This window comes from Struthio camelus, chromosome 5 (genome assembly GCF_040807025.1).
Source record: "Struthio camelus isolate bStrCam1 chromosome 5, bStrCam1.hap1, whole genome shotgun sequence".
Lineage (NCBI taxonomy): Eukaryota > Metazoa > Chordata > Aves > Struthioniformes > Struthionidae > Struthio > Struthio camelus.
Window position 1 is genome coordinate 23,379,125 of NC_090946.1, and position 213,612 is coordinate 23,592,736.

General features: G+C 39.0%; 5 protein-coding genes, 2 long non-coding RNA genes and 1 other non-coding gene across 22 annotated transcripts; 5 read left to right on the plus strand and 3 right to left on the minus strand.

Annotated features, from left to right (window-relative positions):
• Window positions 1-476: 476 nt before the first annotated feature.
• DENND5A (DENN domain containing 5A) lies at window positions 477-70,094 on the minus strand. 5 transcript variants are annotated; one of them, XM_068945035.1, is made up of 24 exons: window positions 69,831-70,007; window positions 49,383-49,454; window positions 48,661-48,770; window positions 47,289-47,949; window positions 39,629-39,816; window positions 30,907-31,224; window positions 28,396-28,611; window positions 27,499-27,733; window positions 26,870-27,020; window positions 26,177-26,270; window positions 22,694-22,825; window positions 21,355-21,507; window positions 20,461-20,565; window positions 18,091-18,175; window positions 16,547-16,631; window positions 15,441-15,569; window positions 10,890-11,011; window positions 8,550-8,695; window positions 7,845-7,963; window positions 6,494-6,675; window positions 5,569-5,651; window positions 4,218-4,341; window positions 3,079-3,247; window positions 477-2,364 (listed from the first exon to the last, which is right to left on the minus strand). In XM_068945035.1, exons 1-24 carry the CDS (start codon window positions 69,940-69,942, stop codon window positions 2,181-2,183), a joined length of 3,975 nt encoding a protein of 1,324 aa, XP_068801136.1. In that variant the 5' UTR covers window positions 69,943-70,007; the 3' UTR covers window positions 477-2,180. The 5 variants fall into 5 exon arrangements, with proteins under 5 accessions (XP_068801136.1, XP_068801140.1, XP_068801138.1 ...); XM_068945039.1 differs by lacking the exon at window positions 69,831-70,007 and adding an exon at window positions 50,544-50,607; XM_068945037.1 differs by lacking the exon at window positions 20,461-20,565 and having other exon boundaries at window positions 69,831-70,094.
• A 9,195-nt stretch (window positions 70,095-79,289) lies between these two features.
• On the minus strand, window positions 79,290-111,364 carry TMEM41B (transmembrane protein 41B). 2 transcript variants are annotated; one of them, XM_009680238.2, is made up of 8 exons: window positions 111,042-111,364; window positions 101,159-101,316; window positions 90,054-90,171; window positions 88,737-88,865; window positions 86,605-86,698; window positions 85,639-85,743; window positions 83,051-83,189; window positions 79,290-82,180 (listed from the first exon to the last, which is right to left on the minus strand). In XM_009680238.2, the coding sequence occupies exons 3-8, from the start codon at window positions 90,137-90,139 to the stop codon at window positions 82,011-82,013; spliced, it is 723 nt and encodes a 240-aa protein (XP_009678533.1). In that variant the 5' UTR covers window positions 90,140-90,171; window positions 101,159-101,316; window positions 111,042-111,364; the 3' UTR covers window positions 79,290-82,010. The 2 variants fall into 2 exon arrangements, with proteins under 2 accessions (XP_009678533.1, XP_068801142.1); XM_068945041.1 differs by lacking the exons at window positions 101,159-101,316; window positions 111,042-111,364 and adding an exon at window positions 91,578-91,775.
• On the plus strand, window positions 91,793-104,620 carry LOC104147521 (uncharacterized). Of its 8 annotated transcripts, none has more exons than XR_011141369.1 (5): window positions 91,793-92,122; window positions 92,302-92,746; window positions 98,057-98,180; window positions 98,272-98,484; window positions 101,239-104,620. It is a non-coding gene; the product is annotated as an uncharacterized lncRNA (long non-coding RNA). The 8 variants fall into 8 exon arrangements; XR_011141372.1 differs by having other exon boundaries at window positions 91,873-92,128; XR_011141373.1 differs by having other exon boundaries at window positions 91,993-92,128; window positions 97,931-98,180.
• Window positions 111,365-111,560: 196 nt separating the features above from the next.
• On the plus strand, window positions 111,561-148,840 carry IPO7 (importin 7). Its single transcript, XM_068945043.1, has 25 exons — window positions 111,561-111,818; window positions 121,037-121,118; window positions 123,124-123,277; window positions 123,657-123,815; window positions 126,641-126,797; window positions 127,407-127,496; window positions 127,924-128,018; window positions 128,111-128,195; window positions 132,636-132,770; window positions 133,614-133,713; window positions 134,793-134,869; window positions 135,247-135,363; window positions 136,152-136,241; window positions 136,775-136,940; window positions 137,547-137,707; window positions 138,621-138,749; window positions 140,280-140,346; window positions 140,424-140,549; window positions 140,851-140,948; window positions 142,432-142,527; window positions 143,562-143,782; window positions 143,880-144,085; window positions 145,252-145,458; window positions 145,833-145,949; window positions 147,930-148,840. The coding sequence occupies exons 1-25, from the start codon at window positions 111,735-111,737 to the stop codon at window positions 148,025-148,027; spliced, it is 3,117 nt and encodes a 1,038-aa protein (XP_068801144.1). The 5' UTR covers window positions 111,561-111,734; the 3' UTR covers window positions 148,028-148,840.
• LOC138067577 (small nucleolar RNA SNORA23) lies at window positions 136,441-136,622 on the plus strand. The gene has a single exon (XR_011141760.1). It is a non-coding gene; the product is annotated as a small nucleolar RNA SNORA23 (small nucleolar RNA).
• A 4,701-nt stretch (window positions 148,841-153,541) lies between the features above and the next one.
• Window positions 153,542-192,999, plus strand: ZNF143 (zinc finger protein 143). Of its 3 annotated transcripts, none has more exons than XM_068945047.1 (17): window positions 153,589-153,679; window positions 159,015-159,192; window positions 167,101-167,219; window positions 168,036-168,128; window positions 168,645-168,728; window positions 168,936-169,016; window positions 170,140-170,336; window positions 174,220-174,294; window positions 178,599-178,718; window positions 179,902-179,977; window positions 181,935-182,060; window positions 185,160-185,339; window positions 186,549-186,776; window positions 188,052-188,200; window positions 189,939-190,100; window positions 190,885-191,031; window positions 192,251-192,999. In XM_068945047.1, the coding sequence occupies exons 3-17, from the start codon at window positions 167,108-167,110 to the stop codon at window positions 192,332-192,334; spliced, it is 1,914 nt and encodes a 637-aa protein (XP_068801148.1). In that variant the 5' UTR covers window positions 153,589-153,679; window positions 159,015-159,192; window positions 167,101-167,107; the 3' UTR covers window positions 192,335-192,999. The 3 variants fall into 3 exon arrangements, with proteins under 3 accessions (XP_068801145.1, XP_068801148.1, XP_068801147.1); XM_068945046.1 differs by lacking the exon at window positions 159,015-159,192 and adding an exon at window positions 162,271-162,334 and having other exon boundaries at window positions 153,604-153,679; XM_068945044.1 differs by lacking the exon at window positions 159,015-159,192 and having other exon boundaries at window positions 153,542-153,679.
• Window positions 193,000-197,008: 4,009 nt separating this feature from the next.
• On the minus strand, window positions 197,009-201,622 carry LOC138067439 (uncharacterized). The gene is made up of 3 exons (XR_011141374.1): window positions 201,414-201,622; window positions 200,189-200,286; window positions 197,009-197,693 (listed from the first exon to the last, which is right to left on the minus strand). It is a non-coding gene; the product is annotated as an uncharacterized lncRNA (long non-coding RNA).
• Window positions 201,623-202,893: 1,271 nt separating this feature from the next.
• Window positions 202,894-213,318, plus strand: WEE1 (WEE1 G2 checkpoint kinase). Its single transcript, XM_068945048.1, has 11 exons — window positions 202,894-203,565; window positions 205,433-205,641; window positions 206,126-206,192; window positions 206,276-206,448; window positions 207,438-207,559; window positions 208,775-208,921; window positions 209,338-209,433; window positions 209,517-209,602; window positions 209,862-210,032; window positions 210,122-210,267; window positions 211,944-213,318. The coding sequence occupies exons 1-11, from the start codon at window positions 203,011-203,013 to the stop codon at window positions 212,092-212,094; spliced, it is 1,923 nt and encodes a 640-aa protein (XP_068801149.1). The 5' UTR covers window positions 202,894-203,010; the 3' UTR covers window positions 212,095-213,318.
• The last annotated feature ends 294 nt before the right edge of the window (window positions 213,319-213,612 follow it).

Consider the following 213,612-nt stretch of genomic DNA (forward strand, 5'->3'; position numbering starts at 1 on the left):
AGGCCAAAAAGATCCATATCAAAGTCATCAAACTAGCGTTATCTTGCCATATTAAGTGAACCTTTTAGAAAAGGTACTGAGCTTTTAAAAAGTTCAGGGTGAGCTACCTCATCCAAAATGAAACTAAAAGATATTTAATAGTAGGAGAGAGATGGTTTTAATAGGATCAACTAATCTGGTGAGGTCAAAAGGGTTAAATCTGACCCTCTTTCTAACACAGACATCCGCTGTGAAACATACAGGCCTAATAAAATGGTCTTAAATATAACAGAGAGCTGTAAGTTCCTTTTACTATTATTATACAGATGAACAATTTGGAGCCAGCATAGTAAGATTGTCTCCATGCAGTAAGTTGAATACATGAAATTTTCAGAACAAAGTACATCTGCTTTATTCTTCCCCTTCCAAGATTAGAAAAAACACACACACGCAGACACACACTCCAGACTGAAAGAACTCACACCCACTCAGCATGAGTCGCTTGGGCATTGCCCTTGCATTTTTCTAATGCTACCATGAGATTGAAACAGAATTTTGTTCTGGTAAGAAGTAGTGACAAAAGAACTTCTCAATTTAATAATGAAATAAATAGGACAAAAGTAAAAATAGTCAAAAATTTAATACATGTGCTATACTTATAAATTATGGAAATAAAACTATCACAAGATGTCACTAGGTTGTAGGTAATAAACAAAAGGTGCTACAACATTGTACGAACTGAAAAAACTTTGACTCAGCTTCTCACAAGAAGAGAGACAATACTGAGATAAGTTTATACAGTGGAGACCTCTTAAATACATAGCCCTGAATTTCTGTACGGTAATTTGTGACATTTGAAAATTGGCCTGTTCTTAAGTCACATATGCACTTCAAAGTGATTTTATCAGAGGTTTCAAATCAACAGAGATGCCTCCAGGTATTTGCCAATTTCCAGCTCTGCAATAAGTTAAACTTTCAAAATGCTTGTGTTTTATTGTACAAGTGGACTAAAGCTTTCTATGGAAAAACAGAAGCATCCCAAATGAAGCTGATTGCAATAACAGGACCCAAGGCATATCAGTTCAAAAGCAAAGGAAAAAATTACTATTTTCTGTCTTTTTAGAAAAGTTAACAAATCTGAAATCCTGATATTTGTTAGTAAGGCTTGCCATTATTCCATGGTGGAACTGTTGTCTTTATTTAATCATCTGGCATTTGGGGAATCCATGTCCCTCTTTACTGGCAGTTAAGAGAATTACCAGCAGCAACCATGTAACAAACTTTGAAAGGCTGGTTCAAGTGCAAATATTTTTTCCATTATAAACACTTATTCCAGGTTTTTCATTTAAGTGGGCTGCACTGTAAGTTCTGAATTGCAACACATCATAGCCAGTTATATCATATAAGATTTTTTTTAAAGATAAACTTACAAAACACAGCGATAGGTTAAATAAATAAAAACCATCAGTTAAAAAACGCACTTAATTTCTTCTGTGCAATTACGTACCAATATGAAAAATATTACTTTGATCTCTGCACATTTCACGGTTCAGTCTCCTGGAATTCACTAAAAATAATACTGACAACAAAAATAAAGAAAAAAGCGAATTGTTGACAAATCAGTGCTTTAGAGCTATTAGAAAAAGCACACATCAGAATTTGTAGTTCCCTTGCAGCAGAACAGTGACCCAACATGTTAAAAATTAAACATTGGTAATAATGTTAATATATAAAATATTAGTTTAAAAACTATAGAATGACCTTCTCAGCAGAAATGGAGTGTATACATTGGGGTCTATGACATACAGCATATCTGAAAGCAAGTTCACAGAATGCTGAAAGGCTCACTGCACATTTTCTATGGCAAGGAAATATTGCAGCTTTAAAATAAGCTGCACAATACTCATCTCTATCTCTTTCACATGAAAGTGTGTAAAAAGCAAATCAGCAAATAAACTCTAAAATAGATTTATACCAAAATCCTCTTTTTTACATTGAGTTTACAGCTTCTATCCTTTTGCCTGTACTATTATTGGAGTTTCCTTCAAGAAAAGTCAAAGTTGCATTTTGGGGCCATGAACAAGTTCACGATACAATGTACTGGCAGACAGAACTTTTGCATACTAATGAGATTCACTCTTTGTTGCCTCCCCCCCCTTATATTTTTTTAATTTTGAGATATTCATCTGTGGGAAAAGAGGTCAAATATCAATTCCTTTCACAAGAGACGCCTCCAACGTAATGTTGAACTCCTGCAAGGTCTGCAGCACTCGAATCAAAGAGTTCACAAGCGTATGGTCCTTAATCAGTGCTACGTCTTCATACATCTGTGCTGTGATCGGGCAGTCTGCAAGCAGGGCGATCCAGTGATGCAGAAGGTGGTCTCTGACAAAGTTACATTTTTACAATTTGGAAAGAAAAATAAAGCCAAGTTAATTTCTCATTTTCATCAAAATGATTTTCATTCTTTGCCTTCTAAATAGGCCTATCATCTTCTCCATAAACTTCAATAAGAGGAGGAAGCAGAAGCAGTTGCATGTGGCACTTGCTTCTCTCACAGGAGGATGCTCCGTCCTTAAACGTTTCTAGGCCTTCCCCCCTTCACATCAAAAAGTAAAGTGCCCAGGAGGCCTGGAAGCCCTACAGAGGCCCAAATTTACTTGCCTGCTCCACTCCTATCGTGTCCAAGGCTTCCTATGTGGTTGCAATTTCTCTCCTACCCTTCTACAATTAAGAGGGAGAAGGCAGGGAATTCACAAAGGCAGAAACAGGAGAGGCCTCTCTGACTGCTGGTTTTCTGTTCTTTCTCCTGACCTTGCTAGATGAACAGGAGAGGGAAGCTATTCACATCAATCTCCTACTCTTGTCTCATGATTCAACTGCTCAGTGCTCTGGGTTGCCTCAGTTTTTCATAGTTCAGGTTTCCCACCCTTCATGTGTGTAAGAGCTCAAATAATGAGGACACAGTTCACTTGATCCTTCTTTGGTAAGGTCAAAGAACTTTAAAAACAGCAGTCAAACTTCAGAACCCAGCAGTTGAGTGGCTTCATTTTACTAATATGCAACATCCTTTGCATTTTATAAATAAAAAAATAATACCTGGCTCCAAGACACACCAGCATCTGAAACTTGCCATCCTTCCCAATGTTTCTAGGAGTGCTGTTGATAGCAGTGATAAAGCGACAGAAATTCCTGGCCCTTGTCTGCCAGTTTTCTTCAGGGACCATTTCATTCTGCTCAAGAGTTTCATAATATGTTTGTGCTTTTTCTTAAAAGAATGAAAAGATGATCATCAGTGCTAAAAATCTGTGCAATATCATTCTCCAGTGCTTGGTATAAAATAATTAGGGACTATGACCTTCAAATACAGATAATTAAATTTTAAAATGTCTCAGTACAATGCTTTCCCCATAAGCTTGCTTTCAAATCCATAAAGCTATCTGAAGCCCACATCTGACAGCTGACAAATCAGCAGGAACATCTGCGTCGCAGATAGGACAATTATAATTGAAAGATCTAGATTCAAAGCTTGTCTATGAGTTTCCCAAGTAATTACGCCTAGGGTGGTTTTTTTTTCCCCCCCTGTTTTAATATGTCCTCCTGTGTACCCCACTTGTAAAATGGGAATTCCACTTCCTACTGCATTTTGACATGATACAGTAATACGATGATATGAGAATAAGAGCAATGTCCAAATACTTGCTCGTAACACAGAAACGCTATTAAAGGTAACTCCTTTTCTAAGAGATGAGTTTGTATACTCAGGTGAGTTATTCAGCTCTCTAAATTAAAGAAACTGGACTGCTGTGTTAAAAATGTATATTTATAACTCCCTTATTATAACATCCAGTAGGTACCAAGAACACTAGATCCATGATTTCTTGTGCTTTATGAGGCAACTCAACTTGTAATTGTTTTACTGCTTTCACAATGCTCAATTAAAAACAAGGTTGTCATATGACAATTTATCACCTAATTTAAGTAATTCTTCCTCACTAGGGAAGCTTGTTTTACACTACTTTTGCTAGAAGGACATAGTGTCAACTTTGGCAGAAGACAGATGCTCTCTTTCTTTAACAGTACCAGGAGGTAAGAGCTCTTACATTAATTCAGCTGCTGAGATGCCTCCAGCAAGCATGCTATTCACACCAATTGACACAGTAGCAATGATAAAAAGGAACACAGATGGATATGTTTCAAAGACTCAAACAGGCTCAGTATGTTTTCCTCACACTTACCTAAAAAGTCCCAAATAAAGACGTTTTTGAAGAGCCTGGGTGATTTAAATCCATGCTGAAACACTTGCTCAAGAGCTGAAACAAGTCCACTTTCTCCACACAGCAAGAGTGTCAGACTGCCTCTCTGACAAACACACAGAAAGCACACACATTCAGCTCAGTTTGGCAGCCCAAAAGTGTCATGTGTGTTTATTACTGAAATCAGTTTTTAGATAAACAGATGCCCAAATATACAGCCCAGCACTGAACAATGGCCCCAGACAGGATGGCCCAGTTCTCAACAGTCCTGAGCACACAGAAATTTGTTAACCTCCCAAAGAATGAGGCTGAAGAAAGCAGTCTCAGGACCTCCAGTAGTTCGTCTTGAAAAGAAGCCACAAAAGGATCAAGATAAAGATCACGAGCAAGCTTTACCTCATAGTAATGACCACCATACAGGAAATTTTAAGAAAATATTTTCCTCTGAGCAATAAAGGTCACAGGTCCATTGTAGGATGTGCCTCAAACCGCTTGCTTGTCATCAAAAACAACATTTAATCCAATTTTTAAACACTGGGAAAACAACAAATTCTCCTATAGAACACAGTAAATTCTATTTTGCAAAAACATTTTCAGAGTATCATGTCTTAGGATCATTCTTTAAATACGCACAGCAACGGAAATCAGATTGTACATGAATTTGCCCTATTACTGTGAACTTGGGAAAGGTAGATGCAGCAGGAATGGCAGGACCTACATGTAAAAATTAATGACTTTCATTGAATCTCCACTACCGCTCACAAGGGCTGAAATTTGATGTTGTGACCAAGGCACGCCTCAATTTTTTTCATGAAATAACTGCTATGACAGTTAAGATGATCTTTACATTACAACAAGCATAACTTCAAAGTGTACCAGGAGTTTCTGAGAGTGCTTTGACTTTATGTGGCTGATGGGTTTCCATGTTATAAGTAGCCAAGGTAATGCAAAACAGGCATAAAAATTTCTCCGTACTCAATGTTGATGGCAAAATGTCAGCTTATTCAGAATACACTAAGTAGGAAGCAACACTCTAGACAGCTGTACAACTAAAATCCTAAGCAGAATTTGACTCTTAACACAATTTCAAATACTAAGATACTGAATTTAAATTAACACAATGTTCCAGTTAGCAGCAAAAATTGGGTACTTGAAGATATCCTATTACATCAATGTAGTCTCAACATCTCATTTTTGCTCCACTTCAGGAATTCTGAAGCACAGATAGATGACTGTTCATTCCCTTTAGTGGTTTTTAGTATATATTCTCCAATGCTTACTAATATGATTTGTAAGACTGGAGTGCCGTTACACAGACAAAACACCACCTTACCTCTTTCTCTGGCTTGTGGAAATGCTTGACAATGCCGTTGACAGCCTCACCAATCGCTTCTTGTATCTGACCAGTATTTAATTCTGCAACATACAAAATACTTCCATTCACTTTATAACAGCTTTAGAGACAGTACCTGTGCATGAGGGATAAGGCCCATTGCAAGGAAGAAGAGGAGCATGCACTAGTATAATCTATGCTGTTGGCAAGAAAGTGCTGGACTGCTGGCGGTAGAAAACCCATTCTATTTTCGTTTACTATGCAGGAGGTGAAAGTGGAAATAGTTTGTTTATATATCAGAGTTGAAATGTCACAGTTTTAATACGACAACAGGAAGAAAGATTTGATTATGTGAATTTTCGAACTAGGGCCCAAAGTTAAGATAGAGATGCGCTTTGATTAGGACCATCAAATCTGGGAATCTTGGAAATGTCTTCTGTGATAGTTTCACTGTAAATCCAAGCATGCTTGGGAGCAAAGTAACCAGCTGATTTATAAAGAATAAGATAGCCCCAGAACAGTGGTCTCAACAGAAAACTAACGTCCATTAGTAGGCTTTTTTAAACCATGAAAGATAGATATGAGACAGGATGACAAATTTCTATCTTTCTCTACAGTTTTCATCCCAGAGGTGAAGGACAAGAACGCAGAAACCACCACTAGCACAGCTAAGCGGTGGAGCAGGAGTTCAGAGGCTCCTTCTTTTCATCTTTGCCGGCTTTCAAAACTTGACTGGACATAGTCTTGAGCAACCCGTTCTAACTTTGATGATAGCTGGACTCTGAGCAGGAAGGTTGGGCTAAGCGAGCTTCACAGGTCCTCTCCAACCTACTGCTCTAAAATAGAAAAATCTCACAATTCTGTTTGCAAGCAGCTTTCCGCAACAAACGAGGCAAAACAGTACAAAACATCTCCCACCACTCACTTGGCTTATTGTTTGGCGATATAGCGACCAGTCTTCTGATCATGCTTGGTGACTGCTGCAATGGAGGAGTTCGGCACTGCCGCTCATCAACCTCAGTGTGGGAAGTCAGCAACTCTCCCACTAGGATCCTCTCTAAGCTGCCATCATCCATTCCCTTTCCAAGCCACCTTCCACAGGGAAACCTGAGAACATAAAGCAGATGTTTGGATCAAATCCTTCAACCCCAGATTCAATTTCGTGCCAAATACTTTCAACTGTAGTTGCTAACATCCAAATTCTACTAGCATAGTTATAAAAAATTCTTGCCTCTTGTCTAGCAGCTAATAAATTTGTGGCTTTTGCTTCTGCCAGCAGAGGGAGCACAAATAAAACAGGTTTTCTGTTCAGTTTTGTGCTAAATGCTGCACTTGTTGATGTGCAAAGCAAACAGTGGCAGATTTTGTCTTGTGTCCCATACCTAACACTTCACTTGACTGCTAGAGGGAGAAGAGCTAGAAGGGGAAGGCCTACTATACACTACAGGTGGATGGTGCAATACAGCTATGCTTTTATTGAATACTTTATGTAGCAGACCCAGCCATAAAAGAAACAACATATACTTAAACTCCAAAACACAAACACATCTATTGAAATCAGGATACTCAGTCAGACACTATGAAGCACACATGCTCATTCGCTCATTATCACTTTCTCTGAACCAGTGTTGATGTCAGCTTAACTAGCTCAGTCAGAAAACGGAATGGCATCCAAAAACAGAATCGCCTCATTTAATTACAACTAAGCTGGCACAGAGAACTGAGTGGACATGAGCGTGACAGATTCTCTAGACAATGGAAAGGGCGCCAAATCATGCTGTACTTAACACGAATCAATTAATTCTTACTAAAAGCCTTGTTCCTCTTAGTATTTTCACTCCACAAATACAGAGTTCTAATGCTCATAAGCCCTTTTATTCCAGCTTGTATCCAAAGTTTTCTCTATAGCACTACAGCACTCAACCTATCCGTAATATAAAATACCACCCATATTTGGTAAGCAGCAAGTTCTAAATTATCATTTCTTCCTTGGTCTCAAAACAGATTCTTTTTAAGATGCTTAACTGTCAACTTATCTTCTCCATCAACATTTGGAGATCCGACATGAGCACCTGCAAATTGAAAACTCTGCTCACTTTTGTGAGAATCATGACCTGTTTAATGCCAGAAGCCAAATGACCTTTCTATGCTTTCAGGTAATATCTGTAGTCACAGAGTCCCAGGAGATAAGACCTTTATGAGCAAACAAGCCCTACTGTGCCAGCTCCCTGCAGAAGTTCTACTTACCCAACATGAAATGTCAGGATGATACTTACTTGTAAGTATGCCCTGTTATTTCATTTCTGACCATAACATATTCCACTAGCCACTTGGCATACAGCCCTGAATTATCATGTCCTATTTGCACTGTGGTCAGTTTTCCCAGGTTTTGGCACTGCAAATTAAACAGAGTTTGTCAGAGCAAACTGAAAGAAAGAGTGGTACACTGAAGGAGTAAGCTATTGGAGAATATACTGACATTGGAAATAAGAAATGTGAAGCTCTCATCTCCTGCTCTGATTGCATGACTGATTCTGGGCTTTTAAAATTAGGGGGCTGGGAGTTCTTTGTTTTTTTTTTGGGGGGGGGGGGTCTTTTGTTTCAATATTGTTTCAATCAGCAAACAGAGCATCACTTAGAATAGATTTTTAATCCTAATTTTACCCAAAAACAGAGCATAACTACTTCTGTCTTTGTAGCCATAAGAAGAGAGTATGACACCTCCCACCAGAACAGCACAGAAGTTGTGATACAAAGACAGAAGTCTTCTCCTACCTTGCCCAAAGAATGTGTCAGTTATTCTGCTCCGCATGTTACTAAATACAGATTAACATTGCTATGGACAAGCATAGTCAGTATTTGAGACTAACCACACAGAATACAGATGTGAAATGTAACACAAGATGCTACAGCCGGGGGAGAATATAAAATCGAACAAGTTGAACATACAACACAGTGCTCTTGTATCAAGCAATACAAACCTCAAATGTCATTTCTAATATATTCCTGGGAATCTGCAGGACTCCTGTTTCACCCAGTTCTCCTGAGATACAGATCCAAGGATTGGCTGTAAACATTGAGCCACCAAGTTTCTTGCTAGGAACAATCAATATATGGTATGGTATCACTGCAAACACAAGAAGAAATAAAACTTCAAGAATGAAAAAGGATAATTATGTAACCTCCTCTACGATGAGAGAAAAAGATGAGTCATAATATAGCACACTATCACGAAATATAAAAAAAGCGCTACTATTTAATCATGCTAACACTTCTGTACTACACACTGATTGACAATTGGGAATGCACAAACGTGCTAGTGTACACACAGTGGTCATTAACTTGTAGAATTAATAGCAAAACAATGTCAAACGAACAAAGAAATATGCATGGAGTAATGTCTTTAAATAGGTGTAATTTTTTTTTGCCTGCCAGTCTCAAAACGTGTCATGAAGATGGTTACCTGTACCTAGCTTACAGACAAGGAAATAGAGAGGTTCATTTACATCTCTACCAGCATGCTGCAGCTCAGCTTGCAACTCAAAGTTCAACTCCTAACCAGCGCTTACAGGTGTGTACACACCCACACCCACCCCTCCCTAACACTAATTGCCATTCGATTACAAACTGAAGCCTTTAGCTGCAGGGCTTGCTTGTGGCAACATTCACTACTGTGACTGAACAATTTCAGAGAAAATACATTATAGTGCTCCAAGTTTCTCTGTACCATGCTGCTCTTAATTATGTTAACTGTATACCTTCTTGATTTGAAAGAAAAAATGCACTTTTTCCCCCCCTCTCTAACTGGCACCACAGACAGTGTTTGAGCACCAAATACCTTCTGGTCCCCCAGTTTATCAGTAACTAATTTAGCATAGTCTCACCTGAGTTACGGCCTCTCCTCTGACTCAGGAGGCAGAAGGAAATACATGTGCTCTTCGATTGCCTAGCATCTCATGCATGGCTTCCTATTAACCAACCTTTTACAACAAAATCCAATTATCTGAATGGTTACTGTGCTTCCTGGCAACTTGCCCTTTTTTTTTAAGAGGGTATAAAGAGTTTATAGTTAAGGTTTTTCAGCTGAGGCCTTTAATACATTTCTTCCTAAACGTCTCCTCAGCTGACAGTGGCCCCAGGAAAGCATCTGGTGGTTGGATTTTCTTAAAAGCTTGATGCCCACGGCCTTTAAAAGTGAATTAAAACATTTCCCTTTTTATTTTCTGTGCTGATAGTCTTAAAGTAAGTGACAATTTAACAGCATCCAGCAGATCAGACCTTAGCACTGTCCATAACTTACCCTCAACAAGAGGTGTTACACAGAGTCATTTCTTGTCATCTCTGTCTATACTTTTGGCTGAGGAATGACTACATGGATATAGACAGTCATTCCTCAACCAAGGATTTGGTTAGAATTAAATTATTCTGCAATTCATTTATAGAGCAAACATATGCACTTTAGGTTACAAAGTAGCAATTAAGAAAAAATATTTTGCTTAGACCTCTGCTTCCTTTCTCTTTCATACACACAATTATGGATCATAACATACCATCAAGGGTAGCCCTTATCTTGGGGCCAGAGGGGACCACCTGCACATCCCCCCGCCCCCTAAATTTTATAAACTTTACTACAGTCTTTCCTCATCATTCTGCCTTACTAGTGCAGTACTGTGGCAGCAGGCACACAAATGCTTGAAAACACCATAGCATATTTAAGTGTTAGAGGGGGAAGCACCTTACAGAAACTTCTTACATGGTGTTTTTTTTTTTTTTTTTTTGGTAAACCAGCACTTAAATGTGTTATAGTTCTGGTGCGGTCTTCAGTGGTATTTCATTGGCTAACCCAAACTCAGAGATGGATGTGTGGCAAATTGCGCTAAGCATGAAAAGAAGAAAGGAGGAGGTCATAAGTTACAAAGTAACAGCCTTTTTAAATTCCTAATATGTACTAAGTTAATATTCTTATCTTGTTGTTGTTATTTTGATAACGAATAACCTATACTGTTCCTGTTTAGCATGAAACACAGAAGCACAAAACAAAATTTTCTTTTGAGTACCCTCCACTGAGCTAAAAGAACCAAAGCTGCCACTAATGCTCGTGTTTTACCAAGTTAGAAATAAAAGCCTTTAGTCACACATAAGAGACACACTACTTGGCTCCAGAAAGGATACTAGAAATAGTGATATAACATACACAGATGGATAGCAGGATGAAAACAGAACCAAAACACGAAGGAACATTGCTCAAAACTGTTTAGAAATCTGTATAAAGGACTCAACCGTCTCCAGTAAGCAGAGTTGCAGGGAAAGCAAGTACTTACAGATTGTTGTGAAAACATTGGTAAAGCAAAAGTAATCAACTGCATTGAATGACAGGAGATGATATAAGAATTGTTCTTTCTCATCATCACAGCGCAGGAATGCATAACGCTTGTAGAGTTTTCTGACAAAGCAAAACAAATGATCTGTCATAGTAACACGATGCTTTCAGTGAAATGTTTTCTATTATGCATATTTATTATGTAAACTGTGAAGAACGTGCAAGTAATTACAAGTGACAAGTGATACCTATAGAGCCGGTAGTGTTTAATTTGCCAAGATATATAGATACTCTGCAAGCCTGAAGCCTCTTGAGTGCACCAGCTCTATAATTTAGACTGTTTTCCACCACTTGAAAGCAAGGTTTGGGTTGGTCTAAGGGTTTCCCTCCACCCCAAAGAAACCAAAGAGGAAGAAAGGACTTTTATACCTTCTAGGATAAGATTCTCCAACCTCTTCCTGACATGTAAAGTATTTGAATTAAAAGAGCTCTCACAAGCTGCTTCTGAACAGCTGGGGGCAAGCGCAGCACATATGACATAGGACAGTTAAAAGGCTAATTTTAAAGGATAACATGACAAACTCTGGGGCTATCTACTTGTATTAGTTTATAGGTGATATCCCAGGGCCTACAGCAAACCATGTATTAAGGTAGGGTATAGCTTTGACATAGACACTAGGCAGTTCCTGAAATAATCAAAATCACAAGCAGGCAAAGGTGGCCTAAAGTCCTCCTGTTCCCTTTCTCCTAGGTTGCAAACTCTTTACTAGAGCTGTAACACCACACAGAACCCCAAATATTCTTACATGGAGTTATCAAAAGATGCAGCTCAGTGGCCTCTCACAGGAACAGAGTCACTAGCCAATATAGAAGAATGAGCAGTAAATATTCTTTTATACTTATCGATATCGTTCAAACACATTAGAGAGCTTAACACTGCAAGACTTGCAACAGAGAAACCTTTACAAGAGCTTACAACCTAAGCCTTTTCAAATGAAAATTCTGATTGAAGGATACTCTCAGAGTTACTCACTCGCATGTGGCAGCGACCACTATTTTTTGTTAATTATTGCAATCCAATGATACCAGTATTGGTAAATAATCACAGAAGAAGAGCACGCCAAGATGCGTCAAAATCCAACCAAGGCCAGAGGAATCCAAGTCATCATTGTAAGAATTAGCTGTTAGTAATGCTGATGCAGCCATGGAAGGATTGTTCCTGTCAGGAGGACATCCTGACAATTCCCCTCATTTTCAGATATCAAATATGAGAAGGCCAGCAAGTGGCTCACAAGCCAGAAATCAAAACAAATCAATAATTAACACACACAAACATAACGCCAGAGATTAACAGGACATGTTTAATGAACAGGAAGTCTTAAATCAACATAACCTGCCTGTAGCCACACAAGCAGCAAACCCACGAGGGTCCCATGGGTCACTGAGTCTATGTTTCATTTGAACAATCCGAACCACGTGCTTTGGACAGCCTGCTCACAAGACTATACGCTCTCCCATCTTTTCAAAACGGCAGATTTTTCAGCTGACCCGTGCACATTCTTGTGGCCCTTCTGCATGCACAGTGTTTCCTAATTCTTCACAGGAACCTAGCAGCACCAAGTCTTTTTGGCTGTCAGAATCCATATGTTACCCACTTCAATCCATGTGTGTTACCAACTACAGTCCATATACATTACCAACTTCAGTTACCTGTATATTATGACAATGACTAGGATTTTGCAAGATCATCAGTACTCAAGATTTCAGACCAAGGATCCAGTTTTACATGCATGTGGACACACTTATCTTTTCTATCACCTAAACAGTGTAACATGAACACGGACAGGCAAGTGAATAAACTCCACTTAAGCTGAGGTACTCTGAGTTCTCAATAATTTCAGAATCCGTCGGTCCGCTTTGTGGCTGGCGTGCTACCACTGCATTTCCTGGGCTCTGTAGAGATTATTAGAATGACCCACGCTATGATGGTCATAAAGTGTCTTCCATACTTAAAAAAGCATCCTCAGGAGCTTCTTGCATGAACTCCATAGCAGCAAAGAAGCAAGATCAGCATAATAGTAAAGTAATAAGGACCGTTTCCTTCTTCTAGACCTCATTTACTAGTGGAACAAACAAGTAGAAGATAACTAAGCACAGAGATGCACACTTAGACATCGGGGAGTGAAACTAGGCGATTTCCTTCTGTTCTCCAATGCCAGTCCCTTTGCAGACTAGAAAGAAACCAAACTTATTTCAGTTCTCTTCTCTTTTTAGCAAAAGCCAAGTGAAGGGAATGGATTAGCTACAATATCTAATAGTTGCTTCAAGAAAAAGCAATCAAGTTAACTGTAAAATGACAAACATTATTCTTAGTACTTCACTGAACTTAGCACTACTTCCTCTAAAGAAACCCACTAATTGAATGCATTTTTAATTCATGCTGCCTAGAATGCCATAATCTTTAACTAGACTATCTAAATATGCAGTACAACACACTCAGAATTACATAGAATCAATGTCATTTCTGTGCAAGTTGCCCCTTTCCTTGTCATTTTCATTTAAAATATATATATTTACTGCTGTCTCACGCTGAAATATTTAAGTCTATTCTAGAAAACCAGAATCTGTTTGATTGACGAACAGTGCATTGGCAAGTGTTGAGAACTCTTTTCTCCCCCCCTCCCCCCTTTTGGGAATGTCCTCTCACATCACTTGTTCTGCGTGGGCAAGCACTACCAAATTTAACCTGATCTAGATGGTTGACTTCACTGGAGAGGCCCAACTTCAACTCAGAGAGGTAGGTTTATTAGCTGTCCTCACTCTGTCCCTCAGCTTTTCCTTGCTCGCTGTTGGAAAGAAAACAGGAAGGCCACAGCGTCATCAGCAACTTCAGCATAACAAGGCAAACCTCAAATAAGTAGCAATCAGGGGGTGGGAGGACAAGGTAAAGCCATTTGTTGGAAGGTGGTGCAAGTGGGACGAGAGGAAAGGAAGAGCAGACAGCATAGGTGAAGCTGTCTCCAGAAAGAAGTCTTTTACTCAAGCTACTGACAATTACCAGGGCCCAAACAAAAAAAAAAATCTTAATTCTCACACGGTAAATAGTATACCTAACCTACTCAGCCAGACTTTTTTTTTCCTAAGCATGGTTATTTCCCTAACCATTACTAAAGAAACCTCAGATCGCTATTCATAAAATACTATGATTAGTACTAAATATGGCCTGTAATCCGATTTGTGCAACTATTTACAATACATTTACAAAGATAATATAATGAGCATGTTCTCTGGACATCATCATAGTAAATATGTCCTTGTGCCAAATGCTTCCTTTTGCCTTTCAAAGAGACATACCTACAAGCAACACTAGGCCCAGAACTTGGGATAAAATTTAAGCCAGCAGAATTTGGGAATCCTCCAGGTTCAAGCCTTCAGTTTTAAACCTCCTCCTCCCAAGCAATCCTCTCTTCATCATATAGGCCTCCCATTTTCTGTCTACAGCAATTACTCTAAATCATTTTAAAATAATTTTGTGCCTCAATGTTTGGGTCTTTTCACAACATATATTTGACTTCATACATGAGGAACTGGCAAGTCTTATGTTGAAATGTCTAGAAGTAATAAAAACAAGAACAGGATCATAGTCAAATATCTGACTACTACGAAATCAGTTCAATCATATGTTCTTATGCAGGCTATAAATGCAAAACCTTGACGGTGGAGGAGAGGGCAAACAAAGCTGAGATACCGTCAGTTTTATCTAGGGACAATGACAGTCATGCTCTGGCATGTTTAGATGGAAAATTTTAAGATGTGACCAGACCTCATCTTGAGCTTACTGCCCCAAGATGAGATAGAAGAAGTGGTCATCACAGCATTCCTGGCCCCCTTCAACGTATTACATGTACAACATTTATCTGCTCTCTTAAAAGAGGCTTCTGCTGTGGCTTATCTACAATATTTCACATTGCACTGAGAGGGGCTAGGAGTATGTAATCAGCAAACATGTCTCAGCTGTGGAGGCAGAAGTCAAGCAAAGGAACAGCCACTTTTAAAGTCACACTAACGAGAACCACAGAAGCACATCTGGATGTGCCTTCGTACTCTTTGTATTGTGACAGAACTGCAACCAGGATCTATGCTGAACTTTGCCATGTATTGTGAAAACACAGACAACCCGAGGGATATAAAACAGTACATCCCAATGTTACAGAAAGGGGACCAAGATAAAAAGTTTGAGCCAGCAAAGTAGTCAAGTTTGGAGTTAAGCCCCACTGGATTTGATCCTTGGCAATTTTTGAAGATCTCAACTCGAAGTTGCAAAAAGTCTCCTGCTGACATAGAACTGATTCTGTATCTCAAGAACTCCAGCACTGGATCAGAATCACCAAATCGCTCATGCACAGGTACAGAGACACACCTGGAAGGCTAGTGTGTTCTATTCCTTTTGTACACTGCTAAGCAGATGAAATAAGTGGTTCTGTGTTTTTAAAAGTTTAACAACTAAATAGGTTTAACTAGTAAAAGCCTTGCTCAAGATAAATCATCTTACTTTGTGAGTTCATGATCTGAAAGCAGCTGCTTTAGATGCCTAGAGAGCAACTTCTTTTCCATAGACAGCCGAACCCAGGCTCTGGCCTTGCCAACATCCGTTTTGATCTCACTGATGTTCTGGATGTGCCTGAAAGAAAGATAAAAAAGACACTGCCCAGTATTTTCAAAATGTGACAACTCTTTTAAATCACGCTAGGCTGCGGAATGAATTTTGCCAAGAACGCAAAACAAGGCAAACTACTGGAAAAAAAGATAGGAGTCACCTAAGTATTCATCAGTACCTAAATTCCTTGCATATCTAGCTGAAAAATAACAAGAGACTGAAAAGGAAACATCTGCAATGCAGTGTCCTATTAACAAAGTTCTAAACCAGTCTCATTACCTACATGATTTAAGAATCATTCTGGAACTTATCACTGCAATATTTATGGTTCAGTGCTTTGGAAAATTAAATACAGTCTTTGCATGCTCAGTAGCAGCTTTTCTAACACACAAGTCATAAATAGTATATTTTGAAAGGACAAGTATGTCCCTTGAAAATCTTCAATTCACTTCTCCCTACCTAAAAAATTCAATGTTAGTAAGAAAAAGGAAGGAGAAGAAAAAAAAAAATCAAGTGTTTTTTTTTCTGATGTACTGAAAAAAAGCACACCTAACAAAAGTTAGTTACACATACTTATTCACACTGTAATACTCCATGTCAGACAAACCAATGCTTTAAAACAAGAACTTCTTTAAACAGCCTCCCTCACTGAGGAGCAAGAATGAGCTCAGAGCTATGCAACCAGCTTGGCAATGACTGGGAAAACACAAAAGCTACTCCCACATCTCTCTGGAAATAAGGCAATACAGAGTACTTACAAAAAGATGAAAAATGTGTCAGGCTACTTCTATATGCTAATAGCAGTGACAATTTAAAATCTATTCAGTATGAAACATGTTATTCTAAAGGTCAGCAAAAAAAGTCGCACTATACACCTTAAGATGATTTCCCACCTCTCATATGAAACATGCAGCTTTTTCTGTAGGGTATCCACATTATGCATAGAAATAAATGTGCAAGTCTCATAGGATTTTGTTTTGTTTTTAATAATTCCAACTAACCTCATATCCTGGATGAGAGAGATTCTAAGAGGTGACATGGCTGGGCTGGCATCTGACTTTCTCCTTTCTGAATCAAGAAGTATTCCTAAATTCAGAAGAGACTTTCTTGTTAACAGGAATCCATCTAAAGGTTTTTAAATCAATATTAAAAAGAAGTCAGTTATCACAAAATTGCATGTAGAAAGGGGTGGATTTATTAGACCCACACAAGTAACAGTCCCTGCCGCACTCTTCTGTTACTAGTGACTGAGAGCTTTGTGAAGATACTGTGGCATATTTCCATTTCAATCACATAACAATCTGATATGCTGCTACACAGATGGTGATGCAGATCAGCACACCATGAGCACCAACACATTAATGAGATTAGATTCAGCTGGAATTGGTATGATATCAAATGGCTTAAGAGATATACTAATCAACTCTTATTTTTTGAAGATGACCTTATTTCTACCCAGGTGATAAAACTGACTGGCACTACTAGAATACTGTGTTCCACAAGATACTTACTCAGTACACTGCACATCATATTCTTAACTAATCTATCATTCTCCACACTTTTCTAGAAAGCTACTATTATCTAAATGAGCACATTTTGTATTTTAACCAACATCACTTATCTTTCAAATCTCACTCCAGAATCAAGTTGTACAGTAAACAGTTTACCCTCATTCTCAAGCTAGCAAGCACAAGACTGTGATCCTCAACTTCAGTCTGATACACAAAACCAGTGTGGATAGGACATCAAGTGGCATTCAGGAGACCTTAACGCTTTCTAAATCATAGCTTTTGAATTCTTACAGGACTTTGCGCAGATTAGTAAGACTCAGCTGTCTGCCCACAACAACAACAACAAAATCCCCATCCCTTCCTCAAAACCATCTGACATATAAAAAAAAAAGTGTGTGGGGGGGGGGAGGAGAACAGTAGTGTTTTAAAATTACTTAACTACTTTAGAAATGAATGACCAATGGATTTTAGGTGCAATAATCTTTACTGCGATACTTGATATATCAAACATTCAAATATGATCCTTAAGTGCTTTTTTAAACACCTTTTCTACTACAGTAGGTCTACTGCACAGCTGGCTTTTAAGATGGAATGAGTAACTTCAGGATATATAAGACAATTTCGTATGCTTAAGTGTATTACCCCACCCACCCACCCCCAGCAATGATATGGGATGCTTTGTCATAGTTGACTGGAGAATCTTAGCCAGTCATGCAGTGACTACATGTCACATGGAGGATGACAAATCAGAGCAGATCGATTTTAAGGCCTATCTTTGAAACATCAGATATTAACCATTGCAGTAGTCTGATAAAAGTTCAAACTAGTGGGCTCAATCCAAACAGGTTCATTTTGCACAAAGTATCTTGAGACAATACACCAGGTCCACGTTAATTCTGAAGGAAACAGACTACTTTATCCAGTTATGTGGAGGAAGGACATTTCCAGTGAAACAGCTACTGCATGGTCCAAATTTGCAGATAGATCTCACTCGCAGTTTTTAATCAACTTCTTCCAGTAGAAGCCAATCTTACCTGAGGAACTGAAGCTGCCCGATGTAGTTTTTTTCTGTCTGTTTTCTAGGTAATGTAACAGATGAGACCACAAAGCAGATTTTCCCTAAAATTAAAAAAAATTAGTTGCTATTAAACACAAGATTCCACTTCAAAAGAAATCTATTAGCTGCTTTAAAAAAAAGTATATATTATCTCTGAAAGTGTCAGCCATAATAAAAGCTTGCTTTAATGCATGTTTTTCCCTATTAAAGTTAATGGCAAAAACAAAAACGAGAAACAAAAGTTGCAGGTGCTCAGGAGCTGGAAAGAGGATGAAATTGTAGAAAGAAAAGCAGTCAGATCTATTGGGATCTAATGATTCTGGTAACAGGACAAAGTCAGCTGAGCTTCTTTTCTCATAATTTATTAAGATGACAACAAAACACTTAAAGCCTTGTAAAACAGCATGTGTGAGTACAGCTCTCAATCCGATACTGTAACCTGAACTATATGTTCGTCCCTCCCTGCATCTCCAGCAGTGAACTGGCAAGAGATACAGAACCAGTCTGAGCAAACTATCTTATACTCAAACCAAAGTCTTGCACACCTATTCCCTTCAAGGTGATACAGGACTACAGAGGCATGCTGTCAATTTTCAGAACCTCAAAAGATCTCCCACAAGATCCTCAGGCAAAGGGCTTGCATGATTATAAACACAATGAGAAAAGAAAACCCAAAACACAGGCAGGACAATAAAAGCTTATCGGTAAGAATATTCTAACTCCGCACAGTATAAAAAAAAACAACTTACAAGTTAAAATTTGGAATGCAGTGTTTAGGCCATGATAAATCTGTAAAATGAGGTTAAAAGGTACACCTCACTCATTATGTTGCTTGCTTAAACCTCTGGTGGCTTAAACAGAAATTAAAAAAAAATTTTTCCCTGGTACGCTAAAAAGATTCTTGGATTCACTCTAAAATATTCTGCGTGATAAATCAAATGTCTGTAAAGCCACAGAAGGCATTAGTACTTGCACAGGGGCTCTCCAGCACGTTAACTGTAATGATTTACACAGGAAATTCATCAGTATTAGTTATCTTCCTCAGCTATTCTATTAACTGGAAATCCCAATAAAGCTTTAGTAATTCTGCTTTTCAGAAGAGCAGTCATGTTAAGAGGCCATATTTGTATTTTTAACTTTGCGCAAAAAGAAATCAAGACAGTAAAGCAAGAGCTGTCAATTCAGCACTCTCAATGTCATTTAAAAAACATTATCAGAACCTTATACTGGAAGTGCAGTAATTACAGTTCAACTCTGAAAATTAAAAAACAAAAACCCCAACAACAACAAACTTTCAAAGTCTAATGAGTTCTATCCTACAGTTCACTGAAGTTAACATAAAGAACTAATGGCCTTGGGGGACTTCTCCAAGACATTATATCTACCCAAATGAAGTGGCATGTCTCCAGAATACAAAGCCGAAAGCATCTGTTACATCTGCGCTGCAAGAAATTTATCTAAAATATGCATTTAGTGGCAAAGTTATAAAAAAATCCAGAGAAGCACTATGTCTTATGTGTGTATCTGACAGATCCAACATAGGAAGCCAAAGCGCGAGTCTTACAAAAACATAAAAAGAAAGCATGAATATATCAACCAGGGTACGGTTACAACAAAAACGTCATTTTGGGGAAGAAGCAGACAAACATGCACACGCACGCTCTAACGTTCAGCAGCTTGCTGCTGTGGCAAGCTGAACTGCAACAGGTCACAAAGCAGCAAAGGATCCTGCAGCAAACAGATGTCAACAATCATGATGAACGTAAGAACTCATGCAGCATATATCTGCCCGTTTCCTTTACCATCATGTTACTCTCCTTTAACTTCACGAAATAGCAATGATGATGCAAAGTGTATCTAAAAGGGAAAGGAAGACAGCCTAAGGAAAGCAGTGGGACAGAACAGGCAAGGGAACAACCAAGGCCTTCTGAAAGTTCAGACTACTTTGATCCTCAGACCCTATGTTCTACAACTGTACTGCAGCGGTCTGGGCAAAGAAAGGGCGCCAATTCATGTAGCTAATGTAGGCGGTAACAGGGTTCATCAGCAGGGAAGAGGTAAAAGCACGGATTGGTGGAAGGGAAGTCATCTTCATTACTATGGTCAATTGAGAAAGAAGAGTCTTCCTTGGCTCATTATTGAAAAATAAAATAAAATCAATGTATAAGGCAGCAGGCATTTGCATATTTAATAAAGGCCAGAGTACACAGAGAATTAGTAGTGCATTTTTACTGTGGATCATAGTATTAGATGCACTGCACTTCCTCCATCAGGCCTCTCTTTATTCTACCACAACAGACCATTCAGCACTGTTTGCCAACATCTGCAATCAATTCAAAGCATTAACCTTATGTAGGGTTGGCCGTCTGGTGGTCTGAAAGGCCCAAATCTGAGTTGAACCAGAGTATACTGATGCTCTGTCTTCTAAGATGAAAGCAGTACAGCTTCTATCCTAAGTGATATACAAGAGGGAAGGGAGAGAGTCATGATAAATCTTCACACAGAGAAACTACTACTACATAATTTGAAGGAGAACAGATTTAAAAAATGGGTGCTTGGGTGCTGGGGGACAGAGATACTGAACTACAGTTGCCTAGATTATGTACATTTATGCCTTGTTATTCCTTTGTACAAATAAGTAGGAAAGGATAAAAGCCTTCCACGCTCCATCTAATCCCACAAGCAACTCCAAAGAGAAGAGCAAAGGAAACAATCATTCCTTTCATATGAAAAGCAATTCCTCTAACTAGCAACCTTGTAAACATCACATAACTATCCCTACATCATTCAGAAAGAACTAAAGCAGCAAAGGTTTTACCTGTAGAAATAAAGTTATCCTTCCTGAGAAGGAATTTCCCACACCACATCCCATCAACTGCACCTTTACCGCAAACTGTCTTAAAGTCTATGTACCTACAATAACAAAAGTATTGAGAATACAGAAATAGGTTTATCATCTTTTTAAGAAAAAATAGGTTAAATGGAAGAAAATCTTCCAAACAGTTACCCGTTGGACACATCTGCATGTAAATTTGCACATACCCCTGAGCAAAAGGTGGAGATGGACAAGGAGGCAGTAACTGACATACAAATGGCTGGGGATGTACAAATATTTAACACATGCCTACACACACACACACACACACACACACTAGGTAACTTCTGGAAGCAGAGACAGGAAGGGCATAACATGACTTTTTAAAAGTACATTCTGCAACACACAGGCATATTTATTCCTCACCTGTTTGACCTGCAGACCGTGGCTCCATATCCTTTCTAAGAGATCACACAGACTGGCTATCAGGGTATTCTCTTCCACACCTGTGATATTCACCTCACCGTGACCTAGTTCCACTGCTTCTCGTCCCATTTTTTCAACCAGCATTCTCTTGGTCTCAAAAGGAACATGGCAAAAGAGTTATTCTTCATGCAGGAATGGCCAAGATCATTCATATTTTTTTAAATAACAAACAAGGAAGCAACAATAGTAACAATTTGGCAGAACAACTGAGCTTTATGTACACTGCATCCCCAAAGCTAGTGCAGGACTGCATTTCTTCTATCACTCTTCTTTTAAAGCCATGGCATCACCAGCATTGGTCACTCTACAGCCTCTTCCATCATTCTACCACGGGGCTTGCAAATGGGCACAGCCTGGAGAGAGAGCAATCCACATATATGGAAGAGCAGGGCACTATTTGACAAGCCAGAGGACTAAGCAGCAAGGCCCTGCATCAAAGGCCTTGGTTGTTTTTGAAGCCTCATGAGTGCCAGGTCAGGACAGTACACAATGGCCACCTTCTCCTAGAGGAGGTGAACATGCAGAATTGCTTCTGAGCAGCAGTAATACAAGGATACAGGGAGATCATGTCATGCCTGTGAGCTCCTGTTCTGTCAGAAGGCTATTTGCTTTTAAACTAAAACCACTCTGGAGTGAATATCAGGAGTTCTCCGATAAACCTGTCACAGAATTCATGTACTCTTTCATATTGGTCAAAAAAATCTCTCACTAACTCTTAAACTACAGTCTCCCAGTCACAATATATTCATCATACAGCTACCTGGAGGGGAAAAAATGACTAAGGGATCACTTCTCATCTCTCACTGTCCACCATCCTTCATCTTCGATGCTATCTAAAGTACGTCTCAAAGGATTAATATTCCCTTAACACACTTCCTTTAATTATGAGAAAAGCTCCTAGGTTTTCACCATTACCTCCTTTTTTGGAATACGCGCTCTTGTTGAAATGGTATAGTCTCATTAGGGGCAACTGAAACATACTAACAACATACATGGGCAGGAGGATGATAAAGACACACTAGAACATTCAGTCTTTTGTTTCTATCATTTTATATTCTCTGTCTTAAACCTGTTTGATAAAATTCCCATTCCTTGCAGGTTTTTTTTAAAATACGCATCTCTTCACTAATTCGTCACTATCATGGAAATAAATTGGATGTATGCATAAAGCAGAAATGGGGCGGGGGGGGGGGGGGATATTCAACTATGTTAGCCACAAAATAGTCCAAAAAGACTGGATATGAGGTGCAAGAGAGCAGAAACATTCTCCGTATATTACCTTATTTCGGCATTCCTTCAATAAGCCTTCTACAAACTTGCAGTTTGTTTGTGCAATTACTGAGGGAGAGAGGTTAGATAGTTTGGGTTGCCGAATAGTGCTGCCCAGATTCCTGGCTTCTTGGATATATTTCTGCATTGGAACAGAAAAAATTATAAATTCAGATAAAAGAGCAAGTGAAAAACCTTTGTACGTTACCAAATTGCAAACCCTACCTTTCCGACCCTCCCCAGTGCAATCATGAGGAATTAATCACATTATCTTTTAGAAGAGCCCCTCTTTTAAACCCAGGACAATATTGGGCCAAGACATTTTCACTGGAGTTCAAATTCCATTTACATTGTCTGACTAGCATTAGAGCACAGGTTCCTGAACATCACAAACACAATACAAATTGCCAAGGATATTTAGATGCATAGGGATTTAATTACTCCCTCCACCACTGAGAATATTCTTCCTATTTTTTCATATAAAATGCAAGCTTGTAATAATTACCTAGACCAAGACTATTCAAATGTCTGACTCTGGTCTGCATGTGGACTGCAAGAAAATACTTTGCCTGGAGCTTGACAAAATCCAAGACCTGTGCTATGCCCTGCATTTCTGAAGATCTGCTGTTTCTTACCATCTTCCCAGGCTTTCAGGAAGCAGTTGCAAAATGCTACTATAGCAGCTCTCGGCTGTGGACCATCTGCATTTTAGAGCAACATGATTTCCTGAACTCATGACATTTGGAAGAGCTGTACTGCTCCTCTTACTCCCACCGAAGAATTGCCATTGTTTTCACCTCAGGGACAAGAATTTGAAAAATGTTTTGAAAATCCAAGTGCCAACAGATTGGGGTTGGGGCATCGCTAGCCTTGAATAAGAGATAAAGGGAAAGGCCTGTACAGGCTCTGACAAAATACTCAAGATCAGTACATACTTCAGATTAGTAGGTAACCTCCCTAGCTGATACCGAAATAAGGATCAACTAAAAAGTCGGTGATTAGGATTTCATTTATCAAACAGAGTATGATCTTTGCAAAGAGGGAAAACCATACTTTCTCCATGAGTATGGCACTAAATAGCTATTATGTTATTTATGCTATTAACATCTACGCTATTAACATCTATGCTATGCATCTTTATCCAGAACTATGATTATAGTCATATTGTGCATTTGACATACCAGATAATGCTCTGACATAGATTTTATAGAGGGCCTGAAAGGCCAGTCATGCTGGTCCCAGTCTAAATACAATTGCAACTGAAGCTCTGACATGGAAATGTCCAGGTGCTGGCAGGACAAGTTGGTAGCAAAAAGCCAAACAGACCAGGTTAAGTGAAAGTGGTAAGCACGTATGAAGTGATAAAAGCAGGCATGCAAAACAGAAAAGGAGAAGAGTGAAGATATAATACAATGCAGAACTCCCAAACGTTCGACATAAAAATTCATAAAGAACGAAGCTGAAAGGGAACAAACAAATATGATGTTTAATCATTGAACTGGTGGGAACTCTGCCCTTCACTGGGCGCAAAGTTCGCAATTTAAAAGTCACTAAGCCTTAATGCCACAGATTTCTGTTGACTGTCCCAAAACCTCAATTTATCTAAAACTCACGACACTGCATTTTGTAACTACTGCCTCCTGCTCAACTCGACCCTCGTTGTTTATCTGCCCATCAGAAGGGCTCCCTCCCCATTCTTTCACACTTAATAGGAAAGTTTCCAGTTCACCTGGGGAGAAGGGACAATATTATTACAAACAATATTATGCAAAATCAAAACAGTGCAGCATAAAACTCTAAATATCAGCAGAAATTAATTTGACAATTGGTACCCTCACCTATGCATGTACGTGCAATTTTTATTCTTAAGAAATTTGCCTGGTGTGACGCAATAACTCCTACAGGATAATCAACTAGTGAATAGTCAGTTAAAAACAGAGACTAGAAATAGATTTCTGTATTTGTAGTCACTTAAAGTCTCGCAAGTTTACACATACTAAGCATCAAAATTGTTGAAAGCAATAATCAGGTTATGAATGAACACTTTTGCTTCTAAGTTTTTGAGTTATCTCAGCATAAGGAAAATGTCAAAGCCAGAAACTACTTGTAGATTTTTAAATTAGGCAGACTTTGTTTTTCTTCGTGGTTATAGATGACGTTTCACTTCAGCAGAATTTGTACAAGCAAGGGAGAAAACTCTGGAAATGAGTAAACTGGGAAGTGCAATTCAACTCATCCTTACGATAAAAGAATGATCTAGAAAAACAAAGATATTTCATTTTCAGAGCACCGTCCTCACAAACGAGATTACTTTAAGAATCCAAGTGAAACTTTTCTGAAGATTATTTAACAAGGCAAGAGAATACTGTCTTCAGTGAACAGCATACCCCAAAGTAAAGCTTTGGGGTAACAGTAACCAAGAGCAAATCCATTCTGATATTTTAAACCTGAATACTCTTAGAATTACCCTTAAATCAACACCCAATGTAACAGTTTGCAAAGTCACTGTCATACGATTCGGAAACAAACTGCGCTATAGTTAGTTCACATCACACAGACCTTTCCAAGCACCTTCACCACACAAAAAACAACCCTATCAGCTATAGGAGCACTGGTGAGAGAAGTGATCAGTTCAAAAGGTGGGTAAAGCAGCCTCAGAGCTGTGCCATGCCAATGCGGCCATGCTGTTCCAACACCCAACAAGTCTCTCTACACAGTGCTGGCCTGCACTCTAATAGACTGGACCTAAGCCTCCTGAGCAATGTTGCAATGATGCAGTGTTGGCCTGCCCCAAGTTTCTTGCTTTCACCGTGGATGCCTTCAACAGCTCAGAGTCAGAAAAAGTATTTACAAAGGGAAAACGTTTTGAATGCAAGGTCTGTTGTATAAGAAACATCAGAAAACTTAACACCTAAGGTTGTGCTGTATAAAGACAGGCAGACACACAAACCTGACAGTATGGGTGGGGTTCATACTCCCACCTTAGCATGAGGTCATGTGTCACCTTAGACTTCTTTTATGGTCCCCAGAAAGAAACAGGCAACTCCAAATGACAATTCTTTTGATTTTAGGATGAAATTAATCACTCTCTGGAGGTGCTTTTTCTTCCTCCAATAACTACAAAAGGAGCACAGGCTGACTAACTGAGACACAGGAAACAAATGGCTAAAAACTGTTAAGATTAACTCTACCCCCAACCCCTTTTTTTTAAAAAACATTTTAATGCATTTTATGACTTTTTCATCCAATTTTTTTATCCTTGGGTAGGGAATACGACTTGTGTTCCAAGCTGGTGTAAAAATAGCATACTTTTTAGAATTAGGGAACTAAGTTATTTCAGTCAACTAAGGATTAGGGATGTCATTTGTATCAAGTACAAATAAGAAGGAGCAGAGATGAACTGCAGGCAACTGCCTGGGCTTTTCATGAAGGTTGGAGAGTATTGCTTATGAAATAAAAAAAAATCAGATCTCTACAGTTGAACAGTTCTCACCTCTCTCTGGTCGTTGTCAAGACGCAGATGCTCTGTGTGTTGCTTCTGTCTGTCCTTTCGCCTCCACTGAGCAGGAGCGTTTCTCTTTGTCCATCTACAGATAGAACAATATCACTAAGCAGATATCAAGAGTTAGGTGAAGAGCAGTGGCAAACAAGAAGTTTCTATCTTATTGTTTATTGAACCTGCCAACTTCAAGCACGCCAGACACAGCATAACTGCAAACATGCGCAAAGAACCTCTGTAGAAGCAGCTATCCTTAGACAACCAAAGGATCTCACAGAAAATTAGGTCACATGCACTTGGTTTGTATTCTTCCCTTCTTTTATGATATCAAGTTACAATTTACACCTTCTTCCTCTTTCTTCAAAATTTTTATAAGATGCCCTAAAACATTCATTACCTCTTAAATGAGATCCAATAAGGAGATGTGCTTTTATATCAACTGTCCTTAGAAGTAACCTCAACTATAACCTCATCCACAATATAGCTTTCTTAGGTAAGTTTGCTTCTACGAGTCCAGATGTAGAAACCATCTTTCTGAATTTTTCCTCAGTTAAAAAAAAAAGTATATGTATGTATATATATACACACACACACACACACACATATATATGCTTTCTAGTATCTCAGTTTTAGTCCTATTCTCTAGATCTCTCCAAGATCCTACACCAGTCCTCCGAGCTTACTCACTTGTTGCTTGCCGGTCCAGTGGAAAGAACATCAGACTGAAGCTTGGGGAAAAATCCAAGTTCATACTTTCCTTGTCCAATTTTCATGTCCAGCAAGTGGGGGTGGACTGCAGTGTGATCGATTTTTGCTAGCCTTAGTTCAATAGCTTTCTCTGAAATAATAAGAGAATGAAATTCCTTTAATGTATTACTTAAACAGAAGTTATCTATAGTCAAAGATCCTCAACTAAAAGCAGATCTCAAATTTAAGAGAGGAGAAGGAAGCCTCCTGTTGATCCTAACAGGGGCGTGTTTACAAGAGTATGTTATACATGAAAGAACTGCCACCAAAAGGAGAAAAATGTTCACTCTCAAACTCAAACTGTATTTTCCCCCATAAAGCATGCAGAAAAAGAGAGCTGAATTATCCTTTACATGAATTTCATCTCATATAGGTTCCTATATAAAACTCCTCCAGCATGAGAGTTAGTTCCCCACTTAAGCATTACACCTCAGCTTCTTCGATCCAGTTCTTTGAGGTGTTAAAGAACTGGTTGCTACTTAACTTTAACCTAACATATACAACCAATAGCACCAACAAGTATAGTTGTATTTTCTTAAGTGTCAAAGAAAGTGGCTTATTATCCTTACCAGCCTCATCAATGGTTGTACATTTCTGATACATAGATGTACGCAGGGTTGGCGTCCTAACATTTAGCAGCCTAATTTTATCCACTCTAGAATCAAATACTCTCAAAATAGGGTCTTTATCATCTTCATCATGGCACATAATCTTATTGTCAATAAAAGATGCAAACATTTGGGTCTCCAGGAATCTTGAGAGGAAAGGCAAGTAAGGTTCAGGCTGGTCCGACAAGAAAGATGCCTAACAGACAACAAGAGATAAAAGAGCTTTTAGGAGTCTGCAGAGATATGACCAAAAAAGTACCAGTTTTTCTAATCAAGAACGTATTGAAGTGCTTTGGAGCCATTCAAAGCCTAGCTTTACTACACACACCAATTCCGTCTCTGAAACGGATAGCCTATGATAAAGCTTCATGACAATTACCTACTATAACACAATAGTTACCAAGCTGCGATAATTCCAGCAAACTGCAAAAACAATGTTGCACACGTAGGAAGAACTGCATCTTGTGTTTCCCTAAGAAAGGGCTAAGAATGTTTGCTACACATGTACATAAATGTTTTGTGGGATCACAGCTTCATTCATGAACATATTCAGCAATTCCTCTGGTACTCTTTTCACTAATATTTAATATAAATGTAGAGCTTAGCCATAAAGTGAGGTTAAGGTGTATGTTTTTCTACAGTATCCCTTATAGAGCATTTTTATCTCTCTTCACCTCCCAGTGTATGTGCATATTTGTTTCTCTGCATTTTTTTTTTTAAAGAGCGCATTGAAATTTAAGAACGAACTTACATTTTTTATAGCACTGTTTTCCATTTTCTGACCCAGTAAACAAAGTCCTAGGTTTGATTACTGTTTTAGTTTTTAAAATCGACTAATGTCTTCTTATTTCAACTTACTTTATCGAAGTTTTGCATCTGCTCCCTATTGGTAAACCAAGACTCCTTGTCCTGACTGGGTTGAATGACAAATACTTCATAATCTGCAAACATCTGTGTAAAGCGGTTGGCAAAAATTTCACGGATCTGAATATTCAGCTGGTAAATCTTGAACTCTTCTTCATCACACTGAATTTTAAGGTCCTTTTTGCTACTGGTCTCCTCTCGCACCTCCAGCTGAGCAAGGAAACAAAACAAAACACTGTATTGTTGCATTGTCAGGTATTCTGGGTATACAAGATCTAATCTGCCACTAAGCTGCTACTCCTCAAATCAATATTTTGACCCTCCTCCCATGCCTATCTAACAATTTCAAGCACTGCAATAAAAGCAGCAATACTAAAGACATTAGAAAAAACTTTATCTAAAAAAGGTTATCATTTCAATAAGCAGTCATATCCTACTTTAGTACTGGTTACACCAAACACATTAGAAATAAAAAAAACAAGCTAGGTAACATAAGCATACAAATGCCCACATATACCACATAACTTAATTCACTTTATTTTACCCTTTAATCATCTTAAAGGGTCTTAGGCATAAGGGTCTTAGGCTTTTCTTCTATCTCTGGGTATTAGGTAAGGATGTATTTCTTTCCGATGGAACAAAAATCCAGGTTTAGTATTGTTAAAATTTAATATACACCAGCTATGAAAACAGAGATGCATACCCAAAAGTTACACGTCCAGTAGCCAGTTTCCTGAAACTTAAGTTCCTTAGCAGCATAACACACAATTCATCACTACATAGCCCAAAGTAATCTTTTATGAAATAAAATGCATTTTCAGACGATATGTGGGCCAAGATTTAAAGAAATATGAGATTCAGATATTCAATTAATATCAATTTTGACAGGAATTGGGTGTCCAGGAAAAAAAGCCACAAGCATTCATGCACCATTCTGAACACTGTACTTATTTGATACTCCTGTCGCCATTATTATAAGAGGTGCTGCAGCACATAATGAGCTGTAATATGTGGTGCTCACAACATCTGCACAACGACGCAGCCATTGCAGCTGCCCCATGCTTCTTAAAGCACTTTGGTTATGCTAGTTGTCTGCAGTGCCTTGTACAAAGTCCAAGGCCAGCTCTGAACAGGCATCCTACAGGCATGCTCTCCAATAGAGAGAGCTGTGCTATTCAGCTATTGCCTCTAACTGCATCCCCCGAGTAGCACTTTGCCTATACGTTCCCCATTAATGGGGCTTTCGGTACTAAGCAGGATTTTTATCTAACCATTTGAAAAACAAATTTCGACAGAGTTATAATCTATTCAATCCAATCATCACACAAAGGCTAGTAAAATAGGACTTAAACTGTTCTCTACAGTGGAAGAGAGTACAGACTAGATAAGGCCTGAATGTGCAAAAACTTGCAAGAAAAAAAGACAACTTGCATTTCTCCCATCACTTCCCAATCCAATCAGCAAAAGAACAAAAGCTTCTTACCAATTTTCCCCTGAACAAGAAAATAATGCAAAAGAAAAACCTGAGAAGAGGAACACAGCTGATTCGAGCATCTAATCCTGCCTAGCAACCAAATGCTTCTTCTTATAACCCCCACGCAGTCCCCTTCCCACCCTAATCCAGCTCACACAGCTTCCACCTCTATTTGGCCCTACTTATGGCACAAGTTTCAATCAATGGGTAGGAATCAGACTCAGCAATGAAGAACCAATCAGAGCAAGTTAAACACGCAAGAAGTAAGAGCCTTGCTAAACAAGTCTTCCCTCCCTTCCATACAGGCAACCCCCCCCCCCCCACCACCACCACCGCAAACACACAAAACCCCAACCCCCCACCCCACTCCAGCGGTCTTTCAGGTGATAACTGATAACTTTTATGCAAGAAGGGCCACAATTTTTTTCCAATACTGAGCACCCACAAATCCAACTGGGGTCACCAAGAGCTTTTGAATGCTCACTTACTGGGAATCAGACACTAACATGCTTTACAATATCAACCAAGAAAGAATCACAGAATCCTTATAGGAGGCATATTACACTCAGGCAAAATTACATATATTCCACACACAGTGAGAACGAGATAGAAAAATACCAAGAGAGAAAAAGCTAGATTTAAAATTCAGGATTAACCGAATGCCAGTTTTGGCCCTGTAAATCTTAAGAAAATGATGCAAATGTAGAATAAGTTACCTTAAAATCAAGAATAAAGAAGGCAAGGTGTATTTTTAAACATGTTATCTTGGCAAAGAAACACTTGGAGGACAGCCAAACATTTCCCTAGAGCCTGTGGTGTAAGCAAACAAACAAAAAACACCCACAAGATAGCCCAACATACACAAACACACCCCTCACCCTCAGCTTTCCTTTGCCTCTACAGAAGCTCACAATGTTCACAAAGGTTAAATGAAGCTTTTCCTAGTGAAGAGAAACCCAGTCTTTGGATTGTGACATCAGCCAGCCTGCTATTGCAGTTCCAGAGAAAGTGAACAGAAGTTCATAGCTTACCTTTTCTAAACTCACACCTGTTCTTTTAACAAGTGCTTGGAGTCTTGCAATGGTCTCATTTTCCTTTAGCAGCTCATAGGAATTCAAAGGTGATCCTGCTATGTTCCCATTTCTTTTATCAGAAACTATGTCGCACACCCTAAGGCTCTTCATCTTGGAGGCACTTTCACTACAATGAAGATTTCCCTCAGGTGGGATTCCAAAAGCCATTAGTATCTCTGAAATTTCCTGAACAAACTCAAGTTTATTTGGAAACTGGGGCAAGTCTTCTGGCAACTCGATGAAATGGTTGTCTACATCCACAAAGCACAGGTTAGCCTGGGATTTAATTTAGAACAGGATACCATTAGAACATCACCAAGCACAAGTGTCACGTTTTATTCAAGCTTGCATTTTGCGCTTTTTTGCGAGACAGACTTGTTCCAACCACAACTGAACTGGTTGGCTTTGAAGAAAGCACCATGAGGCCTTCATTTCCAGGTCTTTCATGGAGATAACTAAGATGAATTATTTTGAAGTAGCTTATTAGGTATAAAACAGATTGCAACATACATTAGGTAGAGATTTGTAACGATTTTGTTTATACATACACATGCAGTTACCTTTTAACACAAGATATTTACAGCACAGTATTTTACACACATGCATACATAGCAGGCAACTGCCTGCTGCTCAGATCCTCAGCCAGCTCTTCTAACATGTTTGGTGACCACCATTGTAAAGGGTTCACTGAAATTGCAGTAGCTGCAATAAAATTATCTTCTCTTTTTTTGTAAGAGACTTAAAAGCTACAGCAATCCCTTGAGGGAATTTAGAAGTTTGTTTCTGAGAGGAGGAAAAAAAAGAAAGAAGAAAGGGGAGATAAAAAAAAAAAGGGGGAAAACTTAACTGGTTTCAATTCTATTTTCCTGTCCCAATCTTTATCTCATTTAATTTTAAAAAAGGCCAGGAAAAGAAAAAAACATCTACTTAGCTTCCACAGCGATCCCAAAAGAAGCTGTGCATATTTTAAAGATTTATCTCACCCTATATTTGGTGTACGTTCTTCTCCCCTTTTGGCTTCTGCTTTGCAAAATCTCTATCAAGTGCTTTCATATTACACACACCACAGCAAGAATCCCATTCACGCGTGAATTCTGCTTGAAAAATGAGGTGTGCAGAAGAGAGAAACATCGTTTTCTGTAGAAACAGCAAAGTTTTTCTTCACTGAAGAATTAAGGTAACAGTCACTTTACTGTTTAGTCTGTCCCCCCCTCTAAAATCCCTTCACCCAGATTATGGGGTACTTTCAACCCAGCCTCACCACCTCATTCTAGAAGGTACGCCTGAACTCAGGTTTCGCTACAGCTTGTAGCAACAATACACACCAAGTCATAAGAGTTAACAGATCTTCAGTTATTTCTTATGATTCCTCAGTAAGCCCAGAAGGATGAAAGTGTTCTCACTATTTAACGAGAAATAAAGAATCAGAATAGGTTAACTCACACTGAATGAACGATGGACAGTCCTGGAAATCTGAGTGACATACACAAACAGTAAATCATCAGTAAGGACAAAGTACTTTGGTAGGATTTTACTGTGAGACTGACCACAGGTAGACTAGGATAAGCTGCACCTGGCGAGACCCTCTCGTCCAAATAAGCTGCTGTGAAAGCATATCCCTAATACCCATGACAGACTCAACTTCCTTGGCGCTTCGACAAGACAGTATTAGGATGTCAATTCTCCTTAAAACACCGTGCATCTGTTGTGTATGATTTCTTGAACTTCAGTATTAAAATAAAAAGATGCAACTACTTACAATTCTTAAAGCAGAACTCAGAGGGACATATTACACGAGATTTGTACAAGAACTGTGTATGAAAAAGTCCAATTTAACGCCACTATGATATTACCCATAGTTACAGAGGCGAGTAGTATTCCAGTTCTCCATTTCCTGCTATTTTAGTATTCTCACACTATAATTGATCTCTTATGTGCCAAAGAATGTGTTTAAAACACAGCTTAGTAGCTTTTCAGGAGATTTTTTTACTGTAAGTTAAATTGTAAATAGAGTTAGGTGTCTCGAAATAATCCAAAGTAAATAAAGACAGCTAAGACCTTGATTCTGCAAGATCTTTCCGGTGCACTCTAATAACAGGGTAGGTGTTGGGGAGGGTGGTTGTTTTTTTGAGGGGGGTGCGTGTGTTTTTTTTTTTTTCTTAAAAATAGTGCAGGGCAGATGCAGTGGCTTAGGTAGATGTAGTACCAGCAGAGCGAGTCTTGCATGTGCCTAGCAAGGCAGCTTCAGTGGTAGACTAGGGCTGCACACTGCCTGCCGCCGTTTCTCAAAGAAACATTCTGCACAACAGGATAGTACGTACAATTGAGAGAGCTCCCATGTTTCAAGCAAGCACCTGAATGTAGGAACTTCCCAAGACCCTGCTATGTGAATGAGTACTACAGGCACTTCCAGACATTAAGGAAATAACGTCTTGAAACTAGGCACAATGCCTGCCAATCAGTGCTGAGGAAAAACCAAAAACTTTTAATTGGTCACAAGCTGTCTAAGAAGCAGAAGGAGGGACACATCAAGAAACTCTTCCAAGAGTTGACTTGGGTTTTTTTGTTTGTTTGTTTTTTGGGGTTTTTCTTCCCCTCTCAAATTCTGTTACTTGACGTCATTCAACTTCCCTTGTTTTTTCCATGATTCTTTTTGCTTAGCACAGATACAGCACAAAACATCACTCTTGCCAATTTGGTTAAGCTCAGGTGAGTTGTACCTAAAAAGCATTTAGCCAGAAAGTGAGCAAACTTACTAACGTAGATCGATTCTGGTCTTCTCCTACAAACACTGAAAATAAAATCCTTGCCCATGACAGAAGAGCCAAACTAAATGCTTTGTAAAATTACTTATAAATATTTGGGCTCCTCTGACTCCTGTTTTCTTCTAACAGTTAAATATCCTTTCTGAACAGTTTCTCCTTAAGACCAATACACACAGTTTAAACACTCTAATCCACAAATGACAACTACTTGTCATACAACTACTGTTACATTTCTCAGTATTGGCCCTGCATAGATACCTAAAAAATAAATATGCAAGTGCTGTGCAGCAGCACTCCAAAAAGGAGTGAAGACTATTTTTTAGAAGCATTCTACACTTTTTCAGCGCCTGTTTATGCTGCTACCTAGAGCAGCATAAACAAAGGAGATTCAGTAGATGCTTTAAGTCTCTCTTAAATCAGGGAAACTTGAGGTTACCCTCAAAAACTCCCTGGGGAACAGAAATGGCTAAGACGCCTCACTTTACAAGCCCTTCAAAAAGTACCAAATCAAAGTTTTTCCAAAATCCCCCTCCCCCCCCCAACACACATAAAGTAAATAAACTGTCAGTAGCAGACACCAAAATAGTAAGTCTTTCAATGCTATTACACTGCAGACTCCACTGAACAGAATATTGGTGAGGACAGAGGGGCCCCTGCCTTTGATTTATTTTATATAGCAAGAGAAAAGAAATAGGGCCTAGGGTGTCATATCCCAATTTCAAAACACTTGTCTTTCACATATGGAAACTTTCATAATCACAAATAATAGGCTTTAAAGGTCAAGGTCTTACAAACCTTAGAAATGTAGATGCAAGTAAGTCAGTGTTCCTATATCAGATATTAAAACCTAGTCCCATGAGGTCAATAGCAAAACTTTCAGTTGGCTCAGTGGGCTCCAGACTACACCCATCAACTCCAAAGCCAGAGGACAATTGTAATTCTTTAGTTTGACCTCCAGCTCAACAAGGGCCAAAAACCCATACGCATCCAGCAAAGCCTGAACAAAGTCCATATCCTTCCTTTCAGCTCCATTTAAAAATATAGAAGGAAATGACTTAGATTCTCCCAAAAGGATGTCTAAGGAAAAACAGCTTATTCATTGAACAATGAGTAAGCTCCCCACCCCACTGACATCCTAAAGAGAAAATATGTTCTATTTTAAGCATTAATACATAACTACGTTGTACACAAATTGATGCCTGCAACAATGCAGAGCAGTCAGTTCTGATATCACAATCACCACTGCTCGAGTTCTGTCTGACACAGGTGCTCAGGCTAAAGGTTGCATATAGGTTTTCAGATCCTCTCCTAGATAGTCAGATTGAAACATGATTTTGACTGCATTTTCTGCTCGAATACAGCATTGAAAGTCTCAAAGCCATTCGTCTACAGCATTTCTACAGTAGATATCACCTTTGTGCATTATGTCCCAATCTTGCAAATAACCATGCACTTAATGCATATATGCATATATGTATGCACACACACACAAGGCTGGCTTGTGGGAAAAGCGTGTACAGTTATCCTAAATTCTAAGGAATGCTCTTGCGCCATTCCTGCAAGCACAGGGTAACCTTTTGCCTTTATTGTCAGCACTACTTCCACCCTCAAGCCAAACCAGAATTGGTGATGGAAACGAGCTTGCAGCTGCAGCTATCAGAAACATGAATTTAACTCCCCAAGTGGCTGCTTAATGCTGAAGTGCAAGAAAACTTAAAATTGAGGTCTGTCAATAAATCTGCTGTATTATCAAGGATGCATCACATCAGTGAATGGTGTGAAAACACATAGAAAATCAGTCATTATCATTCAAAATAATTATCTTGGTCGGGTTGATCTAGATGTGTTAGCACCTAGAGAAAAAAAGACTTTTCACAGCATCTTTCTTCTCTTCTAAAACACAAAAATAAGAAAAGGTAACATTTATTACAGATTAGCATGGACTAACATCTTTTAAAGGGTTAAAATAAGAATGCTGAGAATGCATCTCTTTCTTATATTAGTAGAGAAATGAATTTGAGTTTTTAAATGTAAGAAAACCATCTTTTAACTTTTCTCAAAGAAAAGGCAATTGCCCAATATCCGTGGACTCAATTCATTAAAAACAAGCTTTTTTAACAAGCCACTATTTTTGTTTGATTTAATGAGTGCTGGAAGACTCATTTTTTTTTGTTTTCACTAAAATTAATTTCCACTATTCTCTTGAATTACAGAGGGGCAAGATGCACACATGCAAATCCAGTAGCATGAAATGGCCCAGATTAACTTGCCTGTTAAAATTTTATTGCAATGGTATTGCAAAAGTTTCTTTACAAGGAAGTTCAAAGAGACATCAAAAAACTGTCTCACTTAGTACTTGCTGGGTTGGTGATCTTCAAGACAGCTAGTTTAACCACCTTTTTGATCCATTTTACTGATAAACAAGCCACACTTTTGCCAGCAATATCTGAAACAGCTGCATGTTCTTCCCTTCCCCTTGATTTCTGCAGAACCTTATTCTAGCACCACTTCCGCCTGCCCCCTTTCTCCTCCATTCCTTACCAGCCTCAGATGCAGCTATTAATGAAACCACAAGGACAATCACACATACAGAAAGAGCCCTCAGCAAAGCAGAAATACATATAAGCACAAGCTTAACTTTAAGTGTACTGTATCACTAATACATACAAGAAAGCTCGACCCCACACTAAGTCTTGGGTCCCTTCTCCAATGTTATTGGGCCACAAGCAAATCCTTGGCGAACTTCAATGAATTCGCTATCAGGCACACTTTTCTGAAGCACCCAAGAGTTAGTCTAAACTTGAATTTTGTACTAACATAGCTAATTTGCTAAAGACTTTAATCATCACCTGCCAAAATATGAAGTTTGAGGATACAGCTGGGTTTCCTATATAGGAAAAATAAAGAGAGGAGAAAAAAATAATACATCCCCATGGTAAAGCATTCCTTCAAGCACTGGCTGGAACCAAAATAAGGGAGACACTGCCACCACAAGCAAAACAAAACAAGTCTCATGGCACACACAAGCAAAACTCAACCCAACACCTGCCTGAGTTCGGACAGAAAGTATTTTCACACGTATTGGCCTCAAACACTTGACAAGCAGTTAGGGAAAGACCAAATGAAGTCTTTTAAAAACTTCATTACAAAACCACAATCAAGAAGCCTACAGCGACACCGAGACATCCTTGCCGTGTTAGATAGCAATGTTATATTCTTCCATAATGCCGTTCAACTGAACAGTGACGATCACATTTTCTGTTGAAGCTCACTTTTCTACTGCTTGTCCAAATTTGATACTACTGTCTTTTAATCTCAGTTGTCTCATCTATCCATGTAAATGGATTAGCAGAGAGATACACTTTATGCAATTTCAAAACAAAGTCAAAAACTGATTTTTCTGCAGAACTCGGAATAAATTAGAAGAACGAACAGCTCTTTATATACACTTTGCAAAAAGTGAGGAAAATTCTAATACTTACTGTAGCTATGACTCAGGCACCTAGAAGCAGGACTTGGAAACGAGTTCCTCATATAAGCCCGAAAATTTCATGCAGTATCACACGCATTCCAAACTTTGGCAATAACCAGCACTATGTATTAATATCTCTTTTGTTACTGATAATAAATTTGTCATTGTTTAAGTACAAATAATAGAATCCATATGCCCTCTTTTACTGTTGCATGGTGGCACATTTTATGTGCTTTCCTTGTCAGTTTATACATCAGGAATTAAGTATAGTTTCTTCGACTCTTTAAGGCTATCTGAAAGCCTAATGACAGCAAAGGTAAATTTGAAATAGTCAAGAATCTACCCCTCCACCTTCCAAACTGATAGCATTTATTAACATCTAAAATTAGATCAACTATCTTTGTTTAAACTTCCAAGGTGAGCTGATAAAGCTCTTCAAAAACATGTACCGTTTAAATAATTGAAACATCCACTCAAAATAATAAAAAGTTAATTTAGTTGGAAGTACTATAATGACTTTAAAATGAGAAAATTGTCTCTTTACAGAAGGAGCAGTCTTTTAAAAACTTGTTATAATAATAAACAACATCTATGGCACATTAATATTAGGCATACTCATACCAGCTGCCCTCTATAAAACTAAAAAGAAACAGCTATTTTTGCTAGCCCTGTCAAAGCACCCAAAATTTTGTAAAAATTTTAGTAAAAAAGTAAAAAAAAAAAAAGTAAAAAATTTGTTTGTAAAAAAAAAAGTAGTAAACCAAAGCAATAGACTGTTTTTATGGCAAGAACATACATTACTCTTATTAATGATGCCAGTGCATAGAGATGGAAAAATAATGAAATCAAGAGACTAATAAAGGCTTTAGCTTTAGTAGAATAACAACAACAATCTGAAGATAATTTTTCCTTTGACCTTGCCAGGAAAAACAAATGAAAACCATCAGCATATGGTTTCAAGTAAAAAGGGCAATGTTGGCATGGTGACCAGACTGGAGGTTCACAAAATTATCTTGTCTTTAATTTCATGCAGCTTTTTAAAGAAGTTTTCTATGTCAAGCTATGTTGCAGCACTGCTTAACATTGAAAAATCTTTTTTCCCCCCCACTTCCTCCACCATATTTATACTTTTCTTGTAATACAAATGATAATAGAAGAAAATGGACAACCAGAGAAAGTGACAGATTACAGCACTAGTAGGATTCTGTAAGCAGCATGTTTTCCGTTATTTCCCCATTTCCTCCCCTGTGAGGCTACACCTACACTAACAAGTAGGCAGATTCTAGTAAGGGCCAGAGCTGTGCTGTCCCACAGTTAAGGGCTCTGCAGGCGCTAGTTTCAGCTTCCCACAGGGCTATCTGGTAGAGCTGTCCAGCTTCTGGACAACAGACAGCAAGATCATACTATAATTCATTATTTGCTATTTACAAGAGCTAATAAGCCATTTAATGATACTCGAGAAGAAGAGTCAAGGAGATGACTGATAGGACTGCCTCAGGGGCCAGCCAGACACCAGCCACCTGACATCCTTCCACAGGCAGCAACTGGCTCCTACAGAGGCATTTTTGGCTGCCGCAGGTAGCGCTCAACCGCTCTTGGATCCCCGACCCTCACAGGGTCGGGGGATAAAATAAAATAAAAGGATAAAATAAAAACAACCTCTACTCTAAGCAGCCTTAATAAGTAGCCCCGGCCCATAGTATGACTTGCAGCACCTTTAGGGACCATTTGCTCTGTTTACACGGTATGTGGTGTTAACAAGGCCTCACTCCAAGGGAGGACTTCCTGAGCACTACCACAGAAAACATGAGTTTGCCCAAGCAGATGCTGACTTTTTGCTGCAGAGTAAAATATGCATTTCAGAAGAAAAGTTTAAATAGTTTTTGTGCAGACATCTGCCAGGCTGGTTCCAGGTAAACCAACCTTAACTTAGAAATGCAGTGCAGAGAAACCCAGCCTACTCCTGTGCAGCCAGGAACCAGCCCAAGCAGAGCCCAGCGCTGAGGCCAGTCAATTAGTTTTGCTCACTCAGCACCACATACAGAGGCAGCTGTGTGGCTTTTTGGCCCAAGCTGGTAAGTTCACACTGCACTTTTCTGCACCTCTTCGCATGACTGGGTCAAATAAGTTGTCACTCTGCGGTGTCTCTATCGCAGTCTGTTTTGCAGCACAAAAGTGTCATTTCTGCAGCCTCACTGCGAATACCTGGGAAATTACAAATTTGAACCTTATCACAGTATATAATTTCCAGAACAGCGTTTCATTTATCAGTTTCACTGGATTTTCTCCAGCATCTCCAAGAAAGAAAATAAGAATCATCTCAAATGACAGCCAACAGGAACTTCACAGTGTCTGTTAGAGGTATCATTAATACTTCAACTCATTTCTCACTTTCCTCAAAGTAACGTACAATATTTAATCAGTCGAGCCAAGCTCCTCTCACCTCTTGAGGCAGTTCCAGCTTAGACCTGTCATCCAGCCCATTAGAGTGCAATCCCATCAGATAAGGGACAGGAGCATCTAGAAAATGGAGGAGGGAGGCTGGAAGGATAGGAACATACACATGCTGCCACTGAAACGGAAACATTAGTGCTGTGATGGTTTCTGCCACAGTCATCAGTCTCTGATAATCTGAAAAAGAGCAAGAACATTATTTCTTTCACAAACGTATTTAAGTAAACAAACCTAAGTTAAAGAAATAAAAGAAAGTTTGCCTTCAAACAGAAACCACAAAAGCCAGTGCTAGCTGAGGAGCATCTTTAATGAAAGCCCAGACTTGCGCACCCAAGCACATTCTGCTGAAGCAACAAAGCTGAACACAAAGTAGGTCATTCTACAAGTCATGGAAACGAGCAAATTAATTCTTGGCATCCATCAAGTCACCCTCTGCTACCTATACAAGGGTTATATAGGAATGCCATTTTGAGTATGGAAGCAGTATTGTAGTGGGCTAAGAAATAAATCGGAAATGTGTTATTTTCTCTGTGCTTATATCTTTCCTATGGAAGCCTTGGATGAAACCCAAGGCATCTGGTGTCTCTCAAATAAACTTTTAAATGAGTGTTTAGACTTCTATAAAAATGCTGTATAGGAGGCAACCCAGGACTGGGACTGAAATAACTAAGAAAAGGGATCAGCTTCACTTATGCTTTGCAACGTACAACCAAAGTCTCAGTTTTCCTCAAAAGTTCAATTAAAAAAAAAAATTCCCTGTAGAACTTAACAGCAGTGCTAATTGTAGGTGTGCAATATGTACACTGAAAGATGGGGTGGTTTTTTTGTTTTTAAATTCAGCAGTCCACTGGGCCAAAACCTCCCCCTCCTCTTTTATACTACAGAATCATCTCTAATGATTTTTTTTTAATGTATGAGACATATAGGAGGCAACACCAGAAGAGCTCAAGAGCATGTGGTCTAATTCAAACAACCGCTAAAATATTCAGATGGTTTTCTAGCAACTAGGCTGGAAAGACTATAAGAGAAGCTCAAAACTAAGACAATTCTACCTTGAGTCAAGATATAAATACAGTTCAAGCAGGAAATATAGGATGCATTTCTCATGATAACTCGAAAAATATTTAATTCTAGCCAAAAGTAGGGGAAAGAAGGGGGAAAAAAAAAAAATCAAAGGGAAGAGAAATCAGTATCATTTATATATATATATGTGTGTGTGTGTGGGAGGGGTGTCTTCTCCTAACACGTTCATGAAACGCCAGACAACTTGAAATTGTGAAAGGCATCTGAACATACAGATTCAGGTACTGAGGTTTCTGGAGCTGTTATACACCGTTGTGGAGTGGAAAGGGAAAGCTGCAAAATAACATTTATTTTAAAGTAAGTGCTCCAGAGAAAAACTAAGCTCAGTTGAGTACTATTTCAAAGTTATGGCTTTAATTCTCTCCTTAGCCATCCTCCATTCAAACTTCAGGTGGCAGAATACAGAGGGCCAAGAAATTCAGTTCCTAACATTTCATCACTCATTTTGTTTGAAATCAAAGTTACAGACTTTGGGGTCTGCAAAGAGTGCCACAACCCAAGAGAAACTCAGCACAATTTTTGCTAACTTCAGTCACAATTTTGCAATCTAGGTTTTTGATTTTTGATTTCACAGCAAGCTATGCCAGTGAAAAATGTTGCTGCACCGAGTTATTTGTCACTGCCCCACACCAAATGCACTGTTCAGGTGCTCCTTCAATCAAGAGGAGCTGAGATAGCTTAAACAATTTAAAGTCTTTGCTAACAGCTCACTTGAACTGAAGTAAGTTGGGGAACAACCAGTAGCAAGTTGGAGGAGACAACTGTAAGTGAGGGCAGGCCAAAAGGTGGTAACCACTTTCAACAGCAAAGTGGTTTGCGAAGCGCACATCTACACCTCTATTCTGCATCAACACTGGGATCTGCCTACAGCTACTCATTGGCTTGCAGCTTTAATCACAGCCTGACTGCAAAGAAGTGATGAATTAATTATAAGCTTTGGGAAGAAGAACCTCATTCCGTACTCTATTTTCTTCAGCTTTAAAAGGAACTTTAAAAGTAGCCATAGATGCACAGACATTTCAGCTGGTTCATATTCAGCTTGTTTATCTGAAAGAACAAGTCTCAGAATAGAAACAGTGATTTCCTACTGCACAGAAAAGCTCTGTCCAATCCTGCTGGCTAATTTAAATACAAATTCTCTCTCTCTCTGTGTCATAAGCCAACTTTAGTATTAGCCTTTCAAATTAATTACAAAGCAACATCAATAATTCAGATTTCTTTCCACTTAACAGTTACCTCCTGCAACTGAGCTATCTGAAAACGCAGCCCTTTGATCCTGGACAGCCACATGGCTTAAGCTATTCCAAGCTATTTGGCCTGCACCGTCACAGCCTTCAAGTAACAATAACTACATTGTGCAGGCTTTATACAGTTTATGAGCTACTGGCAAAAGGATAAAAGCAAGAAGCCTTCAAATACGAATCAAAATAACTGAAGTGTTTTCTTATGCTATAACTACCCAAAGAGGTTGGGGGGTTTTGTTATGTTTTTAAAAAATAAGGAAGCAGCACACTTCTGGTATCAAAGCATTACAAGGGGTCTACAAATAAAAAGAGAGGGAGGAAGCATTTCAGCAGTGATGTTCTTATTTTGAAGCTGGGATATGCTTAGCTATGGAAAGTCTTCTGGTGCAAATAAAAACTAGGTATTTTGCCTTGTATTGGACAAGAGCACTGATAGAAGAAGATGAAATTACTGGTGTGATATTTGCATGGAAAGTACTTAACTGATCAATTTGCAAGGACTAAAATCCACTACTTTTTAAGACATGGCCACTTGCTTTAAGAACACAGAAAGGGCTGATTTGTTCTTCTAATTACTGTATGTAAAATATATTAGCCTTGACTGTGCATATGAGAAGCAAGTTATATCAGTATTTATCTTTAGCTAGTATATCTAGACATTTTTGTTGATTTGTAAAAAGCAAACAAATCCAGAAAAGAGAAGCAGAAGTGAGGGGTCCTGGGTCTAGGAGGGGAGGAGCAGGATGGGAAGAAGGCAGCAGCTGTAAGTTCTACAAAAAAAGACCAAGATCCATTAATCTACACCTCCATTCTCCTATCACATTGGAGAGAAGCGTGTCTGAGCCTACAGGAATTCTTTGACTTGTTCAGATTCAAAACCATCAGAGGACTGTTTTCTGGAATAGCTTTTCCTCCTAATGTTCTTACTGCAAGAATCACAATCAAATACCGCTAAATTTTCCAAATAATTTCCAGTTTGCCTGCAACTCCCATATTGCTGCTTTATGGCAGAGAGTTGCCCTGACAGCGAAGGACCGTTACTACAGACAGGTTTGGAAATGTTCAGAAAGAACGAGGGTAAAGCAGGAAGATATGCCATCTGTCAGGATTAAGCCCTCCTTAAGAGGCTCAGAAGGGGAAAGGTTACATAGAGAGTTCACCTGCAGACAGGTGAAATGCAATACAGTTCTGCTATCAGAATAAAGCACTGGCTTGACCTAAAGTTCCTTTTTAGGCATACCTGCTCATAGCAGGAAATATGGTATAAAAGAAACATTTTTCAAGTAACTGTTCTAAGCACAGATATTCAATATGTCAGACTCCTTAGGAAAAAAAGATACATTTCTTTAACTGGGCCTTTTATTTCAGGAAAAAGGTAACTGCAGCAACAGCAAACTCATCAGTAGAAGCAGCAGGATGAAGTACTTCCAGCTCATGTTCACTCCTGTATCCGAAAGGCTGATTAAAGATGCCTGCATCAAGCAGCAAGTTTCCTAAATCACCAGAGGCATGAGAAGGAAACCTCTTACGTAACTGATTGCAGAGTAGGGCAACAACGGACTAATATTGCAAAGAAATAAAACTAAATCTGAGCGGACATCATTTAGAGCAAGCGAAAAAAAGGAGAGGAGTGATTTAAAAGTAAAGAAGTCAGAGAAAGACTTAAATCTACTCAGAAATGGCAGCAGACAGCAAACACCCAGAAAAAGAAAACTGGGATCACAGTCTGTGGCAATGGTGCACTCCATTTTTCATTTCATTGTTTTTATCTGTTCGGAAAAGTCTCCTCCAACCAGATTCCACACCTGTCCTAACTCAGTGCATGCTCTTCAGAGTTCTAGCTGCTCTACAGAGAAACACAGAATACACCTATTTCACAGATACAACGTCAACAGTTTGCAGGAATGCAATCCAGCTCCCACAAAATAATCTAATGAGGGCGTTACTAAAGGTCTCACTCACTCAGCACCACAGTCTTCAGGCATTTCTGCCAGAATTCCTTGGCGCTGGCTCAGCATTAGCAGCAGCTTCAGGTTCTTCATTTGTTTTAGCATTGTCCCACAGGCATTGGCATTTCTCAAACACTTTTCCAAGTGGGAATGGATACACAGCTGTCTCAAGAGGACAATCAAACCATTCCCTGGATTTGGCTTACACTTGCTCAAAACGGAGATTGAGCAATATAGCAAGATGAAAAGAAGAATTTCCAGGAAGCCTAAAGTCAGACACACGTCAAAGGAATCTTAAAGCAAAACTCGTTCACTGCCAAGTGAAGTTGTACCTGCTCCAAGGACTGACTGACTGCAACTTAAGATGCTAAATAATTTGTTTCCAAACGGATTGCATATGGCTGCAAAGCACTCCAGGAGTAAAATAAATAAATGTAATCTTATGAGCAAGCCCTCTGATACTGATCTGCACCATTTTAAATCAATATCTGCCCAATGAGTTCAGTAATATCATCTGACCCAGAAAGTGAGAAATGATTCTAACCATCTCAGCTGTCACAGGTTTGAATGCTGGAAGACAAAGACAAAGCAAATAAAAAATTAAGATTATATTCACAAGGACCTTGCACTATTGCATATGCAAAAACATAGAGGAAACCTTTAAAAATTAAGCAATTTCTGATTCCATTCAGAACTAAGGGCACCATCACTGTCACCTAGACTCAAGGTCGCCCATTTTTACAAGGCAAGAAGGAACGTTAATCAACCATACAGAAGAACAGAGTAGAATGTATTAAAAGCATATTCCAGTTACAAAGGAAGCAAAGCAAAACAGAGAAATACCACTAGGCAAAGGTATAGATAATCACAACCTCAGTCAGAAGTTCCATTTTCCTACTGGTAACATCCTTTTAAGCACCACAGCAAGCAGCTACTTTACTGAAACAATTTTCTAATTCATTGCCATGTAGAAGAAAACACTCAGAACATCATCACAGTTACAAAAGACAGATGTTACAGTAAGTTGACTTTCAAAATCTTTAAAATACCTTCCACGCCCACTTCAAATAATAAAATGAAGTACATCTGTATCAAAAGCATTTTAGTAAGGGTCCTCAACTTGGCTGTTGGCAACTCCAGCAGCCTGCAATAACTTCTATTGTTAAATCAATATGCTGAATGAGTATTAGCAAATGGCATCAAACATGGCTGTTAAGAAATACCAGCCAGGAAAAAAAGTGTCAGAAATTAAACATCTACTTTCTAAGGAAGGTAAGAGAAGTTAAAGTCCAAAAACACATAACCACTACTACTTGGGAATGCATTAAGTGCCACAACTAGTTTGCCAAAACTGAAGGCCAAAAGTCAGGAAACAAATTCCTTTTCTACTGGAAAAGGATTTTTCAGACAGAAACTATTGGTGAGAAGCTATCGACTGACACTAGACTCTATTAGGTGTACAGCAGCTCAACGCAGCCAAAGTTTGGTGTGAGGTGGGGGGTGGGAACAGTGCAAACAAACTGTTATAAAGATCCAGGACTATAGGCCTTATGTTGCATTAATCCCTTCCCTTTGATTTCCATATAACTGAGTATATGTGACTGAGAAACGTGTGTGTTCATGACCTATTTTAAGCTACTTTAACTAGCCACTGGTCAGACTCTTGGAAAGAGGTGCCAAGAAAAAGGTTGAACCTTTTAATGTGACTTAGAAACAGAACCCAGTATACAGAAAACTAGTCCCCAAGAGAGTTGAGTGAAAAAACAGAAAAGCACATATATTGTGATGACCTGAAAAAGGATCAAGGGACACCATTTCGATATGCACGTACTGCTTTTCTTGCAGCGCTTCCAACAGGCTAGGCACGCATGCACACACCTGTCACAGGACCTATCTCCAGCACAACTACAAGCCAACTTGATTGCATCCTTTTTCAGACAGAAAGTTGATGTTTGGATCACCCTTTGGTGGGACAGAAAAATCCACATGAATAAACTCTCTCTAAACCCCAAACACCTACCCCATTTCTGGAGAAACCACAAAAAAAGATGTTGGTCTACTAGGCAAGTATTTCTAGTTACTCTAAGAATAAAAAGCAATTTGTTTTTTAAAATCTAAAATAGTACACAATGCAACACCCCGGACATAATGCTTTCTTGCCATAATGCAAACAATGTTCTGATCACCTTGACCATATACACAAAATACAGACATAATATTTTGATAAATTTTGACCATATACACAAAACTCATCTTTGACTTTAGCCTATGCATACATCTCAACAGGTACACCCATCTGTATTTCATGCTTAGAGAATAATACCTATAGGATATACTTAGTAAACAGTTCCCATTTGTATTCTACATATTTCAATGATAACTCAATGGAAGGAAATACTGAAAATAACAGATGCAAGTGACACCACGGGCGATCCCACAATTATTCTTAGGGTCTTCTAGGTTTCTTTGCCATTACTGTACAGTGTTCAAAATGCAAATAGTCTGTCTACTTTAATCCATACCCTTATGGATAGGTGGGCTTGCACTAAAGGTAGTCAATTTAGGACAGAGAAGAAAAAAAATTATCTTCTGGCATAATTCTGCATGCTCTGACTATGTTAGAGTAACAGGATGTAGAGTGAGAAGCCCAGTGGTCACAAATCAACACAGCAAATGGATTATTATCATCATATTATTAACTGATAAGCAGATGCTAAATCAGCTTAGTTGTGACTCACCCTCTTAAAAAAAAAAGAGAGAGAGAGAGAGAGAGAGAATGAATGAACCCTTCATTTATTTGACTTTAGCAGTAACTGCTTAAGGCCTTAACAGAGATGCGTGATTTAAGTTCATTCAGCTCAAACTTTTCCAGATAGTTTTCTTTCGAAGCAACAATTGTAGTGCAAACAGAAAATTATATTTGCACCATTAATTATTCTTCCAAACCATATATCAACAATTACGTATCTTCTCAAAACGCACGTGTAGTTCAGCAAAGGTTGAGGAAGAATTCAGCTAAGCAGCTGGAAAGGAACATGGGAGAAAGCACAATCTAATGGCAGAATTTTTTCCAGAGATAACAATAAAAGGACAGATTTTCTTTCTCTCATCAGTCCATGAATGAGAGACTAAACCCCAAAACTTTAAATTTAGGTGTCTAAAAACAGAAGCCAAAGCAGAGATCTCTTGGCAACTCTAGAGCTTTTCTTAACATTAAAATTTGCACACAGATCCATCTGACTGTATCAGTAGGCCAATGCCACTTACTAAAAGAGTGCAGCTGTAGTAACGTGTCATTCAAGAAATAAATGAGAAATAAAACCCCTTGTGCCAGTACAACTGCAAGATAAGAAAAGAGAAAGCAAGTACTCACGCTGTGAATAAAGTAGTATCTGAAATTCCAAGAGGGCGCAGGTAAAGAGCTGAACCACATTTTCTACTCCAAGCAATTCGAAAACTTCTTTAACCGGAAAATCAAATAACGGTAGTTCATTGGTGCTTGGCCTCTGGCAGATAATTGGTCCATAAACACCTGAAAATTTTAATGACCTGCCTGCTGGAGGAAGAGGAACCTCATAGAGAATATTGTAGATGTAGCTTTCTAAAGGTAGAGGTGGTGGCTGAGGTGAAGTCACCGCTTGGTGAAGTTGTTCTAGTACTTTCTTACAAGCTTTCATGAAAGACATTGGCGTGATCAGACAAATGCACTTTGAGACATACAGTGTGTCTCTGCTGATGTCATATGAATTAAAACGCTGTAGCTTTGAAACAGAAGTGCCATTGCAGTCTCCTGTGCTGCTGCAGCTCTCTCTGTCATTCGTGGGTGGAGCATGAAGAACGTCATACTCAGCATTATGCATATGGTACAATGTCTGCATTGCACTGCAGATCTGTTTGCTAGTAACTTCCTCAAAAAACGTGAGAGAAAATCCAAATGTCCGTGAGCCATCTTCACGAGTAATAATAAAAGAGTGGAACTGAGGTTCTCTGGAATCTGCTTGTGTCTTGAAAGCAAGCCCTTTAGGCATACATAGCTACAAAAAGAAAGGGGCGGGGGGGGGGGAGAACAGTATCAATCAGAACACTTTTCTCTCCCCGGCCTCCTGAAACATTAGTTAAAATACGATTTAGAATCCATAGGCAGCCATCACATTTCACTTCAAAGTTCTATTAAGCACTACATCACTGCACAACACAGGACTGCAAAAACTAAAACTGAAGGAGCACGTTAGAAGTGTTGTATTTGGTTTCTATTGAAACTTATGAGCATTTTGTTACTAATCTCAATAGGAACAAAACAGCAAAATTCAAACCTGCATACATAAAAATACTTTGATCATTAAGACTGGAAACATGACAGAGAAAAGTGACATATTTTATCTGAATTAAGAAATCACGCTGCATTCCAATTAACAGGAAGAATCAGTGTGCAAAGATTCGTTAATCACAAACTAGTTTATTTCTGTGCCAGGTTTCTAGACTGTAATAAAAGAAGCTGTAGAAGAACAAAAGGTGGGCCTATAGACTCATCATTTTTAAGTTAAATTTCTTTAAAAAAATGTAGTATCCCCATTACATGAAAAAAATCTTTTCAGCCTACACAATTTAGAGGAATTCATAGACGTTTGCTCAATCTATACTGCAACTTTTTTGTCATATTTTGTCAAAATACAGATGGATGCCTTCAACTGTTACGGTAGATTTGTGCCTTAAGAACAAAAGCCATTGCACTAAGTGATACCGACCATTCCCACTGCATCCTGGTCAAAAGGATTCCATTCAACATTCTCAGGATAGCGAGCAAGAACTTTGGATTTAAATGTGCGTCTTAATGGAGTCTGTTCAAAGTTTTCCCCTGTAGGTAAAAAAAAAAATACAGAAGTAAATAATTCATCCCCTTTTAAAGCACATTCAAACAAGGCCAAAAAGCAAGACATCAGTACGTAGGTGTAAGGATAAGTGAATTAAGTGCACACAGGCCCTTTAAGAGAAACAGAAAAGGCAAGACAGTTAGTTAAGCATGTAATCAAACGGCAGAGATTAGCAAAGATTAGCATTGTAACTTTTCTGTGTCATTACATGTCTGTGCTTTTCCGGAAGTGTGCCTATATTAATGAGTTTGTAGTTACTACAGCAGTTCCCTAAATTACACTACGCATATTTCAGATTCTTGTCAAAGCATAGCTAAAGCTTAATTTTCAGAGGAACCTCCATCTTGTTACTGAAGAAAAGGACAAAGAGACAAGATGCAGAGATGATGCAAGTTTAAGGTAGACATACAAGTAGCATTTAATTTCTTCTTTTAGACTTAGAAAAAATGAGTATCCACCATCTATTACAAAAATTAGCTGCAAAGAGAGAAAGGCTAGGAGGTTAAAGATTGAGAACCATGTAAATGCCCATGAAGACAGGATACCAGAAGAACCAGAAAAACTGCTTTTTTCCCCCAACACCTTTTTTCCTTTACCTTCTGTTGCACTTGAAATGAAACAGCCGGCACCATCTCGGGTTTTAGAGGCCTGTATATACTGGCATAAAGCTATATAACAAATAAAAACAACACTGCATTATAAATTTCATACTGTTGACTGTAATTATGTAGCTAGCACAAATGAGTAAACAACATAAGTATTTTATATAGAATTAGCATACATAATAGATATTCTACTCTCCTAAAATGCTTTTTAGGCACGTTGATAGATACTCTACTGAATGAGCTACAGAAATTTCACAGTGAACATTTCAGATACGTATATCTTGAAGGAGATCCACGTATGTGACAGAAGCTCATGGCTCCTGTATGCATAACCAAAATACCAACCCAGTAAGAGTAATTAGCTACCTGTTAAATGAATGAAAGTTCCAGAAGTTAAACTATAAATAAAATACTCCCTAAGAGTAGAGGATGAAATTAATCCCAAGGATAAGATCGTTACAGGGCCTATAGAACTATATTATTTTATGCGATATGGTCATAGCTTTTCACTGAAGAGCAGACCTTGTCCATACACTTGACTGGTGGCTTCAGCCTTTTTTAACCTCTCAAAGAGTAATGGTCACCCATAACGATAGCACAGAAGTTGCTGCAGTAACTCCTTTGAATATGTAGAATTGATTTTAAAAAACAAATAAATTCAAAAATGCCTATCTTAAAATAATCTTTGCTATCTTACTAAAATGCAGCTAGCAAAACAGGCATGCGGTTGTTGACAGCTGCACTAACAATCAGGCAGAATTGCATGAAATCTCACGCTTTAAAGAAATCACACTATTTCAGTAACACCTGCAAAAGGGAAAATACACACTTCCACTCCTCACTTATTATCTTGCACATAGCAATTACAACAGCAATAGAAGTTGATTTCAGAATTGATTGGGTTTGTTCTGTACTTTTCGAAATTGAATTTTAAATATTACTGTAAACCAACTTAGCATCCTTATTCTGTACAATATTTACTTCCACAAAGTAGCCATATGTGGAGATGGTTATAACTCCAGCAACAGAGAACCTAACAAATGTATTACACTAGAGTAAACAAAAACTTGTTCCCATGGAACGCTTAAAAAAAAAAAATTCTTTCAACAGTTGAGAAGTCATGTAAACCTGGATTTTCTTTAAACAACATACCTTAAATATTACATCGAACAGGAAACTTATCCTGAATCAGGACCTAGGACAGGTCTTGCAATACCCAAAATAGTCACGTCTATTTTGTTAATGCTCCAGTTTTTAGGCACTGAAATTAAAGGAGGGATTTTTTTTTTGTTTTTAAAAAGCAATAACTCAATTGATTTTCATACAAAACTATTCAGCTACATTTGTATTACTACTTTTCTCTGAACGAGGATATTATTGAACATAGGCATATTTGGGAAATTTTTAAAAATTTATTGAGAGTGAAGGATATTCAGGAAAAAATAGAATAACTTCACTGAAATGCAATCATCCTTGGAAAGATCAGAGGCAATAACAGAAAACACTTAGCAATAACAGCACTTATGCAAGGGCTAGAAACACATATTTTTAAAAGACAATAAGCATTTAAAGAAATTTTGAATCTCTCAAAGAGAGAAAACAATAAAAAGGAAAAAAAAATCATGCCACATCTCTACTAACTGACACAAACAAACTCTTTTAAAAAAAAAAGAGTCCTCTGTAGAACAGGCTTTAAAAATAAGTCAGGAGGTTTAACACACCTACTATTTTCTATATTTACATCTGCGCAGATGATGTAATGTCAGCTTTTAGGTAATTGAGGAAGAAATACTCAGACGTTTACTAAGCTAGCTTGTTCTTGGTTGGGTCCCTCCCCCCCCCCACACACACCCCATGTATATAAGGAAGAAAACATCTGAAGGCCAAATTTTCTCCTGAACTTGGAGATCACTAGGTTCACCTATATGCAAGGTCATGCTTTTTTTTTTTTTTGGCGGGGGGGGAAAGGAGGAGGGGGAAATCTGTAACTCAAGGATCTTCTCACTAAGTTGATTAATTTTGCAAAATGCACAATGGCACTCTTCACTTCTGATCACAAAACGCAACACTGGATGGATGCTACTTAAAATACATCTGAAGAAGCCTTGCCCCATCTCCTCCCAAGAGATTCTCTCCAGTAACACGAACTTAGATTTTTTGGCCCTGAAGCCTGTCTATAATTTACAATAGCCAACACTAAAGTACTGAAATTGATTTCTGGAAACAAACTGTCTTTTGAATCAAATCCTGATCAAGACAGACGCATAAAGCAATACTTAAATGCCTTCCCGTAATTTATCAAATAATCCAGCTATCGCACAGGCACTGCTCTTGTCTGAGTGCCTCCATGTCTGAGTGCCTTCCTTCCCCAGAGCCATCCTGCTCTCATTTCATATTTGCTCTCCAGCCTTCTGCATGAGCACAAGGCTCATCTTTTTCTTTCTTGGCAGCGGGTTTTTCCACCTTATAGACATCTTTTTACTTCGCTGTATTACCAACATGAAGGTTCTTACAACTGGCCTTCAGAATGGACAAACTTGCTTTCGAAAGGAGCTGATGGGGCAGGGAACCTCAAATGGTCATTCACCACTTTGCTCATCTGTACAAAGTTCAGTCCAGGAACCCAAAGGCGACCTGTGCGATTCCAGGACAGCGGCCACGTTGTTTCCTTGCCATTGCCTAGGTTCCCCCTTCCCTTCTCCTACTGAACAGCTAGTGGTTATCACTAGATATCCATCAACAACAGATAGGCGCGCACACACAAAAATTCTACAAATAATATTTGCTTCTGCCCAGAGCAGAAAAGCAGTTAACCCTAAATTCCTAAATTTAAGATCAGTTCAAAGCTCCCTCCCACCACTGCAGCAAAACATTAATTGCTGCACATCTCCAAGAGGCAGAAATAACTCAGGGTTTTTAAATCTGTCTCTGTGTGAACTAGACTCATCTGATTAATTCTATACTAATTGAAAGGGGTTTGATAAAAATGAAGGACACTAGAACACGCTTAATGAATGCAGGAAACAAACCCATTATTAAAAATGGATATTGTTTCATGCTGGAACTGATGAAATGAAGATGCAAGAGAAGATAAACTGATAAAAAAATATGATATACTCTACAAGTTTTAGGGCATTTTCAGTCACGTTCATGTTCTCACACTTATGAAAAGCAAGATCTGATGACAGCAGTCTGTCATAAAGCTCTTCTAGCCATCAGTTCTGCTACGGTAGAAAGTGCTTTCCTTGGTGATCTGAGTTACAGTAAAGGTCTTTAAACAAGATGGTTTATCTATGAATATTTTTTCCATTTGTACAAGTTCCACATAAAATGAATGCTTTTAAAAAATAAACAAACTGCTTTGAAGAAGTTTTTGCCTGCTGAGGATTAAGGAGACCTTTCAAGTAATTTGATGATCCTCACATAGTCATTACCACTCAGGTGTTTGTTAAAGTACAGGAAAAGCTCTACAAAAATGAAGTTGAAAACTACCCTTGGACCACAGACTCAGAACTAATTTGGATTTAAAGCAGGAACAGTATCCAAGTCCCAAACCCACATTAGCTACAATTATAAAATATTTGTTGGGAATTGATACACAACATAAAATCCGCAAACAAGAACTTCTGGGGGAAAAAAAAAAAAAAGGAGTATTTCAGGTAGTTTCAGGTCAACACACTTCTTAACATCAAACCTTCAAAATAATAAGCCTCCTTTTTTTTAGTTTTAAATTTACTGTAATAATTTACTGTAATATAAATAATATCACAAGAGTGGAGAGAAACATTGTACTAGACACTGCACAAATACACAAAAAACAGGTAGAATGAGGCCCTGTATTACAACCAGCAGAGGGAGGGCAATGAAATAGATAATCTCAGACTCTGTCATTAGAAAAACAGTATATGTGGGATCCCACTCAGAGTAGGACCAGTGAAATGATTTGGATTAAAAATAAATAAATAGGCAATTAAGAAGGGGTTAACCAAAATCTATGTTTCACTGATCCGATTTAGCTAATGCCCCCAAAAAGCAGCTTTGTTAGCATATAGGAAACCCCCCAAAAGAGAGGGAAACAAGGAGTAAACCACTAAGAAAGAGGCTCTTAAAGTGGTTTCAACACTGAAGAAAACATGAGATTACAGTAGAGTTTTAATAACCCACATGGGTAACTGAATAACTCCTAAAGACACTCCTCCTCCTGCAACCACAGCCTAGCTTGCCCACCTACTGGCTTTTGCCACTCCAGGTACTAGCTTTGCTCAATATCACCCGGCGCCATCCAGCTTCACAGTGTACCCCAGGCTTTGGTAATATCCTTTCCATCCTCTCCTTTCATTCACACTTCATCAACCCCCTAAGGCTCCACCACAAGATGAAAAAGGAGCAAAGACACTGCAGCAATCAGTGACTTGAAAAAATTTTAATCAACCTAAACTATGGCAAAAACAAGCTATTCCCATTGCTATACTATGTAGGCAGATAGCCTCATTTCAGTCCTACAAGGCAATCTCCTTTTTTGTTAGCATGTAATGTAAGAGGAAGGAAAAAAAAGGTTCAAGTTCTCAGCAAAAACTTGCTTATTGAAAAGGAAGTCACCAGCAAGGAATCATCTCTGTAGCAGTCTCCTCAGCTGAGGGATTTCCAGTTCATCAAGAGCTGCCTCGACCTAGACTGCTGACGTGGCCTGTCTCTTACCGCTGCATGCAGAGCTCAGGTCAGAGCTCTCAAACTGAAATGAGGTACACTCAATACTGACCTGACTAAATCTGACACAAAAGATAGGTAATTCTCCAGTCTCGCCCTCTCACTTCTCTTCCAGTAAACTCAACCTGATGGAGCACATTGCATACTTAAAGGAAACTACAAACCTGCTCAAGAGGACCAAAGAAGAGTTGAACCACGTTACGTTTAATTGGAATAGCGAGTAAAACCAGCCCCTTTTCACAGCAGCACTGAAGCTCACATCACTCCTCTAACAGCCATCTAATACAGCTTGCAGTGCACGGAACCATAAGGCACTGACAGACTTCCAGCTCTAACATTAGCTGTACCACCTTAAACGATGCCACCCTGTGTGTCTGTAACTTGGGCTTCCTAATTACAAATGCCTTAGAACAGCTAATGTGTACACTCCATTGAACTAACAACTGCACTTCATTTTAATTCAGTGATACTTTAGTGACTTACTAGTCACCTAACACTGAAGGTAAGCCATATCACTATGTATATTTGTAGCGTATGCTCACAGCCTCTCTAGCTCTCATTTTTTTTCTCCACCCTGTCCTTACCTGCGTTAGCTTTTTGCATCTCACCATGCCAGCAGCAGATGGCTGTGGCTAGCTCTAGGTCTGATCAGAAATGGAACTTACAAACTCAAAAATATGATACTACATGAAGTTTCAAAGTTGTTGGACACAGCATCCCTTTGGAAACATCTGCATGAAATCATCCATACCAATGGATATCACTTTTTAAAAAGAAGTGGAGATACTGAAAAAAAAAAAAGTTACAGAAACTAGAGTAAAGCAAAACATACTTCACTTCAGAAGCCTGAAAAACACTAATCTACAAAGCTTTCCTCAACTTTGATGGGGGGAAAGAGGAGAGAATCTGAGAGCCCTAATTTCAGCTCTTTCCTGGTTTACTCAGAGAAAATTCTGATGAACTGCCTTCCAAGAGGTGGTCTTCCCAACACACTAATACAAAAAAACGTTTGAGTTCTACAACTTGCGTGTTCAACTACTTAGGACCTTCCCATCCTACCAATACATGAACAATTCCAAGTTTTAACTGAGAAGTGGGTTTACAGTAAATGAAAAAGACAGCACCCACCTCTCCCTCCATTCCTTTCCCTTCTTGTCTGCCATTTGCAGAGTTGTATTTACAACGTGAACCACAGGGGAGTGCAATCCCTGGATGGAGTCACTATTACTACCTACATCTAACCACGGTAATTGAGAACATATTTCCTGTCAAATCCTCATATGCGGTCATGAAATATGCTACACCAGCCCTGAAACCCTTAACGTATACACAGTAAATCCAAGCCAGGTCTGCCAATCAAATACATCCACGCAGGAAGCTTATGGCAACAAAAGCCACAGATATGCAGATAGACTGCCTGCAATTTTTTAGTAAAAGTTTCCAATAAAGACTTTCTCATGATTGTAACAGGTCAACTTTGCCTCTTAAGTAGCTTGTTTCCTTGCAAATGGCTTCCATCCCTATGATTTTTTCCTCTTCTCAATATAACTTTCTTCTTTGTAGCCTACACCCTGCTATAAAAAGTTTCCATTCATGAAACACAATTCTAATACAGAACATTACTGCATGGCTTAAGTTGTCCTCAATTAGAAAGAGTAAATTAGATTAAAAATATGTTAGGGATACCTTGCAAACAAAACTGCTTTAAACATTGAACCACAGCCTTCTGTTTTTGCTATCAATTCACTATTTGCTTTTAGAAAATGACCGCAGCGCTACAACTCTTAAAAATTACATAGGACTAGCTAGAAAAAAAATCTTTGAATAACTATTCAAGAGGTAAAATCTGGCTCAATTTTCCCTCTATAATAATAAAGGGTAAGTGAGAAAAAAAACACCCTAGTTTCCAGAAAACAAGTCTGTTCAGAATAACCTCCCAAAACTAAAACAAACAACAAACCCAACAACTGAAAGGCCATGCAACACTGATTTTAAGGAATCATTAATACTGCCCACCTTCGTTTGTTCACTGAGTCTGCTGATCTGCTCAAAATAGCTACTAAACAAAGACGTCCAGAAAACCTATTGATTCTGATTAAGTGGTTCATTGCTTTCACACTGCCAAGCAGCTTCTTTCTTTAAATTCTTGTGATACAGCCTGTTATTCACCCAGTTTGTTCAGTCTTGAAGTACATTTATTGTATACACAACGTTTTTGAATGAACAATTGTATTACAAATAGCATGTGACCAAAACATTAAGTTCATATTTTCCACACAGACACGCTTACAGGTATCTTTTAGCATACAGAGGTTGTATATGCAATTCCTGATGCCACTAAAATGAATAATGTCTTACAACTTAATAAAGTAAATATAAAACAGCTCAAACATGAAACAGTCATACTGCTGTAATTAAACAAACAAATAACAGTGAGACTTTGTACCACCAACAGAAATTATGAGCAGCTTTCTTGTGCCATGCAGCACGCTAGAGAAACTGGATTTAGGATTTACATTCTCCGACACAAATCTATAGAGCCCCTTTACCTCTGCACTTTCCATACCACGGTTCAGGGAAACCTGCAGTGATGGAAACCATCCCAACTCATACAGGTGGGAGCTTGAGAATGGGCTGACCATGACAGTTCAAGAGTAGTTTTCCAACGCGTGGCTTGCAAGTTAGAAGTCAGTCAACAGGAGGATTTGAACAAAGCAGGTATTATAAACACCCTCCAGAGTACAACCTAGCCACCTCATTCCTGCATTTACACTATGCTTTGAAAGCTGCATAGCAAACCAGACTGGTGGACTGATCTATTGAAAATATATAAATTTAGATAGATGGATATAGATCTATTTAGATGTATACAGATAAATGGATAGATACATTTTCCTTCCTGTTTTGCAGAATTTCTTTTGCAAATGGATGTTTGTATACAAAAGCTTCCATCAACACAGCACAGGAGCAGGAACAACAAGCCAGGATTTCTTGAACTCACATTACCAAAGAAATTCACGCAAACACTATCTGAGAAATGAATGTCCTAGTGGTGCCATGCACGAAAAGAGATGATCCCAAACAGAGGCAGTGCCTGCAAAAAAGTTGAACATCATTGCCTCAACAGAGTACAAGTACACTACAGACAATAATTCAATAGGGTCCGTGAATACCAACCAAAACTACCAGGAGGTTTCAAATACAGATGTTATTTTATCGTGTTCTGCTAATTCTATCCTGCTTGCAATAAAACAAACAAACAAACAAAAAAACACATTTGCCACTTGCAGAACGTCAGATAAGATGGTAACCTATTGATCCATTATGGTACTATCCTTACAACCAGGACCAAACCAAAAATCTAACCTAACCTTCTGGAGAGCAATACCATTCTCCCAGAAGTGGCTGGACTTCAGAGATGCTTAAGTTTGCAAAAGGCATTGGGATGAAACATCAAGATGGAAAGTGTCTGTCCTTCTGTCAGAAAGCCCTCCTATCTCAAGAAGGATGCACACAATATTACCTCTAAATCTAAATGAAACCCTCTTCCCAGCAAAGTACTCTTTAGTATCCAAAAGAGGAGAAAGATTCCCTCAGATTTAGGCAGGAGGAAGGTGTTCACTGCTCTTAGAGAAACCTTAGAGAATAAAGACGGGGAATCATACACCACAAAGCACATTCATAACCACCCGCATTCTGGCATTAGAACAGAAAGCAATAAAGTAATTAGTATCAGGTAAGCATTAAGCTGTCATTTTAGTGAATTGCATTTTAAAGGCTGTAACTATTATACAAAACTGAACCTGGGTTTGAACGTCAAATAAGTGAACTGGCCACATCTGGAAGCCAACTAGCTCTCTAGTGCCCCTTTATTACTTAAAATAATTATGAACTGGTGACAGTTTTATGAGAAAACCAGTCAAATACTACAATAGCCTAGTCACACGAAACAGAGGTTTCTACCTCATAGTTGACTGTGCTGGATTTGAACATGCTGTTTCAGATATACAATTATTTCGAGTCAGATGTCTGGATCACTAACCAGTCCCATACACACAAGCAAACAGCATGGTAACATAGATGCAACTTGATGACAGGCACTTTGTTAAAGAAGACTTTTTAAAAAATGTACTAAACCCAAATAATTTCAGAATTACTTACAAGTATTTATGTTTCTCAACATAATGTAGTTACTAAAAATCTTTTAAAATATATTTAACAGTTTTTTTAATTCATTTAAGCTGACAAATGAACTTGCATGTCAAGATAAGAAACAAGTCTACAAACCAACCAAATGGCACCAAGCAAAATCAGCTCCTGCTCACATTGCCTGCCAAAAATCACGTTAGGCACATTAGTTAACAGGACTTTTCAGAAACCTGTGAGCCAATATTAAAGATAAGCCCTTTCAATACATAGCCAGTCAGCTATTAATATACTAATAATTAGCCAAAGTTCATTTCTGAAAAAAATCAGCTCCTTTGATTCTTTCTTTAAGAAATGTTAAACTGTACAGAACTGGGGAAAAAAAATTACTACATAGGAAATGAGCATCCAAAGTCTGGCAGAGACAAAGGTAAGAAATTCACTAAACAAGAATGCTTGCAACAAAAACCTTGACTCAAGAAAAGCTGCAGCTGTCAAGATTGTAAGCAAACAGCCACTCCATCAATGGACAAATGCCTTCAAATTACGACTTGCTTCCTTCCTTCCAATTCCTCCTCCTTAAGCAGCACTGCATGTATTTCTCATTAGAAAGGCCTCCTTTCCCCAGCCAACTTCCTGAGTATACACAAAAAGGAAAATTCTTCCCTTTTATCCTATCATACATCAATCCTCTATCCTGCACTTCTATCCCCTCTCCACCACCCCATTTGGCAAGACCATCAGGCCTAGCACAAGCTGAACTGGTGGTTAGACCAGTGAGCTCCTTGCTGGAACGGGAACTTTTAAGTTTTTAAAGAGCCTCAGGCTATCCATATGAGAACATCATCAAGATCACATTCATTTTATTGCTGCACCCCTGTTTTTGCAATTGGCTTCAAGGGTTTCGTCCACAGTCTCTAATAACTGTTATTCAGTTGGGTTTGTAACAAATCTACAACCTATGATTTTCACATTTAAAAAAATATATATTTAAATGAAGTTCCAAATAAGTTACTGTTCTACTTTCCGTGACAACAGTGTTCCACTCTGTCTTTCCAAAACAAAGACGTAAATTTATTATATGAACACACCAGCCCTCTACTTTAAGTAGAACTGAAGCATATGTTGGGGGGATTGCCATCTTCCATCTGTAAAGATTAAAGGATTTTTTTTTTAGAGGAACTAGAGAAAACAAGAAAAAAAACACTAGTGTGATGAAATGCTCCAATTTATTTTTGATCTGTTTGTCATCTAAGGAACTCAAACTTTTAACAATCCCTTATTCCAGCCCCATGAGAACACATTCCTTTCAGCACACAACACATATTTAAATGTCCAGTGGACAATAAGTTTCGTCCTATAGCAGTCACTAAAGAGACAGGAAAGACAAAAAAAAACAAGTTAAATCTAATCTGTTGACTGTAAAAGTTCCGTTATTTTCCTGTTAAATTTTTCTTTTCATCTCTTTAGCAATTGCAAGAGGAAGAACCTCACTGTAAAATGAAATAAAGAATAAGATAAATTTGCAAAACTGGATATTCAATATAAATTCTACTGGACAGAAATAATATCTTCACCAGCCACTGCTTCAGTGGAAAAGAGAGTTTTCTAAACTCCTTCTGGCAAATTAGAATGATAAATGGATAACTTAAGTTTTAAGAAATTTAAGTTTTAGTTATCACCTTGTTGATGACAAAATATATTGCCACACGCACTCTGGAGTAATTTCAGATGCTGTAGCGATGAATTTAAAGCACTACAGAACAACAGCTCAGAAAATAAATCTGCGTTCTCCAATCATAAGGTAATGCAACCAAAGGCTTTTGTTTTTATTCTTCTGGTGCAGTTTCAAGGAAGGTGGGAAGAGATGGGGCAGGAAGGAGGCGGAACAAACTGTCAAGAATTTAAGGTAGCTGATCAGGCAAAAAAACCAAAACATCAACAAAAAGCTCAGTTTTCATTTTTTAAAACATCCTAAACTCATTTTTTCTTTTCCACTACTTTGCATGGAATCCAGGATAGCAGATGGGCACAATATATGTAAATCAACACTCCCTGGAAAAAATTTTCGAGGAAGTGTTTTTAAAAATGGAACTACTTTACAGTAAAAGAGATTCATAACAAGATATTTAATTCTGTTACCAACTACACAACAGAAGCAGCATTCAAAATCACAATGACAGACATATATATTCTCAGCCACAGTAGAGGGGTGGAAAGCATTTCTATTACAGAAAAAATTTGAAATATGTGCAAAGTAAGACACTAAGAAAGGAAAAGGAGTGCCTACCTTCCAGACAGAACAGAATTCTTCTATGTGTACTAGAAATATAAAATGGAAGTGGAGATGAACATATCTTAAGTATACTTAATACAGAAATAAGCTGTTCTCCTCATGCCATCAAGAGCGACAGACCCAGTAGACCCATTTCAGAAAAGTAACAGAAGCACAAATTGTCTCAGGCAACCCTCCTGAACCACAGCGAATCCTCTTTTACACTGAAACATCCCATACAATTAAAGGTCTCCACTTTTTACGTTCCCATCACCCTCCAACTCCAGATCAGAGGATTCACGGAAGTATGTGCAAGTAAAAACACAAGGAGCAAATGTGTTGTTACCTAAGTATCTGGACAGTCCCTTAACCAAGCACTTACGCTTCTTCTAGGGTACCACTAACATTTTTACACAGAAGAGGAAAGCTGTATTTTAAAATACAGATGTCACCTTTCAAGTGGCTTGTAAATGCTGTTCAAATGACCTACAAAAATCAGCAAAACATGGCAAATGTAGCTATACAACTGTATCAGCACGAGTCCTGTCCAGTATGTTTCATCTAGTTACTTGACCTTTTGGGGAAAGGGATAACAACATTTTACAGCAACATGCCTTAATAAGGAGCCAAAACAAAATGTCCTATAAGACAATTCCCAAGTCATCTGATGATTTTGAGGTGTTTAACTTTTAAAAAGAGGTGATTATTAATATCCTAACTGATTCAAACTTGCTGACAGTTTGATCTAAAGATATGACAAACGCTCAAGTTTATCTTAGCTCTGACAGATACCCTTCCTTATCATCACACCAACCACTTCTTTTTGGCCTTCTTCCTTTTATGTGCACCATATCAAGTTTACTTTTCTTCTTCACAAGGCATGATTCATGTCTGGAAAAAAAAAAAAAAGGGTTTCCAACATGAAAGTCTGATTAGAACTACTAGAAAAAAACAATTTGAAAGAACAAAGCTGAGTGCTTTTATTCAGTCCTAAATAAAACAAGTTACAGGTCTGAGTTAGCCCCTTATTACTGTGTATCACCTATTTGTTAAATATCAGACAGTTTTCCTTCCACAGGACCAAGATTATGAGTTAAATCCCTTACTGATTGAGCTTGAGGAAAATAAGACATTGTGATTGTATATTTGGGGGGTGGGGCGGAGGGGGGAGAAAAAGCCACACAAGACTCTATAAACACACAAAAGTAGCTACTTCCCAGAGCACCCGTGCATGACAGCTTCAGGCCTCTTCATGGAATCAGACATATCTACCGAATGAGGTGAAGTGGGGACATGTCCACATATAATTTTCCAAGAGAAGATTAGGCACTGTTTATAAGGCATCACCTGTAAAGTGGCAGCCACTCTCAAGGCTATTAACATGTGCAAGGATAGACCTCTGCGCAGGCAAAGTTAGCTCACGGATCTCAAATGCACTTCCATGGCAAAGGTGAACACAATGACAGCCGTCTAATGCTCAACACGTGCAACAAACTTGAAGCATTAAAGAAACTTCACAGAGCACAGGTAACTTACCCTCTGGATCACAAGTCCCCTTACAGGTCAGGTCAGCGTTGTGCAGATCATTCACATGGATTTTAGTGTCTAAAGAACTTCTTGACTATAGCCCTCAATGAAGCTGTGATTAAATTGGCATAGGTGCCATGAACCAGTGCTGCACACCGCCAACCTCCTTCCTCACACCAATGCCCGGTGCTCCCTGGAATCTGCTACCCGGACTCATTTCCAAGGGGACTAGCAACCTCATGCAAGGCAAGAGGGCAGAAGTACATGACCACAGGAAGGGGAGGGAATGGGAGACCATGACAACCTACAGTTAGGCTGACTTGAGCTGCTATAAAACCTCAACCAGTTTCATTCTCAGAACTGACTGAGATACTGATGAGCTGAAATTTTAATCAGCCCTCAGTGAAACTTTAGAATGAGATAGTTCACATTTCAATCTCTCAGACCACACATATAAATGAGCCAGAAAGGGACATGACATTCTTACGCAGGTTAGAGCTGTCACAGACTTTGTTAACTTAAGGGATTTTTCCCTTCCCCCATGTATTTCTGATGACAGCTCAGTAAGGGAGCACTGGGCTGGGGGAATAAAATCATAAGACAATAGCTGGTAAGGGAGTTTGCTGAAAATAGCAAGTAAAGGAGGAATAAGTGACGTATACAAATAGTAGAACAGCTCACAAAAATCTGTATTTGCAGAGGAGAGAAGCAATACACTGATCAGCATATTGCAGCAACCTCAGGATACCTGCCCACGTTTTTCTGCAGAGTGCACTTGTAAACGCAAGCAGCAGAAAATACAGTTCAAGAAGACTTTTTAAAAATCATCTGCAGTAATGGTGAATGAGGCTCTGTGAAACTAACCTTCTCCCTCCCCTGACTCAATCAAACACTAAGTTGTTGCTACATCTGGAAATTGAAAGGTTGTATAGAACCGTCATGTTATCTGACTGCAGAGTGCATATCCATGAAATGCTATCAAGTTTCTTTCTCAAGATGCTTCAGTATTAGTATGTAAATGACTCAGTACTGAGGTACATACTGTACCTGATTATGGTTGATCACACCAGTCATAGTCAGTAAAGACAGAAAGCAAAATCAAAAAGGCAGTATTCTACACTGCTACAGCAAAGTCTGATGCTAAAGTTTCTTGCCCATCAAAACATAAGAAAAAGTAACATTTTCCTTGAAAGACTGAGAAAGCGGCTGTAAGTGAAAGCACTCCTTGTAAATTCTTCAGTCTGTGTTGGAATGCTTGAAAACTTCTCTGTACAGTAATATTTTTTGCCTCCCAGGGTTTATAGTTCAGTTCACTGCAAACTTGACCGCAAAACACAAATCCAAAAGGCCTGTCAAGAAGTTTAGAAAGAATAATTACCACACACCATATATCAATAAGTAATTGCTTCTGACATTGTCACTTCATGTGCATTACTTCTGCCACATGAACCCTGCAAGTTAGTGGGAATTCAAAGGATAACTATGAGAAGTCACCATCAAGAACACTCAAGTAGGACACCACTAATTCAAAAAAAGATAAAAAATAGTTGTAGTATTTTTTAACTATAGGATCAATAGTTTGAAGTTTCAGAAAAAATTTGCTTTATTATTGGCAAATGGCAGTATTTCCCATAAAATCTTTTTAAGAGTTTTTCTTTCCATAGTTTCTCTCTTGCAGAAGAGAGTGCAAAAGAACAAAAAGCCAAAACAATCCATGTTTGTACACTTGGCTTAAATGAAATCCTCATAGCTTTAAAAAATAAAAATAAAAAAAAGGCTTCAAAAGCTGGACTTTTAAACTTTAATTCCTTAGAAATAGTTTGAAAATAGACTTAAGATGCTAAAACAAAGAACAAAATCCGTAACTTTTCCCTTCCCCCACATCTTACCAAAGACCCTTCCAAATAAACCAAATATGTAACCGAATGCTGGACGGTGAGGGAATGAAGAGTTACAGTGGGGAGGAGGATTTTATAAAGTATACAGCCCATAGTTAAACCTAAAATACAGATATGACAATCACAAGATCAGCATTATAGAAACACCACCTAATAAACTGTAGCTTCGAACGTAATTCAGTGAAGTGCAGCTGCTTCTCCCTTACATCAGCCCTCCCATTCTTTATTCTACATATCAGCTACCCTAGCACGTCTGCCTCAGCTCCCAAAGAGACAAAAGATCTTTTTGGCACTCAAATATGGCAAACAACTCAGGCTTCTTGGGAAAAGATGGAGGGGGTAGGGAGAGTGGAATAAACTATTAACCAGATTAAAGTGTTTCACATGTGCCAGTACAAGTGCAGCCAAAAGCTGTTGCTATCTAATGCCCATCTGTGGCGACCTGTGCGAAAACAGTGTGTGGTCTCAGCTTTGGTGTTACCAGAGTGGCCTCCCACATAGAGTCAACACCTTGGTTAGCAATCTCAGAAAAGCAAAGAAAGTGACAAACCTCCCTTTCAGCCACAGAATAAATCCCCTAGGGAAGAAGCACACCCTTAGGGAACTGTGGGAAGTTTCCACTGATATCATCCACATTAAGGACAAAGAAAAAAGAATGCTTCAGCCTTTGGAAAAAATCAAGCATTGTTTCCCAACAACGCAATGTATTTCTGCTGCAAGCGTTGGTATCACTACCATAGCGTAGCTAGAGAAATCTACTCATGCACTATTTGCCCAAGGAATAAACATTACTGTGGAATAGCTTCACTGCAAGAACCACAGTTGGTTCTAACTCCAAATCCCATGTCCTAATTCCAGGAGGAAAACACCAAAAGAGGTAAACGCAAGTAGAAGATAAATGGAAAAGGATTTCTGCTAATCTAAATTAAGCTTGAATCTCTTCCCTTCTAGCTGCCCTTCACAAATACCTTTGTGGCAAAATAAAAGCCTGTAACTATTTCAAAGCGTATTGAACTTGTAAACCAACAGAGGTGCTGACAGCAACATTACTACGACTAGGGAAACTACCATACTGATTCTGAAACATTAAGCAATTTTTTGTTTTATATATGTGACAAATCCCTTCAATGATTTTATTTCATCATATTTTCTAAAAGTTTACACTGATAAAGGGTTCTGTTAAAAGAACACCACTACAGGTCGTGCCTGAAGATCAGTTGCCATTTTAAATCTGAAGCCAATAAAAACAGAGACATTTCCATTACAGACAGAGATGAGGTGAGAGAACGCTTCCATTTTACTGGCAAGGAGAAATAGTCATTATAATATCAGTTTGTCAGATTAAGTATAGCTCTACCCCCCCAAAAAAAGGTTAAGTAAGGTGATTTTGTACAGTGTTTTTCTTCACATTAACTTTCTTAAATACATCCCCTCCCAACTCAGGCCCAGGGATTACCTAAGTGAATATTATTCAATACATGATGGTTGTTTTGGGAGAGAGCCTTTTATCTTCTTCCTTTAAAGTTTCATACATCAGCACTAATAAAGTAGCTAGTATGAGAGCATACAGATGCCTTACTCAGAAGCAGTTCCATTATTCTTACATGATCTACAAACACACAGACCTTTCCTCAGCACCATTAAAAACAAAATGCAAATAAAAGTAGGGGAGACTAAGAATAATTAAAATAGTGTCACATCATCATATACTGGAGTGAATGAATATTTAACATGGATTCTGAAAAGGCACTTGGAGGGTGTACAGAGGAAGGACATTTCCTGGATACATGGGCTTCACCTAACACCCACTTTCATCTTCCTTAAGGATGGAGCTCATGATCAGATGGACAACTCAAAGCAACATAATATGGACCTCGGCAAAAGGAGCAGGAGTCCATCTATTGGATAAAGTCATTTTGACCAAACCTTAAGAGACCAATTCAGGTTGGAAGAAAGGCATAAAGAAATGCAGGTGACAGATGGATCACTGGCCTTGGTCTTCCAGAATGAGATTATATTTTAACAGTTCTATTATTAAACCATCAATCTTTTCTTCACAGATTATAAGCATTCTCATTTTTGACTACTTATTCTTTGCATTCTGTGATTTCTGAAATATCTACCAACTTTAGGATATGACATTCAAGACTACTAAGGTCTAGTACATGTGAATACAGACAATATTTAATTAGAAGATGGTGCCCAGATACTTGGATCTGGAGTTTCCCTTTATGTAACAACAACTCCCAGACTTTGTTCACACATAGGTGTAATGCAATGGTAAGTTCATCCTTTGTTTTGCCACTACATAATAAACAAATAATATTGACAAGTGATTGTTAAAAACTAACACATCAGAGGAGGAAAATAAAATTAAGCCTTTAGTGGAAGAGAAAGTAGAATAAAAACTCCAACAATTCTGTTTAGTGTAAATACTATTTTCACTGTCATTCAGATCACATCTAACCAATTCAACACATAAGGGATTCCAGCTGAAAGATGAGGCACCACTTCCTCCTCATTACCTTTCCAGGGCACAGTCATATAATTCAGATTAAGAAATCCTATCATACTGTTGCAGCGTTATGGCAAGTAATATTATACACAGATGCATTCTGTTAGCTGATGTACTTCCTTTCCTCTGTGAAGAAAAAACATCTGTAACAGACTGTTGCAAAGCACCCAAGAAATTTCTATCATCCTTTCCAGCACATTTCCACCACCTGGGGAAACACACCTCAGCTTCTCTCGTCTGGCATCGCAACCACAACTGGATGAAGTTCAGCAAGATCAGAATGTCTTCCCCCCGCCACCCCCCCAATTGGTTTAAGAGATCACAATCATCAAAATAATAAAGGAGCCCCAGATAGCCAGGACACATGAATTTAGGGATTTAAAAAAAAATGGTAATAGAGAACATACTATCTTTAATCCATGCTAACCACAAAACCCTAAATATGGTATTTTTTCCACTATATTAAAAGCAAATAAACATGACTTTAAAATTTATATTTTTGCATCATCTGTGGACTTTCCATCAGCCAGTCAACTTCTTCAGGAAAAAAAGTGTTGTGGCTGTGCTATTTAGTAAGCTTCCAATTTACAAAGGAAAAAAAACTATTCAGAGGCCTCTCTCAAAGCAAATAACGAGACTGAGCATCAGTTCATGATCTTATGCTTCATTTATAAGTCTGCAGAAAATGCTGTATTTCCCATATTACGTTTGAATACCCGAGAGGCACAATTTCACTAGCCTGATGAGAACAAAGTCTGTCAGCAGTATCCCCGGGGGCCCTAACAGCAACAGGCAGCCTGGGGCGCAGAGGGGCAGCAATGACATCATGCCAGGCTGGGCCCCGGTGGCCCCAGTGCAGGAGCTCTGGGGACACCTGCAGCCCCCACCAGTCCCGGCTGCGCTGGGCAAGCATCCCATTCCCCCATCACTGCATGCACCAGCTGAAGGGCTACTGTCTCTCTTTCAACAATGGACACTTATGCAGCAAATTGTTTCAACAGTACAAGGATTCAGAATGTATTTTTCAACACAGAAATAAGGAGGGGGAAAGAAAAAACACCACACAATAACCCTTTTACTCAAACACGAAAGCCTTGCAGGAAGTACAAAGTGTTTCAAAGCCTGATCTAAAACCCACTGACATCAACAGAGGCCCTTTCCATTTATATCAGTGGACACTGCAGGGGCATATAATCCAAGATACAATTTAGAAAGCACTATCAGTCACACTATCATACATGATTAATAGCACAATAAACTCAACAAAATGCACTGGAATTCCAGCTAGCTCATATGCTGTGATGTTATCATAAACATATCCACTTCACCCTTGTTTTAATGTGCTCCAGTCTTTTTTTTTTTTAATCCTGTCCTCAAATCATGACAAAAACAGGCCTCCCCCATAAATGCTAAAAGCTACCCCCTCCAAACCCATACCTTGTCATGAGCAACACTGCTGAGGGTATCACAGTGGAACTGCAGGGTCCACGGTGTACTGCATACATACACACTGTGGTTTACACACTATATACACAGACTGACACAGAAACTAAATACACAGCATCATGCTCCAGCCTTCAGAACTGCATGTTCAAACAGAACATGAAGAAAGACACTGATGTCTCTTCCAGTTTACTAAATATTAGATAACAAGCTCAAAGTAATACACTGCTGTTATTTAAATTTAAATATGCAGGAAGTTATTGATATTTCTATTGCGATGAGGCAGTATTAGTGAATACACCTTGCACTACATTGCACCAATGGATGTACAGTAAATGAATTTTAAAAAATAACATCAGGAAGCTTGAAATGTTTCCAACATGGAAATTTTGGTCACTTATGATTTTAAGTAAGAAAAATCTGTGGAACCTCATATTTTCTTCGATGGAATTGTATTGCAACAATGGATATACAGTAAATGAATATTCAAAAATAATGTCAGGAAGCTTGATCTGTTTCCAACATGGAAGTTTTGGTCACTTATGATTTTAGTTAAGAAAAAACTGTGGAACCTCATATTTTCTTCAATGGAATTGTACCGCTTTTAGAACTACAGCATAAATTCAATGCTAAGAAGTGACACATCATGCCATATTCACTCGCCAAGTCTCATACTCTAGTCTACAGTCATTTTTTTAACGTTTTAAGAGAAAAATGAATACGACTTCTCATAGAGTAAGGCAGTACCCAGCATGAAGAAGAGATTAAAAGTTTGATTTCAAATGATTAATAGTTAAAAAAAAGTTTCCATCATAGCCAAAACTGCGAAAGTCCAGTGTAAAGAACGAGTTCTAATCAATATGGATTTCATGCTACAAGAAACAAATACTCATTTCGGAGTCAGTGACTTTTTTTTTTTTTAAAGACAATGATGTAAAAAAATCATGACACATTATAAAAGTGAGCTAGTGAAAACAGCATGTCAGGGGTCAGGTTCCAAGCCCTCATGCACAGACACAGCACCAATGTCAGGCCAGGAATTTACTATCACCATCCTATACCCTTCTGAACAGATGAAGATGCTAAACAGCAACCTAATCCAATGGAAACCAGCACAGTGGAAATAAAGATGAAATAAGACACATTTAAAACAAATAACAGATTTGTAACCTTCAAAACACAGGTATGACGCACCGATGTAAGACAGATTGTTCACACAAAATACACAGCTAAGCTGCATCATTCTCATCTAAGGGAATAATTACATGCTTTTTAAACACAATTTACTTTCAACTGTTCTTATCCTAGGCTACAGCAAGACTTGATACAGAACAAAAGTGTCTTCACTTTCTCTCCAAAACGTGATGCATCATTAAGATCTCCAAAAAGCATTTCATCATTTTTCAAGTGTCCAGGAACCTCACTGAAAGTTGATAAAAGCAACCAAGCTCCACAAAGAGTGCAATAAAGTATGCTACTACAATGACAGACATGACAACAAATAATATCACCAAAACACAACCTTGATTTTGAAAGCGTCGTTCAAAACACTGTTTATTTAAAAAAAAAAAAAAAAAAAGAAGAAGTTACGTACAGACCTCCAAACGCATGTTTATTCACGGACGGGCGTTTCTGTAGTTCAAACACCCAGGGCAACTAAACAACCCGGCGGCGCCGGGAGGTGCCGGGCCCACCCGCCGGGCCCGGGCCCACCGGGCGGGGGACCCGGCCAGCCGAGAGCCCCCCGCTGCCGGCTCCGCCCGCCGAGCAACCCGCTGCCCGGCCCGGAGAAGCAGCCAGAGGCGGCTTTACCCGCCGCACAGGGCACTGGAGGCTCCCCGGGGCGCGGCGCTGTCCTGCCGTTGCCTCAGCGGAGCCGACCGTTAACGGCCGCAGGGCCGGGCAGCCCCCCCGCCCCCGTCACTCACCGGAGAGCTCGTCCGGCTCCAGCCCCGTCTCGGTGTCCAGCCCGCAGATCACGAAGTAGTCGGCGAAGCGGCCGGGTGCCGAGGAGCCGCCCCCGCCGCCGCCCCCGCTCATGCTGGAGCCCGAGAGGTGCGCGGGGCTCACGGGGTGCGGGGCCGGGGGCGGGAGGCGGCGGCGGCGGCGGCGGTGGGCGCCGAAGCTGCGCCAGCGGCGCCAGCTGCGGCCGCTGTCTCCATGATGGAGCGGAGCGGGCAACGCCGCACGGCATTGTGGGAACGGCCCCCAGCTGTTCCCGCGGGAGGGGGGCGGCGGGCAGGGCAGGGAAACCGCAATGTTGCGCATGCGCCCTGTGCTCGGGGATGACGTGATGCTGCTGGTCCAGCTGACGGGGGGGGGGGGAAAGGAGCGGTGAGCGCGGCCGCAGCGGCCGTTAGGCGGGGGGGGGGGGGGGAGAGAGTCTCGCGCGCGCAGCGGCCGTTAGGCCGGGGGGGGGGGAGGGTGTCGCGCGCGCAGCGGCCGTTAAGAGCGGGTGTCCGAGGCGCGCGCCCGCTCTGTGCGGTGGGGCGGGCGAGGGGCAGCCGCCGGCGGCGCGGTCCCACCGGACGGCGCCGCCTCTCCTGCCCCGCAGGACAGCGCCTCTGCCCTGCTTCCTGGCGAGGGGACCGTGGCTGCCGCTCCGGCCGAGGGGTTCCCACAAAGGGCCTGCTCGGCCAGGAGAGGGTCTGGCCTCCCTCTGCAGTTAGAGGCTCTTCCTGGAGCCTCATGGGAAGGTTTAGCATTAGTGGCCCGTTGAAAGCCCGTCTGGGCTAAATCTTCCCCCTTCTGCTATGGCTTCTCATCCCCACTCCCGGAAGGCTGTGGCCCCCATGGCTGTCCTGATTGTCCTGACCCCACTGCTTTGGGGAGCAGCCATCCCCTGAACCTGATATGGGAAACAGCTGGGCTCTTTGCCGACTACCTCGTGATCTACGGGCTGGGATGGGGTTGTTCTTTTTCTGTTTGAATTAATTTCACAAATGCAACCCTGCTAACAGCTGAGCTTGCACAGCTGAATGGAATGGCCCCTGCAGCAGGGAAACAAGCCCCTGGGGAATGGGGGAAGAAGAAGGGGAATGACTGACTTAAAGCAAGTCCATTGCTGAGGGACTAATAACATGTACCCATTCTCTGAGTTATGAGCTTCTCTTTCCACTGACCATAGAGGGACCTGGGCAAGGCTAAAATTAGTTCTGTAAATAGTTCTTCCTCTCCTCAGCCAGTTCTCTATTTTGTGGCTTTCACGACAGAGTCCTTCCCTATTTGATAGGACTACAAGAGGACAAAATGTAAAATTGTCAGTCTTTCAGGATTATTATCTAGGACTACCCAAGTAGTTAAGGTTGCAACTATAATGATGAATTAACCAGGTGCCAGCCTAACTTAACATCATCTGAAACTACACGTGTCTGAAGCTACATTGCAGACTTCAGTTACTGTTTCCTGCGCTTCTATTTCCCAGTTTTCCTAGTGATTTGTGAGAGCTTTTCCCTCCTTAGAAGCAGGAAAAGCAGCAAGAGTCACCGGCGCTATTATTTTTCACCCAATTAAGGCTGTATAGGCTGCAGAATGTGTTACCAATAAATGGAAATCTTGCTTAGGTTTGAGTGACAGTTCTAGTAGTTGTAAATTCTTGAAAGTAATTCTTTATGGTGTGGACAACATGTATGTGAAGTCTGATATCTGTGGAAACTATGACTGTTTAGCCAGAGAATCATAAAGACATATTGGCAAATAAACAGTGATTTAAAAGATTCATTGTCTTTGGCAAGACTCTTGCTGTTGATTCAGTGGCTGTTTTCAATGGCAAAGGCTGAGATTTTCAAGTTCAAGCCTTACATCATCAGGAGAGTAAATCAAATCTTTCTCTAAAAAAAAGGAAATAGTGAGGTCAGAACTCAATGTGAACATATCTTGATTACTCCTAGTTAATTCCGAAATAGTTTGCCAACAACCACAGTCATGATTATTGAGGGGTTTATTTAGTAAACAGTAAAATACCCAAACTGCAAATTACAATTTCATTCAACACTGCTCAGAGGAATGAAGAAGTCTGAGCCTGGGCATCTGCCCTATTTCTGTGCAGCTGTTTTTCAAGATGAAGGAAGCTCAGAAAGGTAAAAGAGCTCAAATCAAAAACATTGCTACAGCTGTAGGGATGCTGGTTGTATTTGGTGTCTTTAACTATTTAGACTAAGAGATTTACCCTGGCATCTTAAAAATCAGTGGCACTAACATTAAAGCAATCTTTTCAACTGGACACTTGAAACTGGATGTGATTGTTTCATGATAAGTGATATCCATTCCAGACTTCTGGAATACAGTCTGCACACCAGATCATCTAACAGACATCCCCCTGCATCAGGCCACAGAGCAGAGGAAAACTGTTGTGTCAAGATGCTGAACTTTTTTTCAGCTCCCACAAAGAATTGTCCCTCTTCTCCCTGGCTCCAGGAGCCCACATCTTGCAGTGGCGCTCCTTAGCAGATCATATGTCCTTTGAACAGGTGCATCTAGCTCAAGGACTCCTGGGGACACGCAGTGGCACCAGGCTGCTTATCAGTGAAATACTAGTTTGGCAATATCTGAGATGAGGGCAGATTTATGACACGAGTCTGGTTTAATTTATTTCCACTCCTTTTGCTTCCACTTGTGCCCAAGCTGATGGAGGCTGCATCCCCGAAGGTGGGGACAGAGGCCAAGGCACCGATGGCCAAGACGGCTCTTGAAAACATTCACAGTCAGAAGATCTACACATTTCCCACTTGCAAGAGGCCCCAGACTCAACGCAGTGACTCCAGAGGCAGCCCAGGAAGCCCTGCAAGAGCATGCCACAGAGAAACAAGCTTGAACTGTACATCATTATCAGGTTTCCTTTGACCACAGAATCAACCATGAAGACAACAGAGGTAACACTCTGGTTTTCATCTTTGATGTCATGACCAACACACACAGAAGATCATCAGGCTGTCAAGGCACAGTATGATATTGGCACAGTCAAGGTCACACGTTGGTTAGGTCTGATGGTTTGAAGACTTGTAGCTATCTGGCTCCAGAATATAATGTGTTGGATTTAGTGAACAAGACTAGAACCAGCCAAATTTTATCTACTTGGATTTGTGCACATGAAATCATAAACCCTGAAATGACAAGAAAAAAAACAACAACAGTGGTTTAGGGCAGTCCCGTGACTAGCCCAACATTAGCTTTCTGTGAACACTGCCAAACACTGTGCATGATATGTGATTTGCACATCTATCCACTAGTAACTGAGCAAATCACTTCCTTCTAAGCTGACCTCCACTGAAGATATCACTGTGTATTTCACCTTACAATAGATTATTTGACTCCTAAGACCCATGAAAGGAAACAATACCTTTGTAATCAAGCACCAAATGTCTGGAAAAAATAAAATATATTTGAAAAATAGAGTATCTAATGTACTGTCAAAACATTCAGATGCAAACTAAATAAAAATCCAATCTGTTGAGTGGATATAATGCATAATCACATTACATCTATATTTTCTTGGTATACCCCATCAGAGACCACATCTAGCTTCCCCTGCAATATTCATGAATGTTTTTGTTATTGCACTAGTCCACAGTTTCCAAGATTACTTAATTCCTCAATTTTCCCTTGCTAAAATTGTTACAAGTTTTAAAGACACTTTTGTATTTTATAATTTAATTAATACAAAATTTCTTTAATGAAACAATATATTTTTTTTCCTTTTGGCTATATTTCATCTTTGTATTTATTGATCAGTCTTCCTGGGGATATACTGCTCCTGCCCTGAACGCACATAGATATTAGTGTGCGTTAGTATCAATGTGCTTTGCAGACAATCCAGCTTTGAGGAATCTCAGAAGTTTATTCAAGCAAGAGTGCCAGGTATTTTCAAGTGTCAATTCCTCTCTTAACACTTCCTCTGATCTTCAGTACTGCATCTTTTTAGAGGATTATATCTTGCCCATATGTTCCTGGAGGATTAGATCATAGTTCTACTGCCTCCAGATGGTAGCAAAGCCATGGTAGTGGGATTTATGTCAGCCTGCCCAGTAAGCACCTTTTTCGCTAGCAGTGCTAGAGTCTGTGCTTTGGAGGCATTATTAAGTATGGAAGCAATCACTTTATTGTATACCACATTCAAACTTGCGTTTTAAGCTACATGATAGGGCATACCTGAAATAAGGTTAAACTAGATGAATGCATACTATTTCTTTTGCACTAGCAGGACCTCACATGACAAAATGTAAAGTGCATTTATAATAGCAAGGTCTAGAGTTATAGTATCTGCTCAAACTCATCAGAAAATCAAATAAAAAACCTATGCATACATATGGCATCACATTAAGTAAAGGCAAATATATCACCTCACACTTTCTAAATGTTTTAGACATGAGTCTTGCAGTCTACAGTATAGTTATATTTAGGGAACTGACTTAACATGGTGCCTTCTGGAAGCACATTTATACCTGTGTAAGTCATATCTGCTGAACTTAACAGCAAAGGAGAAGGAATTTTACAACAGCATCTTTTATTGAATGAAAATCAAATGAGAATTGTTGAGGAAAGCCACTGAACTACAATTGTAAGAGTGCAATTTATTCTGAGAGTTCATCTGCATGAAACTAACTATGCAGGGAAGTAGGCTGTAAATAAATCTACAGCTACCTCGCACTCAATAATCCAGTGGATGCTTAGCTCTCAACAGCTAAATTCATACCCTAGTTTACTATGGAGTAAATTCCCCAGGTAGATGAGCTCCCATCTAAGGATGGGAAAAGGAGTTGTGGTATATTAGTAAGTAGACTATACTCCAATTCATATTAATTGCCATTATTAAAAGGCCAGATATTCCTTCAGTTTGGGTGACCTGGAGCTGTAGTGCCATCAGCTGAGAGTTAGAGGGAAATGTGCATCATTGCAAGACATCTATTGGCCATAAAAATAATCAGAGTCTGATTATTTTATAATTTTATATTTTATAAAGAGAACTGTCTTCTCTTTAAGAACAATTTAAGAAGCTCACTCCAGAACCTGCTCTCCTGTGAGAACTTCTTTCGCTGCCCTCTTAACCCTAAAATACGTGATGCACAGACCTCATGATACTTATGAGAGAAGGAAAGTTTTCTGTAATCTGACCGGTATTCTTTTAGCCCTCTGGAAAGAAAAATCCCCATGTTCTCTAGTCTTGCAAAAGAGACTGATTGTTCCATATTATGAAAAACAGGTTGTTATGTTTTTGAGGGATAATCTGACTTCACCTTTGGGAGAACAGCGTTCTAGCACTGCGGCAAGGGCTAAGGAAGGGACAGGGGCTCACACGCTCTGCTCCGGTGACAGGATTTGTTCGCTATGCCTAACCCAATTTTGAATGGAGGAATTTGACTAGAAGAAGGTATGCTTCTCAGTGCTTTAACTTCCACAGTTCTCAGAGTAATCCACTGTAATTAACCACAAGAAGGAAATTAACCACAAGAAGAAAGGAAAAGGCTTGAGAAACAGAAAGAGATGTAATTTCCTGCTTTGTTTTGTTTTTTAATATATTTCTAGTGCAAAGAACTCGAGGTATGAATTTCATCCCAGTGCCAACATTCCTCATGAAGGCTTCTATTACAGTTAGACCCAGGCTGGTTAGATTGTCCTTAGTCTGCATATCCAGGTGATTACAGGTCCCTTCATGCTGGCCCTTTCATTGCTTGCAAATGAGAAGTTTAGCTTTGATTTATGTGATTTATAAGCACTTCAGCCCTTTCGGGAGGAAGCTCAGAGGGGAGAATAAAGATTTATTTCAACAACTTGGGAACTGTCAAACTTGTTCAGAAAGGGTTCTCTCCTTTTTAGGCAAAGGAGCTTTTTTCTTCTCATTTCTTGTGATCTTTTGTGCTGGTCATTGGCTATATCTTATTGTACCTATTTTATGTCCCTTTCTAATTTTAAATGAACAGTCATTCTGTTTGACTGTGGCTTGGTCCCAGTTAGTTGTCACTTAGCTCAGTCTGCGATCTCCATGCTCCGCGTATTGCTATCGCATAGCTCCATCCGTTCTTAGGCCTGCAACATCCCTTCCCGTCTGCCATATACTTGTACTTTCCAAAATAACACGAATAGATGTGTTTTCTCAGAACCTAATACTGCAGTGAATTGGAGCCTGGGTCCTCCAATTTCACAAGCAATCCTCCCTGTGCTTGAGACACTGGGGAACTTCACTCAAAAACCGGAGTCCATAGGCTATACACATTGGGAGCTAGAGCTGGAGGAGATTGTTGCTTGACTTCTGAGCCTGCTAATATGCCTAGCGTACATCCTCATGAGCTAAGAAAGCAAGGAAAAATGGGATCACCAAATAGTAGGAGGTGGGAGAGGACAATCCCCCCACTGACCTTTGCAATGCCACCACAAAGTTGCCCCTTTGTGAGCCTTCATCCACAGTTAATTTCTGGGTATGTGAGGAATCAAGCAATGAGAGCTGTGAAATGGCTGCGGCAGTCCATTACAGCTTGCAGCATGGAAAAGAAAAAACCTTTCCTGCAGGTATAAGATCAACATCTGTTGGCCACGGAATATATACTATAAATTGTTTTGAAGCAATTGGGAACAACAAAGCCATGCATGATTTCTTACAGCTCCTATGTGCTGGTAAGCTGGGAAGAGCACTGTTTATGCCCTGCAGACCTGTCAAACAGCAGTTATAGCTGCTGACTGCCACCGTCACACTGACAGGCCACAACAGCGCTGAGGGGGTTTCCAGTTTCCAGACAATGACTCTAACCATCTTTCTCTATAAAGTTATGTTGCATTTTCTTAAATTCTCAGTTCACTTGCAATGGAACCAAGCCGGAAACACAACTCTCCCACATCGCTCTGCACAACTGTTGTGGACAGAGAGCTGGCACAGAACTGAAAATATCAACACAGTCACCCAGGTTTGCTCAATATGCTGCTCAGCATCCTCACCTGGAAGACAGTAAAAAATGTGGGTGGTTCATCCATGCTTGTTGCTCTCATTTAACACTTGCAACAAATCACCCTGGAAGAAGACCAGGACAGATGCAGTTTCTTCGCAACTGGTTGAACGCTTTCACGTGCAGCTGCTGAGAAGGGCTTGCTAGGCAACAGCGCAGAAGAAATACACAAAAGCATCCCTGCTGCTGCACTGCCTGGATCTGCAAACTTCTTCAAGGTGGCCCCACAGAGAGCTGGCACATCCATGGAAACAGCTGCCTACTCTGAACCGCTCCGGTACTGCCATGGCAAGGGGGTGCCATGCCACAGGCTCCTGGCAGCCCAAGGGCAGTTGCCCTGGCACACCTCGGGGCGCCAGACTGCCTCCCATCAGCACAGCACAGCCCACCCGTGTGCTGTGGTGCTTGCCTTTAGTGCCAGAAACGCACACCTGTTTGAACACACATTAGTACCTCAGATACCATGGATTTAGTATGCCTGCTGAACTGCTTATTCATAATGCTCTTTGAAGTGGTATGAATTAAAAGCTTTAGAAGTAAAGGTTTTCTTTAAACTAAGCATCTTGCAAAAAGTTTTTTGACAGTCTCTGGTGCTAAAAAGCTGTTTGGCGTAAATGAGACATGTCCAGTTTCATGACTTCCCCAGCTCAGCTAACAGCAAAGGAAGAGGGCAGCTGAAAAGGTTTTCCATTTTTTCATACACAAAACCAGCAAACCAAATATTAGCTCAGATGATATGGATGCCATTATCAATTCTGCCAAGGTGAACAGCAAAAAGAACAACTTGTACTTATTGCAGCTTTGTTTGAATAGTCCTTTTTTTTTTTCAGTTTAGGACAGGAGAGAATAGATTTATCTTTGTATTGCAATTCCAGCATCAACTGTTACTCAATGGTACCCAGCTGTAAAGTAACCACACTCATGTACCCTACCCCAAATCACCAATAACATATTTGCAACTCCAAAATTCCAATTGAGTTGAAAGTTGCAATAACTTTTTAATAAAATATCACCAAATCATCAAAGGAAAATACTGCAGGGTTGTTTCTGTTATATATAATTCAGAGCAGTAACTTCCAGGGCAGAAGGGATCATTTCCTTTGCTCTACAGACTCCAAAAGTGTAATCTGAGTATGTATTAACATGTTACAATTAATGCAAAGTTCACAGGTAAATACATGTTTTATTGCTTCTACCATATTTAGGAAATAGCGTACAAAAAAGCAGGGGGAGAGGGGCAACCCAGCAATCTGGTAAGAATACAAATTATTCTCCAGGCCTGAAATACAAGTACCCAATGTCACAGATAAATACAACTCAATCTAATTAGACATGTATCAATCTAGTATGTAACTGAAGGAATGTTAATAGTGATGGAAGACAACAGTAAGATGCTGAGAAAGAGACAAACAGAATTTACGGCGTAGATCACGGCAAGGCCAAGATAATAGGAAGACTGCTCTGTTGTAAGACTGTCCTCTGCCAAGTTCCTATTTTTCAGTATGCAGTAGACTTAAAAATTTTGGTTCCCAGGCTCTTTACAACATGTTTTGTAGGATCAGGAAAGAGATGAGGGAATGAAGTGGCTGCTTTTTGTAACAAATGCTCTTGCAGTAGCAGCTGGATGTTTCTGTCCTTAATCAGCTACCTTGTTGAGTTCATTCTGTTGGTTCTTCAGTTAGATCCAGAGTAAATAGTTGTATGGTATGATGCAGGCAGCATACTTCAATTCTAATACAAAGTATAGCAGAGAGTGTATTTCATCCACATTGCATTTCAGTTACTCACTGTAATAAAACTAGATTAACGGCTATCATAGAAACTATACATGATAAATATTTTCATGAAAAGTACATAAAATCTCTAAAATATATGCCCACAAAACCTACATCTTTGACTTTGCATAATAGCATAGTTTACAGTCAGAGATATTTTAAAGGCAAATCTTCTTTTTTTTTTTTTTTTTTAAACTTTTTGGTAAACTTTCAACACACAATATTGATAGCTTTCTAGCGAATGCAAAAAATTGGATTCCATAAACTGAATTCCATCACTAATGTAACATTAAGGCAATCTGAAGGAAGCTGTAATATTAACTTTAGCATGCAAGTCTTCCATTGGGAATTCATGGAAAAAACAAAGTAAACTATGCAAACAGTTATAATTTGAGGAGATAAAACAAATTAGATGCAATTGGCTTCCTGTGCAAAGTATAAAAGCTTTCAAGGGTTACTGTTGTACATGCTAAAGAACTACTAACAGACAGAGAAGGAAGCCATGCTTACCTAGGTGTTTTTAAAATAGGAGAAACACAAATAGAATGAATCTCATCTACAAATGTAATCATCAGATCATTAGTTTAATGAAGTTAGAAGAACTCATCCCTTGTAAACAGATTAATCAAAAAATTTAGCTTAGGAGAAAGTTCAGGATAGTTCACTCAAAAAAACAAGATTTCAGTTTTTATATAATAGCTTTATTATCAAATGGTACGAGACATTTAGTAATGATGCTGTGCAGCTATTACTTACAAACAATTCTAAGAGATCAACAGGTCACCTAACACCTTAAAAGTTCCTTGCAATTAAAAAAAGCTACATGTTCCTGATTTCCCCACTTGCTTCAAGGTAGACACTGTTTCATGTCAAAACGTTACGGCTATCTCTTGGATCACTTGCCAGATTCCCATAAAGGAAAGGACGGGCTAGTACAATATTCCACAGCAGAGCTCTACCCTACATCTTTTTGCCTTTTGCACAAGGCCTTCCTTATTCTTCAGAACCCTCATAGGTAAACCTCATGTAATAAGAAACTGCCTAAGACAGCTGGCAGTCAAAGATAAAAAACAGAAGAGATGATTAAAAAAAAAAAAGTAGTATTTCTTTTGCAAAAGAAAAGAACCTTACTCATGACATTAAAAGCCATCATGTTGGGAAGCTAGTCTAACTATGGCTGAAACAGAACTTTTTTTGCAACTTAGCCTGATCCCATCCACACAGTGAAATATAATTAAGGGAAAATCTGAAGCGATAGTATGATTCATGTGAAACTAAAGTGTAATTCAGTTCCTTCTTTAATGCCAAGGTTGCACCAAAACATCAGTTTTACACAGCGTAGAAGGAATTTTACAACGGCGTCTTTTAATTGAATGAAAATCAAATGAGAATTGTTGAGGAAAGCCACTGAACTACAATTGTAAGAGTGCAATTTATTCTGAGAGTTCATCTGCATGAAACATTAACTATGCAGGGAAGTAGGCTGTAAATAAATCTACAGCTACCTCGCACTCAATAATCCAGTGGATGCTTAGCTCTCAACAGCTAAATTCATACCCTAGTTTGCTATGGAGTAAATTCCCTAGGTAGATGAGCTCTGAGATTAGAATTACAGCAATAAGAAGTCATCACTTCAGTTTTAAATGCCAATAAAGTACAGGTTTAAAGTCAATTCTAAATAAGAAACCAATTCCTGAAGCTAAATGTTCTTACAATGAATTTGTAAACAGAGGTAAATTATGAGTTCTTTTATCTACCAACATAAAAATACCATTCAATGTGCAGTCCAGATTTAAATAAAAGACAAAAATAGCATATCAGTAATATTTACTATATATTTACATGTAATACTGTGATAAAAAAGAAATCAACATTATGTTACAAAATTCTTTAAGGTACCAGTACCTTTCACATTATCACATTTATGGAACTGTTCTCTTTACATCTAAAATGATCCATCATATGATGAGTTAACATAAGGATATAGGCAAGTAAACGCTTGAATTGGAGCATATGCTAATGTGTCAACTCCCATTTCTGCAAGATACTTCAGGGGCACATAAACCTAAAAGGTATAAGCAGCATTGGTTTCAGTAGGATAAACTTAAATGTGCACCCAAGTTCTTTGCGGATCAGGACCTTACTTTATGGGATGCCACTGACAATACAACAGACTGCAACAGTTATAACCATATAAAGGGAGAGGTATCATATACCTTATTTAGTGAATATATATATAATATATATACTTTTTTACTTAAAAGTGAATCGTAGCCAGTTGCCCATGACCAGTTACTGACTTATCAGAAAAGGGAATCATCTTTTTATTTTACATACACCAACATACTAGGTTTTTGTTACATGATTCATTGAACAGTATGTGGAATTAGTTCTTTAAATAAGAACTGTACCAATCTTTGTACAAGATATTTCTTCTAACCAACTGAGCTGCAATGGAAGATTTTTATACACTTCACATATTGTTTGAGAAATGGTAATAATAAACTTCTTTAAGTTATATATGTTTAAATTAGTTGAGAACTGAAGATTTTTTATAGTAATTTAACTCTCTTAAATTGGCAGAAAAAACTATCTATGCAAGTGAAACATTGGAAAAATAAATCAACATTAAAAAAATTAAGATTAGAACTTAAAACTTCATCAGCCAGCCAGGATCAAATTCTAACCTGCTCCCTCCCTTCCTATATCCTCTCCTAGAATAAAAATTTATGGAGGATGAGGGGGAATGATTTGACACTTCTTTCTCTTTGTTAATCCAGTTAGTAAAGTAGATGTAGGTTCAAGTATTTAAATCCACACAGCACTAATAAATAGAAATAAGTAAACAATCAGGATGGTGAGTGTATCACTGAAGTTAAAGTATTGCCCAGAGAAAAAAAATCTTTGTTTCTCAGTGAGCTTTGTTAATATATTGTGCTATTTTTCTGGAACTCCAAAAGGCAAAACAAAGAGAAATATTGTTGATGAGAAGTGTACTCAAACCCGGTCACATGCATGTCTACAGAGACACGTAGAGTGTTACAGAACCAGACTGAATAGTTGAGGTTTTTTTTGCAAGTTTCATAAAGCAGTATCTGCAGTTTACATCTACATTACCATTTTTGCTCTGCAAACTATTAGAGCACAATGTGTGTTTACTTCCCTCACCCTCCGCCTCCCCCCACAAAGTAAAACACTGATGGTTCAGTTACAAAACTACATGTAGTACATTTTTGAACACTGTTTCTTCAATTTTAGGCCATGTGTTCATTTAAAGACATTCTTATCCGTTACAAGCCTCCCCTTTAATTGCTGAAGATCCAATAGAAAAGCAAACATACAAATAACAGAAGTGCTGATCCTGAGATGAAGTATGGGAAATTCTGATCCAGTCTGATCCTTATTCAAACTTCTGTTTCAGTTTCTTCTGGAAGACAGCTGGTAGGATGGAGAGGATGGCTAAAATCATGAGAACAAACACAGAGTTCCAGGAAACAGCTTCCCCTGCTGTTGTAAGTTGGTATAGTGTTGTTCCTGCCTTAATTGCTACAAAAGATGGTGGTGCCACACCTGGAAGGGAAAATTAGAAGGGTAGGATAGTGAGGGAAGAAAACAAAACAGCTTGTTCGGGAAGACAAACGTGGAAAAAAAATCATAAATTAGTCATCTAACTTTAACATCAAAATTTATTTCTGCTACCTTCTACTTTAAGAGGACTATAAATAGAAAATTTGAAAACAGTTCTTATGATTTGGGGTTCTTGTTTTTCTGCTGTTGCTAATGCTTTTTTAATGTAAGCTCAAACACACAACACCAGGAAAAAAAAAAAATCCCTGCTATCTAGACTGTAGATTTCACACTCTCTCTCTAGAAACTAATCTTATTTTGGTTCATAAAGAAAAATATAGATGGTTTCCTAACCAGGTTAAAAAGTATTTTTAAAAATGCCAAATACAACACTAAAATATTTAACACTGCAGTAATTAAATTACAAATTCACTCCCAGGAAGATATGATAAACAAGATGGAGAGGGAAGAGGAGAAACAGTCCTTCAGAAGAAAGGCACATACATCCTCACACAATCAAGCTGAACTCAAAGTAGGAATTTCTCATCTGATTACTATACTTTCATGAAGTTTTGTATTAATCATGGACTGGAACAAAGGAAGTTACTAATGTGTTCACAGAAGGTATGTTTCCCCAAACAAGCAAATTAACTTCATCTCATTACCCCCAATCCAGTACATCAGAACATTCCTGAAGACTGAAACCTTTTGACTCTCTAAATTCTGCATACCAAGAAGAATGAAATAATGCATTTGTGTAATCTTTCAGTTATCCAGTAGATGGTGATCTCTTCTGAACAACGCATGAAGAGAAAAGCAATAATATCCCTTCTGGCTGCCACAACAGTTGAGTTCATTGATCAGAATTCTTACCTAGAAAAGTGCCAATGAAAAATACTTTCAATGGTACATTTATTACAGGAGATGTTATATTGATGAACCAATTAGGAAGAAAAGGCGTTATTCTCAGAAATATTATGTAGTTAATGAGGTGTTCTCTGTGTCTTTCAACCTGCCAAAAAGAAGAAAAAAAGAAAAAAGTAAAATCCCTACCTTGAAAATACATAATGATTTCACTACTAGATGCAGTACATCTTTTTGTGCATCTTTTGTAGAAATTTACAAGTTGTAAACATTAAAAAAAAAAATCAGTTAAGCAGTGACTGACTCAAGCAAAGAGTAATCAGAGAATCATCTGCTAAATATGACTAAAGTTAGTCTGGAAATACCAGTCTGCAGTAGACTATGCTGACAATGTGTGTGATTCAGCTAACTTAGGTAATTCTGCACAACATCAGGTCCAACCCTAACTCATCAACCTCTGCCTGTCCTCCACCTAACTGTTACCCAATCAACACTGCCAGCTTGCCCTACTACAAAAGCTTTTGCAGGAACTAGCAATGAAGTTGTTCCTCAACCTCTTCTGTCCTAAACTATAATCGCACTTGAAACACAGCTGTATTCCTAGCTCAGAAACTCACAGCTCTGAAGGTAGTCAGGTAGCTACCGCCAGCACAGTCTACCTAACTACCTGCACGTTTCGTAACACCTAGCATTTATATTACCCAGGAGCAAACATAATAGCCCAAACTGTATTTGCATTCTTAATTATATTCTTAATTCCAGCCCAGCTCCTTACACCAGTAGTACATCAAAGCCTCTTCTCACCACAGCCTGGCTTTAGCACATCAGCCCTTTCAAACAAGAACTGTAACCCCAAACCAAGTTTTAGTGGTAGCAAAGCATGCCATCATGTCTGACCGACCCTGGTTGCCCTTCTCCAAGGCTAAGCCTAAACCTGGTCACGCAGCCCCAGGCAGTCCAAACCATACCAGGTCTGATTGCAATTCCAGCTGAAATCTAGTCCAGCAACTCACCCCAGTCCCAGCCCTCTGTTTTTCCCAACTTTAGCACTAACTGCCACTAGAACTAAGCCAGTAGCACTGCTAGAGTTTAGTTAGTTTTAATCATACTTTCTATCCTAATTAAGTTCTGAAATTTCAACTTTGCTTGGTCTTGCATATAAGATTAGTTTAAGTGTGATATAGTCTACTTTACCCAGAAACACAGTGCAATCTGAGCTGTACATGTTATGTACATATGTATTTATCACATATCCAGTTCTACTAGTGGAAGTAGGAAGCACCTGCCACTTGGAGATTAACTTCAGGATTATACTGTGATATTAATATTTATTTGGGTCAAGATCCAAGATACTATTTTATTACTTAATAAAGGCAGGACAACTCTTACACTCCATTGTGGAAGCTACTAAACCAGTAGTCTGTAATTAGATCCTCACCTACTTAACAGTGTTGAATTAACAATATAAAAAGGCTGAACACTATAGCTAAACTGACTATAACAACTTAATCTATTCCATTAATCAGACACATCCTACTCAGCCAATGAGGAACACATTTAAAATATTCATCTGATTTAAAAATCTTGACCAGAGTGCAAAACATTAACTTGTGGTTCACACTTGCCAAAGAATTTGTTTGAACCTGTTTAAGAGTGTCAAACTAGGAAACACACGTCAAATACTAAGCACACTATGAATTTGTATAGGAAAATCTTTGCCAACGCTTGCTGACAGTAACGTTATCAGATATTGTCCTTAGCCCTAACAAGGAAATAAAAACTAGGGGATCAAGCAGCTGGTGCAGAACTACCAGTCTACAACCAGGGAAGAAAAAAAAAAAAAGGCCAACTGCAAAAAGTTAAAGATAATTAAGTCCCTGTAAATTTCATGTAAGCAGACAGTAAGAAAGAGAAGAGAGACCCCCTCAGTAACCCAAGGCAGGGCGGGCAGGGGGATATCCTTTTTGTATGAATTGCTATGCTACTGCTATGAAACATCAGATAATCCACATCAAGTTAATAAATACCCCAACTAAAATGCCATCTTCAAATTAAGAGCTTGCAATCAGATATCAACTATGATTTTTTTCTATAGGGAAAGAAAACAACTTTCATTAGTTCTGGTGCTCATAGACCTGTTTATTTACATTTACATTGCAACTGGAGATGTTTACTCTTGTCATCTCAACCTGGTGGGATAAATAAATATATAAATAAAAATAAATAATAAATATATGCATGCATCAGTTGCAAACTTCTAGATGAAAAGAGCTTCCCAACAGGAAATCATTTAACATGTTACTTACCTGTAAGCAACTTCAGATAAAGCAGTTAATATTTGTTTTCCATCCCTAGCCCAGCTTGACCAATTCACTTTATATCAAATTTATTATCTCATTCACACTACAGAATACTATTATAAACTCAGAAATATTCCCCACTGTTTAAGAACATTCAGAGAAAGTAACTATACAGTGTCAGAAAGAAGACAAATCTTCACTTTGTAATTATATTTATGAGCATGATATCTCCTAGTTTTCCATCTTAGTCCCCTAGACATTTTCTATTATGAATTTGAGTATCTATAGAAACTCTACCTGGTCTGACCATTTCACCGCCTTTTCTGTTAGATATCTGTATACAACAGGCCGTCCCACTAGGTATGAAAGCATATAGCAGAACGAAGCTCCAAGTCCTGAGCACTGCAAAAGAATGAACAAATGAACAGAAGCTCTTATTAATACCAGTATTATATCCCTGTAGTTACACTAGCCAGATACAGCCTGCTTCTATGCAACCCTCCATTTAGGCTGAAGATTTCTGCATCAGCAGTATGTACCATTTCCTAAGAATGCTGTTGATATAAAACAGTTTCTTTATTCCCACGGTGTTTAGATCAATCTTGATGTTCAAAATAGACCATGTTTATTACTTATCAATTAAGTGTTTCTGTAATTGTATTTCAAGTTCCTAAACAGTGAAAACTTTGCAAATAAGGGGCAGAATGGCATTCAGAAGAGATTCAAATCTGAAAATTCATCACCTTGGTCCCCCATACTGATTCAGTCATCTAGCTGTTTAGTACTAAGGCTCGTTATGACTGCATCTTTTCGACAGGACGTTTTTTGGAATTTGTCAATAACATACATTTCCTAACTTAATTTAAGTTTCTTGGTTATTTAAGCGATTTGAAAAGTGATGCATCTTGCACATTAATAAAAATGTAATGTTCTGAAATTACAACCAGGTTCTGGCAGATGCTAGACAAATCTACAGTGAAGACAACTCTGGCTGATTAGCACCCATCTGCCTCCATTATTAAGAAAACCTGGAGAAACTTTTAGCAATTTGAATCACCACCAATGTTATGGTGGATTTTGTAGGTAACACCATTCTCATAACAGAGCTGAACTGGAAGTCATTCATTCATTCCTCAGCGACTAAAGCACATTCGGCTATTTCACTTGGTCTCTGATCACTTCAGAAAAGAGGCTATTTGGATGCTTGGTTGTATTCCAAATGGACAGAAATATATGCCCTCTCAAATCATTTTCCATACTTACCAGGCAAACAAGAAATAAGGCCAGTGGAAAGGGATAAAGAAACCCTGAGAGGATACTGAGAAATATAGACCCAGGGATAGCAAATGTTTGCAAGCTGCATATGTCTTAGTTAAGGGAAAAATAAAATTTTTAAAAAGCTACTCAATTTTATAAACAATGCTGCCATATATTATGATTGGGAAAACCACAAATATAAGTACATACAGACTCAGAAGAGCCTTACTTCAAAATATCTTTGCAGAGTAGCACAGGATACACTGCTGTATCTCAAACAAGAGTGAAATCTGAATATGGTTCTTCTTTCTTCTCTCTTTTGAATCACAAGGGGTAGATATTCCAGTGACAGATACAAAAATAAGTTGTCAAATAACAGAAGCTGTACTACATTTTCCCCTTTATCTCTGTGCTACAATTGACACTGGAGATTTACCGTGACATTACAGGAAATATGTAGTTCTGATTTTATGTTACAGACTAGACGCACAGATTTCAGTCATTCTCTCTGAAAGGTCCAGAGAACTCCCTTCAGAGTCCATAACCGCTATGAATTTCATGGGAAGACTGACATTATAAGGAAGTAGTAGTTTCCTTGATAACACACAAGTATAATAAAACAGAAGTATATGAGGTTACAACTCTTCTCTGTAAGTCAGCACTAAATTTACTCAGTTTACAAACAGGCACGGTGCGACCACCAGGTAACTAGCTTACATGATTGCTAATTTCAGTCAGAATGTTTTTCTTGGAACACTGATCCTAACAGACTCCTGCTCACTCTTAGACCGAGGCTACAGTTACACGCTGCCAAAATACAGCCAAGTACACCCTAGAGACAGATTAGGACATTACTGTTTCACTGTAGGCTGCTGCGTAGTATTTAAGTGTATTTTGTGAAGAGGCAGAGATCCCGCAGTACGCGAGAACAGACTGCTGAGCTTAAGATTTGCTCAGCACAGCTGGAACTACAGTACAAGTTCATTTCCTAAATGAAAGTCTCGTAAAGCGAAGAAATTTATAAGCACTATTCTGACTGAGCTGAACTGATTGAAATATCAAAGAGCCAAAGACTTCCTTTACATCAAGTCTATTACTAACAGTACAGCTTATTCCAAGCAAGTGTCAAGGTTTTCAGATAATTATAACGTGCTTGTGCACTGATCAGTCTGCTCCTAACGCCAAACGTTGTTGCATCACCTATTTTGTAGCTTATTAAGCAGTCAATTGTGTTCTATTTTTATTTATATATAAGCATTAACATTTTAGTTTTCTTCATATATCATCTATTTTCTGTGAACTACTCTCAAAAAGAATGAGCTCCAAGTTAATTATCGAGGGTAGCGCATTTGGTGCTGATTTTTCAATAACTTACAGAAAGCCTCCTGCATTAAACTGTGAAGCAGACCTCCTATAAAGCTCTTCAACCTTTTAAAAGTTATTAACCTTTAGTTAAGTGTTCCAGTGAGGAGTGTGTGTTTAATGATTAATTAATATATTCAACACTCAGAAAAAAAGTGAGCAAGAACACAGGCAGCCTTTGTCTCTCCTCAGGCAGAAAGTATCTAAGAAATTTACCTCTCTTAAAAAAAAAAAAAAAGTTTGTTTTTTGAAGAAGCATTTTAAAATGCTTTCCTTGAGAAATGCTGGGAAATTTTCTGTAAAGGACTCTCATATTGGGCACTTTTGAATGTCCCAGTGGTAGAGAAGCAGTAGTTTCAGTTATCTTTTAGAATTAACAATAATCTCTAACTGGCAATTCAGGTTATAACTTTAAAAGGTAGTGTAACATTAAAATAAGACAAAGTCTAGTATCAAAGTTAAAATATTTTCCAGGATAAGAACTGTCAATATGAAACCGCAAGGAAACCCTTCAGTAGTATTTACTACTGTACGTGCATCTAACTCAATTTCCTTCTACTGTGGTCCATCCTTACAGTCCAAAAAGTATACTGTGACACAGAAGAAATATTTTTAAGCTCAAAGTCTGGGAATATCTGTATCGTATAAACATACCTAGGTAGTCAGTTTCCCTCATCCTTGATCAAGGATTTAAAGTAACCTTCTATTTTTCCTTTAGCTCTTTCAGAGAATATTGAATACATCAAAAAAAGATTTGCCTATCAGAAAAAGGATACAAAACATATGTTGCAAAATAAGCCACTAGTACTTGAACATAAAAGGTGTCCTTGTATTTGGACAGGACTTTTCCCAAGGCCTTTGCATCATCCATGTCTCTAGGAATCTTTATACATTCTCTTTCTTCTCTGGAAGACAAAGAAACAAACAAAAAGAATGAGGGAAAGGTAAACAAACAGTATAGTAAAATTACTTGCTGAATATATAGATAGCAATATATACTCCATCACTGAACTATAATCTCAGCAAACAAACCAAATTATTGCTGCTGTGATAATATTCTCAGATAAAGTCTTTCAATACCTACAGTTTTTGGGATTATAAAATTCCTGATTGTAGATGCTTGCAAACCATCTTTTTTCCTATTCATTAAATAATCTGCTTTATTTCTAAGTTTTCTTTTCTTACCAAAAAGAAATTGATCAAAATGAAATAATTACTCAAACCTAAGTTTGGCAACTGAGCAGTGGTCAACAGTTCAGCCAAAAACAAGTATGATTGCCTCAATGATAAGGCTGTAACAGTTAAAGCACAGGAACGCAGGCAGAGCTTTGCCTAGCAAACAAATAAAGCTTTAAGAGTGAAATTCCACATCACACCTTTCCCTAGTGCTACTCCAGGCTGCACAGCTCAGTGTTCCCTCCTCCTATTAGATCTAGTGATTGAACTGTCACAAACTGAACTTGTTGAGCAAGTTAATCAGACAGAAAATTAACTACTAAAAGAAAAACAAAATTGTCAGACAAGCAAGTTTTCATCTTGTCAGACTATCTACCCTCCTGACACGTCAGTACTAAATGCAAGAAAAGGGAGAAAAATAGAACAATGAAGCTTAAGCATGAAGGAAGAAGGGTGTACCCTTTTGGTGGCAGCCTGCAGTTACACCTGAGTAAGAGGAATTTTAAAATAAATCTACCCCTGGCCTAGCATTTTCTGCCTCTCAGCAGAGGAAGGCCAAGAACCAACACTGCCAGTTACCATTTCTAATATGACAAGAGGTAACTTTAAAAAAAAAAATCTCAGCTGTACAACAGGAACACTAGTTAAAACAAACTTCTGTGTTTAAATAGATCATATTGGTTAGTGTGTATTTCTATATGAAGTTTTGCATTCTGACATTCTAGATTGGATCCTGAAATCCTCCTCCCCCTCTCCCCCCCCCCCCAAAAAAAAAGATAGAAAGAGAGATTGATTCAAGTTACATCTATAATCTATATAACTCGTTTCAGTTTAGGATAACCTAATGACATGTAGGTTCCTCTATAATTTGATGTTGAAAGAAAAGCAAATACGTTAATCTTTCCTGACATACTTACTCGCTAAGCTGTGGGAAATTTTTATATACCAGAAACATAAGGAAAGCAGCTGATAAGAAGATGGACACTAAGATAAGAAGAGACATTCCAGCTGATCCACCTTCTGCATGGGCTTTCCCTGAAATTAAACAAAACGAAAGTTAAGAAAGAACTTACAACAGTACTCAAAGTTATGCTTTGAGGAAATAAGGCAGGTTCCCTGTGGACGTAATCTTCCACCAAAAGTTTCAATAACATGCACAATATACTGCCCACGTTCCCTGCAATCTTTCAAACAAATTTAATTTCTTACACAGGCAAACATCTCACAAAAGTCAACTTCTTTGATCCCTAAGTAGTTTAGTGCTCAGTTCACTTTGTAAAAGGAAAAGACAGTCTGAACAGCAAACTGTACATATTTTTTGTTTTGGAGAGAAATCACCTGCCAGTTCAGTTAATTCAATAAGGTCAGCGAAAGCACGTGAAGTTAAGATTTCAGTGTGTACAACGCAACTTTGAAACATGCTCATTAAAAGATTGTTTCCTAATAACGAACACTAGCCACAACTAGGTAGGAGACACTCATCAGGAGAAAACACACACACAAAATAGCAGCTTGGAATATAGAGGCTCCACTTTGTCAGACTTGGAAATCACACATATGTTATGTACACGTATACAAAACCCACGCATATCTAAACTAAGTCTTTTTAAATATTTAACCGTTTTCAAAAGCTTGTGTAGAAGAAGTTACAAGAGCACCATACATAACCACAATTACATTTTAGGTCTCTTCTTTGCTGAGAATTTTAGCCATATAACCGTATGTGTAATTTACTGATTAGCACAGATACAGCTTAACGCGTTCTCTGCATCCACACTAGGGTGTGCATGTGCACACGTATTAAGGCACTCCCTCCCTGCAGACACTGCTAAGGTAGCACAACTTCTGAGTGAGAATCGGTCACCTGAGCAAGACAAGAAGCCAAAGCAGCATTTCCATTTGCGGACCCTGGCGGCACGACTACAACGCTCAGGCGGAGCGTTCAAGCTGTGGCACTGCCATCTCGCTGCTGCGAAACGCAGCGAAAGGGTGACGAAACACCCGCATAAAACAGAGCTTGACGGACTAGTTTACAATTCTACTCGCTTTCAGGTTTTCGCCTTGAAAGGAGTGCAACTACCCCGCCTATTTTCGTACTACAAGCACAAACACTTCACCGCCGGGTATTCCAATACCACCTGCTCCAGAGCAAAAAACCCTAGGGGATGAGAAAGCGGAACAGAGCGAAGTGCGTTTTCCGCCGCTTTCGCCTTCAGCGCTGCGGCAGCGCCGGCGGGGAGACGCTCCCCGGACACGCGCGTACTCGCGCCGCCGGAGCCCGAGGGCAGCGGCCGGCAGGGCCCGCCGGCACCCGGCACCCCGCCGGCACCCGGCACCCCGCCGGCACCCCGCCGGTCGCCGCGGCTGGGCGGCCGTTGGCCGGGCGAGGTGACCCGCGCGCCCCGGCCCCCACGCCGCTCCCCCTCCCCCCGGCCCGGCACCTTCCAGAAGCTGCCGTTGGTGCCTGGCGCCCTCCGCCGCCGCCTGGCAGGGCCCGCGCTCCGCCGCCCTCCGCTGCGCCATGGCTCTGCGCTGCCCGGGGCCGCCGGACCAGGCCCAGCCCAGGCCTCGCCGGCACCGAGAGCCGCGGGAGGAGGCGGCACACTGGCCGCTCCTCCTCACCCCACCGCTCCCGCCCCCGCCGCGCATGCGCGCCGCTGGCGGGCAGAGGTAAGACCAGCACTAGGGGCTTGCGTTTAAGCGCCGTGATATACGGTAGCACGTGTTCTGGCCTTTGCTTTACGGCTCCAAATGTGGTGGCGGTAAGTGAGCATGAATACGGTAAAGAGAAGCTGTCCCAGTGCGGGATACCCATTCGCTTCTGGAATAAATACGGGAGCGGCCATCTAAATCCGTATTAACTAGATCAGGACGGCAGGACCCGCTCTCAGGACAGGCGCAGGCTGAAGGGGGCCCGGTGACCGCGAGAGAAGGCGGCATGCTTACCGCCGTATTTACGCCAACGTCCTTCCAGGCCTGCCTATCCGTAAGGGTATATACGGTAACCACGCACGCGCTAAATAGGCGCAAATACGGTTCCGCCGTGGCCCGGCCACGGCCCGGCTCGGCCCGGCTCGGCTCGGCTCGGCCGCCCTTCCCTTCGCCTGGCGGAGGCAAAGCTCCCCGCGCTGTCACAGCATTTCTTCTTCGTGTTTCTTCTGTCAGTGGGAAAGTCTGAAATTCCTCTGAAAAACAAGAGGTCACGTCGCAGTGTTTGGGGTCTCCTTGACCTTGAAGCTGGCCCTGAAGCACCTCTTTCCTCCTACGACCCTTTGGCCGTGAGACGCCTCTTAACCTTTCAGCTCTGCGCGCAGCCAGCAGCGTCCCACCGTTTCCCAGAGCAAAGGCTGTGAAACAGGCACCACGCGTTGCACCACCTGTCAGGCAGGCAGCTGGCTGAGCGAGCTGGCCCGTCACCCTCTCCCCTCCAGCTGAACTGCTCCCGGCCCTCCAGCCCTTGAGGGTGTCTCGCTAGAGGGAATCTCCGAGGAGAGGATGGGGCCTGCCGGAGACCCGACCGCGGCCGCGTTTGTCCCAGTACTCTAGCTGCAACTAACTTCATACCACCTCTAAGTGTGTCCTTTTAACTTGCTTGTACAGGAAACAACAGGTAAGTAATTTTATAGCAGTAGCGTTTTACAGATACTTATTTCCTGAGATCACAGATCTTTTTAAAGCAATAAAGAAGATTTGGTTTAGCACACAACAGCACTCTGAGTCTGCTTTCTTACATTGTTCAAAAAAACACTAGTGTAACAGAGTAAGCCTCTACAGGAAGCTATTTATTTCAAGATCTAAATAGTGCAATATACCATTATATATGCAAGTACAACCCCTGCCAAATTCAGTGGGAGGAAATAATCCAAACTACAAATTGTGATCTTATTCCAAGAAGACTGGGACCAGATTCCATATAAAGCTTTAATTTATTTGGAATTTCGTAGATGCTTCGAATCTGATTATTTCAAATGATTTCATTACATTGTCTAATTCACTCTTTGAATATTTTTATTTCATATTTGTGAAACAGTAGTGCCCTACCGAGCCAGTCAGGACTGGGGACTTGTCACTCTGGGCATTGTTCCCAGATAACAGAATCCTTTGTTTTTTCAAGCCCTTCCACTAGGACAGTGTACGTATTAGTGAGATGGGAATTGCTGACACCGTAATAGATAGCTTTTTTTCCCTATTGTAAATGCACATCATATTCAGCCTCCCATTGCTTTTGGTACCCTGGGTAAAATGATTCAAACACTGGGACTTCTTTGTTGTCTGGGTAACTTCTGACATAACATGGAATATATACCGAACTGAAAAATGTTGGAAGTAAAAATTTTTGTTTTTTTTACTATTACACAGCAAATTTTATCCCAAGTTATCCTTAACAGAGAAGAAAAAGCATATACCAAAAGAGATAAATAAAATGCAGCCCATGGTTTAAGAGCTACAGAGCAGATTCTAAACACTTAGGGGCAAGGGCTATCTTTTATTTTATTTTGGCATAGTAGTTTATACAGTGGGCCTGAATACTAGTTTGGCATGTTTGTTGTCCAGTAATCACTCAGAGTAAAAGAGTCAGACAGAGCTTGCTTCAGTTGTTGTCTGGCTTCTAACTAATCCACTTTGTATTGTGCAGCCTGTCTTTATTACCTGAATAAATGCAGATAACCTAACAACACAGGTTGGGCTGCCTAACCTAACAGCTTACTCTTGCTAAAGCCTCCTATGGTTTCCACTGTCTTAGACACTTAACCACCATAAGACATACAACAGATAATTACAATAATACAAATTTGCTCCTTGGTTTTACCTCCTGTTTTTAATACAAGTGCATGGCCTGCAGATGGTTCCCAGGACACTGATTCTGCAGTAGGCTCCCAGTGTTAGTATATATCTCATTAAAAAGAGAGAAGATAAATCTAACCCACTCTGTGTTATGGAGCTCTGGCCTTCTGAATTGCTGCCAGCTCAAAATGTAAGGATTCATTAACTAGATCACTTTGGAGTTGAAATATAGTGCATAAGTGGCATTTGTTAGGCTGGATTATCAAAAGACTCTTAGCCTGTCTATTTTATGCTGTTCTTGGTTTCTCTGGGGAGGTGTGGATATTGCTGCTGTGAACGTGTGAATTATTTTACAAAACTCTGAAACTGTCAGTGGTGTTTAATATCTGCTGATAGGTTAAACAGTCACCTCCAAAAATGCCCACACCTCTGCGTTCACAAAGGAAAAATGGGATGTGTCTGGAGAATGTTCCTTAAGATTCACTCTGTAAATGAAATAACTCAGAACCTATATTAAAAAGGGTTAAATTACATTCATTTCATGAAAAGAAAGCAAAAAAAGAAACAATACCACTCAGCCTGAGAATCCCTTAGTGTTGAGAGGAGAAAGGAATTTGTTAACTGGAATTCACTGAGCGATCAAGGCAACTCTTTTGACACGTGCTTAAGACCAGCAATGCTGGGAACAGCTTCACTCCACAGAGTGCTGAGAATGAGCCGTGGACTGAACACAGATTTACTCTCTTCATGTATAAAGTATCCCCTATAAACAATATATAACTTTAAAGTTCATTGCAGAGTTCAGTTGTGCTTCTCACAATATAAAATCTCCTCTGTCTTGGAGCTTTTTTCTGAACGCTTCCTAGTATAGAAGACACGCTGCACAGCACTTAGTTCAGCAGAGAAGGAGTGACAAAAGTGCTCTGGTCTCCAGTTGGAGCTTGCTCAGTGGCTTTGCCAGCGGGAGCAGCACTTTCTGTCCCTACAGACTGAATTAGGCAAGTACCCACAGGCTTTCTGAGAGTTCTTTTTTGGAAAATATACCTTAAACTGGGAATGTAAGATATCCTTCAAATATATGAGCACCAAAAGGAAAACTTTTTTAACCTGCTCAAAAGAAGCAAAATACATTGACAATTACTAGGGTAATTGTAGCTAGGTGGTCAGCTGTATGAAGTCACTTCCTTCTGTGGGTGGCTGGATGGAACATTTTATTTTTATCACATTTAAAGAGCTGTCTTCCCACAGCACACAAAACTTGTATTTGCTTCTTTTTTAAATCACGCCTAGATTGACTGATGGGGCACGTGTCACATGGCTGAGTCGCTGACACTGTCGATGCTGTTGTAGAGTGAGTCATGCGGCTCGTCAGCAAGAGGAGAGATGGGGAGAAACTTGAGAGTGATCCTGCTCCTGAGAGATTCTAGCTGAACATCATCAAAACTAGGAGCATTAATCAATAGATAAGTCATAGGTATCCCTTCCTGAGGGGGAGAAGCGCACATTTAGAATCATTTCCTGTCTTGAAGACAATCATTGTCTTCTTTCTGACCACTGCAAAGAAAACTGAATTGTTCTTGTTTTCGCATTTTTATGATATGTAGATGTGGCAAGAAATTACTCTGTTTGGACTAACAGTTTAAACTATAGAATAATGCAGCTGGTTTTGCTGGAAGCAGAATGGGGAGCTACTTTGCTGGCAGCTCAAAGAAGCAGTAGGCTGCAGCAAGAGGCTGTAACAACCTGAAGGGCAGAAACCACTGGAGAGCTCATGTCATCACCTGAGACTATTCCAAGGAAAGTGGTGGAGGGCCCAGCTCTACCGTTCCGCTGGACAACATGTCAGGTGCAGAGTGCCCACTGCTGCCCACGTGCCCACTGTGAGCCATCGCAGAGCCTGAGCGCTGTTCCAACAGAAACGTGCCGAGATGGCACAACAGGTCACAGCATTCCTTACGTTTCTGAAAAAGGACTCTGCATAGGCACTTTCTTCCCCGTATTTCCTCCTTGGTCTGGTTAAGATTGTGACAGACAGGGTCTGAAGGTTATGAGCACTCAGCACATTATCTCTATCTGGATGGCTCTGAGTCACCCTCTGGGTTTGGCGTGGCGGAGTAATGGTGCCAACTTGTCTCCCAGCACGGGTGAATTCAGCTGCTGCGTGCTGAGGTGACTGGAACCAAAGTAGTTTGGAAGCAAGAAGGAAAGGTAAAAATCCAACAAGCATCCTAATGAAAGAGAGAGTACACTGCCTGAAAGGGTTCTGAAGGGAGGGTAGCCACAGGCCTTGCTCTTGGAGCGCAGATGTGGAATGAGGCTGGCAAAGAAGAAGCTGGCACAGTCATTTTGAGACAGCTACAGGAGGTCTGCAGTAAAGCAGTGCATACATGCAATAACCAGAGGTCTGCTGGAGTAAGATTACCTTTTCAAAAGTTTTGAACAAATTTATACCATTAGATCCATTTTAGGTCAATGGAGGAATTTGTATTCTGCGGCAGCTGCACTTTTATTCCAACTCTGCATGTGCTAAAAAAGGATTTACAGTCCTATGAAACCTGTATCGGGGCATAAATCCTAACTAAGAGAGTTACATCACTGTAATCCCCCCACCTTGTAGAGGTGTTCTTTTTGTAGTCAAAGAAGATCCTTCCACAGCATAATTTATATCACTTGCGAAGGAATTCAAGTAAGACAACAAAATCATGTATATGACTATATTGAGGTAACTGGTAAACTGCTCCTAGGTTTGTACAGCCTTATTGATGGTTTTTTACCAACTTCAACTAATTTGTTTAAAAATACTATCAGTATGGTATATGAACATTTTTCCAAGGAGCTGGCATTAATGTAATTAAAGCACATCTAAATTAATTTAGCTATATGGGTGCAATGTTTGCAGATAAACAAGCTTTAACCAGAGTTAAGGGTTCTTAAAGAGTATACCTCTCCCAGTTTTTTTAGTATGGTTTGCTGGGATACAACTAAAAATGCCTGGAGTACTGTGTAAGCTAAGCAATATGTGTTAGAAATTAAACTTCTGGCATTTATGTGATTGTGATTCTATCCAAATTATAATTTAAACCAAATAAACACATGCCCTTTGTAAGGAATGGGGTTTGTGTATTCTGATGAGCTCATACCTCCTATTTTTGTTAGTTACGGTAAAGAGTTTTAGGATATAACTGGTGAGTAAGCAGCTGCACGGAAGAAAAGTTAGGATGGAAAGTACTGATAAAAATGAATGGAAAAATGTCACCAACAAGTGAGATACATAGAAGTAAGCACATATTTGCAGCTGGATAGCTCTGGTTATATGAATGAAGGATTAGAAATATCCTGGAGCCAGACCCATAGGTGAATGAAAGCTTTTATTCATAAAAATCAGTGCTCAAGGGCAAGAGCTGAAAAAGGAATTAAACAGCAAGTGAGGGCAACCTTTCAAACATTAAAATCAGTTGAATCTGGGCTCAGGAATCCTAAGCGTTCCGATTTGCTTCTCTCCTGGTAGTTTGTTTGTGGAAGGTATGTTTGTTAATTCTATTTACGATTTAAGTATAAGTCAGGCAATTTCTGGTTTTAGTTGCACATATATATTTTCATTACTGCTTAATTAACTACAAACACAGTAAAAGAGAGAGTTATGATGTTTCTATCCCAAAAGGTAAAAATAAAGGCCAGATTCTCAGCTCGGATACAGCTCTTTAGTTCCTCTCTGATAGTTCATAGATCACCTTAAATAGCCACTTACATTTTTTCCACTGCATTCTCCAGTGGTGTATGAGAAACAAGGAAAGAAGCTTTTCTGGTTAGCCTGCTCATACCTTATGTTTGAATGTAAAAAGGCAAGAATTAAGGGCTATTTTGTCCTGCCGCAAATTGTAGGGAGAAACCTACCCTGTAATAAACTTACCCCATCCCAGCTAAGCCTCATGGAAGCCCTGTCAGGTCCCATAAATGCAGGACAACCTTTGGAGGCCTTACTTCAGACCCATTCTTTTTTTAAACTCAGGAAGCACTCCCTCTAAGAAGACAAAGTTCTTATTAAAAACATGAAGAAAAGAAGGGAGTTCTCATCACAGTGTATGAAATCTGAAGTGTTCTCCTGAAGAAATAAAAAAATTACTATTTGTAACAGGAAGAGGGCTGAGTGGCTCCACCCTCCACCACTTCATCCCAACTTCTAGTCCAGCCTTCAGTGTCTGAGTTCTGAGAACAGACTCAGGCAGAAAATTTGTTCAGCCAGTGTCAGCTCTTTTAAGGTATGTTGCTATGGAAGTAAATCTTTCCAAAGCAAGAAAATCTTCCTTGTACCTTATTCTTGCTCAGTGTCTCTTTCTTCGGCTCTCGCAGCAGGCACTTCTGAAGCAGAACGCAGCCCATACCTAATACACCGGGCTGCTGCTGGGGGAGGCCAACATGAACAACGATTCAAATCACAGATAGATAACAGGGAGACGGCACAAGAAGAGAGTGCATATGCAGAGCTGCAAGAAGGAAAGTCCTTGCTTGACTGAAAAACAGCTGCGCAAGACTTCAGCCATGCAGCGCTTGCCTGCAGTTGAGGTATGTATAATCTCCTAGTGTTTATTCCTTTGCTTGTGACAGCTATCACATTTGTAAATTTCAGAGTAGAGATGGTATGTGCCCATATCCTGGGATACACCCATTAGTCCATTATTCATATTTAACACTATGTTGAGATTAAATGTAATGATCAAATTTCTATCCCGTCTGCAGCTGAGTTTATAATCGTTTTAAAATAGCGTACCTGAAAATTCAGGTATTTCCTCCTATGGAGGAGGAATGTGTTCCTTCAAGGGTCCCTTCCCATTTACAGCCATAAGATAGCTGGACGTACCTGTCCGCAAGCGAAAAGTCCTCAAATCTAAGTTATTCCATGCTGATAAAAACATTATATTTAATTTGATCAAAGATCTGTTTTAATTTCTCTTTAACGCCACTACCTACTTTTCAGACTGTTTCTGCTGATTCTGCCTCTACAAATGTGGTAACTGGAGTTTCAGCCAAGTTAAACCGAGGCTTTGGTTACGTACTGTGGGGTTGGCCTTTTACTTCCTGTTCATGTGCTCTATCATGGGCACATGAATTTAAGGGGGAGGGCTGAACAGGGAACCTGAGCGTGGACCTTTGATCTCACTGAATAATCTTTTTTTGTTTCTTTTTGCTGGTTTATTTGTTGATGGACTAGTTCCCAAACTGGCTCAGTGCATAGCCACACAGAGTAACAGTAGGAATGGTATGATGTCAGAAAAAAGGAGTTGGAAGCAGGGACTTCTTATGCCTTGTTTAGACAGCTTGTGTCTGAGGCTCATTTGATCCATTCTCACCCCCATCATTTGTAGCGGCCTTTTGTGAGCCAGGTCCTTGTTCCTGATACAACCACAATGTAACACTGCCTTACCTGGAAAGCTTGGGGTTCACATGAAGGTAACCCACAGACATCATCTGGAGAGCCAGCTTCATGCCGTCTCCCAGCGCTGAGCACATACTGAGGAGTGTTGCTTTGACAGTGTCTACTGTGCTGGAGTAATTGCAGAATTTAATGCAGCAGAGTGCATACAGGTGTTTTTAAACTGCTTTTTCCACTAGTCCACAGAGGCCCAAGTGGAACCACCCATCTGGAATTTACCAAGACCTGAGCGATCTCTCTTTGCTCCCAGGTTTTTAAAAAGTAGACAAGAGGCCAGATCATTGTAATTGTCTATTGGCATTTAATTGCTGCATTTTCCTTTCTCACTGTAAGTAGGCTAAGCAGGTTATGCTGTCATACAGAAAGGTTCTTTTATTCTGATTTGCCCTGAACCGAGGTCCTAGCTGTATCCTCTAAAGCTAAAACAAAGCAACTAAAGGGGAAAATATGTTTATCAAAAACATCCTTCAAACTAGTAAGATACAAACCAGAAAGGAAACACTGAAAGATAAAAAGGAAGGAGCGATCTGAAGAGAACTGAGCCCTGTTCAGCTTCCTCATTTATTCTATAGCTGTCTTGGAACGTGGTCTTTATACGATGAGCCACCAGCCCTGAACCAGGTTACCAGCCGAAAGGCTACGTCAACAGCCAGTTTCCTAATGGTACTGCAGTCATGCGGCCAATTATCAGTGATCATTTTCCACGTTGCACTCTGACTACAGTTTTAATAATCTTTTTCTGTTATGTGGTAAACACGTTCGACTTGGAAAAGGATGAGCAAGTCAGCAGTACAGTTACCAAACAGGCACATAATTTTGAACTTTTACAACAGATCAGTAAAGCATAAAATGAACACTTACTACAAGGAGCGCTCTGCATGTCTTCTCACTAATTGCCTAAACAACAGAACGACCTTAAGAAATGGGACCCAGACTGTGGTAATCACTCCCAGCAAAGGAGAAATTACAAAGATAGAGCTTTTCAGAAATGCTGAGTATCCGATTTCGGACCTCAACTTCTCTGAAGTCTCGGGTCAGAATGTCCCAGTGTAGCACAGTATCATAAGACACTGTGTTCCTAGGGTTTTATGTTCCAGGAATACTTTTCTCTCTTACCTACATACCTTGGTAAACAATATTATGCCACACGGAGGAACACAGCTCTGGTCCGGTGGCAGAAGCAGCATGCTCTGCGAAACAAGACCTTGCATACCGAGCAGTGCTATGAAGGACTGAGGCACTAGGCTACTCATTTCTCTTCCAGCCCTCTTAAAATCATCAGCTTGAAGTTCTGCTGCTTTTAATGTTGCTACTGAATCTATTCTAGTCACCCGTGCACCCCAAAATTGCAGCAGGTTGGATGAGCAAAGACATTCACTGCTCATGCTCTGGGAGATGGTTGTTTTCATTGCTGAAGAGGATCATAGGAGAGGCATCAGTCTGGAAAGTAAGTGTGTACACATGTGGGATATGAAGAGGATACATAGTTCATTGTACAGTCGTACAAATATGTAAACTCTTTCTCCCACTAACAGTGGGCCACAGAATGGATGGAGTAGTCAAAAAGGACTAAACTAGAAGTGGTGCTCCTGCCTAGGAAAGAAAGTGGTCGGTCAAAAGCTGTATTGAAACACGGCAGAAAAATGGTAAGGTCAGGTAGCTGAAGGCTTATTTCTGCAGGTCTTGCCAACTTGCACTGGAAACTTGTATAAAGATGATCAAAATGGTTCCTCTCCAGTTAAATGCCCATTACTTTCCAGAATCAATAATTATCAGCTTTAAATAGCCTGATCAGCTGTTACTCACAGTAGTCAATGAACCACTCACTGGCTGGCGGTCAGCAGCCAGAAGTTGGCAGATCGATTGTTCCTTTGCTTTATTTCCAGGTGATCCTCAAGGTTCTCAGAAGCTTCAGAAGATCTGGAGAGAGAGGTCGGAGTTTCTACCTTGACTGAAGCTTTCTTCTATATTAGAGGAAGAAGAGAAGAAAAATCAGGGACCTTCAGAGGTGGAGACCAGACAGAAGAAGAGTTGGAAAAAAAATCACAAAGTGATGGACATGTGATTCAGAAAGAAAATGTTAGGACAAAAATTCTCACAGGGAAAAGGAAGATGGAGAAGTGTGTTCAGGTAAAATGGGAGTGTGAAACAGATTGGAGAAGAGGGAAAGATAAGAAAAGGGGAAAGATAAGAAAAACATATACTACTTTTTCCCGAAAACCGAAACTTCAAGTGGAAAAGTTAAAACCATCTTAACTATTTCCCAAGCTAATATTTCCATGTAAGGAGTCCCTGAAACCTTCAGATCAATTGCATGAACGCATTTAAGTTTCAGAGGGGAAATGCTACTAGAATGTTTTTTTTTTCTGTTCCAGTGTGTTTCACTAATGCATGGTCTAATCAGAATATATGTGGATATCATGTAAAATTTTCCTTTGTTTTGCTTTCTCTGTGAGATACAAAAATTCTGCAGTGACTGTGCTCAGCATTTCTCCTGATGTGGCCTTTAAGGTCTGAGCTTTTGCAAGAATTAGCCAATCATAACAAATGGGCCAACAACCAATCCATAATGAACAAACCTTTCATCCTTGCTATTTGCAAACTCACACGTAGTTAGTTTTTAAGAAATATATTCAGGTCATCATTAAACTAGAATTCTGCAACAGAAAATAATTAAAATTCAAGGCAACATCACAGATGTCAGAATGTGTTTAACTGAAACATATTAGAAAATCTGCCAACATTCTGAGGAATGAATTGCTATACATGTATTCCTATGGGAAATTATTAAATTAATTGAAAACGCTATAATATGACTGATAGCACTATTGTAATAACGAGCATCACAGTTAGTTGTTAATCACGGTTAGAGATTAAATGGGGATGGGCTGATAAGTGTAGACTGTTTTTATCTAAGGCAGTACTTTGCAGGAAACCTTCATCATTCTAATTCATCATTGAACATTATGCATCCAGTCCTAGAAAAGTTTCCCATTGAATAGTTTGGCTAAATGCAGAAAGCCAGATCTACAAATGTCTGTGATAAGGACATTCACACATTTTTTCTACTACGCATGGTACTAGTTCCTTTTGCCTATGAACAGACTGCCGGATCAGCTTTTTGGCCCACTTCCCACAATAAAATAGACTAAAATCAACGATTGCAAAAAATAAATGTCACATGCTTGTTTAAGACTTGCTATTAATTCTTATGATGCAGTAATTTCTGAATAAGCAAGACAGAAAGTAAAAGGAATCCACAGAAACAGTGATAAGCTGGTTTATAAGAACTAAAAAAACTGATATGTCATTATTCTGATATGTCATTATTATGTAGAAATTCTTATTGTTGCTGAACCAGTATTTTTAAAATGTGGAATTACTTGCTATACTTGTGATATAATTTCATGCAAATATCTTAATCAACTTTCAGCTTGATTCAGCTGTAGCAATTCTTTATTTTATCTTGTTACCCCAGCAGAAATATAAATGAGAATTCACTTCACGTTCTCAAGCAAGGAACTTTGCTCAGGAAAGGCCAGGAGTACAAGAGAGAGTCCTGGCAAGCCAGAATCAAGGTGTATTAGGAGAGCTTGAGGTACTTTCATGAAATCCTTTTTATTTAAAAAATATGTATCTAAAGTCTTGCTTCACTTAGTTTAGCTAGAATCAAATAGAAAGGGTTAATACATTTCTTTTAGAACTTGTAAGCAACTTTCCAGCTTATCTTTTGCTCACAAGCTCTCCATATCTTAGTTTTTCTCCCAATCAGCCCTAAGTGCCTCCCTGCCAATATCTGCCTATTTCTTTGATGTGCTTATTATGCTTTAATAGCATTCTTTCTCTCAGACAGACAGAGAATTCACCAAGCAGTAGTCAAGTCTCCTTTATTTCAGTTCAGACCCAAAGAAATGCATTTGATCATGTAGCTAGATGCTTCACCAGCTTTGCATGTGGCCTTTGTTTTCAACTGTATATACCATACAGGAACAAAATTGAATTTCCATTTTTCCTGAATGAAAGGCTTCTCTTCTATCTACCCACTCTGATATCATTTCACCTGTTCTCTAATAATACTCATCTATCTGGTAACTGTACATTCCATTCAGTTTATTTTTCTAAAACAAAAAAATGTATATATATCAAATCACGAAGGGAGTAGAAAGAACATACCTAATTGCCTGGCGTAAATTTTAATCTGAAAATTTCAGCTTACAATGGATTTTGAGCATATCTATCTTGGCATTGGACTGTCATCTTGAACTGTTTATTTGTGAAGGTTAAATAGGAAACTTTTAAGAGCATTAACTTAGGCTTTTATTTTAAAATGATACTTTACTCACTATATTGACTTAGTTGTATATATAACTGTCTCCTAAAGTTTAGGAAGGATAGAAAGAAAGGTAGAGCTAAAAAGCTGGAGAAGGAAAAAAAAAATCATACCATGCCATAAAATACATCTGTTTTCTTTTTTGAATAAATACCTAATGAATCCTAAATGTGAAAATAAGGTAGTGATCATCACTAGCAGCTGATCATAGTTATTAATTTCTCATGCTTAGAAGAATGTTAGCACAGCCATTTGAAATAATTTAAGTTGCGTACTAGTCATAACAGATTTCTTCAACTTTGTTTCATCAGTTTCATCCCCTTTGCCTCTACCTTATTTCTTATTTCTCTCGATACATCACTTCTCCTCCACCTCTATTGTTCTTTCTTTCCCTCTTTTTTCGCTTTTTGCTGCCTTCATAGTCATCTTTTTCTCCTCTCCTCTCTCGTAAACATCCTCATGCTACTGATTATGTCAGTGCTGCTCACCATTTGTGGGAAACTCTGCATAGTCTGAATAGCTACTGACAAATTAAGATCCTGGGAAGAGACAAAGCTTTCCAAAGCACTGATCTGCTTTGTAGAAAAAAAGCGTTCCCTAGCAGCAGTGTTGGCAATTGATGGTGAGGTGTGTGGACAGTGGGAGAACATCAGAGACCTCTTGGGCATGGTCACGATGCCCCCAAGGACCCCACAGTGCTGGAGCATGGGGTGCTTTACAGGCAGCTATACCTGCTGGCGGGGGCCCTGCCTGAAGGTTTTCCAAGCAGCTGCACCGAGGGAACCACTTACAACTGTACAGACCAGAACTGTTCTACAAACTGAATGTTACATTACTAAATTGCTATAATTATTAATGTACGTATGCAGTTCTTTGCAAATGGAAAGCTTCTCCTAAGTGCTGGGAGAATTTTGAATATAATAAAGTTCTAGTACTGATCTACTGTATCACTATCATTTAATCAATTTCAGTGGAAGCAGGATATGATTGTAAGGACTAAAATTATTCTAAACTGGACTAACTTGACCTCTTTGACTTATTAAACAGACAGAAATATTATATTTTGTTAAATGTACATATAGCTTATGTAAGTTTCAGTTCACCACATATTACTAATAATACCACTATAGTAATAGCTGAAATGTATTTTTTTACTCTTCCAAAGATTCAGAATTTTTTGCATGTTCTCCAGCTTGACCATTATCACAATTATTCCTGAACAACTTCAGTTTATTGCTATGTCTAGTCATAAAAACTACAACAGAAAGTCTGCATTTTAAAAACAGATTCCACTTGAACACTAATAAATCATGGATTCACATCCTCCGTACTTAGGCTTTCTAGAAATTTGCTTCCTCAAAATTTAGTGTACATTTCATTTGATTCTTGGGTGTCCATTTTAGACACAGTCATAAAAAATGGGATGCCCATGGGGTCCTAATTAAGGAAAGGACATGGCATACTGGCTTTCTTGCAAAAATAAAATAAACCATGCTTATAATGTATATAAAGAGGAAACATTTTTGAAGAGCACAGTGATCACAGTCGTTATTCTGAGGACATGTTGTATTCACTTGCAGCAATTTTGCGATCTTCAGTATGACTTTTCTTTTCAAAATAATACAATACATTCCTTTCGATACACAATAGATAAATTTCTAACTTTTACGGTTGTGGAAATGAATTAAAAACATGAAAAGCACGTAAACTGTTAGTGCCATCTTACCAGTTTTCACAAGTAGCTGGTCTTATCTCCTGCTTATCACTGGGTGCCACAGATCCACCATTCTGCAGCTTTCTAAGTTGGCATTTTTCCTAATGGCCATGTAATTCAATGCTTTTTGCATAGAATTCACTATTTTCTGGAGTCTGACATTTCATTTTCTATTTCTTTGTGCCACTGAGGCCTATTGAAACTGCCTCTTGCTGCTTCATCTTCCCTGCAGGGAAGGAAGTAGATTTGGTTTCTGTGCGTTTTTTTGCATAGCTTGGCAGGTGGTAGTTAAGAGTAACAGAGCTGGATCTGAGAGTAACAGAGCAGACCTTCCACATGGCAACGAAAGGAAGCTCAAAGCATAGGTGCATGATTTATACAGCCTGGAAAATAGTACATGAGGTAGGAGGAGATGAACTGCTGTGGCTACAAACAGTCTTGCTCCACTGTGTGGTACACAGAGCCTGAAGCAGGCTCTAGCAGGGTGAGCTGCACATCCACAAGTGGGGAAATTGGGCTTTACTTACAGATACCTCCAGCTCGAAATCCAATAGCAGAAACCAAACCTTCATGCAGTTTAAGATCACACCATCTAGTCTGACATCCTGTATATACTGACAATTCAAGTGTTACACAGGTATTTAAGCTCTAATCTTGTTGGTATGACTAAAGCATAGCTTGTGTTTTTTATTAAAATGTATCTTCTAGAATGGCATCTGGTCTCAGTCAGAAGACATAAAGAGATAGAGAGCTGGTTACTTCCGCTGGGAATTTGTTTCAATGGTTCTCTGGTTTCGTCTGTTAGATATTTGATCCTGTTACATCTTTCTTCAGGAAAGAGCTGTTTAGTACCCAGCATTTTCTTCTTGGGAGAGACTGTCACTCTTTATTCCCTAGCTTGCTACCCAGAGTTAGCTCTGTTAAAAGTAAGAATTGACAATGGAGTCCTATACCTTTGAAAAGAGGTTTATTTAAAAAATGTTTGAAGGCCAGTTTTCCTGAACTCAGAAGAATCAGACATATACGGCTTTTTTTTACATGCTGCTCAAGCTTTTTTTTTTTTTTTTTTTTAGATAAGCCCTTGACCTAAATGGTCTATAAAAGCTCTATCTCTTGGCATTTACTCAGGTCCTTAATATCGCCGGCTCTGTTATAGTGAGTGGTGTTTCTCTGCTGCATCATCCACTGCAGGAGCTTTTCCACTCCTGCTGCTCCATTTACATACACTGACACTCCAGTTCCACCGATTCATGACCTAATCTTGTGTTTTCAACCTCTATCCCCTGGGAAAACGGTCTGACTATGAGGTTTAGCATCTGCTCATGCCTTGCCATCTGGCTGGGGGAGTGATTTGTCTTTTTTTTTTTTTGAGGAATAATATGGGGAGAGGAACTATTCAGCTCACAGCTACATGAAGGAACTTAGTGGCTTCTTTGTGTTTATCCTAAAAGAAAATTTCAGCACAACTTAACCTGGGGGTAAAGTCAACTCCAAACTAACTAGGCAGGATTGAAAGGAGCTGTGCTACCCCACAGTGGGCACGCTATGGCATCATCCTCTCCTGGCTAGTCCTAACATCAGAGCAGAGGCATTAGGGAGGATCGTCCCTTAAATTGCCCAGTAAATCTCTGCCTTATTTAACCATAATATTACTGATATACAGTAATTAAGACTCCTCTTAACCTTTATATTAAACCAAATGTGAACGTTTCAAATATGTCTCTTTAAGGTTATTTTCTTCAGCTCGGATAATTTTTGTGGCCGTTTTATGCAACCCAAGTTGTCAATGCTTAAAAAATGTAAATGCTAGAGCTATGCTTTGGTAATGCAGCATCTGCCTCTCCAACATCAGAGGAAAGGACAAATCACTTCCCTACTCCCACTTTTCAGACCTCTGTTTCCAACTCAAAGATTGTATTAGGTCTTTTGCCACAACATCATGCTGAGAGCTCATCTTTTCAGTCTAGAGGAACGTGCTTGCACTTTCTGTTCTTCAATATCTAACTTTGCATTTGTTGTATTAAAAAGTGCATTTTGTTTGTTGTTCGGGTTGCCACTTTGCCACATCCATATGGGACTGTTTTGCTAATCTTGTGTCATCCTCACACGCCTCTGCAGTGATTTTGTATTTATTTCAAAACTGCTTGGAAGTATCAAATAGCAAAGAATCTGCTAGTGATACCAGTAGAAATCCAATAGAAGTTGGTCCTTTCAATAATCATTCTTCACTTATCGCCTTTTTTTTTTTTTTTGAGAACTATAATTTAGCCATTAAATGTGTACTCAGGGTTATAGCCTATGATGATATTTTTAATGCAAGGAAGTCTATATTTATTCTGCACCATTTTATCACCCAAACTTGAAAACTCAACAGTTAATTACCTTTGTTTGATGATAACTATTTTACATCAAATTGTGTTGATTAACATCGATTTCATTTTAAAATTCCATGTCTGAATCCTATTTAAGCTTTTTGTTTTTTTCCTATGACTTACATAGGGATAAATAGTTATTCTATTTGCAAACTTTGCATGTTGGCATAATATTTCTGTGCACACCATCTTCCTTTTTATTATCATCTTTGATTTAGCAGAAGTAGCTCCAAGATAGGTTTGGGCACTTGTGATTCAGCCATTCACTTACTGTCAAAACTCCCTTTGGATTTGTAGGACCTGGTAAGTATGTCCACATTGCAGGGATTTTTTTCCAAATTTCCGCTTGACATTTTGCATGCTGTTCATAAAGGAGTATACTGTGTTTGCATAGCTGGTGTCAATTTGACTGATGTCAAATCACCCCTTTTGGCACAGAACAGCTGATAACAGCATTTATCAGTTACTACGTTTTTTTTTTCTTTTTTAGAAAGATCTGGTGAAAGCACCCAAACTTTTTGAGGCTCAAGATCTTTGGCAGCTGTGCTCCCTTTATCTACACTTTTTGCCTTCTAGCTTTTCATGTACTGTAAATAGAGTTGTACCCCAGAAAGGCATACAGGCCAATGCTTTGTGACCAACTCCAAGGGAGTATGCCACTTTATTAAAGCTGATGAATGTTGTCTTTGTTACTGTTCCAACTTCCTGGGAAAAAGACATGATTGCTAAACCCGAGACAATGCATAAGAATATATGTATCTTCAGAAGTAATTTGTATACAGTGTTTGAGGCCTGCACCATAACATTTCTGTCTTTTAAGAGATAACTTGAGAAGTTCAGTTCTATCATAGCACTTTTTGGTCATCTACAAGTATTCACACGTAACAGAGAACGTTATCAGGAAGGCTAATCTCTGTAGCATGTATGCATTTTTTTCCATTCTGAGACTGAGCGTTTGATGAGGCCTCACTGACTAAGGGTCAATTTTCTCCATTGTTCAGTCCTGAGATTTTTTCCCCTTTCTGTGACTGCATAAGCTGTTTTAGCTAAAGTATTCACCAACTGCTCTGCCCCGATAGCTAAGCTTAAGTCTCTATTTTGTCCTGCTAATACTACACAAAGAAAGCATCTGACAGAAACATGTACATTCTATCTTGATAAAATTTGTGTTTAGGATGCCACAGCTCACTAATTCCCTGTACTTTGATGTTGGTTGTCATCTGTTAGGCTGCTCCACTCAAACTGCTAGGATGTGTGTTCTTTGATACTTAACTATTTCATTTCCCTCTTTAACAATTAGCTACCCATGGCAGACATAATCCATCAACAAATTGTTTGGATTTGTGATTAATTTCCTGGTATTTTCATGGCTGTTTCTTCTAGAGCTGGTGTCCAGTCCACAAAAAAATGTCCATCCTGACTGAATCTTGTATTCATTAATTTCTGTGAACCATTTATACATTTAATCCTGCTGTGAGGTTAGTCACTATAATTACTTCTCAGCTAGCAAAGATGTGAATGCAAACATTCTTGTGAATGCAAATGTTCCTTGACATATAATATTTTCTGCTTAGGAATACTCAGACTCTGGACAATCATTTCCACAGTCTTCTGCATAAATATCTTTGGCCTCTTCACTTTTGTGTAGAAACGGCAACAGCTTTGGTAATAAGCTTTTGCGACCACAGCATCTCTGCTAACAGTGGTCAGCACCCTGTTGTGGCGTCTTTTCTTTGCAGTGATTCACATCTGTATATCTGACGAAGAATTACATATAGCCAGTGCATTGCGAGCCCTTTGTCCTTTGAAGTATTTATATTTTTTGAGAGAGAAGATGTATTCTGTTTCATAAGTTGTGGATCAGCTTAGAGTCTAAGCAAGTTCTCCCCAGTTAGAGGCATTGTTGCTTTGCTCTTTTCATAGGAGGAGCACTGAAAGATTTGATCTTGTTATTGGTGCTGTGACACAAAAGCACGAAAAAGATTTTGTTGTAGCATTTGTGGTGTTATTGAATCTACAATATTTCACCTTTATTTGATTTTTTGGCAACATCCAGATTGGAGTGTGACTGTAGATCTGGGCAGCTTACAGAACAGTATTCTATGATGTTCTGTCCTGAAATGATGCTACATTACCACTTGGGTCTGCTAAATTTGGTTGAGTCACGTATGTTTTTTCTGGGTTTACTTCAAAACCCGCTTCTCTGCTTAGTTTTAGAAATGAGGCACTCCTTTTCATGCTTTCAATTAAAAAAAATTATGTAGTGTAAATTGCAGAAGTTTTTAGCATTATATAAATGAAACTAGTATTAAAAGAAACTGAGAAATCCATTTTTCAGTCCAGCAGCAATCACAAAACAGTTATACGTAACAGAAACTCCATTAAGCAGTTTCATATACAGAGGACACTCTAGATAAACCTGACTAATGCAAATTTTGCTGGCTGAGATGGCAGCAGCTACCCAGCTTTAGGCCATTCTCTGGGATTGAGGCCAAATGGGAGAGGACGGCTTTCAAAGGCAGGCTGACTACATCCAGAGTACTTGCTGGGAATGGCTCGCGGCCCACGCTAACTCCATGTACGGGAAATGTTTGGAAGAGCACTAGTGTGCTGGGACAGTAAAGGCAGTTGAGTTTTACAGCTGCATTTCCTGAAGCTGTTTAACTTAATTAGTATAGCGATAGTGTCCTCTATCAAATTTCTAATTTGTATCACTTCTAATGTATATAAATTACTATCTGCATCTGCACTTCTGCTTCTCCATTTTATATGTGGTTTCTTATAAATAAGCGTGCCTTCACTTGAGAGCTGTTCCAGGATGAGCTTCTAGTGAAAGTTTTTTTTTTTCTTGATTGTATTATCTAACTGTCCAATAAATTCCTCTCACAAAATTAACAATAAAATTTTCAAGTAAATCACTGAAATGTCATCCTCCAAATGATACATTAATGACTGTATACTGCCAATTTTACAACTAGCTATGCACATAACTTATTTACTTGTTTTACAGTGACTTCTCATGTAAGCAAAATGAGTTCAGTATCTAAATGCTTGCAGTATAAAGGCTGCAGAAGTGATCTACAGAGGAACAACGTAAGCAGTCCATTTCTAATTTCCAGACCAATTCAACCCCTCTGGAAACGACGGTTTTTCTCACAATATATGACACAACTTCGTGAACTTAACAAGGCTTTTTCTGTATTTTCGTTAAAACTAGCAGAACAAAATGCCAGGTTTTCCCAAACGCTTAAAAACTGTATGCTGTGCACATACCTTTAAAGGAGACCTGTGCCTCCACGCGTCCCTTTTTCCTCACAACTCACCCAAGTCACTCCAGAAACAGCGTGCACGCAAAGCGTACGTGACACGGGGGATATTTTCGCTAAAAGAACTAATCTCAACAGGACCAAACTGTTAAACGCCGAGCGTGGGCTTTCTTCCTCCCCCTGAGCCGCCGCGGCACGGCGGCCCCCCGCGACCGAGCGAGCGCGGCCCCAGCGCCGGGGGCCGGTCCCGCAGGGCACCAGCTCCCGCTCCGCAGCGACGGAAAGTCGGCGGCCGCAGCCTCTCCCTTCCCTTCCCTTCCCTTCCCCTCCGCGGGCGGGGCGGGGCGGCGGCGCGGCCCCCTACAAGGCCCGCGGCCGCCCGGCGCCCCAGTTTGCCGGGCGGGCGGGCGGCCGTTGGGGCGGTGGCCGTTAGGCGAGCGGGCGCGCGCGGGCGGCGGCGGCGGCGGCCGTTGGTGCGCGCGGACTACAGCTCCCGTGGCGCCCCGCGGCGGGGCGGGGCGGGGCGGGCGGCGCTGGCTGGCGGCGGCGGCGGCGGGGGCAGCTCTATCCGGGCCCTTGGCGCTCCCCTTCCTTTCGCGCCGGCGGCCGCTGCGAGGCGGCGGGTCCATGTGCGCACGGCGCGGCGCGGCCCCGGCCCCGGCCCCTGCCCTCCGCCCCGCCACCCCCCCCCGCCGCCGCCATGGACCCCAACACCATCATCGAGGCCCTGCGGGGCACCATGGACCCGGCGCTGCGGGAAGCCGCCGAGCGGCAGCTCAACGAGGTGAGGGCGGCGCGGGCGCGGGCCCGGGCGGGCGGCGGGGCCCGGGCCGGGCAGGGGCGGCGGGGCCGCGGCCGGCGGCGGCGGCCCGGGGACCGGGGCAGGCCGGGCGGGCGGCGCGGCGCGGCCTGCCCGGGGCCTGCGGGCGGAGGCCGGAGGGGAGGCCGCGGGGTCGGGCCGGGCCGCGGGAGCGGGGGGCCGAGGCCCGGGCCCGGCGGGGGCGGGCGGGCGGGCGGGCCGGGCCTGGTGTGGCGGCGGCGGCGGCGGCGGCCGGGCCCGGAGCGCATTGTCCCCCGCACATGGCAGCGGGCGCTCGCCGGGCCGGGCCGGGCCGGGCCGCGGGACTGTGGTGGCCCCGGCGGGGCAGAAGCGCCCGGGGGCGGGGGGGACCCCGCGCCTGGAAAACCGACAGCACATTTGCTCCGTTGTCTCCCTGCTCAGCAGGGACAAGAGTAATGCGTGTCTATATGTCTTATATATATGTTATATATCTATATTTAGCAGTCGGTGGTAGAGGGCCTTGTGGCTCCTGGGCTGAGTTTTGAACCCAGTCCTTTGGCCCTGCCCGGGACTACCTACGGCAGCTTTCTCTGAATTTGAAAGGCAGTAGGCCCTCAAAGGGAAGGGGGTAGCAGTAGGCTCCTCACATGCTTTTAAGCAGCATAGGCTATTCACATAAAGGTGGTATAAGCTGAGCCGAGATACGAATACAGTAGCTCAGTGTTATTTGGTGTTTGTACCGTTCCTTCAGACTGTGGGTTCAGCAGGGCTGTCGAGGTACTTTCTGGATGTAGTATCGGCGTGTGTCCCTGAGACTGGTGAAGACGGCGGCGTTCCTGAGTCAAATGTCTGTCATCCATGTAGACTGTATTCTTGTATTGGCTTAAGGTGTAGCAAAACTAGTAGGTCCTAGTTCTGCAGTTTGAATTTTGGAAGAATATAATATTTCTGTTTTATTTTGTTCCACCTGATAGACACACTGTTCTTTATTGATAAGATGCAGCTGTGGGAGTCTTCAGCCTTCTGGAAAAGAAGAGTTCTAATTTTTGACATGGAAAAGATGGTGTCTTGATGGATAAGATCAAGGCTAAGCCTGTACGGCCGCTCTTAATGTTGCCTTTGACTGAGCTTTTCCATAGACTTTAGGTCTAACAGGATACTTCTGTTGGAGCAGATGTTTAGGAAGTTCAGATAAAAGTGGGCCTAGTGATCTGCTGGTAGCACTGAAACTTTCAAAAACTGAACGTGCTACGTCTCATGTTATAAGAAAGAGTAATTAAGCTGATTTCCTGCAAGTCGTTTAATAAGTAGGTGGCCGGTATATGTTAGGCGCATTTGAAATCCATAGCGGTAAAACTATTCGGTGACGAAATTAGGTTTGCAGGAAGTAATTAGCTATCTTTTCTGTATACTTGTGTACAGAGCATTTTAGTGTTTCTTATTTAAACCAAAATTGATATAATTACCTATGAAGACAAATAATATGTATATAAAAACTTAAACTGTCTCCAAAATGCTTTTGTGTGTGTGTGTTCTGTACATGTCAATATCTATATATAGTAACTTGCTTCAAATCTGTTCTAGCTATTTTCTGTAGATTTTGAGTCGCTGAACGTGCAGGAAATTTCGCTCTCTGCCATTGGGGTTCTTCAGCAAAGGATCGTGCTCACCATCACCTGACTCTTTTCCACACTTTTGGATCAAAACATGACAGTTTACACTTTATCATGTTCTACAGAAGTGCTAAATTGGTATATAAGTCCAAGGATCTGTGCCTCCTTAAAAACACCAGCCATGAGTGAATCAGTGTGTAAAAATTCTTTATAATTTAAAATGCAACCTCGCTGATCTTTCACAGAGCTTTTGTGATAAAAATAATTCTGTTAAACCCTAAATCTGCAAGCACTTGTACACATATGTAGTTTTATTCATGTGTGGTCTTGATTTTGGATAGCCTTACTGAAGGCAGTTATGCATTTGCTTGCAGGATGCTGGTCTAAATTTGTTACCCATTAGAAGAGTAACTGTGTTATCAGTTAATGTTTTATTTCAGATAAATAATTTCACCTGTCAAGATGAAATCATATAGCAATGAACAATCCTCTTGTTGGTGAGCAGGGACACGCAAGCATTTTTATAATTAAAGTCTGATGATTGTTCCTGGTTGACCTTTTATTTTAACTTGGCTGACGTGCTTCGGATGGGCTGACGAGATTAGTTTTCAATAGAATGGTCATTTTACTTTATCAGAAAAGAGAATGAGTTTCAGTCAATAATTGATATTCCTAATTAGTGGAAGAGTTGAATATCTAGTTCTGTCTTCATCATATCCTGTCAACCAACAAAATTCCTAAAGACTGGAGAAAGAACTGGGATGTTTGATTTTTGATCAGTCCAGGCCTTGTTAATCTTTCTTTGACCTTGGCTAAGTCATGAATTGTTCTGTGCTTTATTTCTTCTTTTACTAAATTTTATCGAGTTCTATTGGCTGAATGTAAGATGCTGTGAGAACTTTCAGAGTTGAGAGATGGTAAAAAAAAATGTGGCTATCAGGTTTCTTAATTTCTTTGGTTTTACTTTCCTCACTAGGAAAATAAGTTATAGGGAATGATACTTCGAGCCTTTGTGTCCTACAGCTTCTCATCTAATTGCCAGCTGATGGTGTACCCTGAGGAGTTGGGTGTTTGCCCATCACTGTATTACAGAGGAAAGCTATGTTTTACAGGGACTGAGAACCAGACTCTTCAAGTAAGCTACTGGAAGGCAGCAAGAAGTTTTTATAGCCTTTTGAAACAGTCTTTCTGCAGTCTGTATAAAGTGTTTCCCAGAAATGGTGATGAAAATAGATATTTTTAACTTAGCAGCTATGGAATGATACTCTGAAAATAATACACAGTGTTGTTTCATCTTTTAATATCAGCATATTTATAAAGATGTAGTTGGAAGACAGTACTGTCCTTGTAGGTTTCTGCATTGTAATTCCAGAGAATTATTGATAATGTATTTTACTCTAATCTACTTTTGTGTATATATATATATAATTTAGCTATTATGTATATTTTGTGAGTATCTGAGATTAACCCCGGTGCATGTGAACCATTAAGGCATCCTTTTAGAATAGCAACTCACGTTTTATGCCTGATAAGTTTTTTTTTTTAAGTAGCCCCTATAACTCTTATTTTTGTAAGTCACAGTTTAGCAGTTTGTTTATGAGATTGTTATTCTGTTGCTCTACTCAAAAATTGCCTTTCAGAGGTTATATTTTGCCTTTTTCTTGCTCAAAAATATGAGCAGCAGGGGAGAGAAAAATGCTTGAGCTTGATGACTGGTCACCGTAGCATGCTACCAGTTTAGCTGAATACTATAGGGTCTGTCTAGTCTAGTGCTTTTCATTTCCTCCTTTATAGATATAAATGTCAGAGTGGTGGAGTAATTAAATAAAGTGATTGAACTCTAGCTATTGGGAGCTTTGGAGTGAAAGGTTACAAAAGGGGAAAAAAGAAGCTCCTTTCATCATACCTTTCATCTAAGAATCTCCAAATAGTTATCAAATACTGTTTTGGACGTTTTGGGATAGGTATTTACAGTGTTACCAGTCTTCATTTTTACATGGAAGATCTAGCATGGTTTTCATGTGTGATAACCTATAGCTACATGCTTCAGTGTATATATAAAGCCAAGAGTAGAGCATGAGTATCCAGGCTCTGTCTGATTTTCAGATCGTGCTTTTTTTTTTTTTTTTCCTTAAGATGTTAGCATGACATTTTAAAGATCTTGAAAATACTTGACTGTTTTCACTTCCCTTATTTTCACTTCCTTTATTTTCTGTTTATATGTTTTGATATGCCTTAGATGAGAGATGCGGTGGGAAAAATGGCTTGAAAACTGTGTGTTTCAAGGCTGGTCCAACACCAGAAATCCCCTTGGGGGCAGTAAGGAACCAAAGGAGCTTTGTCTTCATTAGGAAGAAGTTATATTCTTGACTCATGTTAGCCAGTATAAGGTAAAATCCTAGCAGAGACAGGGCAACTTGTTACTTTCTCATGACTTAGCACATAGTTACTGTGTGTGCTTAGCTGGCTTTTGCTAAGAGCGCATTCCTTTTCCTCTGTGAACTGAAGAACTAATAGGCCTCAGAACTTGCAGACGGTATTTTGATAAAATGAGCATCAAATATATTTGCAGGACCTGGTGTGCATGTGTGTAGTTTTGTAGACCTTAAACTTAATTTTACATATAAAGTGTAACTGCATAAGAGGTGGTAGAACTGGCTTGGAAAAACCTGAGGTCAGAATGACTTCCACACCTGCTGAGTTCTTAAAACGGAACTGGAAGTGCTATGATGGAGTCTGCTGATTCAGCGTGGCCTTTGGGTTCCTGACCTTACCTTTCTATAAGAAAACAAAACAGTTTTATCTCAGTGTGGTAGTTGTGTGTTCACCTAGTACTGTTATGGGGCAGATAAAATATTCTGTGTAGACTTTTCAAAATTAGGATGGACATGTATTGAATTATTATTTTTATCTCTTTAAAAAAAAATCATAAACTCTTTAAATGTATGCTACTTTGAGATAATTTGTAAATAGCCTAGGCTTCTAGTTCAGGAACATATTTTAGTTCAGTAAATATTTTAGTACCTCTCTGATTTACTTTTTTGGTAACAGATGAAGAGATACCTATAGGAGTATCTATTACAGTATGTCAGATCCTTAACATTTAGGAACATATGGAGATCTTTTCACCTGAGATGAAGCTGCTTGTTCTTATCATTTAGCAGCATGAAGGCTTTGTGTGAAATATTAATAATTCTGGTATAAAAGATGAATGTAACTGACTTTAGTGGATATCATTAGTGGGAAAAGTTCTTTTGTCTGTCATAATTAACTATTGGTAGTTATGTATGATATACTTTGCTCTTTTTAATATTTCCTTCAAACTTAATTTATATTTCAGATTATGTAGCTGGCATGACAGTTGTGTCATAATAAAGTTGTGTGTTAGCACATACTTAATGAACTAGCTCTGCTAGGAAAAAGTGCGAGGAAATATGCACAAAGATTGCATGTTCTAGAAAACTGATTGGTATTAACAGCCAGTGGTGCAACGTTTGTGGTCTGATAGAATGCATTCCTCCGCTAGTAAGGCTGCATAGCAAAGATTGCTCTTGGGAAAAGTCCCTGAATTCTTTGGCTCTTAGACAACAGAAAATCATACCAGTGACACAGCATGTTGGAGCGCTTGTAAGGGGGAAAGACTTCAGATCAGTTTTTTTATTAAATGTTGAATTCAGTGTCAGGAAATAGGCTTTGAAAAAAATGGCTCTGCCACAGTCAGCTATCTCTGTAGTTCTCTTAATACATGTGTAAGCAAAGGGTAACAAGGAGCATGCGAATAATAGACTAAATTTTCCTGATGCCAAAACTTTAAAGTCATAGAAATTGTTTCTATTCTCTATGCAGTTTAGGTTATGTAATAGAAACCGTTGTGAAGACCTGGTTTTAATTCTTGTTTGCTGGATTCATGGAAATTCTGTAGAGTGATGGTACTTGCCATTGGCTTTCACTTATGTGACATCAGTATGTCTCTGAAGACTGGGGCACCTATATGCCCACAGAATCCTCTACATGCAGATAGTTGCCTGATAGTCATTTAATGAATCTTCATTTGCAGCTCACCTTTTCTTAATCATGTATCCTGGTTGATCACATGCTCTGAAAAGAAAAGCCAGTATTTGTATAGAATAAGTACCTAAAAGAGTGTTTTTAAGCAATGGTGTCAGTGAACAGGAACATGATGTCTTGAGAGGCAGCCATCTTTGGAGAGTGAAAATACTAAAGATTAGCTAAAATGGATGTATGTTCAGTAACTTTTATACCATAGATATGAACTTTGTACATATGTGGTGATTCTCATCTTACAGTTGAGTTGTACCTGAATACCGGGAAAACACTGGAGCACTGGGTGATCTTGTTGTTTTCAGTTTAATTTTTCAAAGAGAGGGGAGTAAGTGACTAGTTTTGTAAGGTCTGAGGTTTAATCCGACCTTTCAGTGCACGTGTACCTTCATAAATTGTAATGGTCCTTATTCCTCTCCAAATTTCTGTCTTTTGGGAATCTATGTTCTGTTCAGTGGTGTGGAAAGGGTTGCTGTAAAGAGTTTTGGGAATCTTTTATATTTCACAAAAGAACGCATAGAAGTCGTATGTAGCTATTTGAATTTAGTTATGAACTAAATGGATTAAGAGGAGGCATGTCTGAAAAATACAAGTTATCTTATATGTCATCTTGGATTAAAATCACGTCTAATCTGAATCTTGGCTTTGGAACACTTTAAAGGTGATAGGGTGGTTCAGCTCCTGGCCAGTTTTCTGGCTGCTGCTCGAGATGTTAATAAGGATGCTACTTGTAAAATTTTAGAAAAAGCAAGATGATGGTATAGATGATGTGGTGCTATCCTTTTAAATTCATTACAGTTCAAAGAGTCTAGTGAAAGTGTATTAATTCCACATACTAATATAATCTACATTTTAGGAAGCTTCTGCAGCTTGCTACAATCGTAGTCCTGATTTTTTTTAACGAAGGGAAGATTATTTTTTGGTATTGGTAGTATTACACTTCAGGGTGTGGCAGCTTCCGCGTTGCTGTCTAATTTTTAGTTGTTTTTTTGCTTTTAAAGCACTTGCATCTTTTTGTATTCAATTTGTTTCTATTTTTCCTTTTGTTTCTTGATAGTTCCTAAGCAATTTCCATAATTTTAATTGAAATGCCCCTGTTACAGCAGCTTTAATTATAAGGATAATTATCTTTCATCACAAAAAGGAAAAGAATCCTTCCTTTCAAAATTTTAGGGTTAAATAACAATATGACCTTTTTAATTTCCAAACATGAAGTACATTGCAAATAATTTTTGATATTAAAAAAGTAGCTGGTCAGTTTATCACATTCATTGTGGAAAGACATAATTTTGCAGTTTTCAGTCCTTTTTATGTAGACTATAATATGACCTTACTCATAGGTGAGTTAAAGGCTATCGAAACTGAAATCTTGCTTCAGCAAGTTCATAGTAACACATTTAAGTACAGGAGAACTTCCATTGACATTAACGTTAGGCACGTAATTGAGTACCTTGCTGAATTAGGGTCTAACGTCATTTGGTATGTGCTGTAACAGAAATGTGTCTTAATGCTACTGAAGAAGGAACTGAACAATACTGAAGTTGTGGTAAAAATTCGTGCAAGTAATTTTATTTAAAATGTATTTGTTCTACCATTTCCTTGACAGTTCAACACCAACACTTATTTTCATTTGAAAATGTATTTGCTTCTCAGGACATTAGGGTTATCGGAGAGACCTGAGTCAGAAAGATGCACGCTCACATTGCTATATCAGTTACTCCCAATTCATCGAGGCATACTCTACAAAGAAACATTTCAGTTGCACCAGATGCCAGTGTTGCTTTTGCGGGTTTTCTGCAGTCCGTATTTTGAATGCATGTAATGAGTATGCAAAGCACCATTTTAACATCTCGGGGAGATTTTTTAAAAGTGAAGTTCATTCCTCATTTAAAAGCAGTTCTGAATGAGAAGAGGTTGATTAGAAGACAAGCTATATTAAACAAATTCTGGAACAAATACATGAACAAGTTTGAAGTTCTGTGTTGTCCTTTTTACATACATCTGCATTACAACATTTAGGAGATGCTTCTTGGTGGAAGCTGAGGTCAGAGAGAAGCATCCAGTGCTGTAGGAGCTTGCTGGCATTTCATATGCTTAGGAGGGATGTTGACATCATTTGATATGAGCAAAAAAGTTCTTTGTCCCCCTAAAAGAAGGGGGAGAGAATTTCTGGTTGTCTGTTTCTCCTTATGATGTTAATTTGCCCTGCTGCAGTAATTGAGACATTCTTCTATCTTTGATAAAATGGATAATGCTATTTTAATGGTTTTCAAAGTACTAATTCCTTTGATTTCTATAGGAAGCAATAAACTGACTAAGTAGACAAAGAGATATTTTCCTAGGAATTTCATGGATTAGAAGTTTAGACCTATGAACTTATTTTTGATACAAGTGCTGCAAAGAATATATGGAAGCCTATTGACAAGTTAGTGAAGGCAAAAATGTATCTTGTCAATTTGAATCGGAGAATCCCAAAATAACGTAAGTTAGAATGCACCTCTGGAGTTCATCTGGTTCAATGCCCTGAAGCAGGGCCAATTCTGAAGCTGGATCAGGTTGATCAGGAGCCTTATCCGATTTAGTTTTGAGTGTCTCAAAGGACAGATATATCACAGCCTCTGTGGACAGCCTGTTCCAGTGCTTGACCAGCCTTGTGAAGATTTTTTTTTTTCCTTTTGTGAAATTCAAATTTTCCATGCTGCAGCTTGTGTCCATTGCCTCTTGACCTTGAGGAAGATGACGTTATTTTCTAAATATAAAAAGTTATAGAAATTTTTTACGCTTCCAGGGAAATTCATTTGATCTCTTGAGTGTTTGATGTTTAGGAGAGTAAAGGATGCTGTAATACTGTTAAAGTTAGTTACCTAGTATTGAAAATAGAACAGAACACTTAGTGTATCAGTGACATTTCCCATTATTGTAAAAAAAAAAAAAAAAAAATCTTATTATGTTTTCTTGTAAGTGAGCTCTTGGAAATCATACAAACTTCTCGCTCTGCTGATGTCCCTCTGTCCTGTTGGTTTGCCATTGTATAGTAATCCTAACAGTTACTTCAGTGATACAGTGATGGTCACTTGAAGCCATTTTTATCAGAAAGATGAACTATGAGTTGGATATGCTTGGTTAAGGCTGAGCTTAGTTTTTAAACATAATTACCATCTGTTGCTTAGATAATAATTATATAATGAATTCACATGATATTTAAGGTCACAGTGTAAAATTTCTACACTTGAGGTTTTCTGGCTATTTAGATATTTTTCTTTCAAGAATTTGTTCCGAAAGAACTTGTTCAGTGACTGTAAAAGGCTGAATAGTGAAACCTGTTTAGGATGTCTTCAGAATACTGTGAGCATAAAATTTTGGCACGCTTTGTTTTGTTAGCTAAGAGCTGCTAATGTCGTTTGCATTGCTGATACTGTATTGATTGCGCTCCATCATTATAAAAATACTGCAAAACTTACAGGAGCGTTCTAAAACTAAAACTTGACAAACTATGACTAAACAATGCTTTGATTTTTTTGTGACTTTGTTTGTTTTGCTCTGCAGGCTCATAAGTCAGTGAACTTTGTTTCCACTCTGCTTCAGATCACTATGTCCGAGCAACTGGATTTACCAGTGAGACAGGCAGGCAAGTTTTCAGATCTTTTTTCATTGTGCATGCACACAAGTACATATGCAGATACAATTTAAAGAATACTTATGGTTGTAATCTCAAATACTCAAAAGTTAGGAGTTGGCAGAATTACAGTCTTTGTCATAAACTAGATCTAGATCTGGCACCATACATTGAACAAGGGAGATATAAAGAAAAGCGTAGCTAACTCATCAGTGATTGCTTTCCTTCATCTCTAGTGAATAATGATCTTTGGGGAAAACAGAATAGCTTGATGACAGGACCCTTGGCCCAAGGAGGTAATTTAACCTTGCACTAGCAGCTTCAGTGTTTTCAAATATTAGAAGCCAAAGAGAACAAATTCTGTCATATGAAACCCTATTGATTTGCACATGAGCCATCAGCAAAATTGGATGTTGAATGTTGGCAATTCCTGCCAATCACCTTAAAGCTCTTAGGATTAGCTGATAGAGGTTTCTAATACAATACTTTGATGTGATCTTAGTCACTTATTTGGATCTTCCAGCTAGCAATCTATTCTAATTTGTAACATAAGCCTAGCTTGCATTTTTATCTTAGTAGTTTTGGGTAGCTTTTAGAAGGTAAATGTCAAAAGGGTCCGTGCTTAACATTTCTAAAATCCAAAAAATGGAGGAGATTTGAGAGGGGAGAAAAAAAAAAAGAAAAAAAAAAAAGCTCTGAAAATTCACTCTCACTATAAGCCAAGTAAATGATGAAGCAGTCTGTAGACAGTGGAGCAGCCAACTCATACAACTCATAGTTTACAAACAGTGCACGTTTTGCAAAGCAGTTAGCGGCTTGATAAATTCTGCTGAGGACAGACTGAAGTCCACATCAGTTAAATGTTGTCATGGCACATATCTACTGAGTGTTTCTTATCTTTTGCGCTACAGTGAATGACTGTGGTTATGTTTTAGTCTGAAAATTAGAATGACTGGCATTCAAAAAAAAGTTTAGATGTTTTTGTAGTTGAGGTTTCTGATTCTTTTGAGCTTTTTACCTTTAGTTTTAAGTTAGAGTTAATTAACTTCCGATCTATATTTTCTGAGACTTGGATCATGGTATATATTCTTCTCTAGTTCAGTTCATTTTGAGGAAGGAGAGTGGTTCCTAGTTGCATAAAATGAGAAAAGAACAAAAATATCCTTGACTAGAATTTGGGTTTGTAAGCAGATAAAGATAGGCAGGCTTGATTGAACATGTTAACTGCTGAAAAGGTTAGTTTTTCCATTGTTTCCACATGAATGGAACTGTTGGGCATGCTTTCTGAATCTTTATCGTGGTGGAATAACTGCATGTGAAATTTGGAAAGAGAATTCAGTTTATGGATTTGTATATACAATAAGATTAATAGCAACTTTGCTATAAGCTTCTTTGTAATTTGAGTTTTCAAATTTTGCATTTGGTAAGTCCTTTTAAAGTGCTGTAACCTGTTTTCTGCCACATAAACAGTTTAGATTTGGCAAAAGCAGGCATTTATGCCAGCAAACTGATTACTACAAAGAGCTGTGGCCTATAATATTTTTGTAGAGCAGCTCTGTTTCCCTCTAATGTCCCCTCCTATATCCCAAATATAATTGCATTATGTTACTTTCAAAATGCAGGGAGTATTTTAGGTAGTCATTAGCTTTATTTTAATGAAAATAGTGAGACAACAATTATAAATGCTTTTTCAGAGGTGTATTGCTAAAAGTTCTACAGGCTTTTATCTGTAGCACAGATTAAAGCAAAATGTTCAGTAATTTCATATTAAAATTCATTATTTACAGAGCTAAAAATGTTGGTCATCACCACAAATAGGTAAATAGTAACATAGTAAATTAATAAGTTCATTTATGTTTTGTGCATGTTTTATATATTTTGATTCTCCTTATTAGAAATGGCCAGTACAATTGCTTATTTTAATATGTTTAGTTTTAAAATACATTCATCTTCAGAATAAGTGATTGTTTTTGTACTTTGAATGGCTGTTGATTGATTTGCTGCTTTTGTCTGACAGGGGTTATCTACTTGAAAAATATGATAACCCAGTATTGGCCTGATCGGGAAACTGCACCAGGAGAAATTCCACCTTATTCCATCCCAGAAGAAGATAGACACTGTATTCGTGAAAATATTGTAGAAGCCATTATTCACTCTCCTGAGCTGATTAGGTATGCCATTTTGAATTGATCATGGTTTCTGACCTCAGATCACCTACATTTAAAGTATTGTTGTCATACACTGTTGTATCTTAAGCATAGAATTAATGTAGACGGAGAAGTTTTCAGTTTGTGCAGCATAGAGAAATTTACTAATACAAAATCCTTTAAAGTAAAAGGAAAATGTGACTCCCTATCACTTCCTTTTATGAAGTTCCTCCAATGGAGAATAATACACAGAAAGCACAGAGGCCAAACTGGGGGACTAACTTTACTTTCAGAACAAAGCTTGAAATAAGTCTAAATTCAGGCCAAGTTAGCTGTTTGACCACAAAAATTCTGTTAAAATAATAGTAGGAGTTTATTTAATTGTTGTGCATTTGATTTTCAGAGTACAGCTTACTACTTGCATTCACCATATTATCAAGCATGATTATCCTAGTCGTTGGACTGCAGTTGTGGAGAAAATTGGGTTTTATCTTCAGTCTGACAACAGCGCTTGTTGGCTTGGAATTCTTCTCTGTCTTTATCAACTTGTGAAAAACTATGAGTAAGTTGTTTTTACCAATTAAAATAGCAGAATGAATACACTTGTGCTCTTTCTTGTCTTAGGTATGTGTTTTGTAACAGTGTCAAATTTCATGTTAGATTGAGCAAAGGCGATAGAAATCCAAGTTTAGTAACTACTGTTGACTACTTGCTATGCAGATGTGAGCTCATACATTGTCTCCACTAGGAAAGTCCAGAAAAATGCCTCCGGTGAAGGTCGGAGAACAGAAAAAGAGGACTTTAAAGCCCTAATTTGGTAGTTGCTTTATATGAATTGAAATGTTATATTAATGTAAGCTTCATAGTAATAAGAAAGTCTGCTCAAAACCATGGCACTTACAGAAAAGAATTATTTTTTCGAACTAGTTCTAGACTCTTAAACAATTCATACTCTAGGTATCAGTGCAAAAAATATGTTAACATATCAAGGTTTCCAAGCGTGAAGTCTTGAATTTTAGGAAATGTCAGAATTAGTTGACTCTGACTTCTGCTTGCTTCTCATATGTTTTGATAGCCTCATCCAACCTGTCATAAGAAATCTGTACCAAAGCCCACCATTCTCCTATATGCACAGCACTGGGCTGGTTTGCAGGAGGGCGTTCTTTGCTTTGTATCTCATGGTTGCTCAGAGCTCTAAAGATGAAGCTGTTCTTTGCGAAGTTAGGTGGAGCTTAGCGGGTGGTGCTGGCATGTAGGATGCTCATTCAGAGAGAAGGGGTGCAGACCTGGAGTCTGACGGTTGTGGTAGTGCAGCTAGAGGAGTCTACAACCTACAATCTTTTGAAACACTGTTATATGTAACATTATTGTTTCAGATACTTTATTTAAAAAATTGCATTGCAAACTTCCATTGCTAATGTAATTTTGTTGCATGTTATATATTGCACATTAATTAAGTGTAAAAGAGATGAATTTTGGTTCCTCAAAAAATCCTTATTTATAGAAGCACTATAAAGGCCATAATAACACACTTGACTCTTCTGTTGTGGAAAACTGCAAGTTCTGCTAGGAAAGGAAAACTCCATAATTTCTCACTTGATTTTCAAAATAAAATGTTTTTGTATGAATGTACTGCAGAGATCTACGAGATGTAAAACATGAAGTGTTCACTGGCAAGGTAGTGAATTATGAAGCTTGCCATAATCCTTATTTAGAGGAAGAACTTTTATATGAACACCATTATCACATGATTTAATTGTAGTTATCAGGTTTGTTTGTGGTTGTGGCTGATCAAACACTTTGGCTGAGGCCAGCAGCCATTTGTACTTGATTAGTTTTCTAGTGAAGACAACAAGGATCAGTTTTGCAAATTGAGTATGAGTATGCACGTTTAATTGAGCAGACAGTGTGGGTGTAAGCAGGTCTCTAAAATCCGTGTTATTTTTTGGAAAAAAAAATCCTTTCTGCATAGTATTATGACATAGGTCAAGTTGTTTTTGCTTGGGCTATAAGAATCTTTAGCTGTTGAAATTTTTTTTTCTTAATGTGGAAGGTAAATATTGTGAGACTTTTCAATATCTTTTCTCCAAATCCAGCAAACAAGTTCAAACGACTCTTTGTAGTCCTTTTTTACTGTTTTGTTACTTATATCTTTGGGAGAAATTAGGAATTGAGTTTTATTGAGCAACATTTAGTCTTTAGGTTTCTGTTTCAGCAAGTATGTGGAAACTGTATTATTGGAACAGGATTGTGGAGCTCTTTTTTTTTTTTTTTCCCTGTAGTAGTTTTAACAGAACATGCCATTTGGCAGGAGACTGAATAGAATTTATCATGTTTCTCCGAACTGGCACTGTTAGGAGACGGAGCGTTGATTAATGTTTATTATTAGTGAAAAGTCTACCAAAAATGCATTTGTGGGGAGAAAAAACAATCTCCCCACAAGAATCAAAGAATGTTACAGTATTAATTGTTTAAGAAATAAAGCTGTACCTTAAAGTGGTATTTTACTTTGTTCTTATTGTCATCCACAGGTACAGACTAGGTCTTAGTCTGCTGGGCTAACTCTAGAGTCATAAAGGTTTTTTAGTAAGTTAAGAGTTGGGGAGAAGACTTCAAAATGTGGTTTTATTTCCTTTCAGAAATTTTGAAGTATTCTGAGAAAAGAAATGGAGCCCTGCTTTCAGCATAGGCAAACTGGTGAACTATCACCAGCATGGAAAGCTCGGGGGTCCTGTTTCAGAGGGTGTTTTTAAATAGAAGGCTGCCCTGCATCTGTCTCAGACCCTTGAAGCCTGTATTCTCTATCAAATTGTTGGATTTAGGCAAATGAAATGGTAGGATGAGGGAAAGACCTCTCTCTGTTTACTTTATTTGGTTTCAGTGCAGTAATCCGGATTCTGGAAATGTTTTGATAAATTGAACTCTGATAAATGTCTTTCTGGAATTTTACCAGATAGCCCAACATCTGCAGTTCTTGGCTATAAATGTATTACTTTTGCTTGCAGTTTTTGTAGTGCTCTGATGGCATTTCACCACAGTAATGCTGTTGCAGAACATGATATGTAGTATGCAGAGTGAGTAAGTTGGCAGGAGTGCGTTACCAGCAGAAGACTCGTGTTATTACAGCAGAGTAATGGAGGCTGAGCGGTTTTCTAACTTGCTTTTCGACAGTAATGTTGCCTGGCTACAGCTCAATTTCCAAGTTCTGTAACAAGATGTTGGTAGGGTTTTTAAAGTCATACGTTCTTATGAACTGTAGAATGATCTATTAACGTCTACAGTGGGGAAAGATGAACTTTAAAAAAAAACAAAACAAAACACTAAAAATACAGCTTAAAAATTTTTAAGCTGTAAGATCTATAATGCTAATTTTAGTCTTGTCTAAAGATACAAGAAGCCAGAGGAACGGAGTCCTTTGATAGCTGCAATGCAACATTTTCTACCAGTTTTGAAGGACAGTTTCATTCAGCTCTTGAGTGATCCATCAGATCAGTCTGTCCTCATCCAGAAACAGATCTTCAAAATATTTTATGCGCTTGTCCAGGTAAAAGTAAATCTTATGTATTCTTGATAAGTAATTGAATTTGCAGCATTACTCTTTTCCTTTAAAATAGTAAATAATAGCAAGATTAGTGATATTAAATTGCATCTGAGCATTTTCCACTACTATTCAGCTGTGATTTGAATAACAGGTTTTTAGTATGATATAACTGTGCTGTGAAATCACAACTATGCTTTTTCCTAGTCAGGCATTAGATACCATCCTCTAAGGCAGAGTGTTTGCTAAAATGCAAAACCAATTTTCTAATGCCAGATTGTAGAGGCCAGCCTACATAGATTTACCCAAGTAAATGTAGCAGTTTGGAAGGAAACTGTTAATATGCTGTTGATTACCTCACAAATTAGAGTAACATCCATTTTAAGTAGTCTCTTAGCATTGCAGAAGCAGAGTAAAGCTCTCTAGTACTACTTAGGATATAGAATAGGTTGCATAAGTTCTTCAGACTGCTTTTTGGGGGTCCTTTGCTAATCTTTCCTGGTAGTTATTTGTATACAAATATTAGAAAGAGTTGAAATTAAAACTGAAAGAAACATTATTTTCAAGTTGCTTTATACTAAATTAATTTGCTTTTTTGTTATTCTTAAAAATAAGTATACGTTACCTTTGGAGTTGATAAATCAGCAAAATCTGACCGAATGGATAGAAATCCTGAAGACTGTTGTGGATAGGGATGTACCAGCGGTAAGTGGCTTTTGGATATTTATCTCTTTAGGCTTAAATATTTTTAATTTCTTAAGAATTTTGAAAGTTTAACTTTCTTTTCTGAATTCTATTCTCTCCATAGGTACTAAGAAAAAAGTGTAATCTAAATATGGTGATTTAAACAGACAAGATAATTGTTTTAAATATGTAATGGTAGTTCTATTGTTTTCAAATTATAGCATAATTTATTTTGGCTTCCCGATTAAAGAATTTGTTGGCCATTTGTGCTGCGTGTATCTTGGGATTTATTTGTAGGTTTGCTGTACTTTATACTTGTATTAAGCTAGAAATGTGATGTGCAACTGGCAATGTAAAAGAAAAGGCAAATATGCTATCTAGTTGTTCAAAATATGTATAATTTGAATTCTTCATGAATAGTTGGTAAATAAATGATTCCTTCCTGAAGGAAACCCTTCAAGTTGATGAAGATGACAGACCTGAATTGCCTTGGTGGAAATGCAAGAAGTGGGCTTTGCATATCTTGGCTAGACTCTTTGAGAGGTAGTTTCTCTTCTGTTACTATGAACAAACATCAATTAAGTTGGTAGTGTATTGCTGCACACTTGAATTTGCATACTTGCTTTTAATTCTAGGTATGGAAGTCCTGGTAATGTTTCCAAGGAGTACAATGAATTTGCTGAAGTGTTCCTGAAGGCATTCGCTGTTGGTGTTCAGCAAGTAAGAAATACTGAACGTGTGGGATATTAGAATAAGTGTAGAGTTAGTAATGATTTCTTCTTTCCTTGCTTTCTGAAAAGACCTCCTACTCTTCTTCACAGTGTTTTTTTTTTTGTTAGTGGGATATTACTGGAAGCATTGGTGCCTGTGGGGAATAAAGTGAAGAAATTAAAGCTTTTTAATGTGAACCCTGGGACAATCCACTGAAAATAGCCTGTGCAGCATGGGTAATCTGTAAATAGAGTATATGCTGGCTTACAAATAAGCTTCAGATGAGGACTATCAGCTTTTTTTCCCTCTCTGGAAGAGATAGGTTTAGTATTTATGCTGTACTTGGCCCTCTAAGTTACCCCTTAACACTTTCACTTTTAGCTCAGATGATACAGGGTTTTTTTTTGACTCTAAATCAGGGATTGATTGTAGATACTAAACTTCCTAGTCTTCTCTAAAGGCCTGATTCAAGAGAGGCTATGTACAAGCAGGTAAGTCTGATGGTTGTTTCTCACTCTTATCCTTGTCTAGAGACGCTTTGACAGGAGCTGGGTTATACACAGGTTTTATCTTCTGGAGCACTGTGCTTTGTCACCTGGCATATCAAAGTAATGCCAAATTACCTTTGCTTTACTTTTATTGGAGTAATTTCAGGATGCAGACAGCCCTAGCTCACGGCAGCCACCTCCAGGAAAAGGACAGAATGGATTAGGGGTACAGTGATTGTCACCTTACCTTTCTTTCGAGTGCACGTTATCAGTCAGTAACTTGAATATTTTGAACTAGCAGGAAAATTCCTATGAAAATCAGGAAATCTTCAGATATGATTCATAGCTCCTGGCTGTACTACTGGTTCCTATTCTCTTGAAACAAGTTTGTTAATAAAACCTTAGCTTTGTAAAATTTCTATGCTTGTATTGGCTCATAAATCTGCTTATTGTAAGGTGATTAGACTGTAAATGTAAGCAGACGATTCACTTATGAAAACAGGGAGCTGAATCTTTTCCTAAAAGCCCTTCCTTTAATCATGAGAAGAGTAGTCCTTCATTCAGTTTCTTAAATTTTTTTTTTCCTTCCTAAAGACATTATAATCGGTTATGGGATTTAACATTTAAAAGAGAAAAATTAAGGAAAATTCCCAAATATACATGCATTCCCAAGGTCATCCACAGTATTGAAAGGGAGCACAGAATTTGTCACACTGAGTGTTAGGAAACGTGTCTCAACATTTTACTTAGACAAGTGGAGTCTGTGTCCACCTTCTGAGATGCCGGTACCTGTGGATGAAGTCCTGCTAAACAGAGAATTATTACCTATCCTTAAAGTCATGCTGATTGTGATGTTCTTCCCAGATAACACCAACTTTTGACAATCACTGTGTGGGAAGATATGTTTTCAAAAAGATACAGTACAGCAATTTTTTTTCTGGGATTGGTTTTAGAATGACATTTTTTCCTTGTACTGTATCTAGGAAACACCAGGAATTAGTCTTTAAAGGAAATTGCTGCAAAGTGGTGTTTTAGAATCCTTACAGCTTCTTCCTATACAACAATGTAAGCTGTAAAGAGATACAAGTGATTTTTAAAGTGTTATCCTCTATTTCTGAGCGGAAGGTACATCTTGGACATGTACTCAAGGAATTGAATCCTTTAGTTAAACAATAAGGAAGATTTTGAAACCGGATGCATTTCTTTACAAAAAATGAGAACCCTGAAATACAAAAGAATGTCATTTCTGACCTGATAAAATGCTCAGCTGAGTTCTCTTTACTCTCCAAAGTGCCTACACCCTTTTACTAAAGGAATAATACATAAATATGCAGTGTAGAATTGCAGCTTGTTCAAGTATGAACTTGAAACATACTGCTAATATTGTTTTCATGGTTATTTCTCATTATTCTTTTCATCTGTCTATCCTAAATCTTTATATGGGCTTGTCACCAACAAAAAAGAAGAAAAAAAAATAATCTCATTCCTTCAGCATTAGTTCTAGATGAACTTTCTTAAGCTTGGCCGGAACAGGCTAAGCTACCAAGCTGAAACTCCTTGATTTGATTCTTCTCCCTTGTGTTAGCAGACTGTTTTGCTCACTTTGAAAGACCTGATGAGCCAGAACTTAAGCCCCAGTTGAGTCCAGGCTGTAACACCCGATTGTTCCTTGGCACGGTTGCAGTTTTTCTTCTATTTGCCTTAGAGTCTGCATCCTGCTTCTCCTCACTTCAACTCTTAAATCTTTTCTGATTCTTTTTAATTTCTTTTCTTATTGCATCTGAACCATGGGAGGTAACTGCTTGGATCTGTGGAGAGGGGCCCAAAACGTTTGTTCAGGCTCACTTCTTAAACCCGGAAACTATTGTATGCTGTTCAAATACATTCTTTCCCGGAGTTTTTCATTTAAAACGTGACGGCCGAGACCCATTTTTGAGGCACAGGTTTGTCCTCGTTTTTGAGGACTGTTCCCCATTCTTTCATTAAATATTGATGAATTTAGGCTTTTTTCTGTACTGTCTTGTTACACTGGAGGTTCTCTCCCAAAAATACATGAAAAATTGTTTTCCTACAGATGCTTCTAAAATTCAAATATGCCAGGAAACTGGAGCTTCTTGCATTAGTTTTCCCGCAGAAAAGTTCGCATTGCTATATGTTGAGTTTTGGTTTGCCTAAGTCCCAGGATGATTTCTTCTGTCTAGAATGAAGAACTCCCAATTTATATTTTAAACCTTTCTTGAGCTGCTGCTATGGTATGACTTAGGCAATGCAGCCCATCTCACATCCATGGATTATAAAAATTCAATATATGATAGTTATAATGTGATAGTCATGTCTTGGCTTATGGTGAAATTTATAAATGCAGCCAACCAATCTGTAAGATGTACTGTGAAGTCCTCCATGTAAAACAACAAGAAATTTGAGCCTTTATTAGTTTTCAAATTATTTCTGGCAAGATTGTATTTAAGGCATAAAATTGGAGCAGTAAAGTATGTCTTTGACTTGTTTGGGTGTTTAGTTTATCAGTTTTTATGCCGATATTTCAGATTCTTTTTAATGACTAACATCCTGCTTAATTGTTCTAACCTCAAGAAGTATGTTAGTCTCATTAGTTTCACTAATTTTGAACAGTCCAAGCAATCATCTGTCAAGATACTTTAAAGTATCTTTTGCAGAGACTTATTTTCTCTTTTAGTAAGGGCACAAGAGACTAAAAAGTAATTTTGACGTACATGTTCTTTGATACACTCCAAATAGTTTCAAGTGTCAGAGCAATTAATAAGTAATAGCTTAAGTCAATATCTAATGCCACCAAAGCGTTTTAATTCAGGTGAGGGTAACAATTGATAACTGCTTTCTTAAGGCAGGAGACTTTAACATGAGTGGATCGGAGCTTGCTGAATGTTGTTGAGGATTAATATATGGATCTAGAGCATAAAAACCTTTGTAAAGCTATGAAATTCATGATTAATGGATGCGTTCCCCTTTAAGCTCATGTGCAGAGCATCTCCTTTGGGAGAAGTGCTGCAGTGCTCATGTAATAAATCTTATAATGTCATTTTCCAAATCTCATTTTCCCCAAATATTTTTTGGTGATACTACAGATTGTTCAATATGTCTGTTCAGTTCCTTCAGTTTGGGGTTATTTTCACCGTTTCTGTTTTATGTAAACAATTAAATGGAAGCACGGAAACTGGTTTTGTCACTTCTCTCCAGTTTTGTGCTGCTGCTCTTGAAGAGCAGCATTGCCACTGACTTGGACTGGGCTGCAAGGAAGCCTCCTTGCACGCCAGTACCAAGCTTCTCAATTAAGATGGAGTTTTAAGTACTAATAAAGTTTCCATGAATTTCATGTCTCTATCAGTGGAGAGACATGGACTTTCAAAAACTTAAATCCCTGTAATTCGTTTGGAATTCTGCTGCAGCGGAAAAACTTGGGCTGGAAAGCAAAGCTGTGAGAGGCTAGTTTGATGTTATTCATTGTTCCCCAGGCTAGTGACGTTTAGCCTGGTGTCACTTTGGTAGTGCTTCACGTAGGCATGAATTGGTAGACTGCGCGAGTCTAGAATATTTTACCAATCCAACATTTAGGCATGCATATCTGCCGCTGGAGAATTGAGAGATGAGATAATAAACCTCAGGGAGAAAGGCCTCTTGAGCCATGGTAGAGATAAAGCGTGAGCATTAGAGTTTTGTCTAATGAGAGGACTGTATTTTTAAAGGATGGCTGTCCAGCAGACAGGCACAGCTCCTGATAGGAGCTGTGAATGGCCTTATAAAATGAATGATGACATTTAGCTGATGTATTAAGTCAGTACCCATTTTAGTCTAGTGTGTAAACAAATTTTTTAGCTGGATTTTTGAAGGGCTCTTATGTTGGATTGTGAGGGAGGGTGGAATTCTTCAGGTTAAAATGGTCTGTGCTCTGTATTAAGCTATTGATGTGCTCTGTTTATTCTAGGTGTTGCTGAAGGTGTTGTATCAGTACAAGGAAAAGCAGTATATGGCTCCTAGAGTTCTGCAGCAAACGCTGAATTACATCAATCAAGGAGTGTCACATGCTGTCACCTGGAAGAATCTGAAACCTCATATTCAAGTAAACCATTTTCTGTGTTTAATACTTAAATGACTCAATATTACATTAGTCAGTCTATTGTACAATATCTCTAGCCTTGCTGGAATTTAAGTTGTCATGGGTTTTTATTATAAATTACTGATGAAAAGAGTTTAAACCTGTTTGGTGAAGATTATCTAGATACATTAGCAAAGCCGGCTAATTACTTTTCCCTGGATCAAACTGATATTTCTGCAAACATTTGTGCAGATGCAGTTATGTCTAGATGCTCATATCTGTGCTCTAAATACTGTCATTGATTTCTGTTCTGTCTCTTAGTGGGATTGTGTAACCGAGACTTTCCCATTAGCCAGTATACAGCTTAGATTGAGTGTTGCTCTTGAAATTTGAACAGAATTCCAACATACAGTTAGAGCATCAAAGTAGCAGATTATTGTTGCCTGAACAGAGAAATTGAAGTACTTGAAAATTTTCAAGAACTTGACACTGTACATGAGGTCTCCAAATTAAATGATTTGATGTCAATCCTTTGTGTTTTGCTATTAAGGATTATATAACGTAACAGAGCAACACAACAGATTTGGAGATGATGTTAATAACTGAGTTTATGCCATTGGATCATCTCTGTGTGCCATTATCCAAAGCAAACTTTGTGGTTCTACCTAAAGTTAAAATTGACTGAGTTCTCTCTCTTTTTTTTTTTTTTAAGGCAGTATGTAAAATGATATGTTGGAATAATTTCAAAATTTTACCATTTTGTATCAAAACGGATAGAAGGCACAACATCTGGTTTGTGTTAAATACAGGACAGAATATAGAGATTGCTTTAATATGCTAACCTGTTTTCAACTTTTTTTATTGCAGGGAATTATCCAAGATGTTATTTTTCCATTGATGTGCTATACAGATGCTGATGAAGAGCTTTGGCAAGAAGATCCATATGAATATATTCGCATGAAATTTGGTGAGAATTTTAAGATCTACTCCTCATAGTAAAATACGATTTCACACACAGCCAATATTTTTGTAGCTTTTTGAAAGCAGAGATAGATTAAACCTTAAAAAAAAAAAAAAAAAAAAACATTAACCAAATAATATAGCTTCATCTAATTCAGCTATCCTGGTGTAAATAACAGGTAACTTATGTCTCAAAAATGGTACAGTTCTTTCTGCATTTGAAAAAGCAGCTAATTGTGACAGTTATGAAGTTTTTTGTTAGATAAATCAAACAGTCCAGGTCTAGCTTATAGTAATTACATAAGCTTATGTTGTTAAATGTTTACAGCCGCTTTTCAGGCCCTAGATTTTTTTTACTGTGTTAAGGAATTTCAAATATGGCATAGTTCAGAAAAGATTTACCATAATGGTAAATGAAATATTATGAAATAAGCCTAGTATTCCAGACTTCTGTCTGCTCTCCTTTTTTTATGGTTTGTTGAAAAGAAACTTTGTTCTTGGAGTTTGCTATGAGGCTGTGCAGTCCATTCAGGCTGAGGAAGAAAGAGGAGACGTTAGACTTTCTGAACAGAAGTCCTCCTTCCTTTAGTACGTTCATGTGGCTAAAACTAGGAATCTTGATGGGTTTGGAGGGGAGTTTGCCCTCAGGTCAGGGACAGACCTATAAAACAGTGCAAGTTTTATACAGGGTTCTGATAATTCTCTTCTGCAGAGAAATAATGAAACAAAGCTTTTTTGACTCAACCTTTTTGCAGGCTTGCCTGTACAGCAGATAATGTTTCACTGTATCACTGTGTCTGCTTCTGTATCTACAAAGGATTTATTCTGAAAATAGTAGGCCTTGCAGTTTGAAATTAGACATGAAGCCAGTGATCATGGAAACAATGAAACAGCTGTATATCAGATATCTCCAAACTTGTGTCACAGTTTTTTGGTCTTGAAATATCTGATAGGAAAGCACGATTAAACGCCTGAACAACCTGGAAAATTATTGCTTCTTTGTTTTACATTAGACTATTAGATGATTTTAGCGTCATGAGTTGTATTAAAAGACAAACGTTTATAGCTGTTCTATTTACTTAACAGATGTATTTGAAGACTTCATTTCTCCAACAACTGCTGCTCAGACGTTATTGTTTACATCATGTAGTAAGAGGAAAGAGGTAAGCTATGCAGGGTTTTCACTTTGCATTAAAGATATGTGGCCTAGATTTAGTTGATATTCTCTGCTCTTTTTTGCTGAAAGAGCTATTGATAAAATTTTTCCTCTGTGTCATACCATAATACACTACAATTTATCACTTTTCTCAAATTCATTTGGCACTAGTCTATTTATGTGAGTTTGTGTTTGTATTTGCCAGTTCCGCTAAGGGGCTGGTATATCGGCAATGTTGTGTGTTATAGCAGAGACATAAAGCGTTAGCCAAATTCTGGACTTGGAGATTTAATTCACACAGTTTGAGTATTTCAGCACTGACAATGGTACATGAGACAGTTAGTTGAAATACTTTCACTAACACTGTCCTTGCATGTAATCTAGGTCTTGCAGAAGACAATGGGATTTTGTTATCAGATCCTTACAGAGCCAAATGCTGACCCTCGTAAGAAGGATGGTGCTCTACATATGATTGGCTCTTTGGCTGAAATTCTCCTAAAAGTAAGTGTAATCAATCTGGCGATTGTTTTGGTTCTCTGTACTTTTCTTCTTTTCTTCTTTCACATGATTTCCTTCCTAATGGTTTAAAAGACATTAGAACAGCTCTTTGAGTTTACAACTTGTGAAACAGACATCACAGTCAGGTTCTCTGTTTAGCTGTTGGATTTGATTATTTCATTTCTGAGCAGTTGTCAGCTTAATTTCACGGGTTTTACCAGGTCATGTTCAAGTTTAGATAGCTGGGTTTTTTTGTGTTATGTGCTGCTTCTAATAACAATTGCTGCACAGTTTCCTGTCCTACTTCTTAACTACTTTTTTTTTTTGTGGCAGGAAGTAAAAAGATCCATTGAAGCTGATGATTTAGTGAGATCTTTTCTGTGTATAGAAGAGTGGAAATAAAATTAGCAACCTTGCTCAATTAGAATGGCAGAGGTTGAGATGAAGGGTGTGAACTTGGACCATGTGTTGTTTGGACCGTGACTCAAAGAAGTCCGAGCAACATACTGCCAAACAGAAGTTGTCTCTAAGAGTCCAAAAATGAGAGAGAAAATAATGTGTTTATTTTGATTGAAAATAATGAAAGTCAGTTCCAAACATGTAGCATTCAAGTTTAATTACTAATATGGAATTTCAGTGTTGCTTTAACAGGTTTTTAGTAAGGAAGGAGGTTAAAAATGTAAGGGTTTTGTTATGCTGTTCATGCATTGAATATGCTTTTATTTATTGGATTAGAAGTACATTCATGTATAAAATTACAAACTGATTTGTTTGTATTCTTATTTTGACAGAAGAAGATATATAAAGATCAGATGGAATATATGTTGCAGAATCATGTGTTCCCTCTCTTCAGCAGTGAGCTGGGTTACATGAGAGCGCGGGTAAGACAAAGATGTGCTGTTAGGATGCTGTCTGTTCCAATTGAAGAGCTCAGGGATATTTTCTTAATCGTTTTTTCCTGCAAGAGATGCTTTTATTTGCACCTTTTCTGTAATAAACTATATGCTTATTTCAGTAATTACTATCAGTCTTTATATATAGCATGCTTTTAAGTAGCAATTGTTTAGTTTTAAAATGGCTGCAGAACAGTGTGCATAGTTTTTCATCTGTGTCCGGTGGTATGGTCTATTTGTGTTTTGCATTTAGACCGTACTGCTCACACAAAACCTGTGGCCAAAGATGAACGTGAGATCATAGTACTGGTCTAGTGATGTCTGAAAGACAAGCTCCCCACTGACCAGCCTCCAAACTCTCAAACATCTTCAGCTGTTAAAAGCTTTCCAGTATCTTTATTTAGCAGTAGTTACAGTTCAAATTCAATAATAATTTTTAGGCTATTGGTTTTGTATACAGATAGTCAATAATCCACGTGTAGTTTACATAACTCTGAATTCATTCAGCGTCTTTTTTTCAGGCTTGTTGGGTCCTTCATTATTTTTGTGAAGTCAAATTTAAGAGTGACCAGAATCTTCAGACAGCCTTAGAACTGACAAGACGATGTCTGATAGATGATAGGGAAATGCCTGTGAAAGTGGAAGCTGCCATAGCACTTCAAGTTCTGATCAGTAATCAAGAGAAAGGTATCCCTCTTTTCTTAAAGCTACAGGAAACTTACTGGACATAAATATTATTTTTGGAAGATATTTTCTTTAGAAACAAACAGTACTTTAATTCATTGTTTTCATGGAATAGGCATTAATGTATCTACGCTCAGAGAGGTTTGCTGTACAGTTCCCTGATGTTAATTTGCTCCTTGCAGTTGTAATTTGTAGTCACTTGTTTGTAATTTTCCAGCTGGCTGCTTTTTTTTTTTTTTTTTTTTTTACAAACAACATAATCATGTTTTTAAAGTTCAGCTGAATAACATTTATCTGTAATTTCATGATACAATAAATCTAGTTTCACAGCTCCTAATTATTGAATCAGAAGTATAGTGGCCATATTAAGTGTGTCTGACCCGGCATACATTCATTCTTCGTGTTCAGGTTTATTAAGAAATAAAAGTTGTTCTGGCAGGCTTTACATTGCTTAGTATTCCTGAAGCTGGCATAAATGCCACACAACAAGCGTAAATTCTATATCAAGTGCTTTAGCTAATTTGACAAAAATGCTTGTGTTGACTTTCTTATACTGATACTGTGGTATTGTAAGAACGATATCAATTCATATGTTAATTTGTTTTGCAGCTAAAGAATATATTACTCCATTCATTAGACCTGTAATGCAAGCTTTGCTTCATATTATAAGGGAAACTGAAAATGATGATCTTACTAATGTGATTCAGAAAATGATCTGTGAATATAGTGAAGAAGTTACCCCAATTGCAGTAGAAATGACACAGCATTTGGTAAGACTTTCTGGTGACTTGGAAAGATGTTTAATGCATGGGAGACTGGTGTTTAAAATGACAGGAGCTGGCAGTCAGTCATTAGTTATTGTTAAGCCAACCTGGTTAAATGCATTAATACAATAAATTTTCTTCTATGTTTAGTTTGTTTTTTGCTCAAAAGTGGCTTCTTAACTTGACCTAAATGGAAGTTTCTAAGAATGACAGTAGAACTGTCCAATAAGTCTTCATCTTTCTTTTGTCTCGGTAGTGTTAGTAATGAATTTTAGTAGCACATTTTTAGATGGTCTTTATGATGTGACTTAGCTACTTTTTCTGTTTCAAAATTGGAAATAACGGATTTTTAATAACAAATTTGGTATGAAAGTAACGTGATCTTGAATGTAATGTGAAAATAAAGTTGAATCTGAAGCTTATTTGCCGGAGAAATTCAGAGCTTGTGTCCATAGCTACAAAGTTGTACCAACAATTTCAAAAGCAGACAGGTCACCTCCGTGCTTATTTATGAAAGGCCTTTAACTTGAAGTTAAAACGAAGTTGTTTGCATATCCTCTTTGGGAATACCTGCAAAGTGGTGCAGTTCAGCTACCAATTAAACCTTGTGTCAGAAAAATTTATTTGTAGAGAAGTTATTCCTTTGCATGGAAAGCTATGTCATTTATAGTTGCAAATCTTTTTATTCATGTACGGATAAATGATGACTGTGCAAATAGTTTAGTTTTCAAATTTTACCAACTTAAAAAACAGACTCTGGAATAGGGACAGTGGGCTTCTAATATTCATACATGTTTTCTTAGCTGTGGTCCTCCTTAAACGGATTATGTAGAATACCAGACTTGTGCAATCATTCTTCATCTTCAAGCACAGCCTCTTTGAATGACATATTTATGGGTTGTTTTCTTATTACATCTAGGCAATGACATTTAACCAGGTGATACAAACTGGACCAGATGAAGAGGGCAGTGATGACAAAGCAGTGACAGCAATGGGAATCTTGAATACTATTGACACACTTCTCAGTGTAGTTGAAGATCACAAGGAAGTGAGTGAAAATTATTATTATTTAAAGCCAATGTGCGGTGGCTAAGACACTGAAAAATCTTTTGTAGTTACTGCATACATGACATTATCTGGAAATTGTTCTTTCAGCCAAAAATATCTTTAAAAAAAAAAAAAAGCAATGAAGTACTTTTACATCTTTGTGGCATCACAAGTAACAGAGTGAATCGTGTTTCTAACATACACACTGTAAATGTTCCCCCAGTATTTCCTGCAAAAATCCAGGTTTTTGCTCAAATAGATGGAAGCTGTATTTCATCATCTTATCTCTGGCAAATGGAACTCTCAATTCTTATGGAAAAAAAAAATCTGATAGTGTCTGTCCTTGAAACAAAAGAGAAAAAACTTCAGTGAGTTTTGAATATTAACTCCGCTGACTTAGTTTGCTCTCTGTAACAGTATTGGTGTTTGTGTTCTAACTATGCTAAATGATAGTTTTGTTTACCTGCCTCGTCTGTACTGCTGAACTCTCCAGTGTAATGCAAACGGTATTATTTAGTTTTATTGTACTGAGTGGACTAACTTCTGGCCAGAATTTAGTTTGTTCAAAAGATGATATGGCCAATCAGAATGCTTCTGGGCAAAATCAGCTGCTGTTTTTTGATAAATACATTACAGTTTTTCAGTGACTAAATGATTTACTCTGAGAGCTCTGAAGGCTTGACTAAGGGAGCACGATGGGAATTCTGTGTGCCTAGGGTCGGAACTGAGTGCTGCCATGCAAGAAACCAAGGACCAGTTTGGCTCATTGACTTGTTTCCTAAGGCTGCTTAGCAAATTTTTTTGTGTACTTATTTTTGTCAACAAATTCTTGATATCTGAATGGACAGTTTTTGCAACAATGTGCTTGTCCTGATGAACTTGATTGGAAAAAGCTGATCAGTAAATACTTAGATTTAGAGACATCTCACGCAAGATGATGAGCGTTCTAATCCTGTTGTGCATAGCTAAGACTAGAAACTCAACCCTTAATAAGCCTCTGTGCAAGGTGGATGCCTTAGCCATCAAGTTACTGACTTAGTTCCACAGATGAATAAATATTCATTGGGAAGAGTGTCTGAATCTGTAGACCAGCACTTGAGATGTTCATATGGTATGTGGACAATCAAGTCTAAATTACGTTTTGGTAGTTTTGAAATCTCAGCTTTCTGGAACAGCCAAATACTTCTGCAACTTTCATTGCTTAAATGGTTGACATAACACTTATTGACTGTGTTTTAATGGGACTGAAGTGTTGTATAAGGTTACTCTTGGGTTTTTTTTTTTCCAGTATTCCCCCAGATGAGATTTTTTCAAATACTCAAAGTATTCCAGAAACACCTCATGCTAAAAACTATTTTACAAATCCTTAGTTAAAAGTACTGCTCTAATACATTTAGTGCTCTAAAATATGAGAAATTTGGATGTTATTTTAGAGTATTCTCTAAAGAGAAACAGCTTTGAGTAATTTTATTTAGAGATGTTTAATTCTAATTTCGAGGGTTGAAAACAGACATAAATCTCATTTTTTCAGATTACTCAGCAGCTGGAAGGGATCTGTTTGCAAGTGATTGGAACAGTTTTGCAGCAGCATGTACTAGGTATGTGTAATTTTGTTTAATTATTTAAGCGAATGTGATTTGGCATTAAATTTAATACCATTTTGTTTATGTTTTAGAGTTCTATGAGGAGATCTTTTCCTTGGCTCATAGCCTGACCTGTCAACAAGTTTCTGCACAAATGTGGCAGCTTCTTCCTCTTGTTTTTGAAGTCTTTCAGCAGGATGGCTTTGATTATTTTACTGGTAAGGAACATAAATACATGTATTTCCTACGTAATGAAATAAATGATTTCATATTTAATTTCAAGCATAAAATGAATTGCATCTTGATTGTAATGTTAGGAGAGCATTCATGTGAATTACACTTTCAGTACTTTATTCTGCTGTTCCAGCAACCAGATTTGTTAGATACACGTGTATCTTGAAAAACACTAAGCAAGAACTGTGATTAACTTATTAATACATAGCTTTCGACATGATTTTAACAGCTAGCCGCATAAAACGTGAAAACAATATCTAACTGATTATTTTACTTTTAATACAGACATGATGCCTCTCTTGCATAATTATGTCACTGTTGATACAGATACACTTCTGTCAGACACAAAATATCTTGAAATGATTTACAGTATGTGCAAGAAGGTAAGTAGATTCCTTTGTTTATCTGAAGATGCTTACTCAGGGAATAAAACACCCAAAACCTGTGATCTCTGAAGTAATAATTTGTTAGACTGGGTACTTTATTCCGTGACAGCAGGCTGTAAAACTGGAGAATTTTGATATCTGCTCTTAAAACATTATGCTATTTAGCATCTATTATGATTCCATAAATTATGAAGTTATTACAGAAAAATTAAGAGGTTGAATCAAATTCTAGAAGTACACTTTTGCTAAAAGGGAAAAATAAATCATAGGCAAACACAAGCAGATTAAATACTGAATTTTTCATGTATATGTGTTTGTGTAATACACATTGTGTGTATATGGGTTTGCAAAAGATGTATATGCATATTGCAAAAGGTAGCTGCTTTCCTTTATCTGAGATTTGTAGCCTCGCTATGTCTAGGATAACTCATACCATATATGTACACTAAAGATTTTAAATCTGTTACCTAAATCAAGTAGGTAGAGCTGGGAAGTAGAGGCATAGGAACAAGGAGTTATTTTCCCAGGCTCATGCCAGATCAGCACCTAAAGCCTGGAGCAGAATCCAATTGTTCTGTCTCAGTGCAGTCGCTTTGGGCAGTATTGCCATATTTAACTGAGCTCTTCAGTTCCTTTATGTTGTAGGTACCTGCCAACTGAGCTTTCTTTATCCAATTGATATATAGAGGACAAAGCTTTCCAGAATGCTAGCCCTAATGTAATAATATGGATAACTTCTCTATAAGGTGGTGGTAATATTTTACAATCTCTAATAATAATCTGTAGGGATTTCATTTTTCCACTTCAGGACGTAATGTGTTATGTCTGTATAAGAACTCTGTAGCGGATTGTCACTTGTCCTCCCCATAATAATTCTTCTGAATATGTTTGAATTTTACTCTGAATAACTCTTGCCATCCTTTATTTGAGAAGAAGTTGCAACCAGGTTGATTAGACTAATGGTAAATACTTTTTTTGGTAAATAACTTTAATTTAAAAAAAAAAAAAAAAAGCCTGTGATGACTCAGTAATGGTTAGTGTTTTATTACCTGAGCACAATGAATCTTTGACAAAGAAATTAGAGGGTACTGTGTGGTCTCCCATTAGATTCCCCAAATATTGCAAGTTCAGTTTTTACAAGATTTGGCACATGAATACTGAAGAAGATTTTTCAGTCTGCGTATGAAAATAAAGCCTTTCAAAATGGCAGCTAATGCCTAAAGAGTTACTAGCGCAAGCTTTTCTATCCATTCTGTTATTTAATAGTTGTACAGGTAGATTAGTTGCAGCCACATTGAGCAACGTTTCATTCTCTAGTTGTGACACTGAGCCATTGCTGTAGATCTGACTTGTTCACCGATGGATGTTTATGCTAGTATTGTAATAGAGGGCCTAAATTTGCATTACTTTTTCAAAGCAAAGCAGAATATAGAAAATGCCTCTTAAAGGGATAATATTAACACTAATTGTTATTTTTTAGGTCCTTACAGGAGTTGCTGGAGAAGATGCAGAATGTCACGCAGCAAAGCTTTTAGAAGTAATTATTCTTCAGTGTAAAGGGCGTGGTATTGATCAGGTTAGTAACAACTTTGATTACTGTAAGTAACATATTAAAAAGATCGTATTCTCAAATATGGATTGATTATGTATTAACATGAAAAGTTCTGTTAAGAGAAGTTTTTGCAGTTTGACCAATAACCCTGTTTTCTACTTCAGTGTTGCAAGTACTACTGTGCAGTAGTAGAACTGAAGAAATGGTTATTGCATACTTTACCTCCAGAATTTAGAATGTTGCAAAACTCTTAATGGAAAGCATTTTCATGAATCTGGAAGAGTACTATTTTAGGATATTAATTCTGAAAGTGGATTAATTATATTCTAATTTTTTTTTCTAGTGAATATTCATGAAAATGATTGAATTTGTCAAGTTAATAGCCTTGAAATAAAAATGAAATTGAAGTTTCTAGAATCCCAATTAATGTCACAGAGGGAATCAGAGATTTCATTAAGCATGTATGGAAGTTGGAATTCGAGAGAGAGATCTCCCTGCCCTTCCTTTATGTACATGCCAAGCATTGTCTGATAGTTGAGCATTTTTTGCATGCGTGGTTTTCTTTTTTTCATACTTGTGGATATGCTCCCTGCAAATTCTTATTTTTTATTTATATGAAGCAAAAACTTCTACAGCAGTTTTTTTTAGTATGGCGTATCTGAAGGGGATACTCCTTTGCATATCTCTTTTCTTGGAATGGCTCCTGGTAATGCCATCTTGTGTGGTTTGTTTTTTTTGAGTATTGAATTCTTTTTTCCTGGAGTTCTTAGTGTATGGCTTTTTGGTATTTGTTTTCTAAAATGCAAGATTACAGAACCAGGAATTAAACATGCTGTGCATAATGTCACAAAACCTATATGCTCAGAGTAGACTGAATATCTTTTCCCCTTTCTATTTCATCCTCATATTTGAATTCTAGCAGTTAAATATTATTCCAGTTTTATGTACCAAACTGGCTATGTGCCATGTCTCATCTGTAGTGTGAAATGCAGAACTAAAAAACTGATTACTGATTTTTTTTTTGAGTACTAAAGTTGTAATGGTTCTCACTCTTCCAGTGCATACCCTTATTTGTGGAAGCTGCTTTAGAGAGATTGACCAGAGAAGTGAAAACGAGTGAACTGCGAACAATGTGCCTCCAGGTTGCCATAGCTGCTTTGTATTACAATCCTCATCTACTATTAAATACCTTGGAAAATCTTCGTTTTCCCAATAACGTGGAGCCTGTCACTAATCACTTCATAACACAGTGGCTTAATGATGTAGACTGTTTCTTGGGGTAGGTGTTTCTAATTTTGAAGATTATCCTCTGTGGTATACTACTATATTACCTGCCTCTAAGTTATAACAAAATTTGTAACCATTTTGTTTTGCAGACTTCATGACAGAAAAATGTGCGTGCTTGGCTTGTGTGCTCTTATTGATCTGGAGCAAATACCACAGGTTTTAAATCAAGTTGCTGGACAGATCCTGCCAGCTTTTATCCTTTTATTTAATGGATTGAAAAGAGCATATGCTTGTCATGCAGAGCATGAAAATGACAGTGATGATGATGATGAGGCTGAAGAAGATGAGGAAACAGGTACAGAAACTGAAATATCAGTTATGTTCTATTTTTTCATTTTACCTGATGGAGAAAATCAGTTCTTTCACGCAACTCTTCACAGTTCCCTAATTCCAAAAGTCAGCCATGTGGTAAGACACCAGCCATCCTTTTAATGTCTTTCAAGTGTATTTGACTTATTTCTGATTTCTCATAAAAGCTAGTTTCATAAACTGAATTTCTTGGAAGCCCTGTCAAGCTAGCTTTTGTGTGTGGATGCTGTCATTTCTGAAAGGAATTATTGTTGGGGCATGTTTCCCATTTGAATGATGGTTAAGGGTCATTTGAAGGAGTTTTCAGGAGTCCTCCTGCTCTGCTGCAGTTTCAACTGTGTATTAAAAAGCGTCCTGTGAACTGCTGGGGTTTTAGCTGTGTATTGAAAATGACGGTTCTTGTAATTTTTTCTAGACTAACCTCAACCTCATCAACCTTTATGGAGTATCTTCTCTGTACAAATGTTTCACAAGTTTTCACACCTTTTGCCATCTTTATATGAAACTCACGGTTATGTACCACTTCCCCTGTACTTCTGGTTTGACCACCTTTCCTTATACTCTGCATAAGCTTTCCACTCTTACTCCCTATTTTTCTTTCCATCGTCAGCTTGTGTCTTTGGAAATTATTATTTCCACGTACAAAGAGTATCTGTTGGTTTTCTTCCATCTACTTAAAGCCCAGTTTCTTCCTGATCTCTGCTATTGACTTCTAGGCTCTCCGGGCTATTCTCTTTATCGTTTGTTCGTGCCATTACATGTTGTGTTTCTCAGGCCTCCTTTTCCTGTCCCTTTTAAATGCCTCTTTAAATGTCCGTTTTCATCAAATTATTTCAGACTTTCTCTTGAGTAGGAATGATGCCTTGCCTTGCCTTGTATGAAGTGCTGTTTCAAATTATCTATATACCCGTTTTTCCGTTTACGTTTTTGTGACAACCAAATCTTCTGTTCCCACTTACGCTGTTGGTATAAGTGAGGAACAGTAGAGGCTTCCATGGTACTGGGAGAGGTGTTAAAAGAGCCTTCTCCCTTTCTAGTCTGGACTGTATTCTTATCCATGCCATTGCCTGTTTTGTGTAGTCAGGCAATGTCCTAAAGAGTTGTTATTACTATACTTGGGATAAACTTTTGTGTGTGTGATATTTAACTCAGAGGAATTGGGGAGTGATGAAGACGATATAGATGAAGATGGTCAAGAATATCTAGAGATTCTGGCAAAACAGGCCGGTGAAGATGGAGATGATGAAGACTGGGAAGAAGATGATGCTGAAGAGACTGCTTTGGAAGGCTATTCAACAATTATTGATGATGAGGACAACCCTGTTGATGAATATCAAATATTTAAAACAATTTTTCAGAGTAAGTAATTCTGTTTCCTTTCCTGGCCAACATTCTATTTTCTTTCCTTATAGTGTTTTGGAAAATCAGCTATAGGAATAGTATTGTAAACTAGAACTTGTCGAAAGCTTCCAAACAGGCTTTCCAGTATATGGTTTAAATGAATTCATCCTTTGGAAAGAGGAAAAGAGCACCCTGCTTTTGGAGCAGGGGGAGACGCTGGAGTGGATTTCTGGCAGGAAGAAAGAGGTGCTAGAGGTTGTATTAGAGTTTTTAAAGTTCTTAAATTATGTAACCATAATGAAGTTGATCAGGATATTACTGTGACTAAAATGGCAGTGAGTTAAAAAGTTTTGAGTTAGAATATTTTAATGAATGTTTTCTTTCTCTTGCAGCAATTCAGAATCGTAACCCTGTGTGGTACCAAACTTTGACACAGGGTCTTAATGAAGAGCAAAGAAAACAGTTGCAGGACATAGCAACTCTGGCAGATCAGAGGCGGGCAGCACATGGTATTTTTCCGTCTTTATACTGTTAATTGCTTTTTGCTCTTTAGATGCTGTTCACATGCTCAGGAAGCACAAGACAAAAAGGCTTGTAATTCAAGTCTAATAATGTCTTCATCAAAGCCAGGGTTGTTTTACACTTGAGACACATTTGAAATTTCTAAGGTTCTCAGGTAATACAAAGCCTCAGGGCACAAATTTTATGGCATGTGATAGATGTAAGGAATGGTAGGAATATCTTAATGTAGTGACCCAGTAAGTAAAGGCATATTTTTCAGAATTGCATGGATTTGAAAACAGTTGAATTGACCTGAAGGTAGATGGACTGCATGTGGTATCAGACAAACACGTGAAGTGGTTGATATGTTATTTCCTGATGTGACCTAGGCCACCTGGGATAGCCAGTGATTATGTGGATGGGAAAATACTGACTCATGCAAGTAGTATCCATCCATAAAGGTACGTTGTTAAGCCCATAAAATATTTCAGGTTATCATTCTTTAATACAAATATTATAGACTAAGGCTTTTAAATGCAGAAAAGGGGCTGATCTTTTTTTCTTCATTTTTTTCCCATTAGTTTTCCTAGGTGTTTGAGAGCACACACAGAGGCACACACACAGGCACCCACCCCCCCCCACCCACCCACCCCTGTCTCTGAAGTCAAGCTGGTTTAAAGGCTGAATTGTGAGTCAGTTATCTGTCCAGTCTCGTATCCTGCTCCTTACTGAGCACTTAATACAAGATGTTTCAAATGAGTAAAACCTTTCAGTAAAAACATTGGTATTACAAATAATCGTTTTATAAGCATTTTTGACAGAGAACAACCTAAATTACCTCACAAAGCTTTTAAATGTCCAGAATGATCCACTTTCAGTGGATATAGAATCCAGTCTCATTGTGATCCCTGTCAAGCTCTAGACCCTGAGATTATACACTATTTGTGCATTTTCTGAAAAAGAATGTTGAGTTTTTTTGGTCTTGTTTTGATTTTTCAGTTGCTTATTCATAGAGCAAGTTACCTTCAGATTATGAAGGTTAACTTAAGCAACTAGATCCTTACAGGAAATTCTTGGTATTATCAGAGCATATTGCTACTCCATCTAGGTCCCCTACCACACATGCACATATCCTGTTAGAAGGATTTGGAGAATAATTATCTCTCATTAGGTAGGAAGAATTTGAGATTTTTGCAGACTGTGGGGACAGGTTGCGGACAAAGGTCATGTTCCCCAAGTTTTCCCCTGCTTCTCCTCCATGGCAGCATTCTTCTGTCCTGTTTCCAAAGGAACAGACACAAAATGCAGATCCTCTTTATGATATGAGCTGTTCTGTATCTCCAGAAAGCGAGAGATTGCAAATATGTCAGAGTAGGATAAAGGTTTTAGATGGACTACTTTTTTCAGAGAGAAGAAAGATCATTTTGGAGAGGAAAAGCTAACAAAAACGTTGTTGCCTTGCGCTAGGAACAATGTAACCCTCCTGCTGTATGATGTAGTCTGTGGTAAAGGTGGATGGAACTACTGCTCTTTATCAATCTGCTTTTGAGTTTTCCATGTATTACAGCTTGTTTAATTAAAAAAAAAAAAAAGTCAGCCCTATAGAATCCTTGAAGGGCATAATCTATAGCTAGTAAAACCAGAGTGCTCAACTGTAATTGTTAGTTACAGTGATGGAAGTGTGGACCTTAAATGCCTGAAGGTCCTAGGGTTTGATTGAAAATTAAAAGTGACAGACTTAGTGATTTCTCTCAAAACTATATTGAGTTATGTGATTTAGTATCTCCAAACTATGTTTGGGTTTGGAGGGAATCCAGTGTGTATCCATATATACATTGAGCTATGGCATATCATAGATGGTGCTTTAGTTACTATTTCTGCTCATTGTTGAATGAAAAAAGAATGCTCATTGTTGTTTAGGTCCTGTTCTGAAATGTGAAAATTGCATATTAATTCCTAAAAGCCTTTTTTTTTCTTTGTTTGTTTAGAATCCAAAATGATTGAAAAGCATGGAGGATACAAATTCAATGCTCCTGTTGTGCCAACTTCATTTAATTTTGGAGGCCCCGCCCCAGGAATGAATTGAATTATCACTTCCTGCTACTGTGTGATTGTAGTGAAGAGCTTGTGTTCCTCCCAATAGTGGTTCCAGAACTGGTTCATGTTATCTACAGCTCACTCTAAACTAATTGATAAATAGATTGGACAAAAGCCCCAGAAGTGGGACCTGATCATGCAACCTAATACTGGAAAGCAAACCAGAGGTTTTTTCGAAGATAGGAAGAATCTGAATTTAAAGCTTCAAATGACACGCTTTGGAAATCTGAAATCAAGAGGGGATGTCATGAAGGCAGCTTTTCTTTTTCTGAGGAAAAAATAGGCATGGGCTGCAGGACTATTTAAAATGTCTCATTTACAGTACAAGCTAGAAGGCAGACTTAATTTTTACACCTGTGGCAGTATGAGTATTTGCCCAATATTTCCCTTTTCTCCCTTCCTATTGGGTGTCTATTCTTTTAATGTAAATAAGATAAGGTAATCAGATAGCCTTACTTAATCTTCATCATTTCCATTTATCCAGATTGTTCATATGTAGAATATTGGACACTTAATGTAGCACTACATAACTGAGAAATCTGTAAATGAATTAGCACTTTCATATTGAAACAAGCCTGCTAGCCTATGTACAAAAATAGCAAAATGTTTGCTGTTTATTAAAAAAAAAAAGGGATGTATTGGGGAAAATAATTTCAAGTTATTAATTTAAAATGAACTAGCAGTTTTGTACCTGGTGACTTTGTGGTGCAGTCACCTCTGGTTGTGACTTGAATTCGGTTATGTAAAAAGGGGTTAGTAATATTTCATTGCTGCTAAAAAAAAAAAAAAAAAAAAAAAGAGAGAGAGAAAAAAAGAAAAAAGCAACACCCTCTGTGTACTTTGTTTTTCTTAAAGATCTCACTGTACAAGTGGAAATTTGGATACAAACATTTATTGTAAGCACTGAGAAAAAGTTACCTTCTCTGAAGCATGTAAATTAGATGTGAAATTCTGCTCTTAAAGGAGTTGATTGAAGTATGTGGATGAAACATCTATATATGCAATCTATTAAAAAAAAAACAAACAAAACTTTATTTGGCTAACCTGGGCTTGATCTATGAATGCAGGTTTTTTCCCTAATTTTGCAGAACAATTAATGTTTTGTTTTTTTTTTTTCTCCATGGCACCTGGTATTGCAGGTGCACTACTCTTGCATTTCATTCCCCTTTTTGCACTTCCAGCATTAGTGTGTGCTGTTGTCTGCCTGATCCAGGCAGTGTATTTGAAGTTTTGCCAATCTTTCATATTTGAAACCACAATTTTCTTCCTTCAAAGTTGCTATAGTAACTAGTATTTTAGCTAGAGAGGCAAAATACAGTTCCCTCTGGGACCACTATCAAAACCACTGTATGAAGAAGCCAGCAGGGAGATGCTGTGAATGGGTTGGCTTAAGTGCCCCCTTTTTCTTTTCTGAAAGTATAAATCCATAGGTTTTGGATCTTGCCTTGAGATCATTGGTGTCAGGTCTTTTAAATCAAATGGTTTTTTTTGGCTGTTTTTATATAAAAATGTCACCTGCTGTTACAATTGATATTAAACAAGCTACCTTAATTTAATGTAAGCCTCCAAAATTTAAATACAGGTTAAAAATAAACTGAGTTTATATCTGTAAAAAAATGAAATGCACATATATATATTATGATACTCAAAATGCAGTCTTCAGAAAATTGGTTTGTGTGGTGTGGTTTGTTTTGTTTTGTTTTTTGCATCAGCAGACTAGCAGGAATACGTGGTTTGGGTTTTCCTTAGAGTTATCCAGCACGATTCCCAGCCTTCCATTTGTTACACAGCTCCTAGTGCTTCTCTAGGCAAATATAACATGTTTTTCCAGTCACTCCTCTCTGGACTGCCTTTCTTGGGCAAATACACTTCCCTGTGCACAGAGTTCAAATATGATAAGACTGAGCCAGGACTGTAAGTGCCCTGTTGCCCTACCTGAATGCCAAAGGGATACTTCAAAGCAAATTGTGGACTTAAAAGGATGGTTATTGCAACTGATGTGGAAAAGCTTAAAAAATTAACCTTGAACCTGAGTATCCATTATAGGAGCGGTATGAGAACCACAATAGTACTGTTGAATCTTCACCTGACTGGCCAAGTACATATAGCAAAGCTGTGGGGTTTTTTTGTTTGTTTGTTTTTTTGGTTTTTTTTTCAATGTGTAACTCATGAGCACATGCATGTGTACTCTGGCCTCAAGGTAATCTCTAGACAAGGTTTTATTTTTGTAGAAAAAGGTAACATAGGTACAGCGTGCGTTTTCTTGTGCATTCCTTGACCTTGGAAAATGCCCAGTTTTACATAAATCATTTCTGATCATCTGCTTGTTGAGTAACTGCTTACTTCATTATGCTTTCCCCCAAAAAAATTAAGAGAACTTTTTAGGACAGATACTTTTGCCCCATGGTAGAAGATTTGACAGAGCAGCAGTGAGAAAGCTGAATATACAAAGCAGAGGGGGAGGGAGGGAGGGAGAAAACTAACAAGTTAGTGCCATGATCGTTTCTGGAATAGTTTTATTTTTCAAGTCACTAGTTAAAGGAGAAATTTTATCCTGATGTGAGAAGAAGAGAGTTTTACTTCAAGGGCGCTTTTATGCGTTGCTAGACTGGTTAACAAGGAGCGTCTTTTTTTTTAAGAACGGAAGTAGAATTTTCCTTTCCTTTGCTCCAAAAAATGTATTTATATAAATTGCAAAACAATTTTGCATAGGTGGTGGTGGTGATAGTGCATTTTGTGATGCAATAGATCAGTTTCAGTGATACACTTCTGTCAAATTTAGAACTGATCTTTAGAACTTGCACTTATCCAATTCCATTTTTCAAGGATAATGCAACTCTAAAGGAAAAGTTGGGGAATTTCAAGTCTCTGTTTTTTCTATTATGGAAGATCTCCTTGGATTAATAAACATCTAAAGCAAATCCTTATCTTTACTTATTTCAGTGTGTTGTTTTCAATGTAGCTGTATTCTTACAGTACATGGGAGTCCTGTTCTAGTTACTTTAAGATTTGTATTTTTCTCTCTAAAGTATTTCTTCAACAAGAGATTTTTAGGCACAATCACAGTTCTCTTAATTGCTAATAACAAGTGTTAAATACAAAAGTCTAATGCTATATATGATTTTGTAATGTCAGCATGTTGGGTAAGTTTAATATTTTCCCCCTTAGATAATTACTTTAAAAGATCAAATGGGATAGTACTTATTGAAATACTAATTTGGTATAGTACAGCAAAGCTGTGTTCAAATCTCCTGTAAGTAACAGAATTACTCCTGCAAGATTCAAGAAGCCTGCAGTGGATTACGTTTTACAGAATACCTGACGATAAACATGAAGATGTTTTTAGCTGCCTAGCAATTGATCTCTTGATACCTGGTAATAAGTTTTACAGATTAGATTAAGTTGTATTATTTTAAAAAAAAGTATTTGCTCCTTCTGTGACTGGAGTGTGACTCTTGCACTGAGAGTAGAAACATCATTAATCTCAGTATCTTTATTTTTGCATGCTTCTGACCTGTTCCCTTGCAGTACTCCTTCACATGTGCTTTCTCTGGTGCTATTCATTTTCATTTCCTGTGCCTGAGTCTGTCCTCTTCTACCTCCCCTGAGATACTGCTCAGAAATGGTAAGCAGCTTCTACTTGGGCCCCTCGGTGTCCCTTTGTGTTCACCACCCTGAGAAACGATTCCCTCCTTCCTCTGGAGTCTCAGCAACTGGACTGATGCTCACGGACAACTTGTTCGCTTTGGGGGGAATCTGCAGAACAAGGCATCGAAGTTGCCAGGTCCAAAGCGCATGTGTAAGCATCCCCAGAGGAGTGACTTGACACGATGCCTAGCTCGATAGTAGTTGTAGACCCATTTGTCTATGTACAGATTTGGATTTAACAAGTTTGGTTAAGTTCAGATATGTTGGTCCAATTTTTTTTTTTGGTTGTTAAAAAGGTCTTACCAGTCTCTCGTGACCTGGACTACTAGTTAAGTTCTTATCTTTGGGATATGATCACCAGCATGTTCTGACTGGATAAACTGAAAATCTATGCTGCAGTGAGCATTTGATTTATTTTAAAAAATTTAGTCAAAAAGAGCACTACACTGCTGCTTTTCTGCTCAGTCCGCTATGGAAGTAATAACCTGAAAGCATTATTAAAAAAAAAAAAAAAAAAAAAAGCTCAATTTGACGAGAAAAGCTTGGAGGGTGATCAAAGCTCTTTGCGTTGCACTGTTATGACTTGTAGAAACAACAGCGTCGAGTTCCTTGAGACTAGTTTTTCTCTTCCTTGTTTTTAGTGGTGCCTTCCATCTGTGTTCAATCACACACCTTAAAAAAGTTCATTTGTCTGGTATTGTGTTGAGTGGCTATAACGTACTTTGCAATCAACGAATGGTATTTTAATTGGTAAATCATGGGTTTGCATAGTTGTGCTGTTTATAACCACACGTTCTCAGATGTTGACATAAGAAATGGAAAAAGCAATTGAAAATGGGAATCACGGACTTGCAAGACTTGATGGATGCTACACACAGTTGTTCTTGAACTACGAGGGCACTGGTAAACCCAAAACGGAATTGTCTTGGGTATTTCGCTGCTGCTGTAGCTCAGATGAAATGGATGGCTCTAATTTGTATTTCGGGTCAAAGTTGCTGATTAAGAAAACGGGAAAGAAAACGTGAGACTTACAGCAGGGGAATGGCTTGTTTTAATTGCTTCTCTGTGTAAGGCTAGTTCAGGATTATGTATTTTTGGCTGTTCCTACGACTGCAGGAACTTAAAGCTGGTGTTCAGGAGTTTCAGGCAAGAAATCATAAATACTCTTAAACCTGTCATGTTCAAACAGCTCCAGTATAGCGTTATTACTGTCAGTGCTGACAGCTGACGTGAGTTTTGCTTAACCATAGAGCTTTTTTGGGGGAAGAACGACCTACTGAAAAACCCTCATCCCCTGTGGCTGGACTGTTATATGTTTTGGTACTTAAAACCAGGTGAGGATAAACATATCCTCACGCGCTGCTTTAAAAAGGGAGCCCCTCTCTGCGCGGAGCGGAGCGGGCCGGAGTGGCGGCGGCAGATAACGCGCCGCAGGGAGCCGGCCCCGGCCCCGGCGCCGCCTGGGCGGGGCGCCGCGCAGCTCCGCGCACACGGCTGCCGCCGCCGGAGGCCCACGGGGCAGCGGCGTCTCCGCGGGCCGCGCCGGGCAGGCAGCCGGCCCCGCGCCGCCCTGCCGCCGCCGCAGCCTGGGCACCCGCGGCGCCGCGGCCCTGGCTGCCGCCGGCTCCCTCCCCGGAGGAGGAAATGGCGCCTCGCTCCCCGGCTGACGCGGGAGCGCCTCGCCCCCGCGGTACAAAATGGCGGCGGCGGCGGCGGCCCCGAACCCAGCATAGCCGAGGCGCCATGAAGCCGCGAGGCGGGGCCCTGGGAGCTCAGCCAATGGGCACTGGCGCGGGGCCCGGAGGCGGCCAATGGCGAGCGGAGGGGGCGACGTGCGGCGCGGCGCGGCCAATGGGAGAGCGGGGAGAGCTGGGCGCGGGGCCCGCCCGCGCGGCTCGGGGCGGTGCTGGAGCGGGCGGGCGCTGAGGCGGCCGTTTCCTGTCCTGGTGCATGGTGGTCGGACGGAGGAATTGTTGGAAAATTTCTCGGCGAGGTTAGTATATAAATGTGTTTTTACCCAGTGTGCCTTATTCTAACCACCGCCATCTCCGGCTGGGGCCGCCTCGCCGACCCGCCGGGCCGGGCCTCGCCCTGCGCGGCGCGCGCGGGGAGGCGGCCAGGGGCAGCGGGCGGGCGAGCGGGGGCAGCCGGGCAGCGCCAGCACCGACTGACACCAATAAAGCCGCGGCCGCGCCGCCCGCCCGCGTCGTGCAGCCCGGCCCTCCCCCTGCCCATCCGGCCCCGCGCCGCCCGCCTGCCCGCCCGCCGCCGCGGGGGTCCCGGCGCGGCCGCCCGCCCCCGGCGCCCCCTCCCCGCCCGGCGGCGCCCCGGCGCTCGGGGGCCCCGCGCGTCGCTCCTGCCCGCCCGCCCGCCCGCCTCGCGCGGCCCCGGCGCGGGGGCGTCCGTTAGTCGCTGCGTCACGGGGGGGCTCGGGCGGGGCCGGGGGGGAGGTGAGCCCTCGCTGCTGGGCACAGCTGCCCCCGAGCTGCTCTTCTTACTGCGCTTTATTTTATTTTGCCTGAAATCCCCGTTTTCAAGAAGGCTAAACTTGCCATCCGGCGTTCGGGAAAAAGGCGCTTGATTGGCCGAGCTCCTTTCGCCTGAACAGATCGAGGCTCGGTGTGGGCCCGTTTGGGAAGGAACACCTCGTTATTCACACGTGAACTCACTTATTTTTGACGTTGCTATAGCGTAGTGGCGCAGGCCTGGCTGTTGCTGTGCTAGCACAGGCGAAGGTCCTTGCAGTCGGCTTGGGAAATGGTCTGTTTTAGTTCATCCCTTTCAACTCATCGAAATAGCTTGCGAGGTTATTTTGCATGCTTTGTATAGCCTGTTCTTTCTTGTCGTTTCCTTCAGCTTTTCTGATCTAGAGCTTTTAATAGAACAAAAACAACTAGAAGATACTCATCTAGAAAAGTTATGTTTGCAATAATCTAAAGATTTTTCTGTTTTTTTAATAAGTTCTTACCTGTGGTTTTTGTTCATCAAGAAAAAATGGTATACATCATGCAAATCAAATACTCTTTTAAAAATTCCAGTTTGCTGGCTGCGGTTACGTATGAGATTTCTTAAGGGTTTGTTCTGAATGGCCAAAGCTTAAATTTCCCGTTGTATACAGAGCGGTACTAGTACTTCTACCGAAACGTATTTCTGTTTCCAGTGTTACAGAAACTACAGCCTTACAGTCTTTCAAATAAAAGATTCTCCATCATAAAGTTTTCTCAAAATTCTGCCTCAGATATTATAAATCTGTTGTGCTTTAGAGACCTGTATACCAGACGTTTCTGCCGCAGTTTCAAGTTGATAGCGACTGAGAAATGATTTTTTTTCTGAAATAGTACTTTTTTCAAAAAGAGAATTAGTGCATATGTAGTATATTTTATCTTTGTGTAAGTGTACCTGCCATGCCGTTTTGGAACGGCAGAGTACAACACGTCCATCTTCTATGGCTTATTTCTTTGTATTTCATGCATTAAAGTCTTGATCTTTCAAGCTGTGTCTGTGTCAGAAGCTATTCATCTGAATCCGTAAAGAAAACGAAACTCGGGGTATGTGGTCAAATAGTGTATGATTGTCTTGGTAATAGGTTGCAGTATAAATGAGCTATGTACAATTTTTTTTTTTTGAGATGTATTTGAAGTTGATAACATAATTTACATAAATTATTCTCTTTATAATAATAGAATAATATATTATTTATAGTGTCCTATCTATGCAAGAGTTGTTTTGCTTTACATTGTCAGGCTCAAATAAAGGAAAAGCTTACGCAAATGTAGAAGTTTACTTAACTGAGAAGTCATACAGGCTTACTGTGTGTGTTCATGCTTGTGTACGTGTAATACTTAAACATCAGAATACTTCTGCCATGAGGTGGTATTCCCTTTTCAGCGATAATAAAATGATGAATGTTCTCTCATAATAGGCACCCAAATTAGGCTGGCTTTGTACATTCTTTTTTTCTCTAGAATATTTCAAATCATACACTGTTTCAGCATCTCTGACCACTGCTGCCCTACGTTTTATGTCCCTGTACTAGAAGAAGGGAATTGATGGGAGTTTGAGCAGTGAGTGCGGTGAATGGCAGGCTGCTGCTGCCCAGGCCTGCTCGCAGCTGCCTTGCTGATCCGTGTGCTGCCTCTGGGCTGGCTTCCCGCCGAGAGGTTGTTCACATGCGCAGAGGGATTAGGCTGAGGACTCATCAGCTAACTTTGGCAGTGTTTGTGGTCAGTCCCTGGACAGCCTCTTTTCTGGTCCTTCCTTAAACCATCAAATGTACATGTGTTACTTGACCAGGCTGAATTTACTGGACATCTGGGAAAGATGCTTAGAAGCATCAGAAAGATTCATCTGACCATCAGCCTGTTTTTGAGGGTCTTTGTTCACGTCAGTTGCCAAAAACAGGTAGCAGCAAATACTAAATGGAGTTGGGATGTACCCCATAATGTGTGCCTAATCTTATGCAAGGATTTGGGAGAATAGACTGCAGACAGTGGCCAAGCTAATGTGCTCTCTTGAAAAGCTATTTGTCCTGGCACTTCTGGACATATTTACTGACAGGGCAGTGAACTCAGTGACACTGCGTTAGTGAGGTAATGCAGCACCTCGCTTGGGCCTGTCCCTTGGCCATCTGGATCTGCAAAGCAATTTAGTACCTAGCAGATATTAAACAGATTAGAACAGATACTGTACTGGTCCAATTGGACCATTGGTTTGACCCAGTAGGAGAGTTCTTAACAGAATGGGTTTCCTTGCATGTGTTTACACTTTTGTAGTTAGCTTTTGTAATGAACAAATGGGTCTGAATTAATGTTCAGTTGATTTTAGTAGTTACTAAATTTGGAGTGTTCTTGCAGGCTTAATGCAATGGTCTCTTAAGATGTATGTTGTTTTGCTTTAAAATGAAGCTGAAAAAAGAACAGTTTTGACCTGGGCTGCTTCTCCCAGCATAATTGCGCTTCATTTGGAGTGCTGGATGTTGATCTTTCCTTGCTGTCACATGCAAGTCATGGCCTTAGAGTTTTGGGTTAAAACACGCTCAGCATAGGTGGAGTCTTTGAGGAACATCATTATTAAGTTCTGAGTCTTTAGCTGGCAAGTGTGAAATTAACTTTGTTTTCTGAGGCTTAGGGCTCAGCTGAATTTGGATGAGTTTCCACACACAAAGCGATAGGCACGTTCCTGGTAATCAGGGCGTCCCAGGCCAACCTTTGCTTGCCTTTCCTTGCCACTGGCTTTTATCTTGTACTGTTGTATCTCTCTTCCAGATTTCTGCAGTTCATCTGCATCCTTTTCTGTTCTTTCCCCGTTAATAACTGCCCATTTTTTTCTTTTGTGCTGCAAGGGAATTTGTAGACCTGGCAAAGAGAGCACTGAAATGGTAGCCTGTTCCCATGCCCTGTGCCACAAGGGCACCAGCATTACTGGAGGAAGATTTCTGCTCAGCTTATGGATTCCTGAGATGGATCATGATCCTAACGGATGGATTCTCTTCTGGAATATGAGATTTTAGCCCTGAAACACGAGTTTCCATAAACTGAAGTGTGCATGAGTATTGTTCTGAGGACGGAATGGGAAGATCTGAGGGAGGTGCCTGTCCCTGGACGTTGTATTTCTAGGGCGGGGGGAAGGAAGCCTACTGACGTGAGCAGATGTGTGTCCATCATGGCACGAGTGGCACCAATGGGGCTCCTGGGAAAGAATTAGAAGCAGCAGAGCTCTGTAATTTAATCTGCTCTTAGCTGTACCTACTCATGGACCCATGGCTTTGGTCTTTTTACACTGTGCTTTGCGCACCAGGAGTTGCTGGTTAGTTACTCAAAAATTGAATTGGACTAAATTAGCGAGTGCTTCCAGTGGCTCGATCTGCTAAAGTTTTCCGTGTTACACTGCTTTCTTAATCCTGTAGTGGTATTTGATATTGAATGTTAGTCAACCAAGATAACACTTGCTAAATAACTGAAGTTCTCAGTTTGGAAGAGAATTTACAGTTCCAGCAAGTTCTGCAGTATTCAAGGTTGACATCGGAATTACAGTTAGAACTATTTACTGCCTCCCTCAGTATGTATTTTTATTTTCTACTGAGTGGTTTGTTCTATAAATTCTCGTTGAGGGAAAATTCTGTTTTCTGCTTAATGCTTTTGGACTTCATTAGTGATGACAGACCTCTTGAATTGGAAGGCAGTCTGTTTGTATTTGCAAGCTCATTGGTGTAGCCCATATCTTAGGTATATTCCTACTCAGATGATCTGGAATTGCACTCAGTTTCTTAAAATATCTGTAGACGTACTGTTTTTTAACTTACATTCATAATCTGTTTTTCCAAATTAAGTATAAAGGTGGATAATTCAGAAGACTGTCTGATTAGTTGCTGAAATACAGATCATGGAATAAAACCCTCCTGTTAACTGTCATGCCTAACACATACGCTTCTGTAAAGTAGTTATCGGATTACTAATTAACTCATATCCATGCAGCACAGCCCAGTCAAGATTCCCTGTTTTCTTGGCTGTCTCGGCAGATTGAAGGATTTCAATGGGCACAGCCAGGATTAATCATTTGGGTGATTTAAATTGGACACTTCTATGAATTCTTGACAGTTACGAGACTTGGCACAGTCTGATTGGCACACAAGTAAAATACTAGTAGAAATAGATGGTCTCAGTGTTTTTCAGTTTTTCACCTCTTTAAATATTAACTTCTCTAAATGTTCCTCCTTTTATTCCTTTTAAAACACTCACAGATGCAACCATAGTTCTTACATTCAAAGTATTAAGACGCAGCATCCTGAAGCGCTTCAGAATTTCAGCAGATTTTATTTATTTATTTATTTATTTATTTTAAACCAGAGAGAGGTATTTCTACTGATCTAGGAGTAATTTTGACGGATTTTGACAGGATTTTGACAGGTTTGTCATCTGGATGCCTTCTTTATATAGCCAGTATTTTGTGTATGTTTATTTCATTGCAGAAAAACCCAAAAGTAGTATATATACAAACACAGCGATTCATTGGTTGATTGAGTTATTCACCTCTCTCTCCTACTGTGTGACTTCCTCGGGAAAAATCCACTTGGAATTAAATCTGTAGTCCTTTATTTCATTAATATATGTGTTGGAAAATTATTAAAAGATTTTTTAGTTTTGTGAATCATGTTCCAAATTTTTCAAGTATAAAATGGAAAATCAGATGAGCTACCATAGCTCAGCTGTTTTCTGTCTCAGGCTTAACACTCAGTTTCTGAGCCTGCACTTTATGATTTATCCTGAGTTCTTTGACTAGTAAAAATGGTTGATTAGCCTGCAACAGATTTTTTTTTCCTTTTTTTTTAGAAAATAAAGTATGCATAAGCATTGATAAACAAGCTTGGCTGGGGAAGGGGAAATCTTTCTCAACTTTGAGCAAGGAAGACCATCTGACTTCAGAGAAGCTGGCTGGTCTGTTTTGCTAGATGGGTTTACACTGCTGCTATTCTCATATGCCTGTAGACCGCTCCATGCATGCCCACAGGTATTTTGAATGATACATAGGTGTCTTCAGTCTCATTTGAATTTGATGTGTTGATACAGATTGTATGGCCCTCTCTCAGGCTGTATCTATTCAGCAGCATAATAAGAATAGCTGTTTCATTAGCGTATTGATCCTCAACCAGGTGCATACTGTACTTTTCCGTATTCCTATACCGCTTTCAGAATCATGGTCTGTGCAGCCCTGCAAATGATGCTGTATTGTTCATTGATCTCAACTGCTTGTTACCTTCCATGAGGGATTTTTGGAATCTGATCTCTCAGAAAGTCTTCCTAAATCGGTTTCAAATCTCTGGCTCAGGAAGCCATGCTGTTCATTGGGATAGTTACCTAGAAGGAGTACTGTTGTAATAGTGCCTCCTAAGGTAAACATGATCACTGAATTAAGCATTTGCTGGTGAGGTGCTCGTATCAGAGCTGTACCATGAGTTTATTTACTTTTCTGTCAGCACTGAGGACAATTTATATACTGATAGAACTACTCTGATCTGCATTGATTAGTCAGTAATTTCTTTGTTTTCTAATATGTTCAAGGAAAGTGTGAAGTGAGTAGTCCAATTTTAGGATCAACCTGACTTTTCTCCACATGTGTAGGACATCCCTGTAAGTGGGTGGCTTTCTTATCTGCCTGCATTCTCTTAAATGCCACCAATTTGAAAATCGTAGCATTCTCAGCACTGCCACAGTGTAAAACTACACGTAAATGTGTCATCTCATATTGGTTAGAACGAGGACTTGTAAATGTTATTTTTTGGCACTAGTTAGTCCTGTTATTTTTTATAGAATGCATGCATTGACCACGTGCAATGCTTGTACGTTCATGCTTAGTAGATATAATTGACAATGTAAACTGAATATATGGTGAAGTCTTTGCAGGGATAAAAAAGGCAGCTGGAACACAAAGTAATTATGTAGGCTTAAACGCAGTCCGTAGTGCTCACACAGAAGTCAAAAGAGTTCTTCTTGGTTATGGCAGTGATAAATTTGTTCTTGCATTTATTATATGTTACTTGTTAGGAGATACCACAGACTTTGGTAATGAATTTGTCTTGAACCGCATCATAATTATTAACATGTATCTTTTGTGGAACGGAAAGGTTGAAATACTGCAAAAAGTAAAATGGAGCCCAGAGTTTGACTGCAAGCCTCTGCTCTGGCCGACGTGAGTTTTTGCAGGCCAGCTGTGCTGCCAATCAGTGTGTGAATATCATGCTTATGCACTTGACAGTGCTGTCTTACCTGCTTAGGCTCTTCTTCAGGGCTGGGGTTAGAACCTGCTGCAGCACTTGCTTTCTAGAAAATAATCATGAAACCTGCTACTAAACTGCATGTCTCCCCCTTCTTTAATGACCAGGCTATCTAAACCCAACTGTAGTTACCAGGGTCTTTAGTAGGTTATTGTTCTGGATTCCAGCCTTGTTTCCATCTTATACAGTAGATAATTGATTTAGTATGATGGGAATTGCTGCTTAATTATGCTTTGGTAGCCTTTACAAAAAAGCAGAAAAAATATAATAAAAGACGTTAAGGTTATAGAACAAAGCACTCAGAAGTTGGGAAATGCCTAACATTAAGTAGTTTGTTGCATATATTCACTACAAGTCAACCTGACTTCTTTGGGTTTATGGTGTGAAAACTGTATCTCAGTGCGCAGTTAAAATACTGAAAGAGGTAAGGGCTATTTGAGGAGAAAGAAATCCATGTCTCATCTCTTGAAGCATTTGAGCAAAGCATCCACAGGATCTGGATTTCATTTCTGACCCTGCTACAGCTTTCCAGTGTAATGTTGGGAAAGATTATCATGCAGGTACGTATAGGAACAAAAGTAAGGTTTCAGAGAGACTTGGTTCTGCTATGTCTCCAGTTCTGAGCTTACAGCTATCAAATAACATTATGCAATTAGTAAGCCATACTTGGGTCCTCTAACACAAACGTTTTCTGGCCAACTCAGTTTTTCAGTAAATTGTCAGTTGTCATTTTTTGCATTGAGACTTGGAAGGCTGTAATGCATGTCAATTGTCAATTGATGTGTAATTAACCAGAATGTTAACTGTAGGTACTAATTTTGATTCTTCACAAATGTTTGTTCCTGAAGTTCCCTTTGGGAAATTACTGTATTGATATTTGCAGTCATATCAGCTATTAAGGTTTGTGATGCAGCCATTATTTAACTCAGAAAAAACTTAACTGTGTTAGTGTGTAGACATGCTTACACTGATTTTAGGATCCAGTTTTGTCAAATATAAGAATGCAATTTCCTAAAATTCTTTAATGAAAGTTTCGCTATTCCCCACAGTATCGTAGGGAAAGTATTGTAGGGTTACGTGTCATTTACCCTTTAACTTTTCTGGATTGGTTTTTATTTGTTGTTTTTATAAGTTTTGTAAAATTACAGTGTTTTTGTACATTAATAGAAGAATATTTTAAATAAAAGTAATATTTATTTTCAAATGAAATGAATGGATATTATTTCAAATTTCTCAGTTCTGTCTGCGCCAGAAGGAGAACAATCACAGATTTGCTTAATGCCTGGAATAGGTTTTGTTGACTTTTTCCTTCTTTTTTCTTCCTGCACGTGCTAGGTTTTTTTTTCTCTTTTTTTCTGTGCATATTATTACTTGCAAGTTTTCTTCTATAACTTCTGTTACAAACTTTATTCAATTTCCTATTAATCATCCTTTTAAGTGTCATCCTTTTTTTTCCCCCTCTCTCTGTCTAAAGTTTCTGCTACTGTCACTACGCTTCTTTTTCTTTATCCAATAATGCAATGGTATTGTCATTTTTAAAATGCCAGCTATTTTTCAGTTGTTACTTGCCGAGTTCTCAACTACAGAGGGTCCTCTCCTGCTGTCCTCTCAGCTGCCTGAGTGCCTAAAACTCAGTTTCTATTCCATTGCAGCATGCCCTCTACCAACTCTTGCTTTTCTTTTTAACGGACTAAATCACGGCTGCTGTTCCACAGTTGCTTGATTCCTAGTTTTCCACTGTCACTCCTCTGTTTCCAGTAGATACATCTAGTTTGCATAAAAACTTCTCTGTTAACAATTTGTGTTTTCTCCAGAACAAGTGACAGCACCTAAAAGACTCGGCTGTTTGTTTGAGTATTGGTGGAAGGAAAAATACAAGTGAGTGCTCTCTAGACAGGCAACTTCATGAAAAATCCTGGTTTTTGGTTTGTTTGGTTTTCTTCCCTACAAGGTTCTTGAGCGTTCAGAACCTAACAGCATATTTGAGTTTACAGTTTTTGGTGCTTTGGTGATATGTTTTGTTTTGTTTTGTTTTTTTAATAAAAAGTTGCACCTGTGTACCCTAGTGGGTGGCATATTTTATCTATCAAAGTTATCCTGGAGCTTTACACTTTTGTGCAGCTTTTGCCAAAAAGCCTTAAAAAGTCAATAGCACATGTCATTAACTCACTACTTCTGCTTCCTAACTAGCAGTGCAAGGCTTGTTTCAACGTCACTTCTTGAGGCTGCTTCCTTCTATATCAGACCTTGCTTTACAGTTAACAGTTTTTTCACATCTTAATCGGTGCTTTCTGTCTCATGCTGATGTTTTCTTTAGAAAACGTTTTAACCGTGTTTAAAATAGTTAAGATTTTTTTCTTTGAGAGTACCATAGGAATATTTTCAGTGTTTGATCGTGTCAGGAATGCAGTATGCATTACTGTCCTTGTGAAAGTCTTCCCAAATATCAGGTTCTTATGTTCTTACTTCAATGAGTACCTTGTGACCAGGGCTGTACTTGTATCTTTTCTCTGGGACAGCTCTTGAGGTCAGCCAGAATACATATGCATCAGTCTCTTTGAAAAGCCATGCAGGCCCCAGGTGAGGATTCATATATTTTCCGAAAAACAGCTGCTTTCAACAGCTTTTTGAATTACGAGGTGCAATATTAGAAGTGGGCAAAGGAAATTTCTCTCTCCCGGGTTCTCACTGACTAAACTGCTGGCAGACAGGTTTAAAGAGAAAACGTAGTGATGCAAATGCATGGAAATGAAAGCTGTGAGGTGGATTAGGAGAGGAAGCTGGTGAGGTTTGGGTTGGATGAAGGGTGAGGACAAAGTTACTGGAAGCTGGGGAGAATGCAGCATGTAAGCCAGTTAGCATAGAAGGGGGCCTAAAAATGGCTCGGGATGATTAGCTAAGGGAGAAGACCAAGTCTGATCAAAGAGATGGGCTTTATAAAAGCAAGGTGAATGAAGAAAAACATAATAGGATACTGGATTTGCAGAGCGATGATAGGTGATGTACCAACAGCATGGTGATACTGTTTTAAATGTATGCAATATCAAAATGATCAGATAATCAGAAGCTCATAGAATAGTTTAAGTTGGAAGGGACCTCCAGAGGTCACCCAGTCTGACCCCAGCTCAAGGCAGGTCTGATTAGACGAAGTTGCCCAGGGCTTTGTCCAGTTGAGTCCTGAACACCTACAAGGATGGAGGTGCCATAAGATTAAAACAGAATAATGATGCTGTTGCAGCAGTGGCTGTGAAACTTTTTCTCTGCGCTAGCCTGAACCAGTTTTGAACAACATAGGCCCACTCTTTGTCTGCCTTGGATCTCTCCACGTCGCCTTCCTCAGAGCTCATACCACTGTCTGCTTTAGCCTCTCTCCTCCAGTGAGGAGAACGAAGAGAGGCTGAGAGCGAGCCACACGTCCTGCTTTGTCTGCAGGCACTCCTTTTCTTGCCTGCAGCACAGCACTGCGTCACAGAGGAGCGAGTGAAGGCTGGGGTTTTGCCCTCTGCGAGGCTCCCAGTGCCGCTCTGCTGCGGGCTCTACTGTGAGTGGTGTGCTCCTTGGACAGGTCTGAACTCTCTCCTCCTCTCAGCTGTGAGATGTGTGTGTTGTTTTATATTGGTATCATGAAAAATTCCAGCTACTGTGTGCGCATCACCATTTTAAGGACGCATCAAGGACTGTCTTGAGAGAAAGAGGCAGGAAGGCGAGAGGCAATGGTATGATGGAGACATAGATCAGACTGGCAGTGAGGGAAGACTTGGGGACTGGTTGCACAAGGAGTTGAAGTGGGAAGGGGAGTATTCTCGATTATTTTGACAAGAAGGATGGGATTATATTTGGGAAGGGGGACATCCTGGAAATTTGGTACTGTGGTAGGACCGGCTGAAGAAGGAAACTGATACTTGGAGGAGAAGGAGTGGAGTTGAGGAAAGGAAGCTAGTGGAAAGAAGGAGGATTGGGAGGAAGATAGACTGGAAGGCGTGATGCGAAAGGAGTCAGAATTGGGAGAAAACAGCAAAACAGTCTGAATCAGTGAGAGGATATACTCACCCAGGGCCTGGGATAAAGGAAAGTGATGAACACTGTTCTGGTGAATGCAGCAGTTCACTCTGATTTTTCACAACGTGCAATGAGTTATTAATCTGCCACGCTACAGTAAGAAACACTAAATAATCGAAAAAAAAATACTTTTGCTCCTTTGCTGCTTGAATTCATCTTGCATTAGATTTGGTTTTTTTCTGTCCCCCCCCCGAAATAGCCATTGACTCAATTTGTTCTGCTTTTGACTATTTTGGGACTTTGCTATTGTCTCAGAGTTGACTTTTTTCCTCTACCTCTACCCCCCGAAGTTGAGAGACGAGGCATAAACTCTGGAGGAAGGCCATTATTCTATTTAAAGGCAGGTAGTATATTAAAGATGCTATAGGCTTCTTAAAAGATACTATGCCTAAGAGAAGGACTTTATGCTCTAAAGTAGATCAGAGCTGAAGGCCTTTGAATTCCAGTCCCTGCTAGAATTATTTCAAAGCTATAGTTCTAATAAAAAAAAAAAATACTGTGTAGCATTTCCTCTCCTATATAGAAAGTGGTCTAGCTAAGAAGTTACTGTCCAGACTCACTAAACAGGAGATGACAGAGCAAGGAGTTGAACTCAAATCTCTTATGTCTTAGTACAATTCCTTGTTCCTTAGGCTATACTATCTGAAAGAATGTAGCTATTTAATTTTCTTCAGAAACACCTAGTATGAATGCTATTTAGTCTGAATGGCTCTCTGCACTGGATGTTTTTTTACATATCTTTTAGAGACCTCATTTTTATAAAAGTATGCTGAGAACAAGAATTTCCCATCTTCCCTTGGCTATAAAAAATCTCTCTTGCACCTGTTTTGAATTTTAATTTCTTTCTACTTTAATTGTGTCTTCTCTTTGATGCTCAAAGTTGTTCAAGGCTCACATTCTCTATTTCAGACCTATAGCTCATCTCCTTAATGTTCCAGTTAGATAATATGTAAGATTTCAATCTCTGAAGGCATATTTCTTACTCAGTTGTATATTGATCACTAGTGGTGGGTTTTTTTCTTGCACAATGTTCAAAGTAACACATGAAAAAAATAGCTTTTCTGAAGGCAACTTAAAACCTTGCTAAAGCTACTCCTTCCACTCTATCTGTATGCATTCTGTTAACTGGAAACTTACAAGTTAACCAAGCTGTCCATAATATTCTTATACATGCCCAGGTAACTTAGAGTCCAGGTCTACTTTCAAGAAGGAACGTGGGTACTTGGTATAACATCACATTGAAAGTTAGTGGGGCTTGTAAGTTAGTGATACATTTGCCTTGTGCCCTGCATTCAGAATTAGAGTTACTTCAGATAATGAAAATAACAGAGCTGCAGCAGCTCAGCTTGGGCTGCTTTGCTCTGCTAAGAGACTGCTGTAGCTGCCTGCCACTCTAGCAAATGGAATCTGGTCTGAAGTCACTTGGATGTATTCCGTAAATATTATTTGGACGCAATTTTCAAATTTGGCAATACTGACTTAATGTACTGAACTCTTTAAACACTGCAGGCGTGGAGTACGTAAATGGTCTAATTGTGTTTTGGCTCAACTTAATGAGCATGAGAGACCATTGACGAGTTACTCATCCAAAGGCATATTTCCAGACTGTTGAAGCTAAAAATAGTTTAATTATTCAGAAATTTAATCACAAATAGATTAACATTCCTAGATTGGTCCTCTCAGTGTTGGATTACAAAACAGTAGATCATAGAAACATAGTAAGACTAGAAGTCTGGATTGTTTATCTCTAGCCTTTTTGTGAGATTATATGAACTACTTCGTACTGTAAAAAGAAAGAAGAAAAAAAAAACCTGTTGACTAAGGAGATTTGGAGAAAAAAGTTGTTTTTAGTGCTGCATAGCCTAATTGCAATTCCATGTGGCTTTTTTGTTTCTTTATATCCACATATTTCTGTGTATGATTTTAACTAAAGGGCTTGCTCAGTGACTCAGTGACTCATTTTTTTTATAACTGTGATGAAAGCCAACGTATGAGTTAGCAGAATGCAACGTTTTATATTTCCTTTATAGCCTCTTAATCCAGTAATACTGAAAGTTAGCAACAGCCTTTCAGATTCAGTAAACTTCTTAATATCCCACAGTGAAACGTTTCTGAGGAGAAAAAAATTACATCCAGTGGGATGGCTGTATCTGGTTCGATCAGAAACACTGAGAGTTGTAACTTTCACTCACCAATCACTGTCCTATTTTCTTACTAGCATATTTTATCATGAAGTACATTCTTACTTTCTAGCTGTTACATTCTCTTTTGTAGGACCTTTCCTGGGTTGATATTTGACTGAAATCTAAATGTGGCTGATGCACTTAAAATTTAGCAACTGCTACCTGAAGTTCTTAAGAGCTTAGTCAATTGAGGTAATAACAACAGACAATTCAAATAAGGTTTTTTTCTTTGGAGTACTTTCCAGGTAATGCAGTCACTCATTGCATCACTTTTATGAAGAAGGTAACATAAAATAGCTGTAACGGTTGCATAAAAATATAATTAAACTTGGGTTGTCTTTAACTAGTTGTACTTCTCTATTTGAATCGTTTGTTTGTGTTTTGTGAATGCTTTCTTTCTAGGTAGACGATGTTATTAGCTCAGATAAATCGAGACTCTCAGGGAATGACTGAATTTTCTGGAGGAGGAATGGAGGCCCAGCATGTGACTCTCTGTTTAACAGAAGCTGTAGCTGTGCAAGGTGAACATTCAAGTTAAAACATCTCTACCTCATTCTCTCTCTTCTGTTTGAAATTCAGATAAATCTCCCAAAATGCATGTAGTGTATTCTGAATGAAGATCTAGCACAAATCAGCAAATTATTCTTAGTTAGTTGGGATTGATTAAGTTCACTAATTTAATTCTGAAACTAAATGATCTCTTAATTAAAGTAATAGAGCACGAATGTGCTAAAATAAGAACTATAAAATGGGACTTTATTTCAGTATAGCTTTACTGTTTTATGCTTTGTAACTTCAGTTTACATATGAGTATATATTAAACTAGTTGAACTTTCAAATAAATTGATGATTTAGGATTGGTTTAAATTTTGATGTTTTCTGACAGCTTCATATGTGATTTTAAGTGATAAAATGTTTTTCCTAATTCTGTATTTTATTCTAAATGGTTTTGTATTTATTAATGACAGGTAGCAGTGCGCAAAACAAAATCACTGATACGAGTGTATATCATGGTTTCACTTCTGGGACTCATGACCTAGTTATTATCCTAATATTTGTCCTAAAACCTCAATCTTGTAGTTATTTAGTGGCATTCTCACTATTTTGCTTAAGGAAAATAACATTTCAGCTGTCATGTTTATATAGCAAAACCTTGAACGTGTGCCCCTACTGTATTTTAAAGGTTCAAAAACCAGAAAGCAAATAAAAACTATTACTTATTGCTCTTTCTAAAATCATTATGTTTTAAGGGGATGTCATAATTTTTGCAGTGCTTAAATTGTGACTTTAATGGTTAGATGCTGATAATAGTATATATGAACTTTTTTCCTTACTAGATGGTGACAACTTAGAAAACATGGAAGGTGTAAGTTTGCAAGCAGTTACCCTTGCTGATGGCTCCACTGCTTACATACAGCACAATTCTAAAGGTAGGTAAATGGCTAAAAGTTCATTTGTCTTGACTCTATATTCCCCTCTTTTAACCATCTCTTTGGATTGTAAACCCCTAATGGCGGGGAAAATCTGTTTCTCATGTTTGTACAATGCTTATGAAGCTCCAGTTCCAACTGGGATATTAAAGTAACACTATAAAACAAATATTTATTCCTGCTACTAATAGGAGGCAGGTATCAAATACAGAACATAAGTCAACCCAAGTGAGATGATCTTTACATTTCAAACCAAACATTCTGCACACAATATAGAGGATAGCGTTTATTTTTTAAAATGAGGTATTTACTTCAACCATCAGACCTTTTACTGCTTTTTTGATCCCAGAATTTAAAGACCTTTGCTGTATAGTCATGCTGTGCTTCCTCTTCCCTAAAATTATTTCTCTGTGATATTTTACTAACATTTTAATCCAGGAATTATCTATCACCTGTGTGTTTAAAGTGTGATATGTCATACAGAATATTTTTTAAGAATCTAATGATGTATTTCAGATGGTAAGTTAATGGATGGCCAGGTGATTCAGCTAGAAGATGGTTCTGCTGCCTATGTTCAACACGTACCCATGCCTAAAAGTAGTAAGTATAATAATAAAGGAATATATTTTAAAATACTGTATTATTGATAAATATTAATATTAACTAATAAACTGTCATTATAATAGTTTGATTTCTTATTTTAATGCAAACAATCTTGGAGAGATTTAGGTATTTAGTGTTTAATCTTTCTAACTAATGAATTTTTCAAACTTTTTTTGAAGCATTGCATTTCTTTCCTCTGAACAGGAGACAGCTTGCGTCTGGAAGATGGACAAGCGGTTCAGTTGGAAGATGGAACTACAGCATTTATTCATCACACTTCCAAAGGTAAATATTGTTGAAGTGTGATTGGTTGTTACAGTTCAACAGAACTTCAGCAATATAAAATATGATACTGTATTTAGACTATGATATCATTTGATATGATTCCCATTGTAGATTACTTGTTGCTTTTACTTAGTGACATCTGGAAATGATTAAAATGAAACTGGTTCAGTTCTTCATTTGGACCTTATGTAGCAGTTACAAACAGAGTAAAACCCAGCATATTCTATTACGTTTTTTAGTCCAGGATCTCAGTAAAGTAAGTAGATGTCCTGTTAATAGAAATGTAAACCCCTGTATGGATTTCAGTAATGATTGCATGTGAAAAAGAGAAGAGAAAGCAGGTAAGAAAAAAATCACTCTCTCTTGAACTGAAGAATGCAGAGTTGAGTTAAACTTTGAAGATCATGCTGTTGATGATTTTGCCATTAAGTTGTAACACCAAAAATGTCACAGATAACAGTCCAAAACGCAAATGTATGTATTTTAAATGATAGTTTAGATTTCTGCAGAAGCTGATGACACTAGTCTCGGAAATAGGCCTACTTCTCTTGGAAAAGTAAATATTTTAAGTCTTGGAAAAGTAAATATTTTAAGTCTATTTAAACTAGTGTGACAAGAATTAAGTTCTACAAATGGCAGTGCTAAGAGGAACAAATATAACGATCTTTTAAGAATTTCTTCTTTAAAAGTCATCTCATATTTTATGCATTTCTTTTACATATGTGTTATTTGTATGATTCCGTTTTTAAATTGGTGAAAATCTGAAGTACTGGTATTAGTACATATGTTATATTATTTATATTTTGTTGTGAGTGAATAAGAAATGGAAAGTATATTTGTGTACGTGGTTTCCTTTGTAAGTAACGAGACCAATATGTTTCATAAGTGACTAGACCAGTATAAAATTGGTTTTGCACTTTTATAAGTGGACAGAAGTAAAAGCTATGGGAAGAGTTGTTGTGAAAAAATGTGATCTGTACTATTGATAGCAATATTTTAAGTGGTTGTATTTCTCAGAGACCTTTTCCTAAAGAGTTGTTTTTCATGTAATGTCTTTATTTTAAAGAAATGCAGACACTGCTTTTCCTTTTCTTTTGTAACGTTTTGTAATATTGTTTCTCAGACAGCTACGACCAGAGCGCATTACAAGCAGTCCAGCTGGAAGACGGTACTACCGCCTACATTCACCACACAGTGCAAATGCCACAGTCGGATACTATTTTAGCTATTCAGGCTGACGGCACAGTGGCAGGTCTTCATACAGGAGATGGTGCCATCGATCCAGATACCATCAGTGCTTTGGAGCAATATGCAGCCAAGGTACACTGAAAGACGTTTTATCTATCCATGAAGTATCTATCCATAAAGTATTAATGTAGCCTCACAAGATACCTGACAGCAAGAGCCAGTTATGATCTCAGAAATAAAATTACAATTAAGAGAGTACTCAGACTCTTAGAAGACACCAAATTGTTGTGATAGTGCTTCTTTGGCAGTATGTAGTGTAGCATAAAAGGAACAAGGAATTGAACACTGAAGTGATGTGGAGTCAGATTAACTTGGAAAGTGATTTAGAAAAGTAAATAATTACTTTATCTAAAAATACCATTAGAAAGTTTTTTGTTTGTTTGTTTTCATTGAGAAGACTGGGGCCATGTGTTTGGCAAGGACAACGCATGATACAAAGTGTAAAATAAATGATTAGTCAGCTATTGAGTTTGGAAAAAACTTCTTTGATGCATGCTTTTAATAACAGAAATGTAGTGTGCTGTTCAAAATTCACGTAGTCCACTTTAATGAACTTCAACAATTCCAAGGCTTTTCTCATATTAAAGTTTATGCTTTAAGGACACCTATAAAGCATGAGGTAACTATAATAATACAATTTTCTTGTCTTTTTAGTTTTCCAGTGTCCCAGTTCCTGGATGATTACCGTTAGTGCTTGCATTGCTCTGGAAAAGAGTAGAATTAGTTTTAAAATCTGTCTTCTAGTGTCACTCAGAACTGTCAAATTTTGGTAGAAGGCCAATTAGGAAAATTAAATGGTTGACACACTGTTCTTTCCACTACGCTTCTGTTTGTTATAATTGAGGAGATTCTAAGACAGCCAGTCAGATTGTGTTAGTTTGCCTGTGCCTTAAGATTTCATAAAACGAAAAGGTAACTCAAGCATAGCTGAGCTGTAGTGACAGACTTTTACAAATTCCCCATCTGTTTTTTCATTTAGGTTTAAACCAATCACAGCTTTATAAGGAGCTATACTAATCTTAATTTGTTGTAAGAATAAGGTTTTGTTTTGAGAAGGAGAAGCAGCAGCAGACACATTTTGTATTTCGAAACAGCACAGTCACGTTTTTGTCCTATTTTTCTTCTCAACATGTGTTTCTGAATTCTGTAGTGTGAATTTATATTCTGAAGGGTACTTATGTATATCTAGGAAAAACTGTATTTGTTTTCTTTAAGCTTTCATCTAAGAAATCTATCCTGAAAAGTACTGCTATAACTCCTCAAGGAAAGACAGTAGGAATGACACAGCGGTTTCACATCTGCATTATGTGAAAAAGCAAATACCTCAATTATTGCACCCCTATTTTTTATAAGGAAAAAAGTGGTTTTATGATTCTACTTCATGTCCATTTAGACCTCATAGTGAGGTAGCACATACTATTCATAGCAGCTAATACAGGAAAATTGAAAAAAATACAGAAAGAGGCAGCAATTATGAGCAAACATATGAAATAATATGTGAGGTAAGGATATGATAAAATTTTCTAAGATTTTAAGAGGCACAAAGAAATACAACATGTCGTTGTATTTACAAGTATGTACATCAAATGAAACATCAAATGAAACTAGTGGGTGACAGGTTCAAGAGCAACAAAGAAAGAATACTTTTTCAAACAGCGTAAAGTTAAGCTATGCCACTGCTTGCTGTAGGGTACTGTGGATGCTAACGTGGAGGTGAAGAATGATGAGACAAATTCATAGAAGAAAATGTGTCCAGGGCTGTTAAGTACAAACACACGACTTCTAGTTCAGGAAGTTCCTAAGCCACAAATTGCTTGAAGGTTGGGAGAATATTTCTGGGAATGTATCACTATATCCTTGGCCTGTTCTTACAATTCTTCTCTAGTATCTGCTACTGGCTGCTTTGGAAACAAGATGGTTCACTATATGGACCTTTAGCTGTTCTTATGTTCTTAATTGAAGATGGACTAAATCTTTCTTCAGAATCTAAGACAATCTTTTAAGAGGAACTCTTTAAATTTCTCAGATACCAACTATCTCCCTGGCAAACAGAGATCTTCCTTTGGGGCAGAGTTCTCCCAAGACTACAGATGGATTTAAGATCATGTGTGTCTTTCTTTTTTCATTAGCTTTGAAGGTTTTCTCTTCAAAACATTAAAAAAAAACACTGAAAGAAAAATTTTAAGAAATATTTGGAGGATAATGATTCTAATCTGCTCTCCTTCCTTACAAAACATGTAGAAATAGCAAAGATAAGTAGGCAGCACAACATCAGCGTAGGAACTCTGTGAGAGAGTTCGTACATAGAAAGCCAAGAAGGCTACACAGAAGCTTGATGGGAGTATTGGAAGATATACCTTTTCCATTGCTGTTTGCTTCTACTTTAGGCATAGAACTTGAAGAGCAGATAAGATTTAACTAGAGTCCTCTTAATTTGGGGCTGAGGCAATGCCACTTGCCTCCCAAAGTAACCGGGGAAAAAAAGAGATTACTGCTCTCAGTTGAACGTAAAGTTAGAGGATATATAATGAACTTATGAAAAAGGTTGAAACACATACTTCCCTTCCATAAGCTGTTTTCCTGCAAAATCCCAGCTGCTGAAAAAGTACAGCTCCTGGGATGTGTATGTGCATATGTATGTATGTGTATGCGCATGCATACCCATGCAGTTTGGATCATTTGTTTCCAGTGGTGTTGATGAACTTCTCATTTCATGTCATCAATTCCTTACTGAGCCAACAACAGGAAGTTCAGAACCCTTCCAACTTCAAAAATCCTTCAGGAGAAGGTCCCAAAATGGCTGTTACTTCCTTGAGAAAACCTGAGAAATACCTGCTTATGGTCTCTCCTTTTCAGTCTGTCTGATGTAATGTATAATTTTCCTTTGCTCTTCAGGGTTTTAGCTCAAAGTTGCCAAAAGAATATTGCTCGCAATCATCTAATTTAGAAAGATTGTACGGTCTGAAAACCTCTTAATGAACAGTCTCATCTTCAATCTCTAAGGGAAACTTTGGTAGTTGATGCTTTGAGTAAGACACTTTTCGCAAACATTAACCTTCTCAGAAGCCTGCTGTGACCTCCTTAGTGAAAGGGCGTAGGCTTACCAGCTGAGTTAGCGTTCCTGCCAAACTATCTGAAAGGAGAATAAGATCACTTGGACTAGATTTAGGTGCAGCGATCTCAGTCTTGAGTGTAATGAATGCATAGTGTACTGTAAAAGCCTATGCTCAAACCAGAGGCAGTTAAGGGACGGGAAAACTGTGTAAAGTATACTATGAATTAGTTTTTTCTACATTGCTCTTTCAGTTGATGTACATGAGAATTTTTTTTTTTTGTTTAACTAGGGCAATTATATGTTTACTGAAATAAGAATTCCAAATTAACATCTAATACTCTCTCCAATATTTTTATAAGCTCCCTGGAAAGCAGATTGTTCTTTGTGTAGACTGCTTTAAAAAATAAATTTTGGAGCGATGCCTGAGCCTTTACTTAGCTGTTGTAATCTCTTGAATTGAGATATCATATATTGTATAGGTATTTTGATTCTAAAGGAGCTGTGCTGTTTGAAACAATTAAATTCTGCTGAGCAGAGAATGAAAGATATATCCCTTTTCTAAAAGAGATAAATGTTTTTTTTTTCCTGACTGAACTCAGTAGTATTAATTTATTCTAATACTTTTGCCAGTCTATTAATTTAACACATTTGGTTCCTGTAGTCTTTTCTTCCTTATTTTAAGATAACCTTGAGATGCTCACCTTCATACCTATTATATAATGCAGCTGTTAAAAGTGGTGACTTGCATGTAAGTTAATGTACTATAGAGTAACCGTGTTTCAAGAGGGAGCTAGAGAGCTGTGGGATATTAAGTCCTCAGGAGCTGTCTGTTACCCTCTGTTTTTCAGATAAATAAAAATAGCTTGTAAATGCTTTTCCTATCTTGATTTCATTTTTCAGGTGTCTATTGATGGAAATGACAGTGTAAGTGGCACAGGAATGATAGGTGAAAATGAACAAGACAAAAAAATGCAGGTATGTAGCACAATACAAAATAATTAATTCAGATATATCTATTTCTTTTGTCTTCTCTGTGCACAGCAACCTGCACAGTAGGAGTTCTGTTTAGCCATGAACTAGGGTCTGCTGCTACCCTTCAGGAATTTTACACCTCAAACCTATACAGCTATGTTGTATTCTCACTTTGTGGAAGATCAATTCACAGAATTTTAAAAAGATCTTTGAATGATTTTTGTTCTTTTTCTTTTCTCTTGTAAGTAGAAAATTATGTTGAATTTCCAACGTTTTCAGGCTGACTCTTTCACCTGAGTATTTCATCAGTGAGAGGTTAAATAGTTCAGAAGTTCTCTTCTAGAAGATGAACAAACTTTTTATAGTCCTTAAGCCATAAGCAACACTGGATCAATTAATCTGGATCACAGAGAGCCAATTCCAGGCATATGCCTCCAATTGTTCTTTCTTTGGTGCTTTATTTTGATTCCGTTTGCTCTGTTAGATCCCCCACTTCTGTTGCAGGTTTTGTAAGTCATCAGTAGATGAGGATGTTGCTCCCAATAAACCCTTAAAGAAGCAGAGCAATACTTCCAGTTCTGTGTGCTGCCTTCATGATGTTGCTGTAGAAGTGTAACAATTTTTCAACATGAAGGTGTTAACTTAAAAGTTCTAAGGGTAATGGAAAATTCAGGTGAAATTTGTGAAGTATCAACTTTTTACCTGAGATCCATAAAATTATATAAGGAAAGCAGTCTTTGTTATCATAAAATACTTTAAAAAAGGAAAAGAAAGAAAAAGGTATTTTTGTCTTCAAAGGATTATGAACAACAACAAAAACAATTAGAAAAAACCTATACCCTCACATGCTCAAATGGCAAAATCAAAGGAGAAAAAGTAATTGCACAGAGAAAGATTTGGTCATCAAAGCAGCCCTGGTTTTCCTTTTCATTTAATTTATGAAGGTATGAACTAGATGGGGAGGAGAATTCTCTTCCAAGGTAAAATATGATACAGTACCCGTGGAAGAATTATAGGCTGACCTCTGACAGTGACTTCAAAATACTCTGTTTATAAGTTGTTTAAAAAGTAGGTACCACAGTATTTAAAGCTAAAGACATTCCCCATTTTGCTGTGTGGCATGACAGTGTAAGGACGGAATACCAAACACATGCATACTTTGCTGGACAGTTGTCCTTATCTACTGTACTGGAATATGGTCCATAAAATGAAATTGAGAAATCTTAGGGTTTTGCACGCTTGTCAGTTGGAATGGGGATACAACTCTGTCAAAATGCAAAATTCAAAAAAGAATAGGATAAGATCTTGGTTGACTCTGCCTAAAAGTAAGAAGAGCTTTTTAAGCAAAATGACTTGTAATTAATACCCAGTTACACATTGATTTCAACCTCAGCCCCAGCACAAATTAAAGTAAATACGGAGGTTGCTTCATCTTATGCATATATGGCAACCCGTATGCCATATGGAAATGTGCCAATCTTACGCAGCATTGTGTTCCAAACAGAAAAAGTTCTAATATTTCAAAAGGTGTTGAGACTTAGTCTCAAATTCTGACCCCACAAAGTGACTCCAGTTGGCCAATCACAAATTGTGTGTCCCAAAACTATCCTTAATTTCTGAAAATCTTAACCATGATTATATCTTAATGCAAGTAGATATCTACTTGGAACTCCTTTTGAGCTAATACATTATTTGAGAAAAAAAACTTAGATATAATATTAAATAAGCGTATATTTATAAGCTTTTTAAGTCCTCAGTAATACAAGAACAGAACAGATGTCATGCTGCAGAGTAATCATTCAAACCACTTGTATATGGTTAGGTTTCACACCAAAGCAAAAACAGAAAACCTCTTTGTGAATCTTAGTGTGATATGGTTGTGCGAGGACAAAAGAATATGTGTGACCAAATGGATATGATACGCTATTTCCTTTCAAGCCTGGCATACCCATCTGTTCATAGTAAGAGCAGAATCATAGGACTGAAGCTTAAATGTATATAATATAAAAATCTTGTTTGAGATCTTGGTTGCCTTTGTTGTTCTTCTCTTGTGTTAACTGTCTGAACTAAGTTAGGATGTATTTGTGATTTCTTTTACAATTATATTTTGTTTTATCCATTTAAAAGTATTTTGAAGGACACAACTCCTCTTGAGAAGTTTCACATTATAAAAGTGCTTTATTTGTTGTGTTCTTTGATGTTGTGTCTAAAATCTGAATTTTTAAATTTCTTTAGACAGCATTGTCTACTAATACTACATCGGTCCTTGCTGAATGATAACGCTAACTGAATTCCTAATAACCCTCAACTCGCATTAACTAATGTATTACAAAGATAATGTATACTTCTGCAGATAGTTGTATGAACAAACAAATGATCATGAATTCCAAATGATTTTTGTCCTAAGTGCTCTATTTATTTTAGATTTTTTTTCCCTCTTTGTATCCATCTTAAATATTTCTGTTTATTTCCTTATAGATATTAGAAATAGCATATTGATTACAGAAATATTTTAATTTTCTTTTAAACTTTAGCATACTTGAGCTTTATAGCTGATCTTAGCAACTACGTACATATTTCTATATGCTGAAACAGCAAAGAAATACCAGTGAGGTTACTGATAGGAAAGTCAAATCCAAAAATGCTTAAGTGTAGGTGTTTAATCAAGAATGCACTAGCAGTGCATCTTCTCTGTGTATCTTTTATGTATTAAAGTGACTTCTGCGATTAGTGGTGAATGATATTGTGGGTTAAGCAATAATATTAGTAATGGGTTTCCTGATTCTTGAGGTTGTATTTTTCCATGTGGTTCAGGAGAAGCTTTTCTGAACTGTTGTTGAAGAATCCTTTAAGGAAGTTGTTTTAAGATTGACCCAAATTTCTGATTTATCTGAAGGAGGAATTAGAGGTCTGTGTGCAGTTGCAGGGCTACAGTGTCGTTGGGATCACAGAGACATGGGTGGGCTAGATCACAGGACTGGAGTGCTGCAGTGGTTGGACGCAGGCTCTTTACGAAGGACAGGCCAGGAAGGTGAAGAGGGGGAGTTGCCCTTTATGTGAGAGAGCAGCAGGAATGCATGGAGCTCTGCGTGGGGAAGGATAACGAGCCAGCTGAGAGCTTAGGGGTCAGGATTAGAGGGCAGACCAATGTGGGGGCAACACTGTCTAGTACAGACCGCCAATCAGGAAGAAGTAGATGAGGCCTCCTTCAGACAACCAGAGGAGGTCTCACATTACGGGGAACTTCAGCCGACCCCATATCTGCTAGAAGGGCAACACAGCAGGCCACAAGCAATCCATGAGGTGTCTGGAGTTCATGGATGACAACTTCCTAACAGAGGTGATTGAGGATCGAATGAGAGAAGATGTTCTGCTGGACCTGATAGTTACAAACAAGGAAGAACTGCTTGGGGATGTGAAGGTCAGGGACAGCGTTATCTGTAGTGACCATGAGATGGTGGTGGTCGCGATCCTGAGAGAAGGGAAGAAGGCAAATAGTAGGATCACAACCCTGGACTTCAGAAGAGCAGACTCTGGCCTGTGCAGGGACATGCTTGGAAGAATCCTGTGGGATATGGTCCTGAAGAGAAGAGAGATCCAGGAGGGCTAGTCAAACACTGGCACAGGCTGCCCAGAGAGCTTGTGGAGTCTCCATCCTTGGAAATACTCATAATCCAACCGGATAGGGTGCAGGGCAACCTGCTCTGGTTGGACCTGCTTTGAGAAGAGGGGTTGGACTAGATGATCTCCAGAGAGGTCCCTTCCAGCCTCAACCATTCTGTGAAATGTTATTTTGACAATTTAGAATTGAATTGGATCCATAAGAAAGGGGGTAGTTTTAAAGGAAGGCTAGACCTTTACAGATTCTTTCGGTTACTTTATGTACAGTTGCATTAAAATGTTTACATTTGGGTTTCTTCTGCCTCTTTCTTGAATCAGTGTATGAATGTTTCTTACATTTTTCCTGAAGTGACATTCAAGAAAGGAGGGTAGAATGTAGCTCAAATTACCTCAATTATTTTTCAAATTATTTTGTCTTTGTTATTATTTGACTAATTAATTTCTGCATTTAAATTTACTAGTTTTTTACATTTTACAGTTTCTCTGTTTCCTTTCATCAAAAATTATGCTGACCAAAAAACAAAAGTATTTTATTTCTTGAAGACTAGGAAATAGATGGCCTAGCAAAGACAGACAAAAGAAACCTGTTAGGATTAGCTCTGACTTGACCGGAAAATAACAATGTATGAGTTTCCTGATCAGTTATATTGATTTTTTTTATTTTTATGTATTTTTTTTAAACATAGATTGTCTTGCAAGGACATGGAACAAGAGTGACTGCAAAATCTCAGCAGAGTGGAGAGAAAGCTTTTCGCTGTGAATATGATGGCTGTGGAAAACTATACACAACAGCTCACCATCTTAAGGTGACAACATGTAAAATGAGCATTGGCGATGTGCAAGCATGATTTTTCTTTTTTATTTTTTACTAAGTATATGGTTAAAAGTTACGGAAGCGAACCAAGAGCCAGTCATAACAGTGGTATTTTGTCAAATGTTTATTTGATCTTAGAACAATGGAGAGTCCCAGAAGCTGATTTTACTTAGTATTCTGAGATGAGGCTGTTTTTGAAAATTGAACATCAAATAGACTACAGTCACTGAATAAGCAAAACAGCACTCTTTACCTGTCAATCTCATATAAAACACATGCACCATAACTTGAATGATGAGAAAAAACTGTTGACTTTACATGTTATTCATTTGGCTCTCAAAGCAGGATAGAGGCAGATATGTGATTATTATGTTTGACTTATATATTGCCAGCACATAAGAAATCTGTTGAAATAGTTTTTGGCAGCAGTACCACAGAAATTTGGAAATTCAGTGTTCACTTTTTGTTCACTCTAATATACATGTATGTATGATCAAGCAAAAATTACAATTTTTTGAAAGATTTTATCATCATAACACAAAGTTTAATTCTTCAAAGCAATCCAAGATTCAAAGTGAAAAGCTGGAGCGTCTTTTTTTTACAGCTGCCAATTCCCTAGTTCTCTTCTTTTTTAATTCATTAAAGGAATCGCCGAAACAATAAAGGTGTAGAGCAGTCCACATACCAGTTTAGTCTGAGCTAATCACTTGCAGATGAGGTAAACTCCTTGCAGTGGATCTTTGACAACACAGCCTGCAGTCAGTGAGTAACTGACTCTATGGATTATACGTTAAAAAGATGTGCGTGTTGTAGAGCACACCATTGCATTCTTTCATGCGTTGTAAGAGGATCATTAGAAGGGCTCACTGGAGTCAAAAATCAGTGGCATGCATGCATACTGTAGTTGCTTGATGGCTACTCTGCATGTATTTATAAAAATGTTTTTTTGTAAAACTGACTGAAAGCATTAGATTAGACCTTTAAAAGATGTACTTTTAGGGAAAACACTGTTATCCTATTTCATTAATTTTTATCACTAATTTAAAAAGAAGATGCTTTTTGAACACGAATCTTAAGAAAAGAAACAAAATATATTGTCTTTGAGAATGAGGTTTCTGTGTTAACCGAATCGAATAAAACATTTCATTGAGTCAGTGTATTGGATGTCTTGGTAGGTGCACGAGAGGTCACACACAGGAGATCGACCATATCAGTGTGAACATCCAGGTTGTGGTAAAGCATTTGCAACAGGTAATGTTTTGTAGACTAGTTCCTCCTGCCTGTTAGTGTTTATCTCTATAAAAAATAAGTTTTTAATATTGCCTTTTTTTAACTGGTAAGTAAAGAACTTGTTCCTGGTTGGGGTCCATTTATGAGAACTGCCAAAAAAAAAAAAAAAAAAAAAAAAAGGTCAGCATTCCAGGTAATGTAGCATATAGAAAAGGCAGAGGATTTAACTCTTAGTTACTGGAGAAGGAATGAGGTGAAACCCTTTTTTTCTTTCTTTTCACCTATCATGCTACCATCAGGTTAAAGAAACGGATCTTTCTTAACGTGAAACTAACAGTATAAGTTAAATGAGGTGATAATAAGAAGCTGAACCTGTTGGCTGTGGGTAAATATCTGATCTTCTGGTCCAAAGTTGAAAAGAATTTTGATGGGTGATACTCTGTTTTGAGTGTTCTTCATCAAAATTGTACCAAGGAGTGACATTTCTCAGGAAGTGCACTCTATAGTCCATACCAACTACTCCATTCGTACATAATGCACAACTTGACATTTCATTTGATCATGTAAAATGCAATTATGAGTAATAAAAGATGGAGGTAGCGAAAGAGCAATAGTTGTTTCAAATTTATTCTTTTGCTTTGAATGCAGATTAGTATGATGCTTAGAAATGTAAGGCTACAGATTATTAAAAATCCTTAGAAAGCAGAAAAACTAAGGTGTTTCTAAAAGAACTCCGTATGATTTAATATATTTAATACTGCTTCATTGACCACACCAACAAAAGAAATGCTGATGAGAAAGGTCAAAAGGGAAACAAACACACTTAAAGGGTTATACATCTGTTTAATTGCACAGTGTTTGTAAAGGGATTTAAGAACTACATAATGAAACATTATCTCCTATTGCAACGGACTGGTGTATGGCTGTAACCACCTTTTAGTCTATTAGTCTCATACGTTTGGGCAGAGCTATTGTGCCACTTTAATTCAGCAATCCTTCCTGTTGATCAAGTACATTTTAAGTACTGAATGCTCTTGGATTAAATAGTAGAAATTTGACTGGGTTGGATCATGAAACTGAGTTTGTTTGTTAAAACTTTGTTTTAGATGTAAGAATGAATGTGCAGCTTGGTAGACATCCTTCGTGTTTTTAATAAGTAATCAAAAGTAATAATTTCTGCTGTTATCAGGACGTAGTGAGAGCACACTGTGAAATTAAAGTAGGTGCTATCTTCTTACCGACTGACTTTATCCACAAGTGAACACAAAGAAGATTCAAATTCCTTTTCTTAAATGGGTAGTTTGGGGTTCTCTGGTCATGATCTTTTCAGGAAAGTGGGCAAGGGAACATCTTGGTAAAATAGTCTCTGCAAAATAATTTACAGGGTGCCAAAGTCCTTTGAGATTGGTGACATTTTTGATGATGACAGTAATTTTAAAGGGAAAGACTGTCCATGACTGCTGCCTGTTGGCACCTATAATATGTGATGATAATAATAATATGATAATAATAATAATATGATTTAAAAAAAGTAGAACAGACTCAGAGCCTTGATAGCAGTGAAGCTTTTACTGATGACTCATTAATGGTACTGATTGCTCTATGAGCTAATAATTAAAGGCCATTTTGATGATAGTAGTGGTAAGAGGCAGAAAAAAAAGTGCATACAAAAGCATACAGATTCCTCAGAAGGCTGAATAAATATTTGTCTATGTGTTATAATCATAACAATGTAACCCCTTGAAAGGAAGGAGCAGAATTGTGGAAGTGTACTTTCTTCATAAATAAAGAAAGAATTTCTAAACTCTAGAGTTCTGCTGCTCTGTGTGATAGAATGAAAAGCATGTGAAGAGTGGAATAAAAATTACTCATCAGGGAGCTCCCTGCTTGGGATGGCAAGCACAGCTTTTGATCTTGATGGTTTCCGAGTATCTTAATTGGGTGTTTATACTACTGTAACATCTTTTCTAATCTTCAGGGTATGGGTTAAAAAGTCATGTCCGAACACACACTGGTGAAAAGCCTTATCGGTGCACAGAAGAAAATTGCACCAAATCGTTCAAGACTTCAGGAGACCTGCAGAAACACATCCGAACCCACACAGGTACTATTATCATGCACAATTTTTTTTGTTTGGATAAAATTAGGTGGATTTTTTTCTCTTTGATCATTTTATGACATTATACTTATGAAATCAGTCTATGTATATTCTCTTTCTGAAGCCCAGTGAGCTCAACAACATTTCAGCATGGTAAGCATTTACCGCAAATCCAGCATGCAGCATTTCTTGGAAAAGTGCTTAAACATTCACGCTGCCATTGCAAATGCACTAACTTTGAGCAATGTGCATAACCCTTGCACTGCCACTGAATCACTTGTTGCCTTTATAGCTTCTTTGTAGATAGAAGGTATTGACATTGCAGCTGTAACAGAACAAGGAACTTTTCCTCAGTAATGCAGCTCACCTTTTAGAAATTCCATCAATATTTTTAAGTTTTGGTGCTTTCAGATAACTTGCATACTGGCTTTATGAAGACTGACGGTTCTCAGATTGTTATTATTCTGATTTCCCTTATTTTCTTGCAGCAGATAAAACAACTGCTATTAAAACTTACAAATGTATAAAAATAAAATCTTATGTTTTGCCTAATGAAAGTCACTTGAAAGGCAAAACAGAAATAAATTCTAGATAGCATATCCTGCACTCCACAAAACTCCGTATATGTGCACACATATATGCAAACAAGTTTGTGCAATGTCTCCTTTGCTCCTGAGATCTGCCAGAAAAAAAAAAACAACCCACACAAAGCTTAAAAATAGGAAGAATAACCTCCTATCACCTACTAACCTATGTTATTCCATTAAGTATATTAACTTACCTCCTAGAACACCTGCAGGTTTTTCCACTCATCTCTCTGAATTTTAGAGATTAAAAAAAAAGAATGAATAAAATAGGTTTTTCTCAGATTCAGAAGAGCAATGCCTGGGGAAAAAACAAAAGAATGCAAGCAATAAAACTTAGGAAAGCTATTGATTACACTGAAATAATTCTACTTTCCTTAACAACTTCCATATTTAAAGATAGTCTGTTGCAGTTAGTGCTATGTTGATGTCAAGCTGGACATCAGGACGAGGACATAAAACGTTCGTGTCTTTTCAATTTTAGAACTGAACTGTTTGAAGTTGTTGTATAGTATGATCAAGTACAGACTATAAACTGAGGGATTTCTGTAGTATAGACAACAGAGTGATTATCTGGAGACTGTTTTTTTTACTTCTTTATCATTATACAAGTTTACATGGAAATTTAATACACTTTATTCTAATTTAGTAGGTGAGATGAGACTTAAGCCAGCTTTATGTTACCATTCATCCCTTCAAACAGTATCAGTAAAACATGGACTCCCAGCAGTCCATGGATCAGAGTTCAGGGATCTCTTCAAACAGTTACAGATGTATGAATACTTGCAGCAAGCCAAAGAATGAGAGGAAAATTGCACCAAGTCCTTTTTGTGGATGGATGGAGCAGTGTACACATGTACGCTTTGCAGGTTGCAACAGTGCAGCTGATGGAGGATCTTTGCCTGGGCTTTGGAGCCTTTTCATTCCTTTATCCTGTAGACCAGTTGTAGCACTCTTGATTTTCTGCCCATTTGAGCCCAGAGTGATTTTTCCCTCTCTTTCACTGGCAGTCCAGTCTCACTTTCTGTTGCCATTAAATGCTTGTATCAGGTTCTTCCATAATGTCCCTAGACATATCTCTGCCCTGTCGTGTGATACATCCTAGTGTCAGAAAAGCCAGTCGTGTGGGAAGTTGCACAGGTGGCAGAGTGTATCTTCGGAGATCAGCACTGAGCTGTTGTGTGTCGCAGCTGAGCTGGGGTAGAGCTTGAAAGTGTTTTGACTTGCTTTGCATTTCTACTACTAGAAATTGCAGTCACCTGGAAGCAGCTCACTCTTCTCAGAAGTGCATTAGAAAGAGGAGGCCAGCTTCCCAGACCCACTGGGTGACATTCCTGCAGGCCTTCCTTAGGAACAACCCTGCTGCAGCCTTTCGGGAAGGGCTGGAGTTGCGCAGGGTGGACTGCACAGCCTGGCTCCTTTTCGGCTGAAATCTGAGGTTCTGTGTTGGAGTGGGGATTAGGGGAGCCATGGCAACACAACACTGAGGCGTGTACACTTAAACACAGGCACAGTGCCTTGGCAGGAAGAAGCTGAAAAACCTTTCCCTAATAGGAGTGCCTTAAGGAGTGAATTATAGTTTCCTCTGCCAAGGAGTTAACTACTTTGGAGTTTCATGGTATTAATGGCTCTATCAGGACTTTTCTGCTTCTTTTTTAAAATACTTAATGTTATATTTGTAGTGATGATCTGCGCTCTCTTGCTCTCAGATACTTCATTTTGGTAAACAGTACAGCGAGTGGAACGAACTTAGCTCTGGGAAGGGTGAAATCGCAATGGGGTAGCATGTCAGGTGGAGATGCTGCCTTGGATCCCTTGGCTCGCCCTGTATGGGCGATTCTGTGTGGTTTGATAGAGGTGAAGGTTACAATAGACAGAAATCAGCCTTATCATTCATGGTGAATTGCTTTAGTGCAATGATATAAGTTACTGTGTTTAAATCTATATTACACAAACGGATTTCTTTAAAAAGACAACTATGTTTGTAATTGATATGGTTTGGGGGTTTGAAATGTGAGGTTTGGGGCTGTATCTCTTGAAAAAGTTGAGTTCACTTTCTGGATTGAGTTTTACTAATCTGTCTATGTTTTGGTTATGTGCTAAGTCATGAATGGATTCTTTTCAAGTTATGAATTACAATTGATGAATGTACAAATGGTATGATATACTTCTTTTGGATAATAGGTATATGAATTTGGGAGGGAGGAAGGGTTAAATACACATTAGAGGATAAGACTGTGTGGAAGCTATTCCAGGCAATTGAGTCTAATTTATACATCATAAAGTACTAATCTAAATGCTTGATAATTTAGCTTACAATCTGTGCTATTTTCCTGAACTTTGCCAGATGTGGCTAAACAGTAGAACACTGTCTAGTGGCATGTTCATGGTATTTCTGATGGAGACTCTCAAAGAGAGGTAGCTTTAGATTCCTGCATTCAGTCTAAGTGTAATTAATGATTTTTCTCTTCTTTTATAACTTTTGCCTGTGTGCTTTTTTTTTTCTTTTTTTTCCCCCCAGGTGAAAGACCCTTTAAGTGTCCATTTGAAGGATGTGGCAGGTCATTTACAACATCTAATATTAGAAAAGTTCACATCAGGACACATACAGGCGAAAGACCATATTACTGTACAGAGCCAGGATGTGGGAGAGCTTTTGCCAGTGCAACTAATTATAAGAATCATGTGAGAATACACACAGGTATATGACTTATGTTTTGTAGTAGTTTGAATTGCAATGTGCTGTGTCGTTCTCCTTTGTGAAAACTCTTTTGATGCATTGTAACTGGGATATAGACAGTTTCATATGTCCTGGCTTGGTGCTTTCATTTGGGCCTCATCTTGCTTCTACTGACTGTAGTTAGGCAGGTAGCTTTCCCACCTTGCTGTCAAGGCAGAATAATTTCGGCTTGGGTCCAAAGCTCTTTAAAACCAATGCAAAACCTTGTCTTTGGTGGATATTGGACATTTGGACATTTTAATATCATTTTGGGACTTGCCTCTGTTGTGAGTTGTTTCTTAAGTAAATAACAGTATAGTACAGGCCTGAGCTTGACTTTGGCTCGCCTTTTGTGAATCACTCTTTCATTCCAGTTGTATTTTCCTTGCTGCTGGAGTGGTGGTCGAAACCTCACATTCCTAGACTAGAGGTGAAAACAATTACCCAGTCTGACTGGCAGGGAGAGTCATCTGCACAAATTAGAAGGTTTGAAAATGTAAAAGTTAGTGACAGCCATCATCTTTATAGCCTTACACGTTTTTATAGACGCACTGACAATGTGTTTCATGGAGGTAACTTTAAATCTCACATTGTCTTTAGTTTATAATGTAATTTTTGCATTTGTTTCATTGATTTTAAGTGAAAAGTTTTTATATTAAACCATAATTGTTTAAACATATACTTTCTATAGATCTTTTTTTTAGCGCGTAAAGTCTTAAAAGTGAATTAAATTGTACTCGTGTAACAACGTAGCTGATAATTAAGGAAAAGTATAGGGCTTCTGAGAGTAGAAAGAGAAAAATGGTCAATACTGTGACAGACTGATGTTAAGGTTGACTTCCCAGGATGTCGGAGTGCTATATCATTCAGTGAAGCAGTTTGCATCTGCTTTCATCTTTAGTGTCGGTTTCTAAAGATTCTGTAAATTGCAGCTTTTGGACTGTATCATTCTGTCTTCATCTGAAGGACGTTTTTAGGTGGAATGATAGGGAAAGAAAAGGGCCCGACTTTTATTGGCAGTTGTTTTTAAAGATGCTGCATTGGTAAACTTGGTGAGCTTCACTGTTGTCACTGAAATTGGAGTATGGTTGGTAATTAAGGTATGTCACTAAATGCCTACAGATTTGTTGGCAATTTTTGTGTGCGCATCCGGGATAAAGTTGCTCTTATGCTTTTTGTTTTTTCATATAGGGGAGAAGCCCTACGTCTGTACAGTTCCTGGTTGCGATAAGCGTTTTACAGAGTATTCCAGTTTATACAAACACCATGTTGTACATACTCATTCCAAACCATATAACTGTAATCACTGCGGAAAAACATACAAGCAGATTTCCACACTTGCTATGCACAAGCGGACAGCACACAATGACACAGAGCCCATTGAAGAAGAACAAGAGGCCTTTTTTGAGCCACCTCCAGGTTAGAGTTTGTGGTCCTTGAATCTCCTGTTACAACAGTAAAAATGAGTTGGATAATATTTTGCTATTGTTCACAACTAAGGAAATGAAAAGCACAGATAAAAATCTGAAGTACTTAAAAAAGTTATTTAACTTATTCATGGGACTTCTTAGTATGGTTGGTAACCTGTAAACAGAAACTGAGTGAGTAACTGAGCAGATCATAAACTTGGTTTATAGCAGGCTGAGGATACAAGAGAAATTTAAATTGCAGTCCCAGCAAACCTGCTATAAACAGACTTGACATGACTGTGGGAAGAAACCTGCAAGAGTCTGAAATGTTTATATTTGCAATATACTGTATTTTTCTGAGTGGGTTTTCTAAGAATATGTGTAACGCCACAGTTGGTGACTGTTGTGCAGGTTTAAAGGCACTGCCTTGAGAGAAGGAAAAATCCGTCTGTGCAGCACTCTGATACTGAGCTGTTTTTGCTGTAAAGTTAATAGCAGCTTCTGTAGGCTATTGTAGAAGCAATAATGAAAATACGCTCATGTGCTGCAGTACTCTCTAGAAAATATTTTTCATGGTATCATGAGTATTGAATTCTGTGATCATAAAAGATCAGATTGAAAAATATGTTGTGAGAAAACGAATGTAACTTGCCAAAATCTGATTTCAGATGTGGTTGAGGATAGGAAAAACATATGTAAACTGCTTTGGTCCGAAAAGTAGTTTTACTACATGTATTTGGGAAACTGCACCGCGTGCCTTTTAAGCAAAAAATTTGCTATATTCTGATGCCATCTTTTAAGGGAGTGATAGGATTTGCATTTGCTGAGGTTAAACATTTATTAAGATAGTAAACTTATTTAAATCTTTGCACAAAGGCATCTATGTATTCCTCTGTATGTTGGTTAATGAGTAACTCTTTTAATAAGCTGCCAGTTGTGCTTGCAAGAAGCCTCTAGTATGGAGAAGTTAACATTTAATGAATTAATCAAAAATGTTTGTTACCATTTTGATGTTTGGCTATAAACTAAATACTTATTTTCTTAATGTACAGTACTTACACGTATTGCAACTCATTGCTAAAGTACTATGCCCCAGGTTCCAAAAACAGTCATTTGGGACTTTCTGACTTGATTTTGGTATCTTTCCTTCTTTTATTTTTCTCTTTTTCCCAGAGTAGTGTTTATAAACTTCAAACCAGTCTGCCACTTAATCCTTGTCATTTAGCTTTCCTGCCAGTATTTAAGAGTATGTAAACTACCCTCTCGCCTTCTTTGTATCAAATAGGTCAAGGTGAAGATGTTCTCAAAGGCTCTCAGATAACCTATGTGACAGGTGTGGAGGGAGAAGATGTCATTTCTGCACAAGTTGCTACAGTTACTCAGTCAGGGTTAGGTCAACAAGTAGCGCTCATTTCCCAGGATGGAACCCAGCATGTAAGTAACGGCTGTGTCAAGAACTGACACCGATATGTTGAGAACTGAGGCTGCTACTTGTCTGTAGATACTCCATGTGCTTTCTAGCATCAGCTAGGAGCCTTGATAAATGTGTACTTGGATTTCTTACGGTTTTGGAGCTGGGTCAGGATTTGTTAGGATTGGGCTTCCTCTGGAGTACTATATATTGTGACGTCTGACGCCGTTAATACAAAGCTAGGTTTTTTTCGCTCTCCGTGTTTATCTTTGTCAGTCTTTAAAACTCTTGCAAGTCCATTTTGCTCACGCTGTGGGCTATTAAAACAACTGCTGTGTATACAGTCTAGTTTCTGAGATTTCCCAGAATTCCCTAAATATGCAATTAATATCTGATCGTCATCTTCTCTGTCATCTATCTGCACACATTTTTGGTCAATAAAATCTTTTATCCCACCTGCCTGTCTTAAAGGGTGTTTGTTAGTGTGCAGTCCTTTGCCATTTTTAACATAAACAAGAGAGGACCAGGATAAGGAAGGCTTTGATAATTCCTACGGATAATTTGTTTTATTTAAGGAGTTAATATGCAATTTCATTGAGGGGGATTTCAACACAAAGACATAATTGTTTACTGTCTTGTTTAGCTCTGGCAATGTATTGAAGCCATATTGGGAAAAATTATATTTTAATTGAGGAAGTAGGAGAAATGCAAATAGCATATGAAAAATGTCTTCTAAATCATAATCAGAGATGAAATGTTAAAGGGGGGGGCTGTTATAGTACAGGCTTTAAACACTGCAGCAACGCTAAGTAACCAGCATTTTTCCACACTAAAATGAAGGCCTGCAGAAGCCTTCACGTGGAGTTCTTGTATTTATTTAAATTACCCTTCAGCTTGACTTTAGTTCTGTGATTTTTATTGCCTTATAAATCACACATCCTATCAAATCACATATCATCTCTGATGCCCTAATGCATCTTATACTGGAGACATAAAAAATGAATATAATTATTTTTGATGAGATTTTTATTCATGTTTTAACTTCTAAACCAATAGAGGCCTTTTTAATATTTCCATTAAGATAAAAGTCAGGTGGTACTACCATGAGTTGCACTATCCACTATGTAAGACATACCCATAGATAAACTCTCATGCAGTTATTTGGGATATGATCTGGTGAACCTGGAATTGTAGACTCTGTTTACAGAGTCTGTTTACAGACTCTGTTTACAAATATGCTTAGTTTTGCTATTACTGAGCTATATTGTTATTTCTGTGAACAGTTTATGTGTCTGACTAATCATGGAATATTAGATCCCCTTCAGTAAGATAAGTGTGGTGCGGGCGCTTTGTCCAAGAAAGACTGGGCCAAAGAATGACCGTGATTTGCAGGAAATGCATAAAAGCATGCCTATCAGGAGGTGGAATAATAGCTATTAGATCCTATGGCCAACGTGTTACTTGAGGACACTCCTTACAGCATTTTTTCAGTGCTATGATGAACAGGGTGCCTTTTCACGCTGGATTGTTACACATTTTGTTTCACATGAAGAAAGTGCGCTACCAACTAGCAGGACTTTATTTGATAAATGCTGTTACACTTTAAATATGTGTCATCTTTTCTCAGATGTTATTTAGAAACATTTACAGATCGTGGGTTTTTACCTGTAAACATATGTTATGTGGCTGAAAGCTAAAACTTGGGTATCACTCAAGGAGCAAGTAAACCTTTTTTAATTCAGAAATGATTTTGCATTTCAGGTCAACATATCTCAGGCTGATATGCAGGCCATTGGAAATACTATCACTATGGTAACACAAGATGGCACCACTATCACAGTGCCTGCCCATGATGCCGTCATCTCTTCTGCAGGAACACATTCGGTAGCAATGGTTACTGCAGAAGGCACTGAAGGACAGCAGGTAAAATAGCATCCTGTGCATATACCTAACGTTCCATTGTAAGAGGATATAAAATAGACGCCTAATCAATTACAGGATTAGCATTGACATAGGTATATTTAATTAGAGCAGTTTTCCATACCTGGCCATAGCATTCCCCTCATAATAATATGACATGTTCTTCTCCAGCGCTTTACATCAAAGCGTTTCAGAATGTTTTAGAAACATTAAGAACAACAACAAGGTTGTTATTAGGTACCAATCAAGTAATCCATTTAGGTATAGGTAAAATAAGACATGGAGATGCTAAGCATTTTACCTAAGTCACGCAACAAATGTGTGGCAGGGCTAATATGAATACTTTATCACTTAACATTATGGGACTGTAGCTTGTTTGGCAGAGAGAGAACATTTGTGTAAGTATAATTTTTGCATTTTTGCTTTTAATATACAAGTTACAGTAGCTAATTTTTAGTAGAACTGTTGTAAAAATGGTCGATGTGAAAATGATGATATTTATTAATCAGCATGCTCTGTATATATACATAATCACAGGCTTACAGACACAGCTGTTGAATTCCTGTGTACTTCTGAGGAAATTTGAAGTTTGAGACCTAATAGATAACTTTAAGAAACAAAGTGATGGTAACCTTTCTTAAAAATTGATCTATTTTGCAGAGTAAAGTTATTCTCATAAATAATGGTAGCTTTGACGTTAACTTGAACTTTGAAGTTAACTGTTGTATGAGCTCAGTAATGGTAACAGATCTATAACCCAGTTAATTCTCTTCCTTTGGTCTTGAAGGTTGCTATTGTGGCTCAAGACTTAGCAGCATTTCATAGTGCCTCATCAGAAATGGGACATCAGCAACATGGGCACCATTTAGTGACTACAGAAACTAGACCTGTTACTTTGTTGGCTACATCCAATGGAACGCAAATTGCAGTACAGGTAAGATGATGATGTTTTTTGGACTGTTTCTTATTTCTAGAGATAGAAGCTCCTAGTCCTGTAACAAAATGAGTCTAATAAATCCGGCTCCCCTGAAAAAATAGTCGCATAACCGTATCATCTTATATCTTAAATAGTATATAGGGTTATGAAGAGGAATAATAAGCAATTTATTTTCCAAATCAACTAGTAGACCTTCAAAAGAAGCAAACAAACCAAAAAAGCAGGAAAAAAAAAACAAAAGGGGCAAAGGGCCAAATACGAACCAAGTGAATCTTTCATGGGAGAATGACAGACACGTATTCAGTGAGATAGTGCAGGTCTCCAGTGGAAAAGCACTTTCATTCATCCTTCAACATTACATACATATTAAGTTGATCAGGAATGCCACATTCTCAAAGGTAAATTGCTATGAATTTACCTATACAGATAAAATAACTAATCTGGCAAACTGAATCTATGCTATTTGAAGCCTGAAATGCTAATAGTGAAAAATTAAAGTGTAAACAGTTATGTAGAAAGATTAAAAATTGGAAATCTCTGGAAAGTCACCTTTGATTTGTCTGTATAACCAGTACAGTGCAAGCAGCAGTTTCTACAAACAGTTCCTCGCATTGTCTAAACGCTGTAATGACAGAGTAATTTCTAGGTATGAAAGAGAAGTTTAATTTAAATTGGGCTTTTTTGGAAAAAGATGGAAACCAAGCACAAATTAGACTTCTAGCTAAGAAGGAACTGAAAACAAAACTAAGACAAATATATATATTTTTTTTAAATGAGGGAAGAAAATCAGGTTTGACTGGAAGCTTGAGAGAAACATCTAACATAAATGATCGCCAGTATGCTACCTTACTCGAGAAATACTTAATTTAACTATGTGTATATATTACTTTTATTACATATGATATTGGTAGGTAAATGGAAGCTTTTGCACATTTTAAATCTGGAAGATCTAGCATTTTAAAATTAAATAAAATTCATCTTTGAAGAAAATGTATTCAGTAGATACCTTGAAACTCTGCTGTCAGAGGATATCTTTATTTTCATATTGATTAGATAGCTGCTAGTATATATTAGTCAGAAGAGGTGTGACAATACTGATCTCGCTTATTTGTGTGAAAATACTGATTAGTGTCTAGGTCTTTGGTTTCATCTTCAGTTTTTCTTTATAAATTTATATCCTTTAACTTATGCAACCTTTTGGATTTGTTTGTTTCAGCTTGGAGAACAGCAGTCTTTGGAAGAAGCCATTAGAATAGCCTCCCGAATACAGCAGGGTGAAACACCAGGGATTGATGATTAACTTGTAACACTGCTACCAGAACAATAGATTGAAAGGTATTTTATTTTCAGTCAACAAAAGGTCCATGCCAGCAGCAATCCATAAAAACTTTGAAGTTCCCTGCTCATTGATACCATGTACACGTTTTATGCAAGAGCGAAGAACATTTTGTAACTTTTGTGTACATAACCCTTGGAATGGACTGACATCATCTACTTCCAACCGTTGTATATTCAGGAATATGGAATTAGGATTACATAGTAAATTTCCTTGTTATCCTTTCATCAGATATCAGACTGGTCTACAAGCAAGTGAAAAGTGAAACAGAAGTATTGGAATGAATTTTTAATGTCATGTACAAATAATGAAGGCATTACTGAAGATTTCAGATGTTTAAAATACTGTAACAAAATCATCATTTCAGAAACCCTTACAAGTAATAAAGAAGACAAAGCCTTTTAAATTGCTTTCCATAAATGGAAAAGTCTTGGATTTTGAGCCTACTGTAAATCTTCGTATTTTGATTTGTTTCATACAGATTTGACTACTCTTTAGATTATCCACCCCATCTCATTCATTGTAAATACAAACTGTTAATGCTGGGAGTGCTAATTATATTATCTTTAAATTGGATTATGTACAAAAGAGAAACTTTGGTTGTTCAATATTAAAGGCAGTAAATCTAATGATTTTGTTTCTTTACATGTTTTACTTCAAATGTTACCCTCAAATTATGATGCAATAAATAGAACAAGATTATATTGTCTAGATAGGATGATATTGTCATGTGACGTACTGTTTTACTTTTTAATGAGAATGAAGTTTTTATTTACAGCCTTGTATAAATTTTTCCAAAGCTTATTTATCATAAGCTTAATTTTTGGTATATGAATTTTGATCATAATCCACTATAGTGTATTAGCTACTTAGTATTAATGGTTATTAATTTTAAGCATTCTAAAACCCCGCAGGAATGATTAACATAGTAATTAGCCAACTGATTTGCCCAAAGAAGTAAACTACCCGTTATTAAAAGGAGTATTTTTAAATGGTGCATTTGCAGGATAAGTACAAGCACTAATAGTCTAATTTCCAACAGTTACGAGTTCCTGCAGCTACCATTCACTACCTAGGATATGCTGATAATCAGTGCTTTTGAAAATCAGGACCTAAGTTACTAGAAAAAAGATGACGTAAGTACAATGCTCTTCTTCACCTATCCTTCTATAAAGGGAAAAAAAACCCACTGTAGATATGTCTTAACATACAGTAAAAGGTACCTGTTCAACTTTTTTATACCAAAAAATGTCTTTACTCTTGTCTTGTTAGTAGGCTTGTCAAGCAAGTCAAAATTTTTGGTTTCATGTAAGATTCAGTGTTTGTTTTAGATGAATGTCAAGAGCACAAGTCTGGCAGCTTCTGAAACTGGTGTCTCATCTTTTACCATCTCAAGAGAAGAATTAACCATCTTCCGGATGAAGTGCTTATCAAGTAAGCATTTTATAAGTATTGGAAGGTACACATTTTACCATAAAAATCAAAGTCCCTAACTATGTACTTAGAGGTGTATGACCTTCAAAAATGCCAACCTTGAATAGTGTGTAGCTGATTAGGTGCGACTTACTGGTTTTAGCCTTTTACGTTTCTCATACAGATAGCCAACTGAAAAATGCAGTGAAAGTATACAGTACAGTGGGATAGATGTGGACAAAACAGCAGACTGTTCTCTGGATCTGCTATAGAGTAAAACTTGGAAATATCTGCAGCGTAAGTATAGCACTGAGGCTGCTTACTCACTTCAGTGCTAGTTTTCCTGAAGTGTCTTAGGTAATACCTGATATCCCATGGAGATAAATATACTATGAAAGAATTAATTACCTGTCAGCTAGATCAGTTTCTTAGCTCTTCCAGCATTTTATAAATTAAAGATGTAACATTTGACATGAACTCTCAAACAGGTTTTTCTTAAAATTTCATTGCTAATGGTTTTTGGAAATGCTAACTAGAGATGACTTAGCAAAGAAATAACTTCAGTTCTTATTTCTTCTTGTTTCCCAAGAGTTTTTCTGATCACTGTACAGTGTGAATATTCCTTCCCCATTTATATTTCAGTTAGTTTGCTACAAGGCATTCAAATCTCGCTCTGTTAGGAAAAGTTGTAACATCTTTTAAGTGATTTCTCTGACTCGTACCTTTTTAAAACTCCCAAATCACAGGCTGTGCTTGCATATTGAGTTAGCTACTCCTATAAAGGAAAATGATCTTAAATGCGGAATAAAAAAGACCAATCTAGACTGCTCTGTGTTTAAAGAGAAGCATGTATTTTAGTTGTGAGGTCTGTATGTGTAATAGACAATATTATTTTTGTAGTGGAGAGAATTGTGTGATTTTTTTTTTTTTTTCTCCTTGCTTCCATTCTGACAGGAATGAAAGGAACTTTTTTGGTAAGAAGACACTGGCTGTTGGTATCAGGAATGTCTGTAGTGGAGGTTATACAAAATGAAATTACGTTAGATAGGAAGACTGGTGAAAAGGATTTCAGGAGGAGGAAACAAAGAACATGCCAAAAAGGATTGGGCATTTGACTTTTGCCTTTCTCCGTAGATTCTACTCCTCTTTATTGTAAGTTCTGTCTCAAAGTGAATGCTTTGGCACACTAGGGGAAGCAATTCATTTGTAAAAGAGGGATCCTATGAAGTAAAACAGCTTATGGTATCACTCCCTCTTAGAAACTGGCTCCCGCACTTAACAGTATTCCCCACTCAGCATTTTTTTTTTTTTATCTTCAAATTCCAGGCCTACATCAACTCCTCCCTTAAAGGAATAAACAGAAAATATCTCTAGACTCAACTTTTCCCTTCTGAAATCAGCTTTTCCCTTTTAAGTGGTCCTGCAGGTTTTCACCACCTCCAGGCTTTGCTTTTACAGTAGCTTAGTGCCTCTCTTGAGAGAGGTAATTGTTTTGGTGTTCTTTGCTGATGACCTATTGTGCCAGACACAGGGCACATAACAATAGGGCAGTTTTTACCTTAAAGAGCTAATGCCAAAGCACACATGAATAGACTGAAGCTGGGAGACTATGTTTTCATAAGAGTAAATCCTCAAGCCTGACAACAAAGTTGTAAAAAGGCATAATCCCTGATGGCATAATTAATCTCAGCAACAAGTCAGCTGACTGATACTAGAGATACTCAGGCACAGTGTGGGAGAAAAGGTTCTGCTTAGCATACAACAGAGGGGGAGAGCTAATAGTCCAGATAAAATGTCTCAGCTTGGAAGGTGCTTCTCCCTAAATTTTACTTTAGTTCCTAACCCTCAATCATACTGCAGGAAAAAGTTTGTTTAACTGGATGCTTTTTTTGTGTAATGATCATGCTGTACTGTATTACTGAAAAATCATCCTGCACGCTGTGTGCTTCCCAGAGTGCAGAGTGAGGGAGTCTTCCCCATGGACAGGAAGCTATTTAAGCAATATTTAGCCGCCGTTAAAAAACCATAAGGAGAGAAGGGTATGAGGAAAAGTGCTTCTGCATCTGGCTTTTACAGTCGTTGGGCTCAGTTAGACTGTGCACCTTAGGTTGACCGTAGGTCCTACTTAACCAAAAAGCAGAAGTGCCCTATAACACAATCTGCTCCAGTTCTGTCACTCTCACTTGGTCATTGAATTATCATTCAATGTACAGAAGAACTAAACGTTCTATAAAATGCTTCAGCTATTAAATATAATACAAACCTGAACTTGTATTGATAGCGGAGTGGGAAGCAAATTGTTTTTCTTAAGCAATAAGGAGTAAAGAAACTGGAAGTGAAGGGTAACTTGTGTCCTGTTCAGCTACTACTTTTGACTTGTTTGAAACTTGAAAAATATATTTATTCAGCCTGTATAATTTTTGTCTTTAAAAATATAAAAATTAATGTGTGCATCATTTTTTCAGATGCAACTCCAGCTGGCTGCTTATATTGAGGTGCTCCTGTTTTTGCAAAGCAATGTCTATTTCAACACCAGATCCTCAAACAATGTTTTTTCTCCAGTGATAAAAACCTTCTGAAGTTTGGACCAATGTGACAAGAGACCAGAAAGTTCACTTGTCCAAAGGAGAATCTGACAATGCAATTAGACCATCACCATAGTAACCGGCTGACACCTTACCCCATCAGGAATGTGATACTAGACTTTTTCAATTGAGGGTTATAATCAAAGACGACTTCAGTTATCCCAATAAACATAAAAGCTTGTATCAACAAGCAAGCGTTTTGTCCTACATTGTGTATTTTTCTCTATTGGAAATGTGTCTGCCGTAAATCCCGCTCATCTCAGGTTCTGAAGCAATAATAGATTCTATTTGGATCATTGCTGCTGCTCCCAAAGGAATGGCAAAACATTTACACTTTCAGGGTGCAAATTATTGTGTGGAATTTTTTCTAAAAGAAAGAAATATCTTGCATGTTACTCTCAGAGCCCCAGCATGTTACCCTTTGTTTAAATTCCTCACCAGCCTTTAGGTTGAGGCTTAACAAACTGATAAGGTTCTTTGATTGGCTGCTGTATTTTACTTGTTTTTCTGGGGAGCTTTTGGCTCTCCATCATGTTGCTGCTTGATTTTGAGCATTCGGTAATATTTGGCCGAAAGGATTCTGAGCAAGGAAAACAGGAGGACCTGAAACCCGGCCGGTCTCCTGGTGTAACGGAAACTACGACGTGGCCGTAGAAAGCTTCTGGAGAAACTGCAGCGTTCCAAAGTTCTCTCTCCAGTGGGCTGTTTGCTTTGGTGCAGAGCTAATTTAGATTTGAATATAAGTTGTAATGACTCTGAAAAATCAGCAAATACAAGAGTACTTTGTGGGGCAGACAGGATTAGCAGCTATTTGCTTTAAGAGACAGATTTTTTTTTAGTGTACATAGGTTTCTGAGGATTATTTTAATGGGAAGAAGGTGGCTGAGCTATTTGAAACTCTTACTAGGCTCTGACCTGCCTCTCTAAAAAAGTTTGCAAAATGTCTTATTTTAAATAATGTGCATAAAATTATTTATGAATATTAGTAAATCTGAAAAATGTAGAATACCTTTTTTATGGCTTTGCATGTACCCTGAGGGAGCAAAAGAAAAAGGTTAGTGATACCAGTAAATTAGGACTAGTTAGTTTTATGTGCAGTGGACATTTTGAGGGTTTTAATTGCAGTTACAAAGTTTTGATTTTTATCATTTTTAACCCCACTTCAGCAAAGGAATGCAGCATTCTAATTGTACCTGTTGTTTTCAGTCATGACAATCACTCTCTCTCTTCAACTTTTAGGATGTTTTGACGGAAATTTCTGATCTGAATACGACTTTTGGGATCAGATTCTGTTGCCGTTTTCTTTGTAAGTAGAGATTTCAAGTCTTAGGAGGTAGAAATAAAGGCAGAAATTGAGTCATTAAAAATTGTTAGCGTATGCACTATCGTAGTCACAGAGAAATATTGGAAGAATTGTACAAGTTACAAGCTTTGCGTGTATTCATTAGCTTATAGAAAAGTGGCATGGAGACTTTTAATTTCTAAACACTGGGAACTTTTTGAATTAGCAACCTCTATTCCAAATAGTCTATGTTCAGTGCAAAATACAGAAGATAACTGTAATACACTGTAGGGAGGGATTCGTATTTGTCTGGGCCGTGTCAGGAAAAGAAAGATTGTCTTTTCAGTGACTGTGCAACTGTACATTAATGTTATGAAAATGCTCACGGAAACATCATTAGCCAGATAATTTTTACTTCAGCAGTACCTGTAGTGGAACATGCTCCCGATCTACAGGTGACTATAGGGGAACGTTCTGCTCGAATATTGAATAGTTTGGCTTCCAGACCACCTGCGTTGCCACCAGCTTCCTTCCTGGAACTAAATGACCTTTAGGTTTCTATCAGTATTCACAATACAACAGATAGCGAGACTATCCTCAGGCAGCTGTTGACAGAAACTCAGGAGTGAACAGGAAGAGGAACCAGGACTAATGTTGCAAAGGAGCTCCTTTACGTTCATAACCAAATGAATCAAGGTAAAACCTTTACGGTTTTGACTCTGGCCAAAGGAAGTTAAGTGGACTTGGGAATTTGATCTCTAAAAAGAGAAAGTCATTTTTCAGCTGACTCCACCACTATATCATCCATGAAGGCATGGGCAGTGTCAAGAAGGCTCATACATTCAAAATAGAATGTAATGCTTCATTGCTTTTTTTCTGAAGGCTTGTGCTGGCCAGCAACCATATTCTTAGTGCCAGTCTCCGGTCATTTATGGACTTACTTGGTCATAGCACTACAGGCCTAAATAGCACTATAGCGGAGGTTTCTGAGCAGGTACATGGATACTCTAGAAGCTTTGATGCTTGAGAGCATGAACTAACTTCTGTTTCCCGAAGCTTCATCCTTCTTTTTAAGTATATTTTTGGGAGCAGATTTCAAACTTCTAGTTGGTAAGCTGGTTTGTTATTCCTCAAAAGAGACTTTAGGGCATTGTATAACTCTAAGATAGACACAGACATTTTAAAACATTTTTTTTTGTTTTATGGGACATGGGGAATATGAGTTTTGTTTTTATCCTAGTTGTTCCTGATTTTTATATATGCAACTTGACCTTCCTCCTCTTTGATTTTGCTTTTCAGCTCTGTTTATGTTTCTCATAAGTTCAACCAGTTTCAAGTTAAGCCTATGTTGGCTGCTGTAGAATGGATTTTTGGCAGAACTCTTAATTTGATTAAAAAGAAAAAAAAAGATTTGGGGTTCTTGTTGCTGAACTGAAGTAAGTGCAGGAAATCCTGACAAGATGGCACTGTTCCCAGTTCTGTGGCAGCTTCCTCTGACAGCTAGACAAATTGGCCATTGTTTCATTTCTTTCCCATTCATCATTATTTGGGTTCCCCTGCTACCCACAAAAGAGAGAACAACTGTTTCCCCTTGAGCTTGAAAACTCCCAGTTAAAAGTAGCTATTTGTCAGTGAGTGTGTGCTGTTGTAGAGGAGTATTTTCAATAGCAAAAGCGTCAATTCATCACACTGCATATACTTTTCTAGTTTAAAATTGAGTATTAAAAAAAAAAAAAAAAAAACTAGTTCTACATATATATTCTGAAAACCCTTAAACTACCCAAATTCCTAAGCATATCAGTGTGGCACTGCCTGGATATAAAGGTACATACTGTTAAATACATTTGCAGGATCAGGACTTTAGTTTGCAAGGATCAAAGGTGCAATTTAATCAGAGAATTTGGGATTATTTTGGCTCAGTGAGTGTGACACAGCGGAAGCCTGCACAGCTGTTCCCCACTTCCTCTGTTCCTCGATCTCCATTGTTAATGTGTCTGTCGAAGGGAATTTGCTCTGCAGTGCTTTTTAGTTAGTCTGTGTACAGGAATCCTAATGTTAGTCATACTTTTTGTCATGGCGGGCAGGATAGCAGAGTTGCCGTACTTGTTCTTGGGGAAAGTCATCTTCTATTCAATACAACAGTTTATAGTCCCTTCAGACGATAGCAAAAGGAGAACTGATGCAAATGCAGGATGGCACATAATGTAAAGCTAACGTATAAGGTCTTTATAGAGTGACTATGCGTTTTGTTATATTTACATATTTATTCAGTACTTCCTTTTCTTATTTGGTCTCAGTTTCAAAATAAACTTCCCTTTTAAACTATTGTGTTTCTGCTCTTTATTTCTTTCTCCGTTCCTTTTTTTGGGTCTCCTCTTGTATCTTTTTTACTGACTTCTCATCCTCCTGTATTTCTCTCTCTGCAGAAACTCTGAATTGTTTGATTTGTTTTTGTCCCACTTAAACTGTTACCGTGATCAGCAATTCCATAGTTAAAGTCTATACGATAGGGCTTCTGAATTTCACTTTGCCACTTACCTTCATTGCATAGCTCTAGCTGTAGACTCCAGAAAGCAATGCAGCACCAGTTCCGTTTCCATTGAGCTTGGGAAGGAAACTCTGCAGCTTTGACATTTCTAGGGGAGGAAAAAAAAGAAAGTTGTCATTGAAAGCTTAAATTTTCATTTGTTTTTAAGAAAATAAAAACATCATACATGACTCAGGGAAGCCAGAGCTAGTGACTAGGATATTTGAGTCCTTTATTAGGAATTCTTTGCATTTCCCTCTGTCAGCTATTAACTGAGAAACGGATGGAGGTTACGTTTTGTAATGGCCTTTTCTTACACCATCTGTCCTGAAACTGGAGTGCTTCAGCTAGTAATTGCTATACAGTGCATTTCATTTTTTAAAATTAGTATTTTGAATGAGATTCTGAATTACTGAAAGCCGAAGTGTTTTATAACGCTTGGCGTGACGTAGTCCTCTCTCTCCAAATGTTATCCAGCCCCACTTTCATAGCTTGCATTGGCTGCTTGGCTACTTTCAGTTTTCAGAAATTACAGTTTTCAAGAGGTTTCCATAATCTCAGAGATTAAGTTGTTGTGGCTCGCCATTGCTTGTCCTGAAAACAAAAACTCTCTTAAGCTTTCAGGCCAGCAAGAGCATAAGAAATACACAGGTATACGATATTTAAGTGGAAATACTTCTACGTATACCGTACAAGAAGAAAGATGCATTAACCCACGTCTCTAGCGATGACTAAGCTTCAAGCAAAACCGTTTTCCCTGCCCATCAGCTGGGAGCGTGCGCGAGCGCTGAGTAGACAGCTGATCCGTTCAGCCAGATTACTTCAAAACGCTGTCACGCTCGTACAATACCGGTGGCACGTACAGGTGCCGAGTACAAGCGCGGGCGTTTTATGCCGCCGAGGGGCCGGAGGCGGGAGGCCAGGCCAGGCCAGGCCCAGCCCGGCAGCAGTTGGTGGCAGTTGTGCCAGGCCGGCACCGAGGCGCTCGGCAGCTCTCCGCGCCGCAGCAGGTGTTTCACTGAAGAAGGTTTTAAACGGACTCATCACAGAGGTAACGCGAACTGCGCCGGTCCTAGCCCGAGTTACCCGGGTCCCTGTGGCTTCTCGCACATCTTGAAAATATGGACTCGGAGAGCGGCGCTTGCGTGACCAGCACCAGCATGGAAAAGAGGAGGTAACCGTAGCCCGGTGTTTTTGGTTTCGGCCTCAATGCAAAATCTGTCTGAAAATCATTACCTGTTACAGATACAGGTGTCTTGTTTCAGCCAGCCGCAGGAAAGAGCTTTTCAGACCTGCTGTTGCCTACAGTCGTTGAGAATTGGGAAACGTTGAATATTCCTGACTTGAAAAAGCGGAAGTGTGAGGTAAAAAGTGCCCGAAATCGGAGATTGCTGCTCCTAGGAATCAGGGACCAGCAGCCCATCAACAGGAAAACAGGAAACAACAGAAACATGGTTAAGTACAAAGTTTATTCTTATTTTTTTATTGGCTGTGTGTTACGTGTTTTAACTCATTGTGTTATAAACTTTTAGAGTCGGAGTCAGCCCAGTCTTTTTCTTGGTAGAGATGTTGCATTTGCAGGCTCATTTTTTATCTGCCGGGTAGCAGAGCAGTAGGATTTGGGGATAACGCTGACCGGGATCCTGGGCTGACCGAGGCTGTTGGGTTAAATTTAGTGAAAGGTAGTACAAATCCCAAAATGAAGCAGACCGGCAAAGTTGAGCGCATCTCTAAGCCTGGTTAGCGGTGTCTGCTACAAATCCTAGTTGCTGTGCTGCCACTTTTTGGTTTGAGTAAGGAGTTCTTACCGAAGCGACTCCGAACCGCTTGGGATGCTGGGTTTGAGGCGTGCTTCTGAGTGAAATTTGTGAATCAAGCCGTCCGGAATGTATTTGACTATTAGTTTGCTGTTTTAACTGGAAAAGGCGTCTTTTTAGCTACCCTGAAGGGATTTATTGTTGTGTTAGGTGTGTGAAATCGGGGTTCTTGAGCAGTCTTCCAATAACCAAAGGGCAGCAAAGGAAATTGCTTTAAAATGGAGCTTCTGTGGCGCGTTGCGTGGGACCCAGGAGACCCCTCCCGGCCCCAGCCCGCTCTCCAGCAGCGCAGAGCTGCGCGTTTCCCAGTCTGGAGGCCCGCGCTGAGCCGGGCGCTCGCCCGCCGCCACGCGCCGGCCGTTGCTGGGCGGGAGCCGCCCCGCGCCGGCGCTAAGATGGCGCCGCGCCTGGCCCCGCCGTTACCCTCCCCCCCCCCCCCCCCGCGGGAAGTTAAAGGCCAGCTCGTTTCCGGGCGAGGGCCGTAAGATGGAGGCGGGCGGCGCCGAGACGCGGGGCGAGTCCGGTCACCCCCAACGCGCCGGGGCGGCGCGGGGCCGCTCCAGCAGGTCACGGGGCGCCGGCTCCGGTGGGCAAACGTGCCCCGGCTTAGCTGTGTAAACATGGCCACCTCGGCGCCGCTTTCGACCCCGGCTCCAACAGCCCTGCCCTGTCCCGGCCCGCCCCCGCCGCGCCGCCCCGCCAATGGCGGCGGCCCGGCCCCCGGCCCGGCCCATGTAAGGAGCGGTCCCCGCCGCCCGCACCCCTCTCGCGCCGTTCGCGCCAAAGCGCCCCGTGACGCGGAGGTGTGTGGCCCCGCCCCCGCCCTCCGTGTTTTCAAACCGAGTGGGCGGGCGTGATTGGCTGGCGTGCGTGCCACGTGACTAACGGTCGCGGGAAAGCCGCGGAGTCCGAACAGCGCGAGGCGAGCCGTGCCCGGGGGCAGCGCCCGTGCGGAGCCGCAGCGAGGGGCGCAGCGCGCCGCGGGCGCGGGGCAGCGGGGCTCGCAGCCAGCCGCCATGAGCTTCCTCAGCCTGCAGCAGGCGGCGGCGGCGCCGCCGCGGCGGGTCTCGGCCCGGCGGGCGGCCGCCCCGATCCGGCAGAAGCTGCTGTTCCTGAGCGGCCACAGCGACTGCGAGGAGGAGGAGGAGGACGAGGAGGAGGAAGGCGGCAACAGCACGGGCGAGGACTCGGCCTTCCAGGAGGCGGACTCGCCGCTCTCGGCGGCTCGCACCCCGGCCAGGGGCGATCCGCCCCTGCTGGAGGAGGAGGAGGAGGAGGAGATGGAGCCGGCGGCCGCGCCGCTGCCGGACGAGGGGGACTCGTGGGAGGAGGAAGGGTTCGGTTCGTCGCCGGTGAAATCGCCCGGAGCCTATTTCATGGCCGGCTCGCCCTCGCCGCCGCCCCCCCACAAGGGCCGCCGCTACTGCGGGCGCTCGCCGCCGCACCTGGCGGCCGGCGGCTACCGGCTGCGGAGCGACGAGCCCGGCTCGCCGCTGCCCGACTACCCCGGCACCCCGCCCCACAAGACCTTCCGCAAGCTGCGCCTCTTCGACACGCCGCACACGCCCAAGGTGAGGCACCCGCCGGCGGGCGGCGCCGGCCCCGGCTGCCCCCCCCCCCCCCCCGCGCGAGGGGCCCGGCCCGCGGGGGGCGAGAGGGGGGCAGCCGCTCGGCGCCTGCGGCGTTGCGGGGCGCTGGGGCCGCCCGGCGGCTGCCCCGGGGCTCCCGCGCTGGGCGCGCCCCGCCGGCCGCTTGCGTCAGCTGGGGCTGGGGGCCTGCCCGGGGCCGGCCGTTGGGTTACGTAACCGGCGGCGCGCGGCCTCGGGCGGCCAGCGTGGAGAGGCGGCGGGCGTTTGCGGGTGCGGCCGGGGGAGTTAAAGGGCCCCGGAGGCGGCGCCGCCCCCGCGGAGGGCAGCGGCGCGCCGGGCCGGCGGCGAACGCGGGCGGTGCAAACGGTCGCGGGAGCGAAGGCGGTGCCGGGGGCCGCCGGGCGGCGCGGCGTCCGAAACCGCCCCCTCCGCCCGCCGCCGCACGCTCGCACCCTCCCTCTTTTTCTCTTTCTTACTCCTTTTTTGTTTTGTTGCTGTTGGCGATTTTCCGAGGGAAGCGTTGCCCCCGGAGCATGTGAGATTGAGAGCAATATTCGTCTAGGAGCCCCTCATGTTTGGGGGGGGGGGAAGTACACCTCCTTTTGGTGTACTTTTTGAAGCGCGCAACAACGTTTAAAAACCACGAAAGCATAATATTGCACTTATTTAAAAGTTTAGTATCATAACGTGAGGATATTTGTGTGCTTACAACTAGAAGTTAGCATGAAATTTGCTTCTCTGTATTTATCGGTAAATTGCCCTGCCTTGTACTCGCATACAGTGCCACAGTATCACGCAAAGCAAGTTCACTCTTGGTGCTTTTCTGCATCAAATGCAGGCCGTCTGAGTAGTAGATACTGTTAAACGGAGGTTAAAGGGATAGATTGCTTTTCTGTGGACAACAGGTTTTTGGAAGGTCCTTCCAGCTTTTGACTTCAGCCTCATATGAAATGCTGTATAAAGAGTTTAAATCTAGTGATAATAGGCTTGCTTTGTTTCATTACTTTTCATATAACCCTTCAGAAGTAATCCAGGGATAATCCCCAGGGATAATCTCCTGGGGGTCTGTAGACTACAGGCTGGGGATGACTGATTTTAGGTGCAAGGAAGGCAACCTAAACTCGTTTACTGTCTTTCTTAAGCCTTCTGTCTCAAATGAGGTTTTACTAATAGCCTAGCCCTGCACTTAGAAATAGTTAAATGTTAGAATATCATCTGCTGGTTCAGGATTGGTCTCCTTAGAGATGTAAGAGCCCTCCGCACAGAGACACTAAAAACAGTGTCTTACCACTGTACAGTACTATGGAATTCTTAAATTAGATGCCTAGTTTCCTTATGGGTTGTTTTGAAGAGCTGGCACCTCTAGAGATCTGCAAATTCTTTTTTTTTTTTTTTTTTTTTTTTTTTAATTAAACTTGCCACCTAAGTCACCAAAGCTGTATTTTGTGTCTGGTCTTTCTTCCACATGTGAGAATCATTGTGGCAATGTAGTACAAAATTGTCCATGAATTTCATTTTAGGAAGGTTAGGTGATGGCTTGAGTAAAGACAGGAAAACACTGCCCTTACAAGTGTGTGTGGATGTTTTTGTTTTTGTTAAGAGTTTTAATATGTAGTATTTACTTTGACAGTTTCTACATCGATGTAAAGCCTAATAGTTTCTGTGGAAGTTTTTTGATGGGAATGCATGCTTTATTTAATCAACTCATGCAAATTTTGATTAAACGATATTGTAATAATGGCTTTCTGAGGAACGTACTTGCACATGACCTGATTATTTGCATCCAAAACAATATTGAGCCCATAAGTATGTATGTGTGTTTTGTTTTTGTTTTTTGTTTTGTTTTTAGAGTTTGCTTTCTAAAGCGCAAGGAATGGGCTCCAGCTCAGTTAAACTTCGAGGTGGCTCTCTATTTATGAATGTTGGGAAATCTGAGAAGCAAGATCCTGATATTAGACAAACACCTCATGTGAACATTAATCCCTTCACTCCCGATTCCATGTTCCTTCACAACTCTGAAGGACAAGTTCGTCGGAGAAAGAGAACTCACTGGAATGAGTGAGTGACTCGAATATCTTCCTTTATGCTTAGAACTACTTTTAGCTGTAAAACTTCTGGTACTAATTGCGTCTACGAAAGTATTTTTCCTTCCAAATCTGTTAGTGTTGCAAAATACAACTATTTGAATTCTCTGCTCTGTGATGCATGATATTACGAAATAACCATTTAGTACTAGACTTTTTTGATTGGGCTTATATATGGAGTGGGTAAACTTAACTGTGTCTGAAGGACTCTTTACCTGGCTGAATGGATCGTGCCTACAGCCGTTCTTGAGGAGGGAAGAACAACGCTAGCTTGAAACATGAAAAAAATGACAAAGATGTTAGTATGATTCCTTTATTTTATGACACTGTCCTTGCAAACGACGGACTTTCAGTCAGACTAGACACAAGTAGAATGTGAAAAGTAGATCTCGGGGAGATGTGGGGAATCGGACAGCTGCTAAAACTAATTTTGTGAAAGTAACTTGTGTAAATTTCAGCTCTTGTGGAGAGGACATGGAAGCAAGTGATGGAGAACTTGAAGATGAAACTGTCAGACCTGCTAAGGTAATTCAGTTTTAGAACGTGGTGTTAAGTTTCAGAGTTTGTGCATCTGCAGATCTAAATCTTTCCTTTTCTGATTTTTGCAGAGGATCACAATAACAGAAAGTAATATGAAGTCACGCTATGCAACTGAATTCCACGAGTTGGAGAAGATCGGATCTGGTGAATTCGGTTCTGTGTTTAAATGTGTGAAAAGGCTTGATGGCTGTATTTATGCCATAAAGCGCTCCAAAAAACCCTTAGCTGGCTCAGTGGATGAGTGAGTATTACTTGCCATTAAAAGTTAAAAGCCACCTCCCTTATGCTCTTTCTCCCACGTTTGTTTGTATCCCTGTCTAGAGAATGCGTTTAAGAGGAAAAACATAAATATGCATCAAATTAATAAATGCAAAACAGATGCAATGTTGTTTTTCATCGTTTTTTCCCCCTCTGTGCTGTGCAAAGGAACTGGGGAGAAAAGGCTACTTGGCTCTAACACAGATTTGTCCCAGTATTCTGTATAAAAATGATCAGGTTCTCATCTGTACAGCAAGAATAACGTTTACTTGCAGTAATGAAAGGCGATATTACATGAATAAACTCTGTAGTGATGATCCTTTGCGATATTTGAAAGGAGGGGAAAATTCTAAACAAAGTCCTCGTCCTTGTTGAGCTTGAGCGATGTGCAAATTTAAGTCAGTTCTGGATTTTTTGGCTTTTAGGAATGATCCTGGGATTCCTGAAGCACTTCCCCCCTGCCCCCACAATGTTCTAATAGAATAATTGCAGTTATATCAAAACTCTAGATGTTTGTGTTGCTCAGAATTGCATAACAGATCTAACAGCACAAGCTAAGGGTGTTGAAACCAGTCGTGTTTGTGGACCAAAAGTTCAGTCGTGCTCCCTGGTTTATGATCATCATTAGTTTTCCTAAACCTCTTCAGTGACACTTTTAAAAGCCTGCTGCTGACAGTGCTTGCAAAGTGTGTAAGGGAAGTGTCAGCTCTATCAAGAATCATCTGCAGCAAAATTGGGATTTCAGTATTCTACATCTATTTTGTCTTGTAATACAAATGTTAAATGTTTTAACTCTCTGGGTATGAATATAAAGATAGTTTAAGGTGATACAGAACCAAATATGAACACTTGATTATAGACTTAAGCGTCCAGAAAGACATGCTGTAAGTGTTTATATCAAGCTGAAATTGAACTAATTTCACCTCATAATGTTCCTGCCTGTTTTGTTTTGTGTGTGTGTGACTGTAATAGGCAAAATGCTTTAAGAGAGGTCTATGCACATGCAGTTCTGGGACAGCATTCTCATGTAGTAAGATACTACTCTGCATGGGCAGAAGACGATCATATGCTTATACAGAACGAGTATTGTAATGGTAAGTAAAGCTTATTGCTTACTCTGCACTTACTTCCAAAATCGAATCTTTGAAGATAATGCAGGTAGAGCTACGTATTCCTAGCACTAACTAGGAATCGTTTTCCGTAGGGGAAATCCACTGGATTTCATCAACCTTTATGAATAGGATGGGATGTGTAGGGGGTATTTAAGCATTTAAACTGACTGAAATCTCAGAGGTAAATGTCATGCAGTCAGTTACCTTCAGAAACAGCTTTTTTTAAGCTGTGAAGGTCAGATGACCACAGCTTCAGTATCTTCTTTGTATTGTCATATCAGACTGCTCTTTTCTGGTATGACTTGCAGTTTTGTGTCAGAATGAAAGACTTTTTTGTTGTTAAAACAATACATGTTTCATGGACTGTGCGTGTGAACGCTTAGAGCGGTCACAAAACAAAGGCATGTGCCTCCCTCTTGTGCAGTGAAAAGTACCCTCACAACTGAGACGCTTGTTTGAAAGGTACAACTATCATGCCAGTCGTGTATTTAAAAGCATGATAGTGATGAGCTCCCGTCCATGAACTGAGCTGTGTAGCGCAAGAAGAATGGCTTAAGGGATGTTACTGAGAAAGTAAGTGAAGGTTGGGGGTAGGGGAGGGAGTATTACCAGAGGCCTTTTAAAGTAAATTCAGCAAATACTAAGCTCTTGCAAAGGAAGAAGGGAAAGGTTTTTGGCTAAGAACATCAGAAGTATGCTTTAAGTAAAACAAATGCCTTCCCCAGGCTGTCATGTTATTATTGTAACAGCAACTGCACAGATGCAGACTTGTTTTCAGATTAGATATTTACTGTACTGTGCTTTCTCTTTCACTTCCCTGTGGCTGGGGTAGAGAGAATTCCTAGACCAAGCGCTTCTCTTACAGTGGAAGCGGACCCAAGTTTGGAAGTTTGTTTTGTTGCTCTGCCAGAGATTTGGAGGGGAGGAGGAGGCTTTTCCCTTCACACTCGATATCCTGTTAACTTGCATGGCAAGTGCAGCAGACTTTACAGGAGTAAAGCAACTTTAATACACTACGTGGCTGTAGAGAAGAGCTACAGCATTTGATTTCACCCTTCCTGTGGACCATCAGCAAGGTCTTAGTGATAAATGTGCTGCTAATTTTAGGAGTCAGTTGTACTTTGGAAAGTAAGTTGTACTTGCTTCCCCAAAAGTTTGATGTAAAATAACCGGTTGCTTTGTGTAATGTTGCTTTAGGTGGCAGTTTAGCAGATGCCATAAGTGAAAATTACAGGAATATGCGTTATTTTACTGAACCAGAGCTGAAAGACCTACTACTTCAGGTGGCTCGAGGCTTAAAGTACATTCATTCGATGTCACTTGTACACATGGATATCAAACCTAGTAAGTGTGTAAACTACTTTACTCTGAATACGTATTGACAGCTTCCTCCATTGGTTTAATCTGTTGTAGAAAAATGAGCAGTTAGCCACACCCTATTAACTGTAAATTCTTTGTTGCAGTTCTAAATAGCAATACAAAGATGTCAGTTGTAAAACTGGCTAGCAAACTTAAGCTGTTGTTGAGTTTATCTTGGGTCTTTTTTGTGTAACTGACTGATTTGCATAATACTTGGCCCTCCTCCCAGTAGAGGGGCGGGGCAGGGGGGAGGAGAGTGTGTGTGTTTGTGTGCACGCTCTAATTTCTTGCTCAAGTAACTGGCTATTTAACTGAAAGTTCTGTATGGCTAAAGCAAGCTTTGTGAAACCAAATGAGGTAGAAATCGCACGCAAATGTTTTAAATTTCTGCTCTTTTCCAGGTAATATTTTCATATCTAGGACGTCAGTCCCAAGTACGACTTCAGAAGAAGGTGATGATGATGACTGGTCGTCCGATAGAGTTATATTTAAAATAGGTGAGGAGTAGCACGCTTGTGCTTAAAAGAACTACGTTGCCTATATATGTCTGCTAAAAAATAACTTTGTCCTCTTCTTGCAGGTGATCTTGGTCATGTAACTCGAGTGTCTAGTCCACAAGTGGAGGAGGGCGATAGCCGTTTCCTTGCAAATGAAGTCCTGCAAGAGGTACCTGTCTTACTAGTGGAAGATGCTCATTTTAGGTCTGCGTGCTGTTTTCTTAGAAGTAGTGCATTGCTGTTTGCCTCCTCCTTGCTGGAGGAGAAACTTCATAAATGGTATAATAAATTCCTGAAATTCCCACTGGTAGTACTTCAGTGGGAACGTAATACTTCGGATGTGCTCACTGCTGAATAGTCTAGCTGTCTGTCAGTTTGCTTTTTATGTTCTGTGGTATGCGTAATAACCTTTGTCTTTATTTTTAAAGAACTACACTCACTTGCCGAAAGCGGATATTTTTGCTCTTGCTCTGACTGTTGTCTGTGCTGCTGGTGCTGAACCACTTCCAACTAATGGGGACCAGTGGCATGAAATTCGACAAGGAAAACTTCCTAGAATACCACAAGTGCTTTCTCAAGAATTACTAGACTTACTAAAAGTAAGAACTCTTGTACAGGTCTCGCTGATGAGTGTGATATAGTATACTACTGGCCTTAACTGAAATACCTTATTTTTTCTCTTTCTCAGATTATGATTAACCCTGATCCGGAGAAAAGGCCTTCAGCTGTGGCACTAGTCAAGCATTCAGTGCTACTGTCTGCCGCAAAAAAGAGCGCAGAGCAGCTGCGGATAGAACTGAATGCAGAAAAATTCAAAAACTCTCTCTTGCAGAAGTAAGTAATTCCTTGGGGTCCTTAAAGATAACTCGATTTCTAAAGACTTTTCATGTGGAAGTGGGGTGATGATAAGTCAAAGCTGTCCTCTTCGTTTCAGCATGAGGTCCACAATCTTTGTGCTTCTACATACATAAACTTGCCTTTCTTTTTTCAGAGGGTTTCAAAGAAGTGTAATTGGTTGAAATATTCCTTACGTACCTGAGAGTATAAAGGGGTTATGTAACTTCATAAGGAAACCTCTTTCCTTGAGAAAGAACTTCTTGAGCCCTGTTAAAGCAATCTCAACCGCATTATTAGTACTATGAACATACAAAGCCTTTGCTGTTTTCGAATGTTTTAAGCACAGTACATACTTTTGCCACGCATATAGTAATTTCCATCGTGTGTGTCTGCATTTTCAGCAGAAAACCAATAGGTCCTCTGTAAATTCAACTGTTGCGAAACACGTCTGAATTCAGATACCTTGAACTACAATTAAATGGCACGTCAGGAATTTTTTTGGATGTATTTGACTCGTATACAACTTAAGTGGTTAGAAAATATTTTGGGTTGGAAGAGACCTTGGGGAGGTCACCTTGTCCTGCTTCCTTGCTGAAACAGTAAACACTGAATTACGTCTCGAAGAAGAGATTCTCTGTGGGAAAGCTTGATTGCTTCTTAACTCTCTAGCTCATTCTCTGAAACACAGCTCTTCAGTCAGATGATTTCATAACTTTCTCTCGAGAGCTTTGTTTTAACTTCTTCCACAGGCTGAGTATTGGCGTTTCTCTGAAACGGAACACTTGAGAGTGCTGATTAGGGGTAATGGCCTATGCCGCCTTCAGTGACTCAGCCTTGCAGTCTTGGGTTCAAATTGTTGTTAGGTAAACAAGATTTTGGTGGTGATAGGCTTTTGATGTGGGTATGCCAAAAGAAAAGGATGCTGTCTGAGTTGTCTCTTGCCAGTTATGTTCTTCTGAGCGTGTGTGCCCAAATCTCCCATGGAAGTTTCAGTTGTGGCTGAACGCTTCATTTGAGCAAGCCTCTGTAATTAGTTCTTGAGTGACTTTTCAGGGCTTCTATGGAAAGTAAACAGCGTGCTACTATATTACGGAAATTGAAGCATGAGAAGAAGGAATGGGATTAAAATACATTCATACCAGTTCAGCAACTGCTATGGATAACTTTCCCCTGCCCCCCCCACCTTTCCCCTCAACCATGAAATATAACCCTTTATTTTTTCTTAATTATCACTAGTGACAGGTTGAGTTGAAAAGTCATTTAAGGTCAGAAATGCGCATGTGCTAATTGCACGTACACCTCTAGTGATAGTTAATATTTCAGCTAGTGCAAATATGAGCAACAGCAGGTGCCACTGGGTAATTATCACAGATTTTCAGCTTTAAGCTGTTGAGCTGTGTATAAAAGGTTGGATTTCAAAACATGAGTCATGTGAATCTCATTTCCTTCCTTTGTCTCTCAAAAGAAAGAGCATCAAGACAGATAATGAACTTCCTATTTCTATCCCATGGGTTGTAAACAAGTGGATGTGAATGATGCGTGGAGTATGACCTGAACTGATGGCGAGTCTTAAGTTCTGAACTGCTGTAACTTCTCTATAACATTTTTGCTGTGATACCGCTATAGTCCTTACTGATACACTGCATATGCATGACTCTTTCAATGCCTTGCAGAGAGCTGAAGAAGGCACAAATGGCAAAGGCCGCAGCTGAGGAGCGAGCACTGTTCACTGACAGAATGACAACTAGATCTACAACACAAAATAGACCATCTCGACTCATTGGGAAGAAAATGAACCGCTCAGTTAGTCTTACTATATACTGAACTATGAAGTCCAAAAGAACTACTGAGGATGGCTATACAGTCTCTGCTGGACTGAAGTCTGAGGAGTTGAAGGAAGAATCCAATTCCTGGTCTGCTTTCCGGTCTTTGATCAGTGTCATTAGTTTTACAGGAATTACTTCTGGGTTTTTTAATCGTACAATACAGCTGATGAGCTGTATTAACCATTTGACATACTGGACTCTACTGTCTTGTCTATAGAGGATCCTGGATGTTAATCCATAAGCCTTTCAGTTACACTGTTAGATGTTACATCATCCCAGGGTTAACCACTATAGTGGTGTGCTGCTTTTTAGTGTTACGGCATTGTAATAAGAAGTAATATCCCTAATGATCTTTAAGAGGGAGGGAGGGGGCCTTGCTTTGTCAGTTACTGGTTTTGGAACAGAGGGAATAAATTTTGGAAGACAGGCTCTAAGGCCACCTACACTCAATGTACCTGATGTCAGGTACACTTTTATTGTGAATTTTATTTGTATATTCAACTGGGAGCACTTTGTAGGCATTGCATAAACCACAGCTTAGAAACCTGTGGAATTAAGTGCCATGTGGAACTGCTGCTATCTTAGTTTTCTGTCCTCGCTGTAAACTGTAGCATTAAAACAATCATTATTGTGTTAATAGGCTTCTTGTTAAAACAATTACGTGAAACAAATCTAAGCTGCATTTTAGTGGAGGCAGCGTTTCTCTCTTGAAGCTAGTGCATTGTGAAATAATGCACCAATTTAATATTTGAACTCTGTATTAGTGTAGTGCAATTGTTAATGTCCTGGCTATTGATGTTTTGTAATTCTTTCTAATAAGGTTCTCTAAATGTTGGTATTCTCTTCAGTTTTTCATTTTTGTGGCTATTGTATATTTTTTATGTTGGAGTACTTGTAAATAATTGTTTAGTGTAAGTGTTCAGGTTCTTCATTGTTTATGTACATAAGTTTGATCTTGCTCACAGTATGCTATCCTAAAACTGCAGTCTGAGATGCCAACATGTAAGACTTAACTCTTAAGTTCTGAAACGAATAGAATGTGGCCATCAACGCTTGTACTGATGTTGGATTTAGGCTGACAGATGTTGCTAAAAAATAGAACTGATCTAATTACTGGCTTGTCTCTCCATTAATTTTGGTTTAAGCAGTAATGTTTCCCATTTGTGCTTTATTTGTTCTACTAGTGTTGAATTTGAATATTAAAGTTAAAAGTTGTGTTTAATAGTGTCTAACACTTGCTTAACTTTATAGTTATGGAAATAAAATACTGATTCAGGATTGTACCATGGCAAGTCCTGATTAGATCTGCTTCCTGTTCCTGCCTAATGCCAGTGGTTCCTTCTCACGAGGGTGGGACCTAGAGCACCATATTCATGGAGAGTTATGTTGAGCGAGAGGGACGCAGCAGTCTCTGTACGCTAGTATCTACAGTGCTCTGGCTCTACCACTTAGGAAGTGGTACTGCAAGCTGAAAAGCTGGATTCCCTGGAAGACCTGAAGTAGAACCTGTGTGAAG

Coding starts and splice junctions, on each gene's coding strand:
- ZNF143 (XM_068945044.1), top strand. CDS start 167,108: ATGTTATTAGCTCAGATAAATCGAGACTCTCAGGGAATGACTGAATTT. Junction 169,017..170,139: donor TATTCATCACACTTCCAAAG/GTAAATATTGTT, acceptor ATTGTTTCTCAG/ACAGCTACGACCAGAGCGCA. Junction 178,719..179,901: donor CAACAGCTCACCATCTTAAG/GTGACAACATGT, acceptor ATGTCTTGGTAG/GTGCACGAGAGGTCACACAC.
- DENND5A (XM_068945035.1), bottom strand. CDS start 69,942: ATGAGCGGGGGCGGCGGCGGGGGCGGCTCCTCGGCACCCGGCCGCTTC. Junction 21,508..22,693: donor TGAAGGAATGCCGAAATAAG/GTAATATACGGA, acceptor GTTCCTTTTGAG/ACCAAGAGAATGCTGGTTGA. Junction 6,676..7,844: donor ATAACAGGGCATACTTACAA/GTAAGTATCATC, acceptor TTATGTTCTCAG/GTTTCCCTGTGGAAGGTGGC.
- IPO7 (XM_068945043.1), top strand. CDS start 111,735: ATGGACCCCAACACCATCATCGAGGCCCTGCGGGGCACCATGGACCCG. Junction 138,750..140,279: donor TAGTTGAAGATCACAAGGAA/GTGAGTGAAAAT, acceptor TCATTTTTTCAG/ATTACTCAGCAGCTGGAAGG. Junction 140,347..140,423: donor TTTGCAGCAGCATGTACTAG/GTATGTGTAATT, acceptor TTTATGTTTTAG/AGTTCTATGAGGAGATCTTT.
- TMEM41B (XM_068945041.1), bottom strand. CDS start 91,659: ATGGCGCAGCGGAGGGCGGCGGAGCGCGGGCCCTGCCAGGCGGCGGCG. Junction 90,172..91,577: donor CCAACGGCAGCTTCTGGAAG/GTGCCGGGCCGG, acceptor GTTTAATTTCAG/GGAAAGCCCATGCAGAAGGT. Junction 86,699..88,736: donor TATTTTGCAACATATGTTTT/GTATCCTTTTTC, acceptor AGACATATGCAG/CTTGCAAACATTTGCTATCC.
- WEE1 (XM_068945048.1), top strand. CDS start 203,011: ATGAGCTTCCTCAGCCTGCAGCAGGCGGCGGCGGCGCCGCCGCGGCGG. Junction 209,434..209,516: donor TAGAGTTATATTTAAAATAG/GTGAGGAGTAGC, acceptor CTCTTCTTGCAG/GTGATCTTGGTCATGTAACT. Junction 210,268..211,943: donor AAAAACTCTCTCTTGCAGAA/GTAAGTAATTCC, acceptor AATGCCTTGCAG/AGAGCTGAAGAAGGCACAAA.